The sequence below is a fragment of the Haematobia irritans genome, chromosome 4 (assembly GCF_050003625.1).
Source record: "Haematobia irritans isolate KBUSLIRL chromosome 4, ASM5000362v1, whole genome shotgun sequence".
NCBI classification, from domain to species: Eukaryota; Metazoa; Arthropoda; class Insecta; order Diptera; family Muscidae; genus Haematobia; species Haematobia irritans.
This window is the reverse complement of record NC_134400.1, coordinates 36,884,065-37,172,422: the sequence shown is the minus strand read 5'-3', so window position 1 is coordinate 37,172,422 and position 288,358 is coordinate 36,884,065. Positions and strand designations below refer to the sequence as shown.

Here is a 288,358-nt window from a genome sequence, read left to right as displayed (position 1 = left end):
TTAGCGACCTAGTTTGATGCTTAGTGCAAACACTAACATTAATGTACAAATTCTTATATAATATTTTCATGTTTTTTCATATACACCTATTTTATTGTTCGATGATTTTTTTTGAATGTAATTTATTTTAAGTTATTATTTAGTCCTATCTGAATTCTAAACTAATTTTTAAATACACGACATATGTCTTCTTTATAAATAATTCCGAAATATTCAATAAAAAACATAAAATAGAAAAAGCATGGCCGTGTTATAAAAAACAAGTACATATGGCCGCAAGTTCGGCCAGGCCGAATCTTATGTACCCACCACCATGGATTGCGTAGAAACTTCTACGAAAGACTGTGATTTAGTCCATACATGGTATATATTAGACAAAAAAGTTATGTATAGGTAAGTCTACAAATAATTACGAATCGATATGAACTTTTGCACGGTACTTAGAGAGCCAGAATTGAAATATGAGGGTCGCTTATATGGGGGCTATATACAATTATGAACTTGATATGGACCAATTTTTGTGTGATTGGGGATCGATTTATCTGAGGGCTATATATAACTATAGACGATCATAACTAACACAATGTACAAAATTTCAACTGACTCGGATGAAATTTACTCCTCCAAGAGGCTCCAAAACCAAATCTCGGGATCGGTTTATATGGAGGGCTATATATGATTATGGACTGATATGGACCCCTTTTGGCATGGTTGTTAAATATCATATACTAACATCACGTACCAAATTTCAACCGAATGGCAAGAATTTTGCTCTTCCAAGGGGCTCTGGAGGTCAAATCTGGGGATCGGTTTATATGGGGCCTATATATAACTATGGACCGATATCGACCAATTTTTGCATGGGAGTTTGAGGCCATATATTAACACCACATACCAAATTTCAACTGAATCAGATGAATTTTGGTCTTCCAAGAGGTTCCGGAGGTCAAATCTGGTGATCGGTTTATATGGGGGCTATATATAATTATGAACGAATGTGGACCAATGTTTGCATGGTTGTTATAGACAATATACTAACATCACGAACAAAATTTCAGCCGGATCGGATGAAATTTGCTTCTCTTAGCGGCCGCGCAAGCCAAATCGGGGGATCGGTTTATATGGGGGCTATATATAATTATGGACCGATGTCGACCAATTTTTGCATGGTTGTTAGAGACCATATACTAACATCACGTACCAAATTTCAGCCGGATCGGATGAAATTTGCTTCTCTTAGAGGCCTCGCAAACCAAATCGGGGGATCGGTTTATATGGGGGCTATATATAATTATAAACCGATGTGGACCAATTACTGACACCATGTACCAAATTTCAGCCGGATCGGATGAAATTTGCTTCTCTTAGGGGCCTCGCAAGCCAAATCGGGGGATCGGTTTATATGGGGGCTATATATAATTATGAACCGATGTGGACCAATTTTTGCATGGTTGTTAGAGACCATATACTTACACCATGTACCAAATTTCAGCCGGATCGGATGAAATTTGCTTCTCTTAGAGGCCTCGCAAGCCAAATTTTGGGGTCCGTTTATATGGGGGCTATACGTAAAAGTGGACCGATATGGCCCATTTGCAATACCATCCGACCTACATCAATAACAACTACTTGTGCCAAGTTTCAAGTCGATAGCTTGTTTCGTTCGGAAGTTAGCGTGATTTCAACAGACGGACGGGCGGACGGACATGCTCAGATCGACTCAGAATTTCACCACGACCCAGAATATATATACTTTATGGGGTCTTAGAGCAATATTTCGATGTGTTACAAACGGAATGACAAAGTTAATATACCCCCCATCCTATGGTGGTGGGTATAAAAATCTTACACCTATTTTTCTGTCCACATGTGTATATGTGTGTTTCACCTAAAACATGTTTTAAGAGCAAAATGTTATTTGTGTGTGGTGACCATGTAACATGGTTTTCACAACCATGTTATTTTCTCGGAAATCATGTATCTAATTTCGTTGTTTTTAAAATCGACGCTGTAAATTTTACTACAAATGCGCCCATTTTGAACTTCGTATAACACTAAAGATATTCTTGCAATTTTGAACTCCAATTTTTTCATACTACAACATTTTCTTTAACAAGTGAAAAAAATTAATTATGTCTAATAAATTTTCTTGAATTTGTCGAAAAATATTAACTTATTTATGTGATATCGGCGTGATGTCAGCGTTTGTAATACTGTTTAGTTAAAATTTTCTAAAAATAATCTAAAATTTTGTAAAATCAAGCAAAATTTTTCTTCCAGGTGGATTTACTGTATTTCAGTGTAGAAAACGGGTGTATCAACTTTTCTTCTTTTGTTGGAGTTTTTATACTTCTCCGAAAAATTTGAATTTTTTTCACCAAAAAATTGTTTACTAGCCGATCGGATAAAATTTGCTTCTCAAGCAGAAACTGCAAGCCAAATCCGAAGATCGATTTATATGAAGAATCATATACTAATGCCACGTAACAAATTTCAATTGGATTTATATGGGGTCTATACGTAAAAGTGGTCTGATATGGCCCATCTGCAATACTATCTGACCCACATCAATAATTGCTACTTGCGTCAAGTTTCAAGACTATAGCTTGTTTCGTTAGGAAGTTAGCGTGATATCAACAGAGGCGATCTAGTGATGTCCGTCCGTTCTGGACATCACTAGATCGCCTCAAAATTTTACCATGACCCAGAATATATACACTTTAGGGGTTTTGAAACTAACATTTCGATGTGTTACACTCGGAGTGACAAATTCAATATACCAGCATCTTAAAAAATTATTTGGTACATTGATTTACCCTTTCGAAACATTTTTAAATTTTTAGAAGAATTACTTTATATTATGTGCTATTGCCCCAACGCTTTATCATTTATAAGAAACGGAGCATCAGTCTTTAATAACTTATCAACTTTTGTTTACTTTAAACCAGGTTCCTTTAAATGTGACTTTTGTAAGCATTACACATTGCTTAGCTGTGTTCGTTACTTGGTGACTTAGCCGAATTTGCCTGTTGATGAGTATGAGAGCTCAGAGAGTGCATGGCCCAGTGAATAGTTTGTTGGTCCATTGTTAGATTCTCTCAACTAAAATTTCCTATAATTTACATTAAATTCGATTTCTGTTATCAAAATTTTTTTTTCATGTTCCTAAAACGAAAGACTTAAGGCACGAACTTGCAACGCCATCTACGCCAAAATCAAAAATAACCACTTACCTGTCAATAATTGAAAAGAATCTCTTAAGTTTTCCCCCTATAAAGGAAAATACAAACAATCTTTAGAAATAATCTACACAAAACGGCGCTTCTGTCTGTAACCCTTGAACACAAAAGTGGCAAAAAATTGCCACTAAATCTTAAGAGGGCCATCAAAACATCCATCAATGATGTTGCTGGTGTCGATTATGAAAAAAAGAAAATCAATGAACAACGACATGTTAAGTTTCATGTGTGTTAAGTTGCTCGTTTTTTGTCAGGCTATTCTTGCTCTTTGGTCCTGTTGCCATTGTTGTTGTTAATCGTTAAATGTTTTACACGTGATATGACAAATAAATTACTAAAGACAAGCTCATGGACGGACAAATAGATAGATAGCGGATATGTAGACGACATAATGATGGAAAGAAGAGTGGACAGACAGATAAAGGTTAGCGCAGGCTCATAGTAAACCTAACCTAGAAAACTTTAAAGGCGAATGAAGGTGAATATGTTATACCCTATACATTTACAAGTTGATATGTTAAACGCTTACCCTATCTTGTATGGCATCTCTCTATAATCATCTATAATCAATTTGGTTGCGCTGAAAAATTTCTCTTGGTTTGTGAGCTAAAATTACATATGAATGCTAGAACCCATAATACCCTAATCGACAGTAGTGATGAAGTGTATATAAAGCAGACAACTGATACATCAAGACAATAACCAGAATGTGACAGCAAAACTAAATGCTTGTGTGTGAAGACCTTATCAGGGAGTAAGAGATGAACTGAAAGAAGTACTAATAACTGCAGACACCACTACAGATACTGTATGCAACAATTGCTGTGTGTACAACACCAACAACAGCATGAACAATATGTTGTAACCATACTTTAATATATGTTATATTGTCGCTGTTATTTGTCCTCAGCAATTTTGTTCTTATCGTCTCGATGAGGATTCCGTCCTTTTCTTTCATCTTCAAGCATATCTTCCTTCTTTAAGCAAACTACCAATCATGATTCTTACTCCTGATGATGCTTGATACTACCAGATATTTATGTTGTTTATATGACTGCTATGTCGTCATCACAAACACTATCAACATCTTTGTCTTATAGTTGTCATCGTCATCATCCTTCTTGTTGCCATCACAGTCATATGAATGTTCTTCTCCTCGTACTATGATCAACAGCTATTATGACTTAATAAAAGCTTGTCATAAAGGATCGAACATAGTTGATAATTTTCCATCAGTCTTGTGGCAGAAAGTGTTGTTGCATGTGGTTCTTGTTTTGCTGACAAAACATCCACTAAACGATGTCTCGATCCCAGACAGTATATTAGGGCGAACTAAATTGATGTGAAGAAAACAAGTCAGTGTCAAGTATATTTTCAACTAAGTGGTATAAGTTTACAAACAGACGGACCCTACAGACGATAAGGTAACTCTATATGAACACATATAGGAATTCTGTGATCCAATAAAGTTTTGCCCCCATAGTCAAAAATTTGAATCAAATATAAAACCAAAATTTCCCATATAAATTCTTCGGTGTACTGTGATATTTGGCATATTCGAGGATGAAGTTAATTTACAATTGACAAAATTTTCTACAGAAATAAAATTTTGACAAGATTTCCTATAGAAATAAAATATTGAAACAATTTTCCATAGAAATAAAATTGTGGCAAAATTTTTTATGGAAATCAAAATTTTGACAAAATTTTCTATAGAAATAAAATTTTGACAAAATTTTCTATAGAAATAAAATTTTGACAACATTCTTTATAGAAATATAATTTTGACAAAATTTTCTATAGAAATAAAATTTTTACAAAATTTTCTATAGAAATAAAATTCTGACAAAATTTTCTATAGGAATAAAATTTTGACATATTTTCTATAGAAATAAAATTTTGACAAAATTTTCTATAAAAATACAATTTTGTCAACATTTTCTATAGAAATTAAATTCTGACAAAATTTTCTATAGGAATAAAATTTTGACATATTTTCGATAAAAATAAAATTTTGACAAAATTTTCTATAAAAATACAATTTTGACAAAATTTTCTATAAAGTAAAATTTTGACAAAATTTTCTATAAAATTCTGAAAAAATTTTCTATAGGAATAAAATTTTGGCATATTTTCTATCGAAATAACATTTTGAAAAAAATTTCTATAAAACTACAATTTTGTCAAAATTTTCTATAGAAATCAAATTTTGAAAAAATTTTCTAAAGAAAGAAAATATTAACAAAATTTTCTATAGAAATAAAATTTTGACAAAATTTTCTATAGAAAAATTTTTTGACAAAACTTTCTATAGAAATCAAATTTTGACAAAGTTTTCTATAGAAATAAGATTTTTATAAAATTTTCTATAGAAAGAAAATATTAACAAAATTTTCTATAGAAATAAAATTTTGACAAAATTTTGTATAAAAATACAATTTTGTCAAAATTTTCTATAGAAATACAATTTTGAGATAATTTTCTATAGAAATAAAATTTTGACAAAATTTTCTATAAAGTAAAATTTTGACAAAAATTTCTATAGAAATAGAATTTTGACAAAATTTTCTATACAAAATAAAATTCTGACAAAATTTTCTATAGGAATAAAATTTTGACATATATTCTATAGAAATAAAATTTTGAAAAAATTTTCTATAAAACTACAATTTTGTCAAAATTTTCTATAGAAATCAAATTTTGAAAAAATTTTCTAAAGAAAGAAAATATTAACAAAATTTTCTATAGAAATAAAATTTTGACAAAATTTTCTATAGAAAAATTTTTTGACAAAATTTTCTAAAGAAATCAAATTTTGACAAAGTTTTCTATAGAAATAAGATTTTTATAAAATTTTCTATAGAAAGAAATTATTAACAAAATTTTCTTTAGAAATAAAATTTTGACAAAATTTTGTATAAAAATACAATTTTGACAAAATTTTCTATAGAAATACAATTTTGAGATAATTTTCTATCGAAATAAAATTTTGACAAAATTTTCTATAAAGTAAAATTTTGACAAAATTTTCTATAGAAATTAAATTTTGACAAAACTTTCTATAAAAATAAAATTCTGACAAAATTTTCTATAGGAATAAAATTTTGACATATTTTCTATAGAAATAAAATTTTGAATAAAATTTCTATAAAACTACAATTTTGTCAAAATTTTCTATAGAAATCAAATTTTGACAAAATTTTCTATAGAAAGAAAATGTTAACAAAATTTTCTATAGAAATAAAATTTTGACAAAATTTTCTATAGAAAATTTTTTTGACAAAATTTTCTATAGAAATCAAATTTTGACAAAATTTTCTATAGAAATAAAATGTTTACAAAATTTTCTACAAAAAGAAAATATTAACAAAATTTTCTATAGAAATAAAATTTTGACAACATTTTCTATAGGAAAATTTTTTGACAAAAATTTTCTATAGAAATCAAATTTTGACAAAATTTTCTATAGGAATAAACTTTTGACAAAATTTTCTATAGAAATAAAATTTTGACATAATTTAGAAATAAAATTTTGACAAAATTTTCTACAAAGTAAAATTTTGACAAAATTTTCTATACAAAATAAAAATCGTAGAACATTTTCTATGGGAATACAATTTTGACATATTTTCTAAAGAGATAAAACGTTGACAAAGTTTTCTATAGAAATAAATTTTTACAAAATTTTCTATAAAAATAAAATTCTGACAAAATTTTCTATAGGAATAAAATTTTGACATATTTTCTATAGAAATAAAATTTTGAAAAAATTTCTATAACACTACAATATTGTCAAAATTTCCATAAGAATCAAATTTTGACAAAATTTTCTATAGGAAAATTTTTTGACAAAATTTTCTATAGAAATCAAATTTTGACAAAATTTTCTATAGGAATAAACTTTTGACAAAATTTTCTATAGAAATAAAATTTTGACATAATTTTCTTTAGAAATAAAATTTTGACAAAATTTTCTATAAAGTAAAATTTTGACAAAATTTTCTATACAAAATAAAAATCGTAGAACATTTTCTATGTGAATACAATTTTGACATATTTTCTAAAGAGATAAAACGTTGACAAAGTTTTCTATAGAAATAAAATTTTGACAAAATTTTCTATAAAAATAAAATTCTGACAAAATTTTCTATAGGAATAAAATTTTGACATATTTTCTATAGAAATAAAATTTTGAAAAAAATTTCTATAACACTACAATTTTGTCAAAATTTTCTATAGAAATCAAATTTTGACAAAATTTTCTATAGGAAAATTTTTTGACAAAATTTTCTATAGAAATCAAATTTTGACAAAATTTTCTATAGGAATAAACTTTTGACAAAATTTTCTATAGAAATAAAATTTTGACATAATTTTCTATAGAAATAAAATTTTGACAAAATTTTCTATAAAGTAAAATTTTGACAAAATTTTCTATACAAAATAAAATTCGTAGAACATTTTCTATGGGAATACAATTTTGACATATTTTCTAAAGAAATAAAACGTTGACAAAGTTTTCTATAGAAATAAAATTTTGGCAACATTTTCTATAGAAATAAAATTTTACAAATTTTTTGACAAAATTTTCTATAGAAATAAAATTTCGACAAAAATTTCTATATAAATAAAATTTTGACAAAGTTTTCTATAGAAATAAAATTCAGCCAAATTTTTCTATAGGAATAAAATTTTGCCATAATTTCTATAGAAACAAAATTTTGACAAAATTTTCTATAAAAATACAATTTTGACAAAATTTTCTATTGATATAAAATTTTGACATTCCTTTCTATAGAAATAAAATTTTGGCAAAATTTTCTATAAAGTAAAATTTTGACAAAATTTTCTATAAAGTAAAAATTTGACAAAATTGTCTAAACAAAATAAAATTCTGACAAAATTTTTTACGGGAATAAATTTTGACATATTTTCTATAGAAATAAAATTTTGACAAAATTTTCTATAAAAATATAATTTTGACAAAATTTTCTATAGAAATAAAATTTTGACAAAGTTTTCTATAGAAATAACATTTTACAAAATTTCCTATAGAAATAAAATTTTGACAAAATTTTCTATAGAAATACAATTTCGACAAAAATTTCTATATAAATAAAATTTTTAAAAAAATTTTTATATAAATACAATTTTGACAAAGTTTTCTATGGAAATAAAATTTTGACAAAGTTTTCTATAGAAATAACATTTTACAAAATTTCCTATAGAAATAAAATTTTGACAAAATTTTCTATAGAAATACAATTTTGACAAAAATTTCTATATAAATAAAATTTTTAAAAAAATTTTTATATAAATACAATTTTGACAAAGTTTTCTATGGAAATAAAATATTCTATAGAAATAACATTTTGAGAAAATTTTCTATAGAAATCAAATTTTGACAAAATTTTTTATAGAAATTAAATTTTGATAAAATTTTCTACAGAAATAAAATTTTGAAAAAAATTTTCTATAGAAATCAATTGTTGACAAAATTTTCTATAGAAATCAAATTTTGATAAAATTTGTAAAGAAAATAACATTTTGAAAAAAATTTCTATAGAAATAAAATTTTGACAAAACATTTTCTGCGAATAAAATTTTGACAAAATATTTTCTACGAATAAAATTTTGACATTTTTTATAGAAATAACTTTTTGACAACATTTTCTATAGATATAAAATTCTGAAATTTTTTTTTTATAAATTCAATATATTTAAAAATCATTTGTCACAATGTCATAGAGGTGTTTCGAAGCACTGCGAGCATTTCTTTTGTGTCATCTTTAAATTCGACTTATCGACTTTTGAAATTTTTTGTAAAGCTAATCAAATCGAGTTTTGATTGGTTTCTAGTGAATAACAAATATGAGAATATGAAATATTAGTTTAGTTTTTCACCATATCTTAGTTACAGTAGCGCTTCATATAATCAATGCTTCCCTCTAAAATTGCTGATGCTAACCACCAGTGTGTCACAAAATTACTTCGACTCTTGTGTGCATCGTGTTTTGTTATTTTTGTCGTTAGTATATTTAGTGACTGTCAGATTTATATACTACCAACCGAAGTCTTGACGTTTTGCTTTATATTCTTGGTAAGCAACAAGCAACTCTATCAAGTGGTAGTTACCCTCTTTTGTTCCCCGTTTTTGGTTGAGTTTTTTTTTTTAATGCCATTCGAAGAGTGAGTGTGGGTTGATAGTTCACTGTATGTTGTCCATGTTTGGCCCAATGTTGCAGAGTTACATTTATGATGACTAAGTTGAAAATGTTTACTAACTGTTTTAAAAGTTACTCTATAGGATCATATGCGACAGGATTGCCTTAATAAGGGTTTCTAAAAGGCCTTAGGTTAGGTTAGATATGGTAGTTTTCTGTTGGTAAAGATATACTGAGACAAATAAGTCTATTGTGATACCGCATCTAGTGAAACTTATCTCGTATCAATAAGTGCTGCTGGATTCTATGTTTAGCTCAATGATAAGGGAGATTTTTTAGCAACATAACTCTAATGACATGAACAAAATAATGAGGCTATATATAATTATGGACTGACATGGTCCAATTTCTGCACGGTTTTTTTACAGCGTATACTACCATCGCGTACCAAATTTCAACCGGATTGGATGACATTTGCTCCTCCAAGAGACTCTACAGCCAAATTTGGGAGTCGGTTTATATGGGGGCTACACCTAAAACTAAACAATTTATTTCACAAATGAAAAAAAAAAACTAAAATAAGTTTTCTTTAATATTACGAAAAATATTTATTTCTTTTTGTGAAATCGGCGTGACATCTTTGTTTGTAATACACTGAAATAATATTGTCGTGAGGCCTTAAAATACGAATGGCCTTAAAATACAAATGCGAATTTTGCTAAGCAGAGAAGACGCATTTCTCTTATAAAAAGTTTTCTTCCTTGTCCAAAAGTCGATAAACATTTCCATGAAGTCGTTTTGTCTTTATAGTTAAATAATTCGATTTAAAATTGGATATCCTAACATAACATAACGACGATTTACAATTTCTTACTTCTTCGGATAGCAATAAATTGGATTGTATGGTGTCAAGGGTTCAGAACAATCTCCATGGTATTGAGGATTGGTGTAGGGAAAATTGTATTCTTGTTGTTGGAGTTGCTATACCTAATTTGTTAATTGGTCATCAATATTTGGAATATGTGCCAAGTATGATCACCTTGGGATTTCATATAGACAACAAATAGAGCTTTGATGGACATATTAACTAGGTGATTTCCCAATTGACATTTGGACTTCGAGACTTTATAGTATTAATTGCACAGTTCCGTTGAAGCTACGCAAGATGTTGGCCCATAGCTTTTTATACCCTCCACCATAGGATGGGGGGTATATTAATTTTGTCATTCCGTTTGTAACACATCGAAATATTGCTCTAAGATCCCATAAAGTATATATATATTATGGGTCGTGGTGAAATTCTGAGTCGATGTAAGCATATCGGTCCGTCCGTCTGTTGAAATCACGCTAACTTCCGAACGAAACAAGCGATCGACTTGAAACTTGGCACAAGTAGTTGTTATTGATGTAGGTCGGATGGTATTGAAAATGGGCCATATCGGACCACTTTTACGTATAGCCCCCATATTAACCGACGCTCAGATTTGGCTTGCGGAGCCTCTTGGAGGAGCAAGCCATATCCGATCCGGTTGAAATTTGGTACATGGTGTAAGTATATGGTATCTAACAACCATGCAAAAATTGGTCCAAACCGGTCCATAATTACACATAGACCCCATATAAATCAATCCCCAGATTTGGCTTGCGGAACCTCTAAGAGAAGCAAATTTCATCCGATCCGGCTGAAATTTGGTACATGCTGTAAGTCTCTAACAACTGTTCAACATTGGTCCACATCAGTTCATAATTATATATTGCCCCCTATATAAAACGATCCCCAGATTTGGTTTGCGGAGCATCTAAGAGAAGCAAATTTTATCCGATCTGGCTGAAATTTGGTACATAGTACTAGTATATGGTCTTTAACAAACATGCAAAATTTGGTCCACATAATTATATATAGCCCCCATATAAACCGATCCCCAGATTTGGCTTGCGGAGCCTCTAAGAGAATTTGGTACATGGTGTTAGTATATGGTCTCTAACAACCGTGCCAGAATTGGTCCATATCGGTCCATAATTATATAGCCTCCATATAAACCGTTCTCCAGAGTTGTCCTCCGGAGCCTTCTGGAGGAGCAAAATTAATCCGATCCGGTTGAAATTTTGAACGTGTTGTTAGAATATGGCCGCTAATAACCATGCCAAAATTGGTCCATATTTGTCTATAGCTATATATAGCTGATCCCCAATCACACAAAAATTGGTCCATATCGGTTCATGGTTGCCACTCGAGTCAAAAATAATCTACCTAGATTTTATTTCTATAGAAAATTTTGTAAAAATTTTATTTCTATAGAAAATTTTGTTAAAATTTTATTTCTATAGAAAATTTTGTTAAAATTTTTGTTCTATAGAAAATTTTGTGAAAACTTTATTTCTATAGAAAATTTTGTCAAAATTTTATTTCTATAGAAAATTTTGTCAAAATTTTATTTCTATAGAAAATTTTGTCAAAATTTTATTTCTATAGAAAATTATGTCAAAATTTTATTTCTATAAAAATTTTTGTCAAAATTTTATTTAATAGAAAATTTTGTCAAAATTTTATTTCTATAGAAAATTTTGTCAAAATATTATTTCTATAGAAAATTTTGTCAAAATTTTATTTCTATAGAAAATTTTGTCCAAATTTTACTTCTATAGAAAATCTTGTCCAAATTTTATTTCTATAGAAAATCTTGTCAAAATTTTATTTCTATAGAAAATCTTGTCAAAATTTTATTTCTATAAAAATTTTTGTCAAAATTTTATTTAATAGAAAATTTTGTCAAAATTTTATTTCTATAGAAAATTTTGTAAAAATTTTATTTCTATAGAAAATTTTGTTAAAATTTTATTTCTATAGAAAATTTTGTCAAAATTTTATTTCTATAGAAAATGTTGTCAAAATTTTATTTCTATAGAAAATTTTGTAAAAATTTTATTTCTATAGAAAATTTTGTTAAAATTTTATTTCTATAGAAAATTTTGTTAAAACTTTATTTCTATAGAAAATTTTGTCAAAATTTTATTTCTATAGAAAATTTTGTCAAACTTAACTTTTTTAGTTTAATATATACCACGTATGGACTACCTTACAATTTACAAGACGGTGTTAAGAAGTTTTAAGATACCTTGCCATCGGCAAGTATTACCGCAACCCAAGTAATTCGATTGTGGATGACAGTCTTCAGTAGACGTTTCTGCGCAATCCATGGTGGAGGGTACATAAGCTTCGTCCTGGCCGAACTTACGGCCGTATATACTTGTTAATGCCTAAAATTTTGTACGGGTTAGAGGTGTATACAGGAACCAGTACGACGAACAGAATGAGGTTAGCGATGTATTTCAATAGGGTAATTAATTACGTTTATGGACTACGCACATATGACCATGTATCGGCATATATTAGGGACTTCTTGGGTTGTACTTTTGATAATTCTATAAAGATTTGGTTGATGACACTATTTTATAAAGTATACAAGGCCAGAAGTCCATAGTATTTATCATCTCATTTTCTCGGTTTGGGTCATCTATCAGATCTCATTCCCTGATATGTTCCCGCTTTAGTACCCTGATAATGCGGAATTCATTTGAGGTAAGGGTATGTCGTATCTGGAATGTATATATTCCATATGAGGATAGACATTTTGGCCATTCGGTTCAAGAGTTTGCCAACAAGATGGTATCTAATTTGTAGACCTTGCGTATTGGATAAAGTGTCGATAGTGGGTAAACTTTTTTTGTTTTGTTGGGAAACGTTTCATATTCATGAACATTCCATTTTTTATTTTCTTTGTTTAGTATTAAGAGATTAGTATTAAGATTTTTTTACCTTATGTTATATATTAGTGAATCTTAGTGCCATGATACATAACTCTGTAATCAATTTGGCCCTTTTACGGCTTATAGGTTATGAATAAAATATTGAATTGCATTGAGTAAGTTACTAAGGCCAACTTGGCTTTAATAATTCTGAAAAAAAAATCTTCTAAATTAATGAAATCGTCTATAAATTGGATGACTTTTTTATCTTGCTTTAAAAAAATCTTTAAATATAAACTAAAAAAAAGTTTACTGAGATCGATCAATTTTGACCTTCCCTTGAGGATTTTTATATTGATTTCGACTTATTTGGCTTTAAATCTTGGATCAACAAAATTAGAATACAGATTTCATTTATAAAGCTATTCACGTACAAACAAATGCCAGTTTAAAAATTCAAATTATAACGGATACGTCAAAGTAAAAAATGTTTTCTTAATTTCCAAAAAAGAAAAAAAAGAACTTTAAACCAAAGATGTTAAATCTCCAAAATAAGTCTTAGCCTAGATTTGCAGCGTTTTTATTTTTAACGTTAAGATTCAATATTTCAATGAAAATTTGCATCAAAAATGTGTTTCTTTACTTTAAGGAAAATTTGCCTAAGATCAAAGACATAAGAATTTAACGGAGGAACTCAAATTTCTAAAAGTTTATTTTAATAAAAACTAAACTAAACTTTATTTTAATTAAAATTATTTTAAAGAAATTTTAATATAATTTTAATATTTTGTAAATTGCGCACCCTAAAATTTAGGTTAAAGTATCTTTAATATCACGTAAATTTGGTTTTGAACACTTTATTCTAAAAACGTTTTTTACTTAAAACCTAGCGTAATTCCTAATGAACGTCGAGTCTGAAGTTGGAAATTAAAGTTGGCGTTACCACATTTTTAAAGAGTTTTAATAGCATATGAAGAAAAAAGCCAAAAAACACGAAAAATTATTAATTTCTTTCTAGAATCAAGTACTTAAACTCACATATAAAATATAATTGTTTCTTAAAAGTATCCTTACTTGAATTCTCCGCTTCTTTGGCTTGGAATCAATACGAAAATTTTTAAAGAAAAGACCGGACAGGTGTTTTTTTCAGTTTAGGTGCATAATTATTCATAGACTCCTCTATATTAACTGATCAAAAACTAAAGAGACTCTTTAGAGTAAAGACAAAATCTTTGGAACCGGGCATGTTTTTTTTTTCAGTGTACAGTTTAATTAAAATCTAAACTTAACCTTATTTTTCTAAAATTTACCAAAATTTTGTTTCCAGGTTGTTTACTGCTTTTTTGAGTGTATTCGCTATTTATATCAAGACAGACTCTGAAGAAGTCAAATCGGGGGATCGGTCTATAAAAAAAAGTGGACTGATATATACCAAATTTAGCACAGGTTTTCACTGACTTAAAATACATCTAGATTTAGATAAAACAAGTATATACGGCCGTAAGTTCGGCCAGGCCGAATCTTATGTACCCTCCACTATGGATTGCGTAGAAACTTCCACGAAAGACAGTCATCCACAATCGAATTACTTGGGTTGTGGTAATACTTACCAATGGTAAGGTATCTTAAAACTTCTTAACATCGTCTTCTAAATTGTAAGTTAGTCCATACGTTGTATATATTAGACAAAAAAGGTATGTATAGGTAAGTCTACAAATAATAACGAACCGATATGGCCTTTTGCACGGTACTTAGAGAGCCAGAATTGAAATATGGGGTCCGCTTATATGGGGGCTATATACAATTATGAACTTGATATGGACCAATTTTTGTGTGCTTGGGGATCGATTTATCTGAGGGCTATATATAACTATAGACCGTTATGGACCAAGTTAGACATGGATGTTAACGGACATATACTAGCACAATGTACCAAATTTCTACTGACTCGGATGAAACTTGCTCCTCCAAGATGCTCCAAAACCAAATCTCGGGATCGGTTTATATGGGGGCTATATATAATTATGGACTGATATGGACCAATTCCTGCATGGTTGGTAGAGACCATATACTAACACCACGTACAAAATTTCAATCAGATCGGATGAAATTTGCTTGTCCAAAAGGCACCGAAGGCAAAAATTTGGGGATCGGTTTATATGGGGGCTATATATAACTATACACCGATATGGACCAATTTTTGCATGGTTGTTACAGACCATATACTAACACCACGAACCAAATTTCCACCGGATCGGATGAATTTTGCTCCTCCAAGAGGCTCCGGAGGTCATATCTGGGGATCGGTTTATATGGGGCTATATATAATTATGGACCGATACGGACCAATTTTAGAATGGTTGTTAGATACCATATACGTACACCACGTACCAAATTTCAACCGGATCGGATTAAATTTGCTTGTCCAAAAGGCACCGGAGGTTAAATCTGGGGATCGGTTTATATGTGGGCTATATATAACTATGGACCGATATGGAAAACTTTTTACATGGTTCTTAGTGACCATATACTAATACCACGTACCAAATTTCAACTGGATCCGATGTATTTTGCTCCTCCAAGAGGCTCCGGATTTCATATCTGGTGATCGGTTTATATGGGGCGATATATAACAGTTTGGCTGATAAGTCTACGGTCTAACAAAGAAAAACACATGTTTTTGTCAAAATTCGTCTTTATTATTCAACATAGTTCCCTTCAAGAGCAATACAACGATTATAACGACCTTCCAATTTTTTGATACCATTTTGGTAGTACTCCTTCGGTTTTGCCTCAAAATAGGCCTCAGTTTCGGCGATCACCTCTTCATTGCAGCCAAATTTTTTCCCTGCGAGCATCCTTTTGAGGTCTGAGAACAAGAAAAAGTCGCTGGAAGCAATTCGAAGCCCAATTCATAAATTTTTGCCATCGTTCTCAATGACTTGTGGCACGGTGCGTTGTCTTGGTGGAATAACACTTTTTTCTTCTACTTATGGGGCCGTTTTGCCGCGATTTCGACCTTCAAACGCTCCAATAACGCCATATAATAGTCACTGCTGATGGGTTTTCCCTTCTCAAGATAATCGATAAAAATTATTCCATGCACATCCCAAAAAACAGAGGCCATTACTTTGCCATCGGACTTTTGTGTCTTTTGAGTCCACGCTTCGGAGACGGTTCATCGCACGCTCATAAAAAATTGCTTCTGTAACATATACTCCCAAACATATTTTGCTTCAAGCATATACATTTTTGGGTATTGCCCAAACATTTATATGTTTGATCTCTTCCAATATATAATATGTTTGAAAGCATATTAGTCTAAACAATATATGTTTGGTTAGTCTAAGTTCCAAACATTTTGTATTTTTGCATCCAAATTCAATAATGTTGTCTTCCAAAAAACAATATGTTATTAAGTGAACATATAATATGTTTGGAAGCATTTTGCACCCAAAAATATTATATGCTTAAAAAAAATTCTCCAGAACAATATTGTGCTCAAAATTTTATTTATTTATATATTTACAATCATAACGAATTATGAAAATAAACAGGTAATATAGGTGCTAACAACATAGGTTATCGACCTGAATGCTCAAAATTTTGTTTCTGCCCAATTGTATATTCCCCCACATCTTTCTCACTTCCACGAGATTTTTTAGTTCTTAGCACCCTTTTCTGTAATACAAACATTGTAGAAGACATTATTCAATTGTATGATTTTTTTATTTTAATTTTACCTTTTGCCGGACGGGGATTCGAACAGCGGACCACACAGTTTGTAAGGATCAAAGAAGTAGCTGATCAATTGCCCAAGGAAAAATAAAATGTTAATTTTGTAATAACAAGCAACAATCACCAACTTAATTCAATATCACTCTCTGTTAAATAGCGCTCCAAGCTACTAAACACATATATGTTTATAGGCTATTTCTAAATTAATATATGTTTGCATCCAAGTATATTATATTTACAAACATTTTATGTCCCAAACATAATATGTTCTAACATATATGTCCCAAACATGTTATGCTAGTTTATGAACATTATATGCTTGCACTCAAAAATATTGTGTTTAAAAATTGGTGTTCCAAACATATAATGTTTATAGCCAAACATATGAAAAACAGTCTTTTTCATCCGTGCGGTCGCTGTCCACTCAGCCGACTGTCGATTGGACGCAGGAGTGTAGTGATGGAGCCATGTTTCATCCATTGTCACATATCGACGGAAAAACTCGGGTGTATTACGAGTTAACAGCTGCAAACACCGCTCAGAATCATTAACACGTTGTTGTTTTTGGTCAAATGTGAGCTCGCGCGTCACCCATTTTGCACAGAGCTTCCGCGTATCCAAATATTGATGAATGATATGACCAACACGTTCCTGTGATATCTTTAAGGCCTCTGCTATCTCGATCAACTTCATTTTACGGTTATTCAAAATCATTTTTGTGGATTTTTTTGATGTTTTCGTCGGTAACCACCTCTTTCGGGCGTCCACTGCGTTCGCCGTCCTCCGTGCTCATTTCAGCACCCTTGAATTTTGCATACCAATCAATTATTGTTGACTTCCCTGGGGCAGAGTCCGGAAACTCATTATCAAGCCAAGTTTTTGCTTCCACCGTATTTTTTCCCCTTCAGAAAACAGTATTTTATGAAAACACGAAATTCCTTTTTTCCATTTTTTCACAATAACAAAAGTTGCTTCACAAAAGACGCTCTATCTCACAAACTAATTGACTTACAGACGTCAAATTTTGACACGAATCATTTGAAGGTTGGTACTATATAAAATTAATATGCATTTAATAATAGCGACGCCATCTATGTGTCAGACCGGGGACTTATCAGCCAACCTGTTAATTATGGACCGATACGGACCAATTTGTTCATGGTTGTTAGAGACCATATACTTACACCACGTACCAAATTTCAACCGGATCGGATGAGTTTTGCTCCTCTAAGAGGCTCCGAAATACAAATCTGTGAATCGGTTTATATGAGGGCTATATACAATTATTGGCCGATATAGACCTATTTTTGCATGGTTGTTAGAGATTATATACTAACACCATGTACCAAATTTCAGCCGCATGGGATGCAATACTATGCGACCTACATCAATAACTACTTGTGCCAAGTTCCAGGTCGATAGCTTGTTTCGTTCGGAAGTTAGCTTGAATTCAACAGACGGACGTACGGACATGCTTAGATCGACTCAGAATTTCACCACGACCCAGAATATATATACTTTATGGGGTCTTAGAGCAATATTTCGATATGTTACAAACGGAATGACAAAGTTAATATACCCTCCATCCTATGGTGGAGGGTATTACACACAAAGAAAATTTCATTAAAATTGAGCCAACGAAAATTTTTCGTTGATACAACGACATATTTTCATTAAGAGAATGAAAATGTTCGTTAATAGTACGAAACGTTTCGTTGACTAACGGAAAATTCGTTATAATAACGAAAAATTTCGTTATATCAATGAATTTGTTTCATTGGCTCAATTTTAATGACACATTTCATTAATATAACGAAACTTTTTCTACCAGTGTAAAAGTCTAAATTCAGTTCATCTTTCACAAATCCTGGAAATCTCAGATATTTTTTCAGATCATTAAAAGCTCTTCTCATTGCCAATTAAAATGACTCTTGTAGGATTTCTCTACAATCATAATTGAAATCGAAAACTGTATCCAATCTCCATATAATATATGACAAGAAGCCAATATTAAATAAGTTCTCCAAAATGTTCATTTTCGATTTAAGGCCTTGTCATTTTAACGGTGATTAGCTCACAAACCCTCCATTGCATTTGTACTCGAATTTATTATATCGATTTATCCACAACACTGACACAGACTATGACGAACCACAATTCTTTGTGGCAGCAGTAATACTTAGCAATTTTATGTTGCCACAATACTTGGCTATAATGGCACTGACAAGTGGTTACAGCCTATATGGGTGCTTTAGAAACTTCATCATTTTTTCGATGGACTGATTGACTTTTTGTTGCTGTTGTTGTTGTTTTCCTTCCTCTCGACCGACCTACTTCCTTTAGCATCCATCCAGTCGATGGGAAGAGTAGAAGAAATGCATTAAAAGTAATTTGGTTTAGTATGATGTTTGTTTGTTGCTCGGTTTGCCTGGGTTTGTTAGTTGGTGGGATGACTGTTGTTATTGTTGTTGTCATCAATAAATTTGTTAAAATATTTGAGTAAATCTCTGTCGAATGTCAAATTTTGTTGCTCCATGGTGACTGTTTAGAGTTGTCATCAATGAGTTCTGCTGCTGTTGTCATGTCGACCAACATTTTCTCATTGAATTTTCAAATATGTTACCTTAACAATCAATTCTTAGTTGAATAGGAAGACCACAATGAGTTATGAAGAGGTGAAGGATCATGAAAATGTTCAAACTGTTCTATGGCTGTTCGAAAGGTAAATGGATAATTTGAATGGTTATCATGAGTTTTAGAATGAAATGGTTGAATTGAGGACAAAGTGAAGTACACAATCAAAAATTGCATATTACATTTGGGAATTCCCAAATAAGGATTGTAACCAAATTCTTAAGGTCGAGTTTTCGTTTTTTAATATCCTCCAACATAGATGGGGCTTATAGTAGCTTTGTCATTCCGTTTGCATCACATCCAAATATTGGCCTAAGACCACATATATACCAGGGTCGAGGTGAAATTCTGAGTCGATATATCTATGTCCGTCCGTTGTCAGTTAAAATCACGCTAACTCCCGAATGAAATAAGCTAACAATATAAACCGATCCCCAGTCTGTAACACATCGAAATATTGCTGTAAGACCCCATAAAGTATATATATTCTGGGTCGTGGTGAAATTCTGAGTCGATCTAAGCATGTCCGTCCGTCTGTTGAAATCACGCTAACTTCCGAATGAAACAAGCTATCGACTTGAAACTTGGCACAATTAGTTGTTATTGATGTAGGTCGGATGTTATTACAAATGGGCCATATCGGTCCACTTTCATAAGAGAAGCATATTTCATCCGATCCGGCTGAAATTTGGTACATGGTGTTGGTATATGGTCTCTAACAACCACGCAAAAATGGGTCCACATCGGTCCATAATTATATATAGCCCCCATATAAACCGATCCCCAGATTTGGCTTGCGGAGCCTCAAAGAGAAGCAAATTTCATCCGATCCGGCTGAAATTTGGTACATGGTTTTGGTATATGGTCTCTAACAACCATGCAAAAATTGGTCCACATCGGTCCAGATTTGACCTCCGGAGCCTTTTGGAGGAGCAAAGTTCATCCGATCCGGTTCAAATTTGGAACGTGGTGTTAGTAGTGGTCTCTAAAATCCATGCAAAAATTGGTCCACATAGGTTCATAATTATATATGTTATAGCCCCCATATAAACCGATCCCCAGATTTGGCTTGCAGAGACTCTAAGAGAAGCAAATTTCATCCGATCCGGGTCAAGTTTGGAACGTGGTGTTAGTATATGGCCGCTAACAACCATGCCAAAATTGGTCCATATCGGTCTGTAGTTATATATATCCCCAGATAAACCGACACAAAAATTGGTCTATTTCGGTCCAAAATCAAGGTTGTCACTCGAGCCAAAAATAATCTACCGAAATTTTATTTCTATAGAAAATTTTGTAAAAATTTTATTTAAATAGAAAATTTTGTCAAAATTTTATTTCTATAGAAAATTTTGTCAAAATTTTATTTCTATTGAAATTTTTTGTCAAAATTTTATTTCTATAGAAAACTTTGTCAAAATTTCGTTCCTATAGAAAATTTTGTCAAAATTTAAGTTCTATAGAAAATCTATGAAATATCTCTTACTTGGATAGGAATATTTTGCAAAAATCTTCCCAAAACATCAAGAATTCTACCAATCTACTAAACTGTAAAAAATCTGCGATTTTTGGTAGGATTTTACCATCTGTGGCAACCGTGTTCATAATTGTATATAACCACCCCCATATTTTAATTCTGGCTCTCTAATTACCGCGCATAAATTCATATCGGTTCCTTACTATTTATAGACTTTCCTGTTTATACCGGCCAAGAACTAAATTATGTAGGTAATTAATCAGCCTTTTTTTGTCTAAAATATACCCCGTATGGACTAACATCCAATATAGAAAACGACTTTAAGGAGTTTTAGGAAACCTTGCCATCGGCAAGTATTACCTCAACCCAATAAATTCGATTGTGGATGACAGTCTTTAGGGGACGTGGGTACACAAGATTTGGCCTGGCCGAACTTATGGCCGTATGTACTTGTTTTTTTTTTATACCCTCCACCATAGGATGGGGGATATATTAGCTTTGTCATTCCGTCTGTAACACATCGAAATATTGCTTTAAGACTCCATAAAGTATATATATAATGGGTCGTGGTGAAATTCTGAGCCGATCTAAGCATGTCCGTCCGTCTGTTGAAATCACGCTAACTTCCGAACGAAACGAGCAATCGACTTGAAACTTGGCACAAGTAGTTGTTGATGTAGGTCGGATGTTATTACAAATGGGCCATATCGGTCCACTTTCATAAGAGAAGCATATTTCATCCGATCCGGCTGAAATTTGGTACATGTTGTTGGTATATGGTCTCTACACCCTCAAAAAAAATCGCTTCTTTAACATATGTTCCAAACATATTTTGCAGGAAGCACATATATTATTGGATACTGCCGAAACATTAATATGTTTGTTTTATGTGAACATATTATATGTTTGGAAGTATTTTGAGCCAAAAATATTATATGCTTGGAAGAAATTTTCCCAAACACGATTGTGCTCATTCCCTAACATACTCGTAATTTTCACTTCCACGAAATTTTTTAGTTATTGGCACCTTTCTCTGTAATACAAATAATGTTGAAGAAATTATTTATTTTATAAATTTTTTAAATTTTACCTTTCGCCTGCACGGAGAATCGAACCGAGGACCATACAGTTTGTAAGCCAACACACTATCCACTGGGCTACGTAGCTGTTATAGTCACCAGTAGATAATTATCGTTTTAAGTTACATTTATATAGCATAGTTTGCAGCGCCCACGAGCCTATGCAAACATAACATTATTTAACAGAAACATACATTTGTTTGCCACGTGGAGCAGTGGTTAGCATGTCTGCCTTGCATGCAAAGGGTCGTGGGTTCAATCCCTGCTCCGACCGAACATTTTTTTTTTTTTTTTTTTTTTTTTTTTAATTTACACATTTATATTTATACTATATTATTTTTTTTAGATGAAACTTCGAAATGTGCGTTATTAAAGATTTATAGTCAGTAACAGTGCTTGATATAAACGAAATTGACTGATTTTTGGATAAAATATTATTTTTTATTGCAAAAATAACAATCTTGTAATAAAAAACTGTTTTTGTACAAAACTTTAAAATTTGGAAGGAATTCAAAAACTAACAAAAGAAGAACGTGGAGTCGAGTATAAACATACATACATAATTTTATAATATAAACATAAATTTATTTAGGAGTGAACAGTTTTTTGCTAGCATTTAACACCATCGCTATAAAATTCCTTTTATTTTTCTTTAATAATTCATTTTAAAGAAAATAAACTTTTTAAATTGTTTTAGCTGTAAAACTCGAACTTAATGCCCGCTTTTATATTTGATGGTGTCCGTCAACTCCTCGTGGACTACTTTTTAATAAAGAGGAACTAAAGTTTGTTTTTTTATATTTTACTGTGTAATTTTTCACTATTTCCTCCTTATTTCATTTTACTGTCCCAACTCTAAAAAGAGTATAGTGCCCTTTCGTTATTTTTATGAAGACCCCTGATTTCTTTTAACGAACCAAGAAAAGAATTGTGCCCATAATGCCAAAATGATAAACAAAACACATGTCCACACATACATAAAATGCTGCTCTCAAGGCGAAAACATAAGCTGTTTGTTTTTCAAATGTCTATTCTCTTGGTTCAGAATGTATATTCTCTTTATTCAAATTAAATAATATTTAGACTTAAACATATCAAATTTTTGGCCTTATCATAAAACAGTTTTCCGAAACAACATACAAGCGGTTTCACAGAAATTGTTCTCTTTTGACTCTTTTGCTGTGTTATATTGATTTCTTTCGTCAACTCTCCCGGTTTCCATCTCTATTTCTCTCTATACTCTCTTTTTGTCGCTCTCTGAATAAAATATCACAACATATATATGTTTACTCGAAATTTGTAAATTTATATATGTTTGTATTCACACATATGATTTTTATGAAACATTCATGCCCCAAACATAATATATTCTAACATATTAACATAGATGTCCCAAACATTTAGTGTTAGTTTAGGAACATTACATGTTCGCACTTAAATATATTGTAGTTTAAAATCGTGCCCGAAACACATTTTGTTTATATCGGAACATATGAAAAACATATTTTTCTGACAGTGTAACAACCACGCAAAAATGGGTCCACATCGGTCAGTAATTATATATAGCCCCATATAAACCGATCCCCAGATTTGGCTTGCGGAGCCTCAAAGAGAAGCAAATTTCATCCGATCCGGCTGAAATTTGGTACATGGTTTTGGTATATGGTCTCTAACAACCATGCAAAAATTGGTCCACATCGGTCCATAATTATATAAAAACCGTTCTCCAGATTTGACCTCCGGAGCCTTTTGGAGGAGCAAAATTCATCCGATCCGGTTCAAATTTGGAACGTGGTGTTAGTATATGGTCTCTAAAGTCCATGCAAAAATTGGTCCACATAGGTTCATAATTATATATGTTATAGCCCCCATATAAACCGATCCCCAGATTTGGCTTGCGGAGACTCTAAGAGAAGCAAATTTCATCCGATGAAATTTGGAACATGTTGTTAGAATATGGTCTCTAACAACCCTGCCAGAATTGGTCCATATAGGTTCATAATTATATATAGCCCCCACACGCTCACAAAAAATCGCTTCTGTAACATATACTCCCAAACATATTTTGCTTCAAGCATATATATTTTTGGGTATTGCCCAAACATTTATATGTTTGATCTCTTCCAATATATAAGATGTTTGAAAGCATATTGGTCTAAACAATATATGTTTGGGTAGTCTAAGTTCCAAACATTTTATATTTTTGCATCCAAATTCAATAATGTTGTCTTCCAAAAAACAATATGTTATTATGTGAACATATAATATGTTTGGAAGCATTTTGCATCCAAAAATATTATATGCTTAAAAAAAATTCTCCCAAACAATATTGTGCTCAAAATTTTATTTATTTATTTATATATTTACAATCATAATGAATTATGAAAATAAACAGGTAATATAGGTGCTAACAACATAGGTTGTCGACCTGAATGCTCAAAATTTTGTTTCTGCCCAATTGTATATTCCCCCACATCTTTCTCACTTCCACGAGATTTTTTAGTTCTTAGCACCCTTTTCTGTAATACAAACATTGTAGAAGAAATTATTCAATCGTATGATTTTTTTATTTTAATTTTACCTTTTGCCGGACGGGGATTCGAACAGCGGGCCACACAGTTTGTAAGGATCAAAGAAGTAGCTGATCAATTGCCCAAGGAAAAATAAAATGTTAATTTTGTAATAACATGCAACAACCACCAACTTAATTCAATATCGCTCCCTGTTAAATAGCGCTCCAAGCTACTAAACACATATATGTTTATAGGCTATTTCTAAATTAATATATGTTTGCATCCAAGCATATTATATTTACAAACATTTCATGTCCCATTTATGGGAGCCACCGTGGTGCAATGGTTAGCATGCCCGCCTTGCATACACAAGGTCGTCGGTTCGATTCCTGCTTCGACCGAACACCAAAAAAAAGTTTTTCAGCGGTGGATTATCCCACCTCAGTAATGCTGGTGACATTTCTGAGGGTTTCAAAGCTTCTCTAAGTGGTTTCACTGCAATGTGGAACGCCGTTCGGACTCGGCTATAAAAAGGAGGTCCCTTGTCATTGAGCTTAACATGGAATCGGGCAGCACTCAGTGATAAGAGAGAAGTTCACCAATGTGATATCACAATGGACTGAATAGTCTATGTGAGCCTGATACATCGGGCTGCCACCTAACCTAACCTAACCTATGTCCCAAACATAATATGTTCTAACATATTAACATATATGTCCCAAACATGTTATGCTAGTTTATGAACATTATATGCTTGCACTCAAAAATATTGTGTTTAAAAATTTGTGTTCCAAACATATAATGTTTATAGCCAAACATATGAAAAACAGTCTTTTTCATCCGTGCATATAAACCAATCCCCAGATTTGTCTTGCGGACACTCTAAGAGAAGCAAATTTCATCCGATCCGGTTCAAGTTTGGAACGTGGTGTTAGTATATGGCCGCTAACAACCATTCCAAAATTGGTCCATATCGGTCTATAGTTATATATAGCCGATCCCCAATCACACAAAAATTGGTCCATATCGGTTCATAATCATGGTTGCCACTCGAGCCAAAAATAATCTACCAAAATTTTATTTCTATAGAAAATTTTGTCAAAGTTTTATTTCTATAGAAAATTGTGTCAAATTTTTATTTCTATAGAAAATTTTGTCAAAATTTTATTTCTGTAGAAAATTTTGTTAAAATTTTATCTCTATAGAAAATTTTATTAAAATTTTATTTCTATAGAAAATTTTGTCAAACTGAACTATATACGTATTTAATCGCTCTTTTCAATTTAATATATACCACGTATGTACTTACTTGTAATTTAGAAGACGGTGTTAGGAGGTTGTAAGATACCTTGCCATCGGCAAGCGTTACCGCAACCCAAGTAATTCGATTGTGGATGGATGGTTTAGAAGAAGTTTCTACGGAATCCATGGTGGAGGGTACATAAGCTTCGGCCTGGCCGAACTTACGGCCATGTATACTTGTTTTTATTTTATTTTTAGAAAGGTCGTCGTTCGTCTAAATGCTTTCTGCAAAAATTGACTCTTCGACATTTTGAAAATTCGATATTTCGAGATTTTATACCCACCACCACAGAATGCTCATGGGGGTATAATAAGTTAGTCATTCCATTTGTAACACATTGAAATATTGGACTCAGACCCCAGAATTCTGGGTTGTGGGGAAATTCTGGGTAGATCTCGCGATGTCTGTCCGTTTGTTGAAATCACGCTAAGTGGCTTAAGTAGTGATTTATGTCAGATGATATTGCTAATGATTAGGTGTGACCTCAATATAAACCGACCACCAAATTTGACATGCATTCGCAGGCTTTAGGCCTAGACTAGACTCCCTTATCCATTTACCAATAATCCGGAAGAACAACTAGACTTATGATTCCGTTTCGATTATTTTCTCAAAAATTCGATCTAATTTCAATTTTTTTTCCTGACCTCATAGTGGATTAGAGTTGGCATATTTGACAAAACATAATGTAATGTGCCTGCCATAACGCAAACGATTATGGAATTATACCTTTTAAGTGATGACAGCATAATAAAATAATTGTCGACATCTTTTTAACAGACACGACGACAACACTGCAGGACAAGCTGGCACAGAGTCTGTGCATGAAAATCACTTCACTTCACAACACCAATAAATAGGTGATCGTGTTATTTATGAGCTATACAAGACCTAAAGGTTTGCAATTCCTCTCTGAAAGAAAAATCGCATGTTAAATGAATTTTCCAAAAAAAAAAATGAAAAAAGTAAACTAAAGCGTTTTAAATTATTTTTTGTTTTCCCTCCATTGCCGGGAAGAATTTCCATAATGCTATTTTATATGCAAAAGAAGCTAAGTCTTCTTTTTAGGGTTTTAAAGAATTTAGATACATTTTTTATCAATAGAAAAAGCATTTATGGTCGGTCATCGACAGCCAGATTTATGATAGTAGAATATAGTGCAGTTAAAGTAGTTTTTAATTCTTTATTTCTTCCTAACCTGACAGAAAAACATACAAGGTGGCTGATATATGTTGCAACTGACGTCATTTCTTGCATCTCGTCTAACAGCTGACAGCATTATTCCAGTTATATTGCATTTAATTGTTTACAAGCCTTCACAATCATTGTTTTGATCTAAGGTTGGCTCTAAAAAATATCAAAATACCACAGAGCTACTTTCATTCAGCGCACATTGTTTTCAAATCGCTTATTTTTGGAAATAATTCTGCAACATTGTAACAGATAAAGACATCATAATTCTTTCTTTGTGTGAAAGCTGAGGTGTATTCCTATAAGTTTGCAAGTTTGTGAGTCCCCAATTAGTTCACGGACTGACATGGAGACGTTGAAAGTTGGTCACCTCGGGGGTATGAAATTTTGCTTTAGCTGTCAAATCAGCAATTTTGAACCGATTTCGACAAGGTGTACATTTAGTAGTATGGTCAAATGCTCAAAATTTGGTGGACATCTGTTCATATATAGATATATATTTGATATATATACCTCTAGACTTCAAATTGGATAAAAACTACGGATTCTAGAAACCTAAGAAATACAAGTATATACGGCCGTAAGTTCGGCCAGGCCGAATCTTATGTACCCTCCACCATGGATTGCGTAGGAACTTCTACTAAAGGCTGTCATCCACAATCGAATTACTTGGGTTGCGATAACACTTGCCGATGGCAAGGTATCGTAAAACTTTTTAACACTGTCTTCTAAATTGTAAGTTAGTCCATAAGGGGTATATATTAAACAAAAAAAAAAAAAGGCCGATTAAATACGTATATAATTCAGTTTGACAAAATTTTCTATAGAAATAAAATTTTGACAACATTTTCTATAGAAATAAAAACTTGACAAAATTTTCTATAGAAATAAAATGTTGACAAAATTTTCTATGGAAGTAAAATGTTGACAAAATTTTCTATAGCAATAAAATTTTGACAAAATTTTCCATAGAAATAAAATGTTGACAAAATTTTCTATAGAAATAAAATGTTAACAAAATGTTCTATAGAAATAAAATGTTGACAAAATTGTCTATAGAAATAAAATGTTGACAAAATTTTCTACAGAAATAAATTTTTTACAAAATTTTCTATAGAAATAAAATGTTGACAAAATTTTCTATGGAAATAAAATGTTGACAAACATTGCTATAGAAATAAACTTTTTACAAAACTTTCTATAGAAATGAAATTTTGACACAACTTTCTATAGTAATAAAATTTGACAATTTTTACATGGCTGTTAGAGGCCATATACTAACGAAATGTACCAAATTTCAACCGCATCGGATGACTTTTGCTCCTCCAAGAGGCTCCGGAGGTCAAATCTGGGGATCGGTTTATATGGGAGCTATATATAATTATGGACCGATATGGACCAATTTTTGCATGGTTGTTAGAGACCATATACTAACACCACGTACTAAATTTCAATTTGATCGGATGAATTTTGCTCATCTAAGAGGCTCCAGAGTTCAAATCTGGGGATCGGTTTATATGGGAGCTATATATAATTATGGACCGATATGGACCAATTTTCGCATGCTTGTTAGAGACCGTATACTAACATCAGGTACCCAATTTCAAACGGATCGGATGAATTTTGCCCCTCCAAGAGGCTCCGGAGGTCAAATCTGGGGATCGGTTTATATGGGAGCTATATATAATTATGGACCGATATGGACCAGTTTTTGCATGGTTGTTAGAGACCATATACTAACATCACGTACCAAATTTCAATCGGGTAGGATGAAGTTTGCTCCTTCAAGAGGCTCCGGAGGTCAAATCTGGGGATCGGTTTATATGGGAGCTATATATATTTATGGACCGATATGAACCAATTTTTGCATGGTTGTTAGAGACCGTATACTAACATCAGGTACCAAATTTCAACCGGATCGGATGAATTTTGCCCCTCCAAGAGGCTCCGGAGGTCAAATCTGGGGATCGGTTTATATGGGGGCTATATATAATTATGGACCGATATGGACCAATTTTTGCATGGTTGTTAGAGACCGTATACTTAGACCACGTACCAAATTTCAACCGGATCGGATGAATTTTGCTGCTCTGAAAGGCTCCGCAAGCCAAATTTGGGATCGGTTTATATGGGGGCTATACGTAAACGTGGGCCGATATGGCCCATTTTCAATACCATCCGACCTACATCAATAACAACTACTTGTGCCAAGTTTCAAGTCGATAGCTAGTTTCGTTCGGAAGTTAGCGTGATTTCCACAGACGGACGGACAGCCGGACAGACGAAACTTGTGCCAAGTTTCAAGTCGATAGCTAGTTTCGTTCGGAAGTTAGCGTGATTTCCACAGACGGACGGACAGCCGGACAGACGGACGGACGGACGGACATGCTTAGATCGACTCAGAATTTCACCACGACCCAGAATATATACTTTATGGGGTCTTAGAGCAATATTTCGATGTGTTACAAACGGAATGACAAAGTTAATATACCCCCATCCTATGGTGGAGGGTATAAAAATCGGGAGATCAGTCTATAAAGGGCTCTACCAAACAATGGACCGATACTCACCATTTACGGCTTACCTCTGTATAGTCCTAAAATACCTCTAGAATTCCAAGCAAATTGGATAAAAACTACGGATTCTAGAAGTCCAAGAAATATAATCGGTAGATCGGTCTATATGGAGCTATATCAAAATATGTATCTATACTTACCATTTTCGACAAACGTTTTTGTGGTTGTAAAATACCTCTAGATTTCCAATTTGAGGCAAATTGGATAAAAACTACGAATTCTAGTAGCCCAAGAAATAAAATATATATGGGGACCGGTACTTACCATTTTCGGCACACTTTTTTATGGTCCTAAAATACCTCCAGATTTCTAATTTCAGGCAAATTGGATAAAAATTAAGGTTTCAGGAAGCCCAATACCCCAAATTTTGAGGTCGGTTTATATGGGGACTATATCAAAACCGATATAGCTCATCTTCGAACTTGCTCTGCCAATGACAATAAACGAATCTGTGCAAAATTTCAGAACGATAGAGCCATTATTGAAGGCTGTAGCGTGATTACAACAGACAGACAGACATACAGGCAGGCAGACGGACATGGTTATATCGTTTTAAATTTTCTCCCTGATGAAGAATATATATATGGCCGGAAATCGATATTTCTATGTGTATAAACGGAATGACAAACTTATTATACCCCCATCACCATTCTATGGTGGTGGGTATGATAAAGTTTTGAATATTGACATTTTTGACAAAATTTTCTATAGAAAAAACAAGTATATACGGCCGTAAGTTCGGCCAGGTCGAAGCTTATGTACCCTCCATCATCATGGATTGTGTAGAAACTTCTTCTAAACACTGCCATCCACAATCGAATTACTTAAGTTGCGGTAACGCTTGCCGATGGCAAGGTATCTTAAAACCTCTTAACACCATCTTCTAAATTGTATGTAAGTCCATACGTGGTATATATTAAATCAAAAAAGATCGATCCAATACGTATATAATTCAGTTTGACAAAGTAGACATAAAATTTTGACAAAATTTTCTACAGAAATAAAATTTCAACAAAATTTTCTATAGAAATAAAATTTTCTATAGAAATAAAAATGTTGACAAAATATTCTATAGAAAGAAAATTTTGACAAAAATGTCTACAGAAATAAAATTTTAACAAAATTTTCTATAGAAATAAACTTTTGACAAAATTTTCTATAGAAATAAAATCTTGGTAAATTATTTGTGGCTCGACTGGCAACCATGATTATGAACCGATATAGACCAATTTTTGTGTGATTGGACCAATTTTGGTATGGTTGTTAGCGACCATATACTAACACCACGTTCCTAATTTGAACCGGATCGAATGAATTTTGCTCCTCCAAAAGATCCGTAGGTCAAATCTGGAGAACGTTTTATATGGAGGCTATATATAATTATGGACCGATATGGACCAATTCTGGCACGGTTGTTAAAGATCATATACTAACACCATGTTCCAAATCACAACCGGCTTGGATGAAATTTGCTTCCCTTGGAGACTTCGCAAGCCAAATCTGGCGATCGGTTTATATGGGGGGCTATATATAATTATGAACCGATGTGGACCAATTTTTGCATGGTTGTTAGAGACCATATACCAACATCATGTACCAAATTTCAGCCGGATCGGATGAAATTTGCTTCTCTTTGAGGCTCCACATGCCAAATCTGGGGATCGGTTTATATGGGGTTATATATAATTATGGACCGATGTGGACCAATTCTGGCACGGTTGTTAAAGATCATATACTAACACCATATACAAAATTTCAGCCGGATCGGATGAAATATGCTTCTGTTAGAGGCTCCACAAGCCAAATCTGAGGGTCCCTTTATATGGGGGCTATACGTAAAAGTGAACCGATATGGCCCATTTTCAATACCGTCCGACCTACATCGATAACAACTACTTGTGCCAAGTTTTAAGTTGATAGCTTGTTTCGTTCGGAAGTTAGCGTGATTTCAACAGACGGACGGACGGACATGCTTAGATCGACTCAGAATTTCACCACGACCCAGAATATATATACTTTAGAGCATATATACTCTTAGAGCAATATTTCGATGTGTTACAAACGGAATGACAAAGTTAATATACCCCCATCCTATGATGGAGGGTATAAACAAAAAACAAGTATATACGGCCGTAAGTTCGGCCAGGCCGAAGCTTATGTACCCTCCATCATGGATTGCGTAGAAACTTCTTCTAAACACTGCCACCCACAATAGAATTACTTAAGTTGCGGTAACGCTTGCCGATGGCAAGGTATCTTAAAACCTCCTAACACCATCTTCTAAATTGTATGTAAGTCCATACGTGGTTTATATTAAATAAAAAAAAAAACAAGTATATAAGGCCGCAAAAAACAAGTATATAAGGCCGCAAGTTCGGCCAGGCCGAATCTTATGTACCCACCACCATGGATTGCGTAGAAACTTCTACGAAAGACTATCATCCACAATCGAATTACTTGGGTTGTGGTATCTTAAAACTTCTTAACATCGTTTTCTAAATTGTGATTTAGTCCATACATGGTATATATTAGACAAAAAAGTTATGTATAGTTTAGTCTACAAATAATTACGAATCGATATGGACTTTTTGTACGTAGAGAGCCAGAATTGAAGTATGGGGGTCGCTTATATGGGGGCTATATACAATTATGAACTTGATATGGACCATTTTTTGTGTGATTGGGGATCGATTTATCTGAGGGCCATATATAACTATAGACCGATATGGACCTAGTTAGGCATGGTTGTTAACGACTATATACTAGCACAATGTACCAAATTTCAACTCACTCGGATTAAATTTGCTCCTCCAAGAGGTTCCAAACCCAAATCTCGGGATCGGTTTATATGGGGCAATGCACGATTATGGACTGATATGGACCATTTTTGGCATGGTTGTTAAATATCATATACTACCACCACGTACCAAATTTCAAGAAGATCGGATGAATTTTGCTTCTCCAAAAGGCGCCGCAGGTCAAATCTGGGGATAGGTTTATATGGGAGCTATATATAATTATGGACTGATATGAACCAATTCCTGCATGGTTGTTGGATACCATATACCAACATCACGTACCAAATTCCAACCGAATGGGAAGAACTTTGCCCTTCCAAGGGGCTCTGGGGGTCAAATCTGGGGATCGGTTTATATGGGGCCTATATATAATTATGGACCGATATCGACCAATTTTTGCATGGGAGTTTGAGGCCATATATTAACACCACGTACCAAATTTCAACTGAATCAGATGAATTTTGGTCTTCCAAGGGGTTCCGGAGGTCAAATCTGGTGATCGGTTTATATGGGGGCTATATAATTATGAACCGATGTGGACCAATTTTTGCATGGTTATTAGAGACCATATACTAACATTACGTATTAAATTTCAGCCGGATCGGATGAAATTTGCTTCTCTTAGAGGCCTCGCAAGCCAATTCGGAGGATCGGTTTATATGGGGGCTATATATAATTATGGACCGATGTGGACCAATTTTTGCATGGTTGTTAGAGACCATATACTAACACCATGTACCAAATTTCAGCCGGATCGGATGAAATTTGCATCTCTTAGAGGCCTCGCAAGCCAAATCGGGGGATCGGTTTATATGGGGGCTATATATAATTATGGACCGATGTGGACCAGTTTTTGCATGGTTGTTAGATACCATATACTGACACCATGTACCAAATTTCAGCCGGATCGGATGACATTTGCTTCTCTTAGGGGCCTCGCAAACCAAATCGGGGGATCGGTTTATATGGGGGCTATATATAATTATGGACCGATGTGGACCAATTTTTGCGTGGTTGTTAGAGACCATATACTAACACCATGTACCAAATTTCAGCCGGATCGGATGAAATTTGCTTCTCTTAGAGGCCTCGCAAGCCAAATTTTGGGGTCCGTTTGTATGGGGGCTATACGTAAAAGTGGACCGATATGGCCCATTTACAATACCATCCGACCTACATCAATAACAACTACTTGTGCCAAGTTTCAAGTCGATAGCTTGTTTCGTTCGGAAGTTAGCGTGATTTCAACAGACGGACGGACGGACATGCTCAGATCGACTCAGAATTTCACCACGACCCAGAATATATATACTTTATGGGGTCTTAGAGCAATATTTCGATGTGTTACAAACGGAATGACAAAGTTAATATACCCCCCATCCTATGGTGGTGGGTATAAAAAAGATCGATCAAATTCGTATATAATTCAGTTTGACAAAGAGACATAAAATTTTGACAAAATTTTCTACAGAAATAAAATTTTAACAAAATTTTCTATAGAAATAAAATTTTCACAAAATTTTCTATAGAAATAAACATTTTCACAAAATTTTCTATAGAAAGAAAATTTTGACAAAAATGTCTACAGAAATAAAGTTTTAACAAAATTTTCTATAGAAATAAAATTTTGACAAAATTTTCTATAGAAATAAAATCTTGGTAGATTATTTTTGGCTCGAGTGGCAACCATGATTATGAAATGATGAAATGATGAAAATTTTATTATGAACCGAATAAAATTTTAACAAAATTTTCTCTAGAAATAAAATTTTGACAAAATTTTCTATAGAAATAAAATTTTGGTAGATTATTTTTGGCTCTAGTGGCAACCATGATTATGAACCGATATGGACCAATTTTTGTGTGATTGGACCAATTTTGGTATGGTTGTTAGCGACCATATACTAACACCACTTTCCTAATTTGAACCGCATCGGATGAATTCTGCTCCTCCAAGAGGCTCCGGAGGTCAAATCTGGAGAACGTTTTATATGGGGGCTATATATAATTATGGACCGATATGGACCAATTTTTGCACGATTGCTAGAGACCATATACCAACACCATGTACCAAATTTCAGCCGGATCGGATGAAATATGCTTCTCTTAGAGGCTCCACAAACCAAATCTGGGGATCGGTTTATATGGGGGCTATATATAATTATGGACCGATGTGGACCAATTTTTGCATGGTTGTTAGAGACCATATACCAACATCATGTACCAAATTTCAGCCGGATCGGATGAAATTTGCTTCTCTTTGAGGCTCCGCAAGCCAAATCTGGGGATCGGTTTATATGGGGGCTATATATAATTATGGACCGATGTCGACCAATTTGTGCATGATTGTTAGAGACCATATACTAACATCATGTACCAAATTTCAGCCGGATCGGATTAAATATGCTTCTGTTAGAGGCTCCACAAGCCAAATCTGGGGATCGGTTTCTATGGGGGCTATATATGATTATGGACCGATATGGACCAATTTCAATACCAACCGACCTACATCGATAACAACTACTTGTGCCAAGTTTCAAGTCGATAGCTTGTTTCGTTCGGAAGTTAGCGTGATTTCAACAGACGGACGGACGGACGGACATGCTTAGATCGACTCAGAATTTCACAACGACCCAGAATATATATACTTTATGGGGTCTTAGAGCAATATTTCGATGTGTTACAAACGGAATGACAAAGTTAATATACCCCCATCCTATGATGGAGAGTATAAAAAAAAACATGTATATACAGTAGTAAGTTCGGCCGGGCCGAATCTTAAATACCCACCACCATGAATCAAATATAATAGTTTCCTTTGAAAACTCTTCGTCGGTGCGGGTATCTTGATAATATAAGTACACCCAGAGAAGGAATATGATCACCTCAAACATGTTTCAAGAGCACCATGTTACTTTTTTACAGCGACCATGTAGCATTTTTGTCGCAATAATATTCTATTCTCGTCAAACATAACATGCTTTCCGAAATCAGACACATAATTTCCAAGAAAAGAACATGGTTACGACAAACATGCTACATGTTTTCCGTGAAAAAGTAATATTTTGCCCTTGGAACATGGTTGAGGTGATCATATTCCTTCTCTGCGTGTAGGATTTAAGGGGGTTTGATGATAGATATTGTCCCAAGCCGATCAATTCAACCAGTACACTTCCCGAAGATAAAATTAAAGATTCTACCTACCTGTCATGATGGCAAATGTTCGATGGGAGAATTGCAAGGGTTGTAACGACACCAAGCAAATATGGTCCCATTTAAACTTAAACCGCACACTAGATATGCTAGTGTTCTCGAGACGCCAGATATCACTCCTGATATCTGCTATAGCGGGTCGCTGCCTGATAGGCGATTTTGCAAAAACTATTGCCGCGAAGTATAATAACTATTGTATGAGCTGTCATGATGCGGAGGAAAAGGAATCAATAAAACACCTCTTGTGTGAGTGTCCTGCATTTTGTGTAAGGCGTAAGCAAATTTTAGGGGCATATAGCTTCAGATAACTGGCGGACCTGGAAAACGTTAACTTAAGTAGTCTGCTAATGTTTTTGGAACAATCTGGTTGGTTCAACAGAAGAAAATAATCGAGAAGGTTCAACGGTTAAAACTAGAAGTGCCCATATGTAATAGGTACTTTTAGTTAATGTGGTATCACAATGGACTGAATAGTCTAAGTGAGCCTGAATCTTAATCGGGCTGCCACTTTAACCTAACCTAACCTAACCTACCTATGAATACCAGATCAGATTCTGGATTTATAAGAACCAATTTTGTTTGAATTTTAGAGAAATCATAAACATATCGTTTAAATGATGAAAAAAGCCTTGATTTGAAATCATAAATCCGTAGATTTTTACCGCCATTATTTAAATGATAACGAGGAGTAAAATCTAGAAACTTTACTTTTATTTTCAAGCAATTGATATGATCCTGCTATACCCTCAAGAAGTGAATTCGGTCAATCGAAAAATGTCTTACATAATGGACCGGTAGAAATAAATGGGATACAAATTTTTGAGGGTCAAAAATACCAGTATATTTATATATTCGGGCAAAGTGGATAAAAAATACAGATTCTAGCAGCCTAAGAACTAAATCCAGGAGTTAGGTCTATATGGGGGCTATACCAAAGCATGGATCAATACTCAAAATTTTCGGCACACCTCTTAATGTTCCTCAAATACTTCTAGAAATCAAATTTCAGGCAAATTGGGTAAAAACTACGAAATCTAAAATTGGGCGATCAGTCTGCACACCTATTTGTGGTCCTAAAATACATCTCGATTTCCAAGTTTAGGCAAATCGAATAAAAACTACGGTTTCTAGAAGCTCAAGACCCCAAATCGGGGGATCGCTTTATATGGGAGATATATCAAAACCGGGACCGATACTCCCTATTTTCGACACACCTATTTGTGATCTTAAAATACCTCTAGATTTTCAATTTCAAGCAAATCGGATAGGAAATACAGTATCTAGACGCCCAAGGAATAATATCGGGGGATCGGTCTATATGGGGGCTATACCAAAACATGAACCGATACTCCCCATTTTCGACACCCCTATTTATGGTCATAAAATACCTCTAGATTTCAAATTTCATGCAAATCGGATAGTAAATACAGTTTCTAGAAGCCCAAGAAATACAATCTAGAGATCGGTCTATATGGGGGCTATACCAAAACATGGACCGATACTCACCATTTTTGGCACAACTCTTTATGGTACTAAAATACCTCTAGATTTCCACTTTCAGGTAAATTGGATAAAAACTACGGTTTCTATAAGCACGAGAAGTAAAATCTGGAGATCGGTCTATATGGGGGCTATACCAAAACATGGACCGATACTCACCATTTTTGGCACAACTCTTTATGGTCCTAAAATACCTCTAGATTTCCAATTTCAGACGAATTGGATTAAAACTACGGTTTCTATAAGCTCAAGACCCCAAATCGGGAGGTCGGTTTATATGGGGACTATACCAAAACCTGGACCGATATAACCCATCTTCGAACTTTACCTGTGTGCAGACAAAAGACGAGTTTGTGCAAAATTTCAGCACGATTGCTTCATTATTGAAGACTGTAGCGTGATTACAACAGACAGACAGCCAGACGGACATGGTTATATCGTCTTAGAATTTCTCCCTGATCAAGAATATATATACATTATATAGTCGGAAATCGATATTTCGATGTGTTACAAACGGAATGACAAACTTATTATACCCCCGTCACCATTCTATGATGGTGATTTTTTCTATAGAAATAAAATTTAGACAAAATTTTCTATAGAAATGAAATTTTAACAAAATTTTCTATAGAAATAAAATTTAGACAAAATTTTCTATAGAAATAAAAGTTTGATAAAATTGTCTATAGAAATAAAATTAAGACAAAATTTTCTATAGAAATAAAAGTTTGACAAAATTTTCTATAGAAATAAAATTGTGACAAAATTTTCTAAAAAAAAATTACAAAATTCTCTATAGAAATAATATAGAACATAGAATGGAAAAAAATTAACAAAATTTTCTATAGAATAAAAATGTTGACAAAATTTTCTATAGAAATAACATTATCACATTTTCATTCTATGATGATGGGTATGATAGAGCTTTGAATATTGGCATAAGGGATACAAGGAATGCTTGACCAAAAGTCGATAAGCTTTTCAATGGAGTCGTTTCTACTTATAACGAAGTCATTCGACTTAAAAATGGAAATCTTCACAAGAAAGAAAATGTTGTTTAATTAAGGTCAATTTGGCATTAATAATATCTGATAAATTCTTTAAAATTCATGAAATCTTCTTTAATTTTGAGAAGTTTTTGTATCTTGACCACAAATAGTAAAGAATTCAAAACTAGGATATGTTCTTTAATACATACTTTATTTGTAAAACGTATTCTACTTGAAACATAGAAAAATTTCTACTTGAAGTCAAGTCTGAATTTAGTCTCTGATAGCACATAAAGAAAATTCCACAAAACGCGAATAAATTCTAAATTGTTTCTTACTATCAAGTACACAAAACTAAAATTTAAAAGATAGTTTTGTCTTAATGATATCCTTACTTCAATTCTCCCCCTCTTTGGCTCGGAATCAATACACTCAGGTTGCAATTAGAAAAATATTTTAGTTAAAATTTTCTAAAATAAACCTACATTTTTTATGGTGGGTTAACTTTTTTTGGGTGTACCAAATGGAAACAAGTATATACGGCCGTAAGTTCGGCCAAGCCGAAGCTTGTGTACCCTCCACCATGGATTCCGTAGAAACTTCTTCTAAACACTGCCATCCACAATCAAATTACTTGGGTTGCGGTAACGCTTGCCGATGGCAAGGTATCTTAAAACCTCCTAACACCGTCTTCTAAATTATAAGTAAGTACATACGTGGTTTATATTAAATTAAGCAAGTATATACAGCAGTAAATTCGGCCGGGCCGAATTTTAAATACCCACCACCATGAATCAAGTTTAATAGTTTACTATGAAAACTCTTCGTCGTAGTGGGTTACTTGATAATATATAGAATTGTAGGGGGTTTGATGACAAATCTTCTCCCAAACGAGCCAGCTCCCGAAGACAAACTTTAAAGATTCTACCTATGAAGACCAGATAAGATTCTGGATTTATGAGATTCAATTTTGTTAGAGTTTTAGAGAAAATATAAACATATTGTGTATATGTTGAAATTACGGCTTGATTTAAAATCTTAAATCTGTAGATTTTTCTGCATTTATTTAAATACGATAAGTAAAGTCTGGAACTTTTACTTTCAGTTTGAAGCAATTGTCATGATCAGTGCGCCTGCTATACCCTGATAGAAGTGTATTCGTTTTTGAGAAACGTAATTTTAGACAAGCAAAGTTTTCTTTTGACACAAATTTTAGAGACAATCGTTGAATAAACGAAAACACTTTATAAGAAAAAGAAATTTCGTTTGTATAAAATTTTATTATAGATTACTAATTTCCAGCAAATCGGATAAAAACTACGGATTCTAGAAGCCCAAGAAATAAAGCCGGGAGATCGGTGTATATGGGGGCTATACCAAAACATGGACCGATAGGCACCATTTGCTACTCACATATTTGTGATCTTAAAATATCTCCAGATTTTCAATTTCAAACAAATCGGCCAGAAAATATAGTCTCTATACGCCCAAGAAGTAAAAATCGAGAGATCAGTCTATATGGGGGTTATACCAAAATATGGGCCGATATACCTCAATTTCGGCACTCTAATTTGTGGTCTAAAAATACCTCTAGATTTAGAATTTCAGGCAAATCATGTAATAAGTACAGTTTATTGTAGCTCAAGAATTTCAGGCAAAGCGGATGGTAAATATAGTTTCTAGAATCCCAAGAAGCAAAATCGGGAAATCAGTCTCTATGGAGGCTATATCAAAACATGGACCGATGAGCACCATTTTTGGCACACCTTTTTATGGTCCTCAAATATCTCTAGATTTCCACTTTGAGGCAAATCGGATGGAAAATATAGTTTCTAGAATCCCAAGAAGCAAAATGGGAGATCGGTCTATATGGGGGCTATACCAAAAAATGGACCGACGGGCACCATTTTCGGCACACCTTTTTATGGTCCCAAAAGAACTCTAGATTTTTAATTTCAGGAATATCGGATAGAAAATATAGTTTCTAGAAGCCCAAGAAGCAAAATCAGGAAATCAGTCTCTATGGGGGCTATATCATAACATGGACCAATGAGCACTATTTTCGGCACACCTTTTTATGGTCCCCAAATACCTCTAGATTTCCAATTTCAGGCAAATCGGATGGTAAATATAGTTTCTAGAAGCCCTAAAAGCAAAATCGGGATATCGGTCTATATGGGGGCTATACCAAAACATGGACCGATGAGCACCATTTTCGGCACACCTTTTTATGGTCCTCAAATACCTCTATATTTCCAATTTCAGGCTAATTGGATAAAAACTACGGTTTTCATAGGCCCAAGACTCCAAATCGGGAGGTTGGTTTATATGGGGGCTATATCAAAACATGGACCGATGCGGACCATTTTCGACACACCTCCTTATGGTCCCAAAATACCTTTAGATTTTCAATTTCATACAAATCGGATAGAAAATTCTGTTTCTAGACGCGTAAGAAGCAAAATCGGGAGATCGGTCTATATGGGGGCTATACCAAAACACGGACCGATATGGATCATTTTCGACACACCTCTTTATAGTCCCACAATACCTCTAGATTTTCAATTTCAGGCAAATCGGATGGTAAATATAGTTTCTAGGCGCCCAAGAAGCAAAATCGGGAGATCGGTCTATATGGGGGCTATATCAAAACATGGACCGATACGAACGATTTTCGACACACCTCCTTATGGGCCTAAAATACCTCTAGATTTTCAATTTCAGACAAATCGGATAGAAAATACTGTTTCCAGACGCCTAAGAAACAAAATCGGGAGATCGGTCCATATGGGGGCTATACTAAAACATGGACCGATACGGACCATTTTCGATACATCTCTTTATGGTCCCAAACTTCCTCTAGATTTCCAATTTCAGGCAAATCTGATAAAAACTACGGTTTTTATAGGCCCAAGTCCCCAAATCGGGAGGTCGGTTTATATGGGGACTATATCAAAACTTGGACCGATATAGCCCATCTTCGAACTTGACCTGCCTGCAAACACAAAACTAATCTGTGAAAAATTTCGGGACGATAGCGCCATTATTGAAGGCAGTAGCGTGATTACAGCAGACAGACAGACAGACGGACAGACAGACGGACAGACAGACATGCTTATATCGTCTTAGAATTTCTCCCTGATCAAGAATATATATACTTTATATAGTCGGAAATCGATATTTGGACGTGTTTCAAACGGAACGACAAACTTATTATACCCCCGTCACCATTTTATGGTGGTGGGTATAAAAAGATCGATTAAATACGTATATAATTCACTTTGACAAAATTTTCTATAGAAATAAAATTTTGACAAAATTTTCGACAGAAATAAAATTTTGGCAAAATTTTCTATAAAAAAAAAAATTTTTGACAAAATTTTCTATAGAAATAAAATTTTGACAAAATTTTCTATAGAAATAAAATTTTGGTAGATAATTTTTGGCTCGATCAGCTATATATAACTATCGACCGATATGGACCAATTTTGGAATGGTTGTTAGCGGCCATATACTTACACGACGTTCCAAATTTGAACCGGATCGGATGAATTTTGCTCCTCCGAGAGGCTCCGGAGGGCAAATCTGGAGAACACCACGTTCCACACCACGGGGATCGGTTTATATGGGGGGCTATATATAATTATGAACCTATGTGGACCAACTTTGGCGTGGATATTAGAGACCATATACTAACACCACGTTCCACATTTGAACCGGATCGGATTAATTTTGCTCCTCCAAGAGGCTCCGGAGGTCAAATCTGGAGAACGGTTTATATATAATTATGGACCGATATGGACCAATTCTGGCTAGGTTGTTAGAGGCCATATACCAACAACATGTACTAAATTACAGCCGGATCGGATTACATTTGCTTCTCTTAGAGGCTCCGCAAGCCAAATCTGGGGATCGGTTTATATGGGGGGTATATATAATTATGGACCGATGTGGACCAGTTTTTGCATGGTTGTTAGGGACCATATACCAAAACCATGTACCAAATTTCAGCCGGATCGGATGAAATATGCTTCTCTTAGAGGCTCCGCAAGCCAATCTGAGGGTCCGTTTATATGGGGGCTATACGTAAAATGGATCAATATAGCCCATTTGCAATACCATCTGACCTACAACAATAACAACTACTTGTGCCAAGTTTCAAGTTGATAGCTTGTTTCGTACGGAAGTTAGCGTGATTTCAACAGACGGACGGACATGCTTACATCGACTCAGAATTTCACAACGACCCAGAATATATATACATATATACTTTATGGGGTCTTAGAGCAATATTTCGATGTGTTACAAACGGAATGACAAAGTTAATATACCCCTATCCTATGGTGGAGGGTATAAAAATATATGGAGGATTCCGGAATGCTCTTGAAAAGAAGTGCTCGCACACCCAGAGAAGGAATATAATCACCTCAAACATGTTTTAATAGCAAAATGTTATTTTTGGGTGGTGACCATGTCAAATGGTTTTCGCAACCATGTTATTTTTTCGGAAATCATGTATCTGATTTCGGCAAGTAGGTTATATTTGACGAGAAAATAACATTTTAGTGACAAACATGTTACATGGTCACCATACAAAAATAACATTTTGCTCTTGAAACATGTTTGAGGTGATCATATTTCTTCTCTGCGTGCAACTTCCAATATTTTGTTGGAAATTTGCAAATATTGGTACTTAACCTAATATGGTCTGGAGATGGCGTATTATTTGTGCATCGTTTTCTCTGGTTAAAGTGATCTGATGAAAAATATCTGTTTGCTGAAAGATGTATATTTCACATTATTACCTTTCTGGAGCACCAACATGGATCTTTAGCATGTTCGAGCACTTGTAACACAGAGACCTGAGAAGTGAGAAATGTCTTGTCGATGTCGGTATCAATAGTCATGGTTATGGTGCACATAGTGTATCGGCTTGTACATCGACTACTTCCACTAATAATAATAGCCACAATAATCGTAAAAGATCAAAAGAATGTTGGCATAGATGCGGCGCTTATATAGAAGCATATATTTTTTCGTTATAATTCACCCTCATTTCATAATAAATTGCTCTCAATTGATCACGACGAGAAAGACGGCGACGACGACGACAACACCACCACAGTTGGACCACAAATAAGCAATGTAATTGCCAAAAAAACAAAAAAAAAAATAGAAATGCTTCTTAAGCCAGACATCTAGACACCCAGCAACTGAAACTACTTTTGTTGTAATCAACAACATTGGCATGTTGTTGACGTTGTTGCCAATAATATTACCAGCCATTTGCTATAAATGAGTGAAGACAGCAAAAAAAAATGTTTATAAAGGGTGATTTGTTAAGAGCTTGATAACTTTTTAAAAAAAAAAAACGCATAAAGTTTGCAAAATCTCATCGGTTCTTTATTTGAAACGTTAGATTGGTCCATGACATTTACTTTTTGAAGATAATTTCATTTAAATGTTGACCGCGGCTGCGTCTTAGGTGGTCCATTCGGAAAGTCCAATTTTGGGCAACTTTTTCGAGCATTTCGGCCGGAATAGCCCGAATTTCTTCGGAAATGTTGTCTTCCAAAGCTGGAATAGTTGCTGGCTTATTTCTGTAGACTTTAGACTTGACGTAGCCCCACAAAAAATAGTCTAAAGGCGTCAAATCGCATGATCTTGGTGGCCAACTTACCGGTCCATTTCTTGAGATGAATTGTTCTCCGAAGTTTTCCCTCAAAATGGCCATAGAATCCCGAGCTGTGTGGCATGTAGCGCCATCTTGTTGAAACCACATGTCAACCAAGTTCAGTTCTTCCATTTTTGGCAACAAAAAGTTTGTTAGCATCGAACGATAGCGATCGCCATTCACCGTAACGTTGCGTCCAACAGCATCTTTGAAAAAATACGGTCCAATGATTCCACCAGCGTACAAACCACACCAAACAGTGCATTTTTCGGGATGCATGGGCAGTTCTTGAACGGCTTCTGGTTGCTCTTCACTCCAAATGCGGCAATTTTGCTTATTTACGTAGCCATTCAACCAGAAATGAGCCTCATCGCTGAACAAAATTTTCTAGGGCCCATTCACTGAAAATTCGACGTTGTGGCTCGTTAGTAAGTCTATTCATGATGAAATGTCAAAGCATACTGAGCATCTTTCTCTTTGACACCATGTCTGAAATCCCACGTGATCTGTCAAATACTAATGCATGAAAATCCTAACCTCAAAAGAATCACCCTTTAGGATCAATGGCAAGGTTGAGAGATTTTCTTTCCTAGTATATTTTGGGATCCTTTAGAGTATTTTCCATAATGCCGCTTTTATTCTTGTTGTTTTAGCGGCCATTCGCAAATAACCTAACTCGGACCATGTACAACCATCCATAGTCATCATCAGCTTAATATCAAAGCTTTGGTGTTGAGAGGTTCTTATGTTTTATGATGGCATCGAATGTGTATCGATTTAGCATTAAGGTCATTTAAATGGCTTAAAGTTATAAAGTGAATAATGAGATTCAATCTGGCAAAGGGAAAAGCAACCGACAATCCACCAGAATATACCACAAATTTCCCACGAATATTATGAAGGGGTTAAGGGGATCTGTTATGCTATAGAAAATCGCAGAACGTTTCTAGTTTTATAAAAATGTTACTTATCTATAACAGAGAAGTTCTAATGAAGCAGAAAAAATAGAAATATTTTATATTCTACTATGCTTATGGGAATTGAAGCAAGGAATAAAAATTTCACACTTGTATTATTTTTGTTTTGATATGCTAAGAATGCTAAGGAAAAAATTCTTTAAAATAATGACATTTTAATTAAAACAAAGTTTCTAATCGTTGCTTCAAAATTTGTTTTCATTTAATTTATGACACAAATTTTGGAAATTTACGTATAATTAATCTATTAAAGTCGTAGGCCTTTCAAGTAAGGCAAAGTTCTCTTAAAGTAAAGAAAAACATTTTTACATTAAAGAAGGGAGCCACCGTGGTGCAATGGTTAGCATGCCCGTCTTGCATACACAAGGTCTTGGGTTCAATTCCTGCTTCGACCGAACACCAAAAAGTTTTTCAGCGGTGGATTATCCCACCTCAGTAATGCTGGTGACATTTCTGAGGGTTTCAAAGCTTCTCTAAGTGGTTTCACTGCAATGTGGAACCTGTTCGGACTCGGCTATAAAAAGGAGGTTCCTTGTCATTGAGCTTAACATGGAATCGGGCAGCACTCAGTGATAAGAGAGAAGTTCACCAATGTGGTTTCTCAATGGACTGAATAGTCTAAGTGAGCCTGATACATCGGGCTGCCACCTAACCTAACCTAACCTACTTTAAAGAAATCGCCTTAAATAAACTGATATATTGAATCCTTAGATTTATGATAAAAGCGATTCACATATAGGCTTAGACTTAATTTGGAGATTTAGCATCTTTGGTTTAAAGTCTTCTTGGAATTAAAAAAAAAAACTTTTTAACTTTAAAGTATCCGTTATAATTTTGATTTGTAAACTGGCATTTGTTTGTACTTAATTATTAATATTCTCGGAAAAGAGAATGAAAATTTTATAAATGAGACCTGTATCCTAATTTTAATTTTATTGATGCTGGAACTTAAAGCCAGATATTCTATTTCTATAGAATATTTTGCCAAAATTTTATTTCTATAGAAAATATTGTCAAAATTTTATTTCTATAGAAAATTTTGTCAAAACTTTATTTCTGTAGAAAATTTTGTCAAAATTTCATTTCTTTAAAAAAAAAATTGTCAAATTTTAATTTCGATAGAAAATTCTGTCAACATCCCAGCAAAAAAAAAGCGTCGCTAAAAAAGTAATGAAAATGTTCTTTTTGGATCCGGAAGTGGTGCAAAATTAACGCAGAAGCGATGAATTTAACATGGGCTTGTCATAGGACGGAAGTCCTCCGTTTCAACAGCCGTTGCACTGAATTTGCATTACTTCTTTAGATGTGATCCGAATTCAATGTTTTGGATGTAAATTAAAAAATTCTGTGATATTTTGTCAAATAAATAATTTTTATAATTTTTGTATAATTTTTAATGGATTCTAACGCTTGTCGGAGACGTTTGACCTCAGATATTTTCAAAAATTCAAAATTTTTTCAGATTAGATTTAACATTTTTTTTCGACAAAATTATAATGATTTGTACCATTTTATTAATTCTTACTCTGTTTTTAACCTATTTGAAACAAAAAAAGTTAAAATTATCCATTAAAAGTATGAAAAAACCAAGTTATAAAAAATTTAATAATAATAAAAAAGAACTTCCTGGGTAGTTAAAATAAAGAACATCATTGGGAGTACATCTTCTCGAAGTGCTTTTAAAGTTGTGCCTTTGGAAGAGCTTAAAATTTTTTTTGCTGGGATTTTATGTCTATAGAAAAATTTGTCAAAATTTTATTTCTATATATAATTTTGTCAATTTTTTTTTCTATAGATATTTTTGTCAATATTTTATTTCTAAAGAAAATTTTGTCAAAATTTTATTTTTATACAAAACTTTGTCTTAGTTTTATTTCTATAGAAAATGTTTTCAGAATTTTATTTTTGTAGAAAATTTTGTCAAAATTGTATTTCCATAAAAAATTTCATCAAAATTTTATTTCTATAGCCAATTTTGTCAAAATTTTATTTTTATAGAAAATTTTGTCAAATTTTGTTTCTATAGAAAATTTTTAAAAATTTTATTTATATAGAAAATATTGTCAAAATTTGATTTCTATAGAAAAGTATGTTAAAATGTTATTCCTATAGAAAATTTTGTCAAAATTTTATTTCTAAAGAAAATTTTGTTAAAATTTTTTTTTCTATAGAAAATTTTGTTAAAATTTTTTTTTCTATAGAAAATTGTGTCAATATTTTATTTGTATAGAAAATTTTGTCAAGATTTTATTTTTATTAAAAATTTTGTCAAATTTTTTTTTCTATGGAAAATTTTGCCAAAATTTTATTTCTATAGACAATTTGTGAAATACCTCTGAGTTGGGAGGGGGGATATTCTCTTAAATATACCAAAACATCATGAACCAAACATCATACCAAACAGTAAAAAAAAATTTTTGGTAGAATTCTACTAACTAACCCATCCGGTACAAAGAACACGCCGCCATGTTCTGGATTCACAATCTGTGATCCACATTTGGTTACCAGAAGTAGGGACAAATGATTGAAGAACTGTAACTGAATTATTGCGAAGAAAATAAGCGATCTCTCACACCTACTTGCAACGGTTGTCCCATCTCGTGTATTCTTGGGAATTTATATCAGCTCCCATTTCGGGTGTATACCAAGCATATACAGAGAAATTTCTTTGACCTTGAAAGTCCATCAAATTTTATCCATACTTCACAGGTGTCCAATTATGAGGTGTTACCGTATGAAAGTTGTCCGCTTTTCAGAATATCTAAATTTGAGACGTTTCATTGTAGTCCATTTAATGTTTATGAATTTAGTATGAAATTTTCTTATAGACCAACTTTGAGAAGGATTTAAGAATCCACATACATTTTATTAGTTTATTATTTCTAATTTAATCCTTTTTGTCGCAGTATTAGCTTTGGATCAAAATGCAAAAAATGGGAATATTTTTGAAATAATTACCAGGCCCATAAGGACACCGATGATAGCCGATCATCATGATTATGATTATACTACTGATAGATTTTCCATGATGAATTATGTAGATCACGAAATTGAACGTGTTGAAACTATAAAGTGGAGTACAATTCGCTAATCCTTGGTATCATTAGATACCAACGATCAGAGCATAACTCATCCAGCAGTCTACTTCAGCCCATGGCGATCACAACTGTAAAAAATCACGACTTAAAACAAACAACAGGCTTAAGCGAAAAGGAATATTTTGTACAAAACATCAGTATCAGACAACAGTTGGTAGACAATAAGGCGATGATTTAAATTATATTGAATTCCAAAGGAACACGAGAGAAGGCTGACTGGACTGAGCTAGTGCATTATTTTTTTTTTTTGTCTACACTTAGTACCTTGAGCTGGTGGTACTGATGTGGTTGAGCATAACAAGTGTCGAGGGTATTTGAATAAAACACAAGTTAGAACAACTCCGAATATTAAATACCCATTTGGTAAAATTTTCTATAGAAATAAAATATTGACAAAATTGTCTATAGTAATAAAATGTTGACAAAGTTTTCTATAGAAATAAAATTTTGATAAAAATTTTCTGTAGAAATAAAATTTTGACAAAATTTTCTATAGAAATAAAATTTTGACAAGATTTGCTATAGAAATACAATATTGACAAAATTTTCTATAGAAATAAAATTTTGACAAAATTTTCTGTAGGAATAAAATTTTGACAAAATTTTCTATAGAAATAAAATTTTGACAAAATTTTCTATAGAAATAAAATTTTGACAAAATTTTCTATAGAAATAAAATTTCGACAAAATTTTCTATAGAAATAAAATTTTCCATAGCAATAAAATTTTGACAAAATTTTCTATAGAAAGAAAATTTTAACAAAATTTTCTATAGAAATAAAATTTTGACACAATTTTCTATAAAAATAAAATTGTGACCAGAAAACTTGGTCACAATTTAATTAGAAATAGAAATTTAATTTTTATAAAATTTTCTATAGAAATAAAATTTTGACAAAATTTTCTATAGAAATAAAATTTTGACAAAATTTTCTATAGAAATAAAATTTTGACAAAGTTTTCTATAGAAATAAAATTTCGACAAAATTTTCTATAGAAATAAAATTTGGACAAAATTTTCTATAGAAATAAAATTTGGACAAAATTTTCTATAGAAATAAAATTTGGACAAAATTTTCTATAGCAATTAAATTTTTACAAAATTTTCTATAGAAATAAAATTTTGACACAATTTTCTATAAAAATAAAATTGTGACCAAGTTTTCTATAGAAATTTAATTTGTTATAAAATTTTCTCTAGAAATAAAAGTTTGACAAATTTTTCTATAGAAATAAAATTTTGACAAAATTTTCTATAGACTTAAAATTTTGCACAAATTTTCTATAGAGATACAATTTTGACAAAAATTCTTTGAAATAAAAGTTTGACAAAACTTCCTAGAGAAATAACATTTTGATACAATTTTCTATAGGCATACAATATTGAAAAATTTTCATAGAAATAAAATTTTGACACAATTTGCATAGAAATAAAATTTTTACAAAATTTTCATGGAAGTAAATGTTGGCAAAATTTTCAGTAGATATAAAATTTTGACAAGATTTTCTATAGAAATAAAATTTGACAAAATTGTCTTTAGAAATAAAATTATTCCTTTCTTTTTATACCCTCCACCATAGGATGGGGGTAGATTAACTTTGTCATTCCGTTTGTAACTCATCGAAATATTGCTCTAAGACCCCATAAAGTATATATATTCTGGGTCGTGGTGAAATTCTGAGTCGATCTGAGCATGTCCGTCCGTCCGTCTGTTGAAATCACGCTAACTTCTGAACGAAACAAGCTATCGACTTGAAACTTGGCACAAGTAGTTGTTATTGATGTAGGTCAGATGGTATTGCAAATGGGCCATATCGGTCCACTTTTACGTATAGCCCCCATATAGACCCCCAAATTTGGCTCGCGATTGCTCTCAGAGAAGCAAATTTCATCCGATCCGGCTGAAATTTGGTACATGGTCTTGGTATATGGTCTCTAACAACCATGCAAAAATTGGTCCATATCGGTCCATAATTTTATATAGCCCCCATATAAACCGATCCCCAGATTTGAACTCCGGAGCCTCTTAGTGGAGCAAAATTCATCCGATCCGATGGTTGGTCTCTAACAACCATGCAAAAATTGGTCCATATCGGCCCACTTTTACGTATAGCCCCCATATAAACCGATTCCCAGATTTGGTTTGCGGATCCTCTAAGAGAAGCAAATTTCATCCGATCCGTCTGAAATTTGGTACATGGTATTAGTATATAGTCTCTAAGAACCATTCAAAAATTGGTTCATATCAGTCCATAATTATATATAGCCCCTATATAAACCGATCCCCAGATTTGAACTGCGGAGCCACTTGGACGAGCAAAATTCATCCGATCCGGTTGAAATTTGCAACGTGGTTTTAATATATGGCCGCTAATAATCAAGCCAAAATTGGTCCATATCGGTCTATAGTTATATATAGCCGATCCCCAATCACACAAAAATTGGTCCATATCGGTTCATAATCATGCTTGCCACTCGAGCAAAAATAATCTAGCAAAATTTTATTTCTATAGAAAATTTTGTCAAAATTTTATTTCTATAGAAAATTTTGTCGAAATTTTATTCCTATAGAAAATTTTGTCAAATTTTATTTCTATAGAAAATTTTGGCAACATTTTATTTCTGTTGTCAAAATGTTGTCAAAATTTTAATTCTATAGAGAATGTTGTCAAAATTTTAAATCCTTTAAAAATTTTATTTCTATATAAAATTTTGTCAAAATGTTACTTCTATGGAAAATTTTGTTAAAATCGTATTTCTATAGAAAATTTTGTCAAAATTTTACTTCTATAGAAAATGTTGTCAAAATTTTATTTCTATAGAAAATTTTGTCAAACTTAATTATATACGTATTTAATCGGCCATTTTAAATGTAATATATACCACGTATGGACTACGTGGTATATATTACGGTATTATTAAGTTTTAAGATACCTTGTCATCGGCAAAAGTTACCGCAACCCAAGTAATTCGATTGTGGATGACAGTCTTCAGTAGAAGTTTCTACGCAATCCATGGTGGAGGGTACATAAGCTTCGGCCTGGCCGAACTTACTGCCGTATATACTTGTTTTTTATTTGGTAGGTTTTGGTTAAAATTTTTTTCATATATTGTTTAATTATGTTTGGCTCGAGTGACAACCGCGGTTAAAATCCCTTCTAACACAATAAGAAGTAATTGTAAAAAGTTTAAATGACAACATCGTTACCAATAAAAAGACAATTTAAGCATACTTGCTATTCTAGAGCAGGGGGTACATAAACAAAAAATCATTTTCAACTGAATTTTTTCTGTAAATATTTACAATGATTTCATAGTTACATTCTGGAAGAGGGCAACTTTCCGTTAATCATAACAATTGTTTTTAAATATATAAAAAAAAACACAACATCAACAATAAAACTACATAACCATCGTACATCTATACTTAGATTCGAGCAGTTTAGTATTCATCTATGCGATCAAGAACTAGTAAAGAGGCGCCTTATTTCACGCTCAAAACGTGCCTTAAACTCTAAGAACATAGATTCCTACTAACTATCACTGCCACACCATACTTATGCTGGCATTTGTACCACCAATATATTCCATACATCATCATCATCATCATCATATTCACGATCACACAGTGATGATCGCCATCGTTCAGGCTATTAGCATTAATGCAAATAGACTAAAAGGAGTCAGTCTATTATCTTCTATCTGGACTTTCAGCAAACAATAAACGAAAATAAATGCCACAAAAACACAGTTATCAAAAGCCTGGGAAATGCCCTGCATAAAGTGAATTTTATAAAGCCATTGTAAAAACGGCACAAAACAAAAATAAGGCTCATTCGCATTCGGTTGGCCGTAAGCAGTTGTATTGCACAATAGTAGCCTATGTGTAGATAACATTAGTGTTGGCGAAAAAAACGCTTCAAAATTAGGAAACGCTTGACCATGTTAACCCAGTAAACTTATTTAGGTAAAATATGGACAGAAATTTGATGGTAAAGACTTGAAATTATGTTTGTTGTTCGAGTAACTAAAGTAAGCAGAGAATGACTGAACATTTTAAAGAAAATTTTACCATAAATTTACCAAATTTAAATCTTATTTTTAAGCTTTCAATAAAAATTTTGTAGTAAGTATCAAAAGATGTCTTCTCTTCGAATGAATGAATGACCACTCCTATTAGCAAAATTTTACTTCTGTAGAAAATTTTTTTTCAAAATTTTATTTCTATAGAAAATTTTCTCAACATTTTAATTCTATATTTTTGATTCTAGTCCAGCTCGAGGTCATTAATGAAAAAACTCCAGATGTTTTTTATTTGAGTTGTATCTTATTGAAGCCAATATTTCGATTTGACATCGTCAATCTTCATCAGGGCCAGGTAATTAAATAAAACAAGAGTGAATTGCACTCAACTGTTTTATGACACCTTTTATTTCTATAGACAATTTTCAAAAAAAATTTTTCTATAGAAAACTTTGTCAAAACTTAATTTCTATAGAAAACTTTGTACAAATTTATTTCCATAGAAAATTTTGTCAAAATTTTATTTCTAAAGAAAATTTCGTCTAAAATTTATTTCTATAGAAAATTTTGTCAAAAAGAAAAGAAAATTTTGTCTAAAATTTATTTCTATAGAAAATTTTGTCAGAATTTTACATCAAAAGAAAATTTCGTCTAAATTTTTTTTTCCAAAAGAAAATTCCGCCTAAAATTTATTTTTATAGAAAATTTTGTCAGAATTTTATATCAAAAGAAAATTTCGTATAAATTTTTTTTTTTCAAAAGAAAATTCCGCCTAAAATTTATTTCTATAGAAAATTTTGTCAAAAAGAAAAGAAAATTTTGTCTAAAATTTATTTCTATAGAAAATTTTGTCAGAATTTTACATCAAAAGAAAATTTCGTCTAAAATTTTTTTTTCAAAAGAAAATTCCGTCTAAAATTTATTTCTGTAGAAAATTTTGTCAAAATTTTATTTCTATAGAAAGTTTTGTCAAAATTTTACTATTATAAAATTCTTGTGAAAATTTTGTTTCCATAGAAAACTTTTCAAAATTTTATTTCTAAATAAAATTTTGTCTAAAATTTGTTTCTATAGAAAATTTTGTCTAAAATTTTATTTTTATAGAAAATTTTGTGAAAATTTTTATTTCTATAAAAAACTTTGTCAAAATTTTATTTCTAAAGAAAATTTTGTCTAAAATTTATTTCTACAGAAAATTTTGTCTAAAATTTGTTTCTATAGAAAATTTTGTCTAAACTTTTATTTCTATAGAAATTTTGTCACAATTTTTATACCCTCCACCATAGGATGGGAGGTAAATTAACTTTGTTATTCCGTTTGTAACACATCGAAATATTGATCTAAGACCCCATAAAGTATATATATTCTGGGTTGTGGTGAAATTCTGAGTCGATCTGAGCATGTTCGTCCGTCTGTTGAAATCACGCTAACTTCCGAACGAAATAGGCTATCGACTTGAAACTTGGCACAAGTAGTTGTTATTGACGTAGGTCGGATGGTATTGCAAATGGGCCATATCGGTCCACTTTTACGTATAGCCCCCATATAAACGGATCCCAAATTTGGCTTGCGAGGCCTCTAAAAGAAGCAAATTTCATCCGATCCGGCTAAAATTTGGTACATGGTGTTATTATACTAACTCTCTAATAACCATGCAAAAATTGGTTCATATCGGTCCATAATTATATATAGCCCCCATATAAACCGATCCCCCGATTTGGCTTGCGGAGCCTCTAAGAGAAGCAAATTTCATCCGATCCGGCTGAAATTTGGTACATGGTGTTAGTATATGATCTCTAACAACCATGCAAAAATTGGTCCACATCGGTCCATAATTATATATAGCCCCATTTAAACCGATCCCCCAATTTGGCTTGCAGAGCCCCTAAAAGAAATAAATTTCATCCGATCCGGCTGAAATTTGGTACATGATGTTATTATATGGTCTCTAGTGACCATGCAAAAATTGGTCCATAATTATATATAGCCCCCATATAAACCGATCACCAGATTTGACCTCCGAAGCCCCTTGGAAGACCAAAATGCATCTGATTCAGTTGAAATTTGGTACGTGGTGTTAATATATGGCCTCAAACACCCATGCAAAAATTGGTCGATATCGGTCCATAATTCTATATAGGCCCCATATACCCCGATCCCCAGATTTGACCTCCAGAGCACCTTGGAAGAGCAAAATTCTTCCCATTCGGTTGAAATTTGGTACGTGAAGTTAGTAAAGGTATCGAACAACCATGCAGGAATTGGTTCCTATCAGTCCATTATTATATATATAAAAAAAATCCTTTTTTTTACTTTCTTAAAAATTGTATCTTCCATCCCTGATGCTGTCTAAAGTATCAATCAGTTGGATAAAATCGAAATTTTTTTCTCGTTAATTATTTTCCTTAAATCATAACAATAATTCAAATTTATTAATAATGGCCCGCAACCGTAGAGTCGTAGGCCTGCAAAAATTATTTTAGACTCATTAGAGTGCTCCTCTCCACGGAAATCTTTAATAAAAAGCGAAAGATTTATTCGACAACTGAAGGGAAGCCAGAGTGATCTAGACAAGTACTACGTGAATATTATAAGCAAGTCTAACATACAAGTGAATGTGAATTTTTAAAGGCTTTAAATAACTCAACAAATTATATTTAACCATGGATATATATTTATAGGCCCCATATAAACCGATCCCCAGATTTGACCTCCGAAGCACCTTGGAAGAGCAAAATTCTTCCCATTCGGTTGAAATTTGGTACGTGATGTTAGTATATGGTATCCAACAACCATGCAGGAATTGGTTCCTACCAGTCCATAATTATATATAGCTCCCATATAAACCGATCGCCAGATTTGACCTCCGGTGCCTTTTGGAAAAGCAAAATTCATCCGATCTGGTTGAAATTTGGTTCGTGGTGGTAGTATATGATATTTAACAACCATGCCAAAAGTGGTCCATATCAGTCCATAATTATTTATAGCCCCCATATAAACCGATCCCGAGATTTGGTTTTGGAGCCTCTTGGAGGAGCCAATTTCATCCGAGTGAGTTGAAATAGAAAATTTTGTCAAAATTTTATTTCTATAGAAAATTTTGTCAACATTTGACTGTCAGTTTTTGTCAACTTTGTCAAAATTTTATTTCTAAAGAAAATTTTGTCTAAAATTTGTTTCTATAGAACATTTTGTCTAAAATTTGTTGCTATAGAAAATTTTGTCTAAAATTTTATTTCTATAGAAAATTTTGTCTGAAATTTTTTTCGATAGAAAATTTTGTCTAAAATTTATTTCTATAGAAAATTTTGTCAATATTTTATTTCTAAAGAAAATTTTGTCTAAAATTTATTTCTATAGAAAATTTTGTGAAATTTTTTTCAAAATTTTATTCCTAAAGAAAATTTTTTCTAAATTTATTTCTATAGAAAAAGTTTTCAAAATTTTATTCCTAAAGAAAATTTTGTCTAAAATTTATTTCTATATAAAATTTTGTCGAAATTTTATTCCTGTAGAAAATTTATTTCTGTAGATAATTTTGTCAAAATTTTATTTCTATAGAAAATTTTGTCAAAATTTTATTTCTATAGAAAATTTTGTCAAAATTTAATTTGTATAAAAAATTTTGTCAAAATTTTATTCCTATAGACAATTCTGTCAAAATTTTATTTCTCTAGAAAATTTTGTTAAGATTTTATTTCTATAGAAATAGTCATAATTTTATTTATTAATATAGAAAATTTATTAATATAGAATATTTTGTAAATTTTTTTCTATAGAAAACTTAGGGAATGAGAAATATTATGGAAAATCTACCAAAACATCAAGAATTCTACCAATCTACCAAATTTGGTAGAATTCTAGCAACTGTGGCAACCGTGGTAGGCACCTATTAATATGCTCTGCTTTCACATAAAATTATGTTACCATGTCGGATTATTCTTTTGCTATAACTTTCATATAATCCGATTCCCAGATTTGGCTTCCGAAGCCAATTCAATGAGCAAATTTAATTCGATTCAGCTTATATTTGGTACGTGAGTCAGTATATTGGCATCTAACAACCATGCAAAAAATTTGCCATATCGATCCATAATTATTTATGGCCTACATATAATCCAACACCAGATTTGATTAATGGATTCTCCTGGAGGAGCAAAGTTCATTCGATCCACTTCAAATTTAGTATGTTATGTCAGTTCGTGCCCCAACCCAAGTTTGTGCGCAATCCATGGTGAAGGGAGCATACGATTTGGCATGGGCGAGCTTTCGGCCGTATATGCTTGTTTACTTTTCTTTTCTTAATTTGGGTAATAAAATAAATCTGAATTTGTGACAAACGCAGTAATAATTGCCTGCAATGTTTTATTTGCATTTAAAGACATTTTTCAAAGACAATAAAACATTCGTCTTTCATTGTATCCATGTCACATTTGTTTGCTGGTTCAGAAATATGTGGCGTGCTACACTACACGATACATTTCTTGCACTTCTAATGATTTCCTAAAACAAAGCGTTTATTTAGCTACATTACTTCCCCAGTTCCTAAGGCCGTCAATGTATAGCTCTCCCATGTGTCTTGCTCCTTATGGCAAACCACCCACTCAGTATACCCCTCCACATTATTGCAAAAAAAAAAGATCTATCAACAAACATCAACGTCATCATCATAATCGTCATCATTTGCTATTGTAAATTCAACAATATGATTGATGGGAAATCTGTCTATAAGATTCCGCAAAAAAATATCAAAAAAAAAAAAAAAAAAAAAAAAAACGCCAGCAAATGAAATTTTTGCGCCTCTCACATGTATATCTGGCCCGATATCAAAACTCTTTGTATTATACGTATCTCCTCTTTAGAGTTTTGTAGCTTCATTTTGTGGCCAGCATTATTGTATGTAATCTAAAGTGTGTCTGGAGGGTGTCAATTGTGTGCATTAGTTTCAAAAACGTGTTGCAATTTATTGTTTAATGTTTCTGTTGCATGATGACCATGACGACGACTCTCTTTAGTCCGCTGTTGTTTGATGTTTGTGCTGGTGCAGTTGTTGGAAATCAATGCTGATTCCTATTAGTTGGAAGGTTTGATGCTGCATTCTATTAGATGAAGAGTCTATAATTTTCTTGCATATTAGCGTGACTTTGATTGTGGCCCCAAATGGTGTTGGGGGATTCTCGTCCAAAAGTTATTATTTCGTTTATTTCTTGGTCAGGGATTTACATTTCCATTACTCGGTATCAACGACTCTTATGTATGTTTTTGTACTACAAAACGTTCGGTTGAAGAAATTTTATTCATATGAAGACGTTTTGAATGAAGACTGGGAAAAAGTTGACTGATGGGTATAAGTGCATATGGAAATTAGAAAACAACAAATTCAACATTAGTGTTAGCAATTCAGGATTACGTTATACACAATATAAAAAAAAGAATATGAGTTTAGCCAGGCCGAAACTTATGTACCCTCCACCATGGATTGCGTACATAGTTCTTCTGAAGACTGTCATCCACTATCGAATTAGAATCGCCAATGGCAAAGTATTGTTTTATTTCTAATATTGTCTTCTAAATTGTAAGTTAGAACATATGGAATCTATGTTAGATCAAAAAGGGCATATTACATACCTATCCAGCAACCAAAAAGAGCTTCAAAAAATGTAGTTTGGATGCCCAGTTTTTGATCTGGAAGTAGAGCAATCTTGAATTAACTCTAATGAAGTTTACAAGTACTCCGTTTTTTGGATCCTTTACATTGCTTTAGAATTTATGCCTTGGAATTTCATTTGAATGAAGAAATTTAATAAATTAATAAAAAAAAAAAAAATTGTTCATCAATTTCACTTTGTTTATGAATATTTTGTTAAACGGCGAAGTTGCATTTTTTCTAAAATTTGTCCAAAATAACTTTATTGGAAGTGGAAAAAATTAATGGAGAATCTCGGGATGCTCTTAGAAAGAAATGGTGGTGGAACAACATTTTTTTTTTTTGGTTGAGTATATAAGAGTCTTTAGTTTATCATCGGTTTATATAGAGGAGTCTATAAATAATTGTGAGCCGATATAAATCAATTTTCGCATGTGAATTAGTAGAGCTGGAGTCGGAGTCGACTCCAGAATTCATCAGTATCGACTCCGACCCCGCGTGTAACTAAACCACATTTTAATAACACCCATTTGTAATTCTATGGTGGGGAGTACCAAAAAGTGGACCGACATAAATTATGTTATTTATTTATGTATGCAAAAACTATAAATTTCACACTTGACGCCAATTTCACATTTTAGGCGTTTAAAAATAACCCTATAATTCAATTTGTTTAATAAATTAAAATATGCCATAAGTTTGTATAGAGGCCCCGTCACTATTCGTATAGATACCAACAATTTTCAGCATATGTATTTATAAAAACAAAAAGACAAATTTGACAACTAATTCGGAATCAAAAAATTTAAGAAAAACATATATATACGGCCGTAAAATCGGCCAGGCCGAATCATATGTACCCTCCACCATGGATTGCGTAGAAACTTCTACTAAAGACTGTCATCCACAATCGAATTACTTGGATTACGGTAACACTTGCCGATGGCAAGGTATCCTAAAACTTCTCAACACCGTGTTCTAAATTGTAAGTTAATCCATATGGTAATTAAATAAAAAAGAGTGAAGTGCATTCAACTGTTTTATGACACCTTTTACCTCTATAGACAATTTTGTAAAATTTTTTTTCTATAGAAAATTTTGTCAAAACTTTATTTCTATAGAAAACTTTGTACAAATTTATTTCTATAGAAAATATTGTCAAAATTTTATTTCTAAAGAAAATTTTGTCTAAAATTTATTTCTATAGAAATTTTGTCAAAATTTTATTTCTATAGAAAAATTTGTGAAATTTTATTTCTATAGAAAATGTTGTCAAAGTTTTATTTCTAAAGAAAGTTTTGTCTAAACTTTATTTCTATAGAAAATTTTGTCTGAAATTTATTTCTATAGAAAATTTTGCCTAGAATTATTTTTATAGAAAATTTTGTCAATTTTTTTATTTCAAAATTTTATTCCTAAAGGAAATTTTTTCTAAAATTTATTCCTAAAGAAAATTTTGTGTAAAATTTATTTCTATAGAAAATTTTGTGAAAATTTTATTTCCATAGAAAACTTTGTCAATATTTTATATCTAAAGAACATTTTGTCTAAAATTTATTTCTATGGAAAATTTTGTCTAAAATATTGATAAAATTTCCTGTAGAAATGAAATCTTGACAAAATTTTCTATAAGAGTAAAATTTTGACAAAATTGTCTATAGAAATAAAATGTTGACAAAATTTTCTATAGAAATAAAATTTTTTGAAAAATATTCTATAGGAGTAAAATTTTGACAAAATTGTTTATAGAAATAAAATTTTGACAAAATTTTCTATATAAATAAAATTTTGACAAAATTTTTATAGAAATAAAATTTTGACAAAATTTTCTATAGGAGTAAAATTTTGATAGAATTTTCTGTAGAAATAAAAATTTAACACCATTTTCTTTAGAAATAAAATTATGAAAAAATTTTCTATAGAAATAAAATTTTGACAAAATTTTCTATAGAAATAAAATTTTGACAAAATTTTCTATAGAAATAAAATTTTGTCAAAACTGGGGATTGGTTTATATGGGGGCTATATATAGTTATAGACCGATATGGATAATTTTTTTCCGCAAGGAAAATCTGGTGGTAACTTTCTGTGGGAGCTATATAAAAAGTGGTCCGATATGGCTCATTTGCAATACAATCCGACCTAGATCAATAACAACTGCTTGTGCCAAGTTTCAGGTCGATACCTTGTTTCGTTCGGAAGTTAGCGTGATATCAACAGACTGACGGACGGACATGCTAAGATCGACTTAGAATTTCACCACGACGCAGAATGTATATACTTTATGGGGTCTTAGAGCAATGTTTCCATGTGTTACGAACGGAATGACAAATATAATATACGCTCATGCTATGGTTGTGGGTATAAAAAAATATTTTTTTTTATTTAGCATTCTAAATTTTGTCAAAATTTTATTTCTATAGAAAATTTTATCAAAATTTTATTTCTATAGAAAATGTTGTCAAAATTTTATTTCTATAGAAAATGTTGTCAAACTGAATTATATACGTATTCAATCGGTCTTTTTATACCCTCCACCATAGGATGGGGGGTATATTAACTTTGTCATTCCGTTTGTAACACATCGAAATATTGATCTAAGACCCAATAAAGTATATATATTCTAGGTCGGGGTGAAATTCTGAGTCGATCTGAGCATGTCCGTCCGTCTGTCCGTCTGTCCGGCTGTCCGTCCGTCTGTGGAAATCACGCTAACTTCCGAACGAAACTAGCTATCGACGTGAACCTTGGCACAAGTAGTTGTTATTGATGTAGGTCGGATGGTATTGAAAATGGGCCATATCGGCCCACGTTTACGTATAGCCCCCATATAAACCGATCCCCAAATTTGGCTTGCGGAGCCTTCCGGAGCAGCAAAATTCATCCGATCGGGTTGAAATTTGGTACGTGGTCTAAGTATACGGTCTCTAACAACCATGCAAAAATTGGTCCATATCGGTCCATAAATATATATAGCTCCCATATAAACCGATCCCCAGATTTGACCTCCGGAGCCTCTTGGAGGAGCAAACTTCATCCTACCCGATTGAAATTTGGTACGTGGTGTTAGTATATGGTCTCTAACAACCATGCACAAACTGGTCCATATCGGTCCATAATTATATATAGCTCCCATATAAACCGATCCCCAGATTTGACCTCCGGAGCCTCTTGGAGGGGTAAAATTCATCCGATCCGTTTGAAATTGGGTACCTGATGTTAGTATGCGGTCTCTAACAAGCGTGCAAAAATTGGTCCATATCGGTCCATAATTATATATAGCTCCCATATAAACCGATCCCCAGATTTGAACTCTGGAGCCTCTTGGATGAGCAAAATTCATCCGATCCAATTGAAATTTAGTACGTGGTGTTAGTATATGGTCTCTATCAACCATGCAAAAATTGGTCCATATCGGTCCATAATTATATATAGCTCCCATATAAACCGATCCCCAGATTTGACCTCCGGAGCCTCTTGGAGGAGCAAAAGTCATCCGATGTGGTTGAAATTTGGTACATTTCGTTAGTATATGGCCTCTAACAGCCATGTAAAAATTGTCAAATTTTATTACTATAGAAAGTTTTGTCAAAATTTCATTTCTATAGAAAGTTTTGTAAAAAGTTTATTTCTATAGCAATGTTTGTCAACATTTTATTTCCATAGAAAATTTTGTCAGAATTTTATTTCTATAGAAAATTTTGTAAAAAATTTATTTCTGTAGAAAATTTTGTCAACATTTTATTTCTATAGACAATTTTGTCAACTTTTTATTTCTATAGAACATTTTGTCAACATTTTATTTCTATAGAAAATTTTGTCAACATTTTATTTTTATAGAAAATTTTGTCAAAATTTTATTGCTATAGAAAATTTTGTCAACATTTTACTTCCATAGAAAATTTTGTCAACATTTTATTTCTATAGAAAATTTTGTCAAGTTTTTATTTCTATAGAAAATTTTGTCAAAATTTTATTTCTATAGAAAATTTTGTCAAACTGAATTATATACGTATTTAATCGGCCTTTTTTTTTTGTTTAATATATACCCCTTATGGACTAACTTACAATTTAGAAGACAGTGCTAAAAAGTTTTACGATACCTTGCCATCGGCAAGTGTTATCGCAACCCAAGTAATTCGATTGTGGATGGCAGTCTTTAGTAGAAGTTTCTACGCAATCCATGGTGGAGGGTACATAAGATTCGGCCTGGCCGAATTTACGGCCGTATATCCTTGTTATTCTAGTTAAGTTAAGAGTGTTATGCAACATAACAAACAAATTCGTTTAAAAAATGTTTGTATTATAACCATAAATAACTTGTCATAAATTTAAAGAAAATATTTATAAATAAACAAGTGAGTAAAGTAGAAAGTCGGGCGGAACCGACTATATCATACCCTAAACCACCCCTACTGAATTAGTAAACATAAGCATTTGTGGGGTATCATTGGTATAGGGTTTGGAGTATCATTGGTATAGCTTTTGGAGAACATAAAGGGGGGTATATGTTTATGGGTGTCTTGTCACAATCTGAGCAGAAATGTCTAATATTAGGAGCTATAGTTTATTTTGCACGAAAAGAGTTAGTATGTCACTAATATTGAGTCCATTATTAAAAAAGAGGAAATCGGTCAATTAGTTGTGGGTAACAAATCCAAATTTCTGCAAAAAGTGCAATAGATTTATGTAGGAGCTACATGTAAGTCTAAATACGATCAGCTAGTACATCAAAATTTGAAATTTGAATAACGTAGGTTAATAAACAAGAGTATTATGACAAAATCGAGCGATGCATATATATGGGACCTATATCTAAATCTGAACCAATTTGTATAATATTTTGCAGGTATGATTGATACCACAGAAGGTCACTTTGTGTAAAATTTGAGTACGATCAGTTAATAAATGAGGACTCTATGGTCAAAAATAAGGTTATTAGGGGCAATTTTTTTAAAATCGCGCGATACATATCTATGGGAGCTATATCTAAATTTGAACCGATTTCGATGAAATTTTGCACATACAGTTAGTGCTATGGAAGATTACATTTAGCCAACCTTGGTTACGATCGGTTGATAAATAAGGGTTTTGCGGCCAAATTATGCAAAATGGGAGCTGAATCTAAATCTGAACCGATTTCGATGAAATTGCGCACATACAGTTAGAGGTATAGAAGATTATATTTAGCCAACTTTGAGTACTATCGGTTGATAAATAAGGGTCTTACGGCCAAATTTGGCAAAATCGGGCGATACATATATATGGGAGCTATATCTAAATTTGAACCGATTTCGATTAAATTTTGCACATACCGCTAGTACTATAGAGGACTGGATTTAGCCAACTTTGAGTAAGATCGCTTAATAAATAAGGTTTTTATGGCCAAATTTAGGAAAATCGGGCGATACATATATATGGGAGCTATATCTAAATTTGATCCAAATTCAATAGCGTTCGTCCTTGTGCCCACAAAACACCCTGTACCAAATTTCATCCAAATCGGTTAATAATTGCGACCGGAATCCTGTGAACAACAAATACATGGACAGACGGACGCTAGATCGACTCAGGAGGTGATTCTGAGTCGATCGGTATATATTTTATGGGGTCTAAAATCAATATTTCTGGTAGGCATATTTTTTGGCCGATCAAACTTATTATACCCTGACCCCTATGTGGTTTAGGGTATAAAATTTATCTACCTAACTAATTAACTATTCTCTTAAAATCTACTCCAAGTATGTCCTTTAAAAGTTATTCCGTCCTACAAAAGTCTTCATAGTTAAGTTACAGTTACAGTTTCAGGTTAGTTCGATTGGAATTCTTATCGGCAATGATGCCACCGCAGATCAACATCATCGTGGGAATTCAGTAGTCAAGAGCATCTCACGAACACACAAAACCAAAAATTAATGAAATTAAGATGTTGCCTTTTTGATGGCTTCTTACCAGTTTTGTCTGCTGCACTTCTTTTAATTGAAGCCTAGTCTAGTTAAATTTTAAGTGCGAATTTACTAGCATCAGACTGTGGTGTGGTGACGTCGTGACTCAAATTTTTTATGTTAATTTCAAATTGAACACAATGACAAGGGGGTGGGATGTGTGTGGCATGTAAGATTGCTGGAAAGAAAAGAAGAATCAATAAGAAGGAAAAAAATCAATGAAAACAAAATGAACAATAACGGAGAATAAATCTCTGATTAATTTATTATCTTAATTATTTTTTTTCCTAAAATAATTTTATGTGTTATATTACAACTGAATTATTGCTCGGGCAATCTACAACATTTAGATAGATTGTACGTTATCAAACTATAGATTTAGTGGCAATATCACAGAGTTTCTAGTTACAAATTCAAATCAATTGTCCTTAATAGATGATTCGATCAAAGACATCATTATCATTGTGAAATGCAAAGATTTCATCAATATCCAGAACAATCTTATAAATTTGCCATATTTAAAGATAGAAGAATTTGAATATATCACAATGATCTGCCTACTGGACCTCCACCTGCATACAATATCATTTCTTTGACAGTGAACCTTTTCGCAATTTTTCTTCAAATACTGTCTAATAACTTTCCATCATGGTCAAGTGCATGTGATTCGTTATTGATGACAACAGCATGGATGTATATGCGTTCTTTGAAAAGATCTATGGCATTCTATTACCCTGGGCCTCTATTTTGAAAATCTCACAATTGCCTTCAGTTCATTTAAGGTTGGTTTCCTTCCCATTTGATTTAGTTTAAAGTTATAGAAATAATACTCTCGTCAAAGTAAATTGCTTTAAATAAGCAATTCGTCTGTGCTACTTTTTTCCTCTTTGTGGGTTTCTATAAGTTTTTGCCGGCAACGAATTGCCGAGACGCACATTGTTAAAATGCAAGGCTAAAATAATCTGCTTTTGTTGAACGATGGTGGCCAAATGGTCACTTCCATCTTGGCGAAGTTATAAAAATCCACCGAGAAACATATGAAAATTTCAAATATGTATCTGCAATAACATTGGAATAACCTCTGAAGCAACATCAGCATTGCAATGTAAAGCGATTGCCAATAAAACAGAAGAATCGCTTGTCCATAAAAACAGACATTCAACAGAAGTATTTAGAACTTGTGGCATAGCCGACTACAATTGGTACTATGTGATTTTAATTTTACTGTGTTTAAATTTAAATTTTAATTTTAATTTTATTATACCCTCCATCATAGGATGGGGGTATATTAACTTTGTCATTCCGTTTGTAACACATCGAAATATTGCTCTAAGACCCCATAAAGTATATATATATTCTGGGTCGCGGTGAAATTCTGAGTCGATCTAAGCATGTCCGTCCGTCCGTCCGTCCGTCTGTTGAAATCACGCTAACTTCCGAACGAAACGAGCTGTCAACTTGAAACTTGGCACAAGTAGTTGTTATCGATGTAGGTCGGATGGTATTGAAAATGGGCCATATCGGTCCACTTTTACGTATAGCCCCCATATAAAGGGACCGTCAGATTTGGCTTGTGGAGCCTCTAACAGAAGCATATTTCATCCGATCCGGCTGAAATTTGGTACATGGTGTTAGTATATGGTATCTAACTTCCATGCAAAAATTGGTCCACATCGGTCAATAATGATATATAGCTCCCATATAAACCGATCCCCCGATTTGGCTTGCGAGGCCTCTAAGTGAAGCAAATTTCATCCGATCTGGCTGAAATTTGCTACATGATGTTGGGATATGGTCTCTAACACTCATGCAAAAATTGGTCCACATCGGTCTATAATTATATATAGACCCCATATAAACCGATCTCCAGATTTGGCTTGCGAAGCCTCAAAGAGAAGCAAATTGCATTCGATCAGGCTGAAATTTGGTACATGGTATTGGTATATGGACTCTAACAACCATGCAAAAATTGGTCCACATCGGTCCATAATTATATATAGCGCCCATATAAACCGATCCTCAGATTTGGGTTGCAGAGCCTCAAAGAGAAGCAAATTTCATCCGATCCGCCTGAAATTTGGTACATGATATTGGCATATGGTCTCTAACAACCATGCAAAAATTGGTCCACATCGGTTCATAATTATATATAGCCCCCATATAAACCCCAGATTTGGCTTGCGAAGTCTCCAAGAGAAGCAAATTTCATCCAATCCGGTTGTAATTTGGAACACGGTGTTAGTATATGATCTTTAACAACCGTGCCAGAATTGGTCCATATCGGTCCATAATTGTATATAGCACCCATATACAACGTTCTCCAGATTTGACCTCCGGAGCCTTTGGAGGAGCAAAATTCATCCGATCCGGTTCAAATTAGGAACGTGGTGTTAGTATATGGTCGCTAACAACCATACCAAAATTGGTCCTATCACACAAAAATTGGTCCATATCGGTTCATAATCATGGTTGACACTAGAGCCAAAAATAATCTACCAAAATTTTATTTCTATAGAAAATTTTGTCAAAATTTTATTTCTATAGAAAATTTTGTCAAAATTTTATTTCTAGAGAAAATTTTGTTAAAATTTTATTCGGTTCATAATCATGGTTGCCACTCGAGCCAAAAATAATCTACAAAGATTTTATTTCTATAGAATATTTTGTCAAAAGTTTATTTCTATAGAATATTTTGTTAAAATTTTATTTCTGTAGAAATGTTTGTCAACATTTTCTTTCTATAGAAAATTTTGTCAAAATTTTTATTTCTATAGAAAATTTTGTGAAAATTTTATTTCTATAGAAAAATTTTTGAAAATTTTATTTCTGTAGAAAATTTTGTCAAAATTTTATGTCTACTTTGTCAAATTGAATTATATACGTATTGGATCGATCTTTTTTGATTTAATATATACCACGTATGGACTTACATACAATTTAGAAGATGGTGTTAGGAGGTTTTAAGATACCTTGCCACCGGCAAGCGTTACCGCAAGTTAAGTAATTCGATTGTGGATGGCAGTGTTTAGAAGAAGTTTCTACGCAATCCATGATGGAGGGTACATAAGCTTCGGCCTGGCCGAACTTACGGCCGTATATACTTGTTTTGTTTTTAACTTTAATATAAATTGTAATTTTAATTTTTATATTAATTTTAATTATTTTTGTTTAAAATTAAAAAATAAAGTTCGATTTACATTGAAATTTTAATTTATCTTAATAGATTTTTGCTTAATAATTTAAATACAAATTGAATTAAAAATTAAATATTTAGAATCAAAATAAGTACAATTAATGAATTAAAATTAAATTAATGTTAAAATTAAATTAAAATAATATTAAAACTAAAATTTTTACTTATATTTCATGTTAGCCTGATACCGAAACAGACAATTGACGTCCATATGTATTATATCCAATTATACAATTATTTTTCGAGCTTTATGGACAGATATAGATTAAGGAACATGGTTATTAGAGCCATTGAAAAGAAAACGCCAGATACAAATCTATACACGCCTGGACTGTACATGTTTCGGTTCGGGCGAATGAGAAGAAAAGATGGGAGAAAAGATGATTCAATTTGTAAGAGGAAAATTCCCAAATGTCTTCTCCATAAGGAGTTAGCATAAAGGGCCCAAAATTGAGTTATCTCTCCCAGCCAGATCTATACTAAAATTTTTACTTTAGCTTTAATTTTGATTTAAATTTAAATCATTATTTTTAGTTTAGTTTCATTTTAATTAAAAATTTAAAATTTAGTTATGTAGGGTATTCTATAGCAAAACACCCAATGTAAAGAGTCGAGACCAATTGTATTTGGAAGAATACGGCTGTTTTACTGACATTGTATGGCATTAAAATGTGCATCTTTATTTGCGCAATTCTTGCATCACTACAAGGTTGTTGGATGTTGAAATGTTTTTCGATTACCTTATTGCTGTAGCTTCACAAAGCTTTTTGCCGAAATGCTGAGAATAAAAAAGAAAATGAAAATCTTGACCACCACCATCAGAATCATTCGAAAATCCATCCAAGTGATCACATAGCAAGCCCAGCATTAATCCATCAATCCCGCCATCCATGCACTCAAGCTAACGAAAAAAAAATCTGCCCCATTCACATATGCATTGCTAACATTCATCTCATATTCTTGGCATTTGTTGACCATAACAACCGGGCCAGATATTTTTTTGAACTCAGATCATACCACCTTTACTTGCTACGTAAATTTGTGGTCTTAGGTCAGTTTTCGTTTTTTTTTCCTTTTTGGCGGTGTGCAGAGGGTACAAGTGCATGACTTCTTGACGGCCCCTTTTGGAGAGTTCTTCGTTTTGTTGGTGTGCGATTTGTTCATTGTTATTTGAAGAATTTAATTTGTTTTAGCGAGTTTTTTTCGTTATCTGGGACTTTATTATTTTATTCTTTGATACTCCATGGATAGTGGCGGCTTTTATGGGACTTCAAACTATTTATGGTTTTAATATTGATCCGACTGATATGAAAGTATAATAATGGGACCATTGGTTATGACAACTCTTCGCAGAGGTGTATTGAATAATACGCACCAAAGATTATATGCCGTACAAAAGGGCCAAGATGTTATGTAACATTACAAATGTAAATTTTTTGTAATGTAGGAAAAATTGGTGCCAGAGCTAGAGTTAAATGGTGTGAAACCAAATTGAACAAGTTGATGTTGGGCACATAGAAGGTTTAAAATAAATTAGTTTTTCAAAATTGTATTCTTATTCCATATCTAAAACGGACAAGGTGCATAACAGAAACTTCCTTTGTTTGTTTTTGGCTCGAGTTGGCAATGAGTAGAAACACAGAGCATGGATTTTTTTCTCATGGGTCCCATTCGACCAGATTATAATCCTCTGTACATTTGTGACTATTTTGAAAACCAATTGTAGTTTTTTTTTCATATACGGTGCTTGGCCATTATTTCTAAACACAACTGATGTAATATTGAATTAAGGTAGTCTTTAAATGTCTTGAGAGATTTAAGTTGACGCATGGTTTGAAACCAGACATGCTTTTTTGAGTGTACCGAATTTTTATTATACCCTCCACCATAGGATATATTAACTTTGTCATTCCGTTTGTAACACATCGAAATATTGTCCTAAGACCCTATAAAGTATATATATTCTGGATCGTGGTGAACTTCTAAGTCGATCTAAGCATGTCCGTCCGTCTATTGAAATCACGCTAACTTTCGAACGAAACAAGCTATCGACTTGAAACTTGGCACAAGTAGTTGCTCTCGATTGTATTGAAAACGGGCCATATCGGTGCACTTTTACGTATAGCCCCCATATAAACGGACCCCCAGATGTGGTTTGTGGAGCCTCTGAGAGAAGCAAATTTCATCCGATCTGGCTGAAATTTGGTACATGGTGTTAGTAAATGGTCTCTAACAAATGTGTAAAAATTGGTCCATATTGGCCCATAATTATATATAGCCCCCATATAAACCGATCCCCAGATTTGGCTTGCGGTACATGGTATTATTATGTGGTCTCCAACAACTAAGCAAAAATAGGTAAACATTGGTCCATAATTACATCCCAGCAAAAAAAATTGAAAGTTGTTCCACAAACATTTCTTTTAAAGCCCATCCCAGAATCCCCCATCGAGTTTTTTGCACTTCCGATGCAGTCCTTTTGGACAAGTGCACAAACATTTCTTCTAAAGCGCATCTTGGGATCCCCCAATGATTTTTTTCCACTTCCGATGCAATCCCCGCTGGGATTTGAACCTGTGCCGTTTGACTTTTTCGCTTCCATGGAAGTTCTTTTGTGAAGGTTTTGCAAATTATGATAATTTTTAATTTTTATACCATCCATCATAGAATGGGGGTATATTAACTTTGTCATTCCGTTTGTAACACATCGAAATATTGCTCTAAGACCCCATAAAGTATATATATTCTGGGTCGTGGTGAAATTCTGAGTCGATCTAAGCATGTCCGTCCGTCCGTCTGTTGAAATCACGCTAACTTCCGAACGAAACAAGCTATCGACTTGAAACTTGGCACAAGTAGTTGTTATCGATGTAGGTCGGAAGGTGTTGAAAATGGGCCATATCGGTCCACTTTAACGTATAGCCCCCATATAAAGGGACCCTCAGATTTGGCTTGTGGAGCCTCTAACAGAAGCATATTTCATCCGATCGGGCTGAAATTTGGTATATGGTGTTGGTATATGGTCTCTAACAACCACGCAAAAATTGGTCCACAACGGTCCATAATTATATATAGCCCCCATATAAACCGATCCCCAGATTTGGCTGGCGGAGCCTCAAAGAGAAGAAAATTTCATCCGATCCAACTGAAATTTGGTACATGATGTTGGTATATGATCTCTAACAACCATGCAAAAATTGGTCCATATCGGTCCTTAATTATATATAGCCCCCATATAAACCGATCCCCAGATTTGGCTTGTGGAGCCTCTAAGAGAAGCACATTTCACCCGATCCGGCTGAAATTTGGTACATGGTGTTGGTATATGGTCTCTAACAACCGTGCAAAAATTGGTCCACATCGGTCAATAATTATATATAGCGCCCATATAAACCGATCCCAGATTTGGGTTGTGGAGCCTCTAAGAGAAGCATATTTCATCCAATCCGGTTGAAATTTGGTACATGATGTTGGTATATGGTTCTAACAACCATGCAAAAAATAATAATAAATAATTATATATAGCCCCCATATAAACCGATCTTCAGATTTGGCTTGCGAAGCCTCAAAGAGAAGCAAGTTGAATCCGATCCGGCTGAAATTTGGTACATGGTGTTATTATATGACCTTTAACAACCGTGCCAGAATTGGTCCATATCGGTCCATAATTGTATATATCCCCCATATAAAACATTCTCCAGATTTGACCTCCGGAGCCTCTTGGAGGAGCAAAATTCATCCGATCCGGTTCAAATTAGGAACGTGGTGTTAGTATATGGTCGCTAACAACCATACCAAAATTGGTCCAATCACACAAAAATTGGTCCATATCGGTTCATAATCATAGTTGCCACTAGAGCCAAAAATAATCTACCAAAATTTTATTTCTTTAGAAAATATTGTCAAAATTTTATTTCTATAGAAAATTTTGTTAAAATTTTATTCGGTTCATAATCATAGTTGCCACTCGAGCCAAAAATAATAAGTCAAAAGTTTATTTCTATAGAAATTTTTTGTGAAAATTTTATTTCTATAGAAAATTTTGTTAAAATTTTATTTCCGTAGAAAATTTTGTCAAAATGTTATGCCTAATTTGTCAAACCGAATTATATACGTATTGGATCGATCTTTTTATACCCACCACCATACGATGGGGGGTATATTAACTTTGTCATTCCGTTTGTAACACATCGAAATATTGCTCTAAGGCCCCATAAAGTATATATATTCTGGGTCGTGGTGAAATTCTGAGTCGATCTGAGCATGTCCGTCCGTACGTCCGTCCGTCCGTCCGTCCGTCCGTCTGTTGAAATCACGCTAACTTCCGAACGAAACAAGCTATCGACTTGAAACTTGGCACAAGTAGTTGTTATTGATGTAGGTCGGATGGTATTGCAAATGGGCCATATCGGTCCACTTTTACGTATAGCCCCCATATAAACGGACCCCACAATTTGGCTTGCGAGGCCTCTAAGGGAAGCAAATTTCATCCGATCCGGCTGAAATTTGGTACATGGTGTTAGTATATGGTCTCTAACAACCATGCAGAAATTGGTCCACATCGGTCCATAATTATATATAGCCCCCATATAAACCGATCCCCCGATTTGGCTTGCGAGGCCCCTAAGAGAAGCAAATTTCATCCGATCCGGCTGAAATTTGGTACATGGTGTCAGTGTATGGTCTCTAACAACCATGCAAAAATTGGTCCACATCGGTCCATAATTATATATAGCCGCCATATAAACCGATCCCCCGATTTGGCTTGCGAGGCCGCTAAGAGAAGCAAATTTCATCCGATCCGGCTGAAATTTTGTACGTGATGTTAGTATATGGTCTATAACAACCATGCAAAAATTGGTCCACATCGGTTCATAATTATATATAACCCCCATATAAACCGATCACCAGATTTGACTTCCGGAACCTATTGGAAGACCAAAATTCTGATTCAGTTGAAATTTGGTATGTGGTGTTAATATATGGCCTCAAACTCCCATGCAAAAATTGGTCCATATCGGTCCATAATTATATATAGGCCCCATATAAACCGATCCCCAGATTTGACCTCCAGAGCCCCTTGGAAGAGCAAAATTCTTGCCATTCGGTTGAAATTTGGTACGTGATGTTAGTATATGGTATCCAACAACCATGCAGGAATTGGTTCCTATCAGTCCATAATTATATATAGCTCCCATATAAACCGATCCCCAGATTTGACCTCCGGTGCCTTTTGGAGAAGCAAAATTCATCCGATCTGCTTGAAATTTGGTACGTGGTGGTAGTATATGATATTTAACAACCATGCCAAAAGTGGTCCATATCAGTCCATAATCGTACATAGCCCCATATAAACCGATCCCGAGATTTGGTTTTGGAACCTCTTGGAGGAGCAAATTTCATCCGAGTGAGTTGAAATTTGGTACATTGTGCTGGTATATGGTCGTTAACAACCATGCCTAACTAAGTCCATATCGGTCTATAGTTATATATGGCCCTCAGATAAATCGATCCCCAATCACACAAAAATTGGTCCATATCAAGTTCATAATTGTATATAGCCCCCATATAAGCGACCCCCATATTTCAATTCTTGCTCTCTACGTACAAAAAGTCCATATCGATTCGTAATTATTTGTAGACTTAACTATACATAACTTTATGGTCTAGTATATACCATGTATGGACTAAATCACAGTCTTTCGTAGAAGTTTCTACGCAATCCATGGTGGTGGGTACATAAGATTCGGCCTGGCCGAACTTGCGGCCGTATGTACTTGTTTGATTTAATATATACCACGTATGGACTTACATACAATTTAGAAGATGGTGGAGGTTTCAAGATACCTTGCCATCGGCAAGCGTTACCGCAACTTAAGTAATTCGATTGTGGATGGCAGTGTTTAGAAGAAGCTTCTACGCAATCCATGATGGAGGGTACATAAGCTTCGGCCTGGCCGAACTTACGGCCGTATATACTTGTTTTTTGTTGATTTTTAATGGAAAAAAATATATTTTTACGAAAATATAAGCCGAAAATAAAAAATAAAAACGATGCATGACATAAAAAAATAATTTTTTTGAAAAAATATTTGATAAAAAAATGCAGCTGGTGAGATTTGAACCTGCGTTTCTTATTTTTTCGTTCATACAAATAAAGAACATCTCGAGAAGCAATTAGAATGTTATTCCTTGGTGTCGTATTACGATCATATCACAAACATTTGAATTGACCTTTCGACGCTTTATGTTCAATGGCGTTTATGGCTGAGTGTGCTAAGGCGTTCTGTTATGGTGCCAGCAAACCCAGGTTCAACCCCTGGTCGGAGCGAAAAAGTTTTTCAAATTGTAAAAATTAGGTAATAGGAAAACAATTGTGTAATAAAACATATTGATGAAAAAAAGTGAAATTGGTTGAAAAACAATTTTTTCGCTTTTTAAATTTCTTCATTCAAATTAACTTCCAGGGCCCAACTTCTAAAGCAATGCAAAGGATCCAAGAAGGGAGTACTTCCGTCCTATGACAAGCCCATGTAAAATTCATTGGAGATGATCCAAGTTTGCACTACTTCCGAATCACAGATTGGGATCCAAACTATTTTTTGGGAAGCTCTTTTTTTGATGGGATATAGCCCCCATATAAACCGATCCTTAGATTTAGTTTGCGGAACCTCAAAGAGAAGCAAATTTCAAATTTGTGCAAAAATTGGTCCATATCGATCCATATTAGTTTAGGTATAGTGGCAGCCCGATATTTCAGTCTCGCTTAGACTATTCAGTCCATTGTGATACCAGCGGTGAACTTCTCTCTTATCACTGAGTGCTGCCCGATTCTATGTTAAGCTTAATGACAAGGGACCTCCTTTTTATAGCCGGCAGTGAAACCACTTAAAGAAGCTTTGAAACCCTGAGAAATGTCACCAGCATTACTGAGGTGGGATAATCCACCGCTGAAAAACTTTTTTGTGTTTGGTCGAAACTGGTTTTGAACCCATAAAAATCGATCCCCAGATTTGGCTTGCGGATCCTCTAAGAGAAGCAAATTTCATCCGATCCTGTTGAAATTTGGTTCATGGTATTAGTATATGGTCTCTAACAACCGTGCAAAAATTGGTCCATATCGGTCCATAATTATATATAGCCCCCATATAAACCAATCCCCAGATTTGACCTCCGGAGCCTCTTTCGGGGGAGCAAAATTCATCCGAACCAGTTGAAACTTAGTACGTGGTGTTAATATATGGTATCTAATAACCATGCAAATATTGCTTTATATCGGTTCATAATTATATACCTCCGGAGCCTCTTGGAGGAGCAAAATTCATCCGATCCATTTGAAATTTGGTACGTGGTGTTAGTATATGGTCTTTAACAACCATGCACAAATTGTTCCATATCGGTTCATAATTATATATAGCCCCCATATAAACCGATCCCCAGATTTGACCTGCGGAGCATTTTGAAGGAGCACAATTCATCCGATCCGGTTGAAATTTGGTACATTGCGCTAGTATATGGCCGATAACAACCATGCCAAAATTGGTCCGTATCGATCTATAGTTATATATAGCCCCCAGATAAACCGATTTCCAATCACAGAAAAATCACGATTGCCACTCGAACCAAAAATAATCTACCAAAATTTTATTGCCATAAAAAATTTTGTAAAAAATAATATTTCTTTAGAAAATTTTGTCAAAATTTTATTATTCTGGTCCGTTGTTGATGATAGCCGATGATGATGGTCCACGATGATAGCCGGAGCACATTTACAGCTATAAGAAGTAGAACCCAAAATTGCAACAACTTGCACGCACAGAAAAAACATGTTTGGACATGGTTGCCGCATCCATTTAATGCTTATGTAGAGCATGAAATTGTCGCGAAAACCATGTATTTTATCTTTGTGAAAATAATTTTCTAGCCGAGAAAAATGTATGCTGGCAATAATCATTTAAATGGTTCTCAAATGCCGCAAACATGTTCTATCATTTAAATGATAGAATTTGAGACCATTACATGGTCGTGAAAATTATGTACCAATTTTTTCGACTTTTTTGCAGGGGAAAAAGGTTTTTTTTTCTAGGTTACGTATAGATATGTGTCATAAAAACCATGTACATTTTTTTCGTGACCATTTAATTTTTCAACATTTTTGTAGCGAAAAGAATTTTATAAAAACATTGAACAGGTACACACGATTTTCATTTGGCGCGTCGGTCGTGTTTTGATTGTTGCTTGGAATGGACGGAGAATACGGAATTATTGTGTTAATTTATGTATTCAGAGGTGACACGTGGTTTTATGTGAACACAAGAAAGGGAAGTGTAATTGAAAAAATTTGCCTGCTTTTTGTTATGCATTTTGCTATATGGTTTCTTTTATTTGCACTTACATGATGTCAGCGTTTGTACATTTGATGGGCACGAAATAAATATGGAATGATGAACCCAAATAGCGTGTAAAAATATGTGATGTTTGTTTGCACAATATTATAAATACAAATAAACAATGAATTAGTTTATAAATAAATAAAAATAAATATATAAAGTAAATTTTGTGTTTTCTTTTTTCGACGACGAAAAAAGTTTTTTTCACAAAGATCAAAACATTTTAGGTTGTGACCATGTTCTTTTAACTAGGAGAAAAACATTTTTAATGAATACCATAACATTTTAAATCGTGACCATTGACTTTTCATTGCAACAAAATTCTTTTTATTGCAACAAAATTTTTTTTATCAATATAATAACATTTTAGATGAGGACAGTGTTATTTTTCTTACAACCATGTTCACTGAGCCAACATGGTTGCAGGTTAAAATGTTACATGGTCGCCGCAAAAATAGCTCCTATCATATTATTTTGCTCTTCGAATATGATTGTGACAATCATGTTTCTACTCTGCGTGTGGATTTCAAAACGATTGAATTAGGAACAATACAACCTGGACTGATATTAACAGTCTGCAACTAAGTTAATATCAAACTTTTATCTCATATGTCAAATACGGCCATTGCGCTTAACGGATGGTTAAGATATGTGATCTTCCTACACTCAAATTAAAAGTGGAAAGAGAAATTCGTGCAGAATTTAATAAAATTTGGTACATTTTACCAGTAATGCATACTAAAGATATTTTTGCAATTTTGAACTCCAATTTGTACTTGGTTTTGTAAAATCGGCGACATATCTACGATTGTAACACAAATTAAGTCAACATTTTCTAAAATTGTCCTAAAATTTATAAAATTAACAAAAATTTCCTTCCTTGTGAACAGTGAACCATTGTTAGTGGAGTATTTTTTTTTGCCTATTTCTTATCACATTTTGGTTGAGAACAATGTCTTGAATGTCATTATTGAAGATCTTCGAAAATCATTAGAGCACTGACCATCATCCATATTAGATCTTTGCTTAAAATGAGAAACTCATTTAATGTAAATTATAGCACGCGCTGCGTTTAACGCCCTAGGCGAAAAAAAGTGAAATATAGACACAGAAGTGCTTGAGATGGGGAAGGCGAGGTATATTTAAAAGTTCATACCCCCCTTGCGTTATAAACTCATTAAAGACATCACTTCATACTAATGATTAGGTTAGGGTACATTTGGGTAAAAGACAAACCTAGAAAGCAAACCTAATTTCTATGGACTAAGCGTAAGTTTTTGAACTAGAAGCCATCGGCAGCTAACATAAACTTCGCCAAACAGCACCTGTTTAATGAATTCCATAGAAATATGTAACAATTAGTACTGTATTCAATGGCCCTTAGGCCAGTTTTAAACTAAAAACAAAACAAAAAGTTGCTGGCATTTCCATAGCAAACCCCCCTCCCCCACTGTTATAAACCAAAAACAAGTTTAATAGAAATGAAAAATATTAAAAAACGTTTTTTTCAATAAACCATCATTAAATCTAAAGCCCTCTTGTAGACTTATTTTTTGTTTTGTTTTTGATTCGTAAATCACAGGTTAGTTTTGGACTTTGCCGGTTTAGAAAACAAAAGGTTACAGTGGCATTACCGGCAACCGATTTCAACGCCCCACTAACAGCTTAAGGTTTTCTAGTAACAGCAGTCGCAGCAAACATCATGGAAAAGGCTGCTCTTCCACTTATCTCCGTGGGCATTTCGAAAAAAAGATAGAAAATAAAATCCAGAGTACTTAGAAGGTAAATAATGCCGAGTATTTTTGAAAAAGAAAAATAGATATTGGGAACATAATTAGTAGCTTTTGGTTAAGGCTTTTGTCTATGATTCTCTTCAGGAAAAGATCAGTAATTTATGTCATTAATCACAATTAACGCCACATGCCTCTTCACATTGATGGCATCAGCAGCAGTTGTGTGTAGTCTTCTATTGAAGCTTTGAAAATAATCGTCCAAACCTAAGGAAGCAATAACCACATTGTCTTCTTTCAACTGAATATGGAGTATAAAGGTTTTGGTGATCATTTGAAAAAATTTCATATATTCAGACTACACCGACTAGAAGATACCTTAGATCAACTAGGCATAATAGGACAATTGGAAAGTTCCCGGACTTACATAACAGGTTGGCTGATAAGTCCCCGGTCTAACAAAAAAAACACAAAATTCGTTTTTATTATTCAACATAGTTCCCTTCAAGAGCGATACAACGATTATAACGATCTTCCAATTTTTTGATACCATTTTGGTAATACTCCTTCGGTTTTGCCTCAAAATAGGCCTCAGTTTCGGCGATCACATCTTCATTGCAGCCAATTTTTTTCCCCTGCGAGCATCGTTTTGAGGTCTGAAAACAAGAAAAAGTCGCTGGGGCCAGATCTGGAGAATACGGTGGGTGGGGAAGCAATTCGAAGCCCAATTCATGAATTTTTGCCATCGTTCTCAATGACTTGTGGCACGGTGCGTTGTCGTCCACTTTTTATACCCTCCACCATAGGATGGGGGTATATTAACTTTGTCATTCCGTTCTTAACACATCGAAATATATATATTCTGGGTCGTGGTGAAATTCTGAGTCGATCTGAACATGTCCGTCCGTCTGTTGAAATCACGCTAACTTCCGAACGAAACAAGCTATCGACTTGAAACTTGGCACAAGTAGTTTTTATTGATGTAGGTCGGACGGTATTGCAAATGGGCCATATCGGTCTACTTTTACGTATAGCCCCCATATAAACGGACCCTCAAATTTGGCTTTCAGACCCTCTAAGAGAAGCAAATTTCATCCGATCCGGCTGAAATTTGGCACATGGTGTTAGTATATGGTCCCTAACAACCATGCAAAAATTGGTCCACATCGGTACATAATTATATATAGCCCCCATATAAACCGATCCCCAGATTTGGCTTAGGGAGCCTCTACGAGAAGCAAATTTCATCGGCTCCGCCTGAAATTTGGTACATGGTGTTAGTATATGGTCTCTAACAACCATGCAAAAATTGGTCCACATCGGTCCATAATTATATATAGCCCCCATATAAACCGATCGCCAGATTTGACCCCCGGTGCCTTTCGGAGAAGCAAACTTCATCGGATGTGATTGAAATTTGGTATGTGGTGTTAATATATGGCCTCAAACATCCATGCAAAAATTGGTCGAAATCGGTCTGTTTATGAATTTGTCTCGATAAACCCCAACTAAAACCTTTCGAAATAATAACAGCGGAGTTTATTTGCTTTAGTGGACTGTATTTGACTTGACCGATCTACTTGAATAAATTTGTCTGACTAAATAAAAATACAAAAAAGAACTGAGATGACAGAAAAGAAAATACAGTGATGGAAAATGAGTAAAAGGTACGAAATACAAAAAAGCACAAATGATGCAAAATAAAGGTAGTGTTCATCCATTCATCAACATCCCGGGCGGCCCTGAAACAGCGTTTCAGCATATAGGTAACTTCACAAGCTTCGTTATCGGTCTGGTCATTTCGCCCTGGCTAGTGCGAAGTCTGGCAACTCTCACAAGGCCATCCTTGCCTGGAAAAGTTTCAGTCACGCGTCCCGTGACCCATACGGCTGGTGGTGTATTGTCCTCCTTGACTAGGACGAGATCATTCAATTCAATGTTTTGGGTTATCTTTGTCCACTTCGGACGTTGCTGTAGGGAAGTCAAGTACTCTCTGCTCCATCGCTTCCAGAAGCCTTGATGCATGGCCTGAACGTGCTGCCAATAATCGAGTCGATTCGCAGCCAAGTGTGTCAGATCTCCTTCGGGTACCATTGTCGCAGGTCGACCAATTAGAAAGTGTGAGGGTGAAAGGTAGTCTACCTCTGTGTCTGGAGCAATTCCCAATGGTCTGGAATTGACAACTGCCTCGATTTGCGCCAAAAGCGTGCGCATCTGCTCAAACGTTAGGATAGTATTGCCAATCACACGCTTCATGTGTAATTTCACTGACCGGACAGCCGACTCCCAAATGCCTCCCCAATGAGGCGAATACGGGGGTATAAATACCCATTTTATGCGTTCCTTAGCCAAAGCTGTCGCTACTGCAATGTTGTGGTCTTCTGATTGTAGTTGTCGATACATCTCGTCTAGTTTACGTCGTCCACCAATGAAATTCCTGCCGTTGTCGCTGAATATTGTGGAACACTTGCCTCTCCGAGCCATGAAAATTCGCAGCGCAGACAAAAATGAATCTGTACTCATATCAGTGACCAGTTCCAGGTGGATTGCTGATGTGACCATGCAGACAAATAGGCACACGTATCCCTTGGACGTCTTTGCATTCCTGCCTCTGTGTAGCTTCAAGATGAAAGGTCCTGCATAGTCGCAGCCTGAGTTCTCAAATGGAAATGCCTGTCTAACTCTTACTGATGGAAGATCTGCCATTCGTTGCTCGGTTGTCTGTCGTGAGTAACGGAAACATCTCAAACATTCGTGGGTAACCTTTCGTATCAAATTTCTGGCTCCTATGATCCAATATTGCTGTCGGATAATTACAAACAATGAGAAAACTCCAGGGTGCAGATTAGTTTTGTGTTCCTCGTTGACGATCATACGTGTGACATTATGATTTTTCGGCAGGATAATGGGATGACGTGTATCCTCAGACAGTTGCGAATTTTCGATACGACCTCCAACACGTAGCAATCCCTTATCATCGATAAATGGTGACAGCCTCAAAAGTCTTGACTTGGAGCTAATAGGCTCCCCTCTCTGTAAACATCTCTTCTCTTCCATGAAACATTCTTGAGCCAAACTCAAACATTGTATTCTAGCCTCATCAAGTTCAGCCAACGTCAAATATGAATGTTTCGATTTCTGATGTGTCCTTGTATTCTTGCTAAAACGAATCACATACGCCATTATACGTAGTACTCTCGACCAGGATGATGTTCTTTCAATCAAAGCATTCAATGGAAATTGCGAAGTATCTGGACATGATACGAGCGTTGTCTGATGCTTCATTTCGACGTCAATCTGTTCATTGTCTATTGGATCTAAATCGTTATCGTGTTCTGCACAGTTCAATGGTTCCCTCAACCATCTGGGCCCATTCCACCATAAATCGAAATCCAAAAGTTGCTCAGCCATAACTCCCCTTGATGCGCAGTCGGCTGGGTTTTGTTTAGATCGGACATGACGCCATACATTCCTAGGAAGCGAGTCTAGTATCTCCGATGTCCGATTGGCGACAAATGTCTTCAGTCTGGCAGGTTGAATAGATAGCCATGACAATACGACGGTGGAATCACACCAGGCAAATATCTCCATATTCTGTTGTCCTAAACTTGCCACAACTGTTTTCATTAATCTTGTCAAAAGCAACGCTCCACAGAGCTCCAATCTGGGCAATGAGACTTGTTTCAGGGGTGCAACGCGTGTCTTCGATGCCATAATTGAAACGTGAACATTCCCCTCGTCGTCTAAAGCTCGGCAAAATATGACCGCTGCGTATGCCTTAGTTGACGCGTCACTGAACCCGTGCAGCTGCATCTCATTCCGGTTCTCAATAAAGCGTCTCAATCTTAGGTTGTCCAGATTAGTCAAATCACACCGATATTTGTGCCATATTGCAGCTAATCTCTCGGGTAAAGGATCATCCCAACCTAGATTCTGTAGCCACAACTCTTGAAACAGGATCTTAAATTTGACTGTCACTGGTGACACCAGTCCAAGAGGATCGAAGACGCGTGCGACATCTGATAGAACCATTCGTTTAGTCGCCAGACTGGAACTATTCAACCGAACTCTGTAGAATATAAAGTCTTCGGAATCCCAATAAATTCCAAGAACCTTTGTCAAATCCGAATCAAGTCGTAAAAAACCGTTTTCATTGTCGCTAGCTCGTTCCTTGATCTTCGGTGAATTAGAAACCCATTTTCCTAATTCCAATCCGCATTTCGAAAATAAATCAACCAATTCATCACGATATTGTTGCAAAGTTATTTCTGATGACGCACCTGTGAGTACGTCGTCGACGTAAAAATCCTCCATAAGTATTCGTGATGCATTCGGGTGCGTATCTCGATAATCCTCAGCAATCTGTTGCAGAACTCTGACTGCCAAAAAAGGTGCACAGGCTGTGCCATAAGTCACCGTACAAAGCTCAAAATGTTGAAGCTTCTCTTTCGAATCTTCCCTCCATACAATTCTTTGAAAATTCCGATGTTTTTCCGCAACCCAAATTTGCCGGAACATCTTGACTATGTCAGCCGTAAATACGTATCGATGAAATCTAAATCTCAAGCAGACTGCAAAGAGATTCCTTTGTATTGGAGACCCAATATGTAACTTGCTATTCAACGAGTGTCCAGTAGAGTCCTTGAATGACCCGTCAAATACAATTCTAAGCTTCTTACCCACAATGGGATGATGTGGAAGATAGAAGATTCTCCCGTCTGTTACATTGATCTCATTCTCTGACAATTCTCTCATATGACCAAGGCTTTTGTATTCATTCATAAAATTCGTGTATTGCTTCTTCAGATTCAAATCCTTTTCAAGTCGTCTTTCCGTGGCACGGAAACGTGTCATAGCTCCTGATAACGTATCTGCAAATGCTGGCTCCTCGTTGACAAACGGAAGCTCCACCACATATTTCCCATCCGAGGCTCGGCCATGGGTTGTTCTAAAATGTTCTTCCACGACGTGGAACGGTTCATCCGCCGATGGCGAAATAAAATTCTCTTCGATTTCCCAAAATGACCGTAATAGGTCATCGACGTCTACCAACGATACCATGGAGGTAGCAGCTGCCTGTTGTTCCGAATAAGCCACACCGGTCACAATCCAGCCAAATATAGACGATACTGCCACAATGTTGTCATGTTGATCCCGTATCTTATCCATGGTGAAGATATCCCATACATATCCTTCTCCAATTAGAATATCCACTTCGCTTGGTCTATTAAAAGCAGGATCGGCAAGTTTAACATTAGCAAATCTATCTAACAGAGACCCTTCTAGCATAAATCTTGGCATATTCGAGGTTATCTTGTTCAAAACATGGACTCGTGCATCTATTGTCTTATCCATAACTCTTGATCGCATCTGAATGAAGCAATGTCCATTGGTCGTATCAGCCTTAATCGATGATATACCAGAAAGTGATATTCGAGAAGGTTGTCTTGAAATTCCGGTTTTCTTTAAAAAGTTCTCTGTGATATAAGAAAGTTCAGATGCTGTATCCAATAATACGCGACACGGTACATATTCACCCTTGTGATTTCGAACTTCAACCAGAGCTGTTGGCAAAATATGACTCAGTCCTCTGACAGAGCGAGTTCCTGCTGCAAATGATTCCGGAACTGAGCTGAGAGATACATGTCTATCCGCCACAGCTGCATCCCTAGATGATGAAGGACTATCAACAGCCTCCTCCTGATGAGTCAGTGAATGATGCTTACGTTTGCATGTCTTGCACCTGTTGTTCGAGCTACAAGCATTAGCGGTATGTCCCTTCCCCAAACAATTGAAACATAAATTTCCAACTCGTACAAATGAACGACGCTGATCTATCGATAGTGATAAAAACTGTGGACATTTATGCAGTAGATGGTCGCTAGCAGAACATTTAAAACAACTTCTAGAATCACCCGTAGCTACCATTGTTGTCATTGATTGTTGTCTACCACCATGCTGTTTATGCCTCTTCGATCCAAGTTCAAGTTGCTCACAACGTTGATCCAGGAATTTCAAAAATATGCCTACAGTTGGATCTACCTCATCGCGACTATGCTCAAACCATCTTCTACGCGTCTCGGCATCCAATTTCCCACTCAACAGATGCAACAACCATGGATCTCTGCCATTCTTTCCGATTGCGTCTAAACCTCGTATGACTTCATGAGTTGTATCTGATATCTTGCGTAGACCCACAGGATCCTCTTCTTTGGCTGGCTTCAAACTCATAAAAGTTTCAATGTACGACGTAACAATGTGCCGTGGTCGATCATATCGTTCCTCAAGCCGTTCCCAGGCGACAGAATACGATGCGTCAGAAACCTGCAGATGTCGAATAAGCCTAGAAGCATCATCTCGTAAAAGCGAAGTCAAATAATGAAATTTCTGAACGTCTGATAAATCGGTTCTTGACCCAATTGTAGATGAAAATAAATCTTTAAAAGCGCACCAATCCTTGTAGTTACCAGTAAATGGTTCAATTCTAATCTTCGGTAATTCACCTCTCGACTGCGATGGAACCTCTGCTACTCGTTGAAGTATGGACGACTGTTGATCAGCAAATCGCGAAAATGCATCATTTAAATTAGGCGTAGATTCCCTAGGACCTAAGGAACGTTTCAATGTCTCAAATCTTCCTTTCGTCGAAAGGTATTTCTCCTCGTATGTTGCGATATCCTGATCTGGACATGTATATCCGTCAATTTCCTCATAATCATAAAGTCTTGTAGTCCATTCTTCAAATTTTACCCACAAATTGTCTAATCGTGAAATACGTACGTTCAAATCCTCAACGGTCAAATTGTCGATAGGTTCATTCGCAAATGTATGAGCTCGTGTCAGTGATGCCTTAAGAACACGAATGTTCTTCAAAACCACGTTCATTTCATCAGCCATAATAAATCAAATTAAAATGAATGTACTTACAGTTTTTCACAGCAGTGTTTATGCAAACAATATTGACAATCGAAATTCCACATAAATACGTTAAAATCATGCAACCAATTCAATGTTGCCAATGTTCAAATGTTGCAAATACCATTCAAATGTTGCCGAAATATCCACTAGCTGCCTTATAAATCAATACACGCACATAATCGTAGTCATATGGCAACCAATCACACACACACGAATCGTTCACCAACCGATTGTTCCAGTTTACGACGTAAACAACACACATACATTCATACAATTTCAAAATAACGAATTTTTTCTTATGGCAACAGTATACATATATTACAAACACAAACAACGAGTAATAGCAAAGGCGAAGACACAACAACAAGCTCAACACAAATTAGGCAAAACACAAATTTCAAATCCAACGTATTCCTTCAACAACAACAATTCACGACGTCAATGCTCTCAATCACTCTTTTTCCTTCTTCGCTTTTATTTACGTATGTAGATCTGTCGTTAAACTTTGGTAATTCTGAGAGACATTAGAACATGTACATATGTATATGAACGATTGTACGCACGAAACATGTAGCTGACAAACAACCCTTATTTTTCACTCTCATGACAAATGCATGTATGTATGGCTAACATAGATTTCTTAAACACATTCACAACAGATCTTCTCCTGCAACCAAACGATTTATTTGTATGTATGTATACCGATTAAGTATGTCTTGTACCGAGGCTTTCACGTATATGCCCGTCACTCGTGTACAGTGTATATACAAACAATTTCACAATATTGCATCATCCTTTTGTCAGACTGACTATTTGTTCGACGAACACAATTTTTCATACATATTTACGTCAATATGTATTTCACAATTCACATTGTTTAAAAATCGATCACTATGACAAATTCCTTCTTTTCACACGTAAGACCATAAATACCGATTTTGCGAATGTCTAAAAATCGCGATCCGACTCCAGAAGGACCAATAAATGTTTATGAATTTGTCTCGATAAACCCCAACTAAAACCTTTCGAAATAATAACAGCGGAGTTTATTTGCTTTAGTGGACTGTATTTGACTTGACCGATCTACTTGAATAAATTTGTCTGACTAAATAAAAATACAAAAAAGAACTGAGATGACAGAAAAGAAAATACAGTGATGGAAAATGAGTAAAAGGTACGAAATACAAAAAAGCACAAATGATGCAAAATAAAGGTAGTGTTCATCCATTCATCAACATCCCGGGCGGCCCTGAAACAGCGTTTCAGCATATAGGTAACTTCACAAGCTTCGTTATCGGTCTGGTCATTTCGCCCTGGCTAGTGCGAAGTCTGGCAACTCTCACAAGGCCATCCTTGCCTGGAAAAGTTTCAGTCACGCGTCCCGTGACCCATACGGCTGGTGGTGTATTGTCCTCCTTGACTAGGACGAGATCATTCAATTCAATGTTTTGGGTTATCTTTGTCCACTTCGGACGTTGCTGTAGGGAAGTCAAGTACTCTCTGCTCCATCGCTTCCAGAAGCCTTGATGCATGGCCTGAACGTGCTGCCAATAATCGAGTCGATTCGCAGCCAAGTGTGTCAGATCTCCTTCGGGTACCATTGTCGCAGGTCGACCAATTAGAAAGTGTGAGGGTGAAAGGTAGTCTACCTCTGTGTCTGGAGCAATTCCCAATGGTCTGGAATTGACAACTGCCTCGATTTGCGCCAAAAGCGTGCGCATCTGCTCAAACGTTAGGATAGTATTGCCAATCACACGCTTCATGTGTAATTTCACTGACCGGACAGCCGACTCCCAAATGCCTCCCCAATGAGGCGAATACGGGGGTATAAATACCCATTTTATGCGTTCCTTAGCCAAAGCTGTCGCTACTGCAATGTTGTGGTCTTCTGATTGTAGTTGTCGATACATCTCGTCTAGTTTACGTCGTCCACCAATGAAATTCCTGCCGTTGTCGCTGAATATTGTGGAACACTTGCCTCTCCGAGCCATGAAAATTCGCAGCGCAGACAAAAATGAATCTGTACTCATATCAGTGACCAGTTCCAGGTGGATTGCTGATGTGACCATGCAGACAAATAGGCACACGTATCCCTTGGACGTCTTTGCATTCCTGCCTCTGTGTAGCTTCAAGATGAAAGGTCCTGCATAGTCGCAGCCTGAGTTCTCAAATGGAAATGCCTGTCTAACTCTTACTGATGGAAGATCTGCCATTCGTTGCTCGGTTGTCTGTCGTGAGTAACGGAAACATCTCAAACATTCGTGGGTAACCTTTCGTATCAAATTTCTGGCTCCTATGATCCAATATTGCTGTCGGATAATTACAAACAATGAGAAAACTCCAGGGTGCAGATTAGTTTTGTGTTCCTCGTTGACGATCATACGTGTGACATTATGATTTTTCGGCAGGATAATGGGATGACGTGTATCCTCAGACAGTTGCGAATTTTCGATACGACCTCCAACACGTAGCAATCCCTTATCATCGATAAATGGTGACAGCCTCAAAAGTCTTGACTTGGAGCTAATAGGCTCCCCTCTCTGTAAACATCTCTTCTCTTCCATGAAACATTCTTGAGCCAAACTCAAACATTGTATTCTAGCCTCATCAAGTTCAGCCAACGTCAAATATGAATGTTTCGATTTCTGATGTGTCCTTGTATTCTTGCTAAAACGAATCACATACGCCATTATACGTAGTACTCTCGACCAGGATGATGTTCTTTCAATCAAAGCATTCAATGGAAATTGCGAAGTATCTGGACATGATACGAGCGTTGTCTGATGCTTCTTCGTAGAAGTTATGGACCGATATGGACCAATTTTTGCATAGTTGTTAGAGACCATATACCAACACCATGTACCAAATTTCAGCCGGATCGGATGAAATTTGCTTCTCTAAGAGGCTCCGGAGGTCAAATCTGGTGATCGGTTTATATGGGGGCTATATATAATTACGGACCGATGTGGACCAATTTTTGCATGTTTGTTAGAGACCATATACCAACACCATGTACCAAATTTCAGCCGGATCGGATGAAATATGCTTCTGTTAGAGGCTCCACAAGCCAAATCTGAGGGTCCCTTTATATGGGGGCTATACGTAAAAGTGGGCTGATATGGCCCATTTTCAATACCATCCGACCTACATCGATAACAACGACTTGTGCCAAGTTTCAAGTCGATAGCTTGTTTCGTTCGGAAGTTAGCGTGATTTCAACAGACGGACGGACGGATGGACGGACATGCTTAGATCGACTCAGAATTTCACCACGACCCAGAATATATATACTTTATGGGGTCTTAGAGCAATATATCGATGTGTTACAAACGGAATGACAAAGTTAATATACCCCCATCCTATGATGGAGGGTATAAAAACTAAATTATAACGGATACCTCAAAGTAAAAAACGTTTTCTTAATTCCAAAAAAAAACTTTAAACCAAAGACACTAAACCCTCAAAATAAGTCTTAGCATGTATTTGAAGCGTTTTTATCTTAAATAGTTATATATAGCCAAAGATAAATCGATCCCTAATCACACAAAAATTGGTCCATATCAAGTTCATAATTGTATATAGCCCGCATATAAGCGACCCCCATATTCCAATTCTGGCTCTCTACGTACCGTGCAAAAGTCCATATCGATTCGTTATTATTTGGAGACTTAACTATACCTAACTATTTAGAAAACGATGTTAAGAAGTTTTAAGATATCACAACCAAAGTAATTCGATTGTGGATGACAGTCTTTCGTAGAAGTTTCTTCGCAATCCATGGTGGAGGGTACATGAGATTCGGCCTGGCCGAACTTACGGCCGTATATACTTGTTTTCACTTAAATATGCCAGATCCGTCACTAAAAATAGAAAAATTAAATCTTAATAATAAAATGTCTTACATCTGTAATACTAAAGGGGACTCAATATAAACAAATATTTCTTTCCTTCCAAAAACTTAATAACAGCCAAATAAACACCATTGTCATATTCATTTCTCTTCAAAAACACGTTTTTGATGAATAAAAGTATAATTTTTTTTCTCTTTATGGGTCAGATTGTTGTGCATACACAAGCACACTGAAAAAAATATGTACGTGATATCAAAGACTACGCAACCTCAATGTTAGGATGCGCAATTTACACACTATTAAGGACAAAATTTCTTTAAAATAATGAAACTTTAAAAGAAAGTTTATAATCTGTGCTTCAACATTTTTTTTTTTCATTAAATTTAGGACACATATTGTGAAAATTTGGGTTCTTCATTAAAGTTGCATGTCCAATTTTCCTTAAAGTAAAGAAATCGTCCTTAAATTATCTGAAATATTGAATCTTTTGATTTAAGATTAAAACGCTTCAAATATAGGCTAAGAATTATTTTGAGGATTTAGCTTCTTTGTTTTAAAGTTTCTTTTTTGGAATTAAGAAAATATTTTTTACTTCGAAGTATCTGTCATAATTTGAATTTTTAAGCTGGCATTTGTTTGTACGTGTATAGCTTTATTAATATACCGGAAAAATAGAATGAAAATTCGATAAATGAGATCTGTATCCTAATTTTAATTTTATAGATCCTACGCTGAAAAAAAAGCATACCCGGTTCCAAAGATTTTGTCTTTAGTTTAAAAAATTTGGTATTGATTCCGAGCCAAAGAAGCGGAGAATACAAGTAAGGATACTTTTAAGACACAATTCTCTTTTAAAATCGGGTTTTGTGTACTTGCTTCTAGGCAGCAAATTTTAATTTTTCGCTTTTTTAGCTTTTTTTCTTCATATGCTATCAAAGTCCTTTAAAAACAAGCTAACAATGACTTTATTTTCCAAATTAACACTCGACTTCCAGTAGAAATTATGCTGTTTTCAAGTAAAAAAAGTCTTTAAAATAAAGTGTTGAAAAACATGTCCTATATTTGAACGATTTTTTGCTTCGTAGTCAAGATGCAAAAAGACAACAAATTTTAAGACAATTTCATTAAATTTAAAGATTTTTTCTAAATTATTAAAGTCAAGTTGACTTTAGCCCAAACATTTTTTCTTTCATGTTATGATATCCATGTTTAAATCAAATCACTTAATTATAAGGACAATACGACTTCATTGAAGAGTTTATCGACCTTTGGTCAAGGAAACAAACTTTATACTAGAGAAATGCGTCTTCTATGCTAAGCAAAATTTGCATTCGTATTATAAAGACATGAAATCTTTGACCTCACGACAATATTTTTTTCAGTGTAGATTTAATGCCAGCTAGATCACAAAAAATTTCTTTATTTTAAAGAGCTTTCATCTTGGCTCGGAATCAATACCAAAATCCTTAAAGGAAGGTTAAAATCTTTGGATCCAAGTAAACTTTTGTTTTGAGTGCAGATTCAAAAGGACTTTATTTAAGGAAAGAAGTAAGACTTTCGCTCTAATAAATTTGGCAAACGTTTGTTAATTCGTTAAGCATAGACGAAGAAATAGTTTGATTTTGAAACCTCACTCAAAGCATAACAAACAAACTGATAAATCTAACATAACTCCAATCCATGGTGAAGCATACATCATTAGCAACAAAAGCAATATTTTAGTTGCTAAACTTGTCTTTATTGTTTCAAAAATATTTCGGTTGGCAGTGATTGCATTGTTTACTCATCAAAACATTTGGTATGGTTCGTTCGATTGAACTTCATACAGGTGGACATTTGAAATTGGTTTAAGCTAAGAATCAGATTCAAATATCAGTGCCGCATATCAAGTTTCTCTATTGAAGTCCATTTGCTGGAAGTGGGCCCCAGGGCCAAATGTCTCTAATGTTCACTTGTTAGTTTCGATAATGGCGGTATTTTTGTGAGATATGCTTTCAAAACGAGCAAATGAAAAGAAAAAAAAAAAAGAAATCTCCGAAATAAAAAGGGTAGTTTGATATTGTTTCATACCCTCATATTTTTCAGCTATACCATCATCTCCTCCAATTCCAATGCTTTTTCCTTTTGTTATGATCATCAGCATGCCATATGATTTCATTGTTTGATAAATTGCTGTCAAATATAAAATAATCATTAGCTGTCAAATGTTTCATAGACGTTTGTGTCTTAAGTCTTTTGTATTCTCTTGCCTTGTCTATCCATTCATTCACATCACAGTCATACAAATTAGTTTAGTATTATGCGATTTAATGTTTAGGTTGATTATTTGATAACACCCCCGAAAATCTTTCATATGAATGGTAATGGGTCTATTTCTCTTTAGATTTCTTTTGGCCTTAATTAAATGGGAGGCTCATAAAATTCTTTGCAAATAACATCATCAAATTGAGAGACCTAAAGAGTACATATGCAGAAAAATTATCTGGTTAAGACATTTTATAAGACAAGAAATATCGGCAACTTTTGCCATAGCTCAACTAAATCGATTGTGGATAGTGGTCTTTGTACGCAATCGAAGGCGAAGGGAATTTAGGATTCGGCATGTCCGTATTTTCGGCGCTATAAACTTGGGTTTTGCTTGATTTTCCCAATTCTATAAGGCAATGCTTGTACTTTGTGGCGTACTTTGAAGCATATTTATCATAAATCTAAAGATTCGATTCTATCAGTTAATTTAAACATGATTTCTTTAAAAAATAAAATTTTCCTTAGTTCAATATTTTAATCTTTTATATTAGGACAATAGTTTATTCATTGCATAAAGTCCCCTTTGAATCCCATTTTCAAATCATATTTCTTTTATATCTGCAGATTTTTATACCCTCTACCATAGGATGGCAGATAAACCGAAGACGATGTTGAGAAGTTGTATGATACCTTGCCATCGGAAAGTATTACAACAACGTAGAAGTTTCTTCGCAATTCATGGTGGAGAGTACATAACATTCGGCCTGGTCGAACTTACCCTCCACCATAGGATGGGAGGTATATTAATTTTGTCATTCCGTTTGTAACACATCACGCTTCCGAAAGAAACAAGCTATAGACTTGAAACTTGGCACAAGTAGTTGTTATTGATGTAGGTCGAATGGTATTGCAAATGGACCATATCGGTCCACTTTTACGTATAGTCCCCATATAAAGGGACCCTCAGATATGGCTTGCGGATCCTCTAACAGAAACATATTTCATCCGATCCGGCTGAAATTTGGTACATGGTGTCTCTAGCAACCTTGCAAAAATTGGCCTACATTGGTCCATAATTATATATAGCCCCCATAAAAACCGATCCCCAGATTTGGTTTGCGGAGCCTGAAAGAGGAGCAAATTTCATCCGATCTTGCTGAAATTTAGTACATGGAGTTGGTATATGGTCTCTAATAACCGTGCCAGAATTGGTCAATATCGGTCCATAATTATATATAGCCCCCATATAAACCAATCCCCAGATTTGGCTTGCGGAGTCTCTAAGAGAAGTAAATTTCATCCAATCCACTTGTAATTTGGAACATGGTGTTAGTATATGATCTTTAACAACCGTGCCAAAATTGGTCCATATCGCTCTATAATTATAAACCGTTCTCCACATTTGGCTTGTGGAACCTCTAAGAGAAGCCTATTTCATCCGATCCGGTTCAAATTTGGAACATGGTGTTAGTATATGACCGCTAACAACCATACCAAAATTGGTCCATATCGGTTCATAATCATGGTTGCCACTCGAGACAAAAATAATCTACCAAAATTTCTATAGAAAATTACGTCAAAATTTTATTTCTATAGAAAATTTTGTTAAAATTTTATTTCTATAGAAAATTTTGTCAAAATTTTATTTCTATAGAAAATTTTATGAAAATTTTATTTCTAATGAAAATTTTGTTAAAATTTTATTTCTATAGAAAATTACGTCAAAATTTTATTTCTATAGAAAATTTTGTTATAATTTTATTTCTATAGACAATTTTGTCAAAATTTTATTTCTATAGAAAATTTTGTTAAAATTTTATTTCTATAGAAAATTTTGTTATACTTTTATTTCTATAGAAAATTTTGTTAAAGTTTTATTTCTATAGAAAATTTTGTCAACATTTTATTTCCATAGAAAATTTTGTTATAATTTTATTTCTATAGAAAATTTTGTTAAAGTTTTATTTCTATAGAAAATTTTTTCAAAATTTTATTTCTATAGAAAATTTTGTTAAAATTTTATTTCTATGGAAAATTTTGTCATACTTTTATTTCTATAGAAAATTTTGTTAAAATTTTATTTCTATAGAAAATTTTGTCAACATTTTATTTCTATAGAAAATTTTGTCAAAATTTTATTTCTATAGAAATTTTTGTCAACATTTGATTTCTATAGAAAATTTTGTCAAAATTTTTTTTCTATAGAAAATTTTATTAAAATTTTATTTCTATAGAAAATTTTGTCAAAATTTTATTTCTATAGAAAATTTTGTCAAACTGAATTAAATACGTATTTGATCGATCTTTTTTTATTTAATATATATCACGTATGGACTTACATACAATTTAGAAGATGGTGTTAGGAGGTTTTAAGATACCTTGCCATCGGCAAGCGTTACCGCAACTTAAGCAATTCGATTGTGGATGGCAGTGTTTAGAAGGAGGTTCTACGCAGTCCATGGTGGAGGGTACATAAGCTTCGGCCTGGCCGAACTTACGGCCGTATATACTTGTTTTTATTTTATTTTATTTATTTATTTTTTTTTTTGAGATTTTCATCTATTTTACGATGAAATTTCCTTTTAATATAAAAAATCTTAACAAATTGAAAAATAAAATATATTTAAGGCAATAGCAATTCAATAATTTTATTATGAATTCATCTCATGTTCAGTAAATTGCGTGTCGTAAAATTTATGCTACATAATCTTTCATATTAGGTCAATATGTTTTTCTTTGAAGACAGTCCCCCTCAAATCAAAATTTTGTTAATATCTGCAGATTTTTTTGGTGATTTTCATCTATTCTCTGATGAAACTTTCTTTTAAAATAAAAAATCTTAACAAATTGAAAAATAAGATATATTTTAAGCAATAATAGATCAATAATTTTAATATGAATTCATCTCTTTCCAGTATTTAGAGATAATAAAATAAAATAAAAAACAATATATAACCAACATTTTACAAATCCCAAGACATTGAGGCCAGCCATTGGACGTGCAATCTGTCTGGAAAAATATAAAACGCTGCCACATTAGCACCTAGTTTTTTGTCTGGTTGGCTAAATGGCTGACAGCTTACCTGTCTCTGTTAGCTTTCTAGTCTGCACGGCTTGCTTGTATATCCCATGTAATAGGGGGAGTTTTATTGACAGCAGCAATTACCCAGCCAAAAAACAACTACAACTAGGGAAACGCAAAAAAAAACACCAAGAAAATCTGAAATTCTGCCCAAAGATGTGATGGCTACAGCATCTTAAAACGTAAGAAATACATTTAACATGTTTTTTGTCTTCTCTGAAATAGTCCTTTAAGGAAATCATCAAGTGAAGAGAAAAGAACACTTGTTGTTGTGGTTACGCGAGATATGGGTTGAGGGTTGTCTATCAAATGAATGAATGGCTTATTGAACGTACATATCACGAGTAGTACACTAAAAGAATTCTGCTTAAAAAATGGTGAGTTATAGTTAACAAAGAGAGGCTCAATAAGTACTAACCGCTTAATAACAGATTATGTTCTGGAACTTCCACAGAACAGTCCACGTCTTGAAATGGCAAGTATGTACAGATCCCTTCCTATAACCTTGATTTTTTTTTTGTACTAACCGAAATTGTTCATAACCAATAATTAGTAATTTCTTTCAGTGTCAATGAATAGCCCCTTACCCAATCGTTGGGTCTGGCTGCCAACTTTACCAAGGAATAGATGATAGACAGTCAGACAGATGGACAGACATAAGTACGCTTGGACAGACAGTATAAATCACAAATTGAACGTTTCACATTTTAATGGGGTGGCAATCATTTGTTCTTTAGCTGGTTGGTTGTTCATAATAATGCAGTTTAGCTTTAGTCCATTGAAAAGTTGTAGTTTTCTAGACTTAAATTTAAGGCGGTCTGAAATGTGGTTAAGCACTCTATTATTAAATAATAATAGTGTGCGTGGCACATTGCCTCCTTTGCCTTCTATTAAACGGGTGGGAAAACCTAGGAAGGAGGAGAAAATATGATTAGTGATTGGACAGCAAGTGTTCTAGCAAAAGTTTTTTTTGAAATTGCTAAAGATGATACGATGGGGTAACTAAAGTAGTAAAAACGAAACCCGGATATGATGAATGCTTATTCAAAGATCACTGAAATATTGCATTCAAGATCCTATTATCGATAGCATACATAAAACTAACAGAGAAGTGGAAGTTCTAGGTATTTTTTTTTCGACTTCAAACCGCACTTGACAAAGTATCAAGGACAGTCCTCAATCTTATATCGATTCGTCGTAATGGTCGGAAGCATATATCGAGAAACAAGATCTGCTATCTGGACGCTTTTATTAATTATTAATCATCGAAAATAGCTTTATTTTTTTCGAAATATTCCCCATTAAGATCTATACACTTCTGCAGGCGCTTGAATCAATTGTCAATGCACTTACACCACTCTGATTGAGGTATCTCCAAAACATGCATTCTGAATGCCTCAACCGTTTCTTTAGGTGTCGAAAAATGTTGACCTCTCATTTATTTTTTTTTTATATACGGGAATAAAAAGAAGTCATTGAGTGCCAATTAGGACTATACGGTGCATGACTCATCAAATTGATATTTTGAGTGATCAAATTAGCGCTTATTTTCATAGGACCATTGGTTACAATTCTACAATCAAAATTGCAGGCAAAAAAGAAAAAAAAAACAAGTATATATGGCCGTAAGTTCGACCAGGCCGAATCTTATGTACCCTCCACCATGGATTGCGTAGAAACTTCTACGAAAGACTGTCATCCGCAATCGAATTACTTGGGTTGTGGTATCTTAAAACTTCTTAACATCGTTTTCTAAATTGTGAGTTAGTCTATACGTGGCAGAGAGCCAGAATTGAAATATGAGGGTCGCTTATATGGGGGCTATATACAATTATGAACTTGATATGGACCCTCGATTTATCTGAGGGCTAAATATAACTATAGACCGATTTGGACCTAGTTATGCATGATTGTTAACGGCCACATACTAGCACAATGTACCAAATTTCAACCGGATCGAATGAATTTTGCTCCTCCAAGAGGCTCCAAAACCAAATCTCTGGATGTTAAATATCATATACTACCACAACGTACAAAAATTCAACCAGATCGGATGAATTTTGTTTCTCCAAAAGGCAGCGGAGGTCAAATCTAGAGATCGGTTTATATGGGGGCTATATATAATTATGGACTGATATGAACCAATTCCTGCATGGTTGTTGGACACCATATACTAACATCACGTACCAAATTTCAACCGAATCGGATGAATTTTGCTCTTCCAAGGGGCTCCGGAGGTCAAATCTGGGGATCGGTTTATATGGGGCCTATATATTATTATGAACCGATGTAGACCAATTTTTGCCTGGTTATTAGAGATCATATGCTGACACCATGTATCACATTTCAGCCGGATCGGATGAAATTTGCTTCTCTTAGAGTCCCCGCAAGCCAAGTTTGGGGGTCCGTTTATATGGGGGCTATACGTAAAAGTGGACCGATATGGCCCATTTGCAATACCATCCGACCAACTACAACTACTTGTGCCAAGTTTCAAGTCGATAACTTGTTTCGTTCGGAAGTTTTTCATTTTTTTTTCATTTTTTTAATTTTTTTTTTAAATTTTATGATTTTTAAAAATTTAAATTTTTGGGCGAAATGAATCTTTTAAGTTGCTGTAGACAACACAAACGTTCTGAGAATGTATAACCTTAAGATGTCAAGTATTACAAAAGAACTGTCAGTTTCCAACACTAGGGTTGTCCAAGCGCGGAGTATAAAGGCATGGACCGATATGTACCAAATATGGAATAACTCTTAATTGTCTTAAAATATCTCTAGATTTCTAAATTCAAGCAATATAAAAATTGCGGCTTCATGCCCTCAAGAAGTCAAATCGTGAAATTGATCGCTACACTAAAAAAAAATATTTTAGTGAAGCCAAAGATTCCATGGCCTTAAAATACGAATGCAAATTTTGTTTAGCTTAGAAAACGCATTTCTCTAATATTCTTTAAATTCTTTAAAACCAATGAAATTGTCTTTAAATTTGTTGTCTTTTTTCATCTTGACTACAAATCAGAAAATCATTCAACACGATTTTCAACACTTTATTTTGACGACGTTTTTACTTGAAACATAGCCTAATTTCTACTGGAAGTCGAGTTTGAATTTAGTTGTCGTTTACTCTTATTTAAAAGACTTTGACATCGTATGAAGAAAAAAAGCTTAAATAACGAAAAATTAAAATTTGCTTCCTAGAAGCGTGTTCTTGCTTCTTGCCCAGATTTAAAAGAGAATTGTGTCTTAAAAGCATCCTTACTTGTATTCTCTGCTTCTTTGGCTCGGAATCAATACCAAAATTGTTAAAGTAAAGACAAAAGCTTTGGAATCGTACATATTTTTTTTTTCAGTGTATGGGAGCTATATCAAAACATGGACTGATATATGCTAAATTTTGCATATCTCTTTATCTCTAGATTTCCTATTTCAAGAAAATTTGATAAAGAGGCGGCTCAAGAGGTCAAATGCTAAAGAGGTCAAATCGTGCACTAAAAAAAAGCATGACCGGTTCCAAAAATTTTGTCTTTACTTTAAAAAAATGTGGTATTGATTCCGAGCCAAGGAAGCGGAGAATACAAGTAAGGATACTTTTAAGACACAATTCTCTTTTAAATTTGGATTTTGTGTACTTGCATCTAGGAAGCAAATTTTAATTTTTCGCTTCCCTCCATCATAGGATGGGGGTATATTAACTTTGTCATTCCGTTTGTAACACATCGAAATATTGCTCTAAGACCCCATAAAGTATATATATTCTGGGTCGTGGTGAAATTCTGAGTCGATCTAAGCATGTCCGTCCGTCCGTCTGTTGAAATCACGCTAACTTCCGAACGAAACAAGCTATCGACTTGAAACTTGGCACAAGTAGTTGTTATCGATGTAGGTCGGATGGTATTGAAAATGGGCCATATCGGTCCACTTTTACGTATAGCCCCCATATAAAGAGACCCTCAGATTTGGCTTGTGGAGCCTCTAACAGAAGCATATTTCATCCGATCCGGCTGAAATTTGGTATATGGTGTTGGTATATGGTCTCTAACAACCATGCGAAAATTGGTCCACATCGGTCTATAATTATATATAGCCCCCATATAAACCGATCCCCAGATTTGGCTTGCGGAGCCTAAAAGACAAGCAAATTTCATCCGATCCGGCTGAAATTTTGTACATGGTGTTGGTATATGGTCTCTAACAACCATGCAAAAATTGGTCCATATCGGTCCTTAATTATATATAGCCCCCATATAAACCGATCCCCAGATGTGGCTTGCAAAGTCTCCAAGAGAAGCAAATTTCATCCAATCCGGTTGTAATTTAGAGCATGGTGTTAGTATATGATCTTTAACAACCGTGCCAGAATTGGTCCATATCGGTCCATAATTATATATAGCCCCCATATAAAACGTTCTCCAGATTTGACCTCCGGAGCCTCTTGGAGGAGCAAAATTCATCCGATCCGGTTCAAATTAGGAACGTGTTCGCTAACAACCATACCAAAATTGGTCCAATCACACAAAAATTGGTCCATATCGGTTCATAATCATGGTTGCCACTAGAGCCAAAAATAATCTACCAAAATTTTATTTCTATAGAAAATTTTGTCAAAATTTTATTTCTATAGAAAATTTTGTCAAAATTTTATTTCTAGAGAAAATTTTGTTAAAATTGTATTCGGTTCATAATAAAATTTTCATCATTGTCAAAATTTTATTTCTATATAAAATTTTGTCAAAATTTTATTTCTATAGAAAATTTTGTGAAATTTTATTTCTATAGAAAACTTTGTTCAAATTTTATTCGGTTCATAATCGTGGTTGCCACTCGAGCCAAAAATAATCTATCAAAATTTTATTTCTATAGAATATTTTGTCAAAAGTTTATTTCTATAGAATATTTTGTTAAAATTTTATTTCTGTAGAAATGTTTGACAACATTTTCTTTCTATAGAAAATTTTGTCAAAATTTATTTCTATAGAAAATTTTGTCAAAATTTTATTTCTATAGAAAATTTTGTTAAAATTTTATTTCTGTCGAAAATTTTGTCACAATTTTATGTCAAATTGAATTAATACGTATTGACTCGATCTTTTTTGATTTAACATATACCACGTATGGACTTACATACAATTTAGAAGATGGTGTTAGGAGGTTTCAAGATACCTTGCCATCGGCAAGCGTTACAGCAAGTTAAGTAATTCGATAGTGGATGGTAGTGTTTATAAGAAGTTTCTACGCAATCCATGATGGAGGGTACATAGGCTTCGGCCTGGCCGAACTTACGGCCGTATATACTTGTTTTCTTCTTATGCTATCAAAGTTTTTTAAAAAAGAGTTAACGACAACTTTATTTTCCAAATTAAGATTCGACTTCCAGTAGAAATTATGCTATGTTTCAAGTTAAAAACGTCTTTAAAATAAAGTGTTGAAAATCGTGTTGAACGATTTTTTGCTTTGTAGTCAAGATGCAAAAAGATCAACCAACCGATTTAAAGACAATTTCATTAAATTTAAAGAATTTTTCTGAATTATTAAAGTCAAGTTGACCTTAGACCAAACGATTTTTCTTTCCTGTTATGATACCCATTTTTAAATCAAATCACTTAATTATAATGACAATACGACTTCATTGAAAAGTTTATCGACTTTTGCACAAGGAAAAAAACTTGATATTAGAGAAATGCGTCTTCTGTTCTAAGCAAAATTTGCATTCGTATTTTAAAGACATGAAATCTTTGACCTCACGACGATTTCTTTTCAGTGTGGAATCTGTTTAAATGGGGGCTATATCGAAATATGAACCGTTATAGAGATGGAGTGAAGTTTATATAACTGCAGAGAAGAACAGAGTTTGTGTAAGATTTTAGCACGATAACTTCATTATTGAAGGCTGATTATAACAGACAGACACACAAACAGTCAAACGGACATTGTAGATTGTCGGAAGTCGATATTTCGATGTTTTGCATATGGAATGGCAAACATCTTAAACCTCCAGCATCATGCTATGGTCTTGGGTATAAACGTAAATATTTAATGTGCTACAGCAGATTCATCTTGTTCGAGCCTTTTACCCTGTTTTGACTGTTATAATATTTGACCATATACCACCATTTATCCGGTTTATACTAAGTTTATAACCGATTACAAAAGGACATAAATATCGTTTCTTCTTTCATTGAATTTCCTCTTGCCACCAATACCACAATCATTTCATTTTTGACCATTTCTGGATGATGATGAACAATCAATTAACAAAATAACTTGCTTATTGTTATTATGCTTCCAGCCTTCTTTGTGGGCCATAGCCATCATGGCCATGTTATGATCTTATAAATATCAATGATTTCTACACCACGAAAGTAAGCATTTAAACTTATGGTTAACTCATGACTGCCATTAAATCATTGATTTATTAAGTGTTTAAATGGTAATAATAAAAAAACAATGTTCCATAACTTTTAAAAATCTTTGAAAATCTACTAAACTAAATTGTATAGAGATGTATGTATATGTAGAAAGAAATCGAAATAATAAAATTCTCAAATATTTTGTTGCTCTTGCCTAATACAGGTAGGTGTTCAAATTCATTTCATTTGTAGCTGAAATAATTTTAATAAAGTATTGTTAAAATATAGATTTTTAAATGATTTTTCCTTTATGTTTTTATACCAACCATCATAGGATGGGGGTATATTAACTTTGTCATTCCGTTTGTGACACATCGAAATATTGCTCTAAGACCCTATAAAGTATATATACACAGTCTCACACAAGTTTACATTCGGTTAAAGAATTTATATTTTCTTTAAATTATCAAATTTTAAAAAATTTGCTTATATATCCTTTAGTTTTAGTCAATTAATTTGAAAAACAAAGTATTTGTTAATTTTCAAGAAAATTTGTTTGATGTGGGTTATAAACAACAACAAGAAACATGTTTAGTTAAGAGGTAAAAAACGCAGGGGTATGTTAACTTATGTGAGACTGTGTATACTGGGTCCGTCCGTCCGTCTGTTGAAATCACGCTAATTTCCGAACGAAACAAGTTATCGACTTGAAACTTGGCACAAGTAGTTGTTATTGATGTAGGTCGGATGGTATTGCAAATGGGCCATATCGGTCCACTTTTACGCATAGCCCCCATATAAACGGACCCCCAAATTTGGCTTGCCGATCCTCTAAGAGAAGAAAATTTCATCCGATCCGGCTGAAATTTGGTACATGGTGTTAATATATGGTCTCTAACAACCGTGCAAAAAGTGGTCCACATCGGTCCATAATTATATATAGCCCCCATATAAACCGATCCCCCGATTTGGCTTGCGAAGCCTCTAAGAGAAGCAAATTTCATCCGATCTGGCTGAAATTTGGTACATAGTGTTAATATATGGTCTCTAACAACCATGCAAAAATTGGTCCATATCGGTCCGTAATTATATATAGCCCCCATATAAACCGATCACCAGATTTGACCTCCGGAGCCTCTTAGAGAAGCAAATTTCATCCGATCCGGCTGAAATTTGGTACATGGTGTTGGTATATGGTCTCTAACAACTATGCAAAAATTGGTCCACATCGGTCCATAATTATATATAGCCCCCATATAAACCGATCACCAGATTTGAACTCCGGAGCCTCTCGGAAGACCAAAATTCATCTGATTCAGTTGAAATTTGGTATGTGGTGTTAATATATGGCCTCAAATACCAATGCAAAAATTGGTCGAAATCGGTCCATAATTATATATAGCCTCCATATAAACCGATCCCCAGATTTGACCTCCGGAGCCCTTTGGAAGAGCAAAATTTATCCGATTCGGTTGAAATTTGGTACGTGATGTTAGTATATAGTATCCAACAACAATGCAGGAATTGGTTTATATCAGTCCATAATTATATATAGCCCTTATATAAACAGATCCTCAGATTTGACCACGGGTGCCTTTCGGAGAAGCAAAATTCATCCGATCTGGTTGAAATTTGGTACGTGGTGGTAGTATATGATATTTAACAACCATGCCAAAAGTGGTCCACATCAGTCCATAATCATATATAGCCCCCATATAAACCGATCCCGAGATTTGGTTTTGGAGCCACTTGGAGGAGCAAATTTCACCGAGTCAGATGAAATTTGGTACATTGTGCTAGTATATGGCCGTTAACAACCATGCCTAACTAGGTCCATATCGGTCTTTAGTTATATATAGCCCTCAGATAAATCGATCCCCAATCACCCAAAAATTGGTCCATATCAAGTTCATAATTGTATATAGCCCACATATAAGCGACCCCCATATTTCAATTCTAGCTCTCTACGTACCGTGCAAAAGTCCATATCGATTCGTAATTATTTTATACCTATACATACCTCTTTGTCTAATATATACCACGTATAGACTAACAATTTAGAAAATCGTGTTAAGAAGTTTTAAGATACCACAACCCAATTAATTCGAATGTGGATGACCGTCTTTCATAGAAGTTTCTACGCAATCCATGGTGGAGGGTACATAAGATTCGGCCTGGCCGAACTTACGGCCGTATATACTTGTTGGAGTTCATTAATCTCAGCTTGTATCAAGCATAGTTCGTGTAATATCGTTGCGATAAAATATATATTAGCCTGGATACACCTTTTATAGGGTATATGAACACTATGAATTAAGATTTAGGGTTTGATGCAGAAAAAGTTTAAGATCTGTGATATACCACTGTAGTGCTTCAAGCAGTACCTCAATAGATCAGAAACGACACGATTACTAGGAATAAGGCAAGTTTCATTTATATACCTGGACATATTGCACACTGAAAAAAATATTGTAATGAGGCCAAATATTTCGTGTCCTTAAAATTCGAATATTAATTTTGCTTAGCATAGAATATTCATTTCTCTGACATCAAGTTTTTTCCCCTTGTCAAAAAGCCGATAAACTACTCAATGAAGTCGTTTTGTCTTAATCGTATTTTAAGTAATTTAATTTTAAAATGGCTATGAAAGAAAAGTTTGTTTGAACACGGTCAACTTGACATTAATAATTCTGAAAAATTCTTAAAAATTATGGAAATTGTCTTTAAATTTTCTGACTTTTTATATCTTGGCTACAAAGTAAAAAAGCGTTTAAATATAGAAGACATTTTTTCAATACTTTACTTTAAAGACTTTTAGACTTGAAACGTAGCATAATTTCTACTTGAAGTCTAGTATTAATTTGAAAATTTTAGTTGTCGGAAACACCGTTGTGAAGTACTTTTTATAGCACATGAAGAAAAAAGTTGAAAAACCTGAATAAATTCAAATTTGCTTCCTCCCCACGGGAAATTGGTGCAAATTGCCACTAACGCACCTATCACAAGACTGGTAAAAGTGTTCCAGATTTTCGCAATTTTTAAAATTTTATATAATGTATTGATTTCAATACTCTCTTGATATTAAAATCTTATTGAATGTACCCATTTTCCAAAATACAATTATCAGAATAATCTATTGTACTATATACTCCAAAGATTTTCCTTTCTTGTGGATAGTTTGTACCAAACTGAGTTGATGAGGAGCTGTTTAGGGGTAATCCTACTACGTTGTCCTAGGACATGTCCTTTAGAATGAGTAAAAGACGTGCCCTAATGTGTAAATTTGCCCCGTCAATGACAACCCCATGTTAAAGTGACCGGTCCCTTCCATATGTTTTGATTAGAACTAGGTTAGGTTAGGTTAAAGTGGCAGCCCGATTAAGATTCAGGCTCACTTAGACTATTCAGTCCATTGCGATACCACATTAACTAAAAGTACCTATTACATATGGGAACTTCTAGTTATAACCGCTGAACCTTCTCGATTATTTCTTATGTTGAACCAACCAGATTGTTCCAAAAACATTAGCAGACTGCTTAAGTTAACGTTTTCCAGGTCTGCCAGTAATCTGAAGCTACACACAAAAAAATAACTGCAAATAAATATTAACAACTTTATTTGCTGATGCTCAACAAATTTGTCTATTGAATATGAGACATTTGTTGTTGAAATGCGTTTGTAGATTCTTGACTGAGGAAATAATAGAAATATTCCGAATTTTCAACAAATTGTTTTGTTGCCAAATTAGTTGAATGCTATTCATATGAAAACAAAAACAAAAATACAAGACTGGTTACGCTCACATCGCTGAGAATGTGTACGACTGCTAATAGAAGTATGCGAAGAACACCGTTAGAACAAAATGAGGATGAGCACATGCACGTGTATGATAGCAAGCAAAGAGCTCACTCATCAGAGAATACAGATAAGCATTTATAAATGTCTGTGAAAAATTTATATTTTTCAATTTTGTAGTTTCTTAAATGTGTTTGTTGTATGAGATAATTAATAAAACCATATTAATATCGGGATTAGGGTTATTACAATTCTAATTAACTAGAATATATAACACTGGGCAAAGAGTTGTCAAAATGCTTGCTAGTTCCCCGTCCAAAAATAACATTTTGGTTATATTCCTTCTCTGCGTGTACTTAACAAAATATCTCTAAAATTGTTCCGGCAATTTTGCAATTTTTGTGCAATTCATAGCATAGTTCTGTCAATTTAATTTTTTGTCAATACACCAATAAATGTTACAGGTAATTGAACAAACCACATACAAATTTTTTCGTTCAAATTCAAAAATATTTGTTGAGGATTAAACGTAACGTTCAACAACAAATATTTTGTACTGTTGGATGCTCAACAAATTACTTACAAATAATGTTATTGAGAACACAAATTATTTGTTGCCTTCTGATGGTAACGAATGCTAACAACTTTTTTGTAGTAATGGTTATTAAAAGTACAAATTAGTTTGTTGCAGGAAAATTAACAAATTTTGTTATTGGTGTTCCAACAAAAGTTATTGGTTCTCAAACTTATTTTTATCTGTGTATATGCCCCTAAAATTTGCTTACGCTTACACAAAATGCAGGACACTTACACAGAAGGTGTTTAATTGATTCCTTTTCCTCCGCATCATGACAGATCATAAAGGGTGATACGGTCAAAATTTGGTCAAGGGAAAACGCGTGTAAATCGGTGAAATCGTTTATTTAAAAAATCAAATTAAATTTCTTTTTATACCCACCACCATAGAATGGTGACGGGGGTATAATAAGTTTGTCATTCCGTTTGTAACACATCGAAATATCGATTTCCGACTATATAAAGTATATATATATTCTTGATCAGGGAGAAATTCTAAGACGATATAACGATGTCCGTCTGTCCGTCGGTCTGTCTGGCTGTCTGTCTGTCTGTCTGTCTGTCTGTTGTAATCACGCTACAGTCTTCAATAATGAAGCAATCGTGCTGAAATTTTGCACAAACTCGTCTTTTGTCTGCAAGCAGGTCAAGTTCGAAGATGGGCTATATCGGTCCAGGTTTTGATATAGTCCCCATATAAACCGGCCTCCCGATTTGGGGTCTTGGGCTTATAGAAATCGTAGTTTTTATCCAATTTGCCTGAAATTTTAAATCTGGAAGTATTTTATGACCATAAACAGGTGTGGTGAGTATCGGTCCATGTTTTGGTATAGCCCCCATATAGACCGATTTCCCGATTTTACTTCTTGGGCTTCTAGAATCCGGAGTTTTTATCCAATTTGCCTGAAATTGGAAATCTATAGGTATTTTCGGGCCATAAAGAGGTATAGCCCCCATAAGAACGATCTCCCGATTTAACTCCTTGGGTTTCTAGAAACCGTAGTTTTTATCTGATTTGCCTGAAATTGTAAATATTCTGGTATTTTAGGCTCACAAAAACGTGTTTTTATCGGTCCATTTGGTAATGCCTCCATATAACATAGACCGACTTCACTTCTTGAGGTAGTAGAAGGCGCACTGATCATGAAAATTGCTTGAAACTCAATGTAAAATTTCCAGATTTTACTTCTACAGATTTAAAATTTCAAATCAAGACGTTATTTTATAATTTTCTTGCACACTTTCAAGAGTTATTAATGATTCCTCTAAAACTCAAACAAAACTGGTTCTTATAAATCCAAATATGGCCACATTTAAACTTAAACCGCACACTATATATGCTAGTGTTCTCGAGACGTCAGATATCACTCCTATATCTGCTATAACGGGTGCTATAACCTGAACACCCCTCATTTGTGTGTGTAGAATGTTGCTCCTATTTTGATTTTGGAATTCACTCTTCAGTTGTCAAAATGCCGTCCAAGCAAGAAGAGCAGAGTATCAAAAGTTTGCTCGCGCATCGCGAAAATCCGAGCTACTCGCACGCAAAGCTGGCAAAATCGCTAAAAGTGGCCAAATCAACCGTTACAAATGTAATTAAAGTGTTTGGGGAACGTTTGTCGACAGCCAGGAAGTCTGGATCGGGGGGAAATCGAAAACCGGAAGCCGCTGAGACGACAAAGAGAGTTGCCGGTAGTTTCAAGCGAAACCCTAACCTCTCTCTCCGAGATGCCGCAAATAAGCTGGGTGTATCGTCTACAACCGTGCATCGAGCCAAAAAACGACCCGGACTATCGACTTACAAGAAGGTAGTGACTCCAAATCGCGATGATAAACAAAATACGACGGCCAAAGCGCGATCCCGGAGGCTGTACACGACGATGCTGACGAAGTTTGACTGCGTGGTAATGGACGACGAAGCCTACGTCAAAGCCGACTACAAGCAGCTTCCGGGACAGGAGTTTTATACGACAAAAGGAAGGGGAAAAGTAGCAGATATTTTCAAGCACATAAAACTGTCAAAGTTCGCAAAGAAATATCTGGTTTGGCAAGCCATCTGTACCTGTGGCTTGAAAAGCAGCATTTTCATAGCTTCCGGGACTGTCAACCAAGAAATTTACGTGAAAGAGTGTTTGACTAAACATCTGCTGCCTTTCCTGAAGAAACACGGTTGTTCCGTACTGTTTTGGCCGGATTTGGCATCTTGCCATTACGGTAAAAAGGCCATGGAGTGGTACGCCGTCAACAACGTGCAGGTGGTTCCCAAGGACAGGAACCCTTCCAACACGCCAGAGCTCCGCCCAATTGAGAAATACTGGGCTATTGTCAAGCGGAACCTAAAGAAGACCAAAAAAACTGCTAAGGACGAGCAGCAGTTCAAGGCAAACTGGCTTTCTGCGGCGAAGAAGGTGGACAAGGTGGCTGTACAAAATCTGATGGCAGGTGTCAAGCGTGAGGCCCGGCAATTCGGATTTGGAAAAGCAAAAGCCTAACTGAATATTTTTCCTGAATTTTATACTAATTGAACTTGCAAAAGAAATTTATTTTGATTTTTTAAATAAACGATTTCACCGATTGACACGCGTTTTCCCTTGACCAAATTTTGACCGTATCACCCTTTATTTATTAGAAGCTTAGGAAAATTAGAGTCATTTTTACAACATTTCGACTAAGCAGTGGCGATTTGGCGGAAAATGTTGGTATTTTGACCATTTTTGTCGAAATCAGAAAAAAATATATATGGGAGCTGTATCTAAATCTGAACCGATTTCAACCAAATTTGGCACGCATAGCTACAATGCTAATTCTACTCCCTGTGCAAAATTTCAACTAAATCGGAGTTAAAAATTGGTCTCTGTGGTCATATGAGTGTAAATCGGGCGAAAGCTATATATGGGAGCTATATCTAAATCTGAACCGATTTCAGTCAAATTTGGCACACATGACTATATTACTAATTGTACTCCTAGTGCAAAATTTCAGCCAAATTGGGCCAAAACTCTGGCTTCTGGGGCCATATAAGTCCATATCGGGCGAAAAATATATATGGAAGCTATATCTAAATCTGTACCGATTTCAGTCAAATTTTGCACACATGACTATACTACCAATTGTACTCCTTATGCAAAATTTCAAGCTAATCAGGATAAAACTCTGGCTTCTGGGTCCATATAAGTGCATATCGGGCGAAATATATATATGGGAGCTATATCTAAATCTCAATCGTTTTCAACCAAATTCGGCACGAATAGCTACAATGCTAAATCTACTCCCTGTGCAAAATTTCAACCAAATTGGGCCAAAACTCTGGCTTTTAGGACCATATTAGTCCATATCGGGCGAAAGATATATATGGGAGCTATATCTAAATCTGAACCGATTTCAATAAAATTTTACTGTAGTACTAATTGTTCTTCTTGTGCAAAATTTTAAACAAATTAGGGTAGAACTCTGGCTTCTGGGGCCATATAAGTCCATATCGGGCGAAATATATATGGGAGCTATATCTGAATCTGAACCGATTTCTTCCGAAATCAATAGGGTTCTATTCTGAGCCAAAACACACACTTGTGTCAAATTTGAAGTCGATTCTTTTCGAAATGTAAAATGTCTTTAATTATAAAACAGTATTTTTTAGCAAACCCAGAAGTTAGTGTGCCTTCAACAGACAGACATCACTAGATCGACTCTCAGAATTTCACTACGACCCAGAATATATATAGATATATACTTTATGGGGTCTGAGATCAATATTTCAATGTGTTGCAAACGAAATGATAAAGTTAATATAACATACCACCCATCCTATGGTGGAGGCTATATAAAGTGTTGCCAATGCCATCATATTTGCCTCTTGGTATTCTCTACTGCCCCTCCTACATTTGCATGGGTGTACATAGACTTCAATTGAATCATTTTTCAAATCAAAATTAAATTGTGCCAAAGCAACTCCACCCCAATCCTGCCTACGAAATATAGAAGGGTGTTTGTTCAAATGTCGAATAACTTTCTACATTAGTCTACATTTGACGCCTACTTGACTATGATCTGAGCAATACACCATCACCTCGTTCCATAATTAACTTTATTCACATGCTGGTGAAGACTATATGAAGCACTCACTATACAGCCGGAACACCTTTATTAACAAGCCTTTATTTGAAGGGAGAAAAGTGTCTATTTGAAAATCGAAAACCTATCCAAGAACCCAGACGGATGTAAGTGGTCTTATTGTCAGGTAACGCAAAAAAAAAAATGAAACAAAAATAAAATCTAGGCGAGTTAGTGTGATCTCAATAAGCTGCAAGTTAACATTGGAATGAAATCAAATCTAAGCCCTATTTTACTTCTTCTGTGAGCTTAACGACGATTTCACAATGCTTTACAGATGCGACTCCACAACCATCACAAAATCACTTCGATACGGCTACAGAAAATCAAATCAAACATCTTCAAAACAATTTCCTTACACAAATAATGGGTGTTGCCATTAAAAATGCTGCTTGCCGTTTAAGCTGGCTAGGCTAGGTAAAGGGGAAAATTAAAAATCGAGTGGTTGTTGAAGAAAAAGTGCCACTTAAATTGCTCCCGTTGTCACACCGTTTGCAAAGACAAAACAAAGGCCTTGGACAGACAAAGTGATGTTCATCGCCACGGAGTGGAAGAAGAAAGAGTTCCAATAGCTACAGTCAACAAACATCACAACATTTGCATGCAAATTTCCATCACAGCAAATCACTGTAATCTTCCAATCCATCTTCCGACAGTATTAAAGTGTAGCAAAACAAGCAGATATAGTTCAAAATTCGGTGTTAATCGAATACAATAGGCAGTACATTAGAATAGGTTTTTTTTTTGAAGGTAAAAGAATGGATCAAAGAGAACCCTTAAAATAGAAAGACAACTATACAGATAAAATATTGACCTAATATGAAAGACTATGCAACTTAAATTTTAGCACAAGCAATTTACTTAATATTAAAAAAAATTTCTTGAGGAGGAAATTTTAATTAAATAAAAAAAAAACAAACACACGAAACTACACCCTCTCATAGAAGCAGCAATAAACAAAAATAAAGAAAAAAATCGTTGGCCTCAAATCATGACCATTTTAACAATACCATAGTTCACTCTTGTTTTAAGACTAAATATGTCAGAAGAAATGGAGTAAGCATCTTGGTCGGAAATCATTCCCACTCGAGTGAAAGGATTTTCCCGCTTTAGGTTTGAAAACGATTTTTTGGGTTCCATTAATTATCTTGGAATATATGCTAAGTTGATACAGCCTTTAAAAGTCGCCGACAACCACGATATAATTCAGTCACTGTTTGTTATTCCACCGGAGTAATTTCATATGGTCCGCAAAATATTCCTCTCACTAAGAGGTACATTACAAATTTTCTATAAAAATAAAATTTTGACAAAATTTTCTATAAAAATAAAATTTTGTCAAAGTTTTCTACAGGAATAAAATTTTGATAAAATTTTCTATAAAAATAAAAATTTCACAAAATTTTCTATAGAACTGAAATTTTGATAAAATTTTCTATACAAATAAAATTTTGACAAAATTATCTATAGAAAAAAATTTTGACGAAATTTTCTATACACGGATGAAAAAGACTGTTTTTCATATGTTTGGCTATAAACATTATATGTTTGGAACACAAATTTTTAAACACAATATTTTTGAGTGCAAGCATATAATGTTCATAAACTAGCATAACATGTTTGGGACATATATGTTAATATGTTAGAACATATTATGTTTGGGACATAAAATGTTTGTAAATATAATATGCTTGGATGCAAACATATATTAATTTAGAAATAGCCTATAAATATATATGTGTTTAGTAGCTTGGAGCGCTATTTAACAGGGAGCGATATTGAATTAAGTTGGTGGTTGTTGCTTGTTATTACAAAATTAACATTTTATTATACCCTGCGCCACACTGTGGAACAGGGTATTATAAGTTAGTGCATATGTTTGTAACACCCAGAAGGAGACGAGATAGACACATGGTGTCTTTGGCAATAATGCTCAGGGTGGGTCCCTGAGTCGATATAACCATGTCCGTCTGTCCGTCCGTCTGTCTGTGAACACATTTTTGTGATCAAAGTCTAGGTCGCAATTTAAGTCCAATCGCCTTCAAATTTGGCACATGTTCCTAATTTGGGTCAGAATAGAACCCTATTGATTTTGAAAGAAATCGGTTCAGATTTAGATATAGCTCCCATATATATCTTTCGCCCGATATGGACTAATATGGTCCTACAAGCCAGAGTTTTCGCCCAATTTGGTTGAAATTTTGCACAGGGAGTAGATTTAGAATTGTAGCTATGCGTGCCAAATTTGGTTGAAATCGATTCAGATTTAGATATAGCTCCCATATATATCTTTCGCCCGATATGGACTTATATGGACCCAGAAGCCAGAGTTTTATCCCGATTAGCTTGAAATTTTGCACAAAAAGTACAATTGGTAGTATAGTCATGTGTGCCAAATTTTATTGAAATCGGTTCAGATTTAGATATAGCTTCCATATATATTTTTCGCCCGATATGGACTTATATGGCCCCAGAAGCCAGAGTTTTGGCCCAATTTGGTTGAAAGTTTGCACTAGGAGTACAATTAGTAATATAGTCATGTGTGCCAAATTTGATTGAAATCGGTTCAGATTTAGATATAGCTCCCATATATATGTTTTTCTGATTTCGACAAAATACCAACATTTTCCTTGTAAAATCGCCACTGTTTAGTCGAAAAGTTGTAAAAATGACTCTAATTTTCCTAAACTTCTAATACATATATATCGAGCAATAAATCATAAATAAACTTTTGCGAAGTTTCCTTAAAATTGCTTCAGATTTAAATGTTTCCCATATTTATACCCTGCGCCACACTGTTTTACTAACATTGTGTTCCACCCTAGTGCATTAGCCGACATAAATTTTGAGTCTATAGATTTTGTAGAAGTCTATCAAATTCTGTGCAGATCGAGTGATATTTAAATGTATGTATTTGGGACAAACCTTTATATATAGTCCCCAACACATATGACGGATATGATATAGTATCGAAAATTTAGATGTACAAAGTGGTGCAGGGTATAATATAGTCGGCCGCGCCCGACTGTAGACTTTCCTTGCTTGTTTTTCCTTGGGCAATTGATCAGCTACTTCTTTGATCCTTACAAGCTGTGTGGTCCGCTGTTCGAATCGCCGTCCGGCAAAAGGTAAAATTATAAAACAAAAAATCATAAAATTGAATAATTTCTTCTACAATGTTTGTATTACAGAAAAAGGTGCTAAGTACTAAAAAATCTCGTGGAAGTTAGAAAGATGTGGGAGAATATACAATTAGGCAGAAACAAAATTTTCAGCATTCAGGTCGAAAGCCTATGTTGTTAGCACCTATATTACCTGTTTATTTTCATAATTCATTGTGATTGTAAATATATAAATAAATAAATAAAATTTTGAGCACAATATTGTTTGGGAATATAATATTTTTGGGTGCAAAATGCTTCCAAACATATTATATGTTCACATAATAATATATTGTTTTTTGGAAGACAACATTATTGAATTTGGATGCAAAAATACAAAATGTTCGGAACTTAGACTACCCAAACATATATTGTTTAGACTAATATGCTTTCAAACATATTATATATTGGAAGAGATCAAACATATAAATGTTTGGGCAAGACCCAAAAAAATGTATATGCTTGAAGCAAAATATGTTTGGGAGTATATGTTACAGAAGCGATTTTTTGTGAGGGTGTAGAAATAACATTTTGACAACATTTTCTATAGAAATAAAATTTAGACAAAATTTTCTATAGAAATAAAATTTTATTTCGCCTGATACTATTACAATAGTATCAATTTCCTTAATCGTCTTGTCCAATAAGCTCGATTAAAAATAATAATATTATGTAGAAAGCTAAAATTTACAAAATTTTTTACAGAAATCAAGTTTTGAGAAAAATTTCAATAGAAAGAAAATTTTTACAAAATGTTCTATAGAAATAAAATTCTGGGAAAATTAGAAATAAAATTTTCAATAGAAATAGAAATTTGAGAAAATTTTCTATAGGATTAAAAGTTTTGCAAAGTAAGACTTTTTATTTGGTATGTTTTGGTAAAATGTTCTCCAATTTTTTTTAATTTAATTTTAGCTCGAGCCGTGGTCTCAATTCTCCGCAGCTCTGGTAGACTTTACCCTATTAAATAGTATACTGCAGGATTTCCTCATATTACTTAACTCCCTACACCCTGGCGGTTGGATTTCCCCCTTGGCTATCATCTAAGGGCATGCAGCTTCCAGGGAGATATTGAAGGCATTTGTATTTGTAATTAATTACTTAAATTCTTATGTGAAAATAAAAATCTTTAGATCCAAATTGACTTCTCGTCGAACGAAGTCATTTCTGTTATTAGGTATGTTCTTACAAAATTGATTACAATTTAGTTCAATTGTTGCACGAGGTAGTGGATTTTTGACAAAAAAAAAATGTTAAAATAAAAAAGTATATACGGCCGTAAGTTCGAACAGGCCGACTCTTATGTACCCTCCACCATGGATTGCGTAGAAACTTCTTCTAAAGACGGTCAACCACAATCGAATTACTTGGGTGGTGGTAATACTTGCCGATGGCAAGGTATCTTAAAACTCCTTAACATCGTATTCTAAATTGGAAGTTAGTCCATACGGGATATATAGTAGACAAAAGAAAGGTCGATTATATATTCAGTTCTTGACCGGTATATATAGGAAAGAAATAATTACGAACCGATATGAACTTTTGTGCGGTAATTATAGAGCCAGAATTGAAATATGGGGGTCGCTTTATATGGGGGCTATACAAAATTTTGAATATGAGTCTACCAAAAATGGCAGACTTTCTACTGTGTGGTAGATTGGTAGAATTCTTGATGTTTTGGAAGATTTTGCAAAATATTACTCTCCAACGAAATTATATTTTGACAAAATTTTCTATGGCAATAAAATTTTGGTAGATTATTTTTGGCTCGAGTGGCAATCGTGATTTTTTTGTGATTGGCGATCGGTTTGTTTGGGGGCTATATATAATATATATCGATATGGACCACTTTTGACATGGTTGTTATCGGCCATACACTAGCGAAATGTACCAAATTTCAACCGGATCGGATGAATTTTGCCCCTGCAAGAGGCTCCGGAGGTCAAATCTGGGTATCGCTTTATATAAGGGCTATAAATAATTATGAACCTATATGAACCAATTTTTGCATGGTTGTTAGAGATCATATACTAACATCATGTACCAAATTTTAACCGGATCGGATGAATTTTGCTCCTCCAAGAGGCTCCAGAGGTCAAATCTGGGGATCGGTTTATATAAGGGCTATATATAATTATGGACCGATGTGAACCAATTTTGGCATGGTTGTTAGAGACCGTATACTGACACCACGTACCAAATTTCAACCGGATCGGATGAAATTTGCTTCTCTTAGAGGCTCCGCAAGCCAAATCTGGAGATCGGTTTATATGGGGGCTATACGTAAAAGTAATCCGATATGGCCCAGTTGCAATACCATCCGACCTACATCGATAACAACTACTTGTGCCAAGTTTCAAGTCGATAGCTTGTTTCGTTCGGAAGTTAGCGTGATTTCAACAGACGGACGGACGGACATGCTTAGATCGACTCAGAATTTCACCACGATCCAGAATATATATACTTTATGGGGTCTTAGAGCAATATTTCGATGTGTTACAAACGGAATGACAAAGTTAATATACCCCCATCCTATGGTGGATGGAATAAAAATTTCCTCATTTGCAAACCATTGAATCAAATCAGTACTGCCCGATCTATCTGCGTAGCCCGACCTATCAAAAAAACAAAAACAACGTCAAACAAAAACTGTTGCATCAATGTATTGGTTCTGTCAAATGCGATACCTTTTGTGTCACTTCAAGTGGAAAATGAAAATTTATTGCAACTGCGGAAAAACAAACTCATACACAATGAAGGTGAATCTTTTCCTTTCCATGAATGTTTACCAAACCAACAAATCCCAAAAAATGCTCAAACGTCTAGCTGTCCGTCCGATGTCGTCTTTGTAAAAAAGTGTCACAATGGCATTAATGGGCACGTCAACCGTTTTCATCTCAAACTTCAACAAATATTTTTTCACAGTACAATGCTTTTTGGAGAAGCTGGGAATGGAAAGTGAAGAGAAAAACAGCAATGAGAAGCGTTAATGCAGATCGGAAGACTAGGCTGGCTCTCGATTGAAGGTGTCCCATTCGTATTAACTTTATTTCAAATAAGGCTGAGGGCATTTGCAAAATGTCAATCTTATTTTGTAAATATTTGTGAATTGATCATCTTAACGAATTCCAATATGTGTCGAAATGATGTAACAACATTAAGTGTGGGTCCTGAAAATTATTGTGAAAATATAAATATTAAAGAATACCTGCACGCATAAAATAGGCATATTGACTCATTTTCTTTACTTTTAGTTCATTTTTTATATGTTAGAAATAAGCATTATATTTTCTTTGTTTTTCTTTTTATATTGGAGTTAAATTTTCACACGATATTCTTTATTTTATCCTTACAAAAATTTACAGGATCAGTTTTTTCTGTTTTCCACCAACAGAATTCAAATACTCTTTCCGTGTAACAGAGGAATTCATCCACCCAGTCTCAACATACTCCATCTTAATGTCATTCATTTAATTATTTCGACCCATCTTAATGTCCTCCATAGCCCTCATCCATAGCACATTGTTGAATATATATTTTTTCCTCTCTTTTAAATAACCACAATGTACTTTATATCAACTACTTATGGTGGTATAATTTTCACGCCATTCTTTCAATTCAATTCCTCTTCATAGATTTAAGCTTTAAGCAGTTCTATGATTGCAACAATGTGCATACTTTGGGTGTGCAACTTCACATGAGATTTTGTCAAACATTTCCAATTCTCCTATTCTGTCTTGAAATGATTGTGAAATGCTTTTGCACTTTAACGCTTCTCACATGCGGCGGCAAACAATAACTGCAGAAATGTTGAAAACTATTTGCAATTACTTGAAGATTGATTGAAATAGATTCCAGATTGATTAGTGTCACATTTTGTGAATAGTTATTCACCCAAACGGTGAATAAAGAGCGATTTTTCAACGTTATTTGGCCCAGGCCAACAAAGCATTAGAAAAATATCTGAATGCGCAGTTTATTAGAAAACCATGAGAAGAACAATAATTGTAAATGATTTTGCCAATTGTATAAATGTCAATTGTAAAAAAAAAACAAGTAAGTAAAGTCTAAAGTCGGGCGGAGCCGACTATATCGTACCCTAAACCACCCTTACTGAATTAGTAATCCTAAGCATTTGTTGGTAACATTAATATAGGTCTGGGAGATAAATCGCAGTTGCATATTTAAGAAAATTATGGGTGCTTTGTCTCAATCTGACTATAGCTCATAATCAGTGTTGCCAGGGAAAATGTTCGATTTACCCTACAAGGACAGAAAAAGTTCCCTACTTTCCCATAAATTCCCAAACAATTTTCCCTACAATATTTTCGTTAAATTTAAACAAATTTTACAAAACAAAAATGGTTCTAAGTGCTTTATTATCTTAAAACATGAAAATGCAACGTATATAACCTAGAAAATAAATTTATATTACAACCACGGTTGCCACAGTTGGTAGAATTCTACCAAAACTATAATTTTTTCTTTGTTAAATCTCTATAGAAATAAAATTTTGGAAAAAGTTTCTATAAACATATTTTTGGAGAAATTTTTCTATAGAAATAAAATTTTGAGAAAAAATTCCTTTGAAATATAATTTTGAGAAAATTTTTTATAAAAATAATATTTTGAAAAAAAAAATTTCTATAGAAATACAATTTTAACAAATTTTTCTATAGAAATAAAATGTTGACAAAATTTTCTACAGGAATAAAATTTTGACAAAAATTTCTATAGAAATATTTGTTTGGTAGATTTGTGGTAATTTGTGGCAATCTTCAAATTTTGTTAGATTTTTTTTTTTTGCACGAGTGGTAACTGTTGTTACCACACATTGTTAAAGATCAAGCCTTGCCGGCTTCTAATTTCCTACTCTAGAGCCACCAAAATGTAAACATTATTACAAATTGTGTTGAATGAAAATGTCCCTACATTGTGGCCCTACGTCCTACAAGACGCTAAATATTAGAAAAAAAACCAACATATATGGAATTTCCCCTACTTCTTGCAAAACTGGCTGAAGTTGATTACGGGGTTAGTATGCCACTAATAATGAGCCCATTATTAAACAAGTAAGGAAAGTCTAAAGTCGGGCGGGGCCGACTATATTATACCCTTCACCACTTTGTAAGTCCACATTTTCGATACCATATCAAATCCGTCCAATGTGTTGGATGCTATATGAATCCATACACATATATTCTGTATATCTGAGCAGATCTGTACAGAGTTTTGCAATAATTATAGATTTTACTATTAAGTCGGCTAATGCACTAGGGTGGAACACAATGTTAGTAAAAAACCAGTAAGGAAAGTCTAAAGTCGGGCGGGGCCGACTATATTATACCCTGCACCACTTTGTAGATCTAAATTTTCGATACCATATCACATCCGTCAAATGTGTTGGGGCTATATATAAAGGTTTGTCCCAAATACATACATTTAAATATCACTCGATCTGGACAGAATTTGATAGACTTCTACAAAATCTATAGACTCAAAATTTAAGTCGGCTAATGCACTAGGGTGGAACACAATGTTAGTAAAAAAATATGGGAAACATTTAAATCTGAAGCAGTTTTAAGCAAACTTCGCAAAAGTTTATTTATGATTTATCGCTCGATATATATGCATTAGAAGTTTAGGAAAATTAGAGTCATTTTTACAACTTTTCGACTAAGCAGTGGCGATTTTACAAGGAAAATGTTGTTATTTTGACCATTTTTGTCGAAATCAGAAAAATATATATATGGGAGCTATATCTAAATCTGAACCGATTTCAACCAAATTTGGCACGCATAGCTACAATGCTAATTCTACTCTCTGTGCAAAATTTCAACTAAATCGGAGCAAAAAATTGGCCTCTGTGGTCATATGAGTGTAAATCGGGCGAAAGCTATATATGGGAGCTATATCTAAATCTGAACCGATTTCAACCAAATTTGGCACGCATAGCTACAATGCTAATTCTACTCCCTGTGCAAAATTTCAACTAAATCGGAGCAAAAAATTGGCCTCTGTGGTCATATGAGTGTAAATCGGGCGAAAGCTATATATGGGAGCTATATCTAAATCTGAACCGATTTCAACCAAATTTAGCACGCACAGCTACAATGCTAATTGTACTCCCTGTGCAAAATTTCAACTAAATCGGAGCAAAAAATTGGCCTCTGTGGTCATTTGAGTGTAAATCGGGCGAAAGCTATATATGGGAGCTGTATCTAAATCTGAACCGATTTCAACCAAATTTGACACGCATAGCTACAATTCTAATTCTACTCCCTGTGCAAAATTTCAACTGAATCGGAGCAAAAAATTGGCCTCTGTGGGCAAATGAGTGTAAATCGGGCGAAAGCTATATATGGGAGCTATATCTAAATCTGAACCGATTTGGCTGATATTTTGCAAGTTTTTCGAGACTCATAAAATATTCGGATGTACGGAATTTGAGGAAGATCGGTTGATATACACGCCAATTATGACCAGATCGGTGAAAAATATATATGGCAGCTATATCTAAATCTGAACCGATTTTTTCCAAAATCAATAGGGATCGTCTTTGAGCCGAAACAGGACCCTATACCAAATTTTAGGAAAATCGGACTAAAACTGCGAGCTGTACTTTGCACACAAAAATACATCAACAGACAGACAGACGGACAGACAGACAGACAGACAGACAGACGGACATCGCTAAATCGACTCAGAATTTAATTCTAAGACGATCGGTATACTAAACGATGGGTCTCCGACTTTTCCTTCTTGGCGTTACATACAAATGCACAAACTTATTATACCCTGTACCACAGTAGTGGTGAAGGGTATAAATATGGGAAACGTTTAAATCTGAAGCAATTTTAAGGAAACTTCGAAAAAGTTTATTTATGATTTATCGCTCGATATATATGTATTAGAAGTTTAGGAAAATTAGAGTCATTTTTACAACTTTTCGACTAAGCAGTGGCGATTTTACAAGGAAAATGTTGGTATTTTGACCATTTTTGTCGAAATCAGAAAAACATATGGGAGCTATATCTAAATCTGAACCGATTTCAACCAAATTTGGCACGCATAGCAAAAATGCTAATTCTACTCCCTGTGCAAAATTTCAACTAAATCGGAGCAAAAAATTGGCCTCTGTGGTCATAAGAGTGTAAATCGGGCGAAAGCTATATATGGGAGATATATCCAAATCTGAACCGATTTCAACCAAATTTGGCACGCATAGTTTCAATGCTAATTCTACTCCCTGTGAAAAATTTCAACTAAATCGGTGTTAAAAATTGGCCTCTGTGGTCATATGAGTGTAAATCTGGCGAAAGATATATATGGGAGATATATCCAAATCTGAACCGATGTCAACCAAATTTGGCACGCATAGTTACAATGCAAATTTTACTCTCTGTGCAAAATTTCAACCAAATCGGAGTTAAAAATTGACCTCTTTGGGCCAATGAGTGTAAACCGGGCGAAAGCTATATATGGGAGCTATATCTAAATCTGAACCGATTTCAACCAAATTTGGCACACATAGCTACAATGCTAATTCTACTCCCTGTGCAAAATTTCAACTAAATCGGAGTTAAAAATTGGCCTCTGTGGTCATTTGAGTGTAAATCGGGCGAAAGCTATATATGGGAGCTATATCTAAATCTGAACAGATTTCAACCAAATTTGGCACACATAGCTACAATGCTAATTCTACTCCCTGTGCAAAATTTCAACTAAATCGGAGTAAAAAATTGGTCTCTGTGGGCAAATGAGTGTAAATCGGGCGAAAGCTATATATGGGAGCTATATCTAAATCTGAACCGATTTGGCTGATATTTTGCAAGTTTTTCGAGACTCATAAAATATTCGCATGTACGGAATTTGAGGAAGATCGGTTGATATACACGCCAATTATGACCAGATCGGTGAAAAATATATATGGCGGCTATATCTAAATCTGAACCGATTTTTTCCAAAATTAATAGGGATCGTCTTTGAGCCGAAACATGACCCTGTACCAAATTTTAGGACAATCGGACTAAAACTGCGAGCTGTACTTTGCACACAAAAATACATCAACAGACAGACAGACAGACAGACAGACAGACAGACGGACATCGCTAAATCGACCCAGAATTTAATTCTAAGCCGATCCGTATACTAAAAGGTTGGTCTATGATTACTCCTTCTTGGCGTTACATACAAATGCACAAACTTATTATACCCTGTACCACAGTAGTGGTGAAGGGTATAAATATGGGAAACGTTTAAATCTGAAGCAATTTTAAGGAAACTTCCAAAAAGTTTATTTATGATTTATCGCTCGATATATATGTATTAGAAGTTTAGGAAAATTAGAGTCATTTTTACAACTTGTCGACTAAGCAGTGGCGATTTTACAAGGAAAATGTTGGTATTTTGACCATTTTTGTCGAAATCAGAAAAACATATATATGGGAGCTATATCTAAATCTGAACCGATTGCAACCAAATTTGGCACGCATAGCTACAATGCTAATTCTACTCCCTGTGCAAAATTTCAACTAAATCGGAGCAAAAAATTGGCCTCTGTGGTCATATGAGTGTAAATCGGGCGAAAGCTTTATATGGGAGCTATATCTAAATCTGAACCGATTTTGTTGATATTTTGCAAGTTTTTCGAGAATCATAAAATATTCGGATGTACGGAATTTGAGGAAGATCGGTTGATATACACGCCAATTATGACCAGATCGGTGAAAAATATATATATGGCAGCTATATCTAAATCTGAACCGATTTTTTCCGAAATCAATAGGGATCGTCTTTGAGCCGAAACAGAACCCTATACCAAATTTTAGGACAATCGGACTAAAAATGCGAGCTGTACTTTGCACACAACAATACATAAACAGACAGACAGACAGACAGACGGACAGACAGACGGACAGACAGACGGACAGACAGACGGACAGACAGACAGACGGACAGACAGACAGACGGACATCGCTAAATCGACTCAGAATTTAATTCTAAGCCGATCCGTATACTAAAAGGTTGGTCTATGATTACTCCTTCTTGGCGTTACATACAAATGCACAAACTTATTATACCCTGTACCACAGTAGTGGTGAAGGGTATAAATATAGGAAACATTTAAATATGAACCAATTTCGAGGCAACTTCACAAAAGTGTATTTATTTTATCGGTCGATAGATGTGTAATAGAGTAATAGGAAAATTTGAGTCATTTTGATAAGTTTTCGGCTTAGCAGTGGTGATTTGATAAGGAAAATGTAGGTATTTCGGCCAGTTTTGCCTAAATAGGAAAAAACATATATTTGGAATCTATATCGAAATCTGAACCGATTGCAATCAAATTTCACATGCATAGTTACTATGTTGAATCTACTCCCTGTGCAAAATTACACGTAAATCCGATAACAACTTTGACCTCTGTGGTCATATGACGGAAAATCGTGCGAAAGATATATATGGGAGCTATATCAAAATCTGAACCGATTTCAACCAAAATAAACACGCATATGCGAAACTTTAATTCTACTGCCTGTGCAAAGTTTAAAGTTCAATTCTACTCCCTCTGCAAAATTTCAAGTAAATCAGAGTAGCACTTTTGCCTCTGTGGCCATATTAGTCCAAATCGGGCGAATGATATGTATGGGAGCTATATCTAAATCTGAACCGACTTCAACTAAATTTTGCACAATTAACGATACTATAAAACGTACTCCTTGTGCAAAATTTTAATCAATTCAGGGCAAAACTCTGGCTTTTGAGGCCATATAAGTCCAAATCGGACGAAAGATATATATGGGAGCTATATCTAAATAGGAACCGATTTTAACCAAATTAAGCACACTTAACGATACTACTAAACGTCCTTGTTGTGCAAAATTGGAAGCAAATCAGGGCAAAACTCTGGCTTTTGGGGCCATATAAGTCCAAATCGGTCGAAAGATATATATGGGAGCTATATCTAAATCTGAACCGATTTCAACTAAATTTGGCACAATAAACGATACTATTAAACGTACTCTTTGTACAAAATTTTAATCAATTCAGGGCAAAACTCTGGCTTTTGAGGCCATATAAGCCAAAATCGGACGAAAGATATATAGGGGAGCTACATCTAAATAAGAACCGATTTTAACGAAATTAAGCACACTTAACGATACTATTAAACGTCCTTGTTGTGCAAAATTTGAAGCAAATCAGGGCAAAACTCTCGCTTTTGGGGCCATATAAGTCCAAATCGGACGAAAGATATATATGGGAGCTATATATAAATCTGAACCGATTTAGCTGATATTTGGCAGTTTTTACGGGACTGACAAAACATTCAGATGTACAAAATTTGAAGAACGTCGGTTCATAAATACGTGAATTATGATCAAATCGGTGATAACTATATATGACAGCTATATCTAAATCTGAACCGATTTTTTCCAAAATCAATAGCGATTGTCTTCTTCTTCGAAGAAAGACGTTATGTCAAATTTGAGGACGATCGGACTTAAACTGCGACCTGTACTTTGTGCACAAAATTACATATACAGACGGACGGACAGACAGACAGACAGACGGACATCGCTAAATCGACTCAGAGTTTAATTCTAAGCCGATCGGTATACTAAAAGGTGGGTCTATGACAATTATTTCTTGAAGTTACATACAAATGCACAAACTTATTATACCCTGTACCACAGTAGTGGTGAAGGGTATAAAAAGAGAAAATCTCTTAATTAGTGTGGATAATAAATCCAAATTTGTAAAAAGCGAGCAATATTCTTATGTAAGAGCTACAAGTACGTATAAATAAGATCGGCTAATTCATCAAAATTTTAAATTTGAGTAACATTGGTTAATAAATAAAAGTATTATGGCCAAATTTGGGAAAATCGAGCGATGCATATATATGGAAGCTATATGTAAATCTGAACCAATTTGGATAACATAATATTTTGCGGGTTTGATTAATACCACAAAAGGTTAACTTGTGCACAATTTGAGTAAGATCAGTTAAGAAATGAGGCCTCTATGGTCAAACATAAGGTTATTAGGGGCAAATTTTTCAAAATCGGGCGATACATATATGGGAGATATATCTACATCTGAACCAAATTTGGATAAAATTTTGCAGACTTGAAGGGCGATGAAGAAGATAATTTTTTGCCAAATTTGGTGACGATCCGTTTGTAAAACAGCGCAAGGTAACCCCATTTGTCGAAATCGGCCGATACATATATATGGGAGCTATATCCAAATTTGATCCGATTTCTTCCAAATTCAATAGCGTTCGTCCTTGTGCACAAAAAACTGCCTGTACCAAATTTCATCAAATTCAGTTAATAATTGCGCCGGGAATCCTGTGAACAACAAATACATGGACAGACGGACGGACGGTCGGACGGTCGGACGGACGGACACCAAGCGCTAGATCGACTCAGGAGGTGATTCTGAGTCGATCGGTATATATTTTGTGGGGTCTAAAATCAATATTTCTGGTAGGCACATTTTTTCGCAGATCAAACTTATTATACCCTGACCACTATGTGGTTTAGGGTATAAATACCAAAGAGCTATTCATTGACGAGATAAAATTAAGAATATAAATAAAATTCAGTATAGCGATTTATTTTTCAAAGAGAAAGTCTGTATGAGTGTGATATTTCATGAGCAACTTTAAGGAAAATAAGTAGGAATATAAGAATTTTGCACCGGTTTCCAAGGACATTGTTTCTAGGCATAACCGGGACCATGGAGTCCATGTCAACTAGAATATGTTCCATGTTCTGCGTCTAAAAATAAAATTTTGTTTGGAGTGATCATATTCCTTCTCTGCGTGTAATATTTACCAAACATCCCAACTTTTATCCAATCCATCTGAAATTAAGCGCTCTAATTATTCTGCGAAAATTGGTTAACATCGGTTCAAAATTATTTAAAGAACGCCAACGTAGAGCGTACAGATGATTCGACCAATGAAAGACAATTTTAAGAAGTTTTAAGATAACTTGTTATCGGCAACAGGAAATTGGATTGAGGATGACAGTCTTTAATGGAACTTTGTACACAAACTATCGGCTGTATATATATTTTCTATACCCAACACCATAGGACGAACGCTACCGTCATCAATAATGACGTTATCGTGCTGGAATTTTGTGAAAATTCTTCTTTTATCTGCAGGCGGGTTAAGTTCGAAGATCGACGTATGTTTCGATATAGTTCCCGTATAGATCGATATCCCGATTTGAATTCTTGAGGGCATGGAAGCCGACATTTTCATTCGATTTGCTTGAATCTACAGTTATTTTTTTGACATCGTAAGAAGCTGTAATAAATTTGGTATATTCCGCTATGGCCCTCATATAAGCCGAAATTTTCATCAGATTTACTTGAAATTTGAAAACATGAGGCATTTTAGGTGCACAAAAAGCTGTGCTAATATCGGTCCATCTTGACTACAAAGCAAATATAGGACATGTTTTTCAACACTTTATTTTAAAGACGTTTACTTGAAACACAGCATAATTTCTACTGGAAGTCGAGTCTTAATTTGGAAAATAAAGTCGCCGTTAACTCGTTTTTAAAGGACTTTGATAGCATATGAAGAAAAAAAGCTGAGAAAGCGAAAAATTAAAATTTGCTTCCTAGAAGCAAGTACACAAAACCTAAATTTAAAAGGGAATTGTGTGTCAAAAGTATCCTTACTTGTATTCTCCGCTTCTTTGGCCCGGAATCAATACCAAATTTTTTAAAGTAAAGACAAAATCTTTGGAACCGAGTATGGTTTTTTTTCAGTGCAGCTAATAGGTGCTGCATAAAATTCTAAAGAAATAATATTTTGACAAAATTTTCTACAGAAATAAAGTTCTGATAACATTTTCTATAGAAATAAAATGTTGACAATATTTTCTATAGAAATAACATTTTGATAAAATTTTCTATAGAAATTATATTTTCACAAAATTTCCTAAAAAAATAAAATGTTGACAAACGTTTCAATACAAATAACATTTTCTATAGAAATTACATTTTGACAAAAGTTTCTATAGAAATAAAATTTTGACAAAATAAAATTTTGACATTGAAATTTGAACATTTTCTATAGAAAAAAATTTGGACAAAATTTTGTATAGAAATAAGATTTTAACAAAATTTTCTATAGAAATAAAATTTTGACAACATTTTCAAAAGATTTAAAATTTTGACAACATTCTCTATAGAATTAAGATTTTGACAACATTTTCTATAGAAATAAAATTTTGCCAAAATTTACTATAGAAATAAAATTTTGCTAGATTATTTGTGGCTCGAGTGGCAACCCTCTTTATGAACCGATATGGACCAATTCGTGCGTGTTTGTTAGAGACCACATATTAATACCACGTTCCAAATTTCAACCGGATCGGATGAATTTTGCTCCTCTAAGAGACTCCGGAGTTCGAATCTGGGGATCAGTTTACATGGGGAGCCACCGTGGTGCAATGGTTAGCATGCCCGCCTTGCATACACAAGGTCGTGGGTTCGATTCCTGCTTCGACCGAACACCAAAAAGTTTTTCAGCTGTGGATTATCCCACCTCAGTAATGCTGGTGACATTTCTGAGGGTTTCAAAGCATCTCTAAGTGGTTTCATCGTAATGTGGAACGCCGTTCGGACTCGGCTATAAAAAGGAGGTCCCTTGTCATTGAGCTTAAAATGGAATCGGGCAGCACTCAGTGATAAGAAAGAAGTTCACCAATGTGGTATCACAATGGACTGAATAGTCTAAGTGAGTATGATGCTTCGGGCTGCCACCTAACCTTAAACCTACATAAGGAGCTATATATAATTATGGACCGATATGGACCAATTTTTACATGGTTGCTAGAGACCATATACTAATACCATGTACCAAATTTCAGCCGGATCGGATAAAATTTGCTTCTGTCAGAGTATCCGCAATCCAAATCTGGGGATCGGTTTATATGGCGGCTATACATAATTATGGACCGATATGGGCCAATTTTTACATGATTGCTAGATACTATATGCTAATACTATGTACCAAATTTCAGCCGGATCGGATGAAATTTGCTACTCTAAGAGGCTCCGTAGGTCAAATCTGGGGATTGGTTTATATGGGAGCTATGTATAATTATGGACCGATATGGACGGACGGAAATGCTTACATCGACTCAGAATTTCACCACGACCCAGAATATATACTTTATGGGGTCTTAGAGCAATATTTCGAGGTGTTACAAACGGAATGATAAAGTTAATATACCCCCATCCTATGGTGGAGGGTAAAAAAAACTATTGTACGCTCGAAAACAATATTTTCGTGTGGCCAAATATTTCATGTCCTTAATTTTTGCTTAACATAGAAGAGTAATTTTTTGGATACGAAGTGCCTTTAATAATTCAGAAAAATTCTTCAAGATTAATGAAGTCATATTTAAATTCGTTGGATTTTTCTATCTTGACTATGTTACAAAGCAAAAAGTTCTTCAACTCTTCATTTTAAACATAGCATAATTCCTACTTAATGAATTCGGAACTCGAAGGTGTCGCAAACACGCTTCTTTGGCTCGGAATCAATACCAAATTCATTAGTGAAAAGATAAAATGATTGAACCGGGCATGCTATTTTTCAGTGTGCTTTTCATGGTGGTGGATATTTAAGGGCATTTTGGTTTCACCAAAAATGCCTTGGTGTTACATTACATTTTCCGTCATTTTAGCTCAAATGAAAATGCCTTTTAATTCATAATATTGGGATACATGACATTGTCCTTCATAGTTTCTTATCAATTTCGGTAATGTTGCACATTTTTTCCAATCGAAATCGCCATAAGATTCGGCCTTGTAGAACCTTTTTGTATAGGACGACATGACTAATAGCCCAAATATTGTGGGCCTTTTCCTTACCTTTCAAAAAAATCTACACAATTGTTATTATTTTTCTAACAAATTCTTTATTTCAGTTGTTCTTACTTTTATCAAATATAAAAAATAATTTAATAATTTATATAGTTTATATATGTTTGAGTACAAAATATTCTATATGGATTGCAATAATATCCTCGAACTTATAAAATAAAAAAAACATTTGCTAATTGACTAAAAAAAATTCTCTATTTTTATAAATATTCACATACCAAGAATGGTCTATACAGGAAATAAATCATATACATTTATATAAATAATATTGTTTTAAATGTGTCATATTATAATTAAGCAAAATACTAGTTAATTTGGAAACATACAACTATATATATATGTGTGTGTGTGTTTATTAAGTTAACATTACTATATATATATAATATTAATTATATTCATTTTTAAGTTATTTTTTACTATTTCAATTATATCAAATATCAGTAGTAATTGTAGATAAATTTTGTAAACTCACTATAAAGAGCCAAACATATTTAAAATTTCAAGAGTTGGATTTTTGTTTGTTTTTAATTTTATTGAAATGAGTATTTATAAATGAGTTTTGGAACTAGTGTAGATCTTTAGTTAAAAACAAAATATATTTTTATTTATATTTTGAGTGTACTAAATAAATTGGCTATGTGGATTTTTTTTGTAATTTTGTTATTTTGTTTACCCTAAGCCACCAAGTGGTCAAGGCATAATAACTATGAATTGCATGGAACTACGTTGGTTTTAGACCACGGTTGCACTCGAGCCAAAAATAGTCTTCCAAAATTTGGAGAAAATTTTATCAAAAAATTACCAAACAAAAAATCTTTCTTTTGATTCATAGAAAATTTTGTCAACATTCAGTTTCTATAGAAAATTTTGTCAAAATTTTATTTCTATAGAAAATTTTGTCAACATTTTATGTCTATAGAAAATTTTTATCAAAATTTTATTTCTATAGAAAATTTAGTCAAAATTTTAGTTTTATGGAAAATTTAGTCATTATTTTAGTTTTATGGAAAATTTCGTCTAAATTTTATTTCTATAGAAAATTTTGTCAACATTTTGTTGTTACAGAAATTTTTTTCAAAATTTTATTTCTATAGAAAATGTTGTCAAAATTTTATTTCTATGCAAAATTTTGTCAAAATTTTATTTCAATAAAAAATGTATGAAGTGCCTCTTAGTTGAAGAGGAATATTGTGCAAAATCTTCCAAAACATCAAGAATTCTACGAATCTAGCAAAGAGTAAAAAAACTACCATTTTCGGTAGAATTCTAACAACTGTGGCAACCATATTCTAGACCCCATTACGAATATATTGGGAGTGAAAATTACAAGTACGAAAATTACAAGTTTATTCAAATGTTTTATAATTTATAATATTTTTGAGACATATTTGGAATAAAGAAAAATTTGGCTGCGGAAAGTTTCTTAAAACTTTTTCAAAATAAACTAAAACAAAATAAATTTTGTTGCTTTAATTTTAGCATTAGTATAACAATGTAAATTTTTGCTATCCCGCATCAGATATTCGACATTCGCAAATCGAAAGAATTTGTTTTCTTGTAACAAAAAATTAGATACTCTCTCACACTACGGTTGCCACAGTTGGTAGAATTCTACCAAAAATGGTAGATTTTTTTATTGTTTGGTAGATTTTGTTAAACATTCCCCTCCAACTAAGAGGTACTTTAAAAATTTTCCATAGAAATAAAATTTTGAAACAATTTTCTATAGAAATAACATGTTTGGTAGACATAAAATTTTCGCAAAAATTTTCTATAGAAATAAAATTTTCGCAAAATTTTCTATAGAAATAAAATTTTCGCAAAATTTTCTATAAAAATAAATTTTTCGCCAAATTTTCTACAGAAATAAAATTTTGATAAAATTTTCTATAGAAATAAAATTTTGACAAAATTTTCTATAGAAATAAAATTCTGACAAAATTTTCTATAGAAATGAACTTTTGACAAAATTTTCAATAGGAATAAAATATCGAAAACATTTTCTATAGAAACAAAAATTGACAAAATTTTCTATAGAAATTAAATTTTGAAAAATAAGTTTTTTGTGTAATTTTTTGGTAAAATTTTCTCCATTCTTTGGTAGATTATTCTTGGCTCGAGTGGCAACGGTGACTACAATAAAATTTTAATTTCAACTTCTCTTTAAAGAGAACTATATTATCAATATTTAAGTTTATAAATTTCAGGACGAATTAAAAATTTTGAGATTTGCAATTCTGAATTTCGGTACATGGGTGTATGTAACATGCGTGGTCCAAAAAAATGTTCACAGTTAATGAAATTTTAAAATTTGGGGAAATACAATTACGTTCTTCTCTATCTCATCTCATCCAACAAAATTTTCTCACAGCAAAAATTTTCTTACAATGGACATTTATCCCTTTTTCCTGTTGTTCCTTTATTTCAAATTTTCTGAGTCAAATCCAAAGCTGAACCTCCGATTTTAAGAGCTTTTGCTGGCACATCATTTTCCATTGATTTATTGTCGCTATCCGTTTGGGGTAACATTCGTTTCAAAGTCTTTCCATTTTCTCTATGCTCCCCTTCACTCTCATTATTATTATTCAATGCCAACTTGAAGTCTTTCGAAGAAGAATTCCAATTATCCACCACCACATTGTCACTTTCGTTCTCCTGATCCGATGAAGAGTCGCATTTGGTCACCGTCTCCGCTGTTGTGCTACTACCACTATGACTAACCGTACTGGTCACTGAGCTTACAGCTTTCATACTCAAATCAATGGGATTGTCTTGAGCTGTAGGGGTTCCGGTTTTCACCTCGGAACTCACAACCTCTATAGAGGATTGCTCATCGCTATCTTTAGGGCAATCATCAATTTCCACCGGAGATCTGGGTGGTGTCATAGACACCACTAAATCTTCTTCTTCCTCATCATCTGGGTCGTCGGGATTAATTACTTGATGATCACCACTATCACTACCATGACCATTGGAAAGCGAATCGGTTGGAGATTTTTTGTGATCATTACTCCTTCTGCTTGCTTCGTCGTCACATTCATCATCTTCATTACTTTGACGTGAGGTGTTTTGAGCTCGACCGCTTTCGGAGTTCGGAGTAACCAAGGCCGTTATAGAATGATCGTGCTTACTGAGATTAGGTAATTTAGTCACTAGCGATGGCGGTGGGGTGATGGTGTTGGTATTGGTATTGCTTTGCGTTTGCTGAGACTTCAAAACGGCATCCAAGTAGAATCGCTTGGTCAGCTCTTCGGCAGCCTTACTGCCATTGGGTAAATGGTTATTGTTCAAGGCATCAGATCGAGGGGGACTTTCTGCTTTATCCTCAGCCATTTTTGGCTGATGATTCTCATGTATTCCGAGGGGAGCACCATGAAATCGTGGACTGTTTTGGAATAACTGATGCATAGCCGCCGCAGCCGCTTGCTGTTCGGGCGAAGGTTTCAAGAGACCAGCATGGGCATGTTGATACAGGGCAGGGTGATAGCCAGGGAATAATAAATGGGAAGGAGGTAGAAAACTAGGTGGTGGCATCACTGGCATTGTTGATAGGGCAGGGAATGACAAAGGCAAGAAGGGAGGTAGATCTTTTCTCAGTGGATGTGGGGCATTAGCCGTTGAGCTTAACGCTGAACCATGGGCCGACTCAAGGCCTCCATGTTTGCTAGATAAATGCAGAAGGCTAGAACCAGCGGCCGCCGCAGCGGCAGCTGCAACTGCTGCTCGACCATTTACCTCCACTGAACTATCAGAGTTATGAGAATCGGGTGAACTAACTGAGGGCGAGGTTATCGGATGTTTGGCATATTCCTCCAGACTAAGCATCATCAGTTCCTCTTTGGTTCGTGGAGGATAGAGGCCTGGATAGGCTCCGGCATGGCCCAACATTCCCAGAGCAGCAGCTGCAGCAGATGGAGGATGTATAGCACCCCTTACTCCACCCGTTGCATGATGGTGGCTACCCTGTTGTTGTTGTTGTTGCTGCTGCTGATGTTGATTTTGGTGAGCTGCCATAGCAGCAGCAGCCTGCTGCTGTTGCTCCTGTAGTAGACAATGGATTTTAAACCAATTCGAACGCCGGCCATAACGTGAACCACTTTTGGACATGCCCACCATTAAACATTTACGCAGTCGACAGGCTTTGCAAGCTGTACGATTCTTTTTGTTGATGATACATTCTCCATTGTTCTTGCAATCCGAAATCGAGGACAGATTGTTATAGGAGCGACCAAAAAAAGACTGAAATGAGACGAAAAAAGGTAAAGAAAAAAAAAATTAACATCAAAAATCATAATTGGTCAACATTAAATCAATTATTTGTCAAAAAATAAAAAACCAAAACTTCAAAGTTTAACGCTATTTCCTTTAAGATATTGGCCATCGTGATGGCGTTAACCTCTGTCTTTTTTCTTTTTTTTTTGAGTTACTCTTGGCAAATGGCTTAGGTGGCTGTAGAAAAATTCAAACAAATTTCTGTATATCTTCCTTTTTTTCTAAATGGCCCTGTTTCAGTTGTCATTATTAAATCATGCTAGTCTCTATGGTTAACACTTATTTGTCCGCTCACCGGCTCACTTTGCTTATGAGTTAAGGTTTGAATCGCCTAAATGTAGGTGTAGGTGTTATGGAGACAAAAGAAACCACTATGTCTGGGCCTTAGAGTATGTTGTAGGGAACACCTGGAGAAATATGTTTTTCATATATTCTTGAACATTGTGAAATATGGAGTCCATATACACTGAAAAAATATTCGACTTTATATAGGAGTTATTACTCAAAAACAAATATTTTTATACCCTCCATCATAGGATGGGGGTATATTAACTTTGTCATTCCGTTTGTAACACATCGAAATATTGCTCTAAGACCCCATAAAGTATATATATTCTGGGTCGTGGCGAAATTCTGAGTCGATCTGAGCATGTCCGTCCGTCCGTCCGTCCGTCTGTTGAAATCACGCTAACATCCGAACGAAACAAGCTATCGACTTGAAACTTGGCACAAGTAGTTGTTATCGATGTAGGTCGGATGGAATTGAAAATGGGCCATATCGGTCCACTTTTACGTATAGCCCCCATATAAAGGGATCCTCAGATTTGGTTTAGAAGCATATTTCATCCGATCCGGCTGAAATTTGGTACATGGTGTTGGTATATGGTCTCTAACAACCATGCAAAAATTGGTCCACATCGGTCCATAATTATATATAGCCCCCATATAAACCGATCCCCAGATTTGGCTTGCGGAGCCTCAAAGAGAAGCAAATTTCATCCGATCCGGCTGAAATTTGGTACATGGTGTTAGTATATGGTCTCTAACAACCATACAAAAATTGGTCCACATCGGTCCATAATTATATATAGCCCCCATATAAACCGATCCCCAGATTTGGCTTGCGGAGCCTCAAAGAGAAGAAAATTTCATCCGATCCGGCTGAAATTTGGTACATGATGTTGGTATATGGTCTCTAACAACCATGCAAAAATTGGTCAATATCGGTCCTTAATTATATATAGCCCCCATATAAACCGATCCCCAGATTGTGCTTGTGGAGCCTCAAAGAGAAGAAAATTTCATCCGATCCGGCTGAAATTTGGTACATGGTGTTGGTATATGGTCTCTAACAACCATGCAAAAATTGGTCCACATCGGTCCATAATTATATATCGCCCCCATATAAACCGATCCCCAGATTTGGCTTGCGGAGCTTCAAAGAGAAGCAAGTTTCATCCGATCCGGCTGAAATTTGGTACATGGTGTTAGTATATGGTCTCTAACAACCATACAAAAATTGGTCCACATCGGTCCATAATTATATATAGCCCCCATATAAACAGATCCCCAGATTTGGCTTGCGGAGCCTCAAAGAGAAGCAAATTTCATCCGATCCGGCTGAAATTTGGTACATGGTGTTAGTATATGGTCTCTAACAACCATACAAAAATTGGTCCACATCGGTCCATAATTATATATAGCCCCCATATAAACCGATCCCCAGATTTGGCTTGCGGAGCCTCAAAGAGAAGAAAATTTCATCCGATCCGGCTGAAATTTGGTACATGATGTTGGTATATGGTCTCTAACAACCATGCAAAAATTGGTCAATATCGGTCCTTAATTATATATAGCCCCCATATAAACCGATCCCCAGATTGTGCTTGTGGAGCCTCTAAGAGAAGCATATTTCATTCGATCCGGCTGAAATTTGGTACGTGGTGTTGGTATATGGTCTCTAATTATATATAACGCCCATATAAACCGATCCCCAGATTTGGGTTCCGGAGCCTCAAAGAGAAGCAAATTTCATCCGATCCGCCTGAAATTTGGTACATGATATTGGTATATGGTCTTTAACAACCATACAAAAATTGGTCCACATCGGTTCATAATTATATATAGCCGCCATATAAACCGATCCCAGATGCTTGTGGAGCCTCTAAGAGAAGCATATTTCATTCGATCCGGCTGAAATTTGGTACGTGGTGTTGGTATATGGTCCATAATTATATATAACGCCCATATAAACCGATCCCCAGATTTGGGTTCCGGAGCCTCAAAGAGAAGCAAATTTCATCCGATCCGCCTGAAATTTGGTACATGATATTGGTATATGGTCTCTAACAACCATACAAAAATTGGTCCACATCGGTTCATAATTATATATAGCCGCCATATAAACCGATCCCCAGATTTGGCTTGCGAAGTCTCCAAGAGAAGCAAATTTCATCCAATCCGTTTGTAATTTGGAACATGGTGTTAGTATATGATCTTTAACAAGCGTGCCAGAATTGGTCCATATCGGTCCATAATTATATATAGCCCCCATATAAAACGTTCTCCAGATTTGACCTTCGGAGCATCTTGGAGGAGCAAAATTCATCCGATCCGGTTCAAATTAAGAACGTGGTGTTAGTATATGGTCGCTAACAACCATACCAAAATTGTCCAATCACACAAACATTGGTCCATATCGGTTCATAATCATGGTTGCCACTAGAGCCAAAAATAGTCTACCAAAATTTTATTTCTATAGAAAATTTTGTCAAAATTTTATTTCTATAGAGAATTTTGTCAAAATTTTATTTCTATAGAGAATTTTGTCAAAATTTTATTTCTATAGAACATTTTGTCAAAATTTTATTTCTAGAGAAAATTTTGTTAAAATTTTATTCGGTTCATAATAAAATTTTCATCATTGTCAAAATTTTATTTCTATAGATAATTTTGTTCAAATTTTATTCGGTTCTTAATCATGGTTGCCACTCGAGCCAAAAATAATCTACCAAGATTTTATTTTTATAGAAAATTTTGTAAAAAGTTTATTTCTATAGAAAATTTTTGTGAAAATTTTATTTCTATAGAAAAGTTTGTTAAAATTTTATTTCTGTAGAAAATTTTGTCAAAATTTTATGTCTACTTTGTCAAACTGAATTATATACGTATTGGATCGATCTTTTTTGATTATATATATATACCACGTATGGACTTACATACAATTTAGAAGATGGTGTTAGGAGGTTTTAAGATACCTTGCCATCGGCAAGCGTTACCGCAGAAGAAGAAGAAGAAGTTTCTACGCAATCCATGATGGAGGGCACATAAGCTTCGGCCTGGCCGAACTTACGGCCGTATATACTTGTTTGTTTTTAATCACGAAATTAATTAACAACTGAAATTGCAAAGCACTCAACAACGTCAATTAATTAACTAATTTATCTAAGAGGGCGGTTCGGAAAATTCTTAGACTATCAACGAAAGAGAATAGTTATTTTTTAAAAAATATTTTTATTTTTCAAAAAAATCTCCTGAAAATTCAATACACTTGGTCCAACGCTTTTCTAGCAATTCTATCCCTTGATTAAAATAGTTTTCCTCAAGGTCTTCAAAATAGTGGTTTACAACTGTAATTGCATCTTCATTTGAGGTAAAATTTTTTTTTTTAGATTTGGGAACAAGTAAAAGTCACTGGGATTTAAATCCGGAGAATAAGGTGGGTGGTCAAGCAACTCGTACTTTAATTCGTTGATTTTAGCCATTGTTAAAACACTCATGTGCGCTGGTGCGTGGTCTTGATGCCATAACCTTACCAGCCGATTGAATTGTTTTTGCATTCTTTGAGGCACTTCCTCCAGCTTCAGTCCATTGTTTGGATTGTTCTTTTGTCTCTCTACCAAACAGTAGAATATTGGTCAATATGGGTCCACAATTATATGTATCCCCATATCAACCGACATCCCAAGATTTTAGTTCCTTATCCCAAATATATGTCAAAAATTGTATTGTATGTGAACTAAACCAAAATAAAACAAGTATATACGGCCGTAAGTCCGGCCAGGCCGAAGCTTATGTACCCTCCACCATGGATTGCGTAGAAATTTCTACTGCAGACTGTCATCCACAATCGAATTACTTGGGTTGCGGTACCTTTTGCCGATGACAAGGTATCTTAAATCTTCCTAATACCGTAATATATACCACGTAGTCCATACGTGGAATATATTAAACTTAAAATGGCCGATTAAATACGTATATAGTTAAGTTTGACAAAATTTTATATAGAAACAAAACAAAATTTTGACAACATTTTCTATAAAAGTAAAATTTGGACAGAATTTTTTATAGAAATACGATTTTAACAAAATTTTCTATAGAAATAACATTTTGACAAAATTTTCTATAGAAATAAAATTTTTACTAAATTTTCAAACGATGTAAAATTTTGACAACATTCTCTATACAATTAAAATTTTGACAACATTTGCTACAGAAATAAAATTTTGCCAAAATTATCTATAGAAATAAAATTTAACAAAATTTTCTATAGGAATAAAATTTCGACAAATTTTGCTAGATAATTTTTGCTCGAGTGGCAAGCATGATTATGAACCGATATGGACCAATATTTGTGTGATTGGGGATCGGTTATATATAACTATAAACCGATATGGACCAATTTTGGCATGTTTATTAGCGGCCATATATTAACACCACGTTGCAAATTTCAACCGGATCGGATGAATTTTGCTCGTCCAAGTGGCTCCGGAGTTCAAATCTGGGGATCGGTTTATATAGGGGCTATATATAATTATGGACTGATACGGACCAATTTTTGAATGGTTCTTAGAGACTATATACTTATATCATGTACCAAATTTCAGGCGGATCGGACGAAATTTGCTTCTCTTAGAGGATCCGCAAACCAAATCTGGGAATCGATTTATATGGGGGCTATATATAATTATGGACCGATATGGACCAATTTTTGCATGGTTGTTAGATACCATATACTAACACCACGTACCAAATTTCAACCGGATCGGATGAATTTTGCTCCTCTAAGAGGCTCCGGAGTTCAAATCTGGGGATCGGTTTATATGGGGCCTATATACAATTATGGACCGCTAAGGACTAATTTTTGCATGGTTGTTAGAGACCATATATTAATACCATGTACCAAATTTCAGCCGGATCGGATGAAATTTGCTTCTCTTAGAGCAATCGCAAGCCAAATTTGGGGGTCCGTTTATATGGGGGCTATACGTAAAAGTGAACCGATATGGACCAATTTTTGCACGGTTGTGAGAGACCATATACTTACACCATGTACCAAATTTCAGCCGGATCGGATGAAATTTGCTGCTCTTAGAGCAATCACAAGCCAAATTTGGGGGTCCGTTTATATGGGGGCTATACGTAAAAGTGGACCGATATGGCCCATTTGCAATACCATCCGACCTACATCAATAACAACTACTTGTGCCAAGTTTCATGTCGATAGCTTGTTTCGTTCGGAAGATAGCGTGATTTCAACAGACGGACGGACGGATATGCTCAGATCGACTCAGAATTTCACCACGACCCAGAATATATATACTTTATGGGGTCTTAGAGCAATATTTCGATGTGTTACAAACGGAATGACAAGGTTAATATACCCCATCCTATGATGGAGGGTATAAAAAGAAAAAAATCTCAAAAATAGTAAGAATGAACTATGTTATGGTTAATGGTTAAAATGGTCATGATTTGGCGCCAATTAGTTTTTCTTTACTTTTAGTTTATTTTTTCTTCTATGAGAGGGTGTAATTTAGTAAATTGTTGTTCAAAAGTATACCAGTTCATTACTATTTTCCTGTTGTAACAATGCATTGTGGAAATCTCAAGAAGTGGAACACAATTTAGTTCAATTTTCGCACGAGGTAGTTAATTTTTCCCATAAAACAGTTTACTTTTTTTCTGTGTAGCTATTTAGCATTTGTCAATATCGGTTCCAAATTTTATATATCTTCCAAATAAAACCCATATTTGGACTCCGGATGGTCATGGTTTGGCGCCAATTAGTTTTTCTTCACTTTTAGTTCATTTTTTCTTCTATGAGAGGGTGTAATTTAGTAAATTGTTGTTAAAAAGTATACCAGTTCATTACTATTTTCCTGTTGTAACAATGCAACATAAAACAGTTTACTTTTTTTCGGTGTAGCTATTTAGCATTTCCACAAGTGGCTAACGATTCATATCCGACTAGTGGACAATATCTAAAAGCTTTGTCTCAAACTCAGTGCAGGTTTTAATTTCTTCAAATGTTTGTATCTTCACAAATTTCTTCCAGTGTATTTGTTTCGAAATATGTAGAAGTGTGCCCAAGATTCAATTTTTTTTTGGTTTCGTTTTGTTGTTATTTTGAGATATTATTGGGTGTAGGTTTTTCGGGGTTTGTTTTGTCTGACGTTTTTATAAAGCCCGTCTTAGCCAAAGACAGTACATCCCCCTATCGTTTGTCCCTCCGCCCCCTCATCATTTCATTTGTCTTGCCATTTCAAGTCATTAAGATTTATGTGTTAGTGCAAAGTAATTTGCTGCTTTAAAGTGATTAATTTGTCAACAAAATTAAAATTAATTTATATCGTGATTTTAAACCATTTGATATTTATGAGTTCAACAGTTGTCCCGAAGGTGAGTCAAGAAGTGAACTTACAAATGTCAAATAAATGTGAATGGTTATTCATGTAAAAATAAATACGTTAAAAAGGCAAGTAATAACAGGAAAAATGAATTGTGGAAAATCGAAACCAATGTAGAAATTCATGACTTGAGTTCAAAATAATACCTTTAGGCTCCACCATATTTGAGGGAAAAACAAGTAAGTAAAGTCTTAAGTCGGGCGGGGCCGACTATATTATACCCTTCACCACTATGTACACAAACATTTGTGTTACCATCTCAACTACTCCAAATTTGCTGGGAGCTGTATAAAGGTTTGCGTTTCCAGATACAGATATTTTTACTAGAGACATTTTTTTGTATTTCTACAAAAATCTCTAGAATTAACATATAAATCGGATAACGCCCTGGGATGAAACACAATGTTAGTAAAAAATTATACTCTGTACCACAGTAGTGGTGAAGGGTATAAATATGGGACATATGAAGCGAGAGAAATTTTAATGCAATTGTACAAAAGAGCTTTTATGATTTATCAGGCGATACATACTCGTATGTATAAGAGATATAGGACAATTTTAGTAATATTTTGAATTTTTGCAACTCATCAGTGGCGATTTTACAAGGATATTGGTTAGATCTCGCCAAGATATGTGGTCAAGTGTGGGTTGTGATATATTATTTGGTCAAGTCGGGTGACTGGAGCCTTATTTAAAACTCAACCGTTCTGTGGAAATTCTGACATTACAGTGTATAGGATATGACTATCTTAGTCATGGGGAAATCATCACAGAATTTTGTATAAAGTCAGGGAATTTTGGCCATATTTGTATAAACCGGAAAAACGAATATATGGAGGCTTTATCTAAATCTGAACCAAATTAAATCAAACTTGACACACCTAAACTATCCTGTCAATTGGAGAAAATCCCATTGAAAATGGATCTAAAATATGAAAAAGTCTACCATATTTCCCCAACTCTGTTATACGTATATATGGGAGCTATATATAATCTGAACCGATTTTGACTAAATTTGATCTGCATAGTTAGAATAATAATTCTGCAGTCTCTGCAAAATTTCACGTAAATGGGAGTATAACTTTGGTCCCCGTGGTCATATGAGTTTAAATAGGGTGAAAGATATATGTGGGAGCTACATCTAAATCTGAACCGATTTTAACCAAATTTGGCACACTTACCGATACTATTAAACGTACTACTTGTGCAAAATTTGAAGCAAGTCAGGGCAAAACTCTGGCTTTTGAGGTCATATAAGTCCAAATCGGACGAAAGATATATATATATATATATGGGAGCTATATCTAAATCTGAATCGATTTTAACCAAATTTGGCACACATAACGACACCGTTAAATGTACCTCTCGTGTAAAATTTGAAGAAAGTCAGGGCAAAACTCTGGCTTTTGAGGTCATTTGCACTTAAATCGGACGAAAGATATATATGGGAGCTATATCTAAATCTGAAACGATTTCAATCAAATTTACCAAGCATTGGTAGAATATGAATTCTACTCTTTATGCAAAATTTCACGTAAATCGGTAGTAAACTTTGGCCTCTGTGGTCATATGAGTCTAAATCGGGCGAAAGGTATATATGGGAGCTATATCTAAATATGAACCGATTTTGCTGATATTTTGCAAGTTTTTCGAGACTTATAAAATATTCGGATCTACTGAATTGGAAGAACATCGGTTGATAAATACGCCAATTATGACAAGATCGGGGATAAATATATATGGCAGCTATATCTAAATCTGAACCGATTTTTTCCAAAATATAAAGCGATTGTCTTTGTCCCAAAAAACGACCCTTTGTCAAATTTGAAGACGATCGGACTTAAACTGCGACCTGTACTTTGCGCACAAAAATACATGAACAGACAGACGAACGGACATGGTTAAATCGACTCAGAATTTAATTCAAAGATAATCGGTATACTAAACGATTGGTCTCAGACTTTTCCTTCTTGGCGTTACATACAAATGCACAATATTAATAGTTGATACCTGATTTTGGGATATTTGGACGGAAGAGAGGCCGCCCCTTTAGGCTTATAATTCGCTTGACATTATCTGGGACGTTTACAAAAGATACGCTACATCACTTTAAAACTGCAAAAAAAAAAAAAATTTTAAGTTTTCTTGAATTTTACAAAGGCAGTGGGGGAAGGTTATGAATGAAGAGGCAACCTTCCTTGCCCCACACTTGAAGGAAAGCTTCAAGAATTTTCGGGGAAAGTTAGGGGTGCTATTCACAACGGTGTTTGTCGATATTTTATCGGGGAAAGTGACGTCCCTTTAAAACAATAGAGCAAAATTTAAACATCACCGATCTACTTGAAATTTACAGGGAACGCGGGAGGAGGTGATTAAATTTATACATGATTTTTAAATTAGTATATAATTTTTCGATATCTGGTTGGGGAAGGGGAAAATTGAAATTAACTTTGTCGATAGAATTTATAGGGACCATTGAGTAGTTGTGAAATTAATATAGGGTACGTGATAGTGCGATATCAGGTCGGAGTGGAGCGAAGGTGGGGAGAGGGTTCCCTTTTGTCAATGTTTTTTTTCTTAAATTGAAAGTAGAGGGTTGTCCGAATATGGGAACTCGGTGCATAATTTTATGATTTTTACATGAAATTGGCAGTCAACGTAGAGGGTGCATCATTTTCCAACATTTTAGCAAATGTTAATGTGGTAAAATTTTTTACTACTTTTGCTTTTTCCGATTTATTGGATGGGAAATAATAATTCTTTGTATGTTATTATAATATAGTGCTTAATTTTCAGATATGTTGAGGAGAAGGATACCTTTCCTTGGCAAACCACACTTAAAATTCACAAGAAATATAGAAGATTGTCCAACTACTTGAATACAGAACATTATTTGAAAAATTTTGAGGAAAGAGTACACCCTCTCCCCGACATTTTTTCAGACGAACCGTTTTACATATGCATATCCGCCGTATTTGTACCTAAAAACGAAAAAGCAAGTAGTCCTATTTGTTTGAAAGAATTCAAATCCTTTCGAATTTGTTTTCATCACGAAGGATATGGTTGACTAAGTTAACGCAAAATTTTCCTGCAAATACGGAAGGCGCAGCGAAGCGGGACGGGTTACGCTAGTTTGTAATAAAATTTACAAATTTAAAGGAATAATCAACTATTTTTTCTGAAGTACGAATCTAGTAAAACTTTTTACTTCATTTGTGTATAATTTTTTCCAATTTGTTAGTTCATTTAACTAGGTTAGGTTAGGCTCATTTAACTAACGTACGCAAAAAATTATTAGAGAAGAGGAAACGTCCTCCATATATAATAAATCCATGAACTAAAATAAAGTTAAATTGGCTTTAGTGAAATAGAGAGTTCATTCTTTTTTGAATGCATAAGAGTTATGATTTAGGAAGCACATCCAAAGTTTTTGGATAAGATTCGGTTGTATCCATCTGCGTATATTCTGCCACGGTTGCCACAGTTGGTAGAATTCTACCAAAAATGGTAGATTTTTTACAATTCTTTACAGAAATAAAAACCAAATTTCCTATAGAAAAAATAGCAAAAACTGTTAAAAAATAAAGTTATTTGGTAAAATTTTCTATAGAATTAATATTTTGACAAAATTTTCTATAGAATTAAATTTTTTTCAAAATTTTCTATAGAAATAAAATTTTGACAAAATTTTCTATAGAAATAAAATTTTGACAAAATTTTCTATAGAATTAAAATTTTGACAAAATTTTCTATAGAAATAAAATGTTGACAAAATTTTCTATAGAAATAAAAGTTTGACAAAATTCTCTAAAGAAATAAAATTTTGACAAAATTTTCTATAGAAATAACATTTTGACAAAATTTTGTATAGAAATAAAATTATGGTAGATTATTTTTGAATTCTACCAAAAATGGTAGATTGGTAGAATAAAATCTTGACAAAATTTTCTACAAAATTAAAATTTTGACAAAAATAAAATTTTAACAAAATTTTCTATAGAATTAAAACTTTGTCAAAATTTTCTATAGAATTAAAATTTTAACAAAATTTTGTGTAGAAATAAAATTTTAACAAACTTTTCTATATGCATATATTATTTTGTTAAAATTTTCTATAGAATTAATATTTTGACAAAATTTTCTATAGAATTAAATTTTTTTCATAATTTTCTATAGAAATAAAATGTTGACAAAATTTTCGATAGAACTAAAATTTTGACAAAATTTTCTATAGAATTTAAATTTTGACAAAATTTTCTATAGAATTAAAATTTTGACAAAATTTTCTACGGAAATAAAACTTTGACAAACTTTTCTTTAAAAATAAAAGTTTGACAAAAATCTCTATAGAAATAAAATTTTGACAAAATTTTGTATTGAAATGACATTTTGACAAAATTTTGTATAGAAATAAAAGTTTAACAAAATTATCTATAGAAATAAAATTTTGACAAAATTTTCCATAGACATAAAATTTTGACAAAATTTTCTACAGAAATAAAATTTTGATAAAATTTTCTATAGAAATAAAATTTTGAAAAAATTTTCTATAGAAATAAAATTTTGAAAAAAATTTCTATTGAAATAAAATTTTGACAAAATTTTCTATAGAAATGAAATTTTGGTAGATTATTTTTGGCTCGAATGGCAACCATGATTATGAACCGATATGGACCAATTTTGGTGTGATTGAGGATCGGCTATATAACTATAGACCGATATGGACCAATTTTGGCATGGTAATTAGCGGCCATATACTAAACCACGTTCCAAATTTCAACCGGATTGGATGAATTTTGCTTTTCCAAGATGCTCCAAAGATCAAATCTGGTTAACGGTGTATATAGGGGCTATATATAATTATAAACCGATATGGACCAATTTTTGCATGGTTGGTAGATACCATATAATAACACAACGTACCAAATTTCAACCGGATCGGATAAAATTTGCTTCTCTTAGAGGCACCGCAAGCCAAAATGTGGGGATCAGTTTATATGGGGGCTATATATAATTATCGACCGATGTGGACCAATTTCTGCATGGTTGTTAGAGACCATATACCAACTCGATGTACCAAATTTCAGCCGGATCGGAGAAATATGATTCTCTTAGATGCTCAGCAAGCCAAATCTAATAGTCCGTTTATATGGGGGCTCTACGTAAAAGTGGACCGATATGGTAAAATTTGACAAAATTCTCTATAGAAATAAAATTTTGAAAAAATTTTCTATAGAAATAAAATTTTGACAAAATTTTCTATAGAAATGACATTTTGACAAAATTTTCCATAGACATAAAATTTTGACAAAATTTTCTACAGAAATAAAATTTTGATAAAATTTTCTATAGAAATAAAATTTTGAAAAAATTTTCTATAGAAATAAAATTTTGAAAAAAATTTCTATAGAAATAAAATTTTGACAAAATTTTCTATAGAAATGAAATTTTGGTAGATTATTTTTGGCTCGAGTGGCAACCATGATTATGAACCGATATGGACCAATTTTGGTGTGATTGAGGATCGGCTATATATAACTATAGACCGATATGGACCTATTTTGGCATGGTAATTAGCGGCCATATACTAAACCACGTTCCAAATTTCAACCGGATTGGATGAATTTTGCTTTTCCAAGATGCTCCAAAGATCAAATCTGGTTAACGGTGTATATAGGGGCTATATATAATTATAAACCGATATGGACCAATTTTTGCATGGTTGGTAGATACCATATAATAACACAACGTACCAAATTTCAACCGGATCGGATAAAATTTGCTTCTCTTAGAGGCACCGCAAGCCAAAATGTGGGGATCAGTTTATATGGGGGCTATATATAATTATCGACCGATGTGGACCAATTTCTGCATGGTTGTTAGAGACCATATACCAACTCGATGTACCAAATTTCAGCCGGATCGGAGAAATATGATTCTCTTAGATGCTCAGCAAGCCAAATCTAATAGTCCGTTTATATGGGGGCTCTACGTAAAAGTGGACCGATATGGTAAAATTTGACAAAATTCTCTATAGAAATAAAATTTTGAAAAAATTTTCTATAGAAATAAAATTTTGACAAAATTTTCTATAGAAATGACATTTTGACAAAATTTTCCATAGACATAAAATTTTGACAAAATTTTCTACAGAAATAAAATTTTGATAAAATTTTCTATAGAAATAAAATTTTGAAAAAATTTTCTATAGAAATAAAATTTTGAAAAAAATTTCTATAGAAATAAAATTTTGACAAAATTTTCTATAGAAATGAAATTTTGGTAGATTATTTTTGGCTCGAGTGGCAACCATGATTATGAACCGATATGGACCAATTTTGGTGTGATTGAGGATCGGCTATATATAACTATAGACCGATATGGACCAATTTTGGCATGGTAATTAGCGGCCATATACTAAACCACGTTCCAAATTTCAACCGGATTGGATGAATTTTGCTTTTCCAAGATGCTCCAAAGATCAAATCTGGTTAACGGTGTATATAGGGGCTATATATAATTATAAACCGATATGGACCAATTTTTGCATGGTTGGTAGATACCATATAATAACACAACGTACCAAATTTCAACCGGATCGGATAAAATTTGCTTCTCTTAGAGGCACCGCAAGCCAAAATGTGGGGATCAGTTTATATGGGGGCTATATATAATTATCGACCGATGTGGACCAATTTCTGCATGGTTGTTAGAGACCATATACCAACTCGATGTACAAAATTTCAGCCGGATCGGAGAAATATGATTCTCTTAGATGCTCAGCAAGCCAAATCTAATAGTCCGTTTATATGGGGGCTCTACGTAAAAGTGGACCGATATGGTAAAATTTGACAAAATTCTCTATAGAAATAAAATTTTGAAAAAATTTTCTATAGAAATAAAATTTTGACAAAATTTTCTATAGAAATGACATTTTGACAAAATTTTGTATAGAAATAAAATTTTTAAAAAATTTTCTATAGAAATAAAATTTTGACAAAATTTTCTATAGAAATAAAATTTTGACAAAATTTTCCATAGACATAAAATTTTGACAAAATTTTCTACAGAAATAAAATTTTGATAAAATTTTCTATAGAAATAAAATTTTGATAAAATTTTCTATAGAAATAAAATTTTGACAAAATTCTCTATAGAAATAAAATTTTGACAAAATTTTCTATAGAAATGACATTTTGACAAAATTTTCTATAGAAATAAAAGTTTAACAAAATTTTCTATAGAAATAAAATTTTGACAAAATTTTCCATAGACATAAAATTTTGACAAAATTTTCTACAGAAATAAAATTTTGATAAAATTTTCTATAGAAATAAAATTTTGACAAAATTCTCTATACAAATAAAATTTTAAAAAAATTTTCTATAGAAATAAAATTTTGACAAAATTTTCTATAGAAATGACATTTTGACAAAATTTTGTATAGAAATAAAAGTTTAACAAAATTTTCTACAGAAATAAAATTTTGACAAAATTTTCCATAGACATAAAATTTTGACAAAATTTTCTACAGAAATAAATTTTTGATAAAATTTTCTTTAGAAATAAAATTTTGACAAAATTCTCTATAGAAATAAAATTTTGAAAAAATTTTCTATAGAAATAAAATTTTGACAAAATTTTCTACAGAAATAAAATTTTGATAAAATTTTGTATAGAAATAAACGTTTTACAAAATTTTCTATAGAAATAAAATTTTGACAAAATTTTCCATAGACATAAAATTTTGACAAAATTTTCTACAGAAATAAATTTTTGATAAAATTTTCTTTAGAATAAAATTTTGACAAAATTCTCTATAGAAATAAAATTTTGAAAAAATTTTCTATAGAAATAAAATTTTGACAAAATTTTCTACAGAAATAAAATTTTGATAAAATTTTGTATAGAAATAAACGTTTTACAAAATTTTCTATAGAAATAAAATTTTGACAAAATTTTCCATAGACATAAAATTTTGACAAAATTTTCTACAGAAATAAAATTTTGATAAAATTGTCTATAGAAATAAAATTTTGACAAAATTCTCTATAGAAATAAAATTTTGAAAAAAATTTTCTATAGAAATAAAATTTTGACAAAATTTTCTATAGAAATGACATTTTGACAAAATTTGTATAGAAATAAAAGTTTAACAAAATTTTCTTTAGAAATAAAATTTTGACAAAATAAAATGTTGACAAAATTCTTTATAGAAATAAAATTTTGACAAGATTTTTTATAGAGTTAATTAGAAATATAATTTAGTCAAAATTTTGTATAGAAATAAAATTTTCTATAGAAATAAAATTTTGTCAACATTTGCTATAGAAATAAAATGTTGACACACTTTTCAATAGAAATATAATTTAGTCAAAATTTTCTATAGAACTAAAAATTTCTATAGAAATAAAATTTTGTCAACATTTTCTATAGAAATAAAATTTTGTCAAAATTTTCTATAGAATTAAAATTTTGACACAATTTGCTATAGAAATAAAATTTTGACAAAATTTTCTATGGAATTACATTTTCTACAAAAATTTGATGCAAAGCTTTAAATTGAGATTTTTAAATTTGGTACATTTGTGGTAATAGTTTCTTCAAATTTTGGTAGTTTATTTTTGGCCCGAGTGGCAACCGTGTATTCCCCATTACACAAAGGTGTCACTATTAATATTTATCTGTCGTGCTCTTAGTATAAAAGCGATGTCATAGAAAATGCCAAATTTTATATGAAAGCATATTGCAAGAAACACACACACACAAATGGATGCAAATATTTTTTTTTTGTTGGGAATTTAACACAGAAACTCAATTTGGCCAAGCGCTGGTCCAAAATGAAGCCAATGACGGGTAAATATACATTATACACCAACAGCTTGTTAGAAATCGTTCGAATATCATTAACTAATTCGTGTTATTCAATGGCTATTATAAATCAATTTTAGTTTTTTTTGTTTGTTTCTGCAAAAAGTTCTGGCAGCTCAAGTTTTTGTTATATTTTGCATAAAATCATGCGTTATTTGTGAACTTTTTGGCAATATGCCAAATTGAAACTGGCCAAATATTGTAGTCGAAATGGCATAAATAAATATATAAATATGTTATAATTTGCAAAGACCAAGACAAAAAAACACTTTGTATCTCAATTTGTTTGCTTGGAGCTAGCGGGCCATTTGTTTGTTTTGGGATGTGGTGGACACAAAACAAATGTTATAAATTTAACACCGTATAAAGAAACTTTAAATTAATTTATGATTTTAATTAAGACTTTAAACGAAATCATTTCATTTGCCGAATATTTAAATTTACTTTTTCGGATCACCTGTTTGCGTAGACAACTATTTAAATTCGTTTTTCTTGGGGTTTTTGGTTATTCAAAAGAATTAATTGTATAATAACTGCTTGTTATAGCTGGCAATTTATAGGACATGGGGTCTTGTTGGTTTGGGAATCATGGTTAAATAATAAAACCTTTTAAAATGGGTCTATAAAAAATATCAATCCAATCCTGGTGATCCGTGCATTCATATATTTATTTAATGTGCACAGAAAAAAAGAAACTGTATAATGAGAAAAAAGGATTACAAACTGCGAAAGTTGAACTAAATTTTATGCCGCTCCCGCTTGATTTCCAAAAAAAAAAACGAGAGTTTAATAACAATTATTGAATTTTAAATTAGTCTTTATTAAAGGAATCATTGATAGAACTATGAAATGTATACTTACTTGAAATAAAGAAGAATCCACTGAGTTGTGGAAAACTTCTTGTAAAAATAAACTAAAGGAATACAAAGTCTTTCCCAGCCCTATGAAATTTTCTTTATTCCAAGTATCCGCTTTAATTCAATGAATGTAGACTTAAGTTCAATGGAAACTAAAGCGGAAGAAATTTTTTTCATTCATTCATTTTTCATACAATTTTCAAAAATAGTAAGAATAAACAACAGCGATGTCTATGGTAATGATTTGGCCCAAATGACTTCTTCTTTACTTTTAGTAACAAACATCCACGTTCTTGTATTAGCAGTCTATTCATTGAGTTAGCTACTCTGAAACAACACTGAAATGCAAATTTTGATTAATTTTAGAAAACTAAGCCTAATTTTAATTAAACTTTAGTTTCTTTAGTTTAACTAAACTTTACTTTCTTTTGTTGTTGTTGGGTTCTTCTTCAATCACTTTTATTGTTTCGGATTACTTTTGCTTTAATAAATTATGCGAATTTATTTCACACTGAAAAAAAAACATGTCCAGTTCCAAAGATTTGTCTTTGCACAAAAGATTTTGATATTGATTCCGAGGCGGAGAAGCGGAGAATTGAAATAAGGGCATATTTAAGACAAAATTCTGTTCTAAATTTGAGTTTTGCGTACTTGATTTAAGGAAACAAATTTTAATTTATTCGTTTTTTTTTAGCTTTTTGTTCGTGTGCTATCAAAGTGTTAACGATAAAATAGATTTCTAAATTCGACTCGACCAGTAAAAGTTAACATATTTCAAGTAAAAACCGTCTTTAAAATAAATTGTTAAAAAATGTCTCCTATTTTAAATGATTTTTTGCTTTGTCGTCAAAATGCAAAAAGTCAAAGAAACGTAAAACGATATTTTCTCTTTGGATACCAAGTTTTAAAACGAATCACTTAACTATAAGTACAAAACGACTTCATTGACTAGTTTATCGACTTTTGGACAAGGAAAAAAATGTATACCAGTGAAATGAGTCTTTTTTGAGCAAAATTCACATTCGTATTTTGAGGAATCTTTGACCTTACGACAATAGTCAGTGTGTTGATATAGGAGCAGCGTCGCCACAATAAATTTTTATTTTGGACCAACATTTTTCCAAAATCGGACCAAAATTCGTACTAGCGGACCATTCTTCCAAATAACATTAATATAATTTAAAAGTTAAAATTTTTCCAAAATTGTTTTCATCGATAGAAAAACATTTTCTATAGAAATAAAATTTTGACAAAATTTTCTATAGAAATGACATTTGTGACAAAATTTTGTATAGAAATAAAAGTTTAACAAAATTTTCTATAGAAATAAAATTTTGACAAAATTTTCCATAGACATAAAATTTTGACAAAATTTTCTAAGCGTCGCCACAATAAATTTTTATTTTGGACCAACATTTTTCCAAAATTGGACCAAAATTCGTACTAGCGGACCATTCTTCCAAATAACATTAATATAATTTAAAAGTTAAAATTTTTCCAAAATTGTTTTCATCGATAGAAAATATTGCCATATTTTTATTTCTATTCAAAATTTTCATTTCTATTTAATTCTATAGAAACTGTTGTCCAAATTTTATTTCTATAGAAAATTTTGTCAAAATTTTATTTCTATAGAAAATATTGTCCAAATTTTATTTCTATAGAAAATTTTGTCCAAATTTTATTTCTATCGAAAATTTTGACCAAATTTCATTTCTGTCGAAAATTTTGTCAAAATTTTATTTCTATAGAAAATGTTGTCCAAATTTTATTTCTATAGAAAATTTTGTCAAAATTTTATTCCTATTAAAAATTTTGTCAAAATTTTATTTCTATAGAAAATTTTGTCAAAATTTTATTTCTATAGAAAAATTTGTCAAAATTTTATTTCTATAGAAAATTTTGTCAAAATTTTATTTCTATAGAAAATTTTGTCCAAATTTTATTTCTATAGAAAATTTTATCAAAATTTTATTTCTATAGAATATTTTGTCAAAATTTTATTTCTGTAGAAAATTTTGTCAAAATTTTATTTTTATAGAAAATTTTGTCAAAATTTTATTTCTATAAAAAATTTTATCAAAATTTTATTTCTACAGAAAATTTTGTCAAAATTTTATTCCTATTAAAAATTTTGTCAAAATTTTATTTCTATAGAAAATTTTGTCAAAATTTTATTTCTATAGAAAAAATTTTGTCAAAATTTTATTTCTATAGAAAATTTTGTCAAAATTTTATTTCTATCGAAAATTTTGACCAAATTTTATTTCTATCGAAAATTTTGTCAAAATTTTATTTCTATAGAAAATGTTGTCCAAATTTTATTTCTATAGAAAATTTTGTCAAAATTTTATTCCTATTAAAAATTTTGTCAAAACTTTATTTCTATAGAAAATTTTGTCAAAATTTTATTTCTATAGAAAAATTTGACAAAATTTTATTTCTATAGAAAATTTTGTCAAAATTTTATTTCTATAGAAAATTTTGTCCAAATTTTATTTCTATAGAAAATTTTGTCCAAATTTTATTTCTATAAAAAATTTTGTCCAAATTTTATTTCTATAGAAAATTTTGTCAAAATTTTATTTCTATAGAAAATGTTGTCCAAATTTAATTTCTATAGAAAATTTTGTCCGAATTTTATTTCAATAGGAAATTTTGTCCGAATTTTATTTCTATAGGAAATTTTGTCAAAATTTTATTTCTATAGGAAATTTTGTCAAAATTTTATTTCTATAGAAAATTTTGTCAATATTTTATTTCTATAGAAAATTTTGTCCAAATTTATATATATAGAAAATGTTGTCCAAATTTTATTTCTATAGAAAATTTTGTCAAAATTTTATTTCTATAGAAAATGTGGCCCAAATTTTATTTCTATAGAAAATGTTGTCCAAATTTTATTTCTATAGAAAAATTTGTCAAAATTTTATTCCTATTAAAAATTTTGTAAAAATTTTATTTCTATAGAAAATTTTGTCAAAATTTTATTTCTGTAGAAAATTTTGTCAAAATTATTTCTATAGAAGATTTTGTGAAAATTTGTTTTTTTTTTATAGAAAATTTGTAAAAAAATTATTACTATAGAAATTTTTGTCAATATTTTATTCCTATAGAAAAGTTTGTCAAAATTTTATTTCTATATAAAATTTTGTCCAAATTTTATTTCTATAAAAAATTTTGTCCAAATTTTATTTCTATAAAAAATTTTGTTCAAATTTTATTTCTATAGAAAATTTTGTCAAAATTTTATTTCTATAGAAAATGTTGTCCAAATTTTATTTCTATAGAAAATTTTGTCAAAATTTTATTTCTATAGGAAATTTTGTCAAAATTTTATTTCTATAGAAACTTTTGTCCAAATTTTATTTTTATAGACAATTTTGTCAAAATTTTATTTCTATAGAAAATTTTGTCCAAATTTATATATATAGAAAATTTTGTCCAAATTTTATTTCAATAGAAAATTTTTTCTAAATTGTTTCTATAACAAATTTTGTCCAAGTTTTATTGCTATAGAAAATGTTGTCCAAATTTTAATTCTATAGAAAATGTTGTCCAAATTTTAATTCTATAGAAAATGTTGTCCAAATTTTAATTCTATAGAAAATATTGTCAAATTTTATTCTTATAGAAAATTTTGTCCAAATTTATTTGTATGAGAATTTTACCCAAAGTTTATTTCTATAGGAAATTTTGTCCAAATTTTATTTCTATGAAAATTTTGTCCAAATTTTATTTCTATGAAAATTTTGTCAAATTTTATTTCTATGAAAATTTTGTCCAAATTTTATTTCTATGAAAATTTTGTCCAAATTTATATTTATAGAAAATTTTGTCCAAATTTTATTTCTGTGAAAATTTTGTCCAAATTTTATTTCTATGAAAATTTTTTCCAAATTTTATTTCTGTAGAAAATGTTGTCCAAATTTTATTTCAATAGTAAATTTTGTCTAAATTATTTCTATAGAAAATTTTGTCCAAATATTATTTCATTATAGTTGTTTTTGATCTCAGCCATGCATAGAAAATTTTATCAAAATTTTATTTCTATAAAAAATGTTGTCAAAATTGTATATTTATATTTTTATTTATTTATAGAAAATTGTGTCCAAATTTTATTTCTATAGAAGATTTTGTCAAAACTTTATTGCATTAGAAAATTTTGTCAAAATTTCATTTCTTTATGAAATTTTGTCAAAATTCCATTTGTATAGAAAGTTTAACCAACATTTTATTTCTATAGAGAATTTAGCCAAAGCTTTATTTCTATAGAAAATTTTGTCAAAATTCCATTTCTATAAAAATTTAGCCAAAATTTTATTTCTATAGAAATTTTTTTTAAAGTTTTATTTCTATAGAAAATTTTTGTCAAAATTTTATATCTACAGAACATTTTTTTCAAATTTTGAAAAATTAACGACTTGACGAAAATGGACCAAAATCAAACAAATTCCGTTTGGTCCGACCAGCGGACCAAATTTAAAATTTAATATTTTTTTAAGACCATTTTTGGTCCGATCGGACGAAAATGGCAAGATGAAATTGTTTTATAGGAAGAATGAACTACCTCGTGCGAAAATTCAACTAAATTGTACTCCACATTTTGATATTTGCACAAGGCGTTGTTATAGCTTGGAGAATTTAATGCCCTGTTCTACTTTTTAACTGCAGTTCACGAAATTAACCCTTTCAGAAGATAAATTTAATTAAAAGTAAAGAAGAAAATCATGACCATTTTAACAATACAGTAGTTCATTCTTACTTTTTGTTTTGCTTTAGTTCATATTGAATTGAATTATTGGAAAACTTCACAAAAACTAATAAATATTAAATACACCGAAAATAAAGTAAACTGTTTTATAGAAAGAACGAACTACCTGGTGCGAAAACTGAACTAAATTGTACTCCACATTATGAGATTACTACAAAGCATTGTTAAAACCAGCAAAATTTAATGCCTTGTTCCATTTTTTAACGGCTGTTCATAAAATTACATCCTCTTATGGAAGAAAAAAATTAACTAAATACAAAGAAGATAATCATGCTTACTACTTTTGGGAATCGTACAAAAATTTTCTTTTACTTTAGTTCACAATGAACTTAATACTCACGTTTAGTTTAAAAAAATGTTTGAGACATACTTAAAAAATAAGATTTCATTAAGCTGTGCAAAATTTCCAACTAAATAATAATATTTAACTTCAAACAAATATTTTTTCCAATAAAAATAAGTTAAATTCATCGTTAGTTTAACTACGGATATTTGTTTTTCTGTTTACAAACAAATAATTTTTTGCAGTAAAAATAAGTTAAATTTACGTTAATATAACTACGAACTTTCTCCAGCACACAATATTAAGAATACATTTATTTAAAATAAAGAAATTTTAGTTTAAAAAATTTTTACTTTACCATTTTTTTTTTTCAAAATTTTGCTAATTGCCAAATTTTCTCAAAGTAGAGCAAAAGTGAATAATCTTGGATGTATTGATTTTTAATGTAAGGTATTAAAGTTTGAAATATAGGCTAACTTATTTTGAGGATTTTGTTTGTAAAAGCTTAAAGTTTTTTCTTTTATTTTTTCAATTATAATTTTTTAATTAGGAATTAATTTGCAGTATCTATTATAAATTAAATCTTTAAAGTAAAATTTATTTTTACCTGAACATGGATCTTTATCCCATTTTCTATTTTACTGAGCCTAGATTTATCACTTCTTATAAAAATTTCTTTGTTTTAAAGAAGCCCCATTTTTTGGGCAATATCCGATTCATTAAAGGAAGGTCAAAATTTTTCGATCCAAGTAAAGTTTTTGCGAATTCATATATAAATATTTATAAATGTCTTCAATCAGATATCACATCTTTCATGTACGATCCTAGGTCTAAGTATTCAAACAATTGATTTAGCCGAATACTAGGTTAAGTGTACTCATTTTAAATTTAATTAAAATTATTTGTTTGCCACGAATTTACGATAAAATAAATTTCAGCTGCAATTCTTCTAAGAATACTATACCATCTAGGGATTCTGCTTTAATTTGATTTTATTTAAGACAATCTTGATAATTTCAATTCCAAGGAAACAAATACCATAAACATTCTAAAGCTTAGAGAGGTGGTATTCTTTAAAAATTACAAAAAAAAAAACACAAAAATAAAATGGAAATCTTTAACAATTTTCAAGAATAGAAATCCAAAGAAAAACACCTTATGTTGTGTCAACTCCAAAATTGATTAAACGTGATTTAATGTCATTAAAACAATTCATTGACTCATTCATTGTTGGACAAAGAGGGGGAGAGAGAGAAGACAAATCCATTGGCTTCATTTGACGGTTAGACTTGACTGCAATTATATTAAAGCCCTCGCCACCACTACACTTTAAATGTTACAAAAAATCATTATCATTTTCCACCTACTAAAATTGTGTTTCGCTTCAGTTTTTTTTTTTTCGTTTTTTTTTGCATTTTTAACTTCAATGCCATTAACAGTTCAAAAAATCGACAATAAACAAAAACCAACAAAACAAATAAACAATTTAATTCAATGGGGGCAAAAAGACAAAAGTAAACAACTTAACCAAAAAACACCAGCAAGGAAATCGAACACAGATACTCGTACAAAACTCTTAAAAGATCACCAAACTGCAAAATTTATAAAGCCACGAAGTAAAACCATTCAACCAGCCTCCTAAAAATCCAATTCAGCACATCAGCAGTCGTTGCTTCTTTAATGTATGAGCTGCACTTTTGTAGCAAAAAGGTTAAACAATAAACAATACAACTTTGGAAAAAATAATAAGTTAGTACTGTGGTATATTCCTACTTTGTGGAGGTGACTAGAACATGCCAAACAAACTATAATGGCTGTATATCACATTTGCTTCTTAAAAACTAGAAAAAAATATAATAGTCGAAACTGGGGCCGTGGTGAATTTGATATACCTTCCACTATGGTAATCCACAATTTTGATAATCGCTAAGAAAAGATTGAATACGACCGACTGAAGGTAAAAACTTAGCTGAAAAAAAATTTGGAAGTTCTTCTAAAAGCACGACTTTAAAAGCATTTCCAAAATGTCCTCCGAAAGACGTTCTACATTTTAACTACACAGGAAGTTCTTTTAAATCAATATTTTATAACTCGATTTTTTCATAGTTTTAATGGGAAATTTTACCTTTTTATACCCTCCACCATAGGATGGGGGTATATTAACTTTGTCATTCCATTTGTAACACATCGAAATATTGCTCTAAGACCCCATAAAGTACATATATTCTGGGTCGTGGTGAAATTCTGAGTCGATCTAAGCGTGTCCGTCCGTCCGTCTGTTGAAATCACGCTAACTTTCGAACGAAACAAGGCACAAGTAGTTGTTATTGATATAGGTCAGATGGTATTGCAAATGGGCCATATAGGTGCACTTTTACGTATAGCCCCCATATAAACGGACCCCCAAAATTGGCTTTCCGATCCTCTAAGAGAAGCAAATTTCATCCGATCCAGCTGAAATTTGGTACATTTTGTCTAACAATCATGCAAAAATTGGTCCACATCCGTCCATAATTATATATAGCCCCCATATAAACCGATCCCCCGATTTGGTTTGCGGAGCCTCTAAGAGAAGCAAATTTCATCCGATCCGGCTGAAATTTGGTACATGGTGTAGGTATATGGTCTCTAACAACTATGCAAAAATTGGTCCACATCGGTCCATAATTATATATAGCCCCCATATAAACCGATCACCAGATTTGACCTCTGGTGCCTTTTGGAAAAGCAAAATTCATCCGATCTGGTTGAAATTTGATACGTGATGGTAGTATATGATATTAAAAAGCCAAGCCAAAAGTAGTCCATATCAGTCCATAATCATATACAGCCCCCCTATTAACCCATCCCGAGATTTGGTTTTGGAGCCTCTTGGAGGAGCAAATTTCATCCGAGTCTGTTGAAATTTGGTACATTGTGCTAGTATGTGGCCTTTAACAACCATGCCTAACTAGGTCCATATCGGTCTATAGTTATACACACAAAAATTGGTCCATAACAAGTTCCTAATTGTATATAGCCCCTATATAAGCCCCCCACGTATGGAATAACTCACAATTTAGAAAACGATGTTAAGAAGTTTTAAGATACCACAACCCAAGTAATTCGATTGTGGATGGCAGTCTTTAGAACAAATTTCTATGCAATCCATATTGGAGGGTACATAAGATTCGGCCTGGCCGGACTTACGGCGGTATTTTGGGCCATTCCCGGCGAAGCGACGTTTTTGGTTTTTTTTTTTTTTATTGCCAACCTTATTCTCCAAAATGCCCCATGTGCAAAAGTCAAAAGGATTGCGATCCGGGGATTTTACGGGCCATGAAGAACGAGGAACCTCAGTTTTGTGCTTGCTGTGATGCTTCTGAGTCGAGTTGACCATTCTCAAAATGCTTGTCTGTCCACTGCTTCAACACTATCCATAGCATTTTTTACCGATAGGTTATGTTAGGTATAGTGGCTGTCCGATATTTCAGGCTCACTTAGACTATTCAGTCCATTGTGATACCACAGTGGTGAACTTCTCTCTTATCACTGAGTACAGTCCAATGACAAGGGGCTTCATTTTTATAGCCGAGTCCGAATGGCGTTCCACACTATAGTGAAACCACTTAGAGAAGCTTTGAAACACTCAGAAATGTCACCAGCACTACCAAGAGGCAGTTTTTTTTGGTGTTTGGTCGAAAACTGGGGTTGAACCCATAAGGTGGGAATACTAACCATTGCACACGGTGGTTTCCTTTTACCGATATTATTTGTCATGCATTTTGACCCCATGCTCGATAAATACGAGCGGAGAGCGACCATCGACCGTTTCGGAGGCCCACAACATTAACACCGGTGGCGCTTAGGTTCTGGAGGCCAATGCTCAATATGGAAAGTATACTTAAAAAAATTGTGTTTGAAAAAATTGGGTTCCAAACATGTAATTTTTACACCCAAACATATGAAAAACAGTCTTTTTCGTCCGTGTACGCTTTAGTGCCATACAGGACTGTCTAAAATACAACGGAACATATATATAACCACAAGTAAAAATGGAAGTGGGACACTTTTCATATTTCGTATATAAATATGAAGCTGTGATGTTATTAGGAATGCGGTTTAGCCCAACTTAAATGAATTTGCAAAGATTGACGTATAAGGCTATGGTCACACTAGGCAAATATTTGACCAACATAAGTGTCAAATATTTTACCAGAACCATTTTCCAAAAATCTGGATACGGTTTTTTTATACCCACCACCATAAAATGGTGACGGGGGTATAATAAGTTTGTCATTCCGTTTGTAACACATCGAAATATCGATTTCCGACTATATAAAGTATATATATTCTTGATCAGGGAGAAATTCTAAGACGATATAAGCATGTCTATATATATTCTTGATCAGGGAGAAATTCCAAGACGATATAACGATGTCCGTCTGTCCGTCTGTCTGTCTGTCTGTCTGTCTGTCTGTCTGTCTGTCTGTCTGTTGTAATCACGCTACAGCCTTCAATAATGGCGCTATCGTCCCAAAATTTGGCACAGATTAGTTTCTTGTTTGCAGGCAGGTCAAGTTCGAAGATGGGCTATATCGGTCCAAGTTTTGATATAGTCCCCATATAAACCGACCTCCCGATTTTGGGTCTTGGGCCTATAAAAACCGTAGTATTTTATCAGATTTGTCTGAAATTGGAAATCCAGAGGTATTTTGGGACCATAAAGAGGTGTGCCGAAAATGGTCCGTATCGGTCCATGTTTTGGTATAGCCCCCATATAGACCGATCTCCCGATTTTGCTTCTTAGGCGTCTAGAAACAGTATTTTCTATCCGATTTGTCTGAAATTGAAAATCTAGAGGTATTTGAGGACCATAAGGAGGTGTGTTGAAAATGGTCCGTATCGCTCCATGTTTTGATATAGCCCCCATATAGACTGATCTCCCGATTTTGCTTCTTGGTCTTCTAGAAACTATATTTTCTATCCGATTTTCCTGAAATTTAAAATCTAGAGTTCTTTTGGGACCATAAAAAGGTGTGCCGAAAATTGTGCCCATCGGTCCATTTTTTGGTATAGCCCCCATATAGACCGATCTCCCGATTTGGCTTCTTGGGCTTCTAGAAACTATATTTACCATCCGCTTTGCCTGAAATTCTTGAGCTTCTATAAACTGTATTTATTACCCGATTTGCCTGAAATTCGAAATCTAGAGGTATTTTTAGACCACAAATAAGTGTGCCGAAATTGAGGTATATCGGTTAATTTTTTGGTATAACCCCCATATTTACTGATCTCTCGATTTTTACTTCTTGGGCGTCTAGAGACTATGTTTTCTAGCCGATTTATTTCAAATTCTGGAGGTATTTTAAGATCACAAATATGTGAGTAGCAAATGGTACCTATGGGTCCATGTTTTGGTATAGCCCCCATATACACCGATCTCCCGGCTTTATTTCTCGGGCTTCTAGAATCCGTAGTTTTTATCCGATTTGCTGGAAATTAGTAATTTATACTGAAATTTTAGACAAACGAAATTTCCTTTTCTTATAAAGTATTTTCGTTTATTCAACTCTAAAATAGCAGGCGCACTGATCATGAAAATTGCTTCCAACTGAAAGTAAAATTTTCAGATTTTACTCTACAGATTTAAGATTTCAAATCAAGGCGTAATTTAATCATGTACACGATATGTTTATAATTTCTCTAAAACTGAAACAAAATTGGTTCTCATAAATCTAAAATCTTATCTGGTCTTCATAGGTAGAATCTTTAAAGTTTGTCTTCGGGAGCTGACTGCCTTGGGAGAAGATTTGTCATCAAACCCCCTACAATTCTATATATTATCAAGTAACCCACTACGACGAAGAGTTTTCAAAGTAAACTATCATATGTGATTCATGGTGGTGGGTATTTAAAATTCGGCCCGGCCGAATTTACTACTGTATATACTTGTTTAATAATAGTATATATATATCCCGATAATAGTATATATCCCATTTGAGCTCAAAATGTTTGCTGGTTTGGCTGTGGCGACGGATTCTTTTCGAATTCTGTCAAATATTTGCCCAGTGTGACCCTAGCATAAGTCTTATTGTTTTTAAACGTTCTAAAACAACCTTAATAAGATCTGATGGATGGTGGAAATATCTCCAGAAAAATCACCAAACCACGGCTTTATCCCCAGCCAAATCCCCAGATCCCCAAAGTCAAAAATAATTATCCCCAACCACGAGAAAAAAATCCCCAGTTTGGGGGGGGATTTTGTCAAATATGTGATTTAGCACTTTTTTGACAAAATTTAAATTATTTACTACATTTGCAATTTTAGAAAAAGTGCAATATTTTGAGGTCAAACGTTTCAAACAAGAGAAAGCATACATTAAAAAACATAAACAAGGTAAAAATTATTTAGTTAGAATAATATTAATATTTTATTAATTTCAAATCCAAAACACTAAATTCGGATCACAAATTTAGTGCAACAGCTGTTGAAATGGACATCCGTCTTATGATCGGCCAAGTTAAATTCATTGTTTCTGTGTCAATTTTGCACAATTTTCGGATTCAAAAGGAACATTTTCTACTTTATTGGCGACTCGTTTTTGCTGAGTTGGTAATATAATCGAAAGATCAGTCTGCAAATAGACTATACCAAAAGCAGAGATGCAAGTTAAATCTATTTTTTTCAAATTATCGAATTTTAAAAACTAAATTCGTTCTGATATAAATTCGATTAACCCTTTGGGTACCGATGACCACTTAGGAGGAAACAACAAGGAAAACGACAACAAGCTCAATTACCCACTTAGTTTCGATCTATTTCTCGATGTTATTTTAAAGTAACATACATGCTTTAATCTAAATAAACTATTAATGTGTTCCATATTTGTGAGCACTAAAATTATTTTTTTTTTAACTTATTTAACAATAAACAAAAAATATGAAATTTGGAGACTATTTTTCTACTGTACTTATGTCTCTGGTAAATGGACATTCATTCAAGAATTATAGCCGATATATTTCCGAATTTTTTTTTTTGTATTTTTTCTTTCACTTCGACAGATAAAATAGGTCGTTTGCTTCTACACAGAAAAAAGTCCATTGTTTAACTGATGCTACCATTATCTTCAGTTTATTGCAAAAAATGTATTTTACCAGTCCAATGAAATTTTCTGCATTTTAATTAAAGGGTGATATGGTAAAAATTTGGTCAATATAAACTTGACGTATTTCTTTCAATTTTGCATTTAAAAAACCTGAACACCCCTCATTTTGAAGGTGTGTGTGTGTGTGTGTAGAATGTTGCTCCTATTTTGATTTTGGAATTCACTCTTCAGTTGTCAAAATGCCGTCCAAGCAAGAAGAGAGGCGTATCAAAATTTTGCTCGCGCATCGCGAAAATCCGAGCTACTCGCACGCAAAGCTGCCAAAATCGCCAAATCAGTTGCTCATTTCACCTCCGTGCTCAATTCACCACGCTTGAATTTTGCATACCAATCAATTGTTGTTGATTTCCCTGGGGCAGAGTCCGGAAACTCATTATCAAGCCAAGTTTTTGCTTCTACCGTATTTTTCCCTTCAGAAAACAGTATTTTATCAAAACACGAAATTCCTTTTTTCCATTTTTTTCACAGTAACAAAAGTTGCTTCACAAAAAACGCTCTATCTCACAACCTAATTGACTTACAGACGTCAAATTTTGACACGAATCATTTGAAGGTTACTATATAAAAATAATATGCATTTAATACTAGCGACGCCATCTATGTGTCAGACCGGGGACTTATCAGCCAACCTGTTATATGATCATTGATTATCAATTATATCCCATTTAAATAAATGTTTTGCGACATACTTGAAATAAAGAAAATTTAATTGGGCTATGGAAAATTTCTTAACAAATTATAAATAAATTAAAACAAATCTAAAATAGTTATTCGTTTTCGGCAAGCGTTAATGTTTACTTTAATTTTTCTGTTAGTTTAGTAGTGGACTTTTTTCTATGTATACAATATACGATTTATGTGATGTGAAAATTTTGGAATTTCGAAACCATTTATAAATGAATCACCAAGAAGTAACTCGCTAATATATTTCATTTTGTTACAACCAATATGACCAAGTTAACATACCCTCATACTATTAGGTATAAAAAAAAACGATACGACCATCACTGCTTAAAGCAACCGTTTCCAACAAGCCAGGAAGCAATTCCCCCTCGCAAATAAACCGCTAAAACATATATATGCATTTACCAACTGCAAGGGTGATTCCAAATCTAATGGAAATATTGTTACAATGCAAACCAGCTCTTTTAAGGTTAATTGGGCATCAAGATTACTAGGTCGGAAATGAGACTAACGATTGCAACTTGAATGGAACTGCCTCAGAGAAGGTATAATGAAAAAAAAAAAAAAAAAAAAAAACACAAACGGATGGACGGACATTCAGACGCCGTCATTTACTAGAACTACCATAAACATTACACCGCACCATAGTCATCATTGTAGGCAACGTCATCACGAGCAATTGTCAATATTGGCACTTTGAATTTGATTGGTTTGTTTGATTTGCGAGTATTTTGGGAAAACTCCAAAGTACTCCACAAATTACAATTAACTTTTAAGGTAAATCGCCTAGCGCATATACTATTTTGGTATTTTCCTAAATTAAAAACTCTTTGATATGAAAAGACATAGGAACAACATTAGCTTAGGTCAGATCGAAGCTCATATACACCCTCCACCATAAATTATGATGGAGTGTATCGTATTAAGTGAAGAAGATGAAGCTAAAATTGGAAAGTTTTTAATATTTGAACAAGCGGACGAACGCATATGGCAAGATATTCTTCGAATTTCACCATTTTTAAGACAACATATAATTTATGGGATCGTAGACTAATACTTCGGTTGGGGTTACAAAATCAATGAAAATGTTATTATACCTCCTATATTATTGTGGAGGGTATAACAATTTCAAAAAAAAAAAAAAAAATAGAAATAAACGTGTAAAAATAACAAATTAACTTGAGCGACAAATTGTTTAAAAGTTTTTTTTTTTTTTTTTTTTTTTTTTTTTGTAAGGTATATCAACTGTATATCCAACAATTGGATGAGAATTGCCTCGAAGGTTTTATTGAAAACAAAATGAAAAATTTCCAAAGGAAACCAAAATCTGTGGTTCTACAGACAATTTAGAATAGAAACCTTTAACCTTACCATACAAATGTAAGCTGCTATGAGAGACAATTTTAAATCAATTATTGACAAAACAGAAAATGTTCTGCATATTGCCACAGGTATTGACTCAATATTTTTTTTATGTCTTTACTTCTGGTTTATGTCACTTGAAGCGATGACACAACCTTTAAAATGTCATTCAACTTTAGGGCAATCATGGTTTTCTGATGATTATTTGAATTTGAGGTTCAAGTTGTTAGTTGCCCTTAAAGGCGAAAATTGTGTTTTTTTGCTATGCTTTATTAGGCTTGATCAAAAAGTATTTCGCCTTACAGCCTGATAGAAGAGTATAAATACTCAAAAAATCGACAAAAAAACATGAAAGAAAAATATGTAACAACATAGTAAATGTAAAATGTCCCACTGTTTAATGACTTACGTCGAAATATCGTTTCTTACAAATATAACAATCATAAGTTAGGAAGATTAATCAAAAAGAATAAAAGAATTTCTACAGTTGGTAGAATTCTACCAAAAATATTCCTCTCCAACTAAAAGGTACTTAAATTTTGTATAGAATTAAATTTTGACAAATTTTCTATAGAAATAAAATTTTAACAAACTTTTCTATAGAAATAAAATTTTGACAAATTTTTCTATAGAAATAAACCCTCGATAAATTTTTCTACAGAAATTTTCAATAGAAATAAAATTTTGACAAAATTTTCTATAGAAATAAAATTATGACAAAATTGTCCAAAAATAATCCTCTCCAACTAAAAGGTACATAAATTTTGTGTAGAATTAAATTTTGACAAATTTTAACAAAATTTTCTATAGAAATAAAATGTTGACAAATTTTTCTATAGAAATAAACTCTCGACAAATTCTTCTACAGAAACTTTCAATAGAAACAAAATTTTGACAAAATTTTCTATAGAAATAAAAATTTGGCAAGATTATCTATAGTAAGAAAATTTTGACAAACAATTTTAACGAAATAAAATCTTGACTTCTACAGAAATAAAATCTTGATAAAATTTTCTATAGAAATATTATTGTGACAAAATTTTCTGTAGAAATAAAATTTTGATAATTTTTTCTATAAGACAAAAATTTTGACAAATTTTTCCAAAGAAATAAAATTTTGACTAAATATTCTATAAAAATAAAATTTTGCAAAAACTTTTCTATAGAAAAGAAATTTTGACAACTTTTTCTATAGAAATAAAATTTTGACAAATTTTTCTATAGAAATACAATTTTGACAAAATTTTCTATAGGAATAGGTTAGGTTAGGTGGTAGCCCGATATATCAGGCTCACTTCTCTCTTATCACTGAGTGCTGCCCGATTCCATATTAAGCTCAATGACAAGGGACCTCCTTTTTATAGCCGAGTCCTAACGGCGTTTCACATTACAGTGAAACCACTTAGAGAAGCTTTGAAACCCTCAGAAATGTCACCAGCATTACTGAAGTGGGATAATCCACCGCTGAAAAACTTTTTGGTGTTCGGTCGAAGCAGGAATCGTACCCACGACATTGTGTATGCAACGCGGGCATGCTAACCATTGCACCACGGTGGTTCTATAGGAATAAAATTTTGCAAAATTTACTATAGAAATTTAATTTTGATAAATTTTTCTATAGAAATTTAATTTTGACAAATTTTTCTATAGAAATAAAATGTTGACAAACTTATCTATAGTCATAAAGTTTTGTCAATTTTTTTTATAGAAATTAAATGTTGACAAAATTTTTTTTTGGATTAAAATTTTGAAAAAAATTTCTATTGAAAGAAATTGTGACAAATTTTTCTTTTTCTTTTTAAATACATTTTTGACAACATTTTCTTCAGATATAATTTTTTCTAATTTTTTTTTATACAGAAAGACAACTTTTACGAATTTTTTTTATAGAAATTAAATTTTGACATATCTTTCTATAGAAATTAAAATTTGGCAAATTTTTCTATTGAAAAAAAATTACAAACTCTTCGATAGAGAAAACTTTTGTAAATTTTATGTTGACAAATTGTTGACAAAAATGTTTATAGAATAAAATTTTGGCAAATTTATCTATATAAATTAATGTTTGACAAAATTGTCGATTTTCTATAGAAATAAAATTTTAAAAAATTTTCCTGTGTGTTCAATATTATTGAAATTTTTATTTTTCATATTGGGTTATACCTTCAAAGTCCATTGTTGGTAAGAGCTCCCTTTTTAAAGAAGTAGTGCAAGCTAAATCATTAAAACATTTAAGAGTGACCCATTTACACATTTAAGGGATATTAACACACACAAAAATTGTTGCTCAGATCATAATATGTAACATTGCAAGTACTGAAATAAACTTATAATATAAAATAATAAAACCTTTTTCTAAAAAAAAAGCTTTTTTATAATAACCACAAAAATTGATGAAAAACTTAAAAATGGATTTTTTTAAATTTGATTGACTTGTGGAAAAATTTACTTAAAATTTTAGTAGAATATTTTTTGCACGGGTGGCAATCGTGGCTAGAACCCTCTACTGGGTTTGTCGAACAGGGTAACTGTTACTACATGATACCATAGTAACAGTAGATAAAAACAAGTATATACGGCCGTAAGTTCGGCCAGGCAGAAGCCTCCACCATGGGTTGCATAGAAACTTCTACTGATGTCTGTCATCCACAATCGAATTACTTGAGTTGCGGTAACACTTGCAAGGTATCTTCAAACTTCCTAACACCGTCTTCTAAATTGCAAGGTAGTCCATACGTGGTATATATTAAACTAAAAAAGGCCAATATACACCCAGAGAAGGAATATGATCACCTTAAACATGTTTTAAGAGCAAAATGTTATTTTTGGGTGGTGACCATGTAACATGGTTTTCGCAACCATGTTATTTTCTCGGAAATCATGTATCTGATTTCGGCAAGCAGGTTATATTTGACGATAAAATAACATTTTAATGACAAACATGTTACATGGTCACCCTACAAAAATAACATTTTGCTCTTGAAACATGTCTGAGGTGATCATATTCCTTCTCTGCGTGTAATTAAGTTTGACACAATTTTCTATAGAAATAAAATTTTGACAAAAGTTTCTATACAAGTAAAATTTGGACAAAATTTTCAAAAGAATTAAAGTTTTGACAACATTCTCTATAGAAATAAAATTTTGACAAAATTTTCTATAGAAATAAAAATTTGCCAGAATTTTCTATAGAAATAAAATTTGACAAAATTTTCTATAGAAATAAAATTTTGACAAAATTTTCTATAGAAATAAAATTTTGGTAGATAATTTTTGGCTCGAGTGGCAACCATGATTATGAACCTATATGGACCAATTTTTGTGTGATTGGGTATCGGCTATATATAACTATAGACCGATATGGATCAATTTTGGAATGGTTATTAACGGCCATATACTAACACCACGTTCCAAATTTCAACCGGATCAGATGAATTTTGCTCCTCCAAGAGGCTCCGGAGATCAAATCTGGGGAACGGTTTATATGGGGGCTATATATAATTAAGGACCGATATCGACTAATTTTTGCATGGTTGTTAAAGAACATATACCAACAACATGTACCAAATTTCAACCGGATCGGATGAATTTTGCGCCTCAAAGTTGCTCCGAAGGTCAAATCTGGGGATCGGTTTATATGGAGGCCATATATAATTATGGACCGATATGGACCAATTTTTGCATGGTTGTTAGAAACGATATACTAATACCATGCACCAAACTTCAGCCGGATCGGATGAAATTTGCTTCTCTTAGAGGATCCGCAAACCAAATCTGGGGGTTCGTTTATATGGGGGCTATACGTAAAAGTGGACTGATATGGACCAATTTTTGCATGGTTGTTGAAGAACGTATATCAACACCATGTACCAAATTTCAACCGGATCGGATGAATTTTGCTCCTGCAAAAGGCTCCGGAAATCAAATCTGGGGATCGGTTTATATGGGGGCTATATATATTTATGGACCGATATGGACCAATTTTTGCATGATTGTTAGAGACGATATACTAATACCATTTACCAAATTTCAGCCAGATGGGATGAAATATGCTACTCTTAGAGGCTCCGCAAGCCAAATATGGGGTCCGTTTATATGGGAGCTAGACGTAAACGTGGACCGACCTACATCAATAACAACTACTTGTGCCAAGTTTCAAGTCGATAGCTTGTTTCGTTCGGAAGTTAGCGTGATTTCAACAGACGGACGGACATGCTTAGGTCGACCCAGAATTTCATCACGACCCAGAATATATATACTTTATGGGGTCTTAGAGCAATATTTCGATGTGTTACAAACGGAATGACAAAGTTAATATACCCCCCCATCCTATGGTGGAGGGTATAAAAAAAAAACTTTTATTTAATTTTAGAGTTTTTTTTTTTTAAGTTAAGGCAAAACAACAAAAACAATTATATAAATTGTAAATTTCATTTGGGAGGAAACACCTTTTCTAGGGTGAATTTTACATTTGGATGTTAATACTGTTTTGTGGAAAATTTGTTTAGATCAACCAACAAATATATGATAGACGCAGAAAAAAAGATGCATAAGTGGAGTGATTGACGAACAGACGGACATGGTAGAATAAAATCAGCAGGATGAGTAAGTCTATAGATTTTCCCATTGTTTTCAATATTTTTAACTTATATTATTGTCTATTGTAAAAACCCATAAAGCTAAAATATTTATTAGTAATATATAGGAATTGTTGTAAACCTCTCATTTTTATTACAAAGAGAAGAAGAAGAAGAAAAAAACACCTCTCAAATATTCCCATGCTCAAATTCTTTAATTTTATACCCTCTAGAGATTATCAACTTTCATATTTTACTATATGCCATTTATTAATTGTTTCTTTATTTCTATTAATGTGCCATAGAAACTCACCTTGCAGCCTTCACATGTAAATGCACCAAAATGGAAACCTGCCGCTGGTTCCCCACAGACCTTACAGGTCTGGTTCATCTGCAAATAAAAGAAAAAAATAAAATGAATAACCGAAAGAAAGAAACGCAATGAAATATTCATGAATTATGACTGAGACAATTTGCTGCTATTATTTTAGAAGAAACTTAACACTTTGCCCCCAAACGTTTATGATATACAAAACTATAAAGAAAATCAATTAAAATGCAACAAATCTTTGGAACACGAAATGACTGGTAAGCTTTTACAGCTTCATATCTATAATAGGATTTGGATAGCGAAGATAGGCCTCAGAGCAAAATTTACACGCATAATAAAGTACAGCTTACAAGTTAGTAAAACTAAAAGCTCCAAATTCGTGCCCACCAAAAGGGAAGGAGAAAAAAATCACAACATTATATAAGATAATTTTTTCTAATCTCCACTATAAGATGGGGGGTATATCACATCTGTCATTCCGTGTGTAATACATCGAAATATTATTTTCAGACCCCATAAAGTATCCCAGGAAAAAAGAGTCGCAACAAGTATATACGGCCGTAAGTTCGGCCAGGCCGAAGCTTATGTACCCTCCATCATGGATTGCGTAGAAACTTCATCTAAACACTGCCATCCACAATCGAATTACTTAAGTTGCGGTAACGCTTGCCGATGGCAAGGTATCTTAAAACCTCCTAACACCATCTTATAAATTGTATGTAAGTCCATACGTGGTATATATTAAATCAAAAAAGATCGATCCAATACGTATATAATTCAGTTTGACAAAGTAGACATAAAATTTTGACAAAATTTTCTACAGAAATAAAATTTTAACAAAATTTTCTATAGAAATAAAATTTTGACAATGATGAAAATTTTATTATGAACCGAATAAAATTTTAACAAAATTTTCTCTAGAAATAAAATTTTGACAAAATTTTCTACAGAAATAAAATTTTGACAAAATTTTCTATAGAAATATAATTTTTGTAGATTATTTTCGGCTCTAGTGTCAACCATGATTATGAACCGATATGGACCAATTTTTGTGTGATTGGACCAATTTTGGTATGGTTGTTAGCGACCATATACTAACACCACGTTCCTAATTTGAACCGGATCGGATGAATTTTGCTCCTCCAAGAGGCTCCGGAGGTCAAATCTGGAGAATGTTTTATATGGGGGCTATATAATTATGGACCGATATAGACCAATTCTGGCACGGTTGTTAAAGATCATATACTAACACCATGTTCCAAATTACAACCGGATTGGATGAAATTTGCTTCTCTTGGAGACTTCGCAAGCCAAATCTGGGGATCGGTTTATATGGGGGCTATATATAACTATGAACCGATGTGGACCAATTTTTGCATGGTTGTTAGAGACCATATACCAACACCATGTACCAAATTTCAGCCGGATCGCATGAAATTTTCTTCTCTTTTAGGCTCCGCAAGCCAAATCTGGGGATCGGTTTATATGGGGGCTATATATAATTATGGACCGATGTGGACCAATTTTTGCACAGTTGTTAGAGACCGTATACCAACACCATATACCAAATTTCAGCCGGATCGGATGAAATTTGCTTCTCTTTGAGGCTCCGCAAACCAAATCTGGGGATCGGTTTATATGGGGGCTATATATAATTATTGACCGATGTGGACCAAGTTTTGCATGGTTGTTAGAGACCATATACCAACATCATGTACCAAATTTCAGCCGGATCGGATGAAATTTTCTTCTCTTTTAGGCTCCGCAAGCCAAATCTGGGGATCGGTTTACATGGGGTCTATATATAATTATGGACCGATGTGGACCAATTTTTGCATGGTTGTTAGAGACCATATACCAACATCATGTACCAAATTTCAGCCGGATCGGATGAAATTTGCTTCTCTTAGAGGCTTCGCAAGCCAAATCGGGGGATCGGTTTATATGGGGGCTATATAGAATTATGGACCGATGTGGACCAATTTTTGCATGGTTGTTAGAGACCATATACCAACACCATATACCAAATTTCAGCTGGATCGGATGAAATTGCTTCTCTTAGAATCCCCGCAAGCCAAATTTGGGGGTTCCTTTATATGGGGGCTATACGTAAAAGTGGACCGATATGGCCCATTTGCAATACCATCTGACTTACATCGATAACAACGACATGTGCCAAGTTTCAAGTCGATAGCTTGTTTCGTTCGGAAGTTAGCGTGATTTCAACAGACGGACGGACGGACGGACTTGCTTAGATCGACATAGAATTTCACCACGACCCAGAATATATATACTTTATGGGGTCTTAGAGCAATATTTCGATGTGTTACAAACGGAATGACAAAGTTAATATACCCCCATCCTATGATGGAGGGTATAAAAATAGTAGTGAAAACTTTCTATTTCGATGCAGAATTGGTGCAAAATTGTCAAAGAAGTGATGAATTTAACGTGCGCTTGTCATAAGACGGATGTTCGTTGCAGTGAATTTGCATCACTTTATAACGCGTGATCGGAATTCAGTGTTTTGGATGTGAATTAAAAAATTTTGTAATATTTTGCCAAATAGATAATTTTATTATTTTTTATGATTTTTAATGCATTCTAAGGCTTGTCTGAAAACTCAAACGTGTTTCAAGAACAAAATGTTATATTTTTATGTACAATGTTTGTCGCAACTATGTTGTTTTTCGGGAAATTATAGAACCGATTTTGGCAAGCATTTTATGTTTGTCGAGAAAAAAAAACATTTTCCATGTTGTGGAATAGCATCTTTTGTTGGATTTTCTTGTGCGCTTAGGAGAGAAATTTAAGAATCTTCTAAAACTCAAAAATGGTTCTTATAAATCCAAAGTCTTACGTAGTCTCCATATATGGAAACTTTAAATTTAAGTTCGGGAAGCGTAGGGTGGCAACTAGACCCGTGCCAAAAATAATCTACCAATATTTGAGAAAATGTTATCAAAAATCTACCAAATTTAAAAAATCTTATTTTGAAGTTTTTGATCAAATTTTTGTGGTAATTATGAGAAAATGTTTGTTTCTTCGAAGGAAACGTTTTATTTTGTACCTTAAAAGTTTATTTCAATATTGGCAATATTAAATATTATGATATCTTTCCATAGAAAATATTATTTCTATAGCAAATTTTGTCAATGTTTTATTCCTAAAAAATATTTTGTTAAAATTCGTTTTGTTTTGTTATTGTTGGTTTTGTTCTTTAATTATTGTTGTTGTTTTTTTTTTATTTCAGCTTAAAACCATACATTGACTAAACTACAAGTGTAGCTTAACCAACAGAGGAAAAGAATGTTTGTCAAATTTATTTGGGCAAAGCCCTATAGACTGCAAGATGGTTGGATGGACGCACGTTTCGGAATTACCACATTCCTCATCAGCATCCTCTACTTGCAGCAAAACTATCAACCAATTATCAGAATAAATTCAGGCAGTTCATTAAACCCAACAATGAACCACACTTGAACCTTCCGAAAAAAGTTTTTATATTGATAGCCGGCTTATGCCGAAATAAATTCGTACAAACATATGTCTTTTCCTTTGCCACCGTCAAATCATCGATTTGAATGCAGTTGGCTGGGTTTTATTTTGAGCATGCTTCCTCTTCTTTATTTCATTCGTTTTGTTTTGTTATTGTTGCTTTTGTTCTTTAATCATTGTTGTTGTTTTTTTGATTTCAGCTTAAAACCATACATTGACTAAACTAAAGGGTGATACGGTCAAAATTTGGTCAAGGGAAAACGCGTGTAAATCGGTGAAATCGTTTATTTAAAAAATCAAATTAAATTTCTTTTTCAAGTTCAATTAGTATAAAATTCAGGAAAAATATTCAGTTAGGCTTTCGCTTTTCCAAATCCGAATTGCCGGGCCTCACGCTTGACACCTGCCATCAGATTTTGTACAGCCACCTTGTCCACCTTCTTCGCCGCAGAAAGCCAGTTTGCCTTGAACTGCTGCTCGTCCTTAGCAGTTTTTTTTTGGTCTTCTTTAGGTTCCGCTTGACAATAGCCCAGTATTTCTCAATTGGGCGGAGCTCTGGCGTGTTGGGAGGGTTCTTGTCCTTGGGAACCACCTGCACGTTGTTGGCGGCGTACCACTCCATGGCCTTTTTACCGTAATGGCAAGATGCCAAATCCGGCCAAAACAGTACGGAACAACCGTGTTTCTTCAGGAAAGGCAGCAGACGTTTATTCAAACACTCTTTCACGTAAATTTCTTGGTTGACAGTCCCGGAAGCTATGAAAATGCTGCTTTTCGTATTTCTTTGCGAACTTTGACAGTTTTATGTGCTTTAAAATATCTGCTACCTTTCCCCTTCCTTTTGCCGTATAAAACTCCTGTCCCGGAAACTGCTTGTAGTCGGCTTTGACGTAGGTTTTGTCGTCCATTACCACGCTGTCAAACTTCGTCAGCATCGTCGTGTACAGCCTCCGGGATCGCGCTTTGGCCGTCGTATTTTGTTTATCATCGCGATTTGGAGTCACTACCTTCTTGTAAGTCGATAGTCCGGCTCGTTTTTTGGCTCGATGCACGCTTGTAGACGATACACCCAGCTTATTTGCGGCATCTCGGAGAGAGAGGTTAGGGTTTCGCTTGAAACTACCGGCAACCCTCTTTGTCGTCTCAGCGGCTTCCGGTTTTCGATTTCCCCCGATCCAGACTTTCTGGCTGTCGACAAACGTTCCCCAAACACTTTAATTAAATTGTAATGGTTGATTTGGCAACTTTTGGCGATTTTGCCAGCTTTGCGTGCGAGTAGCTCGGATTTTCGCGATGCGCGAGCAAAATTTTGATACGCTGCTCTTCTTGCTTGGACGGCATTTTGACAACTGAAGAGTGAATTCCAAAATCAAAATAGGAGCAACATTCTACACACACACACCTTCAAAATGAGGGGTGTTCAGGTTTTTTAAATGCAAAATTGAAAGAAATACGTCAAGTTTATATTGACCAAATTTTGACCGTATCACCCTTTATATAGCCCTCAGATAAATCGATCCCCAATCACACAAAAATTGGTCCATATCAAATTCATAATTGTATAGCCCCCATATAAGCGACCCCCATATTTCAATTCTGGCTCTCTACTTACCGTGCAAAAGAATTCAAGATTTCTACCAATCTACCAAACGGTAAAAAATCAAAGGAAATTTTTGTCACAACTTTATTTCTATAGAAAATTATGTCAAAACTTCATTTTTTTATTTATTTTATTTATTTATTTCATGGAAATCTAGCAACATAAGAATACTTATTCTTATAATATTGGTGTTAGTGGTATTTGATAATTTCTTATTCTTTATTCGAGGATGAAAATTAAGATTAAACTATTAAAAAGAGAAAAAAACAAACAAGTATATACGGCCGTAAGTTCGGCCAGGCCGAATCTTATGTACCCTCCACCATGGATTGCGTAGAAACTTCTACGAAAGACTGTCATCCACAATCGAATTACTTGGGTTGTGGTATATTAAAACTTCTTAACATCGTTTTCTAAATTGTGAGTTAGTCCATACGTGGTAGAGAGCCAGAATTGAATTATGGGGGTCGCTTATATGGGGGCTATATACAATTATGAACTTGATATGGACCAATTTTTGTGTGATTGGGGATCGATTTATCTGACCGATATGGACCTAGTTAGGCATGGCTGTCAACGGCCATATACTAGCACAATGTACCAAATTTCAACTGACTCGGATGAAATTTGCTCCTCCAAGAGGCTCCAAAATCAAATCTCGGGATCGGTTCATATGCGAGCTATATATGATTATGGACTGATATGGACCACTTTTGGCATATCTGTTAAATATCATATACTACCACCACGTACCAAATTTCAACCGGATCGGATGAATTTTGCTTCTCCAAAAGGCACCGGAGGTCAAATCTGGGAATCGGTTTATATGGGCGCTATATATAATTATGGACCGATTTCGACCAATTTTTGCATGGGTATTTGAGGCTATATATTAACACCACGTACAAAATTTCAACAGAATCAGATGAATTTTGGTCTTCCAAGAGGCTCCGGAGGTCAAATCTGGTGATCGGTTTATATGAGGGCCATACATAATTATGGACCGATTTCGACCAATTTTCGTATGGTTGTTGGAGGCCATATATTAACACCATGTACCAAATTTCAGCCGGATCGGATGAAATTTGCTTCTCTTAGAGGCTCCGCAAGCCAAATCTGGGGATCGGTTTATATGGCGGCTATAAATAATTATCGATCGATGTGGACCAATTTTTGCATAGTTGTTAGAGAACATATATTAACACCATGTACCAAATTTCAGCCAGATCGGATGAAATTTGCTTCCCTTAGAGGCTCTGCAAGCCAAATCGGGGGATCGGTTTATATGGGGGCTATATATAATTATGGAACGATGTAGACCAATTTTTGCATGGTTGTTAGAGATCACATGCAGACACTATGTACCAAATTTCAGCTGGATCGGATGAAATTGCTTCTCTTAGAATCCCCGCAAGCCAAATTTGGGGGTTCCTTTATATGGGGGCTATACGTAAAAGTGGACCGATATGGCCCATTTGCAATACCATCCGACCTACATCAATAACAACTACTTGTGCCAAGTTTCAAGTCGATAGCTTGTTTCGTTCGGAAGTTAGCGTGATTTCAACAGACGGACGGACCGACGGACGGACATGCTCAGATCGACTCAGAATTTCACCACGACCCAGAATATGTACTTTATGGGGTCTTAGAGCAATATTTAGATGCGTTACAAACGGAATGACAAATTTATTATACCCCCATCCTATGGTGGAGGGTATAAAAAGGCCTATTAAATGCGTATATAATTAAGTTTGACAAAATTTTCAATAGAAAAAAAATTTTGACAAAAGTTTATATAGAAATAAAATTTTGACAACATTTTCTATAGAAACAAAATTTTAACAAAATTTTCCATAGAAATACCATTTGGATAAAATTTTCTATAGAAATAAAATTTTAACAAAATTTTCTATAGAAATAACATTTTGACAAAATTTTCTATAAAAATAAAATTTTGGTAGATTATTTTTGGCTCGAGTGGCAACCATGATTATGAACCGATATGGACCAATTTTTGTGTGATTGGGGATCGGCTATATATTACTATAGACCGATATGGACCAATTTTGGCATGGTTATTAGCGGCCATAGACTAACACCACGTTGCACATTTCAACCGGATCGGATGAATTTTGCTCCTCCAAACCTTCTGAAATTCTATATCTTTTGAAGTAACCGGTTACGACGAAGAGGTTTGAAAGAAAACTATTATTTTTGATGGCGGCTGATTTTTAAGATCACGGAAAAAATTCACGGAAATGTTCCCAATTAAAATCTCAATTGAGTTAAAAAAACATTAAATTAAAAATTTAATGGATTCAACAAATGCTTTAACTGAAACAAAAATCAATCACATAAATTAATAGTATTAATTAACTTTTTGTATTGGATCAATTATGTTTTTAATTGACTTTCAATTAATTTTTTTAACTAATACTATCACTTCTGTGATTGATGACATTTCAATTAAAAATTAATTGGATCAATTAATTTCGTGATGGAAGACAAAAAATATTTTTTATGATTCAGCGCCGGCTTACTTAGGGTAATATAATTTTTGAAAATATTTGAGGTCAAACGTTTCTGACAAGCGTTAGAATCCATTAAAAATTATAAAAAATTATAAAAATTATTTGTTTGACAAAATACCACAGAATTTATATACGCTGCGGCACACTGTGGAACAGGGTATTATAAGTTGGTGCATATTTTAATTTACATCCAAAACATTGAATTCGGATCACACCTAAAGAAGTGATGCAAATTCAGTGCAACGGCTGTTGAAATGGAGGACTTCCGTCCTATGACAAGCCCATGTTTTTCATGAATGAATTTCATCGCTTCTGCATGAATTTCATCGCTTCTGCGTATATTTTGAACCACTTCCGGATCCAAAGAGAACATTTTCACTACTTTTTTGGCAACGCTTTTTTGCTGGGTCCTTCAAGGAATTGGGTTCAGGATTTAAAAAAAAATCATTTTTGTTTTTGGTTCGAGAAGGTAGCTTAGTCTAAAGCTACAGGAATTTTAATTGTTAGATGCTCGAATTGCTAACTTAACAGGCTACATCGGAGTATACATTTATATGGACCATTTTAAGATTGGTACATAACGTAAGTTTCAAGACTCTAGCAAACAATGACCTCCATGACTACGGAAGTCTAAGACTTTATAATTCTATGCTTAATAAACATAATGCCAAATCTATATAAATCACCCTCCCCATGATGACTATGAACTAAGCGAATCTATCTTTTACAAACGCTCACATAATTCCAAACACCACTTTTTCTCCCATACGATTTTCGGGTACCTTAAGGCCAATATTATTTTTCTACAACTAAACACATTTGCATATGTTAAATCATGTAACCGGGAACTATGAAATCATCTTGGAATAATCTTAAGTTTGTGTTTGTTTGTCAGCCATCGGAGTATTGAAAATGTTGCAGTTACAGATTCCATGCAGAAGCAGCCTAGGTGAATACGAATTCGAAGCAAACGAAATATTTATTACTTTGCCAACATTTATCAACAAATTGTAATCTAGAATAGAGGCCAAGGTCTTTAAGGCATTCAGCATAAATAAATTTTGGAATATGTTCAAGCCTTTTTTAGACACAGGTCAACAATGTTGAAAATGGGAGCATCATCACCTTAATTCGAGGTGCCAATAAAGGACTCTGGTAGGTAGTAAGCAATTGCTTGGTATCATCGCCATCATCATCTTATTCGTTTGGATTTTCATTTTTTTTTTTTTTGCCTTCATCACCAGCTTCGATGAATTGAGCTCTGGATGAGAAGGGAAAATTTGTTCAATTGTTTTTTTTTTTTCGAGATATATTACGAGAGGTGGTTTTGTAATTTTAGTATAAAGGAGATGTGTGAATATTCAAATTTTATAGGAAGGAGGATACCTTCGCAGTTGTAAAAGGAGGATACCATGGTTGTAAAATTTTTGCTTCCTTATAACTACGAAATTTTTCCATTTGGAAAAATCCGTATTTAAGTTCCCAATGGAAGAGAATATGAAATAGCCCAGTAAAATTTGCTATTGCAATTAGTTGAAGAGGGGGATAGGCGTACCTTTTTTTTATACCCTCCACCATAGGATAGGGGTATATTAACATTGTCATTCCGTTTGAAACACATCGAAATATTGCTCTAAGACCCCATAAAGTATATATATTCTGGGTCGTGGTGAAATTCTGAGTCGATCTGAGCATGTCCGTCCGTCGGTCCGTCCGTCTGTTGAAATCACGCTAACTTCCGAACGAAACAAGCTATCGACTTGAAACTTGGCACAAGTAGTTGTTATTGATGTAGATCGGATGGTATTGCAAATGGGCCATATCGGTCCACTTTTACGTATAGCCCCCATATAAACTGACCCCCAAATTTGGCTTGCGAGGCCTCTAAGAGAAGCAAATTTCATCCGATCCGGCTGAAATTTGGTACATGGTGTAAGTATATGGTCTCTAACAACCATGCAAAAATTGGTCCATATCGGCCCATAATTATATACAGCCCCCATATAAACCGATCCCACGATTTGGCTTGCGGAGCCTCTAAGAGAAGCAAATTTCATCCGATCCGTCTGAAATTTGGTATATGGAGTTAGTATATTGTCTCTAACAACCATGCAAAAATTGGTTCACATCGGTCCATAATTATATATAGCCCCCATATAAACCGATCCCCCGATTTGGCTTGCGGAGCCTCTAAGAGAAGCAAATTTCATCCGATCCGGCTGAAATTTGGTACATGATGTTAGTATATGGTCTCTAACAACCACGCAAAAATTGGTCCATATCGGTCCATAATTATATATAGCCCCCATATAAACCGATCACCAGATTTGAACTCCGGAGCACCTTGGAAGAGCAAAATTCTTCCCATTCGGTTGAAATTTTGTACGTGATGTTAGTATAGGGTATCAATAGGGTAGAAGTTTCTACGCAATCCATGGTGGAGGGTACATAAGATTCGGCCTGGCCGAACTTACGGCCGTATATACTTGTTCTAGGCATGATTTTTATTGGACCTCCCACTATCTTTCTAGAGTAGCCAGCCTTTTTAAGAAACGATAGTATATTTCCTAATATATATATATATATATATATATATATATATATATATATATATATATATATATATATATATATATATATATATATATATATATATATATATATATATATATATATATATATATATATACATATATATATATATATATATATATATATATATATATATATATAGCCTTTTTAAGAAACGATAGTATATTTCCTAAAATATATATATATATATATATATATATATATATATATATATATATATATATATATATATATATATATATATATATATATATATATATATATATATATATATATATATATATATATATATATATATATATATATATATATATATATATATATATCTTATATATCACTTACCATCACTTACCTTCCATATCCTCTTAGTATTTCGCATGATAAAGATTCTTCTAATGTTAACTCTACCAGACAAGATGTCAATGTGTATTTCCTACACCATCTAGCCAATTGGACAATTGTCCTCGATGTAAAAAGATTTTAAAACAACATCAGGCTATGACTAACCCCCTTCACGTCAACTTACCATGCTGGTTGTTGCATATAAAATGTTGTTACACTAAATTTTATTCATGGCATAGCGATGATTTGTAAGCATTTTCCACTGAGATAATTTTCGATTGGCTGTTATTGTAAGTTTTAGAGGTAATCAACGACTCTACGGCTCTTTACAAGCACCTGCGGCTTAAACAGAAAAATACGTCCAGTAATAAACTTATTCCAAATTCATTAGAAACAAAACAATTACTTGGTTTAAGTTTTATATCATTTTATTTTTATTTATTTTTTTTTAATTTTTGAAAAAAAAAAACAATAATAAAAAACCAGTAAGGAAAGTCTAAAGTCGCAAAAGTTTATTTATGATTTATCGCTCGATATATATGCATTAGAAGTTTAGGAAAATTAGAGTCATTTTTACAGCTTTTCGACTAAGCAGTGGCGATTTTACAAGGAAAATGTTGTTATTTTGACCATTTTTGTCGAAATCAGAAAAATATATATATGGGAGCTATATCTAAATCTGAACCGATTTCAACCAAATTTGGCACGCATAGCTACAATGCTAATTCTACTCCCTGTGCAAAATTTCAACTAAATCGGAGCAAAAAATTGGCCTCTGTGGTCATATGAGTGTAAATCGGGCGAAAGCTATATATGGGAGCTATATCTAAATCTGAACCGATTTCAACCAAATTTAGCACGCATAGCTACAATGCTAATTCTACTCCCTGTGCAAAATTTCAACTAAATCGGAGTTAAAAATTGGCCTCTACGGTCATATGAGTGTAAATCGGGCGAAAGCTATATATGGGAGATATATCTAAATCTGAACCGATTTCAACCAAATTTGGCACGCATAGCTACAATGCTAATTGTACTCCCTGTGCAAAATTTCAACTAAATCGGAGCAAAAAATTGGCCTCTGTGGTCATTTGAGTGTAAATCGGGCGAAAGCTATATATGGGAGCTATATCTAAATCTGAACCGATTTCAACCAAATTTGACACGCATAGCTATAATTCTAATTCTACTCCCTGTGCAAAATTTCAACTGAATCGGAGCAAAAAATTGGCCTCTGTGGGCAAATGAGTGTAAATCGGGGGAAAGCTATATATGGCAGCTATATCTAAATCTGAACCGATTTGGCTGATATTTTGCAAGTTTTTCGAGACTCATAAAATATTCGGATGTACGGAACTTGAAGAAGATCGGTTGATATACACGCCAATTATGACCAGATCGGTGAAAAATATATATGGCAGCTATATCTAAATCTGAACCGATTTTTTCCAAAATCAATAGGGATCGTCTTTGAGCCAAAACAGGACCCTATACCAAATTTTAGGAAAATCGGACTAAAACTGCGAGCTGTACTTTGCACACAAAAATACATCAACCGACAGACAGACGGACAGACAGACAGACAGACAGACAGACAGACAGACAGACAGACAGACAGACGGACATCGCTAAATCGACTCAGAATTTAATTCTAAGACGATCGGTATACTAAACGATGGGTCTCAGACTTTTCCTTCTTGGCGTTACATACAAATGCACAAACTTATTATACCCTGTACCACAGTAGTGGTGAAGGGTATAAACAATACACTCAATGTAAAGAAAACACCCATTGCCGCCAAATCATGTCAATTTTTTCACTGGAGTACTTTATATTTAATATGTTGGGAATCGTAGTTCATTTTTACTATTTTTATAAAATTTTGCCAAAATTTTATTTCTAGAGGAAACTTGCGAAGTGCCGTTTAGTTGCCAATCTACCAAACGATAAAATATTAAAAGAAAATTTTCTCAAAATTTTATTTCTACAGAAAATTTTGTCAATAATTTATTTTTTTTAGAAAGATTTGTCAACGTTTTATTTCTATAGAAAATTTTGTCAAAATGTTATTTCCATAGACTATTTTGTCAAAATTTTATTTCTATAGAAATATTTGTCAAAATTTTATTTCTATAGAAAATTTTATAGAATTTTATTTCTATAGAAAATTTTATCAAAATTTTATTTCTATAGAAATTGTTATCAAAATTTTACTTCTATATAAAATTTTGCCAAAATAGTGTTTTATTAAACATTATTTTATTAAATAAAATATTATATTATTTTTATGGAAAATTTTGTCAAAATTTTATTTCTATAGAAAATTTTATTTCTATAGAAAATTTTGTCAAAATTTTATTTCTATAGAAAAATTTGTGAAAATTTTATTTCTATAGAAAATTTTGTCAAAATTTTATTTCTATAAAAATTTTTTATCAAAATTTTATTTCCATAGAAAATTTTGTTAAAATTTTATTTCTATAGAAACTTTTGCCAAAATTTTATTTCTATTGAAAATTTTGTCAAAAATTTATTCCTTTAAACAATTTTGTCAACATTTTATTTTTATAGAAAAATTTATAAAAATTTTATTTCCATAGAAAATGTTGTCAAAATTTTATTTCTATAGAAAATTATGTTAAAATTTTATTTCTGTAGAAAATTTTTATCAAAATTTTACTTCTATATAAAATTTTGTCAAAATATTATTTCTATAGGAAATTTTGTCAAAATATTATTTTTATGGAAAATTTTGTCAAAATTTTATTTCTACAGAAAATTTTGTCAAAATTTTATTTCTATAGAAAATTTTGTCAAAATTTTATTTCTATTGAAAATGTTATCAAAATTTTATTTCTATAGAAATTTTTATCAAAATTTTATTTCTATAGAAATTTTTATCAAAATTTTACTTCTATATAAAATTTTGTCAAAATATTATTTCTATAGGAAATTTTGTCAAAATATTATTTTTATGGAAAATTTTGTCAAAATTTTATTTTTATAGAAAATTTTGTCTAAATTTTATTGCTATTAAAAATGTTATCAAAATTTTATTTCTATTGAAAATGTTATCAAAATTTTATTTCTATAGAAATTTTTATCAAAATTTTACTTATATAGAAAATTTTGCCAAAATTTTATTTCTGTTGAAAATTTTGTCAAAATTTTATTTCTATAGAAAATTTTGTCAAAATTTTATTTCTTTAAACAATTTTGTCAAAATTTTATTTCTATAGAAAAATTTATCAAAATTTTATTTCTATAGACAATTGTGTCGAAAGTTTATTTCTATAGAAAATTATATCAAAATTTTATTCCTATAGAAATTTTTATCAACAGTTTACTTCTATATAAAATTTTGTAAAAATTTTATTTCTATAGAAAATTTTATCAAAATTTTATTTCTATGGAAATATTTGTCAAAATTTTATTTCTATAGAAATTTTTATCAAAATTTTACTTCTATATAAAATTTTGTCAAAATATTATTTCTATAGAAAATTTTATCAAAATTTTACTTCTAAAAAAAATTTTGTCAAAATATTATTACATAGAAAATTTTGTCAAACTATTATTTTTATGGAAAATTTTGTCAAAATTTTCTTTCTATAGAAAATTTTGCCAAAATTTTATTTCTATTGAAAAATTTGCCAAAATTTTATTTCTATAGAAAATTTTATCAAAATTTAATTTCTTTAAACAATTTTGTCAAAATTTTATTTCTATAGAAAAATTTATCAAAATTTTATTTCTATAGAAAATTTTGTCAAAATTGTATTTCTATAGAAAATTATATCAAAATTTTATTTCTATAAAATTTTATTTCTAGAGGAAACTTGCGAAGTGGCTTTTAGTTGCCAATCTACTAAACGATAAAATATTAAAAGAAAATTTTGTCAAAACTTTATTTCTATAAAAAATTTTGTCAATATTTTATTTCTTTAGAAAGATTTGTCAACGTTTTATATCTATAGAAAATTTTGTCAAAATTTTACTTCTATAGAAAATTTTGTCAACATTTTATTTCTATAGAAAATTTTGTCAAAATTTTATTTCTATAGAAAATTTTGTCAAAATTTTATTTCTATAGAAAATTTTGTCAAAATTTTATTTCTATAGAAAATTTTGTCAAAATTTTATTTGTATAGAAAATTTTGCCAAATTGTTATTTCTGTGAAAAATTTTGTCACAATGGAGTTGAGAGATGGCAATTGACCAACTATGTTCTACGTGGACACAAATCCGTCTTGCATGGACTCATGTCATTCTCCATAACCTAACCTAATTTTGACACAAAGGTATTTGAGAAGAGGAAAAAAGCATTATTCTAAAAATATTTTTTTAAGAAAAAGAAGATTAATTTAGCAACAGTTTAAAGGTGGACATTGTTTTCTATGTATCCCCATATAATAGTTTAGAGAGTTCTTGTCTTCTATAGAATATAATAGATGCATGATGCAGAGTACCTGAAATTCGGTCGGGCTTAACTTTATTTTTATTCCTATCTTCATATCTATTTACCATTCCATTCTCCTGTAACCTAGTAAGTGTTTCGAGTTTGTCCCCTCTCTCTCCCTCTTAAACGTAAACATAAGAAACAATATTTAATTTGAATATTTATGAGTAACAAGAGTACAAAGACATTGAAAAGTTTAGCCAGGGCAAAAATCATAGCGTCTAGAAGGCCCATTGGAAAAGCGATATGCGTGTTTGAAGTAAGAAAAAAACAAAAATGTTTTGGGTTTTCAGAGTCTTCTTTGCCATTCACTATGGAGAAGTTGGTGCATTTGTTTTTTTTTTTTGCAACCAATCTTATTTGGATGGTTTCTATAAAGGTTTTTCCTCCAAAAAATAAAGCTCTGGTTTACCAGATGAGCTTTGGTGCGTGCAGAAGTCTAAGCAATTTAGTTTGATTTAAAAATTGAGATTTCTCAAGGATTTATTGGTTGTCCAAATACAAGAAATTGAAAATGTCATGATAATAATTTTATTGAAAACAAACAAGCAAATGAAAGTATCTCTGGAGCAAAAAAATAAAAACCAGAAAGAAATATACAGATGATGTTTATGGAGAATCAATGTTTGATTTTTTTTTAACCGTAAAGCACAAGATTCAGAGCCTAAGGAAAACGTGTGTTAGCTTAGGCTATGGGAAAAAATAAAATCTTAATTTATTGTATATTCCAATGAAATGGATTAATCGAAGAAGACTTTTTTATAGGAAAAGTCCTGAAAAATAAAACAATATAAGATTTTCCAATATTCTGGAGATTGAAGAGCCAAAAATTTTCTTTACAGCTATTTTTGTATTACACTGAAAAAGAAGTTGTCATGAGCCCGAAGATTTCATACCCGAATGCGAATTTTGCTTAGCTGAGAAGACGCATTTCTCTCGTAAAACATTTATTTCTTTCTTCAAAAATGTATAAACTTTTGAATAACGTCGTTTTATCGTTATAGTTAGGTGATTCGATTTACATGAAAGAAAATTTAGTTTGATTAAAGTCATCTTGACAATTATAATTCAGAAACTTTCTTCAAAATTAATGAAATCGTCTTTACATGTGTTGACTTTTAGTGTCTTGACTTCAAACCAAAAAAACGTTCAAACAGAGTAGATATTTTTCAATACTTTATTTTAGAAAATATTTTTACTTCAAATAAAAAAAAAATCCTGTCACGCCGACGATGTTTTAATACTTTCACATGTCCTAAGGATATGACTGGGCAAACGTAGGGGCCGGAGAAGACCGAATCCTATCCCTATTCACTAGAAGAACTAATATTGCCCAATATATCGGACCGCGTTTTATGGGCTAGAAGATACCAGACGACCTATAGAGGTTCAGATCTAAAGCGTAACCGCCATGGCTGCGTTGAGATTAAAGATGCTGGGAGAATGGATGGAAACACGAAACATGACGAACCATCAAAGGATAATAGGGGAGACGGTGAGTGAAATGGCGGATGCCACAACAATCCATGATCGTATATCTGAGGTGGCCATAGCTGCCGTGTATGATATTCTGCCGCCAGTAAGATGGTCCTGTGAGAATGGGACTGCAGAACAGATACCAGATGGAAATAACTGTTACACCGATGGATCGATGGGACTGGTCGTATATGTGGAGGACACATGCACATAGATTCTGTCCTGATTACCAGATTACAGCACAATCATGCAGCAGTAGATCGTGCCATAATATGTTAAATGGTTCGGAAATTACATGCGGCTGCAAAACGTGAATATTTTCACAGATTGCCAGAGGAAAATAAAGACAATAGCAGATATTACGATTCGATAGCGAAAGGCATTGAAATGCAAATGAATGATCAACGAATACTTGGAATACGGCAGCATTCGCATCATATGAGTTGCGCGACATGCCGGAATAAAATAAAATGTAAAGGCAAATAAACTGGGGATAAGAGATAGGAAACATGGAGAAGTGAACTTAGGAGCCAACAGGGGCAACGCGAGCCAAGTTTGGTACATAAAGTGATGCGGACTAGAAGGGCGACGAAAATACAAGGAATACTATGGGGTGACCGAGATAAGAAACAGACTGGAGAACTGCTCAAGGAGAGTAGTACGAGAATGGGGTATGGAAGCGTGTTTTGAGAATGATAAGACCTTGGAATACAAGATTTGTCACTGCCCTGCCTTTTCTGGGCAAACATTTAAAATATCGTTGAATAAGTGATTCGGGAACTGGCTCAGCAGAACTGGCTCATAATTCCTGGAATAAAGGAAGGGCTACAAAAGTACTTGGGGTGACCCAGATAAGAATGTAAGAAAAAGTCTTAAGAAGAGTAGAACGGTAGTCATGAGGACCAGGATTGGCCTGTCACAAACTGTGACTTTTGCGACATACATTTGCGACGGTATAATACGTATGTCGCAAAAGTCGTAAACCTACTGTAGAAAACATAATTTTGAATAGAAGAAATCCTGAACAATTTTTAATTTAGCTTGACAGCATTCGCTGTGTGTTTCTGCAGAAATTTGTGAAAGTTTTCCCACGGTCAAGCCTATTTTCTTAGGTGGTATCGAAATTCCCGTTGGGGAGTGTGCAAAATACCTTGGGGTTATATTGGACAAGAGACTGAACTTAAAGCTAAGAAAGGACGAGAAAATCCACGGTTATCCTGTACTCGTGCAAAAGGCAATAGGGAAAATGTGGGGACTAAAACCTTCTCTTCGCACATACCATCGTCTTGGATATCATCGAATTTGCTGCCTAGCTGACGCGACTAAAGTATTTTGAATTTGCGACTTTTGTTACTTTTTCTACATTTACGACACGTATGTGACGTTTACGACGTTTACAACTTTGCGACAGTCGCAAACCTAAAAACCTTTGATACAGACCATCTCTGATGAGGACTAAGGGAATAATGATCGGGCACCAAGAAATGGAGAGCACAATTGAGCCGAATAAGAGCAGCACGTAATGGTGCATGTAGGGCGTACTTTGAGGATGATGAGGCCTTGGGAAAGTACCCTTACCAATGTCCTGGTTTTACTACACAGAAAAAATTTTCACGAAAATTTTTCCAATTAAAATCTTAATTGAGTTTTAAAAAATATTCAATTAAAAATTTAATTGATTCAACAAATTTTTTAATTGAAATAAAAATCAATCACACAAATTAATAGTATCAATTAAATATTTAATTGGATCAATTAATTTTTTAATTGACTGTCAATTAATTTTTTAATTGATACTATCATTTCTGTGATTGAAGACATTTCAATTAAAAAATTAATTGGATCAATTAATTTCGTGATTGAATCAGAAAAAAATTTTTTTGTGTGTAGGCAATGAGTTAACCAACTGGGAGAAGAGCCTGGCTCAGGTAGGAAACAGTAAAATGGAAACATATTAGGGAATTCGTTAGTGATACAGAATTCCTGGAATAAAACAAGGGTACGATGAAAAAAAAAATGTTAGAGGGCACAACAAGCAAAATACTGGCATAGGTGCATGTCAGCCGACCAGAGATGGTCTATACGAGTATACAACCTTGTTAAGGATTCTGACTGTCGCAAAGTTGTAAACGTCACATAAGTGTTGTAAATAAAGATACGTAACAAACGTCGCAAACGCAAAATACTTCAGTCGATTCAGCTAGGCAGCGAATTCGTTGATATCAAAAATGCGAAGCAGTTTCAATTCTCAGGAATGTTTGTAAAATTATTAACGAGTTTAAAAAACTTGGGAGTAGAATGGAGACTCCCAAGCCAAAATTACTATGAACTACTCGATGGTGCGGTAAGCGTCACTGTCGGTACTTGTTCATATTTAACCATTCACAAATTTCTGAAACAGGAAGAAAGGAAAATTACTTAAGTCTTGCATGAGTGAACTGCTGTTTAGAAAGGATTTTACAAAATCATTTTTGTACTTATTAGAGCCATTTTCGCTGATGCAACTAAATCTTGGATGGACTAGGCAAACCCAGAATAGTTTAAATTTGCAAATGAGAGATCTAAAACTAGTAGAGTTTTGAATAAATACAATATAAAAGCAATATTTTCCATCCCTTTTATCGGGGAGCCAAACTAAATTAAATTAAAAAAAAATATTCACAATTTCTTTTATTCAAATCTAGGTTTTCTACGACTTTTGCGACTTATGTACTATACCGTTGTAAACTTATGTCGCAAAAGGCATAGTTTGCGACAAGCCAACTCTGCAGCCCACATGAGGCAGGGCAAACTGAATTCTCTTTTCAACCTAATCTAAGCTAATAATAAGCCATGGGTTGTTTTCAAAAGTTGACCCACACCATAGGATTCGGAGTACACTGACTTTTTTATTCCATTTGTAAAACATCGAAATATTGGTCCCCATAAAGTATATTTATTCTGAGTCGTGGTGAATTTCTGAGCCAGTCTGGTGATGACGGTCCGTACGTCTATTACGCTAATTATAAATAGTTGTTATTGATGTAGGTCGGAGGATATTACAAATGGATCATATCGGACAATGGTATAGCCCTTACACGCAAGGAATATAATCATTCCAAACATATTTCAAGAGCAAAATGTTATTTTTGGACCTTGAGTATGGAATATTTAGTGCCAAAAATGTTGTTTTCTCGGAAAACATATACATATACGAATTCAGATATATAATTTTCGTGTGTTCATGTTTCTTCTCTGAGTGCAAATAAACCGACTACCAGATTTGACTTGAGGATGCTCTAAGAAGAAAACAAAAAAATCCTCCGATCCGATTAAATTTTGTATGCGATGTTAGTCTACAGGCTCGAACTGCCATGCAAAGATTGATCCATATCGGACCTTAATTATATAAAGCTAATGTATAAACTGATCCCTAGATTTGACTTCCGGAACCTGTTGGAAGAGAAAATTTCATCCAATCCGGTTGTATTGGGATGGGCGGTGTTAGCATATGTCCTCTAAAAACCGTGCAAGAATTGGTTGTTACTAGTATATAATTATATATAGCCCCCATACAAATCGATCCTAAGATTTGACCTCGGACAGATATGGTCCGAGTACCATTTTTGTGAGTTTTCTACTGTCAAAAAGTTGTAAACGTCTAGAACGTCATATACATATATAAAACGTAAAACACGTAGTAAATGTCAAAAACATTATAGGATCCTTAGATTTGATTTCAAAAAGTCATGGAAACGTCACATTGAAGTATTTTAGAATTTTTATACCCTGCGCCACACTGTGGAACAGGGTATTATAAGTTAGTGCATATGTTTGTAACACCCAGAAGGAGACGAGGTAGACATATGGTGTCTTTGGCAATAATGCTCAGGGTGGTTCCCTGAGTCGATATAACCATGTCCGTCTGTCCGTCCGTCCGTCTGTCTGTGAACACATTTTTGTGATCAAAGTCTAGGTCGCAATATAAGTCCAATCGCCTTCAAATTTGGCACGTGTTCCTTGTTTGGGTCAGAATAGAACCCTATTGATTTTGGAAGAAATCGGTTCAGATTTAGATATAGCTCCCATATATATCTTTCGCCCGATATGCACTTATCTGGCCCCAGAAGCCAGAGTTTTGGCCTAATTTGGTTGAAATTTTGCACTAGGAGTACAATAAGTAGTATAGTCATGTGTGCCAAATTTGATTGAAATCGGTTCAGATTTAGATATAGCTCCCATATATATATTTCGCCCGATATGCACTTATATGGACCCAGAAGCCAGAGTTTTATCCCGATTAGTGTTAAATTTTGCACAAGGAGTACAATTAGTAGTATAGTCATGTGTGCCAAATTTGATTGAAATCGGTTCAGATTTAGATATAGCGTCCATATATATCTTTCGCCCGATATGGACTTATATGGCCCCAGAAGCCAGAGTTTTGCCCCAATTTGGTTGAAATTTTGCACTAGGAGTACATTTAGTAGCATAGTCAAGTGTGCCAAATTTTATTGAAACCGGTTCAGATTTAGATATAGCTCCCATATATAGCTTTCGCCCGATTTACACTCATATGACCACAGAGGACAATTTTTTAGTCCGATTTAGTTGAAATTTTGCACAGGGAGTATAATTAGCATTGTAGCTGTGCGTGCCAAATTTTGTTGGAATCGGTTCAGATTTAGATATAGCTCCCACATATATGTTTTTCTGATTTCGGCCCCGCCCAACTTTAGACTTTCCTTACTTGTTATACCCTGCGCCACACTGTGGAACAGGGCATTATAAGTTAGTGCATATGTTTGTAACACCCAGAAGGAGACGAGATAGACACATGGTGTCTTTGGCAATAATGCTCAGGGTGGGTCCCTGAGTCGATGTAACCATGTCCGTCTGTCCGTCCGTCCGTCCGTCTGTCTGTGAACACATTTTTGTGATCAAAGTCTAGGTCGCAATTTAAGTCCAATTCTTCAAATTTGGCACATGTTCCTAATTTGGGTCAGAATAGAACCCTATTGATTTTGGAAGAAATCGGTTCAGATTTAGATATAGCTCCCATATATATCTTACGCCCGATATGGACTTATATGGCCCCAGAAGCCAGAGTTTTGTCCCAATTTGGTTAAAATTTTGCACTAGGAGTTCAATTAGTAATATAGTCGTGTGTGCCAAATTTGATTGAAATCGGTTCAGATTTAGATATAGCTCCCATATATATGTTTTTCTGATTTCGACAAAAATTGTCAAAATACCAAAATTTTCCTTGTTAAATCGCCACTGCTTAGTCGAAAAGTTGTAAAAATCACTCTAATTTTCCTAAACTTCTAATACATATATATCGAGCGATAAATCATAAATAAACTTTTGCGAAGTTTCCTTAAAATTGCTTCAGATTCAAATGTTTTCCATATTTTTTTAGCCGACTCAAATTTTTAGTCTATAGATTTTGTAGGAGTCTATCAAATTCTGTCCAGATCGAGTGATACTTAAATGTATGTTTTTGGGACAAACCTTTATATATAGCCCCCAACACATTTGGCGGATGTTATATGGTATCGAAAATTTAGATTTATAAAGTGGTGCAGGGTATAATATAGTCGGCCCCGCCCGACTTTAGATTTTCCTTACTTGTTTATAATAATATTTTGAAATTTTTAATCAAATGCAATTTTCACAATTTGCAGGCATAAACGTTTGAATGCAACACGTCTTCAATTTGCTGAAACTGTGAAACTTGTTGTTGCAAAAATCTGATTTAGGTACAACATGTAGGCATGCAAACTACCAACCATGCATATATAAAAGTATTAATAACTCCGCATTTAATACGACTATGTGAAATCCAACTGACAGTAGTACGCCTAGTTTTACTATGTTTTTTTTTATAAGGAAAAGGCATCCTAAAATCAAGTAAAACATAAATTTTTCTAAAAAACGTATACTGTACAAAAAAATATTTATATTGCAAAGATTTTTACGAAGGTTACAACTTTCTTTTAATGAAAAGGATTTTTTTATAATGAAAGCATTCGTAAATACAAAAATTGTAAAAAAGTACGAAATAAACGTTTCTTAAACAAGTGTATTGTACAAATTCTTATATTTTCAAAAACTAAGTATTTTCAGAAGGTTTACAACGTTTTTGACGTATGGTAAAATACGTCATAAATGTATGTCAAATAACTTACTGTCTACGACAGACCATCTCTGACTTCGAAGACTCATTAACTAATTTGATGAGTGCTGCAAAATTTGTATTCGTCTCTTTTGGCGATTAGGGCTTATTACAAATCACACAGAAATATTTCACATTGCACTATCTTCATGTCAGGTTGGTCACTTTACAGTTGCAAAAATTTCCAAATGTCTAAACTTACAAAGATTTGCCATAGAAACGGCAAATGTTTTAAATTTATTTTATTAACTCTACGGTTTTTGGCAATGCTCTTACTTATTTCTATATGGTTTTTTAGGTTTAGGTGATGCATCAAAACTATGACATGTATAATGAAATTATGTTCATGATAAATAATAACATTAAGATTCTTCTCATTTCTCCATTGGTTTTCTCCAGTCCATCAATATATTATATGGCTTTGGATAACTCCAAGTGTTAAAATATTATTAATGTTTGTAATTAATTTGTTAGATAATTTTCGAACATAGAATCATTGTTTTATGTTCAGACATTGTCTTCAACAACGATCTTTGTTTATATGACCCTCATGGTCTGGTCTTTCTCTTGCAATTGTAGTTTTATTAGTTGCCATGTTCATTTGCCATCAACCAATAAGTCATATAAAACAATTGTATTTTTTCTAAGATTGTGTGATTGAGTAGTTCTACTTCGAATTCGAACTGCTTACACCTATAAAGCACCTTAAAATATATGACCATTTGCAATATTTCATCGCGTTTGTTTTTTGGTTTTGTTTTTTGACATGTTTATAATATTTGTAGCATATTCTAGATTGCTAGAGTTCATATATCTGTTCCTTAATGTTCTATGCAGACAGACACCAATTGCATTTGGCTTGTTAATTCCTAATGAAATGCTGTGAACATAAATAATCACCACAATGCACGATCAATTAATGTGTTCTTGTGCTGTCATTATGAAGGCCATTGTAGTCTTTATTAATTGTAAAATAAATATTTTTACAAAATAATTAATTGTACTGTATTATTTATTAATGTTATTTTGGTTTGTTTTTTTCTCATAGAAGAAGATCAGTTTTTTAACTTTGGCAATGATATATATTTTGTTGTCTTTGATTATTTTTGTACATACTTTATTAAATGGTGGAGTTTGTGCCTTAAGTCTTTTGTTTTTGATGAAGGATGTATACTAGCTATGCAGATGGTATTGATGTAAAAGCAAATCATGTGCATAGTTTCATTTCATTCAGTTGGGAATCACCGTGCATCACCGTTATCATGCCCGCTTTGCAAACAAAGGGTCATGGGTCCCAGTTTCGCCAAACACCAAAAGGTTTTTGGGTGTTCATCATTCCTCTTCAGTAATGCTGGTGACATTGCTGAGTGTTTCAAAGCTTCTTTAGTTATTTTCACCGTAATGTTAAACGCCATTCGGACTAGGTATCTTTTCTATTGAGCTAATCATAGAATCTGGCAGTATTCATTGGTTGGAGAGAAGTTAATCTTTGGTGCATTTCCTAGCATAAAACCTAAAAGATAAATCGATTTACTTTTCTTTAAGAGCTATCTACGCATACAGTGCATAAAATTTTCACTTTTATATGTCTTCGTTTTGTGGTACACTGGTTCAACTATAACCTTTCAAGGTTACTTTCCATGTGGTACAATCTTTTGTAAGAAATTTTCCCATGCTGCTACCATGGTGAGGTTAAAACTTTAAATAACCAGCTTCGCTACTACAAAATCCCCATAATGAATCCAAAAATGAAAATTGTACAACATCAGTTTAACATACGTACAAGCAAACAAACTACTCCCAAATGCCTTCTAACGGAGAATTAAAAAGAAAATAATAATAAAGAAACTCCTGTATGGACAACAAGCCAATGTAGTAGAAATTGCCAAGATGCTGAAGATGATGATGAACATCGTTAGTTGCCACAGTGACTATTGTTTTTCTCATTATTTTCATTAAAACAGGAATGAAATGCAAGAATAAAGTTTTCAAAAGTCTTGGAATAAGGATTTGTGCACAGTAAAATGTTTTATAGGGTAAAATATTTTGTAGGTACTGAGAAATAATTAAAAATAATATAAACTTTACTTAAAAATTAATTATGGTTAAATTAAATTAAATGTAATTTGATAAGTTTTGTAGAAATTTATTGTTATACTAAAGGAAACGTACTTTAAGTATATGAAATAATATTGGAATCATGTACTAAATGAAATGGAGAAATTTTTCAAAATTTTATTACTATAGAAAATTTTGTGAAAATTTTTATCTATATAGGAAATTTTTTCAAAATTTTATTTCTATAGAAAATTTTATCAAAATTTTATTTTTATGGAAAATTTTAATTCTGTAGAATATTTTTTCAAAATATTATTTCTATAGAAAATTTTATCAAACTTTTGTTGTAGTAGAAAATGTTATCAACATTTTATTTCTATAGAATATTTTGTCAAAATTTTATTCTATAGAAAATTTTGTAAAAATTTTATTTCTATAGAAAATTTTGTCAAAATTGTATTGCTATGGAAAATTTTGTCAAAATTTTATTTCTATAGAATATTTTATTCTCTGGTAAATTTTGTTAAAATTTTATTTTTCTAAAAAACTTGGTCAAAATTTTATTTCTATAGAAATTTGTAAAATAAAAATTAATAACAATATAATCTTTACTTAAAAATTAATTATGGTTAAATTAAATTAAATGTAATTTAGATAAGTTTTGTAGAAATTTATTGTTATACCAAAGGAAACGTACTTTAATTATATGAAATAATATTAGAATCATGTACTAAATGAAATGGAGAAATTTTTCAAAATTTTATTTCTATAGAAAATTTTGTCAAAATTTTATTTCTTTAGAAAATTTTATCAAAATTTTATTTCTATAGAAAATTTTATCAAAATTTTATTTCTATGGCAAATTTTGTAAAAATTTCAATTCTGTAGAATATTTTTTCAAAATATTATTTCTACAGAAAATTTGATTAAATTTTTTTGTAGTAGAAAATTTTATCAACATTTTATTTCTATAGAATATTTTGTCAAAATTTTATTCTATGGTAAATTTTGTTAAAATTTAATTTTTGTAGAAAATTTTGTCAAAATTTTATTTCTATAGAAAATTTTGTCAACATTTTATTTCTATAGAAAATTTTGTCAACATTTTATTTCTATAGAAAACTTTTTCCAAATTGTATTGCTATAGAAAATTTTGTCAAAATTTTATTTCTATAGAAAATTTTGTCAAAATTTTATTTGTATAGAAAATTTTGTCAAAATGTTATTTCTATAGAAAATTTTGTCAAAATTTTATTTCTACAGAAAATTTTGTCAAAATTTTATTTGTATAGAAAATTTTGTCAAAATTTTATTTCTATAGAAAATTTTGTCAAAATTTTATTTCTATAGAAAATTTTGTCAAAATTTTATTTCTATAAAAGCTTTTATCAAAATTTTATTTTTATAGAAAATTTTGTCAAAATTTTATTTTCTTAGACAATTTTGTCAAAATTTTATTTTCTTCGAAAATTTTTCAAAATTTTATTTCTATAAAAATTTAGATCAAAATTTTATTTCTATGGCAAACTTTGTAAAAAAATTAATTCTGTAGAATATTTTTTCAAAATATTATTTCTATAGAAAATTTTGTCAAAATTTTAATTTTATATAGAAAATGTTATCCGAATTTTATTTCTAGAATATTTTGTTAAAATTTTATTCTAAGGTAAATTTTGTTAAAATTTTAGTTTTATAGGAAATTTGGTCAAAATTTTGTTCCTATAGAAAATTTTGTCAAAATTTTATTTCTACTGAAAATTTTATAAAAATTTTATTTTTTTAGAAAATTTTGTCAAAACTTTATTTTTATAGAAAATTTTGTCATAATTGTATTTCTATACAATATTTTATCAAAATTTTATTTCCATAGAAAATTTTGCCAAATTTTTATTCGATGGACAATTTTTTAAAATTTTTTCTTATAGAAAATTGTGTCAAAATTTTATTTCTTTAGAAAATTTTGTCAAAATTTTATTTCTATAGAAAATTTTGTCAAAATTCTATTTCTATAGTCAATTTGTAAAGTACTCCGTAGTTGGATAATATTTTTTTTCTACAGTGAAAATAAGCAAAATTTAACATAATGAATGGGACTTTTTCGTGTACTAATTTTTCTAACGCCAGCTAATCTTTATTTGAAAAAAGAATATTTGGTACCAAAATTTGCCACAATCATTTAACTACAGAAGTTTTCAATATTTACAGTTTAGAATTCTATTTTTGCTGTTTTTTCCCCACTTTCCTATTGTGTCCTTGATGACATCTCTATTCCTAGCTGATTTACATTTGTAAAAGTAGTTGTGCAATATTCGTTAGAAACAAATAACAAAAAAATGTCTCGCCACCGACCAAGACTCAAAAATAAAAATGAATGAAAAAATAAAGCAACAAAAAGGAAAAAACGACGAAAAATTTGAGGCTATCTACGAAAAACTAACAAAGTTTGAAAGTTGTTAGGCTGGCCAAAATGGTAACCACACCAATGACGACGATGGATTTACTGCCTTTTTATTTGAATCTTCTACATTAGCCACTACCACCTTCACTTGCTGCAATCTCTTACGAGGATTGAGTGGATGCTGCCACCAAGCATTTAAATGTTGGGAGGCTATGAAAAGTGTTGGTAGGTTTTTTGTTGCAGTAACCATAGCTGCAGGTTGCTTAAACTCATGCTTTCAATTTTTGTGTGGCGTTGGTCTCATTTTATGTGGTAAAGCGGCAGTTGGTTAGGTCTCCTAGCCTGTATCCGTGGGAATTGGTTCATTAGAATTTCCATTTTTTATACCCACCACCATAGAATGGTGACGGGGGTATAATAAGTTTGTCATTCCGTTTGTAACGCATCGAAATATCGATTTCCGACTATATAAAGTATATATATTCTTGATCAGGGAGAAATTCTAAGACGATATAACGATGTCCGTCTGTCCGTCTGTCTGTCTGTCTGTCTGTCTGTCTGTCTGTCTGTTGTAATCACGCTACAGTCTTCAATAATGAAGCAATCGTGCTGAAATTTTGCACAAACTCGTCTTTTGTCTGCAGGCAGGTCAAGTTCGAAGATGGGCTGTATCGGTCCAGGTTTTGATATAGTCCCCATATAAACCGACCTCCCGATTTGGGGTCTTGGGCTTATAGAAACCGTAGTTTTTATCCAATCTGCCTGAAATTTGAAATCTGGAGGTATTTTGTGACCGTAAAGAGGTGTGCCAAAAATGGTGAGTATCGGTCCACGTTCTGGCATAGCCCCCATATAGACCGATCTCCCGATTTTACTTCTTGGGCTTATAGAAACCGCAGTTTTTATTCAATTTACTTGAAATTGGAAATCTAGAGTTATTGTCGGACCACAAATACGTCTGCCGAAAATTGTGAGTATTGGTCCATATTTTGGTATAGCCCCCATATAGACCCACCTCCCGATTTTACTTCTTCGGCTTATAGAAATCGCAGTTTTTATTCAATTTACCGGAAATTGGAAATCTAGAGGTATTGTAGGACCACAAATACGTGTGCCAAAAATTGTGAGTATCGGTCCATATTTTGGTATAGCCCCCATATAGACCGATCTCCCGATTTTACTTCTTGGGCTTATAGAAACCGCAGTTTTTATTCAATTTACCTGAAATTGGAAATCTAGAGGTATTGTAGGACCACAAATACGTGTGCCAAAAATTGTGAGTATCGGTCCATGTTTTGGTATGTTCCCCATATAAAACGACCTCCCGATTTGGGGTCTTGGGCTTATAGAAACCTTATTTTTTATCCAATTTGTCTGAAATTGGAAATCTAGAGGTATTTTAGGACCATAAAGAAGTGTGCAGAAAATGGTGAGGATCGGTCCATATTTTGGTATAGCCCCCATATAGACCGATTTCCCGATTTTACTTCTTGGGCTTCTAGAATCCGAAATTTTTTATCCTATTTGCCTGAAATTGGAAATCTAGAGGTATTTTCGGGTCATAAAGAGGTGTGCCGAAAACGGTGAGCATCGGTCCATATTTCAGTATAGCCCCCATAAGAACGATCTCCCGATTTAACTCCTTGGGTTTCTAGAAACCGTAGTTTTTATCTGATTTGCCTGAAATTGTAAATATTCTGGTATTTTAGGCTCACAATAACGTGTATCGGATTAGGTTTTTATAGGTCCATTTGGTAATGCCTCCATATAGACCGACTTCACTTCTTGAGGGTGTAGAAGGCGCACTGATGATGAAAATTGCTTGAAACTCAATGTAAAATTTCCAGAGTTTACTTCTACAGATTTAAGATTTCAAATCAAGACATTATTTTATAATTTTCTTGCAAACTTACAAGAGATGTTAATGATTCCTCTAAAACTCAAACAAAAATGGTTCTTATAAATCCAGAATCTGATATAGTTCTCATGGATGAAATCTTTAAATTTATCTTCGGGAAGTGTCCTCAAGTCCTCAAGCCCTCCTGAAATTTCAAAGGACACCCTAATATTTGGTTCATGGTGGTGGGTATTTAAGATTCGGCCCGGCCGAACTTACTGCTGTATATACTTGTTTTTTTTTGATTTTTGTTTTATTTTTCTTTTGGTAGCGTTTAACAGTAAACGACTATGTTGAATGGCCGTCAGCGAAATTATCGTCATCTGGTGTTTTTTTTCACCACTTATTATAGATGTTTCTGCCAAGATTGAACAATTGTTTTTCACCCAATTTTTGAGTTTGTGGGAGAAAATACACTGAGTAGCCTAAAATCGATGTGGGTTAATTTAAATAGCAACATAGTAAAATAAATTTAATTATATAAAATAACAATTAATTAAATTGAATTAAATAGAATATAATTAAATAATAAATTAGTTCGTGAACCTTTGTTGTTAGTACCTTACACTTTATCTGTATTTATTTGTATAATTTTTTATGATTATAAATAAACTAATAAATAAATTAAGTTCAATGAAATACAGTAAAATTAAAATAAATTAGTATATATTTGGATATTTTTTTTTCATGTGTTTATCTGTCCCAAATTGTTAAAGCGCGTTAAGTAAATATGTCATTTTCTTGTTGGAAAAACACGGTAGTTGCAAAACTGATTTACTTCTTTCTCTTGTTAAACTTGCCTCCTGGTAAGGTCTCTTACTTAGCTGTGTCGTAGTGCTTCCAAATATATGGCGGTATATGACCATACCATTTCCTTTACGTTTACAGTAAATTGTGAGATTTATTTGTTCGTTGGTTTAACTCAGTTTAGTTTGATGTTGTTCAGTTATCGACTATGTCCGTCTTAAACTTTTGTCTTTTCGTTTTCCTCCCGCTACCTTAGGTCTTGTATTAGAGTATACATTTTTTTATTCATTTTATGGAATGCCTAGCATTGTATTTTGGCAAAAGTCAATTAAATAAGAGCAATGATTTAGGCTGCCTTTTTCCCCCATTCCTCACCACTACAACAAAAGACTTGTTCACTTGATTGTTAGATGGTAAATTTCTCTAAATAAACATTGAGTTTAATTTGGTCCTATTTATAGGTGAGGTTTTGTTGTTGTATGTTTTATTTTATGGTGGGAATTTCGTTTTAGTTTCTGGGAAAATGATGTTATAAGTGGGAGTGGAATTAGTAGAGCAATTGAAAGTTAGCAACTTTACGATTAAGACAGTAAATGATTTTTTTTGCCAAAGTTAAAAAAGAGGCATTGTTCTTGAATGGGGAAAATTAAGATTTATAGGATTAGGGTGACAGAATTTTCTTTTTTAAGCAAATAGTTTACAATTTTCTAGTGAATATAGATAGCTTGAATAAGCTTTAATTTCAATTGTGGCAATGGAAGATGGAACAAAATACCCTAGATAAATTGGTGTAAGTTGCCACCGATGGACCTATCCCTCAATTGGCATCGAGGCTCCAAATGATCTCAAGCATCACAATCGACTTTGTTTATGTAGACTAATAGTCTAATTGAGGATATAATTACAGACAGCAAACCCAATGGAATTCATTTCATCTATGGTTCATAGAGAAAATGACAGTCCAAACTTCAAAGAAGCTACAGGTCTTGGAAAATAAACCTAAATTTTATATTACCTAAAGTATATAAATCACGAATGAAGCATTTTTTTGAAACCCAAGACCCCAAAACTGCAAGACAGGTATTTCAAATGCTATATGACGTCATATATACTATTTTAAAACAAAATTTTGTTTCATTTTAAAGAAATTCTCTCAATTTTGTTTTTTTTTTTTTTTGTTGCTAAAAAAATTGTCTGATGAAAACAAAAGACTTAGGAACTCAAATTTCATCATTGTATAAATATCATTAAATTAACACTTTAACAAATTATTTTGATGTTTTTTATTAATGATTTACTTTTGCAATCGTTTTGTGTTTACGTATTTTTATTTTTGTGATATTACTTTTGTTTTAAGTCTGATTTATTAAATTTTGCATTGAACTTGATGTACCAAAGTTGTTCTCATTAATTAATCCAGCTTTTAAAACACCCCTCATCAATAACCATTGTATAATGATGAATATGATCATCATCATCAAAAATACAACCATCTTCTTAGGATATTCTTTGAGTTTTTTGTTTGGTTTGTTTGACTACTTATTCTGTAGAACTTAATCTTTTAATTTTTGTTATAATTATTATTTTCATATTATTTATTGATTTTGTTCTGAAACATTTCAGTTAATTACTGAACACAGTTTTGCACATCGTTAAACGGACCGTAATATATAACACCAAGAGAGTGTGTGGTGAGCCCCTAACACTTTATCAATTTTTTTTTATTTGGCAATAACGATTATGGACATTTTTAATAGCCTCCACCATGGTATGAGGGTATAATAAGGTAATCATTCCATTGGAAACACATACGAATATGGGTTTCCCATAAAAAATTATATGTCTACAACAATCTATATTATATGGAAATTCTTAGATAATCCTACGATATCCGTCTGTCGTCCTGTAATTACAGCCAACTATTTGGCCATCAAGTGTAAGGGTAATAGATGCTACATGGCATTAAGGGAATCAAAGCCAGAGGCACAGAAAGACTATGCTATGGAAAATTTTGTAAAAATTTTATTTATGTAGAAAATTTTGTCAAAATTTTATTTTTATATATAAGACTATTCCATGGAAAATTTTGTAAAAATTTTACTTATGTAGAAAATTTTGTCAAAATTTTATTTCTATAGAAAATTTTGTCAAAATTTCATTTCTATAGAGAATTTTGTCAAAATCTTATTTCTATAGAAAATTTTGTCAAAATTTTAGTTCTTATAGAAAATTTTTTCAAAATTTTATTTCTATAGAAAAAAAATTATTTCCATAGAATATTTTGTCAACATTTTATTTCTATAGAATATTTTGTCAAAATTTTATTTGTTTTAGAATTTTTTTTCAAAACTTTATATCTATATAAAATTTTGTCACTATTTTATTCCTATAGAAAATTTTCTCAAAATTTTGTTTCTATGGAAAATTTTCCCCAAAAATTTTTTTGTTAGAAAATTTTCACACAATTTTTTTATAGAAATTTTTCTCAAAATTTTATTTCTATATAAAATTTTCTCAAAATTTTATTTCTATATAAAATTTTCTCAAAATTTTATTTCTATATAAAATTTTCTCAAAATTTTATTTCTATATAAAATTTTCTCAAAATTTTATTTCTATATAAAATTTTCTTAAAATATTATTTCTGTAGAAAATTTTGTCAAAATTTTATTTCTATAGAAAATTTTGTCAAAATTTTATTTCTATAGAATATTTTGTCAAAATTTTATTTCTATAGAAAATTTTGTCAAAATTTTATTTCTATACAAAATTTTTTTAAAATATTATTTCTGTAGAAAATTTAGTCAAAATTTTATTTCTATAGAAAAAAATTTATTTCTATAGAATATTTTGTCAACCTTTTATTTCTATAGAATATTTTGTCAAAATTTTATTTCTTTAGAAAAATTTTTCAAAATTTTATTTCTATAGAAAATTTTGTCACTATTTTATTCCTATAGAAAAATTTTTCACAATTTTATTTCTATGGAAAATTTTCTCAATTTTTTTTTTAGAAAATGTTCACACATATTTTTTTCTATAGAAATTTTTTCAAAATTTCATTTCTATATAAAATTTTCTCAAAATTTTATTTGTATATAAAATTTTCTTAAAATTTTATTAGTATATAAAATTTTCTTAAAATTTTATATCCATGAAAATTTTGTTAAAATTTTATTTCTATATAAAATTTGTGGGTACCTCTTAGTTGCAGAGGAGTAGCTTCTATCACAACATCAAGAATTCTACCAAATAGCAAATAATCTACCATTTTTGGTAAATTCTATCAACTGTGGCAACCGTGGTCACAATTCGACTTCTCAATAATGCTAAGATTCAAATTTTCAAAAAGTATTAAAACCATCCCGAATCTGGTTTCTATAATTGACAAATCGCTCTATTTTAAGAAGACTTATTTAGAAGCTTTTGCATCTTTGATTTAAAACTCTTATTTTGAAATTAAGACCATTTCTTTCTTTTATTTTATTGAATTCGACCCGCATCTTTGGTTCGGAAACAATAGCAAAATCCTTAAGTGAATTGTTAAATGCTTTATAATTTTTTGATGTATGTAGGGTACAGAGAATGAAGCCGACCCATTTTTGTCGGCGGCGGCGGCGGACACTAAATTTTTGCCTCCGGCGGCGGCGGCTTGACGGCTGAGCCGATATAAATTTGTTCACTTGGCGGCGGTCAATTATCCATTATAAAATCAATTTGAAGTTAATCAAATGGTAATGAGACTAGTTGTACAACCTATCTTACAAACAAATTTACTTTTCGTTCAAATTTTCTGAGCTAAATTTTTGCTAAATTATTACAGCAGCATAAATATGATTGGTTGTGTTCAAAGTTTTTGAAAAAATACGACAATTATATATAATTTTTTTTTTTTTGATTTAAATCGACATTTTTGATCAATTGGCGGCTAAATTTAAGTCGAGATGAGTCGACATATTCGGCGGCGTCATCGACTGGCAAAAAATGGTCGGCGGTGCGACTCGGTGGCTTCATTCTCTGGTAGGGTATAATAATATCGGTCCCAACTTTCATTAAGCTTTTCTGACTTGTTGTTGATGATTTATGAAGAAGTGGAACGAAAATGTTGTACTGCCACATGTCATGGATTTTAATTGCTGCTTGTTTAATATGGACATAATTGTTAATTAAATTTGAATTAAAATGTCTGAATTTTGTTTGCAAATAAAAATCAATGAAAACCTCATACATTTTACGGAAGTTTTATTGCTTCTTTATATTGTATAAATATATTGAAAAAAAAAAATGTTTTCGAAGAGAAAACAATATTTCTACTACTTACCTATACTTAAACAAAATGTCTATTCCTCTCCTCGAAATTTCTGTTGTTGCCTTTTACAATTTACCATGAGTTAGCGAAAAATCAAATAAAAAATTCTCCCCACTAGAAAACGATTTGCCATTTTCTTTTGCATATTCCCACGAGCCATTGAATCAATTTTAATGCTGTCAATTCCATTTGGCATCCAATGGCTGCCGTTCCATGTCATTCTCGTTTTATGTGTGGCAAGTGTTTGGCATCTTAAAGCTGTCGTCTCGAATGCTCCTTTCGACATTCGAAATACTTGAGCGGTTTTTTTGTGTGTTTTCAATTGCACTGTATGCCAAAGACTTGACATAAGCAAATCAAAGTAGAGTGGCACCTTGGACAAAAAAGTAAATGTGTGCTCTATAGAGAATTGATGTTTTGAATTTATATGAAACACTTTTCTCTGTAGATAAATATATTTTTTGTTAAAAAGAACGGGTTAAAAACCAGCAAATAAGATGTTCTTATAGATGATATAGATAGAGTAATCAAACAAAAGACTTAAGACACAAACGTAAAAGTTAGGACATTTATAGCAAAAGCGCTCAAAGAGTTCTTAGTCATAAATATAGTTTATTCAAAATTTAATACGTTTTTTATTATTTGTTTTTTAATTTGCAATTCTACACTGAAAAAATTGTTGACCTAATATGAAAGATTATGCAAACTAGATATTAAGACAAGTAATTTACAAAATATTAAGGATTTTTTTTTGCATTTTCTTTGCTTCATAAATTGTTTTCATTGAATTTAAAAAACGAATATCTGAAATTTGCATCACTCCGTTAAAGTCGCAAGTCTTCGAAGTAAGCAAATTTTCTTTAAGGTAAATAAAATAGTTTTGAAAATAATTAACCTAATTGCGATTATGAATTTTTGGATTAATAAAAACTAGACGAAGACTTATTTAGATGCTTTTGCATCTTTGATTTAAAACTCTTATTTAGAAATTAAGACCATTTCTTTCTTTTAAGTATATTTTATTGAATCCGACCTTCTTTGGCTCGGAATCAATACCGAAATCCTTAGTGAATTGTTAAATGTTTAAATGCAAGAATTATATCTTTAGTTAGCAATGGTTTTTGTCATTATAATTGAAGAAATTTCAAATATTTGTATACACTGAAAAAAAAAAATATTGTCATTAGGCCAACGATTTCATTGCCGAATTTTGCATAGCATAGAGGACGCATTTTTCTTTTCCAAAATTCGATAAACTTTGCAATGAAGTCGTTTTGTCGTTTATTTAACTAAGGTCAATTTGATTTTAATAATTCAGAAAAAGTCTGCAAAATTAATGAAATTGTCTTTAAATTTGTTGACTTTTTGCATCTTGACTATAACGTAAAAATTCGTTCACAATTTTATTATACCCTGCGCCACACTGTGGAACAGGGTATTATAAGTTAGTGCATATGTTTGCAGCACCCAGAAGCAGATGAGATAGACACATGGTGTCTTTGGCAAAAATGCTCAGGGTGGGCTCCTGAGTCGATATAGCCATGTCCGTCTGTCCGTGAACACTTTTTTGTAATCAAAGACTAGGTCGCAGTTTTAGTCCAAACGACTTCAAATTTGGCACAAGTATGTGTTTTGGATCAGAATAGAACGCTATTTATTTTGGAAGAAATCGGTTCAGATTTAGATATAGCTCCCATATATATCTTTCGCCCGATATGCACTTATATGGCCCCAGAAGCCAGAGTTTTACCCTGATTTGCTTAAAATTTTGCACAAGAAGAACAATTAACTAGTACTATAGTCAAGTGTGCCAAAGATTATTGAAATCGGTTAAGATTTAGATATAGCTCCCATATATATCGTTCGCCCGATTTACACTCATATGACCACAGTGGCCAATCTTTAACTCCGATTTACTTGAAATTTTGCACAGGAAGTAGAATTAACATTCCAACTGTCTGTACCATAGTTGGTTGAAATCGGTTCAGATTTAGATATAGCGCCCATATATAGCTTTCGCCCGATTTACACTCATATGACCACAGAGGCCAATTTTTTACTCCGATTTAGTTGAAATTTTGCAGAATTAGCATTGTCGCCACTGCTTATTCGAAAACTTCTAAAAGTGACTCAAATTTTCCTTTATTTCTAATAAATATCTATCGACGGATAAATCATAAATACACTTTTGCGAAGTTGCCTCAAAATTCGTACAGATTTAAATGTTTCCCACATTTTTTTACTAACTAACATTTTTTACTAACATAAATATTGTAGAACTCTGTCCAGATCTGGTCAGATTTAAATATATGTATATGGGAACATAAACCTTTATGTATAGCACCCAACACATTGGACGGATTTGATATGATATCGAAAATGTGGATCTACAAATTGGTGCAGGGTATTATATAGTCGGCCTCGCCCGACTTTAGACTTTCCTTATTTGTTTCTTTTAATCATTCTTTGGTCATTCGTTTTTACCACTTCCATATTTACGTACCATATTGATTTTCTTCTCACCATAATCTGATTTTATTTTTCACTTTAACATCTTCGTAGTATAGGCACAGAGCTTATGTTTCTATTGTGCAATTTGTGTTATGCAAATGTTATTTGTTTGCTTGTCTTGTGTTTTTGTTAACAAAGTTTCTTGTTTATATGATTTTGTGCCGTATATGTTTTGTTTAGTTAATGTTGAGATGTTGTTGGCAAACTGTGATTATTGTTGCCATGTTAAGACTTTTGGTTGATACTTCTTTTTGCTTCATTTCATTTTGGCCTTAGGCCACACGTATGGTTAGCATTTGTTACAATTGTTTCTATTTATCTGTGATAGTTTAGTATTTTCATTGTTTTTGTTGCTTTTTACATTGAATTGTTTATTGTGCGCTTAAGCCAAGATTGACACGCGTGCCACAAGTGCGTGATGGGGTTTTAGATATCGCTTCAGTTATATTGTTTCACTTGAATGCTTTCCGTTTTTTTTGTTTTGTTTTATTTTTTTCTATTTCTATTTTATGGCTATGTTACACTTTTGAAAGGGGTAATCATATAGGGGGATATACTGAGACATATGCAGGGAATTACTAAGACTATTAAATCTAATAAAATTAAAGATTAAAAGCGTATACTGTTGTAAATGAAATGTTTAAAGAGTTCTAAGCAAAGATTTTATAAATGAGAGGTCAATGCTTAAAAATTATTTCCAATGAGTTTTATATATGTCATCGATAATCTTTGCCGATTAAAATTTTAAAGCTGGTTGGCCATTAAATGTCGCCCAGTGACATGAAATCGAACAAAACACCAACATCGAGTAAAACATATGGTTTGATATGACTACCCAAAAGAATCTTTTCGTATTTTTGCAATATATGTAGTTAGAGTATTCTAGTCTGGTATTTTAAGAGATGGTTGAAATCATTATTTAACAAAAAAAAAATTCTAAGAAATTGAAAAAGATTCAAAAATGTTCAAAAATTAGTAATAGTAATGAAGAAAAGGAGGAATGCCACTTAAGACACCAATAACAGTTTTAAGTTATACGGAGATGCTAAATCGGTTCGTGTAGCACAACAATGATTCGCTCAATTTTGTTCTGGATTTAGTAATGCTGGTGACATTTCTGAGAGTTACAAAGCTTGTCTAAGTGGTTTCACTGCAATGTGGAACGCCGTTCGGACTCAGCTATAAAAAGGAGGTCCCTTGTCATTGAGCTTAACATAGAATCGGGCAACACTCAGTGATAAGAGAGAAGTTCACCAATGTGGTATCACAATGGACTGAATAGTCTAAGTGAGCCTGATAACATACATCGGGCTGCCACCTAACCTAACCTAGGGCGAGAGAAATGCTATTTTCTCTGGTCGAGTTATCATTGAAAAGGCCGAACATCAGGTCTGTCACTTAGGTTAGGTATGGTAAGGTAGCCAGTATTTACGGTTGCCATTCTTGCCAAAGGTAATCTACCAAAATTTGAAGAAAATTTTACCAAAAATCTACTAAATTAAAAAAGGACTTATTATGAAGTTTATATCAATTTTTTGCCAAAATTTTATTTCTATAGAAAATTTTTGAAAAATTTTATTCCTATAGACAATTTTTGAAAAATTTTATTTCTAAAGAAAATTTTTGAAAAATTTTATTTTTATAGAAAATTTTGTCAAAATTTTATTTCTATAAAAAATTTAGTCAAAATTTTATTCCTATAGAAAATTTTTTAAATTTTTTTTTTATAGAAAATTTTTGAAAATTTTTTTTCTATAAAAAATTTTATAAAATAATCTACCAAAATTTTAAGAAAATTTTACCAAAAATCTACTAAATTAAAAAAAGAATTATTTTGAAGTCTTTCCCAAATTTTTGTCAAAATTTTAGTGCTGTAGAAAATTTTGTCAAAATGTTGTTCCTACACTCAAAAAAAAGTGAACTCTCTATTTCACTAAAGCCAATTTAACTTTATTTTAGTTCATAGAAATATTATGTTTGGAGAAAGTTTTCTTTACTCTAATACTTTTTTGTGTACGTTAGTTAAATTAACTAAACCCGAGGAAAAATATATACTCCAATGAAACATAAATATTAACTAAATTCGTGTCTTCTACAAAATAGTTCAGAATTTCTTTAAATTTGTAAATTTTACCAAAAATGTGTCCATCGTGAACTTCGTATGTCACTAAAGATATTCTTTCTTCAAACTACAAAATTTTCTTTAACAAGTGAAAAAATTTAGTTATGTCTAATAAATTTTCTTGTATTTGTCGAATAAAACGCCGAACGGCGTTCCAAATTGCACTGAAAGCACTTAGAGAAGCTTTGAAACCCTCAGAAACGTCACCAGCATTACTGAGGTGGGATAATCCACCGCTGAAAAACTTTTTGGTGTTCGGTCGAAGCAGGAATCGAACCCACGACCTTGTGTATGTAAAGCGGATATGCTAACCATTGCACCACGGTGGCTCCAAATTGTGACAAAATGTTCAATAGAAATACAATTTTGACAAAATTTTCTATAGAAATAAAATTTTGACAAAATTTTCCGCAGAAATAAAGTTTTGACCAAATTTTCTATAAAAATGAAATTTTAACAAAATTTTCTTTAGAAATAACATTTTAACAAAATTTTCTATAGAAATACAATTTTGACAAAATTTTTTATAGAAATAAAATTATGGTAGATTATTTTTGGCTCAAGTGGCAACCATGATTGTGAACCGATATGGTCAAATTTTAGTGTGATTGGGGATCGGCTATATTTTGGTACACTGAAAAAAATATTGTCGTGAGGTCAAAGATTTCATGTCTTTAAAATACGAATGCAAATTTTGCTTAGCACGGAAGACGCAATTCTCTACCATAAAGTTTTTTTCCTTGTCCAAAAGTCGATAAACTTTTCAATGAAGTCGTATTATCCTTATAATTAAGTGATTTCACTTAAAAATGGGTATCATAACATGAAAGAAAAAATGTTTGGGCTAAGGTCAACTTGACTTTAATAACTCATAAAAATTCTTTACATTTAATGAAATTGTCTTTAAATTTGTTGTCTTTTTGCATCTTGACTACAAAGCAAAAAATCGTTCAAATATAGGACATATTTTTCAACACTTCATTTTAAAGACGTTTATTACTTGAAACATATCATAATTTCTACTGGAAGTCAAGTCTTAATTTGGAAAATAAAGTTGTCGTTAACTCGTTTTTAAAGGACTTCGATAGTATATGAAGAAAAAAAGCTGAAAAAGCGAAAAATTAAAATTTGCTTCCTAGAAGCAACTACACAAAACCCAAATTTAAAAGACAATTGTGTCTTAAAAGTATCCTTACTTGTATTCTCCGCTTCTTTGGCTCGGAATCAATACCAATATTTTTAAACTAAAGACAAAATCTTTGGAACCGGACATGCTTTTTTTTCAGTGTATGGTTGTTAGCGGCCATATACCATATCCTTACACCATGTTCCAAATTTCAACCGGATTGGATGAAATTTGCTTCTCTTAGAGGCTCCGCAGATCAAATCTGGAGATCGGTTTATATGGGGGCTATATATAACTATGGACCGATGTGGACCAATTTTTGCATGATTGTTAGAGACCATATATCAACATCATGTACCCGTTTATATAGGGGCTATACATAAAAGTGGTCCGATATGGCCCATTTGCAATACCATCCGACCTACATCAATAACACCTACTTGTGCCAAGTTTCAAGTCGATAGCTTGTTTCGTTCGGAAGTTAGCGTGATTTCAACAGACGGACGGACACGCTTAGATCTACTCAGAATTTCACCAAGACCCAGAATATATATACTTTATGGGGTCTTAGAGCAATATTTCTATGTGTTACAAACGGAATGACAAAGTTAATATACCCGTCCATTCGATGGTGGAGGGTATAAAGAATATTCTTCAAATATAATAATTACATGGACTAAAATGAAGTTAAATTGGCTTTAGTGAAAATCCATTAAACTGAGGTCAACCTGGATTCAATAAATCTGATTCAGTATTTAAGTTCTTAGAAATTGGCTTTAAATTTAAAAGTGAATTTCGTCTTAAATGTATCATCGCTTCTCTCCTCAGAAGTTAATTAATTTATTTTTAGTTAAACTTTTCTCAAAATTAACCTTATTTTCTTTCATGGTTGGTTCACTTTTTTCCAGATGTTTGACCCGAAATCATACCAAAATAAACAGAGCAAAAACAACAGGAACAGTTTTGCGCTTTTATTTCAGTGTACATAACTGATAAATCCCACAAATGCAGCAAAAGCAAATTATTTGCATATTAGTTCCATCATAAATAAAATGATATACATAATATAACAACGGACTATCACTAACAAATAACCAAGTGGTATTTCATAGCAATTCTCATTTACGTTATAATTTTAAGCAGAAATGTAAATAGCACATAATGGAACAAAAAAAAAATAAGAAGATGAGCTCATTAAATATACACAAAAGAGTAATTGCTGGCACAAAAGTTTTTACGTTAAAGTCAATAGAATATGCACGAGTAAATGCAAAAAAAAAAAAAAAACATGACTTCCTTGAAGTTATTGAAATAATTATAAAGTCGAGCTGAACAGAGACCTACCTATAACCAGATGGAAGATATATACACACACACTTAAGCATACGAATGTTTGGTTAGATAGTCAACAATAGATGGAGCTGAAATAACAATAAGAACAACCTCATAAAAAAAATCGTATAATGTTTACAAGTGAGCATCGCTAATTTGTAAATTGCAACCTTGAGCAAAATATTGCACTTTATTACGAATTTGCGATCAGGCATACTTTGAGTTTAAGTCTCTCTCTTGAAGTTTTAGACAGTAACTACGACATTCCCTCATGCCACTAGAAATGACCATACATCTATAAATTAATGTGTGCGATAACCAAGCTAGTTATGGGGCCGTATATATGAAGAAGATGAGACAGGTTGTAATCTTCCTGATATTTAACCTGATAATGTGAATATACCCAGTAGGCCAAGGTATCAACAATGTTACAACTAAATTGTAGAAGTAATAAGGTGAAACCTGCTTTGAAGAAAATATTATCGAAAGTCCAAAGATTTTATGGTCCGTTCAGTTTGTAATCCATTGAAATATTGGTCTCAGTATATTTCTTGGTCTGGTAAATTTCTGAGTTGATCTAGCGACGTGCATCCGTCCGTCAGTTGAAATCAAGCCAACTTTCGGACGAAACAGGCCATTGACTTGAAACTTTTTATTAATCTAGGTCGCACTGTACTAGAAATGGGCCATATCGGACCACTTTTAGGCCCCATATAACCGACTCATTTGGCTTGCGGAGCCTCTTGGGTGAACAAATTTTATCCGATTCTGTTGCAATTTCGCACATGGTGTTTATATATAACCTCTAATAACAATGACAACATTCGTCTATATAGGTCCATAGCTATGTATAGCTCCCATATAAACTGATTCCTAGATCTTTTTTACAAACCTTCCTGGAGGTGTAAATTTAGTTCCATCCGGTAGAAATTTAGTACGTGATGTAAATATATGCCCTATAAAAAACGTGCAAAAATTGGTTCATATGACAGAAAAGGAAGTAAACTACGTTATGGGAAACATGAACTATCTCGTGTGAAAATTGAACTAAACTGTATTCCTAATTTTGCGATTAATTAAATTAACGAAAATTTTTGTTGACATTTTGGGATTTGAACTAAAAATAAAGAAAAATCTTAGGCAAAAAATCATTCCCATTTTAACCACGCTATAGTTCAATCTTACTTACGATAAACTTATGCCATGGTCACACTGGGCAAATATTTGACAGAAATCAAAGAAGAATTCGTCGCCACAGCCAAACCAGCTAACATGTTTAGCTCATATTGGATACATAACATCATGGTAGGATTATTTTCCAAAACCGGTATCCAGATATTCGGAAAATGATTCTGGAAAAATGTTTGACACTCATTTTGGTCAAATATTTGCCTAGTGTGACCATAACCTTAGTCTGCTTTAGTTAGCATTGAATTTATTCGTATGCCATTGAAATTTTACTGGCATTTATAAAATTTGTGTGCCATAATTGTAATAAAGAAACCAACGAGTTGGGGAAAATTTCTTGAAAATTTTCAAAACTAAACCAAAGCAAAATAAATGTAGTGGAAAAATTATAAGTAAATTTCAGTAGCAGTTTTACAGCTGACTTTTATTCTGTGTAACTAAATATAGCCAATCTGGGAATAGGATTATATGGTCCTATCCCCAGATTGGTTTTCCATAGCTTTCTGGATGTGCAAATTTTATCCGATTTTGTTAATTTTTATACCCTCCACCATAGGATGGGGGTATATTAACTTTGTCATTCCGTTTGTAACACATCGAAATATTTCTCTAAGACCCCATAAAGTATATATATTCTGGGTCGTGGTGAAATTCTGAGTCGATCTGAACATGTCCGTCCGTCCGTCTGTTGAAATCATGCTAACTTCCGACCGAAACAAGCTGTAAACTTGGCACAAGTAGTTGTCGTTGATGTAGTTCGGATGGTATTGCAAATGGGCTATATTGGCCCACTTTTACGTATAGCCCCCATATAAACGGACCCCCAACTTTGGCTTGCGTATCATCTAAGAGAAGCACATTTCATCCGATCCGGCTGAAATTTGGTACATAGTGTTAGTATATAATCTCTAACAACCATGCAAAAATTGGTCAACATCGGTCCATAATTATATATAGCCCCCCTATAAAACGATCCCCCGATTTGGCTAGCGGAGCCTCTAAGAGAAGCAAATTTCATCCGATGCGGCTGAAATTTGGTACATGGTGTCAGCATATGATCTCTGACAACCATACAAAAATTGGTTCACAACGGTCCATAATTATATATAGCCCCCATATAAACCGATAACCAGATTTGATCTCCGGAGCATCTTGGAAGACCAAAATTCATCCGATTCGGTTGAAATTTGGTACATGTTGTTAGTATATGGTATGGGAGCCACCGTGGTGCAGGTTCGATTCCTGCTTCGACCGAACACCAAAAAGTTTTTCAGCTGTGGATTAACCCACCTCAGTAATGCTGGTGATATTTCTGATGGTTTCAAAGCTTCTCTAAGAGGTTTCACTGCAATGTGGAAAGCCGTTCGGACTCGGCTATAAAAAGGAGGTCCCTTGTCATTGAGCTTAACATGGAATCAGGCAGCACTCAGTGATAAAAGAGAAGTTCACCAATGTGGTATAACAAGAGACTGAATAGTCTAAGAGAGCCTGATACATCGGACTGCCACCTGACCTAACCTAACCTATGGGGGCTCTATATATAGTTATGGACCGATGTATATCAATTATTGCATGGTCATTAGAGACCATATACTAACACCATGTACCAAATTTCAGCCGAATCGGATCAAATTATAATGGATACGTTAAAGTAAAACAAGTATATACGGCCGTAAATTCGGCCAGGCCGAAGCTTATGTACCCTCCACCATGGATTGCGTAGAAACTTCTACTGAAGACTGTCATCCACAATCGAATTACTTGGGTTGCGGTAACTTTTGCCGATGACAAGGTATCTTAAAACTTCCTAATACCGTAATATATACCACGTAGTCCATACGTGGTATATATTAAACTTAAAATGGCCCTTTAAATACGTATATAATTAAGTTCGACAAAATTTTCTATAGAAATAAAGTTTTGACAAAATAAAATTTTGACATTTTCTATAGAAGTAAAATTTTGACAAAATTTTCTATAGAAATAAAATTTTTACAAAATTTTCAAAAGATTTAAAATTTTGACAACATTCTCTATAGAATTAAAATTTTGACAACATTTTCTATAGAAATAAAATTTTGCCAAAATTTTCTATAGAAATAAAATTTGACAAAATTTTCTCTAGGAATAAAATTTCGACAAAATTTTTATAGAAATAAAATTTTGACAAAATTTTTCTATAGAAATAAACTTTTGCTAGATTATTTTTGCTTGAGTGGCAAGCATGATTATGAACCGATATGGACCAATTTTTGTGTGATTGGGGATCGGCTATATATAACTATAGACCGATATGGACCAATTTTGGCGTGGTTATTAGGGGCCATATATTAAAACCCCGTTGCAAATTTCATCCGGATCGGATGATTTTTGCTCGTCCAAGTGGCTCCGGAGTTCAAATCTGGGGATCGGTTTATATAGGGGCTATATATAATTATGGACCGATGTGGACCAATTTCTGCATGGTTGTTAGAGACCATATACTAACACCATGTACCAAATTTCAGCCGGATCGGATGAAATTTGCTTCTCTTAGAGCAATCGCAAGCCCAATCTGGGGGTCCGTTTATATGGGGGCTATACGTAAAAGTGGACCGATATGGACCAATTTTTGCATGGTTGTTAGTACAATATACTAACACCATGTACTAAATTTCAGCCTGATCTGATGAAATTTTCTTCTTTTAGAGCAATCACAATCCAAAATTGGGGGTCCGTTTATATGGGGGCTATACGTAAAAGTGGACCGATATGGACCAATTTTTGCATGGTTGTTAGAGACCGTATACTAACACCATGTACCAAATTTCAGCCGGATCGGATGAAATTTGCTTCTCTTAGAGCAATCGCAAGCCAAATTTGGGTGTCCGTTTATATGGGGGCTATACGTAAAAGTGGACCGATATGGCCCATTTGCAATACCATCCGACCTACATCAATAACAACTACTTGTGCCAAGTTTCAAGTCGATAGCTTGTTTCGTTCGGAAGTTAGCGTGATTTCAACTGACGGACGGACGGACGGACGGACATGCTCAGATCGACTCAGAATTTCACCCCGACCCAGAATAAATATACTTTATGGGGTCTTAGAGTAATATTTCGATGTGTTACAAACGGAATGACAAAGTTAATATACCCCCATCCTATGGTGGAGGGTATAGAAATCATACAAATCGGAGTTCATGAGTGATAGAGGGTTAACTTGACTATAAAGGCAGAAACATTCAAACATAGGAGATATTTTTTTTATGATTTTGTTTTAAATACGGTTTTTATTCTAGTTTTTTTTTTTCAGTGTCCGTTTGCTTGAAAAATTGGCATACTGGGTAGTTGGATACAACACACTCTTACTTATATAATCAAATATATTCTCATACTGTGACGCAAGACTTCATTTGAGCTAATATATCAGCGAATTTATAATAAACGTTTTTGTTTTCTGGCTTAGTAGTCTTGAAATATAATTTAATTTAGATTTCCTGTTTTATTATTATTTTTATGTTTTTTTTTTTTTTTCTTTGTTGAACAATAAACAAATGCTTTACGCTTTTCATCTATTCCAAGTAATCCATTGGTATTTTGTTAATATGTGTAGTACATATTTTGCTGTTAACGTTTTTTTGTTAGTTTTTTGTGTTCTGTGGTGCATATTAGGTTCCGCTCAATTAGCTAAATAAATAATTATATTTTTATGACCTTTATAGCAATATCATAAATTGCATATGTATTTGTTTTGGTAAAAAAATCTATCTTCTGATTTTACTAATTGAATGACTATAAAGCATTATTTATTATTCGATTCACTTTAATTTGGAATATGAATTCATTTTAAATCTACGCATTGAATTGCGTGAGGAGGCCTTATACCGGATAATTTTTAAATACATTTTATATAAAACTGAAACTAAGCTGCGTATTTAAAGTACACTCAACAGTGAACCCACCAGGAAGGAAAATTTTGGTTAATTTTAGGAAAATTGGATTAATTTTTAATTTTAACTAAACTGCAATTTTAACTAACTTACAACCAATTTTATAAAAATAGGTAAATATTTTTTGACAAATTAAAAAAAAAAAATTTCGTAATTTTAAAAAAAAATGGAGTTCAAAATTTGCAAAAATTTCTTTCGTGCCATAGGAAGTTCAAGATTGGCACATTATTGATAAAATATACAAATTTTAAGAATTTTTTAACTTGTTTCGAAACTCTTTATGTTTTATTTGTTTCCTCCTTTTTAGTTCATGTAACTTACGTATGCAAAAAACTCAAGGAAACTTTCCCAAAACATACACTCAAGAAAAGTAAAACCTATTTTTCACCAAAGCCGATTTAATTATAGTTTTATACCCTCCACCATAGGATGAAGGTATATTAACTTTGTTATTCCGTTTGTAACACATCGAAATATTGCTCTAAGACCCCATAAAGTATATATTCTGGGTCGTGGTGAAATTCTGAGTCGATCTGAGCATGTCCGTCCATCCGTCCGTCCGTCTGTTGAAATCACGCTAACTTCCGAACGAAACAAGCTATCGACTTGAAACTTTGCACAAGTAGTTTATTTATTGATGTAGGTCGGATGGTATTGCAAATGGGCCACATTGGTCCACTTTTACGTATAGTCCCCATATAAACGGACCCCCAGATTTGGAGCCTATAAGAGTAGCATATTTCATCCGATCTGGCTGAAATTTGGTACATGGTGTAAGTATATGGTTTCTAACAACCATGCAAAAATTGGTCCATATCGGTCCATAGTTAAATATAGCTCCCATACCCCCCAAATATCATCCGATTAAGTTGAAATTTGGTACGTGGTGTAAGTATATGGTCTCTAACAACCATGCCAGAATTGGTTCATATCGGTCCATAATTATATATAGCCCTTATATAAACCGATCCCCTGATTTGAATTGCGGATCCTCTTGGAGGAGCAAAATTCATCCGATCCGGTTGAAACTTAGTACGTAGTCTTAGTATATGGTCTCTAACAAGCATGCAAAAATTGGTCCATATCGGCTCATATGTTAATTATGTAAAGCCCCCATACATACCGATCCCCATATTTGACCACCGGTAGCCTTTTGAAGGAGCAAAATTCATCCGATCCGGTTGAAATTTGGTACATTTCGCTAGTCTATGGCCGATAACAACCATGCCAAAATTGGCCCGTATCGATCTATATTGTATCCCAGCAAAAAAAGCGTCGCCAAAAAAGTAATGAATATGTTCTTTTTGGATCCGGAATTGGTGCAAAATTGACGCAGATGCGATGAGTTTAACATAGGCTTGTCATAGGACGGAAGTCCTCCATTTCAACAGCCGGTGCACTGAATTTGCATCACTTATTTAGATGTGATCCGAATCCAATGTAATTTAAACAATTCTGTGATATTTTGGCAAATAAATAATTTTTAAAATTTTTTATAATTTTTAAATGGATTCTATTTCTTGTCTTAAACGTTTGACCTCAAATATTTTCAAAAATTCACAATTTGTTTCAGATTGGATGTAGCATTTTTTCGATAAAATTTTAATAATTTGTACCATTTTATGAATTCTTAAACTGTTTTCAACCAATTTGAAACAAAAAAGTTAAAATTACCCATCAAAAATATGAAACAAGCATGTTATACAAAATGGAATGAAAATAACATCATTGGAATGGAAATAAAATAAAGAACATCATTGGGTGTACATCTTCTGGAAGTGCTTTTAAAGTTGTGCCTTTTTAAGAACTTCCAATTTTTTTTGCTAGGATATAGCCCCCAAATAAACCGATCCCGAATCACGATTGCCACTCGAGCCAAAAAAAAAAAAACTACCAAAATTTTATTGCCCTAGAAAATTTTGTCGAAATTTTATATTTGTATAGAAAATTTTGTGAAAATTTTATTTCTTTAGAAAACTTTTCAAATGTTTATTTCTTTAGGCAATTTTGTCAAAATATAATTTCTAACAAAATTTTGTCAAAATTTTATTTCTATAGAAAATTTTGTCAAAAATTTATTACTATAGAAAATTTTGTCAGAATTTTATTTCTGTAGAAAATTTTGTCAAAATTTTATTACTATAGAAAATTTTGTCAAAATTTTATTTCTCTAGAAAATTTTGTCAAAATTTTATTTCTCTAGAAAATGTATGAAGCATTTCATAGTACAAGAGGAATATTTTACAAAATCTTCCAAAACATCAAGAATTCTACCAATCCACTATGGGAGAAATCACGATTTTAGCGGCAAGAAAAAATACATCCCACCAAGTTAGCTTCACAAAATTTGGGGAGAAAAAGATTTTAGAAAAAATTGGCGGGCCACGCCCCCTTTTTAGAGTAATTGCTATAAATACCTCGTTTTATTTGTTTTTGCATCATTCAGAAAAATTGTAGCTCTTGACTAGGCAAACAAAAATGCTGAATATATTAAGTCGGAAAATTTTCATCTTCATCCTCAAAACGCCAAAAAATTTCGAAAAAATGAAAAGTTTTCACCGATTTTTTCGGTTTTCCTACTATAGCTCATGAACTATTGAAAATTTTACCAAACAATCAATGTAAGAAATGTGGCCTAAGTTCATACGATTACTCCTTAACAAAATGTTTTGCAATTTAATTGTTTTTTGGTAATCCAAGCCTTTTACAACGTTTAGTGACTTTTCGAGTAAATTGATGTTTTTGTTTTTTTAATTATGATATGTGTAACAGGTGGGCTGATAAGTCCCCGGTCTGACACATAGATGGTGTCGCTAGTATTAAATGCATATTATTTTTATATAGTACCAACCTTCAAATGATTCGTGTCAAAATTTGACGTCTGTAAGCCAATTAGTTTGTGAGATAAAGCGTCTTTTGTGAAGCAACTTTTGTTATTGTAAAAAAAAATGGAAAAAAAGGAATTTCGTGTTTTAATAAAATACTGTTTTCTGAAGGGGAAAAATACGGTGGAAGCAAAAACTTGGCTTGATAATGAGTTTGCGGACTCTGCCCCAAGGAAATCAACAATAATTGATTGGTATGCAAAATTCAAACGTGGTGAAATGAGCGCGGAGGACGAAAACATCAAAAAAATCCACAAAATGATTTTGAATGACCGTAAAATGAAGTTGATCGAGATAGCAGAGGCCTTAAAGATGTCAAAGGATCGTGTTGGTCATATCATTCATCAATATTTGGATATGCGGAAGCTCTGTGCAAAATGGGTGCCGCGCGATCTCACATTTGACCAAAAACAACAACGTGTTGATGATTCTGAGCGGTGTTTGCAGCTGTTAACTCGTAATACACCCGAGTTTTTCCGTCGATATGTGACAATGGATGAAACATGGCTCCATCACTACACTCCTGAGTCCGACAGTAGGCTGAGTGGACATCGACCGGTGAACCGTCTCCGAAGCGTGGAAAGACTCAAAAGTCCGCTGGCAAAGTAATGGCCTCTGTTTTTTGGGATGCGCATGGAATAAGTTTTATCGATTATCTTGAGAAGGGAAAAACCATCAACAGTGACTATTATATGGCGTTATTGGAGCGTTTGAAGGTCGAAATCGCGGCAAAACGGCCCCATATGAAGAAGAAAAAAGTGTTGTTCCACCAATACAACGCACCGTGCCACAAGTCATTGAGAACGATGGCAAAAATTCATGAATTGGGCTTCGAATTGCTTCCCCACCCACCGTATTCTCCAGATCTGGTCCCCAGCGACTTTCTCTTGTTCTCAGACCTCAAAAGGATGCTCGCAGGGAAAAAAAATTGGCTGCAATGAAGAGTTGATCGCCGAAACTGAGGCCTATTTTGAGGCAAAACCGAAGGAGTACTACCAAAATGGTATCAAAAAATTGGAAGGTCGAAGGTTGAAGGGAACTATGTTGAATAATAAAAACGAATTTTGACAAAAAAAATGTGTTTTTCTTTGTTAGACCGGGGACTTATCAGCCAAACTGTTAGGTTCTTGTAAACAAGAAATATACGAGCCAGAGCTATCCATAGCTCAGAGATGCATGTGAAGTATATTGTGCACTCTGAATCCTTAAGAGCGGTACCTGCTCGATCTTTTTTCAACTCTTGTTTCGGGCCTCAGATTAATTTTCTGTAAGGAAATCTATAGTAACTACTGAAACCATCATTCTTTGAGATAAATTTACTAATATTTTGTATATTGTGGCAGACATCGGGGACCATTCATATTTTGTGAAAAATATTTCACTATTTTTAATGCAATGACGACAAGACTTTTGAGTACCATTTTAAAATTCCGAGGAGAAAGCCATTAAGATGCTAAAAGGTCCTTGCCGGAAAATGCTCTTCTCTCTTTCGTGCGAGGAATGGTTTTCATCACCGTTTCCACTGCCATTTTATTTCGGCTTTTCGAAATGAATACCCAAAATTTTTCTTATTCATATCTTAAACCGTCAGACTTCAATATGTAATTTGTATAACATAATTCGTGTCATTTCTCTTATTTGCCAACAAAAACTCAAAGATTTCAAAACTTTTGAACCTGCACCCTCACAAAAAATCGCTTCTGTAACATATACTCCCAAACATATTTTGCTTCAAGCATATACATTTTTGGGTATTGCCCAAACATTTATATGTTTGATCTCTTCCAATATATAATATGTTTGAAAGCATATTGGTCTAAACAATATATGTTTGGGTAGTCTAAGTTCCAAACATTTTGTATTTTTGCATCCAAATTCAATAATGTTGTCTTCCAAAAAACAATATGTTATTATGTGAACATATAATATGTTTGGAAGCATTTTGCACCCAAAAATATTATATGCTTAAAAAAAATTCTCCCAAACAATATTGTGTTCAAAATTTTATTTATTTATTTATATATTTACAATCATAATGAATTATGAAAATAAACAGGTAATATAGGTGCTAACAACATAGGTTTTCGACCTGAATGCTCAAAATTTTGTTTCTGCCCAATTGTATATTCCGCCACATCTTTCTCACTTCCACGAGATTTTTTAGTTCTTAGCACCTTTTTCTGTAATACAAACATTGTAGAAGAAATTATTCAATTTTATGATTTTTTTTATTTTAATTTTATCTTTTGCCGGACGGGGATTCGAACAGCGGACCACACAGTTTATAAGGATCAAAGAAGTAGCTGATCAATTGCCCAAGGAAAAATAAAATGTTAATTTTGTAATAACAAGCAACAACCACCAACTTAATTTAATATCGCTCCCTGTTAAATAGCTCTCCAAGATACTAAACACATATATGTTTATATGCTATTTCTAAATTAATATATGTTTGCATCCAAGTATATTATATTTACAAACATTTTATGTCCCAAACATAATATGTTCTAACATATTAACATATATGTCTCAAACATGTTATGCTAGTTTATGAACATTATATGCTTGCACTCAAAAATATTGTGTTTAAAAATTTGTGTTCCAAACATATAATGTTTATAGCAAAACATTTGAAAAACAGTCTTTTTCATCCGTGTGAGTGTTTCTGAAAAAAAATCTATCATTCATTCATTAGCAGTTAAATGTAGACAGTTTTGCCATGGCATAAAACTGGGAAATCTCCAAACAATCACATGTAAAAATTTTCCATGACACTTCAAAACATTTTTAGTTTTACTCCACGAAAAACGATAAAACTCTTCAAAATTTCCCAAAAAAGTACACACAAGAAATCATCAAAATAACTACGATATAGAAACACTTAGCAAATTCTATTTGTATATATATTTAAACTACTCATCTTGATTATTAGAACTCATATTTACATATTGTTTTTTATAAAAATATTTATCTAAAAAACAGTTTTTAATTTTAAGAAACTTGCGCTGCTTATTACCACCTATTAAAAGTTTTGTCAATATTAACGACTGTTTGTGCATAAACAGGGTTGCCAACAGTAACAATTTATTTCGATTTTTTACAATCAATATGTTCGTTACTATATCCCAATTAGAAAATTTTAAAAATCTAAAGTTGAAAATTTAACTTTTTGCCGCTAAAATCTACCAAATAGTAAAAAAATCTGTCATTTTTGGTAGACTTGTGTTAATAATTGTATATAGCCCCCATAAAAAGCGACCCCCATATTTCAATTCTGGCTCTATAATTACCGCACAATAGTTCATATCGGTTCGTAATAATTTCTTCACTATATATACCGGTCAAGAACTGAATGTATACGTATTTAATTGACCTTTCTTTTGTCTACTATATATCCCGCATGGACTAACTTACAATTTAGAAGATGATGTTAAGAAGTTTTAAGATGCTTTGCCATCGGCTGCAACCCAATTCATTCAATTGTGGATGACCGTCTTTAGTAGAAGTTTCTACGCAATTCATGGTGGAGGGTACATAAGATTCGGCCTGTCCGAATGTACGACCTTATATACTTGTTTAATATTTAAAAACCAAGTCACAATCTCTTATCCACCATACTTTGTAGTAATTCACATATGTTTCCAATGCTAACATTTACAGAATCAGATTCCTGTTCATAATAAAAATTCCATCTTCAATGATGTCTTCGTGGAAAAATTAAATTTATTTAAATGCTACGTATAATTGTCATCATAAATAGTTTGGTTTTAACACAATTATAGAATCACATAAATATTTATATGAACAAAATGTTATATAAACAAAGTAGCTTACATTACATTTGTTAAGCAATTGTGTTAGTATTCAACTTAAATAAAATCCCCATTAGATTAACGTTTAAATGTTAAATAATAAATTGTTATACATATTTTGTGTTTTGATGCAATTTTTGAGACAAGGCCATAAGCAATAGTTTTAATCAACTCAAATACGTACACCCAAAGAAAAATTTATTTTTTCAGGAACGAAAATGTTTATCAAAAAATTTCCCATTACTATAAAGTATTAACCTCAGCAACTTTCGCCACAATCCAAGAAATACGATTGTTGATGGCATTTTTTAGTGGAACTTTGTACGCCATCCATTATGGAGGGTACACTAGATTTGGCCTGACTGAACCTTTTATTAAATGAGTCTTTGTAATCTACATTTTCTTCCCTGGAGTGTATCATTATAACCTCCACCATAGGATGGAGGTATATTAACTTTGTCATTCCGTTTGTAACACATCGAAATATTGCTCTAAGGCCCCATAAAGTATATATATTCTGGGTCTTGGGGAAATTCTGAGTCAATCTGAGCATGTCCGTCCGCCCGTCCATCTGTTGAAATCACGCTAACTTCCGAACGAAATAAGCTATCGACTTGAAACTTGGCACAAGTAGTTGTTATTGATGTAAGTCGGATGGTATTGCAAATGGGCCATATCGGTCCACTTTTACGTATAGCCCCCATATAAACGGGTACCTGATGTTGGTATATAGCAAATTTCATTCGATCCGGCTGAAACTGGGTACATGGTGTTGGTATATGGTCTCTAACAACCATGCAAAAATTGGTCCACATCGGTCTATAATTATATATAGCCTCAAATAAACCGATCCCCAGATTTGGCTTGCGGAGCCTCTAAGACAAGCAAATTTCATTCGATCCGACTGAAATTGGGTACATGGTGTCAGCATAAGATCTCTAACAACCACGCAAAAATTGGTCCCCATCGGTCCATAAATATATACAGCCCCCATATAAACCGATCCCAAGATTTGACCTCCTGAGCCTCTTGGAAGACCAAAATTCTTCCGATTCTGTTAAAATTTGGTACGTGATGTTAGTATATGGTCTCAAACACCAATGCAAAAAGTGGTCGAAATCGGTCCATAATTATATATAGCCCCCATATAAACCGATCCCCAAATTTGACCTCCGGAGCCTCTTGGAAGACCAATATTCTTCCGATTCGGTTGAAATTTGGTACGTGATGTTAGTATATGGTATCCAAGAACCATGCAGGAATTGGTTCATATCAGTCCATAATTATATATAGCCCCCATATAAACCGATCCCCATATTTGACCTCCGGTGCCTTTTGGAAAAGCAAAAATTTATCCGATCTGGTTGAAATTTGGTACGTGGTGGTAGTATATGATATTTGACAACCATGCCAAAATTGGTCCATATCAGTCCATAATCATATATAGTCCCCATATAAACCGATCCCGAGATTTGGTTTTGGAGCCACTTAAAGAGCAAATTTCATTCGAGTCGGTTGAAATTTGGTACAATGTGCTAGTATATGGCCATTAACAACCATGCCTAACTAGGTCCATATCGGTCGATAGTTATATATAGCCGTCAGATAAATCGATCCCCAATCACACAAAAATTGGTCCATATCAAGTTCATAATTGTATATGGCCCACATATAAGCGATCCCCATATTTCAATTCTGGTTCTTTACGTACCGTGCAAAAGTCCATATCGATTCTTTATTATTTGTAGACTTACTTATAAATACCTTTGTTGTCTAATATATACCACTTATGGACTAACTAACAATTTAGAAAACGATTTTAACCCTTTCACTACCAAAATAAACCTAATTTTAAAAACTTTTATTTTTCTTCTGTTTTTACTTGTACTAACAGCATCTAGAACAAAAATTGTCATTTTGAAAACCTACCTCAATTACTTCAAGAGATATATGAGCTTGTTCTGAAAACTTGATTCTTGAATTGTGACCAAATTGCCTTACTACTATTTGGCCTATAATATCTTTCAAAGTGTGAGAAAAAATACAAAAAAGAACCCGAAAAATTATCAGCTATAGTTTTTGTATAAATGCCAATTTACTAGAAACATACAGTAGAAAAATTATCTCAAATGTTCGTATTTTTCATTTATTGGTAAAGAAGTTTATAAAACTGTATTTTAGACCTCACCAATATGGACAAAATTTATAGATTATTTAGATTAAAGTCTCTAATTTAAAATAACATCGAGAAATAAATCGAAACTAAGTGAGAAAATAGAATTTGGTGTCTTTTTCGAATGTCCTTCTAAGTGGACATCGGTAGTGAAAGGGTTAAGAAGTTTTAAGATACCACAACCCAATTAATTGGATTGTGGATGACAGTGTTTCGTAGAAGTCTCTAGTTTCCTCCATGGAGGAGGGTACATAAGATTCGCCCTGGGCGAACTTACGCCCGCATATACTTATTTTTATACCCTCCACCATAGGATGGGGGTATATTAACTTTGTCATTCCGTTTGTAACACATCGAAATATTGCTCTAAGACCCCACAAAGTATATATATTCTGGGTCGTGGTGAAATTCTGAGTCGATCTAAGCATGTCCGTCCGTCCGTCCGTCTGTCCGGCTGTCCGTCCGTCTGTGGAAATCACGCTAACTTCCGAACGAAACTAGCTATCGACTTGAAACTTGGCACAAGTAGTTGTTATTGATGTAGGTCGGATGGTATTGAAAATGGGCCATATCGGCCCACGTTTACGTATAGCCCCCATATAAACCGATCCCCAAATTTGGCTTGCGGAGCCTTCCGGAGCAGCAAAATTCATCCGATCCGGTTGAAATTTGGTACGTGGTCTAAGTATACGGTCTCTAACAACCATGCAAAAATTGGTCCATATCGGTCCATAATTATATATAGCCCCCATATAAACCGATTCCCAGATTTGACCTCCGGAGCCTTTGGAGGGGCAAAATTCATCCGATCCGGTTGAAATTTGGTACCTGATGTTAGTATACGGTCTCTAACAACCATGCAAAAATTGGTCCATATCGGTCCATAAATATATATAGCTCCCATATAAACCGATCCCCAGATTTGACCTCCGGAGCCTCTTGGAGGAGCAAACTTCATCCTACCCGATTGAAATTTGGTACATGGTGTTAGTATATGGTCTCTAACAACCATGCAAAAACTGGTCCATATCGGTCCATAATTATATATAGCTCCCATATAAACCGATCCCCAGATTTGACCTCCGGAGCCTCTTGGAGGGGCAAAATTCATCCGATCCGTTTGAAATTGGGTACCTGATGTTAGTATACGGTCTCTAACAAGCATGCAAAAATTGGTCCATATCGGTCCATAATTATATATAGCTCCCATATAAACCGATCCCCAGATTTGAACTCTGGAGCCTCTTGGATGAGCAAAATTCATCCGATCCAATTGAAATTTAGTATGTGGTGTTAGTATATGGTCTCTAACAACCATGCAAAAACTGGTCCATATCGGTCCATAATTATATATAGCTCCCATATAAACCGATCCCCAGATTTGACCTCCGGAGCCTCTTGGAGGGGCAAAATTCATCCGATCCGTTTGAAATTGGGTACCTGATGTTAGTATACGGTCTCTAACAAGTATGCAAAAATTGGTCCATATCGGTCCATAATTATATATAGCTCCCATATAAACCGATCCCCAGATTTGAACTCGGGAGCCTCTTGGATGAGCAAAATTCATCCGATCCAATTGAAATTTAGTATGTGGTGTTAGTATATGGTCTCTAACAACCATGCAAAAACTGGTCCATATCGGTCCATAATTATATATAGCTCCCATATAAACCGATCCCCAGATTTGACCTCCGGATCCTCTTGGAGGAGCAAAAGTCATCCGATGCGGTTGAAATTTGGTACATTTCGTTAGTATATGGCCTCTAACAGCTATGTAAAAATTGTCAAATTTTATCACTATAGAAAGTTTTGTCAAAATTTCATTTCTATAGAAAGTTTTGTAAAAAGTTTATTTCTATAGCAATGTTTGTCAACATTTTATTATCATAGAAAATTTTGTCAAAATTTTATTTCTATAGAAAATTTTGTAAAAAACTTATTTCTGTAGAAAATTTTGTCAACATTTTATTTCTATAGACAATTTTGTCAACATTTTATTTCTATAGAACATTTTGTCAACATTTTATTTCTATAGAAAATTTTGTCAACATTTTATTTCTATAGAAAATTTCGTCAAAATTTTATTGCTATAGAAAATTTTGTCAACATTTTACTTCCATAGAAAATTTTGTCAACATTTTATTTCTATAGAAAATTTTGTCAAGTTTTTATTTCTATAGAAAATTTTGTCAAAATTTTATTTCTATAGAAAATTTTGTCAAACTGAATTATATACGTATTTAATCGGCCTTTTTTTGTTTAATATATACCCCTTATGGACTAACTTACAATTTAGAAGACAGTGTTAAAAAGTTTTACGATACCTTGCCATCGGCAAGTGTTATCGCAACCCAAGTAATTCGATTGTGGATGACAGCCTTTAGTAGAAGTTCCTACGCAATCCATGGTGGAGGGTACATAAGATTCGACCTGGCCGAACTTACGGACGGACGGACATGCTTAGATCGACTCAGAATTTCACCACGACCCAGAATATATATACTTTATGGGGTCTTAGAGCAATATTTCGATGTGTTACAAACGGAATGACAAAGTTAATATACCCCCATCCTATGATGGAGGGTATAATAATCTATTACTATAAAATTTTGGCAAAATTTTCTATAGAAATAAAATGTTGACTTAAATTTTTATAGAAATAAAATTATCAAGAGAAATAAAATTTTGAAAAAATTTTTGTGTAACAAACAAAATTTTGCAAATTTTTCTATAGAAATAAAATTTTGCAAAATATTCTATAGAAACAAAATTTTGACTCAATTTTCTATAGAAATAAAATGTTGACAAAATTTTCTATAGAAAAAAATATTTCTATAGTAATAACATTTTGAATTAATTTTTTATAGAAATAAAATTTTGACAAAACTTTTTATAGAAATAACAGTTTGGCAAAATTTTCTATAAAAAACAACTTTGAAAAAATGTTCTGTCAATATTCCACATATGTATATGGCCTTAAAATAAAATTAAAATAAAAATAATATCGATTGTTCGAAATATTTCAAATAAATTGATATGAGCATTAAAATGGATCGATCCAGCCCATCTGCTAGTCTAACATTCTAGGAAACATAAATAGATAGCCGTAATTGGAATTTGATTTTCATTTACAATCATGTTGTACATTGATCGAATGAATAACGCAATGGAAACTAATTTGCGTAAAAATTTGCTTAGTTACAAAAATGTGAAGTGTTTTAAAAAATTTGGTTTAGCCGGAGTCGGAGTCGAGCAAAATTTTTACGACTCCGACTCCAGCAAAATCTTCAGACTCCGACTCCGGCTCCACAGCCCTGGTCCATATAAGACGAAAAATATATATGGGAGCTATACGTAAATCTGAACCGATTTCAACCAAATTCGTCACGCATATATACTCTATGTGCACCCAACCAGTGTTGCCAGTAGTTTTATACCCTCCACAAGAGTATATTAACTTTGCCATTCCGTTTGTAACACATCGAAATATTGCTCTACGACCCCATAAAATATATATATTCTGGGTCGTGGTCGACTTGAAACTTGGCTCAAGTAGATATTATTGAAGTAAGTCGGATGGTATTGCAAATGGGCCATATCGGACCACTTTTACGTATAGCCCCCATATAAACCACGCTCAGATTTGGCTTGCGGAGCCTCTTGGGGGAGTAAAATTCATCCGATCCGCTTGAAATTTGGTACATGGTGTTAGTATATGGTCTCTAACAACCATGCAAAAATTGGTCTACATCGGTCCATAATGATATATAGCCCTCATATAAACCGATCCCCCGATTTGGCTTGCGGAGCCTCTAGGAGAAGCAAATTTCATCCGAAATTTGGTACGTGGTGTAAGTATATGGTCACTAACAACCATGCAGGAATTGGTCCATATCGGTCCATAATTATATGTAGCCCCCGTATAAACCGATCCCCAGATTTGACCTCCGGAGCCCCTTGGAAGAGCAAAATTCATCCGATCCGGTTGAAATTTGGTACATGGTGTTAATATATGGTCTCTAATAACCATGCAAAAATTGGTCCACATCGCTCCATAATTATATATAGCCCCCATATAAACCGATTCCCAGATTTGACCTCCGGAGCTCTTGGAGGAGCATAATTCATCCGATCCGGTTGAAATTTGGTACGTGGTGTTAGTATATGGTTTCTAGCAACCATGCAGGAATTGGTCCGTATCGGTCCATAATTAACATATATGTAGCCCCCGTATAAAACGATCCCCAGATTTGACCCCCGGACCCCCTTGGAAGAGCAAAATTCACCCGATCCGGTTGAAATTTGGTACGTGGTGTTAGTATATGGTCTCTAACAACCATCAAAAATTGGTACATACCGGTGTTAATTATATATAACCCCCATTTAAACCGATCCCCAGATTTGGCCTCCGGAGCTCTTGGAGGAGCATAATTTGGTACAAGGTGTCTCTAGCAACCATGCAAAAATTGGTCCATATCGGTCTCTAGTTATATATAGCCGATCCCCAATCACACAAAAATTGGTCCATATTGCCAAAAATATTCTACCAAAATTTTATTTCTGTAAAAAATTTTGTCAAAATTTTGTTACTATAGAAAATGTTCTCAAAATTTTATTTCTATAGAAAATTTTGTCAACATTTTATTACTATAAAAAAATTTGTTAAAATTTTATTACTATAAAAAATTTTGTCAAATTTTTATTACTATCAAAAATGTTGTCAAAATTTTATTACTATCAAAAATGTTGTCAAAATTTTATTACTATAGAAAATTTTCTCAAAATTTTATTACTATAAAAACTTTTGTCAAAGTTTTACTTCTATAGAAAATTTTGTCAAAATTTTATTACTACAGAAAATTTTGTCAAAATTTTATTTCTCTAGAAAATTTTGTCAAAATTTTATTTCTATAGAAAATTTTGTCAAAATTTTATTTCTGTAGAAAATTTTGTCAAAATTTTATTACTGTAAAAAATTTTGTTAAAATTTTATTACTATAAAAAAATTTTATTACTATAAAAAATATTGTCAAATTTTTATTACTAACAAAAATGTTGTCAAAATTTTATTACTATCAAAAATGTTGTCAAAATTTTATTACTATAGAAAATTTTCTCAAAATTTTATTACTATAAAAATTTTTGTCAAAGTTTTACTTCTATAGAAAATTTTGCCAAAATTTTATTTATATAGAAAATTTTTTCAAAATTTTCTTACTATAAAAAATTTTGTCAAAATTTTACTACTATAGAAAATTTTGTCAAAATTTTATTTCTATAGAAAATTTTGTCAAAATTTTATTTCTATAGAACATTTTGTCAAAATTTTATTACTATAAAGAATTTTGTCAAAATTTTATTTCTATAGAAAATTTTGTCAAAATTTTATTTCTATAGAAAATTTTGTCAAAATTTTATTTCAATAGAAAATTTTGTCAAAGTTTTATTACTATAGAAAATTTTGTCAAAATTTTTTTTCTATCGAAAATTTTCTCAAAATTTTATTACTATAGAAAATTTTCTCAAAATTTTATTACTATAAAAAATTTTGTCAAAGTTTTACTTCTATAGAAAATTTTGCCAAAATTTTATTTATATAGAAAATTTTTTCAAAATTTTCTTACTATAAAAAATTTTGTCAAAATTTTACTACTATAGAAAATTTTGTCAAAATTTTATTTCTATAGAAAATTTTGTCAAAATTTTATTTCTATAGAACATTTTGTCAAAATTTTATTACTATAAAGAATTTTGTCAAAATTTTATTTCTATAGAAAATTTTGTCAAAATTTTATTTCTATAGAAAATTTTGTCAAAATTTTATTTCTATAGAAAATTTTGTCAAAATTTTATTTCAATAGAAAATTTTGTCAAAGTTTTATTACTATAGAAAATTTTGTCAAAATTTGATTACTATAAAAAATTTTGTCAAAATTTTATTACTATAGAAAATTTAGTCAAAAATTTATTTCTATAGAAAATTTTGTAAAAACTTTATTTCTATAGAAAATTTTGTCAAAATTTTATTTCTCTAGAAAATTTTGTCAAAATTTTATTTCTATAGAAAATTTTGTCAAAATTTTATTTCTGTAGAAAATTTTGTCAAAATTTTATTTCTATAGAAAATTTTGTCAAAATTTTATTTCTGTAGAAAATTTTGTGAAAATTTTCTTTTTATAGAAAATTTTGTCAAAAGTTTATTTCTATAGAAAATTTTGTCAAAATTTTATTTCTCTAGAAAATTTTGTCAAAATTTTATTTCTCTAGAAGATTTTGTCAAAAGTTTATTTCTAAAGAAAATGTTGTCAAAATTTTATTTCTATAGAAAATTTTGTTAAAATTTTATTTCTATAGAAAATTTTGTCAAACTTTGATTACTATAAAAAATTTTATTACTATAGAAATTTTTGTCAAAAATTTATTTCTATAGAAAATTTTGTCAAAATTTTATTTCTATAGAAAATTTTGTCAAAATTTTATTTCTATAGAAAATTTTGTCAAAATTTTATTTCTCTAGAAAATTTTGTCAAGATTTTATTTCTATAGAAAATTTTGTCAAAATTTTATTTCTGTAGAAGATTTTGTCAAAAGTTTATTTCTAAAGAAAATGTTGTCAAAATTTTATTTCTATAGAAAATGTTGTCAAAATTTTATTTCTATAGAAAATTTTGTCAAAATTTTATTTCTATGGAAAATTTTGTCAAACTGGAATTAATTCGATTGTGGATGATAGTCTTTCTATGCAATCCATGGTGGAGGGTACATAAGATTCGGCCTGGCCGAACTTACGGCTGTCTATACTTGTTCCCGTTAAATTAATGATATCTCACAAGTGCACAAATGTTTGCTAATTCAGTAGGTCTGGTTTAGAATATGATATAGTCGGCCCTGTCCGACTTTCTACTTTACTCACTTGTTTTATCACTTATCCTCCTTAATTTATAGACATTTGTTTGTGGTTGTACTGTACTTGTACTGTATTTTCTACCTACTGACTACAAATTGAATTGAAATCAGCAAAAACTAAAACATTTTTGGCTACTGAATTACTCTAAGGTGAAGGATATTCTCGTTCAAGGTGTAGTATGACACATGAGAGAATGAAATGCATTTGTTTTTGTAAGTCTAAAATATCTTCAGTAGTGTTGTTGCACTTTGAGAGGAAAACAGTTTTTGTTTCTATTTTCATTTTCTATAATTTTATAGGACTTATCAACCACCTTCAGCTCTTAATTGACAATTTGTCTTAGCGATATAATTGTCAATCATAATGAATTATGGGCTCTATACTGAGCAATAGACGTTATGATTACAATTAAGAAAACATTTTTGTAGCTATAACAAATTTGTCTCCTTAAAGTTAGTTGCAATGTTTGTATGTTCCAGTTAAAAAAAGTTGAATGACATAGCGTTTGGCTTATCCGAGACACATATCCAAGTGTATATGGTCATAAGTTCGGCCAGACCGAATAAATATATTTTTTGACAAAATTTTCTAGAGAAAATGTTGACAAAATTTTCTATAGAAATAAAATTTTGATCGAATTTTCTATAGTAATAAAATTTTGGCAAAATTTTCTATAGGAATAATATTTTGACAACATTTTCTATTTATATAAAATTTGGACAAAATTTCCTATAGAAATAAATTTTGTTCCTATAGTAATTAAATTTTGACAAAATTTTCCATAGAAATTAAATTTTGACAAAGCTTTCTTTCCATTAAATTTTGACAAAATTTTCTACAGAAATAAAATTTTGACAAAATTTTCTATAGAAATAAAAGTTTAACAAAATTTCACAAAATTTTCTATTAGAATAAAAGCTTGGTAAAAGTTTCTATAGAAATAAAATTGCGACAACATTTTCTACATAAATAAAATTTTCTGTAAGAATAAAATGTTGACAGAATTTTCTATAGAAATAAAATTTTGACAAAATTATCTATAGAAATAAAATTTTGACAAAATTTTCTATAGACAAAAATTTTCTCTAGAAATAGAATTTTGACAATTTTTTCTATAGAAATAAAATTTGGACAATTTTTTCTATAGAAATAAAATTTTGATATACTTGTTTGTTTTTGTTTTTTTTTTTTTTTTTTTTGAGTGTAGAAGGCTAGCTATAGAAGATCAGTTGTTAAAGCAAACCATAAACGATCTGGTTATTTGTACTTTATTTGCAAATAAAGCATATAATTTTCATTTGCTTTTGTTTATTATTTAAAAAAATATATATTTCTATGGCTCTGGCACTGAGGTCTTCACTTCGCAAGTAGTGTTTCGTATTTCTACCACATTTAAGGCAAATTTATGCGGGTCATTGTTTGAGGCAAGTATTTATTGTAGTTTTTTTTTGGCTTAATGCCATTATTTGCTTTATATGAACGAATTTAATAAATACCTAAATTAACCATAGCGTTTTTTAATTTAATTTAACACTTAGTTAAACCAAGTGTAGAAATTAGAGTAAAGCATGTTAACATAAATAAATTAAAATTCTTGCACACACGCATATATTAAGGTAGATCGAACATATTATGATATATAATGTTAAGGTGTATATAAATGGAATAAAATTTCTATAAACGAAGACACAGATCAGACAATGTAATAGTGGATTTAGGTGAAAACTTTTGACTTAATTGAGAGACCACGACATGGTACAATAGTTGCTAGGCCTATAACTCGCTGGAAGGCGTCTGCACTCAGAAAACTGTGAACTCATCAGGAAGGAAAATTTTAGTTCATTTTAGAAATTTTAGTTAAAAAATTTTAACTAAACTGTATTACAAACGTAGACGTCAAAGTGGTCCGATATGGCCCATTTGCGTTACTATCCAACCTATATCATTAGCAACTAATTGTGCCAAGTTTCAAGTCGATAGTTTGTTTCGTTCGGAAGTTAGCGTGATTTCAACAGAAGGACGGACGGAAATGGCTAGATCGAATCAGACTTTCATCACGACGCAGAATATATATATATACTTTGTGGTGTCTTAGAGCAATATTTCGATGTGTTGCAAACGTAATGATAAAGTTAATATACCCCCATCCTATGATGGAGGGTATAAAAACCCCCATTTTGAAATTCGTATGGCGCCAAAGACATTTTTACAATATCTACACTCAAAAAAAGTTTTATGGGTCGAAATATGTTGACCTTCCCTTAAGGATTTTGGTATTGATTCCGAGCAAATAATGTGGCTTCTTTAAAATAATGAAATTTTTAAGGGACATATCTTGGATCAAATGAATTATAATTATGACACATATCTCATTTATCGAATTTTCAGTCTCTTTTTGTGATACATTAATAGAGCTATTCACGGATAAACAAATGCCAGTTTAAATATCTAACCATAACAGATACTTCAAAGTAAAAACTGTTTTCTGCCAAAGAAATTCCAAAAAATCTTTACGCGAATGATTAAAAATCCTCAAAGTATAAGCTTATATTTGAAGCGTTTTTATGCCCTAAACCACATAGTGGTCAGGGTATAATAAGTTTGATCTGACGAAACATGTGCCTACCAGAAATATTGATTTTAGACCCCATCGGATCGACTCAGAATCACCTCCTGAGTCGATCTAGCGCTTGGTGTCCGTCCGTCCGCCTGTCCATGTATTTGTTGTTCACAGGATTCCCGTCGCAATTATTAACCGATTTTGATGAAACTTGGTACAGGCAGTTTCTTGGGCACAAGGACGAACGCTATTGGAAGAAATCGGATCAAATTTAGATATAGCTCCCATATATATGTATCGCCCGATTTCGACAAATGGGGTGACGTTGCGCTTTTTAACAAATGGATCGTCACCTAATTTGGCAAACAATATTTTTTTTTCATCACCCTTCAAGTGTGCAAAATTTCATCCAAATCGGTTCAGATCCAAGTCTTGCCCGGCTGTTTGCCTAAAATATCATTTTGCATGAATGTAAAATAATCCTTTCAGTGTAATGAACTGGATTGTCTGCACCATTAACCTATGGCAAAGCGTAAAAAAGCACTTGCAAAGATTTTTCTAATGATAAACTTATGGGAAGCTATAAAACATCAGCAACGGCCATCAAGCAATCAGCCGCTACTCTAGTATAGTGATTCAGAGGAATTTGCTGGCAAAAAAGAAGAAAGAGAATAATTTTCATAGCCAATGATTTGGTCTACTTGAGAAATATTTCTGTTGGCCAAATCTTTTGGCAAACATTCCATTTATGTTGAGTCATTTGAATTTGTCATCTTTTGAAATCATAACGATTTTCAATTAAAATTTAACTGATCCGTTTTTATGGTTCACAGTGTGATTGCTGATAATGATTATGGTTGTGATTGCAACCACCACCACCACCAACTCCACCATCATCGCGACGACTCACATCATCATGCTGATATGATTCCTTTTAATCTGAGTTTCTGTGTCTGAGGATAGTTTCACAGTTCCCTTAGGGAGTGATCAATCATTAATGCGAAATTTTATCACGTTTGCTCTTCTTACTGGTTTTTTATTGCTTAACAATTGTTATTGTTCCTCTGCTGTTTTGTTTTGGTTATGGCCTTTTTGTGTGATTTTATTTTATGGGCAGTTGAAATTTTGCCGCTGCTGTGCCATACTTAAGTTAACGCGATGGCGTGAGGTTAAAGACAAAAGTAACAATGATTATTTGGTGATGAAGAGTCCAAGCAGATTACATTCCATTCCATAGTTTAGTCAAACCAGCCCATTCTATGTCATCATTGTCAACATTTTTGTTGGATGATGTGTACAAATATTTATGATTTGCTACAGTTTTGTTTACCCAGAGTCAGGGAATGATAAATTAGTTGGGGGATTTTGGGAGAAGACCTCTTAGTTAACAATTATTCTCGTTATTCTGTTGATAAATGACTATTGTCATGGCTTTTGTTTTTATTCATTTTTTCCTCTGTCATTGTTATCGATTTTTGACATTGCACTTTTATGCTTGAGTTCCCCAAATTAAAAGAAACAAATAATTTTCCGTGTGTTGGACTTTCATCATGACAACAATTTCTAGAGGCATACTGTATATATTCATGTGAATGGGTGTGTTTCCTCTTACGGTTGTCATATGGTTTCTGTATTTGCAAATTTTTAATTCAGATGATCCATCATATCACGTTATGTCGATAAGAGAAGCAGTAAAATTTTGTTTGTTGAAATTAAGACAAAAATTTGGGGTGAAATTTTGTGTCTCGATTTTAAATGTTTTAATTGAGACCGTGTGTCCTCATTCAAAGGAATTTCATAAAGGAAAGTTTTTTTTTTTTAATATATGTATGTTGATTTTGTTCTGTATAAGTAAATTGCAAAATGAAAGAATTAATAATAGTGATAATAAGTGGTACAAAATGTCTTACTTCAATCCACTTTTTAATCCGAATTCAAATTTTAAAATTAAAAGTTTTACTCCGAAACCAAACTTTTGAAACAAAACCAAATTATTTTTTTCTATAGAGGGGTCTTCTCCAAACAAAAATGAGTCTGAATTTGCAACGAACGACGCAAGGATTGTGTTAAAAAATATGTTAGGCCTTTAAACCCAATCGATCTGCGGAAAAAAGAAGCCTGTTATAAAAAAATTTTAACTGTTTTGTATGAAGAATAAACTACGTCGTACGAAAATTGAATTATTTGTACTCCATATTTTGGGTTTTCCACAAAGCGTTGTTAAAGCAGGTTACATTTAGTTCCCTTGTGACACGCTCTCATAGAAGATCAAGTATATACGGTCGGCCAGACCGAATCTTATGTATCCTCCACCATGGATTGCGTAGAAACTTTTACTAAAGACAGTCGTCCACAATTGAATTACTTTGGTTGCGGCCGATGGCAAATCATCTTAAAACTTTATCATCTTCTAAATTGTAACCCAGCAAAAAAATTTGGATGTTCTTCCAAAAGCACAATTTTAAAAGCACCTCCAGAAGATGCACTCCCAATGATGTTCTTTATTCTAACTACCCAGGAAGTTCTTTTAATTAAATTTTTTATAACTTGGTTTTTTCATACTTTTAATGGGTAATTTTAACTTGTTTTGCTTCAAATAGGTTAAAAACAGAGTAAGAATTCATAAAATGGTACAAATCATTTAAATTTTGTCGAAAAAAATGTTAAATCCAATCTGAAAAAATTGTGAATTTTTGCAAATATTTGAGGTCAAACGTTTCCGACAAACGTTAGAATCCATTAAAAATTATAAAAAATTATAAAAATTATTTATTTGACAAAATATCACAGAATTTTTAAATTTATATCCAAAAAATTTAATTCGGATCACACCTAAAGAAGTGATGCAAATTCAGTGCAACGGCTGTTGAAATGGATGACTTCCGTTCTATGACAAGCCCATGTTAAATTCATCGCTTCTGTGTCAATTTTGCATCACTTCCAGATCCAAAAATAACATTTTCATTACTTTTTTGGCTACGCTTTTTGCTGGGAATCTGTGCAAATTTCGGGACAATAGCGCTATTATTTAAGACTGTAGAAGAACATCGTTATATCGTTTTAGAATTTCTCCCTGATCAAAAATAAATATACCTTCTATAGTTGGAAATCGATATTTCGATTGATAAACTTATTGTACCCGCATCATCATTCTATGGTTGTGGGCGGAAATACAGGACAACCTTAAAAATTCACTTTTTTCGCAAAGTAGTATTCCGACTAGAGGTGTGCGCGTGACTTGAATTTCACTCACACTCACGCACATGCAGAAATTTTATTCACGCACATTCACGAATCGATTTTATTTCTCACATACGCTCACGTACGAAATATTTATTTTAGTCCCATTCACGCACATTCACGAGAGTTGCTTTGGATTTTGTTCACGACTCACGTGAATCACGCGTGTCACGAGAATTTCGTGTCACGCGCACACCCCTAATTCCGAATTTTTGATCACTTAGTGCAATTGTTCTTGAGGCAAGACTTCCAGGCTTCTTATAATAGCGTATTGAATAAAAATGTTTCCAATTTTTAGAGTTCTTTGCGCAGATTTGTATATATAACGATCATTCATTGATATGCCTCACATCACGCTTTGGATGATTTGAGGTTCCTAATTGGGTGTCCTAGAATTTTTTCTGATAAAGATTCTTTGTACCTCAAATATTATTTTTTTTAATTTTATAAAAAATTGTCTGAAATTACATCGATATTCGATATTTTGAAAACGAAAGACTTAAGACATAAACACGACACATAACACACTCAAAAATAGTCAACCCTATTTTTCGTTAAAAACGATTTAATTAATTCATGGAATTATTATGTTTTAAGAAGGTTCCCATGACTTTGATTTTGTTTTCTGCGTACGATAGTAAAATTAACTAAAACAGAGGAAAACAAGTATATACGGCCGTAAGTTCGGCCAGGCCGAAGCTTATGTACCCTCCATCATGGATTGCGTAGAAACTTCATCTAAACACTGTCATCCACAATCGAATTACTTAGGTTGCGGTAACGCTTGCCGATGGCAAGGTATCTTAAAACCTCCTAACACCATCTTCTAAATTGTATGTAAGTCCATACGTGGTATATATTAAATCAAACAAGTATATACGGCCGCAAGTTCGGCCAGGCCGAATCTTATGTACCCACCACCATGGATTGCGTAGAAACTTCTACGAAAAACTGTCATCCACAATCGAATTACTTGGGTTGTGGTATCTTAAAACTTCTTATTCCTGCATGGTTGTTGGATACCATATACTAACATCACGTACCAAATTTCAACCGAATGGGAAGTATTTTGCTCTTCCAAGGGGCTCTGGAGGTCAAATCTGGGGATCGGTTTATATGGGGCCTATATATAATTATGGACCGATATCGACCAATTTTTGCATGGGAGTTTGAGGCCATATATTAACACCACGTACCAAATTTCAACTGAATCAGATGAATTTTGGTCTTCCAAGAGGTTCCGGAGGTCAAATCTGGTGATCGGTTTATATGGGGGCTATATATAATTATGAGCCGATGTGGACCAATTTTTGCATGGTTGTTAGAGACCATATACTAACATCACGTACCAAATTTCAGCCATATCGGATGAAATTTGCTTCTCTTAGAGGCCTCGCAAGCCAAATCGGGGGATCGGTTTATATGGGGGCTATATATAATTATGGACCGATGTGGACCAATTTTTGCATGGTTGTTCGAGACCATATACTAACACCATGTACCAAATTTCAGCCGGATCGGATGAAATTTGCTTCTCTTAGAGGCCTCGCAAGCCAAATCGGGGGATCGGTTTATATGGGGGCTATATATAATTATTGACCGATGTGGACCAATTTTTGCATGGTTGTTAGAGACCATATACTAACACCATGTACCAAATTTCAGCCGGATCGGATGAAATTTGCTTCTCTTAGGGGCCTCGCAAGCCAAATCGGGGGATCGGTTTATATGGGGGCTATATATAATTATGGACCGATGTGGACCAATTTTTGCATGGTTGTTAGGGACCATATACTAACACCATGTACCAAATTTCAGCCGGATCGGATGAAATTTGCTTCTCTTAGAGGCCTCGCAAGCCAAATTTTGGGGTCCGTTTATATGGGGGCTATACGTAAAAGTGGACCGATATGGCCCATTTGCAATACCATCCGACCTACATCAATAACAACTACTTGTGCCAAGTTTCAAGTCGATAGCTTGTTTCGTTCGGAAGTTAGCGTGATTTCAACAGACGGACGGACGGACGGACGGACGGACGGACGGACGGACATGCTCAGATCGACTCAGAATTTCACCACGACCCAGAATATATATACTTTATGGGGTCTTAGAGCAATATTTCGATGTGTTACAAACGGAATGACAAAGTTAATATACCCCCCATCCTATGGTGGTGGGTATAAAAAGATCGATCCAATACGTATATAATTCAGTTTGACAAAGTAGACATAAAATTTTGACAACATTTTCTACAGAAATAAAATTTGAACCGGATCGGAATTTAACTCCTCCAAGAGGCTCCGGAGGTCAAATCTGGAGAATGTTTTATATGGGGGCTATATATAATTATGGACCGATATGGGCCAATTCTGGCACGGTTGTTAAAGATCATATACTAACACCATGTTCCAAATTACAACCGGATTGGATGAAATTTGCTTCTCTTGAAGACTTCGCAAGCCAAATCTGGGGATCGGTTTATATGGGGGCTATATATAATTATGAACCGATGTGGACCAATTTTTGCATGGTTGTTAGAGACCATATACCAACATTATGTACCAAATTTCAGCCGGATCGGATGAAATTTGCTTCTCTTTGAGGCTCCGCAAGCCAAATCTGGGGATCGGTTTATATGGGGGCTATATATAATTATGGACCGATGTGAACTAATTTTTGCATGGTTATTAGAGACCATATACCAACACCATGTACCAAATTTCAGCCGGATCGGATGAAATTTGCTTCTCTTTTAGGCTCCGCAAGCCAAATCTTGGGATCGGTTTATATGGGGGCTATATATAATTATGGACCGATGTGGACAAATTTTTGCATAGTTGTTAGAGACCATATACCAACACCATATACCAGGAGCCACCGTGGTGCAATGGTTAGCATGCCCGCCTTGCATACACAAGGTCGTGGGTTCGATTCCTGCTACGACCGAACACCAAAAAGTTTTTCAGCGGTGGATTATCCCACCTCAGTAATGCTGGTGACATTTCTGAGGGTTTCAAAGCTTCTCTAAGTGGTTTCACTGGAATGTGGAACGCCGTTCGGACTCGGCTATAAAAAGGAGGTCCCTTGTCATTGAGCTTAACATGGAATCGGGCAGCACTCAGTGATAAGAGAGAAGTTCACCACTGTGGTATCACAATGGACTGAATAGTCTAAGTGAGCCTGATACATCGGGCTGCCACATAACCTAACCTAACCTAACACCATATACCAAATTTCAGCCGGATCGGATGAAATATGCTTCTGTTAGAGGCTCCACAAGGCAAATCTGAGGGTCCCTTTATATGGGGGCTATACGTAAAAATGGACCGATATGAACCATTTTCAATACCATCCGACCTACATCGATAACAACTACTTGTGCCAAGTTTAAAGTCGATAGCTTGTTTAGTTCGGAAGTTAGCGTGATTTCAACAGACGGACGGACGGACGGACGGACATGCTTAGATCGACTCAGAATATCTACACGACCCAGAATATATATACTTTATGGGGTCTTAGAGCAATATTTCGATGTGTTACAAACGGAATGACACAGTTAATATACCCCCATCCTATGGTGGAGGGTATAAATATACACAAATAAAGCATAAAGATTAACTTAACTCGTGTCTCTCCCAAATAGTTCAGAATTTCTAAAAATTTGTACATTTACCAATAATGCGCCCATATTGAACTTCGTATGGAACTAAAGATATTTTTGCAATTTTAAATTTTTTCCTTCAAACTACGAAATTTTCTTTAATATGTAATTTTTTATTCGGTATTGATCGCTAAACCTACCCCTATCATTTAATATGGTTTATATAAAAATTGGTCTGAAATAAAATTAAACGATATTTTGAGAACGAAAGACTTAAGACACAAACACGACAAACGATTTACACCATGCGTTTCGCTTTAACTGAATTTAGAAACAACTATCAAAGCAACAAGTAGAACTAATAAATAGATATTACGGTTTACTAAATAGAAAACAATAGCAATAACGACAATATAAAATAGCGTACATATATAATTATTAAATAATTTTTCTTTTAAATTAACCTTAACCTTGACTTATAAACCAAAGACATTATAGTAAGGCATACGTCGTTAGTTTGGGGTAATATCGTTACGCCTGTTTTAAGAAAGTTTTTTTATGCTATTATTTTAGAGTTTTTTATATGTTTTTTTTCTATTAAAGATATTTAACAAATTATCTTGTCGATTAGATAAGTGTAAGTGTTTGCGTGAGTTGCGGGATTCTCTCAGAGTTTTTTTTTTGTTTTCAGTTTAAAGCATATGAAAATAAATGTTTTGAACTTGAAATGAAATTGAAAGCGTTATAATTTTCTCAAAAAAACTAAATTATAACAAAAGCATAAAGATAATATCGTTTTGCCTTTGTTTGTAGAGTTTCGTTTTTATAGCTCCTCCAAAGTGGTTGGTTTGAAAACAATCTTCAGCGTTAATTTGAAAATAATGTGCCATAATCATAAAGAGATTTATATGAGCATTGTGTCTAGGAACAAATTAGAGTTGTGTGGTTTATGAAATAGAATAAAGTTGTGCAAATTTTTAATAGGAGCATAGAGTAGGAAAAATTACCTTAAATTATTTTCATGGCACCCACATGGAAATTCAAGTACCCACAAATCTGAAATTGCATCATAACAAATGTGCTTGGTTGTTTTGTTTTTTTTTTTTTTTTTTTTTTTGTTGAGTTTATTTTAGCTTGCGTTTTTGTTTTGTGATTTTTTTTTTGGCTTAAAGGGATATATGCTCTGTTTAAGAAATCATTTTGCTTTTAAGAATAATTTTCTTTGGTAATCTAAGTATTGTTCTCGTTTCAAAAGTTTTCCATTTTTTTGGTTATTCACTTGTGTAGGATTTGATGAGGTATTGTTTTGGTCGATGAACTTCTTAAGGTGTTTTTGTTGTTGTTTTTTTTTTTCTATCTCATTCTTCTATCTGTGGAGAGGGAAGCTTGATACAATGAAGTTTTTTTTTCCTTTATCTTCAGGCTTTGAGATGCACTCCATAATGCTTAAATCATAGAACTTTGTTTGCTTCTATCGGAGGTTTTTTGTTCGTCTTCTTTTTTTGGTGCTTGAGGATATATTGCTATATTGCGTTTTTTGGAATCTCATTGTTATTGTTGGCTAGCCGGCGATTTGATGTAGTCTGTTGTTATTGCATTTGATTGTTGAACTATTAAAGCACTCATGTGTAAGATTTTACTCAAGGTTAAAGTTTAAATTGGTGGCATGGTATGACTTCACCTTTTAGCTTCTACTAGCTTGTCTGTGGGGATTTTTGTATTAAACTTTTTAGAGTCCATTCTTAAGCATTGTTTGGCTTTCGATTGTGATTTACAATATATAATTTGTTTCACTTTGTATACGAAATTGTTTTCATAACAATTTGCAAAGAGATTTAGCCAAAATAATGACAATACGATTTATTCAAATACAACTACCGACACTTCGATTTTATGTGTAGGTGGGTGTAACAATTATCATATTTGTACTGAAGAATGATAAAATGTCGTTATTAAATAATTATACTTCCTCTTTAGTTAATGGTGAAACTAGGTTAGGTTAGGTTAGGTTAAAGTGGCAGCCCGATTAAGATTCAGGCTCACTTAGACTATTCAGTCCATTGTGATACCACATTAACTAAAAGTACCTATTACATATGGGCACTTCTAGTTTTAACCGCTGAACCTTCTTGATTATTTTTCTTTGTTGAACCAACCAGATTGTTCCAAAAACAGTAGCAGACTGCTTAAGTTAACGTTTTCCAGATCCGCCAGTAATCTGAAGCTATATGCTCCTAAAAGTTGCTTGCGCTTTACACAAAATGCAGGACACTCACACAAGAGGTGTTTAATTGATTCTTTTTCCTCCGCATCATGACAGCTCATACAATAGTCATTATACTTCGCGCCAATAGTTTTTGCAAAATCGCCTATCAGGCAGCGACCCGTTATAGCAGATATCAGGAGTGATATCTGACGTCTCGAGAACATTAGCATATCTAGTGTGCGGTTTAAGTTGAAATGGGGCCATATTTGCTTGGTGTCGTTACAACCCTTGCAATTCTCCCATCGAACATTTGCCATCATAACAGCCTTCTCACGCAGCATGAGCTTGCAGGTAGCTAGGGGCATACCAACAAATTCTAGTTCCCCTGGAATATGTAAGGTAGTCCCTAGCCTTGCCAACTCATCCGCTTCGCAGTTCCCCGGTATGTTCCTATGGCCAGGCACCCATATTAGGTGAATATTGTACTGCTCAGCCATCTCATTGAGAGATTTGCGGCAGTCGATGGCCGTTTTCGAGTTGAGGAACACAGAGTCCAAGGATTTTATTGCAGGTTGACTGTCTGAGTATATATTAATGCCCACATTTTTTGGAACATTACTTCTCAGCCAATTCGCCACCTCTCTTATTGCTAATATTTCAGCCTGAAAAACACTACAGTGATTAGGTAATCTTTTCGCTATTCGAAGTTCCAGATCATTAGAATATACTCCGAACCCCACTTGTCCATCCAATTTGGAGCCATCAGTGTAGAAATCTATATATTCTTTATTCCCCGGGGTCTGTGTGCACCACGCCTCACTGTTGGGGATTAGAGTCTCAAACTTTTTGTCGAAAAGTGGACTCGCCAAAGTGTAATCCACTACGTTAGGCACATCTGGCATTGTTTTGAGGACAGAACTGTGACCGTAACCTTTTTCCGACCACAGCGATAGTTCGCGCAACCGCACAGCCGTTGTTGCAGCTGACTGTTTGGCCAAAATGTCTAAAGGCAATAGATGCAGCACGACATTAAGGGAATTTGTTCCTGTCTTGCTGAATGCGCCTGAAATACACAAACACGCCATACGCTGAACTTTATCTAAACAAGTCGGTTTCTGAAGTGCCGGCCACCAGACTACAACACCATATAGCATTATAGGTCTAACCACTGCCGTGTATAGCCAATGCACAATTTTTGGTTTCAGTCCCCACTTTTTTCCTATTGCCTTTTTGCACGAGTACAAAGCTACAGTTGCCTTTCTCGCCCTTTCTTCAATATTAAGCTTAAAGTTCAGCTTCCTGTCCAAAATAACGCCAAGGTATTTTGCACATTCACCAAAGGGAATTTCAATACCCCCTAAGGAAATAGGCCTAACCGTGGGAGTTTTGCGATCGTTGCAGTACATGACTAATTCTGTCTTTGCAGGATTTACCCCAAGACCATTGTCTTTCGCCCATTTCTCAGTCATCCGGAGGGCCCTCTGAATAATATCTCTGATTGTGGATGGGAATTTTCCCCTGACTGCCAGAGCCACATCATCTGCGTATGCCACCACTTTTATCCTTTCTTTTTCTAGAGTAACCAGAAGGCTATTTATAGCAACATTCCAAAGAAGAGGTGATAGGACTCCTCCTTGGGGAGTGCCTCTGTTCACATACCTTTGTATGTTTGCTTGTCCTAGTGTGGCTGAAATACGTCTCTTCATTAGCAGTTCGTCTAACAGCCTGAGTATACATGGATCAACATTCAGAGTTATCAGTCCATTTAATATCGAGCTCGGATGGACATTATTGAACGCCCCTTCGATGTCTAGAAACGCCACGATTGTGTATTCTTTGACAGATAGTGAGCTTTCAATAAAGCTGACTAGTTCATGTAGTGCGGTCTCAGTAGACCTGCCCTTCGAGTATGCATGCTGTCGTTTCGAGAACAAACTTGAATCGATGCTAGTTCTAAGATAAATATCTATCATCCTCTCCAGAGTCTTAAGTAGGAATGAGGATAAGCTGATTGGTCGGAAATCCTTCGCCCTCGAGTGAGAGGCTTTTCCCGCTTTAGGTATGAAAACGACTTTTGTTTCCCTCCACTTTCCTGGGATATATGATAAGTTGATACATCCTTTATATATCACCGACAACCAGGGGATAATTTTGTCAGTTACAGCTTGTAACTCCGCCGGAGTAATTCCATCAGGTCCAGGGGATTTGAAAGGTCCAAAGCTATTTAGCGCCCATCTTATTCTAGTTTCCGATACAATTTCCTCGACAGGAAACGACCGCTGAGCAACTGTGGCACCGCCAGTACATGGTTCAACCGTCTGATTTCCAGGAAAATGTGTGTCCAATAGTACCTCCAGCGTCTCCTTACTGGACGTTGTCCAATTGCCCTCCGATGTTTTAATGAAACCTGGAGCGGAGTTGGTGGATGCTAGAACCTTCCGTAGTCTGGAAGCCTCGGACGTATTCTCAATACTGCTGCAGTAAGCATTCCAAGAGTTATGCTGAGCCTTTCTCAGTTCTCGCTTGTATCCTCTCAGATTCTTCTTGTAAGCGTCCCAGTCCTCAGGGGCTCTGGTGGACTTTGCCTTGTTAAAGAGCTTCCTGCAGGATTTCCTCATATTACTTAATTCCGTAGACCACCATGGTGGTCGATGTTTCCCCCTTGGCTTTCCTCTAGGGCATGCAGCTTTCAGTGAGATGTTGAAGGCCTTAGTAATCCGCTCCACTGCGTGTTCGATATCTTGCACATTTCTCATATTTGTCTCTGTTATTTCCGGTATCATCATATTGAACGATTCCCTATACCTATTCCAGTCAGCTTTCCTAACATTTGGCGGAAATATGATCTTGGTGATATGAACATCAAATTTGAAACTGATGTAGCGATGATCTGAGAAGCTGTGTTCACTTAAAACCTGCCACTCAGATATCATTTCATTTAGTTCTTGCGAGGCCAAGGTGATGTCCAAAACCTCTTGCCTGTTTTTAGTGACAAAGGTTGGGACATCTCCCTTGTTGCAAACTACCAGATTAGTACGCAAAATAAACTCTATTAGCGACTCTCCCCTTGCATTAGTATCACTACTTCCCCATATACTATGATGTGCATTCGCATCGCATCCCATAATGAGTTTCGCCTTTGTTTTCAGTGACTCCTCCACTAAGGTCTTAACGGCATATGGAGGCATCTCCCTGTCATGTCCCATGTAGACCGAAGATACCCAATATTTGCATTTGGCTATTTCTAAACTTGCAACGACAGTGTCTGTATTGCACATTGAGGGAAGCAGAAACAAATTGAGCTCGTTTTTAGCAATTATACAGGCTCGATTTACATCATTACCAGTATACTGCAATAGTTTGAACCCCGGAGTACTTAATTCACATATTTTGTTTTTGTAAACATATGGTTCTTGAATAAGAACTATATCTATGTCCCCTTTCATCAGGAGAACTTTTAAGGCAGCACATGCAGCCTTACAATGATGAAGATTTATCTGGAGGATCCGTAGGACCATCGAGATTTTCAACAACCGTCACATCAGCCGCTTCGATCGAGTCATCAAGAATGTCCTCTTCAGAGATATCGGTGACTCTCGCAATAACCATAGGTTCGACTTTGGTGAGTTCTGAGGCAATAGAAGCCTCCTCACGCATACGGTATCTATCCATGTCTTCAACTTTGGTATCTCCCTCGACTTCGCAAGAGGATCCGCTTACTTCTGATTCAGACAGAGGCTTGTCCATTTCTGAATCCTTTAGCTGATCGTTTTTATACACCTTCATTTGGATATAATGAAAGCCATAACATACACGGCCCTGGGACTTTGCCAGATGTGGCAAAGACTGAGTGTTCAATATAAACACTGCATGCCGTCTTGGTCCATCCACTTCATCCAAACGGCCAACCTTCCAATCAGCTGTTGGAAGATCTGGATTGCATCGTTTCAGTCTATTTAAAATAGATTCAGGGTCAGAAGGGTTTGCAGGTATCCAGGCATGTGCTCTAGGTCTAGCCGGTATGTCTTTCTTCTCGACTAACTCTAGAGCAGCTCCTTCCCAAACTTCACCAATTAGTATCAGAGCAGCTTTAAAACATTCTATAGACCTCTGGTCCTCAAATGCGACTAGCTTAAATCGTCCTTGATACCAACCAGCCTCTTGGTGTCGAGGATCTGGGCCGGGAAACTTTTCCAGTACCTGTGAGTAGACGACAGATAGAGCATTCTCAATTTCCCCCCATTTTTGCTTTGGAACCATACCGTCCAATGCTCCTTTATTAATGATAGCCATCACAAGGCTATCTTTAGCAACTGAGGCAAACGATCTTTGATCCCTTTTGGAGGATGGCAGCTCATCCGGCGATCGTTCCCTTTTTCCAGTCTCAAGAATTCCTTGAGCCCATTTTAAGGAATCGCTTTGTTTAGCCGACAACGTGCTTGGGTCGACTGATCCTAACTTCTTTAGGATAAACAAAGCATTTCTGCGTTCCTTGAATCTCTTTCGTGAGGGATTACCTCCTTTTGATGTCGTTACCTTAGAAAAAGTTCGACTTGTCAGTGTGTCGCCACCTGTCGACCCGTCTACAGGTCGACTAATTGGGCCTAACTCTTGGTCATTGCCCAGATTTATAACTCCAGTCGATACCCGTCCACTGGGCCCTGAAGTTAGCAACCCAGTGGATGACTTGGAATTTCGCTGCATGGTGGCTTAATATCCCACCACACTTGAAATTCGTAGTAGGTACCTATTACTATGAGTTTATCCGCTATTGAAAAAAACACGTCCGTTCCGTTCGACGGTTGAATAGGAAATTAACTAACAAAACATCTATTTCAAATAAAAAACATTGCCATTTTTATTGGTATTCAAAAATTTTGGAACTTTATCTAAAAGGGTTTTCCAACAATTATGAATTAACCGGGTTTTCAGTAAATGACATTAAAACATTTATTCTATTACATATGGCAAGTAGAAACTAGGCCATTACTAAGAAATGCGATAATATATTTTTCAACCTTGCATTGATAATATTAAAATTCGCTAGAAAAATTGTAAAAAAAATTCACCCAAGAAATGAATGGACTGAATAATGAATAACATGGCTGCCGCTAGAGCCAAAAATTATATACCAAATTTTACCAAAAAACTCAACCCACAAAAAACTTATTTTCTCAACATCTTATTTCGATAGAAAATTTCCTCAAATTTTATTTCTATAGAATTTTTTTTTTCAAAATACTATTTGTATAGAAAATTTTATCAAAAAATTTTGTCAAATTTTTTTCCTAGAAAATTTTGTCAAAATTTTATTTCTATAGAAAATTTTGTCAAAATTTTATTTCTATAGAAAATTTTGTCAACATTTTATTTCTATAGAAAATTTTGTCAAAATTTTATTTTTATAGAAAATTTTGTCAAAATTTATTTCTATTGAAAATTTTGTCAAAATTTTATTTTTATAGAAAATTTTGTCAAAATTTATTTCTATACAAAATTTTGTCAAAATACTATTTCTGTAGAAAATTTTATCAAACATATTATTTATATAGAACATTTTATTCTACTAGGAAATTTTGTCAAAATTTTACTCCTATAGGAAATTTTTTCAAAATTTTATTCCTCTAGGATTTTTTTTTCAAAATTGTATTTCTATAAAATTTTTCGCCAAAATTTTATTTCTGTATAAAATTTTATTTCTGTTGAAAATTTTGTCAAAATTTTATTTCTATAGAAAATTTTGTAAAAATTTTATTTCTGTGGAAATTTTCGTGAAAATTTTATTTCTGTAGAAAAAAATTTCAATGTTTTATTTATATAGAAAATTTTGTCAAACTACTACTTCCATATAAAATTTTATCTAAATATTATTTATATAGAATATTTTGTCAAAATTTTATTTCAATAGAAAATTTTGGCAAAATTTTATTCTTATAGGAAATTTTGTCAAAATAATATTCTAATAGGAAATTTTGTCAAAATTTTATTCTAATAGGAAATTTTGTCAAAATTTTACTCATATAGGAAATTTTTTCAAAATATTATTCCTATAGGAATTTTTTTTACAATTTTATTCCTATAGGAATTTTTTTCAAAATTTTATTCCTATAGGATTTTTTTCTTCAAAATTTTATTTATATAAAAATTTTTTGTCAAAATTTTATTTTTGTTGCAAATTTTGTCAAAATTTTATTTCTATTGAAAATTTTGTCAAAATTGTATTTCTATAGAAAATTTTGTAAAAATTTTATTACTGTAGAAATTTTCGTGAACATTTTATTTCTATAGAAAAATTTGTCAATGTTTTATTTCTATAGAAAATGTTGTTAAAATACTACTTCCATCTAAATTTTATCAAAATATTATTCCTGTAGAAAAAAGTTTTGTTTTAAAATAATGTGCCATAATCATAAAGAGATTTATATGAGCATTGTATCTAGGAACAAATTAGAGTTATGTGGCTTATGAAATAGAATAAAGTTGTGTTTATCGCTATGGAAAATTTTGTCAAAATTTTATTTCCATAGAAAATTGTGACAATGTTTTAGTTCTATAGAAAATTTTCTCAAAGTTTTATTTCTATAGGAAATTTTAAAAAATTTTTATTTGTATAGAAAATATGTGAAGTAGAATAGAATATTTTGCTAAATCTACCAAAACACAGGGAATTCTTCCAATGTACAAAACAATAAAAAATCTAATGTACAAAAAATCTAATGTACAATGTACAAAACAATAAAAAATTACAGGAGCTCTCTGTGCAGTTAAATTAAACAACATCTTTAAGAGGACATTTTTGAAAGTTTTTTTTTTTTAAGTTGTGCCTTTAGAATAACTTTCAGATTTTTCCGTGCTCAGAAAATAGAAATAGTTTTTTCTTCAATCACGAAATTAATTGAACCAAATAACTTTTAATTGAAATGTCTTCAATCACAGAAATGGTAGTATTAATCATCATGTTCCAAATATAAAATTAATTGATACAATTAATTTTTGTAATGGATTTTTGTTTCAATTAAAAAAAATTATTGAACCAATTAAATTTTTAATTGAATATTTTATAAAAATCTATTACAATTTTAATTATACAAATTTTAGAGATATTTTTTTCTGAGTCTAGTTGGTCTTATAAAAACGGGCTGCCAAAATACCCAACTTAGATTAAAAATTATTCATCCATTCATTTCTGGTTGATGGGTTTTAGAGACTTCCAATAGTTTCCAGTCAACCTAAAGTGTTATGGAATTTAAGAAAATTTTATTTGGCAACATTTTATTTATTTATTTTAACGAAGTTTAGTAAACTTTGTTTTTCAAATAATTTAAAAGTAATTTATACAAATTTAACATAATTTTATTTAATTAAATTCAATTAACTTAGTTTATGTTTACTTTTCTTTTGCTAAACAGATCAATTTGTTATTGTTGCCTCTATTTCTGTTTTAGCTTTAATTGATATTGTAACGCAGTGGGAAACACAAAATCTCTTTAAATGTTCTTTGGAAAAATATTATGCCAACGTGCAGTCATATATTTGGGCCAACCTTCTAGAAAACAATAACTAAATCAAGGGATATTAACAACATGCAACTTTTAGGGTGGTACACCAAGTAATAATCACTATTGACTGGAGAAAGAATAGCCAGAATGGCCAGCATATGAGTAATGCTCTCCTCCTAGCTTTCGTCTAGCAAAATCAGCGGTGTTCCTCATATGGAGCCTTACGGCTTTCATTTCATTTTCTGTTTTTTTTTTTAGTTTTTGCGATCTTGCAGCAGCCCCAAAACAATTTAAGTGATATACGATGAGATATAAGTTACTTTGTGGCAAGATATCCTTGGTGGAAAAATAGTACAATATAAATAAAATATGGTGACTGGGATGATGATGCTGGGGGCGGCTAACTGGCTGGATATATTCCTTTGTGTATCAATGTTGACTAGTTAGCTATACAAATTTGTTGCTAGAAGATTTGATGTTTCTGCTGCTGCTGCTGTTGATGATGTTAATGTTCTACAATATAATGGAAGAAGGGGAGGGCAAATGTATAGGCAGACAAAGTTGAAGATGGAATACTTCCAAATGTTTGGCAATCACAAAACCAAATATGGGATATTCTGTAAACCAAAAATTTAACTACTGGCGTTAACATATTAATTTTCAAAAGGGAGATTTGAAATTGATTTGAATTTTTTCTTTACTCATTAAGCCTAAATATTCGCATGAATTTATGTTTTTCTTTGGTGGGGTGATTCAAGGTAATCGGTTATTCACTTGGCCTCTGATTTAGGGACTTTCGTGTAAATGTTATTTATTTTTTATATTAATTTATTTTGTACCAAAATTAAATAAATATTATAAAAGATATGTAAGAAGAAAATAAAAGAGAACAATATTATGCAGCTGATGCTACTTTTTTAATGAATTTGAAAACTTGTGGAATATCCCATATACGAATTATGATAGTTTGCTGACAAACCAAAAAACAACTCATCAGCTGAGTAGAAGAAAAAGATACTAAAGTATGCTATAAATCTGCAAACAAATGAAGTTGTTAGTCCAAAGTCATTCAGTTAGCCAGTCCACAAACAAATCTCTTAACATTACTGTGAACTGAGCTAACAACTTAATCTTGTTACGCTGGTGGTTTGTTACTTAAGTCTTTTGTCTCAAACCATGTATCCATGTCTCTGACCAACAAAAACGAAATATATCATACAATAAAGATTTGCCAAACGCTTGAACCAGAAAGAAAAACCCTCCAGAAAAAAATTACAAATGAAATGTAGCAAAAGGATTTTTTTGTTTGAAAAATTTGCTAAAATGTATCATGGGCAAAGTTTAACTAGCATAAAAAAAATAGAAATGTATTTGAGGGATGGTTGTCTGAATAGCTTCAAATATGGTAGACAGACAGACATAGAGACAAATGGACAAATAGGCCACGTGATGATTTCCAAAGACCCTTGGCTTCTTTTATTTCCATCCATATAGAGTTGTTTGGTCCATGCCATAGTATATGGTCAACTGTCTGAAACATTGATCTTTTGCCACTTGAAAAATCACGTAGTTTTTTTTGCTTCTTGCAATCCAGTATTAACCATTATCATGCTAACAGTGAGTGCTGGTGGTGTAATCAAGCAAAAGCTCAAGAATACGTGATTCACAGGTCTCGTTGTGACGTTCGCTGTGCGTTTGTCTGTCAGTTAGTGATTATAAATAGCTCAAATGCGTGTAACTTTTGCAATACTAATGTCTAAGTTAAAAAAAAAACGTGGAACAAAAATGTTTTACAAGCTGTTATCGTTAATCATAACAAAATCTGTATCATAACGAAAACGAAAAAATCAAGTCGTTTTTCTTTTTCAATTGATTGCTTTAAAGTTCTCACAGAACAACATCGTCATCATTAGTTTTCCCCCAAAACGTCATTTACAAATACTTCATAGCCACTAGGTAATATGGTCTAAATCTTTTTTATACCCTCCACCGTAGGATGGGGGGTATTTTAACTTTCTCATTCCGTTTGTAACACATCGAAATATTGCTCTAAGACCCCATAAAGTATATATATTATGGGTCGTGGAGAAATTCTGAGTCAATCTAAGCAGGTTCGTCGGTCCGTCCGTCCGTCTGTTGAAATCACGCTAACTTCCGAACGAAACAAGCTAAGGACTTGAAACTTGGCACAAGTAGTTTTTATTGATGTAGGAAGGATGGTATTGCAAATGGGGCATATCGGTCCACTTTTGCGTATAGCCCCCATATAAACCGACGCTCAGGTTTGGCTCACGGAGCCTCTTGGAGGAGCAAAATTCATCCAATCCGATTGAAATTTGGTACATGGTATAAGTATATGGTCTCTAACAACCATGCAGGAATTGGTCCATATCGGTCCATAATTATATGTAGCCCCCATATAAACTGATCCCCATATTTGACCTAAGGAGCTCTTGGAGCAGCAAAATTCATCCGTCCAGTTGAAATTTGGTACGTTGTGAAATTTGGTAAATTGCGCTAGTATATGGCCGCTAACAACCATTCCAAATTTGGTTCATATCGGTCTATAGCTATATATAGCCGATCCCCAAAAATATTCTACCAAAATTTTATTTCTATAGACAATTTTGTCAAAATTTTATTATTATACAAAATTTTGTCAAGATTTTATTTCTATAGAACATTTTGTCAAAATTTTATTTCTATAGCAAATTTTTTCAAAATTTTTATTTCTATAGAAAGTTTTGTCAAAACTTTATTTCTATAGAAAATTTTGTCAAAATTTTATTTCTATAGAAAATTTTGTCAAAATTTTATTACTATAGAAAATTTTGTCAAACTGAATTATATACGTATTTAGTCAGCCTTTTTTTGTTTAATATATGCCGCGTGTGGACTAACTTACAATTGAAAAGGCGGTGTTAAGAACACTTGCCATCGGCAAGTGTTACCGCACCCAAAGCAATTCGATTGTGGATAACAGTCTTTAGTATAAGTTTCTATGCAATCCATGGAGGAGGGTACATAAGATTCGGCTTGGCCGAACTGACGGCCGTATAAAGGGTGATACGGTCAAAATTTGGTCAATATAAACATGACGTATTTCTTCCAATTTTGCATTTAAAAAACCTGAACACCCCTCATTTTGAAGGTGTGTGTGTGTGTGTAGAATATTGCTCCTATTTTGATTTTGGAATTCACTCTTCAGTTGTCAAAATGCCGTCCAAGCAAGAAGAGCAGCGTATCAAAATTTTGCTCGCGCATCGCGAAAATCCGAGCTACTCGCACGCAAAGCTGGCAAAATCACTAAAAGTTGCCAAATCGACCGTTACAATTGTAATTAAAGTGTTTGGGGAACGTTTGTCGACAGCCAGGAAGTCTGGATCGGGGGGAAATCGAAAACCGGAAGCCGCTGAGACGACAAAGAGAGTTGCCGGTAGTTTCAAGCGAAACCCTAACCTCTCTCTCTCCGAGATGCCGCAAATAATCTGGGTGTATCTTCTACAACGTGCATCGAGCCAAAAAACGAGCCGGACTATCGACTTACAAGAAGGTAGTGACTTCAAATCGCGAAGATAAACAAAATACGACGGCCAAAGCGCGATCCCGGAGGCTGTACACGACGATGCTGACGAAGTTTGACTGCGTGGTAATGGACGACGAAACCTACGTCAAAGCCGACTACAAGCAGCTTCCGGGACAGGAGTTTTATACGGCAAAAGGAAGGGGAAAGGTAGCAGATATTTTCAAGCACATAAAACTGTCAAAGTTCGCAAAGAAATATCTGGTTTGGCAAGCCATCTGTACCTGTGGCTTGAAAAGCAACATTTTCATAGCTTCCGGGACTGTCAACCAAGAAATTTACGTGAAAGAGTGTTTGAATAAACGTCTGCTGCCTTTCCTGAAGAAACACGGTTGTTCCGTACTGTTTTGGCCGGATTTGGCATCTTGCCATTACGGTAAAAAGGCCATGGAGTGGTACGCCGCCAACAACGTGCAAGTGGTTCCCAAGGACAAGAACCCTCCCAACACGCCAGAGTTCCGCCCAATTGAGGAATACTGGGCTATTGTCAAGCGGAACCTAAAGAAGACCAAAAAAAACTGCTAAGGACGAGCAACAGTTCAAGGCAAATTGGCTTTCTGCGGCGAAGAAGGTGGACAAGGTGGCTGTACAAAATCTGATGGCAGGTGTCAAGCGTGAGGCCCGGTAATTCGGATTTGGAAAAGCAAAAGCCTAACTGAATATTTTTCCTGAATTTTATACTAATTGAACTTGAAAAAGAAATTTAATTTAATTTTTTAAATAGACGATTTCACCGATTTACACGCGTTTTCCCTTGACCCAATTTTGACCGTATCACCCTTTATACTTGTTTTTTGTTTTTATACCCTTCACCACTACTGTGGTACAGGGTATAATAAGTTTGTGCATTTGTATGTAACGCCAAGAAGGAAAAGTCTGAGACCCATCGTTTAGTATACCGATCGTCTTAGAATTAAATTCTGAGTCGATTTAGCGATGTCCGTCTGTCTGTCTGTCTGTCTGTCTGTCTGTCTGTCTGTCTGTCTGTCTGTCTGTCTGTCTGTCTGTCCGTCTGTCTGTCTGTCTGTTGATGTATTTTTGTGTGCAAAGTACAGCTCGCAGTTTTAGTCCGATTGTCCTACAATTTGGTATAGGGTCCTGTTTCGGCTCAAAGACGATCCCTATTGATTTTGGAAAAAATCGGTTCAGATTTAGATATAGCTGCCATATATATTTTTCACCGATCTGGTCATAATTGGCGTGTATATCAACCGATCTTCCTCAAATTCCGTACATCCGAATATTTTATGAGTCTCGAAAAACTTGCAAAATATCAGCCAAATCGGTTCAGATTTAGATATAGCTCCCATATATAGCTTTCACCCGATTTACACTCATTTGCCCACAGAGGCCAACTTTTTGCTCCGATTTAGTTGAAATTTTGCACAGGGAGTAGAATTAGCATTGTAGCTGTGCGTGTCAAATTTGGTTGAAATCGGTTTAGATTTAGATATAGCTCCCATATATAGCTTTCGCCCGATTTACACTCATATGACCACAGAGGCCAATTTTTTGCTCCGATTTAGTTGAAATTTTGCACAGGGAGTAGAATTAGCATTATAGCTATGCGTGCCAAATTTGGTTGAAATCGGTTCAGATTTAGATATAGCTCCCATATATAGCTTTCGTCCGATTTACACTCATATGACCACAGAGGCCAATTTTTTGCTCCGATTTAGTTGAAATTTTGCACAGGGAGTAGAATTAGCATTGTAGCTATGCGTGCCAAATTTGGTTGAAATCGGTTCAGATTTAGATATAGCTCCCATATATAGCTTTCGTCCGATTTACACTCATATGACCATAGAGGCCAATTTTTAACTCCGATTTAGTTGAAATTTTGCACAAGGGGTTGAATTAGCATTGTTGCTATGCGTGCCAAATTTGGTTGAAATCGGTTCAGATTTAGATATAGCTCCCATATATATGTTTTTGTGATTTCGACAAAAATGGTCAAAATACCAACATTTTCCATGTAAAATCACCACTGTTTAGTCGAAAAGTTGTAAAAATTACTCTATTTTTCCTTAACTTCTAATGCATATATATCGAGCGATAAATCATAAATAAACGTTTGCGAGGTTTTCTTAAAATTGCTCCAGATTTAAATGTTTCCCATATTTTTTTACTAACATTGTGTTCCACCCTAGTGCATTAGCCGACTTAAATTTTGAGTCTATAGATTTTGTAGAAGTCTATCAAATTCTGTCCAGATCGAGTGATATTTAAATGTATGTATTTGGGACAAACCTTTATATATAGCCCCAACACATTTGACGGATGTGATATGGTATCGAAAATTTAGATCTACAAAGTGGTGCAGGGTATAATATAGTCGGCCCCGCCCGACTTTAGACTTTCCTTACTGGTTTTTTTTTTACTTATGGAGTATATGATACCCTACATTTTTGGGCGAACTGTCTTTTAGGAGAGCTCTATACCCAAAATATTGATTTTTTTCTGGGTATTGAAATTTTAGACCAACGAAGTTTTCATTTGTGGCATTAAGATACTAAAGATATTACTAGGCTTAAAGATGCTACTTTACCAAAAAATAAAAACTTCATTGGTCTAAACATTCGTTTGTGAGGAAATAATTGCTTTTTTTGAGAATAAATATGATCACCTCAACCATTCATTAGGAGCAAAATTTTATTCTTGGACCAATCCATGCCATTCAATTTAATCTGACTTTGTAATGTATACATATTCTTGATCAGTGTGAAATTCTAAGACGATCTAGCGATGTCCGGTTATCTGTCTGTTGTAATCACGCTACAGCCTTCAATAGTGAAGCCATAGCGAACTTCACACAAACTCGTTTTTTATCTGCAGTCACACTTAAAAAGAAAGGTTTACTCGGCTACTAAGATTTTGACCTTTCTTTAAGGATTTTGGTATTGATTCCGAGCCAAATATACGGCTTCTTTAAATTAAGGACATTTTTACTGACCTTTGTAGTTTTAAATTTAGAATCGATAAAATTAAAATTAGATGTCATTAATGGAACTTTCATTCTCTTTTTGCGATATATTAGTAAAGCAATTCACGTAGAAAAAATGTCAGTTTAAAACTCCATAACAGATACTTCAAAGTAAAAAATGTTTTCTTAATTCCCAAAAATCTTTAAACCAAGGATGCTAAATCCTCTTAGCCTACGTTTAACGTGTTTCTATCTTAAATCTAAAAATTCAATATTTCAGTTAATTTCAGGACGATTTCTTTAAATCAAAAATGCGAACATTTTCCCTATTTAAAAGACATGCGACTTTAACGGAGGGACGCAAATTTACAAAATTTTTGTCCTAAATTTAATGAAAAACAAGTATATACGGTCGTAAGTTCGGCAAGGCCGAATCTTATGTACCCTCCACCATGGATTGCGTAGAAACTTCTGCTACAGATTGTCATCTACAATCGAATTACTTGTGTTGCGGTAACCCTTGCGATGGCAAGGTACCTTAAAACTTCTTAACACCATCTTCTAACTTGCAAGTTAGTCCATACGTGGACTAACAAAAAGGCAGATTAAATACGCATACAATTCAGTTTGAAAAAATTTTCTATAGAAATAAAATTTTTACAAAATTTTCTATAGAAATAAAATTTTTACAAAATTTTCTGTAGAAATAAAATTTTTACAAAATTTTCTATAGAAATAAAATTTTTATAAAATTTTCTATAGAAATAAAATTTTGACAAAATTTTCTATAGAAATAAAATTTTGACAAAATTTTCTATAGAAATAAAATTTTGACAAAATTTTCTATAGAAATAATATTTTGACAAAATTTTCTATAGAAATAAAATTTTGACAAAATTTTCTGTGGAAATAAAATTTTGACAAAATTTTCTATAGAAATAACATTTTGACAAAATTTTCTATAGAAATAAAATTTTCTTGTGTAAATCAGTAACTAATCAAGCTCGAGGTCATTTAGTTACTGATTTACACAAGACAATTAAAAAGGTCGAATAAAATAAAGAAAACAAATTAGAAATAAAATTTTGATAAAATTTTCTATAAAATTAAAATTTTAACAAAATTTTCTATTGAAATAAAATTTTGACAAAATTTTCTATAGAAATAAAATTTTGACAAAATTTTCTATAGAAATAAAATTTTGACAAAATTTTCTATAGAAATAAAATTTTGACAAAAAAATCTATAAAAATAAAATTTTGACAAAATTTTCTATTGAAATAAAATTTTGACAAAATTTTCTATAGAAATAAAATTTTGATAAAATTTTCTGTAGAAATAAAATTTTGAGAAAATTTTCGATAGAAATAAAATTTTGACAAAATTTTATATAGAAATAAAATTTTGACAACATTTTCTATAGAAATAAAATTTTGACAAAATTTTCTATAGAAATAAAATTTTGAAAAAATTTTCTATAGAAATAAAATTTTGACGAAATTTTCTATAAAAATAAAATTTTAACAAAATTTTCTATTGAAATAAAATTTTGACAACATTTTCTGTAGAAATAAAATTTTGACAAAATTTTCTGTGGAAATTATATTTTGACAAAATTTTCTATAGAAATAAAATTTTAACAAAATTGTCTATAGAAATAAAATTTTGACAAAATTTTCGATAGAAATAAAATTTTGAAAAAATTTTCTGTAGAAATAAAATTTTGACAACATTTCTACAGTAATAAAATTTTGGCAACATTTTCTACAGAAATAAAATATTGCATGCTCCCCGTCCAAAAATAATATTTTGTTTTTGAAGCAGGTTTTTGAGGTGATCATATTTCTTCATCAGGGTGAAATTCTAAGACGATTTCAAAGATGCCAAGTTCAAAGATGAGCTATATCTGTCCAGGTTCTGATATAGCCCCTGTCTCTCGATTTGACTTTTTGAGCATCTAGACGTCGCTATTTTTATCCGATTTGCTTGAAATTGGAAATATATGGTTTTTTTTAAATCTTTGAGGACTATTTTGATAATGGTGCAGTTTACTATATAAACCCTAAAGAGACTGACAATTTCTTGAGAGCATGGGAATCACATTTTGTTTTCGCGGTAAAAATTTTATTTTCTCCCTATCCAAAAATAAAATTTTGCTCTCGGAGGTGATCATATTTCTTCTCTGCATGCGAAAATTCGAAAATTTGTTTCAAGACAAAAATTTTGTGTTGGGCGGGGAACATGTAACATCATTGCCGCAACCACGTTATTGGCTCGGAAGTTCCGATACGCATCTAATGTTTTGTAGAGAATACAAAGATATTCCATGTTCCCTGTCCAAAAATAATATTTTGCTCATGAAACATGTTTGAAGAGATCATATTTCACTTCTACGTGCAGTAATTTGTTCTATATATCTAAAATCTAATAATGCAAATTTTCAAATCTAATTTCAGAAACTGTACCATTTGAACCGGAGGAGATGTATTCAAAGAAAATTCTAGAGTTCGTTTGGCCGCCTATATTAGTTAAAACAGCCACAGCCTCCATATTAACGCCTTTTAAAAAAATCTTAAGATATTTGAAGTATTGCATTGCTAGCGAGAACTTTTACCACATCAAATTTAACTTTACACAGAAGAAAAAATAAACAGTTTTATTGCGATAATGAAGTACGTCGTGCGAAAATTGAACTAAATTATACTCCGCATTTTGAGATTTCCACAAAGCGTTTTTAAATCCAGGAAAATTTAATGACCTGGTGTACTTTCTACTACAAATCACGAAATTACACCATATCATAACTAAAGGTATTGATAAAAATTATTGGCGCCATATCATGATCATTTTAACAAACAAACAAATATATATTTTTTTGCAATAAAAATAAGTTAAATTTCGCGTTAGTTTAACTACGGAATTTTTTTCGGTGTAGTAGGTTATAAACCCCTTACTAATACGAAACACACTATCGGTGAACAATTTTGGCAGGATTGCTTACCATTGTACTACTGCTTTAGGTATTTGTGCTTTTGCCTTCTTTCAAGATCCATGTGTTTCCTTTAATCCCCCTAGTGTTTTATAGTAAAATCTAAATTATAATTTGCATAAACTAAAAATCAGGCAAAAAAAAAAAAAACACAACCCTTATATGTTAATTGATAACAACACTTTATAACTAATCGAATTATATTAAAATATAATATATACTATACCAAATCTTAAATAAATATTAAAAAATATATATTTTTGAATTAATAATTACCATGTGTTTAAAAGAAACACTGAGATTTTATTTGTTGACAATAAACAACAAATAGATTGGCTACATATGTTTGCTATGGATACGCAGACGTATTTCAATATGTTGAACCAATTCGTTACGTATCGAAGAGTATGGATACAAGTCACGACAAGTTGGGACGAGTATGGTGGAAGATAGACAAAGTGCCGCCATTGTGTCAGAAATCGGATTAAAGTTATAAAATATAAGATTAATATAGAATTCGACATTATGCAGATGTTGATATTATTCTTTTGCTGCCTTCCACCTTTGTTTTTCTAATAAAATTAACATACAAAAGATCTTCACAATAGAAATCGATGCTATGATGTTTTTTTAGGAGGAGAAAAAAACTGAACTAAAACTAAATTAAAATTGCCCATTATAAAGTAGACCAATTTGTTGTTGGTTCATTTTTTGTTGTTGTTAATTTGAGGGCCACCAGAGGCTGTTGCTGGCTTTTCATGAATTTGGAGAAATGATTTTTTGATTGGTATTAAAATGCCTAACTCAAAAAAACAGGTAGTAAGTTAGCGGTAGTTAAAATCCAAAAATATGCGGTGTTTTACATTTAATTAAAATGAAATAATCTTTTAAAAATTGATCATTGATATCGAATAACACTTTGTAAATGTGAACAATCATTTCGTGTTATAATATAAAGCGTTTTTCAATTTTCTATTTAAAGCTTCAGATGATAAAAACTGATCAGAGAAGAATCAGTGTATTGTGAACATATAATAAAAGATCATAAAAAAACTTTAGAAAACAAACATGTGAAAACGAGGTAAAATCAAGCTAAATCGTCTATATAATACGAGAGTGGCTAGACAAGAAGGTATCTTAAAACCTCCTAACACCGTCTTCTAAATTGTAAGTAAGTCCATACGTGGTATATATTAAATCAAAAAGACCGATTAAATACGTATATAATTCAGTTTGACAAAATTTTCTATAAAAAAAAAAAAATAATTTTGACAAAATTTTCTATAGAAATAAAATTTTAACAAAATTTTCTATAGAAACAAATTTTTCACAAAATTTTCTATAGAAATAAAATTTTGACAAAATTTTCTAGAGAAATATAGTTTTGACAAAATTTTCTATAGAAATGAAATTTTAACAAAATTTTCTACAGAAATGAAATTTTAACAAAATTTTCTATAGAAATAAAATTTTAACAAAATTTTCTATAGAAATAAAATTTTGGTAGATTATTTTTGGCTCGAGTGACAATCATGATTATTAACAGATATGGAACAATTTTTGTGTGATTGGATATCGGCTATATATAACTATAGACCGATATGGACTAGTTTTGGTAGGGTTGTTAGCGGCCACATACTAACACCACGTTCCAAATTTGAACCGTACCGAATGAATTTTGCTCCTCCAAGAGACTCCAGAGGTCAAATCTGGAGAACGGTTTATATGGGGAATATATATAATTATTAACCAATATGGACCAATTCTGGCACGGTTGTTAGAGACCATATAATAACACCATGTTCCAAATTTCAACCGGATCGGATGAGATTTGCTTCTCTTAGAGGCTCCGCAAGCCAAATCTGGGGATCGGCTTATATGGGGGCTATATATAATTATGGGCCGATGTGGACCAATTTTTGCGTGGATGTTAGAGACCATATACTCACACCACGTTGCATACTTGAACCGGTTCGGATGAATTTTGGAGAACGGTTTATATGGGGGCTATATATAGTTATGGACCGATATGGACCAATTATGGCACGGTTGTTAAAGACCATATACTAGTACTATGTACCAAATTTCAGCCAGATCGGATAAAATTTGCTTCTCTTAGAGGTTCCGAAAGCCAAATCTGGGTATCGGTTTATACATGTGCCAAGTTTCAAGTCAATAGCGTGTTTCGTTCGGAAGTTAGCGTGATTTCAACAGACGGACGAACGGACGGACATGCTTAGATCGAGTCAGAATTTCACCACGACCCAGAATATATATACTTTATGGGGTCTTAGAGCAATATTTCGATGTATTACAAACGGAATGACAAAGTTAATATACCCCCTATCCTATGGTGGAGGGTATAAAAAAGTTTGCGGTTCTTTCTTCGATTGTATAAAATTGTCTATGTGCCAAAATTCCCATCATTCCCCTGTTCAGGTGAACCCTTTACTTAATTCCCTTATATGCTATTAAGAGGAAATCAATATCGATACAGGTAGTTCTTTTAACGAATTGATATGACTTCTTATATTTTGTATAGGCGAATAAAGAAAATATGATGTCATAAAATATGAATTATGAATTTTTAATTAAATTAAAGCTACGTAAGGTCGTCACTTCAAATGCAAATTAGTAGTCGTAATAACTATACCCCCCATTGAAGTTCGTACCACAAAACAAAGCAAACATATTCGCTTGGCTATACAAAAAGCCTCACGGAGACACACTTACACACGCCTAATCACAAGCTTAGGAAAAAACCAGTAAGGAAAGTCTAAAGTCGGGCGGGGCCGACTATATTATACCCTGCACCACTTTGTAGATCTAAATTTTCGATACCATATCACATCCGTCAAATGTGTTGGGGCTATATATAAAGGTTTGTCCCAAATACATACATTTAAATATCACTCGATCTGGACAGAATTTGATAGACTTCTACAAAATCTATAGACTCAAAATTTAAGTCGGCTAATGCACTAGGGTGGAACACAATGTTAGTAAAAAACCAGTAAGGAAAGTCTAAAGTCGGGCGGGGCCGACTATATTATACCCTGCACCACTTTGTAGATCTAAATTTTCGATACCATATCACATCCGTCAAATGTGTTGGGGCTATATATAAAGGTTTGTCCCAAATACATACATTTAAATATCACTCGATCTGGACAGAATTTGATAGACTTCTACAAAATCTATAGACTCAAAATTTAAGTCGGCTAATGCACTAGGGTGGAACACAATGTTAGTAAAAAAATATGGGAAACATTTAAATCTGGAGCAATTTTAAGAAAACCTCGCAAACGTTTATTTATGATTTATCGCTCGATATATATGCATTAGAAGTTAAGGAAAAATAGAGTAATTTTTACAACTTTTCGACTAAACAGTGGTGATTTTACATGGAAAATGTTGGTATTTTGACCATTTTTGTCGAAATCACAAAAACATATATATGGGAGCTATATCTAAATCTGAACCGATTTCAACCAAATATGGCACGCATAGCAACAATGCTAATTCAACCCCTTGTGCAAAATTTCAACTAAATCGGAGTTAAAAATTGGCCTCTATGGTCATATGAGTGTAAATCGGACGAAAGCTATATATGGGAGCTATATCTAAATCTGAACCGATTTCAACCAAATTTGGCACGCATAGCTATAATGCTAATTCTACTCCCTGTGCAAAATTTCAACTAAATCGGAGCAAAAAATTGGCCTCTGTGGTCATATGAGTGTAAATCGGGCGAAAGCTATATATGGGAGCTATATCTAAATCTAAACCGATTTCAACCAAATTTGACACGCACAGCAACAATGCTAATTCTACTCCCTGTGCAAAATTTCAACTAAATCGGAGCAAAAAGTTGGCCTCTGTGGGCAAATGAGTGTAAATCGGGTGAAAGCTATATATGGGAGCTATATCTAAATCTGAACCGATTTGGCTGATATTTTGCAAGTTTTTCGAGACTCATAAAATATTCGGATGTACGGAATTTGAGGAAGATCGGTTGATATACACGCCAATTATGACCAGATCGGTGAAAAATATATATGGCAGCTATATCTAAATCTGAACCGATTTTTTCCAAAATCAATAGGGATCGTCTTTGAGCCGAAACAGGACCCTATACCAAATTGTAGGACAATCGGACTAAAACTGCGAGCTGTACTTTGCACACAAAAATACATCAACAGACAGACAGACAGACGGACAGACAGACAGACAGACAGACAGACAGACAGACAGACAGACAGACAGACAGACAGACGGACATCGCTAAATCGACTCAGAATTTAATTCTAAGACGATCGGTATACTAAACGATGGGTCTCAGACTTTTCCTTCTTGGCGTTACATACAAATGCACAAACTTATTATACCCTGTACCACAGTAGTGGTGAAGGGTATAAATATGGGAAACATTTAAATCTGGAGCAATTTTAAGAAAACCTCGCAAACGTTTATTTATGATTTATCGCTCGATATATATGCATTAGAAGTTAAGGAAAAATAGAGTAATTTTTACAACTTTTCGACTAAACAGTGGTGATTTTACATGGAAAATGTTGGTATTTTGACCATTTTTGTCGAAATCACAAAAACATATATATGGGAGCTATATCTAAATCTGAACCGATTTCAACCAAATTTGGCACGCATAGCAACAATGCTAATTCAACCCCTTGTGCAAAATTTCAACTAAATCGGAGTTAAAAATTGGCCTCTATGGTCATATGAGTGTAAATCGGACGAAAGCTATATATGGGAGCTATATCTAAATCTGAACCGATTTCAACCAAATTTGGCACGCATAGCTACAATGCTAATTCTACTCCCTGTGCAAAATTTCAACTAAATCGGAGCAAAAAATTGGCCTCTGTGGTCATATGAGTGTAAATCGGACGAAAGCTATATATGGGAGCTATATCTAAATCTGAACCGATTTCAACCAAATTTGGCACGCATAGCTATAATGCTAATTCTACTCCCTGTGCAAAATTTCAACTAAATCGGAGCAAAAAATTGGCCTCTGTGGTCATATGAGTGTAAATCGGGCGAAAGCTATATATGGGAGCTATATCTAAATCTAAACCGATTTCAACCAAATTTGACACGCACAGCTACAATGCTAATTCTACTCCCTGTGCAAAATTTCAACTAAATCGGAGCAAAAAGTTGGCCTCTGTGGGCAAATGAGTGTAAATCGGGTGAAAGCTATATATGGGAGCTATATCTAAATCTGAACCGATTTGGCTGATATTTTGCAAGTTTTTCGAGACTCATAAAATATTCGGATGTACGGAATTTGAGGAAGATCGGTTGATATACACGCCAATTATGACCAGATCGGTGAAAAATATATATGGCAGCTATATCTAAATCTGAACCGATTTTTTCCAAAATCAATAGGGATCGTCTTTGAGCCGAAACAGGACCCTATACCAAATTGTAGGACAATCGGACTAAAACTGCGAGCTGTACTTTGCACACAAAAATACATCAACAGACAGACAGACGGACAGACAGACAGACAGACAGACAGACAGACAGACAGACAGACAGACAGACAGACGGACATCGCTAAATCGACTCAGAATTTAATTCTAAGACGATCGGTATACTAAACGATGGGTCTCAGACTTTTCCTTCTTGGCGTTACATACAAATGCACAAACTTATTATACCCTGTACCACAGTAGTGGTGAAGGGTATAATGAACGACATTTTTTACTCATATAGGCCATAGTGCGAATTCGTTCGTTGTCATCGCCTTAAAATACTAAGAATCACAAATACTAAGGCAATTCCGAGACCATTTTTAGTCGATTAGTCTAAGCGACTATCTGTGGTTGTATAGCAGTGTTAGTGTATGCATTTGTATCATCAACACTTTGTGCTGGAGGCTATAAAAAAATGATTTTTTTATAGCCCGTTTTTATTTTATCATATGTACTGGTCATAAAATTGCTATTGCAACGAGGATAGTTTCATTCATGTCTGCATAATATAAAATTCTAACACCAGAAATTTCAATGCTAGAAACATATAAAAAACCATGAACAAATAATACTGGGGTATTATGTACTTACCGCATACGGATTGTCCTGATTCATCATGGAAATAGGAGGAGCGACGTTGAAAAAACTAAAAAGAAAGATAAAAGAAAAGATGTTTTTAAAAAATTTCAAAACATACTTTGTAATTTATACAAAGTATTTAGCATTTTTAGAACCTTCAATAAACAAATAAATGCAGTCCAAATTCCCTAAAGGGTGGTGGTGTTAATGGCAATATAGCCCTCATTTAGATCTATTTTCCGATTTTATTTTTCTCTCCAAAATTTAACAAATAAAGTGACTTTTTAAATGCACACCCAAAGAAAAATACTTTCCTCGGGAACGAAATTTTAGACAAACGAAATTCCCTTTTCCTACAAAGTATAATAAATAATCCCGAATTAATGATAACCGATTCAACGGTTATGGAAATCATTTTTATTTGCTTTCAAAGAAATTTGTTTTGTCTTTTTGTTAAATGTTTATTTCTATGGAAAATGTTTCCAAAATTTTATTTTTGACAAAATTGTGCTTCTATAGAAAATTTTCTTTCTATAGAAAACTTTGCCAAAATATTATTTCTATAGAAATTGTTGCCAACATTTTATTCCTATAGATAATTGTGTCAAAATTGTATTTCATTAGAAAATTTTGTTAAAATTGTATTTCTGTAGAAAATTTTGTCAAAATTTTATTTCAGTGGACAATTTTGTCAAAATTTTATTTCAGTGGACAATTTTGTCAACATTTTATTTATATAGAAAATTTTGTCAAATTTTGATTTTTATAGAAAATTTTGTTAAAAATTTTATGCCCATAGAAAAATTTGTAAACATTTTATTTCTATAGAAAATTTTGTCAAAATTTTATTTCCATAGAAAATTTTGTCAAAATTTTATTTCAATAGAAAATTTTTGCAAAATTTTGTTTGTATAGAAATTTTTTTCAAAAGCTTATTTCTATAGAAAATTTATCAAAATTTTATTTCTATGGACAATTTTGTCAAAATTTTATTTCTATAGAAAATTTTCTCAAATTTTGATTTCTATAGAAAATTTTTTAAAATTTTTTTTATAGAAAATTTAGCCAAAATTTTATTTCTATAAAAAATTTTGTCAAATTTTTTTTTGCAAAGTTTTATTTCTATAGAAAATTTTGACAAAATTTTATTTCTATAGAAATTTTTTTGCAAAGTTTTATTTCTATAGAAAATTTTGACAACATTTTATTTCTATAGATTTTTTTTTGCAAAATTTTATTTCTATAGAAAATTTGTGCACAAATGTTATTTCTTAAGAATTTTTTTGCAAAATTTTATTTTTATAGCAAATATTGTCAAAATTTTATTTCTATAGAAAATTGTATCAAAAATTTTATTCATGGAAAATTTTTTCAAAATTTTATTTCCATGGACAATTTTGTCAAAATTTTATTTCTTTAGAAAATTGCGTCAAAATTTTATTTGTATAGAAAATTTAGTCGAAATTTTATTTATATAGAAAATTTTTTCAAAATTTTATTTTCATATACAATTTTGTCAAAATTTTATTTCTATAAAAAATTTTGTCAAAATTTTATTTCTATAGAAAATTTTTTGCAAGATTTTATTTTTATAGAAAAGTTTGCCAAAATTTTATTTCTATATAAATTTTTTTCAAAATTTTCTTTCTATAGAAAATTTTTGCAAAATGTTGTTTGTATAGAAAATTTTGTCTTTTTCGTTTATTTCTATAGAAAATTCAAAAAGTGAAGTTCCTCGTAGCTGGAGTGGAATATTTTGCAAAAGCGTATTGTGTTTAGCCCAAATGTATTTTATGGACTCTTAAATAAACTTTGTTAAATATAAACGAAATCTTTAGTCTTAACAATAGGAAACTGTTCATTCGGTATAATCACAAAAGTGACTTAAAATACAAATCGTCGTCTATCAATCGCCATCAAATGGAGTTATACAACGCGGGATAGAGATAAATACACAGAGAAAAAAATTAAACGGTTTAATAGCAAGAATTAACTACGTCTTACGAAAATTGAAGTAAATTATACTCCAGAGTTTGAGATTCCCATAAAGCATTATTAAAACCAGGAAAATTTAATACCGTGGTGTTCCTGTTAACTACAACTCACGAATCTATACCATCTCATAGAAAAAAAATTAACAAAACTAAAGAAAAAAAAAAAACCATTGGCGCTGTCCCTTTAACCCTTGACTGTTGTTCATTCTTACTATTTTTGGGAATCGACCGAATTTTTTTTTTTTGCTTTAGTTCATATTGAGGTTTTGTGTACGGTCATTGAACTTCATATCCACGTTCAGTTTATAAGAAAATGCAAAAAGAATAAACTTTAAACAAATAATTTTTTACCATACAAATAAGTTAGAGTTACTATAGTTACGTATTTTTTTTTTAATGTATAAAAATCGATAACACTTACTTTTGACGTTATCCAAAGCCAGGTGTTTACCAATTTCTATACAATTGTATCTGCTTATACAACAGATACATGCTAAAAGATCCATTTAAGTTAGTTTCTTACTAATCCAATTTAGATAAATTTTTATAACACAAAGTGTTTAGCATTACTTTGGCAATCACTTCCTTCACACCAAACAACCTAACTTGTCCCATCTTGCCACGATTGGAAAACTGAAGACTTGAGCTCATCACTCATCACTATGTGAAAACGACCAATGCAATTTACCTTAATGATTTTTTCACAAGCTCGAGCCACATTATCTTCATGGTATTATAACTATTATTCGTTTTCTTAGCGTGGAGTTTTTTGCTATTATTTTGTTAAGTTTAATAATGCAGATGTTCTTGTGAACGATTTTTGGTCGTATTCATTTTTTTTACTTAACTATGGGACTTGGCAATATACTTCACTATTCTTAAGTATGCATTTGCACTGCCATCTGAAAGTCATAAGCGGCTACGACCTTGACTTGTTAATTATCTTGGTGGTGTAGAAGCTTTGCCTGGTTAAATGATTCTACTGTTTATAGTTTGTTTTTGCATTGTTTAATGTTTTATTTGTATATTGCAAACAAACAAACAAAAATGATTAAAATTAAGGCGGATCTTCATTGGATACAGATATGGATACTGCACATTTCGCAAGTATATGGTGAGGGGCTTTGAGGATTGAGTTGGGTTTTGCAGGTGAAGCAGTTAAATAATTATAATATAATAATTATTCTTATAATCGATTTTCACGATAAAGAAACCTGACAAAATTATTCACGAAGTTCAGATTGAAGTGGGTTTTGCTTTGAACTATTTTTCCAATGGTTGTTTTGATGGTTAAGCTTAATTCGAAACAAAAGACTTAAGACGCAAACTTTGTGTATAATTTAAAAATATCAAGATTTCATAATGATATGATTTGAGAAACTATAACATATTTACAATTGTAGATTTTGTAAATTAAGATTAAATTAATTATTAATTAAATTATTATTTTAATAAAGTTAATCATTTTGAGTTTTCGTTTAACACACTTATGAGTATAGCTGGCAATTTATTTTCGGACAATGAACTCATATCTTTAACCATGTTTATGAGTTAACGTGTTTGTATGCAAAAACTATTTATGAGGAGGGTGGTCAGATAAGTACGTAGCTCAAAAAAAAAAAAAACATTATTTTTTAACCTATTATCTTTTTAACGCGATACACTGGAACCCGGGGGCCTTCAACTTTGTTAACCATCAGAGAAATAAGATTTCTTAAGACCACCGAGATAGGCCTACGTTGCGAAGATGACCTCCTTATTCAACTGTTATTTAAGTTGAACGAAGTTAACTTATTAAATTAAAAGTTTGATTGATTCAATTGCCATTTGTAATTGTTGTTCATTTAAGTTAAAAAATTTAAGAAATCAATAAAATTTGTAATTGAATATTTTTTCAAATTCAATTATGATTTTAATTGGAAAATTACTGGCGAAATATATTTCAAAATAGTGGAGATAACTTTTAGCTCTTCCTGTATAAAAATTGGGGGAATCTAATTAGATATAATCGGATCTCGAAACTGACCCCTTTTGACTCAATTCGATCGTGGGTTAAGAAAACGTTTCCGTGTGGATAGGAGCAGAGACTCGTTATTGTCACTTGAAACAAGGTTGTCAGGAAACATTGTGATTTCATCCGGTCATCCTTTTGCGAAAAGTTGGTGAGTGCGCTAACACCATATACGAAGAGTTCTAACATCAGATCCAACAAGTGGATAAAGTAGAAAGTCGGACGGGGCCGACGATGTCATACCCTAAACCACTCCTACTTAATAAGTAAACATTATTTGTGGGGTATCAAGGGTATAGGTTTGGGGAAAACCGTATTTCCATAGTTAAGAACATTGAGGGATACATGTGAGTTTTATCACAATCTGAACAGATATTTCTGATATTAGGAGCCATTGTTGATTTTGAACACGCAGAGAAGGAATATGATCACCCCAATCATGTTTCGAGAGCACAATGTAACTTTTCCCCCGAAAACATGTAACATGTTTGTCGAAACAATGTTATTTTTTCGGAAATAATAGATCTGAAAGCATGTTATGTGTGACGAGAAAGAGCATGTTATGTGTGACGAGAAAAGAATATTTTCGCGATCAAAACGTCACATGGTTGCCGTGAAAAAGTAACATGGTGCTCTTGAAACATTTTTGAGACGATCATAATCCTTCTCTGGGTGAACCTACAGAGTTGGTATGACACTAATATTGAGTCCATTATTAAAAAAAGAGGAAATCGCTCAATTAATGTGGGTAATAAATACAAATTTCTGAAAATAGTGCTAAGATTTATGTAATAGATACATGTTAGTCTAAATACGATCAGCTAATACATGTACATGTGAAATTTGAGCAACATTGGTTAATAAATAAAAACATTATGGCCAAGTTTGGGAAAATCGATCGATGCATATATATGGGAACTATATCTAAATCTGAACCGATTTGGATGATATTTTCCAGATTTGGTTGATACCACAGAAGGTTACCTTATGCTAGATTAGAGTAAGCTCGGGTATTAAATAAGGCTTTTATGGTCAGAAATAAAGTTATAAGGGGTATATTTTTGAAAAACGAGTGATACATATATATAGGAGCTATATCTAAATCTGAACCGATTTGGATTATATTTTGCAGGTTTTCTTGATATTGAAGGAGATTACCTTGTGCTAAATTTTAAGTAATATCGGTTAATACATGAGGCCACTATGATTAAACATAAGGTTATAAGGGGCAAGTTTTTCAAAATCGGGCGCTACATATATATGGTAGCTATATCTAAATCTGTACCCATTTCGATGATATTTTGCACATAGAGTCAGTGTTGTAGAAGATTAGGGTAAGCCAAATTTGATTAAGATCGTTTGATAAATAAGGATTTTATGGCCAAATTTGTGAAAATCGGGCGATACATATATATGGGAGCTATAACTAAATCTGAACCGATTTCGATGACTTTTTGCACATATGGTAAGTGCCATAGAAAATTTGATGTGGCCAACTTTAAGTAAGATCAGTTGATAAATAAGGGACTTATGGCGAAATTTGGGAAAATCGGGCGATACATACATGAAATTTGGCACACTTAAAGGGTGGTCAATTGGATTACTTTGTGAAAAATTCGACGCCGATCGGTTAGTAAATGAGCGCAATCTGACCCCATTTTTCGAAATCAGGCGATACATACACTCAAAAAAAGTTTACTTGGATCCAAAGATTTTGACCTTCGTTTAAGGATTTTGGTATTGATTCCGAGCCAAAGATGCGACTTCTTTAAAATAAAGAAAATTTGTAGCGACCCATCTGGCTTTAAATCTAGGACCAATAAAATTAAAATTAGGATACTGATCTTATTTATTAAATTTTCATTCTATATTCGCGGTTTATTACTAAAGGAATTCACGTACAAACAAATGCCAGTTTAAAAATCCAAATTATAACGGATATTTCAAATTAAAAAAATGTTTTCTTAATTCCAAAAAAACATTAAACCGAAGACGCCAAGTCCTCAAAATAAGTCTTAGCCTATATTTAGTTAATTTAAGGACAATTCCTTTAAATCAATCTTTGTAGGCCAAAATTTGTGTTACCATCTCAACTACTTCACATTTGCTGGAAGCTATATAAAGGAGACAATTTTTTTACTTCTACAAAATCTCTACACTGAAAAAAATATTGTCGTGAGGTCAAAGATTTCATGTCTTTAAAATACGAATACAAATTTTGCTTAGCATAGAAGACGCATTTCTCTAAAATAAAGTTATTTTCCTTGTCCAAAAGTCGATAAACTTTTCAATGAAGTTGTATTGTCCTTATAATTAAGTGATTTGACTTAAAAATGGGTATCTTAACATGAAAGAAAAAATTTATAGGCTGAGGTCAACTTGACTTTAATAATTCAGAAAAATTCTTTAAATTTAATGAAATTGTCTTTAAATTTGTTGTCTTTTTGCATCTTGACTACAAAGCAAAAAATCGTTCAAATATAGGACATGTTTTTCAAAACTTTATTTTAAAGAAGTTTTTTACTTCAAACATGGCATAATTTCTACTGGAAGTCGAGTCCTAATTTGGAAAATAAAGTTGCCGTTAACTCGTTTTTAAAGGACTTTGATAGCATATGAAGAAAAAAAGCTGAGAAAGCGAAAAATTAAAATTTGTTTCCTAGAAGCAAGTACACAAAACCTAAATTTAAAAGAGAATTATGTCTTAAAAGTATCCTTACTTGTATTCTCCGCTTCTTTGGCTCGGAATCAATACCAATTTTTTTAAAGTAAAGACAAAATCTTTGGAACCGAGTATGCTTTTTTTTTCAGTGTAGAATTAAAATTTAAATCGGCTAACGCTATCCAGTTAATTGGAGGAAACTTCCATTGAAAATGGGTCTAAAATGTGTAACAGTCTGCCATATTTCCCAAACTCTGGTGTACGTATGTATGGGAGCTACATATAATCTGAACCGATTTTGACTAAATTTGACATGTATAGTTACAATAATAATTCTGCTATCTATGCGAAATTTCACGTAAATTGGAGTATAACTTTGGCCCCCCTGGTCATATGAGTGCAAATCGGACGGAAGATATATATGGGAGCCATATCTAAATCTGAACGGATTTTAACCAAATTTGGCACAATTACCAATACTACTAAACGTACTCCTTGTGCGAAATTTGAAGCAAATCACGGCAAAACCCTGGATTTTGAGGCCATATAAGTTCAAATCGGACGAAAGATATATAAGGGAGCTATATCTAAATCTGAATCGATTTTGACCATATTTAACACATACAATAGTATCGTTAAACGTACCGCTTGTGCAAAATTTGAAGTAAGTCAGGGCAAAACTCAGACTTTTGAGACCATATAAGTCCAAATCGGGCGAAAGATATATATGTGACCTATATCTAAATCTGAACCGATTTTAACAAAATTTGATACACTTAACGATACTATTAAACGTACCCCTTGTGAAAAATTTGAAGTAAATCACGGCAAAACTCTAGCTTTTGTGGCCATATAAGTTCAAATCGGACGAAAGATATATATGGGAGCTATATCTAAATCTTAACCGATTTGCCTGATATTTTGCAAGATTTGCGAGACTCATAAAATATTTGGATGTACGGTATTTCAAGAAAATCGGTTAATAAACACGCTAACTATGACCAAATCGGGGATAAATATATATGGCAGCTATATCTAAATCTGAACCGATTTTTTCCAAAACCAATAGCGATTGTCTCTGTCCCAAGAAACGGTCCTATGCCAAAGTTGAGGATGATCGGACTTAAATTGCGAGCTGTACAAAATTGTGCACAAAATTACATATACACACAGACGGACGGACAGACAGACAGACAGACGGACATCGCAAAATCGACTCAGAATTTAATTCTAAGCCGATCGGTATACTAAAAGATGGATCTATGACCAATATTTCTTGGCGTTACATACAAATGCACAAACTTATTATACCCTGTACCACAGTAGTGGTGAAAGGTATAAAAAGCATGTTATAAAAAATTGAATGAAAATAACTTTCTGTGTAGTTAAAATTAAAAACATTATTGAGAGTACACCTTCTGGAAGTGCTTTTAAAGTTGTGCCTTTGGAAGAACTTCAATTTTTTTTGCTGGGTATATATAGTCCCCATATAAACCGATGAAGGAGCAAATCTCCTCCGATCTGGTTGAAATTTAGTACGTGATGTAGGTCTAGCATATGGTCTTTAACAACCATGAAAAAATTGGTCCATATCGGTGCATAAATATATCTGTGGACTTATGACAGACAATTTTTTAGAGTGTTAATAAAATACGCCCTATTCGATATGTCGGCTTTAGGTACTTTTAAGTTTTTAACATTTACATTAAATGAAACGAAATGCGTTCAATTTCTTCGTTTTTATTTTTTTTGTATTACAATATTTTTATGACAGTTAACAGCAGCCATTTCATTGATTTACGATAGCATTGATATAACATGTAAAAACCAGAGGAATTTTAACATTTACTCTCAAATCAAAAAGCAACCAAATTAAAACAAACAACTTGACTTTATTTGGGAGTAAAAACAGAGCGTGTCATAAATACAACACCTTTTCATTTTCCATTAAACAGACACACACACAACTAAACTATTCATTATAAGAATTTCTCTTCTCAAATGCTTTGTCCCCTTCGATGATTTTACATATGTTAATGGGATAATGAGGTCGGCATTTTTTGGTGTTTTTTTTTTTTTGATAACCGACACAAAGACTTTCATTGGGCATTGTTACCATTTCGTTGAGTTTGATTGTTTATTTATATGAATTATGGAATCACTATCGATACCGAATTGTTTTGTTTAAATTTTCTGCTTCTTATTTGGGCATGGGGTATATTTCAGTAAACTGCAGGTTTTACGAAAAAAAAGAGTTTTGTCTTCATTTTTTTGTGAATTTTTGAACAGGGTTTTTATTTTTTTTTTTATGTTTAAGACTAGAGTCTTATGCTTTTGGAAACATTATTGTAGAGTTTTCTTTGATCTCTTTGTGGAATGGTTTTAGATATATCTCTTTTCGTAGAGATGTTGAATTTTATTTCATAAAATTTACATTACCATAAAATTTTATGATAATGGGGTGGTATTTATAAAAAATGTGGTGGTGGATATAATAAAAACGAAAAATTTTAAACTACAAACTACTTTAAAAAAGTGTGATTTTAATTTGGGTTATTGAATATTTAGTCAAAATCTTATTGATTTCTCAAAAAAAAAAACAAATGAACTAAAATCTAAAATACAAAAACACAGCAAGACAGACACTCATACACACATGAATGGATAACCACAAGGTGTACGAGTTATTCGGGCGTTTCAGATGAATTCTTATTTAACTATTATTGTTTCTTATAAGTACAATAATTTCTAGTTTATTTACAGACATTAAATATAGATGTCACTAAAGATGTTTTTCCAATTAGATTTTTAATAGACAGCAATTGGTCCATCATTTATCTATGTCTCTATGTTATCTTCTGCAGGCCAACTAGATTTTAGTCCAATATGACATTCCAACTTTTTTTTAAATATTTGAAAACAAACAATCGTATACAGTCGACTGGTCAATTGGGCCTTATATACCCTCTATCATGGATTACAATTTCCCAAAAGCAAATCGAAAATCTAAAATTGATTTACATGGGTTGTGGGAACGTTGACCAATGCCACCGTATTTAAAATCTGCTTAAGATGGTTATGCAAGTGGTTCAATATGGATACTAGTCAGTTATACAAATCGCAGTCTATGTAACTCTTCAAACCTCTAGTTACCTCTACAGTGAACAAAATATTGAGCTAATATGGAAGACTATGCAACTTAAATTTTAGGACCCAAAACTTACGCAATGCTAAGGACAAAATTCTTTAAAACAATTACATTTTAATTAAAAGAAAGTTTGTAGTCCTTGTTTCAAAAAATTTTTTTCATTAACTTTAGGACACAAATCTTGAAATTTTGCGTCTCTCTGCTGAAGTTGTAGAACTTTGAAGTAAGGCAAATTTTCCTTAAAATAAAGAAAAACATTTTTAATTTAAAGAAATCGTCTTTAACTGAACTGACATATGGAATTTTTAAATTTGAGATAAAAAAGCTTCAAATATAGGCTAAGACTTATTTTAAGGATTTGCATCTTTGGTTTAAAGTTGTTTTTTAGCATTAGGAAAACTGTTTTTACTTTGAAGTACCTGGCATAATTTGGATTTTGAAATTGGAATTTGTGTGTATATTATTTATTAATATATCGCAAAAAGAAAATAAAAAACTCGATGAAGAAGATCTGTATCCAATTTTAATTTTATTGATCCTAGATTTAAAGCTAGGGAGGTCCGTAAAAAATGTCTTTATTTTACAGAAGCCGCATCTTTGCCTCGGAATCAATACCAAATTCCTTAAGGGAAGGTCAAAATCTTTGGATCCAAGTAAACTTTTTTTGAGTGTAGGTAGTCTAATAAGACAATTTCATTAATTTTTGTATGACTTCTAATTATAAAAAAAATGTTATTTGATTGCCCATATTGAATCCTCTAAAATGTATGTTTGAATATGGGAACTATGTGTATAGGGTCAATTTTTATTGTAGAGATCGAGTAATAGTCAACTCCATATAATTATTAACTTTTACGAACCAATATATCCAGAGAACTCGGAAAAGAGAAAACTGCTTTATAGGAAGAATGGAATAAAATCGTGTGAAAATTAAACTAAATTGTGCTCCACATTTTGAGATTTCCACAAAGGCTTATAAAAACCAGAAAAATTTAATACCCTGGTGTACTTTTTAACAGCAATTTATGAAATTGCATCTCATTGCCTAATAGAAGAAAAATTAACTAAAAGTAAAGAAAAATCATTGGCGCCAAATCATCATTAAAATAGTTTAACAGTACAGTACTTCATTCTTATTGTTTTTTGGGAATCGTACGAATATTTTCTTTTGCTTTAGTTCATATTGAAGTTATGCTTACGGTCATCGAACTTCATACTCACGTTAAGTTCATAAAATGTTTGAGACATTCTTAAAAAAAGAAAAATTTTTTGGATTGTGGAAAAATTTATAAAAAATAATACAAATTATTTTTTTTCTGGAGTTTCAAGTGTAATTCGCTTTTGGGTTTTTATTGTGAAAATTGGTTAGTAGTTTCGCTGCAAGTAGAAGATGCTGATGAAGAATGTGGTAGTTCCAACATGGCCGTCTATTAAACCATCTTGCAGTCTAAAGGGCTTTCCCAAATAACAAAAATACACAGAAAAAAATCCGTAGTTAAAATAACGCTGCACTTAACTCATTTTCATTGCAAAACAATTATTTGTTTTTTCCACAGCCCAATGAAATTTTCGTTTTTTAAGTATGTCTTAGCTTACGTGGGTATAAAGTTCAATAACCGTACACATAAGTTCAGTATGAACTAAAGCAAATGAACATTTTCGTAAGATTTCCAAAAGAATCTTACGAAGAATGAACTACTGTATGATTAAAATGGTCATGATTTGGCGCCAATGATTATTTTCTTTACTTTTAGTTAAAACAGCTTACTTTTTTGGTGTAGACGTCGACTAATAAATCAACTCAAAACAATTGTGAATTTAGTGATATTAATACAATTGACTTTTGATATAAAATAAAGTATTTATTATACCCTTCAACACTACTGTGGTACAGGGTATAATAAGTTTGTGCATTTGTATGTAACGCCAAGAAGGAAAAGTCGTTAATATACCGATAGTCTTAGAATTAAATTCTGAGTCGATTTAGCGATGTCCGTCTGTCTGTCTGTTGATGTATTTTTGTGTGCAAAGTACAGCTCGCAGTTTTAGTCCGATTGTCCTAAAATTTGGCATAGGGTCCTGTTTCGGCTCAAAGACGATCCCTATTGATTTTGGAAAAAATCGGTTAAGATTTAGATATAGCCGCCATATATATTTTTCACCGATCTGGTCATAATTGGCGTGTATATCAACCGATCTTCCTCAAATTCCGTACATCCCAATATTTTACGAGTCTCGAAAAACTTGCAAAATATCAGCCAAATCGGTTCAGATTTAGATATAGCTCCCATATATAGCTTTCGCCCGATTTACACTCATATGACCACAGAGGCAAATCTTTTACTCCGATTTAATCGAAATTTTGCACAGGGAGTAGAATTAGCATTATAGCTATGCGTGTCAAATTTGGTTGAAATCGGTTCAGATTTAGATATAACTCCCATATATAGCTTTCGCCCGATTTACACTCATATGACCACAGTGGCCAATCTTTTATTCCGATTTAATTGAAATTTTGCACAGGGAGTAGAATTAGCATTGTAGCTATGCGTGCCCAATTTGGTTCAAATCGGTTCAGATTTAGATATAGCTCCCACATATATGTTTTTCTGATTTCGACAAAAATGGTCAAAATACCAACATTTTCCTTGTAAAATCGCCACTGCTTAGTCGAAAAGTTGTAAAAATGACTCTAATTTTCCTAAACTTCTAATACATATATCTCGACCAATAAATCATAAATAAACTTTTGCGAAGTTTCCTTAAAATTGCTGCAGATTTAAATGTTTCCCATATTTATTTTTACTAACATTGTGTTCCACCCTAGTCCATTAGCCGACTTAAATTTTGAGTCTATAGATTTTGTAGAAGTCTACCAAATTCTGTCCAGATCGAGTGATATTTAAATGTATGTATTTGGGACAAACCTTTATATATAGCCCCCAACACATTTAACAGATGTGATATTGTATCGAAAATTTAGATCTACAAAGTGGTGCAGGGTATAATATAGTCGGCCCCGTCCGACTTTAGACTTTCCTCACTTGTTTTACTATAAAAATTATTTTTTTTTTTCAACATATTAAAAAAGAATTTTTTTTTATTTTTAAAAACTAAAAAGCAAAATTTCTATTCTGATTATTACGTCAAACGTATATGGGGTACCAAATGGTACCATGTACCAAATGTATGGTTGCATGCACCGAATTCTAATTGTAATTATGAGCTATGTCTTTCTATGGACCACATAGTGATGAGTGTTAATATCTTAGATCTGCCAGCCCGATTTTTTTCAGGCTCACTTAGACTATTCAGTCCATTTTGATACCGCATTAACTAAAAGTACCTATTACATATGGACACCGTTGAACCTACCCGCTTATTTTTATACCCTCCACCATAGGATGGGGGTATATAAACTTTGTCATTCCGTTTGTAACACATCGAAATGTTGCTCTAAGACCCCATACAGTATATATTTTCTAGGTCGTGGTGTAATTCTGAGTCGATCTGAGCATGTCCGTCCGTCTGTTGAAATCACACTAACTTCGGAACGAAAAAAGCTAATGACTTGAAACTTGGCACAAGTAGTTGTTATTGGTGTCGGTCAGATGGTTTTGCAAATGGGCCATATCGGTCCATTTTTACGTATAGCCCCCATATAAAAGGACCCCCAGATTTGGCTTGCGTAGCCTCTTAGAGGAGCAAAATTCATCCGATCCGGTTGAAATTTGGTACGTGGTATTAGTATATGGTCTCTAACAACCATGCAAAAATTGGTCCATATCGGTCCATAATTATATATAGCCCCCATATAAACCGATCCCCAGATTTGACCTACGGAGCCTCAAAGAGAAGCAAATTTCATCCGATCCGATTGAAATTTGGTACGTGGTGTTAGTATATGGTCTGTAACAACCATGCCAAAATTGGTCCATATCAGTCCATAATTATATATAGCCCCCATATAAACCCATTCCCCGATTTGAACTCTGGAGCCTCTTGGACGAGCAAAATTCATCCGATCCGGTTGAAATTTGCAACGTGGTTTTAGTATATGGCCGCTAATAACCATGCCAAAATTGGTCCATATCGGTCTATAGTTATATATAGCCGATCCCAAATTTCAAACAAAATGGTCCATTTCGGTTCATAATCATGGTTGCCCCTCGAGCCAAAAATAATCTAGAAAAATTTTATTTCTATAGAAAATTCCGTCAAAATTTTAGTTCTATAGAAAATTTTGTCAAGATTTTATTCCTATAGAAAAATTTGTCAAATTTTACTTCAATAGAAAATTTTTGCAAAATTTTATTTCTATAGAAAATGTTGTCAAAATTTGAAATCTTTTGAAAATTTTGTCAAAATTTTATTTCTATAGAAAATTTTGTCAAAATATTATTTCTATAGAAAATTTTGTTAAAATCTTATTTCTATAGAAGATGTTGTCCAAATTTTACTTCTATATAAAATGTTGTCAAAATAACTTTTGTCAACATTTTATTTCTATAGAAAATTTTGTCAAACTTAATTATATACGTATTTAATCGGCCTTTTTTAGTTTAATATATACTACGTATGGACTACCTTGCAATTTAGAAGACGGTGTTAGGAAGTTTTAAGATACCTTGCCATCGGCAAGTGTTACCGCAACCCAAGTAATTCGATTGTGAATGACAGTCTTCAGTAGAAGTTACTACGCAATCCATGGTGGAGGGTACATAAGCTTCGGCCTGGCCAAACTTACGGCCGTATATACTTGTTTTCTGTTGGACCAACTAGATTGTTCCAAAAACATTATCAGACGGCTTAAGTTAACATTTTCCATGTCCGCCAGTAATCTAAAGCTGTATGCTCCTAAAATTCGTTTACGCCTTATACAAAATGCAGGACGAACGCTTGCGAATTTGGATCAAATTTTGATATAACTCCCAATATATGTATCGCCCGATTTCGATAAATGGAATCAGATTGCGCTTTTTTACTAACCAATCGGCGTAAAATTTTGTCACAACATAATCGATGAAATATTTCATCGAAATTACACTTGTTTAGTAATGTATTGAATATTAGTGGCATACTAACTCTGTAGGTTTAAAATCAAGAATAGCTCGTAATATCAGTCATTTCTGTTTAACATAATTTTCTTAAATATGATATACGGTTTGTATAAACCTATTTCATTAATAGCCCACAAATGTTCATGTTTACTAATTCAGAAGGGATGGTTTAGGGTATGCTACTGAATATTAAGCAGATCAGATGATAAATGCATCTTCAGAACGCTTAAAATCTAAGGTTTGGTTTATATGTATTGAGAGGAGCTTTGTAGACAAATAGGGGATATTAGACATGGGCCCCATTTGTACTTTTCAATGCGATCTCTTTATTATTTTCTGACACTAGAGTCATTTCATTGGGAAGACAGAGACACCTGATTAGATCGATTGTTCGGTAATACCCTAATATTTCGAATGGAATATCCATCTTACACTGAAAAGACAGTATCGTCGTGAGCTCAAAATCTCCTGTCCTTAAAATAAGTATGCGGGCTGCCACTTTAACCTAACCTAACCTTATCACAATGGACTGAATAGTCTAAGTGAACCTGAAATTTATTCGGGCTGCCACTTTAACCTAAGTATGCGATTTTGGCGTGGAATTTTTGATAAAAAGATTTTATTTGATAAAAAGATTTGTACTTGACCTAAACCTACAAACTTGAAATTGAAGTCATTTGGTCTTAGATTTAAGCGATTCGTTCTTACAATGCGTATTTTAATATAAAAGTTTTGTTTTTTGTTTTTTTTTTTTGAACTGAGATCATATTGGCTTTAATGGATCTGAAATAAATCTAAATATCATGGAAATCTTTCTCCAATTCAATGATTTTTGTAACTTGGCTACAAAGGTAAATATCATTTTAAAATAAGAGATGTTTTTCAAGACGCTATTCACTAAAAACATAATATATACATAATATATATACCTAAAATCAAGTTTGAATTTGGAATTTTTAATTTTAGAAATTAAGTTTTTAGTACATTATAAAAAACAATTAAAAAAAGTTATAAATTAATATTGTTAAATAGTATCAAGTTCTAAAGTGATTCCTGTCTCAAAAGTATCGTTAGAGGTATTCCTTGCCTCGTTGTTTTTGGAATCAATACCAAAAGTCATGTTTTTTTTTCAGTGTATGATAAATAAATATCTTAGCAACTAAAAAATCTTTATATATCAATGATATATGCTTACCTTTCCTGATGAAAATCCAGATTTAGGCTGTTATTTTATACGATTTCCAAGGAAATTGTTATATACGTAGTAGTACGTATATTTATTTTTAATAAAGATGTTTTTTTTTTTTATTTTTTAATTTTTATAGTCAATGTCAAAAGCTTAAGTATTGATATAATTTTGTATACTGTTTTTCGTGACAAGTGGATAATTGTTTGCAAACTAAAAATTTTGATAAGTCGTAGTAGATTTGCCTAACATTACAAAAAGAAAAAAAAAAAAAAAACAAACAATAAAATAACCAACTTCGTGATGTCTAACATATATGGAATATTCTGCTCATCTGCTAATCTAATATCATTTGTTTATTGAGTTACACATGTGAACTGTTTTGTGAGACCAAAGTATTGATATTTGTATTATTTTACAAAACAATTCCAATTTATTTACTCTGTTGTCAAGTATTTTTGCATCACAATCGGGGGTTGTAGAAAGAAAAAAAAAAATATATATATATATATATATATAGGAGACCACACCTTTATTGCCAATGGAATGTTGGTATTGGTTGGTTATTTCACTTCATTTACGTTTTACACTTATTATTATTTGTTTTCTACTTGCTCTTCATTACGTTTTGCAAAGGTGGTTGGCTTTCATTATTAATGTTGTTGGTGTTATTGCTATGGTTAGGTGAGTTGGTTTGTGTTGTGTTGAGGTTTTTTTTATGGAAGTGTGAAAAGTTTATTTTGTTGTCACATATCACACAAGCGGCCAAGATTTTTTTAAGTCTTTTGGTTTTAAAAATATTTCCTTTAGCTATTTGCAACTGTTGTCTTTAGATAATTTTTTTTTTTCAAAACTAAGACATTGTTTTCCAATATTTGTGAGAAAAAAATTAATTTATAAAAAAAAATAAAAAAATTCTAATATGTTTTGTTTTAAAAAAGTTATAATTTCATTACAATTTTTAATTTAATTTTACTATTTTATCATTTTAATAAATACAGTTTTTTCCCAAAAAATATATTTTTTTTAATAATGTTTATATTTTGTAATATGTTTTTTTTTATTTAATTAATCATTTTAGGTTTCATTATTTTTCACATTTTAATTTCTTTTCTTAAATTTTGTTTTTATTTAAGTTTGTTTTTGAAATATATTTTTTTTATTTGTTATTGCACCACAATAATTAGCTTTTAACGCACGTGCGTGAATTTTCTTACTGGTAGATGTTGTTGTATTTTATTGCTATTATTGTTGTTGCTTTTTCGTCAAACTGTAACACCCAATTTGCCGCTTTATTTGATGTTTTTTTTGTGGTGGGGGAGAGGAATCTCTCCGAGTTGCGCTTTACCACCGACTGTCTCAACAACATTCACGTGTTTACGTATGAGCGACGGCGTTTCATATGCGACATACGATTTACTACGATCGATCGAGCTTGTATGTAAAATCTGGTGTATGCGCTACGTTAGTCACCGCTCGAACGTTAAACGCACCAAACATACAACAACAGACACCCATAAAATTTAAAACCTAACTCTGAACGCATTCACGACGATGACCAAAGCAACGAGCGAGCATAATAAGACGACATGCATTTGTATGTATCGGTTAACAAACCTTCAAATGTGTAATGCTTCTCGATAATAATGTCGTCGATTTTTGTTTTTCTACGGTTGGATGTTTCGACGTGCAAAGCGAACGTAGGTACATGCACCAGTAAGAAGCGCGAAGTACCACTAAAGACTGACTGTGATGTTAAACAGTTCTGCAAAATGCCTTCGCATATACACTAAACACATGCGCGCGAGCGCACTCAGAGACAAAAGAGGAGATACGAAGCCTCAACGACAAAATACAAAAAAAAAACAGAAACGGATGGATGGATGGACGGACTCATTTAGCCGCATGAGAGATCTCCCATAGCAAATAACAAAAACACAACAACAACAAGACACACCAAACAGATGCTTGCTTCTCAATCAAGACAATGCTAGACTCCACAACTTTGGTCCATTAGCAGTTACACCAGACTACTCTACTACTTTACTATGTTTTGTTATTATTATTGCTGCTGCTTTTGCTGTTATTGTTCTTGTTGCCTTACCAATAAGTAACCATGGAAACCCATCCAAAATTATTCTCTGAGCTATAGTGGTTGTTTAATACCTCCAATGAAATAGTTCTGTTAAATATTCCAAAAAGAAAACATAGACGTTTGTTCGGGAAACTGTTAGGAATTGAGAACTAAATGTTCATATATCAAAAATCCAAAATTTATATAACATTAACTCAAAAGAAGATGATCCTCAAACCAGAGAGAGAGAGTATTAACAGATGTTATTTACCATAGAAATTTTAACTAACTAAATGTTATCGAAAATAAAGAGAATTTCTAATAAATAATATATCAATGTTAGCTATAACATGGTAAAAGAGATACAATATTTTCTCTGTTATATCTCTGTAAAGATTTTAACATTACAGTACCGATTGCAAATTCTGTAAAGTTTATGTCTTAAGTCTTTTGAGAGAGTAGCTCTGTTACATTTTGGATGTTATCACTTGGAATGTTATACGAATAACAATTCTGCTAGGGTTTGTGTCTTAAGTCTTTTGTATGAATAAGCAGTTTTCAACCACACTGCTACTTTAGTTAGTTAATTTCGTTTAATTATTTTTTTTATTGTATTTTTCTTTAGTCGTTTAGTTTAGTTTATTTAAATTGATTTTAGTGGAATTAGTTAGTATTTAGACACAAGCAAGATATATATTTTTTTTTTCTAATATTTTCTTCCATTGATTATATATCTTTCATGCCGGTCGAATAAAAAAGTTTGTAAAGTTTAAAAGAATTGAAAATATCAGGGTCAAAGTAAGTTTTCTTTAGTTTGGTGGCCAAACTAAATGTATCAATGAAGGTACAAATCGGTCATCATTATATATGGTACAAATTGATATTCAAGAAATAAAATTCTAATTTGGAAGAATTTTATCCAATATATACTGGGCATATAAATTTGGATTTAAAATGTATTCTTTATTCTACTTAAAACATACAAAATTGTCAAGATAGTTGAAAAAAATTGCATTAGAATATTGAAATTTATGCTCAAGCAATCAAATCGGGAAATTTGTATATAAGCTACATTTATCACATCATCTTGGATATGCCTTAGATTATAATGAATTAAACGGCCAGCAAAGTACGAATACAAATGGCAAAAAACGACATCGCAAAGTCGAATTTTTCTAAAAACATTTGAATCTACTTTTGAAGTTTTTTTTTAAGAATCAAAAGAATGAAATTGATTTTTGATGTTGACCACAATCAACTATTCGACTTTTAAACAAAACGTCGAAGAGTCTACATAGGGTTAAAAAGGGGATATGATGCAAATAGTATTATTGTGCACTCAATGAAAAGTGAACCCTATGGCACTAAGACCGAAGATAAATTTAAAGATTTCACCTATGAGGACTATATCAGATTCTGGATTTATAAGAACCATTTTTGTTTGAGTTTTAGAGGAATCATTAACATCTCTTGTGCAAGAAAATCATAAAATAACATCTTGATTTGAAATTTTAAATCTGTAGAAGTAAAATCTGGAAATTTTACATAGAGTTTCAAGCAATTTTCATGATCAGTGCGCCTTCTACACCCTCAAGAAGTGAAGTCAATCTATATGGATGCATTACCAAATGGACCGATAAAAACTTAATCCGATACACGTTTTTGTGAGCCTAAAATACCAGAATATTTGCAATTTCAAGCAAATCAGATAAAAACTACGGTTTCTAGAAACCCAAGGAGTTAAATCAGGAGATCGTTCTTATCGGGGCTATACTAAAATATGGACCGATACTCACCGGTTTCCGCACACCTCTTTATGACGCGAAAATACCTCTAGATTTCCGATACTCACAATTTTTGTCACACGTATTTGTGGTCCTACAATACCTCTAGATTTCCAATTTCAGGCAAATAGGATAAAAACTTCGGATTCCAGAAGCCCAAGAAGTAAAATCGGGAATTCGGTCTATATGGAAGCTATACCAAAATATGGACCGATACTCACCATTTTCGGCACATCCCTTTATGGCCCTAAAATACCTCTAGATTTCCAATTTCAGACAAATTGGATAAAAACTACGGTTTCTATAAGCCCAAGACCCCAAATCGGGAGGTCGTTTTATATGGGGACCATACCAAAACATGGACCGATACTCACAGTTTTTGGCACACGTATTTGTGGTCCTACAATACCTGCAGATTTCCAATTTCAGGTAAATTGAATAAAAACTGCGGTTTCTATAAGCCCAAGAAGTAAAATCGGGAGATCGGTCTATATGGGGGCTATACCAAAATATGGACCGATACTCACAATTTTTGTCACACGTATTTGTGGTCCTACAATACCTCCAGATTTCCAATTTCAGGTAAATTGAATAAAAACTGCGGTTTATATAAGCCCAAGAAGTATATTATATTATATAGTATATTTATATGGGGACTATATCAAAACCTGGACCGATATAGCCCATCTTCGAACTTGACCTGCCTGCAGACAAAAGACGAGTTTGTTCAAAATTTCAGCACGATTGCTTCATTATTGAAGACTGCAGCGTGATTACAATAGACAGACAGACAGGCGGACATCGTTATATCGTCTTAGAATTTCTCCCTGATCAAGAATATATATACTTTATATAGTCGGAAATCGATATTTCGATGTGTTACAAACGGAATGACAAACTTATTATACCCCGTCACCATTCTATGGTGGTGGGTATAAAAAAGGGGAAAAATATACCCAAATAAAGTACACAGATTTAATAAATTCGTGTCTCCCACAAAATAGTTCAAAATTTTAGCAATAATGCAACTTCGTATGGCACTAAAGTTGTTCCAACCACGAAATTTTCTTTAGTTAGAAAAAAAAAATTTCTCCAATTAATTTTCCTGAATTTGTCGAAAAATATTTATTTATTTTTGTGATATCGGTGCTCACAGCTGCGTTTGTAAAATTATCTAAAATCATCCCAATTTTTCTAAAATGAACCAAAAAAATCCTTCCTGGTGGGTTAACTGTCTTCTCAGTGTTGCTCTGAGATTTTCTGTAGATGATATCATTTATTTTAAAAGAATAAATATGTACAGATATATAGTGTTGTCGAGTAGGAAACGAACGTATGTATCAAGAAAAGAGTAAAAACATTGTTTGAATGATTTCTCTCGACAAAAATTTGAAAATACACATTTTTTATCATCAATGTATTTTTATAAAAAACGAAATGAACTTTCAAAGATAGGAAAACCCAAATTTATTTAAATTCGAGTGCCTGTTTTTCTTTCGAGTGTGTTGTCGATATATGGAAATGTGGCATAAGACAATGCACTTCTTTAGACGAAATATACTTTAAAAAACCGCTGAAAACTGGTGGTAAGTTTTAAAAACTTAAAAAATAAGTTGTACCTGTGCGGCTCTTTTTAAAATCAATGTTTCGGAATAAAATATCATAATCAGGCTGCGATATGCAGTTCAGACAAACTTGGCGAATTTAAAAATCAGTCGAATTGAATAATAATTCGAACTTTTATATTTTGGGCTACAAGGTGTCAACTTTTCAAGTTTCATTCCCAACTCTCAGAAAAAAAGAACATTTTGATGCAAGACTTTGACATGATAGAAGTACGCATTTAACTTAATTTTTAGCATTGATTTCTTTTAACATCTTCAAATTTATATATTCGTGACTCTTAAAGACTCTTTGTATGTTGCTGTTATCGAACAATTTGGTTTGGCACTGTTAACATATAAAATAAATTTTCTCACCATTTTCCTATGCATTCTCTTTAGTAATGTTATTTGACAATTATAAGATAGAAGTAACTATTTTCATAAATCTCTTAAAATACTCTTAAAACGACAAAAACGACATATCTTCTCTCTTCTATGAAAACTCGGGAATACACAGAAATACCTGGTAAAATTCATTCATTAATTTTACTGTTTATGATTGGTGCAATCATAGTTAACAGAGCACCGTTATAACCGGATCATTTTGTATAGTGAGAAATATTGATCACAAAAATGAGAGAAATTCATAGGGGTAATTTAAAACGGCAAAAGAGAGAGAGAGAGAGACACACACACACATATTTCTACAAAGCTATAAGTGGGTATTGATAATATTGAGTAAAGTCAGATCAACCACAATGCTGGGCTCTCTTTTGAACTCAATACACAATATCAACAAATCCCAATGTTTGTTATAATACAATTTCAAAGTAATCGGTGCATGTGAGTAACAGAGATAGATGATGAGCAACCATAAAGGTATTTAACATTTTCAAATGAGGGAGAGATCATCTCTCTCGCTCTTGCTAACAAACAAACTACCACTATCATAATGTTAATGGCTTGAGTTCATTACGATCTACTAATAAAACCGGCAATATTGTTGTTTATTTTGCGTATGTGTTATGTAGTTAGAGTTTTTACATGTATAAGTGAATTTGATATCCATATGTTCTCATTTCATTGACCAATGCAGAGCAGTCATTTTAGGCGACGGTAAAATGACGTTCAAGAGGCTCGCGCCAACATGTATACATCCACACAAACACACACATAACATATATATATGTATATTTATATATAGTATATTCTGGCCTGAGATAAAAACTCCAATTAACCAACAGTCGCTGTATTATCAGAATTTGTTGGCTTTGCTTGCTGTATCGTAGTTTGTTTTTGTCGTTATTGCTTCATATGATACAACTTTTATTGGGATTTTTATATGTAGTATATTCCTTATGAGACCGGCAATTGATTGTCCAGTTGACCGATGAACGACTAGGCGTGGCCTATTCAAGTCAAACCGTAAATCTAATAGTTTGAATATTTTCATATAAATAAATGGACTTGTCGGGACTTTTGGAGTGGTTGGTAATTTTGATATAATTGCAAAATTGCAGATGAACAAATGACTTGAGCAATGATGGTGATTTGAGATGGCTTTGTGAGTCTTTAAAAAAGTGGGAGTTGGGTAATACCATATGTCTACGTCGCCAGACGAGTTATTGATTATATTTTAATGCACAAATACATTTTTCATGTAGAATTTTTAATGACATTACATGTTTGAAAATTTTTATCGTTTACACTACCAAGCGTATGGTGTCATGATAATCTGAGTAGTGGATGGCACCCACCATTCAATAATTGGAATGGTGGATTGGCTATAGTGCCGACTGTAGGGCACAAATAATGTTTACATTGTTCCTAACAGTCAGATTTGTATAGTATTTTGATAAAATTTCAGTCAAAAGGAAATTATTCTTTCCTATTTATTCCCCATATATCTAAAAAATGTGTAAAATATTAATTATAGATTTATTATTTACCTACTACAGTTTTTTGAAAGAGATTTTGAAAGTGAGTTTCACAGAATATTCAATCGCTTGGCAATATTGCAAATGGGATTGAAAACCATCATGGAATGGGATTGAGACCCATAATGGTATAGAAATCCCCTCTCCCTGAATAACTCCTTTCGAAATGTTTAGTATTTACGATATGACGACACTACACTAAAAAGAGTTAACCCTCTCTTTCACAAAAACCTATTTAACTTTAGTGTAATTCATGAAATTATTATGTTTGCAGAAAGTTACTTTTACTCTAATAATTTTTTGCGTCCATTAGTTAAATGAACTAGGTTAGGTTAGGTTAGGTTAAAGTGGCAGCCCGATTAAATTTCAGGCTCACTTAGACTATTCAGTCCATTGTGATACCACATTTAACTAAAAGTACCTATTACATATGGGCACTTCTAGTCTTAACCACTGAACCTTCTCTATTATTTACTTTTGTGGAACCAACCAGATTGCTCCAAAAACATTAACAAACTACTTAAGTTAACGTTTTCCAGGTCAGCCAGTAATCTAAAGCTATATGCTCCTAAAATTCGCTTACGCCTTACACAAAAAGCAGGACACTCACACAAGAGGTGTTTAATTGATTCCTTTTCCTCCACGTCATGACAGCTTATACAATAGTCATTATACTTCGCACCTATAGTTTTTGCAAATTCGCCTATCAGGCAGCGACCCGTTATAGCAGATATCAGGAGTGCTATCTGACGCCTTGAGAACACCAGCATATCTAGTGTGCGGTTTAAGTTTAAATGGGGCCATATTTGCTTGGTGTCGTTACAACCCTTGCAATTTTCCCATCGAATATTGGCCATCATAACAGCCTTCTCACGCAGTAAGAGCTTGCAGGTGGCCAGAGGCATACCAACAGATTCTAGTTCCCCTGGAATATGTAAGGTAGTTCCTAGCCTTGCTAACACATCTGCTTCACAGTTCCCCGGTATGTTCCTATGACCAGGCACCCATATTAGGTGAATATTGTACTGCTCAGCCATCTCGTTGAGAGATTTGCGGCAGTCTATGGCCGTTTTTGAGTTAAGGAACACAGAGTCCAAGGATTTTATTGCAGGTTGACTGTCTGAGTATATATTAATGCCAATATTTGTTGGAACATTACTTCTCAGCCAATTCACCACCTCTCTTATTGCCAATATTTCAGCCTGAAAAACACTACAGTGATTAGGTAATCTTTTCGCTATTCGAATTTCCAGATCTTTGGAATATACTCCGAACCCCACTTGTCCATTCAATTTGGAGCCATCAGTATAGAAATCTATATATCTTTTATTCCCCGGGGTCTGTGTACACCACGCCTCACTGTTGGGAATTAGAGTTTCAAACTTTTTGTCGAAAAGTGGTTTTGCCAGGGTGTAATCCACTACGTTAGGCACATCTGGCATTACTTTGAGGACCGAACTATGACCGTACATTTTTTCCGACCACAGCGATAGCTCGCGCAACCGCACAGCCGTTGTTGCAGCTGACTGTTTGGCCAAAATGTCTAAAGGCAATAGATGTAGCATGACATTAAGGGAGTCTGTTCCTGTCTTACTAAATGCGCCTGAGATACATAAGCTCGCCATACGCTGAACTTTATCTAAACAAGTCGGTTTCTGAAGTGCCGGCCACCAGACTACAACACCATATAGCATTATAGGTCTAACCACTGCCGTGTATAGCCAATGCACAATTTTTGGTCTTAGTCCCCACTTTTTCCCTATTGCCTTTTTGCACGAGTACAAAGCTACCGTGGCTTTTCTCGCCCTCTCTTCAATATTAAGCCTAAAATTCAGCTTCCTGTCCAAAATAACGCCAAGGTATTTTGCACACTCACCAAAGGGAATTTCAGTACCCCCTAAGGAAATGGGCCTAACCGTGGGAGTTTTGCGATCTTTGCAGTACATGACTATTTCTGTCTTTGCTGGATTTACACCAAGACCATTATCTTTCGCCCATTTCTCAGTCATCCGGAGAGCTCTCTGTATAATATCTCTGATTGTGGATGGGAATTTTCCCCTGACTGCTAGCGCCACATCATCTGCGTATGCCACCACTTTTATCCTTTCTTTTTCTAGAGAAACCAGAAGGTTGTTTATAGCAACATTCCAAAGAAGAGGTGATAGAACTCCTCCTTGGGGAGTGCCTCTGTTCACATACCTTTGTATGTTTGCTTGCCCTAGTGCGGCTGAAATACGTCTCTTTATTAGAAGTTCGTCTACCAGCCTAAGTATACCTGGATCAACATTGAGAGTTGTCAGTCCATTTAATATCGAGCTCGGATGGACATTATTGAACGCCCCTTCGATGTCTAGAAACGCCACGATTGTGTATTCTTTGACAGATAGTGAGCTTTCAATAAAGCTGACCAGTTCATGCAATGCGGTCTCAGTAGACCTGCCCTTCGA

General features: G+C 33.0%; 3 protein-coding genes and 1 non-coding gene across 5 annotated transcripts; all 4 read right to left on the bottom strand.

The window, feature by feature from the left end:
* Positions 1-54,381: 54,381 nt before the first annotated feature.
* On the bottom strand, positions 54,382-54,499 carry LOC142237326 (U5 spliceosomal RNA). The gene has a single exon (XR_012722459.1). It is a non-coding gene; the product is annotated as a U5 spliceosomal RNA (small nuclear RNA).
* A 24,095-nt stretch (positions 54,500-78,594) lies between these two features.
* On the bottom strand, positions 78,595-83,736 carry LOC142235359 (uncharacterized). The gene has a single exon (XM_075306614.1). It carries the CDS (start codon positions 83,734-83,736, stop codon positions 78,595-78,597), a length of 5,142 nt encoding a protein of 1,713 aa, XP_075162729.1.
* Positions 83,737-85,019: 1,283 nt separating this feature from the next.
* On the bottom strand, positions 85,020-86,447 carry LOC142235358 (uncharacterized). Its single transcript, XM_075306613.1, has one exon. The coding sequence runs from the start codon at positions 86,445-86,447 to the stop codon at positions 85,020-85,022; it is 1,428 nt and encodes a 475-aa protein (XP_075162728.1).
* Positions 86,448-127,830: 41,383 nt separating this feature from the next.
* Positions 127,831-280,243, bottom strand: knrl (knirps-like). 2 transcript variants are annotated; one of them, XM_075306382.1, is made up of 5 exons: positions 280,130-280,243; positions 278,522-278,757; positions 262,464-262,518; positions 165,683-165,760; positions 127,831-130,091 (listed from the first exon to the last, which is right to left on the bottom strand). In XM_075306382.1, exons 3-5 carry the CDS (start codon positions 262,488-262,490, stop codon positions 128,277-128,279), a joined length of 1,920 nt encoding a protein of 639 aa, XP_075162497.1. In that variant the 5' UTR covers positions 262,491-262,518; positions 278,522-278,757; positions 280,130-280,243; the 3' UTR covers positions 127,831-128,276. The 2 variants fall into 2 exon arrangements, with proteins under 2 accessions (XP_075162497.1, XP_075162498.1); XM_075306383.1 differs by lacking the exon at positions 280,130-280,243 and having other exon boundaries at positions 278,522-279,020.
* Between the last annotated feature and the right edge of the window lie 8,115 nt (positions 280,244-288,358).

What these genes read in the sequence shown, in the direction of transcription:
- LOC142235359 (XM_075306614.1), bottom strand. Translation starts at nt 83,736, where the DNA reads ATGGCTGATGAAATGAACGTGGTTTTGAAGAACATTCGTGTTCTTAAG.
- LOC142235358 (XM_075306613.1), bottom strand. Translation starts at nt 86,447, where the DNA reads ATGGCGTATGTGATTCGTTTTAGCAAGAATACAAGGACACATCAGAAA.
- knrl (XM_075306382.1), bottom strand. Translation starts at nt 262,490, where the DNA reads ATGATGAATCAGGACAATCCGTATGCG. An exon ending in ATCAGGACAATCCGTATGCG is followed by an intron (nt 165,761 to 262,463) that starts GTAAGTACATAA and finishes TTTTATTTGCAG; the next exon opens with ATGAACCAGACCTGTAAGGT. An exon ending in TTACATGTGAAGGCTGCAAG is followed by an intron (nt 130,092 to 165,682) that starts GTGAGTTTCTAT and finishes GTCTCATTTCAG; the next exon opens with TCTTTTTTTGGTCGCTCCTA.